Source organism: Copadichromis virginalis, linkage group LG17 (assembly GCF_057382275.1).
Source record: "Copadichromis virginalis isolate Kocher_CV1m ecotype Utaka linkage group LG17, C_Virginalis_male_GT1.1, whole genome shotgun sequence".
NCBI classification, from domain to species: domain Eukaryota; kingdom Metazoa; phylum Chordata; class Actinopteri; order Cichliformes; family Cichlidae; genus Copadichromis; species Copadichromis virginalis.
In genome coordinates this window covers 21,649,117-21,937,474 of record NC_140634.1, presented here as the reverse complement: position 1 = coordinate 21,937,474, position 288,358 = coordinate 21,649,117, and the positions used below count along the sequence as shown (strand labels likewise).

Sequence of the window (288,358 nt, the reverse complement as noted above, 5' to 3'; positions counted from 1 at the left end):
CGGTACACATGTGATCCGAACATTCGAAAAAGAAAAAAAAAGTATGTGTATGGTGCGCGTGGTGGGTCTGTCAAGCGGTAGTTATGGCCAGCGCTAGCGGTCCAAGCGGCGGAGCAGAAGAGTTTGCAGCATTTAAGCAGCCCTTTGCTGCCCAATCCGACCGGGCTAAAGTTATTACAAAAGCTACTGGGGTGTTTAGCTGAAGACGGGAGGCCGTATTCCGTTGTGCAAAACAAGGGGTTTAAACTGTGATGAACGTGCTTGAGCCACGCTATGATATCTCGTTGCGCGTCCACTTCAGTGTGACAAGATCGTTCCAAGCATGTATGAGCAGGAGAAGTTTAAAGTTATGGCTGAACTGTCCCAGGCATCTTCTGTTGCCCTAACTACAAATGGGTCGACCTCCAGGGCAACGGAAAGCCACGTTATATCACAGCGGAGTGGTAGATACAACGCCCTGTACTGCCCTATAGATTACATTAGATTAGATTAAAATTTATTTATCCCTCGGGTGGGTTCCTCCGGGAAATTCAGTTTCCAGTAGCACAGCACCGACGGAAGTTGCAGAATGTGAGCAGAAATATACCATATATACACATATATAAATACAGAGTATACAAAAGGGATAAATAGAATAAATAGGAATAAGAATACAAGGGAACGGCACATTTCAAGTATAATGATTCTATTACACCGTTGGATATTAACTAAAACTATTGCACAGTGAAAAGGCACTACAGCTTACTTGTTCCCCCTCCTTTGTCCCCGTTTCCCCTCCCTCTCCCCTCCAGCGAGGAGTTAAACAGTTTAATGGCGTGTGGGACAAAAGACTTTTTAAGTCTGCTGGTCCTTGACTTTGGGAGAAGCAACCTCTCACTGAACAGACTCCTCTGGTTGTTTATGGCCTTGTGCAGAGGATGCAGAGGATGCCCAGCATGGTCCATAATGTCCACATTGCACCTTAATTTCTTTTTATATAAGTGCGTGGAATGAGTCTTCAGTTGAATGTTTTTTAATAGGCAAAAAATACGTAAATGGCAAGTCTAATTTTTGTCTCTTTTTTTTTCTATTTTTGCTGATCCGAAAATTGATCCGATCCGTGACTTAAAACCGTGATCCGATCCGAACCGTGAGATTTTTGATCCGTTGCACTACTATCCGTTAGCATGTTCAATATTACTGTTTATAATAGTACAATTGGAAAAAACATTAAACAAAGATGGCCTTTTTTATTTTTGGAAGAGTTGCCATGAGAAAACTTCCACTCTCTAAAAAGATTAACGCTAGCAAAGTCTAGCATTGCAAAATTGCATCCAAACCAAGATTTCTGGAACAATGTCCTTTGGAGACCAACGTGGAGATGTCTGGCATAATGCACAGCACCATGTTTGGAGAAAACTAAAACATATCAGCACAAACGCCTCATACTACCTGTCAAGCATGGTGGTGGAGAGATGATTTGGGCTTGTTTTCTAACCACAATGCATGGGGACCTTGCAGTGACTTAGTCAAGTATTCTTGATTAAATGCAAGGCCATGTGTCTGACAACTAAAGCTTGGCCAAAACTGGTCATGCAATAGGACAATTAAGTCAAGGTGTGGCCTAAAAGTTCAGACCTCAGCCCAATTGAAATGCTGTGGTGGGACCTTAACATCACTGTGTAAACAGATGCCAATAAACCTCAATTAACTAAAGGAAAGCTGAAAAGAAAAGTGGAAAAAAATTTGCTTCACAATGATGTCTGAAATTGATGAAATCATACTAAAAAAACCTAACTACAAATTATTGCTGCTAGAAGCTGATTCCAGTTTGTTTACATTAGTGATTACCAGACTCCATTTCTAAGCTACTGCTAACACTGGACACTGGAAGTGGAAGAAAGGCACTGTTATGCAGCCCTTGGAAGGGAGCATGCTCACTGGGTGCTCTGGCATCCTCTCACAGTCCAGAGACATGCAGTTTGTGGGGTTGGGTTAGTTGAGTGGTTCCCAAACTTTTTTTGCTGGGCCCCACTTTGTTTTACAAGAAAACTGTTGCCCCCCCTCCCTCCCCCCGCACAAACACACCCTCCAACCACACGTTGAAATTTGTAACATTTGGTAAGCAATTAAGCAAATACAAGTAAACTGCAATAAATTATAGGTAGTAATAAAATACACTACTAAGTCTTTTATGTTACGTCCACACACGTATTTTTGAAAACGCAACTGTTTCTATGCGTTTGGCACCGCAAATGGAGATGTTTTAAAACTCCTTTTTTGTGTTTACGTGTGGACGAGGAATACAGAGTTTGTCAAAGGTATGTGCCTTTTTTCATGTCACGCTGTGCGCCACGTTATTGTTTACATGAGATGAATTGCAGAATGGCAGATAGAGACAAAATAAAGTTATATTTTTTACTGTAAAACCCACAAACATGTTTAACGAATCATTTTCACAACTTGAAATGCAAATAGAAATTGTACATTTCTAAAAAATTATGCACAAGTCTTGCAAACAACAAAGTTATGTGGTACTATTTACCTAAAATTGCAGCCAAGGCCTCAGGTGTTTTTTTTATATAACCATTTAGATCTATTTACAGAACAATCAGGTGTGCTGCATCAAATAAGAAGGCACGTAAATTATTTGTCCCACTCCAAAAAATAGTTTGTGTTCAGTATAAGACAGGGGAGAACACCACAGGCCTAAACCCTGCAGGTCTGACAGCAGGAGGTGTATCAGTCCAGTTTTCCATGTGGGAACAGCGTTTACACTGGAATCTGCCTTTGGTGGCTTTTTTGGTGCAAATGTGACATTCAGCAGTATAACTGACACACAAAACAATAACTACACAACACACTAACTATTGCCCCCAAACACACTAAACGTCACTAATGTCTCACATATAAAAACTCACTCTCTGTCTTTCTTTCGCTCGCCCAATTTCCGTCGCAGGTGTCACTCCTAAAACTTCCCCTTCTCCCTAAACAACCAAGTGCCATTATAGCCATATCATTTTTTTGATTGGCTGACATGGTTTAAACTTTTAAACCAATAGGGAAGGGGTGTTTTTTCTTTTTCTTTTTTCACTCGCAAGCGGAGAGTGTTTGCTAGCGCTGTCTGTGAAAACGCCGTTTTTACCATCATTCCCGCTGTAAACACCACTGTTTTGTTCAGAAAAAACATCACATGTATTTTTTATCATAACTCTGGTTTTACGTGGCCCATCGACACAATTCAACAACTGGTATATAGTTTGAACTCAGAGTCGCTGCATCTTGTAGCTGTGATGTCTTAAGTTGGTCATGTGATTTCGACGCGCCGGCGCATCCGTCAACCCCAGAGGGTTAAAAACATAAACAGCTGTGGGATACTGTTTGTCCGGGAACAAATTGTGGCAGGATCATCCTGATATTATTTGTATCCCACTGTAACTTTACTGTATAAAGAGCTAATATCTCCAAAATGTCAGGAGTAGTTTGTTATTGCAAGAAGTGTTTGTGAATTAAAAATCAAGAATGTGGGATACCGTTTGTCCGTGATTTGGAGAACCCAGCGACAGGGAAAACTAATTCTGCAGGGGAGACCTACCTTGGCACTTGTGCAGGTGAAGCCAAAGGGAAGATATGCTTCACCATATTTTCTAGTATTTGGCTTGGAAGGAAGTTGGTTTGGAAACATATTTGGTGATGCTTCTTCTCGTACTTTGCGTTTGTGTGGGAGCCCCGTTAAAAAACCTGTCCATTATGCAAGCAGTGTCCAAGCTTTGATACCCCTAGGGGGCGGGCCCCACACTTTGGGAACCTCTGGGTTAGTTGGTGATTCTAAAGTGGTGTGAACATGAGTGCAAATCGTTGTCTGTCTCTTTGTCAGCCCTGCATCAAACGGGCTACCTGTCTGGGATTTACCACACCTCTCGCCCTATGGTAGCTGGGATAGGCTTCAGCTCCCCCGTGACTTTGATAAGGATAAGCAGAAGAGGATGCATGGATGTGAAATGCATTTAATGACACTCAGTCTTACCACAACAGAATAGTATTTGAAATTTTGGAGTGGCATATTAATCAGTGTACTCCACCACCATCAACACACACACACACACACACGCAATACAAAAGGTTGTATCTTTTGGAAGGGTGGTATTCATTCACTGTACAGGTACAGAACTTGACATAATTGTCAGGAGTAGTCTGGGTGCTCTGGATGCTTCTGTCAAGAGCATCTTACAGTGCGTTTTTCTTTTGTCACTTTGCTGTATGAACACCATGGTTCATTTGACCCAGGATTTAAAGTGCTCAGTATTATGACTAATATATCTGAATTATGCTTTGGTTGGCTGACATTTATGTCAGCATCTTTAAATCTGAACATTTTGTCCCGAACTACAGGGCTTGAAACTGTGATGTTGTCACAATGCAAAAGCCTTGGAACCATTACAATCATCAAGAGGCACTTAAACTGTCCAAGAAAGCAAAGAACAAGCGTTTGGGGGGGGGTGACACAAATATTAAGTGTCAGGGAATCTCTGAGAAATACCTTTAAATGACGGCGAATTGATTAACCAAAACCATTAGGGAATAATGGAATATGTCAAGAATGCAATGTTCCTTTCAGCTGTAGAGAAGTTGTCTACAATATCTGATATTTCATAAAAGATATTCTCCAACATAATGTAGTCAAACTCAAAGAATGTATATAGCGCCTGCTGTGCTTGTAGTAACTGTGCTATTTGGAGGCCTCAGCAGAATTTTTGCCCTCCTGCTTTCCTCTCCAGTCTTTCTCGCCACTCTGCTATCCAGCGTTGCTCATCCCCGCCTGGAGAACCCTTAAACCCAGGTGAAGAGTACATTGTTTCCACCTGTCTCTCCTCCCACACACACTGACAACACGCCGACCTGGGCAGCAGTTTGTTTACTCTGATAGAGCTCTGTTATTCGGCTCATTATTCTCACCTCCTCTCTTTCCTCTCTCTATCGGACTCAACACAGACATGACAATGACGGTTGTGTAAGAGTTCATGTGCAAATTAATGCTTGTTTCCAAAGCAAAAAGGTCTTTCTCTCTCTCTGTGTGTGTGTGTGTGTGTGTGTGTGTGTGTGTGTGTGTGTGTGTGTGTGTGTGTGTGTAAGAGAGAAAGTGAGAGCGAGCGGGGTAGAGAGGATTCCATTTTTATGAAGCCATTGTTGTTTGTCAGATGATTGTGACACTAACAGCTGGTTCTTATAGTGGACTGATATGGGGATTTGAAGGTCAGTTTTGATTTTATTTAACCTGCAGATAGAACATATTTACTGACAACATACAATTTTGTGCAAACCACACAAAAATATTTGATTTTTTAAAGATGCTCAGTGAGAGCATATGTTTACGTCCAGCAAGGTTGTACAGCTCTCAAATGTTATGAAATTAAAATGTTTTCATCTGCATCTGGATCAGGAGCTGTACTAAACTGCACATATTCTCACCATTGTGAAACATCTAAATCACCACAGAAAGAATTTGTACAGGAATTTAAATTTAGCAACTACTAAATTGTTTATGAATTGGTCAGTAAAAACCACCTTGGACTGACAGTGAGTGTTTGCAACTCTTTTTCTGTAACACCTCTTTACAATAGAGAGGACTCGACACCACTGATTTCCATCTGTTTGTAGTCTGGTTACATTTATATATAACAGCAGGTCGCCAAATACCTGTGTCAATTTGCACCATCCTGCAGCAATTTCTGAAGAAATATCTGAATTTCAGACAAGATCATGAAAATAACTTTATTTAAATGGTATAGCACTTCCCAAAACACAAAGTTAAAGTCTGAATTGAATAGAGTCTGAGCAGGTGGAGGTATGCACTGGAGACAAAGAGCTAAAAATGCAAAGGGGTGAAAAAGAGTAAGCAGGCAGGTTGGAGTTGGTGGAGATGAGTGTTAACGTCATGTGAAACTTAAGGTTTGCATGATGGACGGAGTCCTGCTATGATGTATGGATTGGAGAAGGATCTGGAGGTGGCAGATTTAAAGATGCTAAGATTTTCTCTTGGAGTAAACTGGATGGATAAAATTAGAAGTATTGGAGGGACAGCTCAGGTTGAGCTGTTTGGAGACAAAGTTGGAGAAGTGAGGCTGAGATGGTTTGGACATGTTCAGAAAAGGGATCGTGGCTATATTGGACAAAAGAAGGTTAAAATTGAGCTCCCATGCATAAGAAAAAGAGGGTGATATGGAATCCGCTGATCCACACTCTGAAGGGAGCAGATTTTCTACAAATTTTTGTGGTGAATATATTAAACGCATAAAACAAATAGGAAACACTGATAATCACTAAATTGTTAACCATTTAAAATGAGTTCATATTAATAGGTGATGGATTATTCAATATTTTATGACAGGGGTGTTAAAGGTGCACATATCCACCGAAGGATCCGATCTACCCTTCAGTTTGTGTGTGAAAATTGCAGTGAAGGCGGATAAAATTTGGGCACCTTTCTCTCTGTTTTGTGCCAGGAAGTATTTTGTTGCAAGCCATGAAGAATGGATCATGCTATTAAAGTGGCTGAGTCTGAGCCTCAGGTCTGAATCATCACTTTTATAGTCTTTATACCGACAAAGAATTGACCCCACCAAATGACACGTTAACAGGGTGCTTAAGTCAAAAAGCTGTGCCCATTTTTATGAAATTACTGCTGGCTGTCTGAATGTGAGAGGGGAGCCGAAGATCGACAGACGGATTGGGGCTGCAGCTGCAGTAATGCGGACGCTGCACCGGTCCGTCGTGGTGAAGAGGGAGCTGAGTGTAAAAGCGAAGCTCTCAATTTACCGGTCGATCTACGTCCCTACCCTCACCTATGGCCACGAGCTGTGGGTAGTGACCGAAAGAACGAGATCGCGGATACAAGCGGCAGAAATGAGCTTCCTCCGAAGGGTGGCTGGCCTCTCCCTTAGAGATGGGGTGAGAAGTTCGGCCATCCGGGAGGGGCTCAGAGTAGAGCAGCTGCTGCTCCACATCGAAAGGAGCCAGTTGAGGTGGTTCGGGCATCTGACAAGGATGCCTCCTGGGCGCCTCCTGGGTGAGGTGTTCCAGGCATGTCCCACCGGGAGGAGGCCCCGGGGCAGACCCAGGACACGGTGGAGAGATTATATCTCTCGGCTGGCCTGGGAACACCTTGGTATTCCCCCGGATAAGCTGGAGGAGGTGGCTGGGGGAGAGGGAGGTCTGGGCCTCTTTGCTTAGGCTGCTGCCCCCGCGACCCGGCCTCGGATAAAGCGGATGAAGATGGATGTCTGAATGTGAGAAAACTGACATATTGTTAAAACACAACTTATTTCTTTTCCAAGACATCTCAATTGTTCATTATCTGTTGTGTGATTGAATGGTTCAATAAATGTGAGGCTTTTCAATATCAGCTTGTGGTGTACTTTAGCAACTTCACGTATCACAGAACTAACACAGGAGTTTAACAGTATAACTTGCTTTCTGTTTTGTGTGTGTGTGACTGTTGTTGAACAATAATCTCCTTGCTGGATGTGGTTTGAGTTTGATCCTTTTGGTCTTGTGTAAACCCGGCGCCTCACTAAGCATCTGTTTCCTCTGGCCTGCAGGGTTGATGGACAGTCCCACTGCAACACACACACACACAGGCAGGCATGTGCATTCACAAAAAGGAGACCTCCAGGTCCAACTGAGTGTGTTATGAGTCTGAAGGGGGTTTTGAAGTAGAGTTAAGATGTCAGAAATGGGCTGTTGTGAAATGCCGGTCAGTTTGTGCCATAGATTATCATGGCCACATGTTTATGAAGAGCCCCCTCCCTTTCCCACACCAACTCTACTTTAACACAGCTTTAAAACCACCAGAAGGGGATGTATAACACAAAACAGGCATGTTCTCTTCCACTACATGTGTTGAGTCTCGGGTTTCACCTCTGGGTTTTGAAAACATCTCCAGTTTTCTCTCAGGAGGCTAAAGGTGAGCTAGGTTGTAGCGTACAAAGGACCACAGAAAGCCACAAAGGCAGATCAGCAACAATGAAGTAACACAAGAAGTGTAGTGTAGCTAAATATATTGCAGGTGTAAAGTTAGAAGCATTCAATTCCCAGAACACAATTTAAATGAATATCATGACACCATCTAAAGAAAGAAATGAAGAAGGGCGGATGCAGAGCTAGCATCTGATTACCAAACTAGCTTGGCTGCCTGTGTTTTCCACTCTAGCTAGCTTTTTAATAGGTTGTTAAGATTGTAAAGGACATTGAAGTAAATCAGAATTACTACCTGTAATATGCATCAAATGATAGAGTTCTTTTAACTCTGCAAATCAGTTACACAGTAACAAAAAATGAACTAGCTAGCTACATTAGGGCTTGGGTTTAATTCATTTGCTGGTCCATTGTTTTGACTTAACTACATAAATGTTCAAAACATGCAGTTAGTGGGTATAGGTTAATTGATTAATCTAAATAGCCATAGGTGTGAATCTGAGTGAATGTGAGTGCGAATGGTTGTCTGTGTCTCTATGTGTTAGCCCTGCGACCGACTGGCGACCTGTCCAGGGTGTACCCTGCCTCTCGCCCTATGACAGCTGGAATAGGCTCCAACGCCCCCCGTGACCCTGGAAAGGATACGCGGAAGCAAATGGATGGATGTAAGAGTTTAAAATAAATTCTGATATCATTCATGCAATCACTGTTTTCATAACTCCAGATATTAACTGCCAGCTTTAAAATACTGAGTCATCAAGTTTAGTTTGCTTTTTTTTGGTCCACTCGTCTGTGGGGGTACAAATTGTGCATTTACCAAATGAGAAATGAATAGGAAATATGAATTTGAATTATTTATGCCAACCTGAATTTCTGCCAAGAATATAAGATAAATCTAAGAATATATTGTAGGGTTTTTGTTTTTTTGTTTTTGATAAACTCCTACTCAAAATGTCTACTTTTGATTCGTGTAAAAGTAATTGTTTTGAGTAGGAATCTCTCTCTCGCAGCCCAAGTTGATACTTGAAATCAGTGAACATGCTTTCTCTAGGTAGTGTGGAAAATCTCATGGTTTCATCTCTTTGTTTACATGAGAACTTACAAGCGCTAAACCTTTAACCCTTCCAAACCTTTAAGTCTATGCACTCCAAGATTTGTCTGGCATTGTGATAAAACTCTTTTCTTTTCTTTTTTTAATCAGTTGTTTCCGATGAAGACTAACAATTTAAAATTCAGCTATATTTGTGGAACTGTCAGGCTGTTGTCAAGTAGCTGTGTGCTATGATAGGGATACTTTACATGGTGCCAGCCTATTTTCAAGACACCCGAGGCATGGTTGTTGGACAACAAAAAGAGGAGCAGGGTAAACTTGTTTTTTTGTTTTTTTGCAATACTGTTAGCTGCCATGTACATTGGCCTCTAGTCATTGGTTAGAGAAAATCAAATCCTCTCGCCTGAGGAAATTGTGTAGAGTGAAAGTAATTGTCAAGGAAGAAAACATAGAAACAAAATGTTAGGTTAATAAAAAGACTTGAGAGTCTTGGCCTGTCGGAATTAAGTGAAAACGGTAATGAATTCTAAAATGACGCCACTGATGCCCACTAATGGTAAGGATGTAAGGACAGCAGAGCAAAGTTGTTGTTCAGTTTTTGATATTACCGTCTATTTTGTTTTCTGGTATTTAATAAGAATTATAGCCTCATGTGGCTTTTACCGCATAGTTGATAAATACGCCGTTGGCCGTCTATGTTGGAACCTTCAACCTGAACTGATTCTAATGTGACATTTTAATCAGATTCCACACAAGTACGCGTGAATGTGTTCATCATCATTACTATTATAATGTCTCGCTTTAGTGATGAGTTTCTGTGTCTCATAATTGCTGTTTTGCAGAGGCCGCTCCATTCTGCCAAGAACACAATTCAGGACAAAACACTGAATATTTTTTTAGCATGAAAATGGTAAAATGTACAAAAGATGAATATTGGCACAGCAAATGGGCTATTGGCAGGTTTAGTTCACAAAAACTGGAAAAATTGCTTTCAGCCCATGTTAACTGAATGTTAGCTACAGGATTGCTTGCTGGACTTATCTGGACTTTCTACACATCGCTTCCTGTTCAAGGTTCCTGGGGTCTTTAACAGACACCGGTATGGCCGTAAGTCACTTCTGTCAGACAAGAGGAAAATCAAAACCCGCTGTTGCAGCAAGACAGTTGGCTCTGTGAAAAGACTTCAGCTGCACAGACTCTGGCTTGCTGTCACACATATCAGTGACCTAGAACAAGTTCTTCCCTCCTTATTTTTTCTCATTCTCAGTTGAGTGTATGGATGCTTGCCTGTGCATGTGAATGTCTGGCTGTGTATCTGGCAGCATGTGCGTACATTCACATTTGTTGACCGTGTGTGTGCGTTTCACGTGGCTTGCAGATTTTTGTGTGTCTTCTCTCCACCAGTTCAGCACTAATGAGGCAGGTGACAGTGTGGGTCTGAGCAATGGAACAGAGTGTCAGCAGGCCTACAGTCTACCGCCTGGCTCTGCATGACAACACGGTGGGAAGGACACTGGTGAACGGAACAAAGGAAGGAGGGAAGAAGGGACAATGGATGGAAGAAGAAAGGGATCCATGTTGCCTGTAAAGGATGCCGAAAATAGAGTTTGACCAATATGGGCTTCTGAAGGCCAGTATCAATAGTTTTGGACTGAACATGCTCCTGCTGGCATCTGGCATATTTGCATTTGACTTGTTTCATGCCAAAGAATTTAAAAAAAAATCAGTGAAGGGTGCTGGTTGGTTGGTTCAGAGCTCTGTATGGGACAAGCTAGAAAATATTATGAATGAGAGAAAACTAAAAACTATCTACTTAAGTTTAGGGTTTTGCCACAAAACTCGGAAAACTAACTTCTTGGGGGTTTTTTTCTTTTTAGAAAACATATATATTGTCTGTATATGATCACAATACTTTAAAAAAATTAACCATAGCAGATGCAGACTTAATAAACCAGTGTTTTTGTTTCCTTGATCTTAAATAATTAGATAAATTAACAATACTTTGCATTCCTGTCAAATGTTCACTTGTTACCATCTTTTCTCTTAAGACTGTTATTTTTAACTAATTTATATTTATACAGTCCTCCCTTCAATGTAATCTTCTTGTGCATCTTTTGTCACCTTCCACCAGGGTTCCTATTCTTCAAGCACTCCATGTAGGCTAGTTCTGTCCCTTTTTTACTTCTGTCTCTGGGATTTTCTTTGGATCGCCTTCAATTTATCAGAACAGCAGCTTCCGTTTAGTTTTTTAAAATCACAAGGAGACAAATCTAGTGGGTGGTGATCAAAGTTTGTGTTGGTGCACTGAAAAGACAGAAATGTTCTCCGCAATATTTCTAGAGGGATTAATTCATGAAGAACAGACCTTTAGATTTGGACACTCTGAACCTTTATCCTTGACACAAGTCCAACTCCTCTTACTGTCATTGTTATACGAGCGCCGAAATCCTCCAATAGGATGACGGATTCAGCCGATGGTGCACCATCCAACACCCTACCTAGTGATTCCAAGGAGGCTGGGTACTCTGTCGTTTGGCAAATTAGTACAAACAACAATAAAGAGCAGTCCTCTGACCCAAATCACAGGGAAGTAACTCTCTCACATACTGGTTAAAATGCTAGCGTACAGGTAGCACAGTGTTCCAGAGCCTAATCTGCATTGAGGTGAGTCGGACTACATCTAGTCAGTATTTCCTCAACCTAACACACTCAGGCTCCTTCTCCACCAGAGAGGTGTAGTTCCCTGTCCCAGTAGCCATCTTCAATAATCAGGGTTCCAACTGCCAGGACCTGCACCCTCCGCACACATCTGAGCTTGGGACTGAAGGATTGAGACTGTAGATGTAAGCAGCAGAAATCTGCTTTCTTTAAAGGCTGGCCTCTTCCTTAGAGCTGGGTGAGGAATTTCGTCATTCAGGAGGGACTCGGAGTAGAGCTGCTGCCCCTCAAAACAAAAACGAGCCAGTTGAGGAGGCATAGGCATCTGATGAGGATGCCTCCTGGGCAAGGTGTTCCAAGCATGTCCTAACTTTCTAGCCCAAAACTGGAGAGAGTATGTAGCTCAGCTGGTCTGGAAATGCCTCGGTGTTTCCCTGGGTGAGCTGGAGGTGGCTGGGGAGAGGGAGGTTGGGCTGGGTCTGCTTGGTCTGCTGCCCCCACGACCCGGCCCTGGATAAGTGGAAAAAGATGGATGGATAAACAGAAGTCTCAGGAATTTGTAACAGAAGTTGTTTGCTGTCTATGTTGGTTTCAGGGTCCATGGTTAAAAACATACAGAGTACAAGCAGGTGATCATAACAGCACTTCAATGGCGTAATCTAAACATAACAGCGGTACTGAAATAAGTTGCATTCTGCACAACAGGACAAACTTGAAGGCAGCACAACCAAATTTAAACCAGTTATGGTTTTTGTTTTGTTTTTTCTTTTGTTGGTTTGTTTTTGTTTAGTATGGAGTCTTAGAAATATGAGGTGAGGTGTTCCTTAGAGAATGTAATGCTTTGCATTCCTTACAAGATGGAGGAGGGTCTGAAAGAGTGTTTACTTAATGTCGTCTACATTTTTGCGTAAAACCCTCTTTTGGCTAAAGACAATCTCTGCAAACCTCTGCATCTCAAGACATAAACTCAAAATTATGACAATTTACCCGACTGGAGCTGAAAAGAAGAAATGCAAGTATCAGAATAGAGGAATAAGTAGACATATTGGCTGGAGTTTGATCTGATGAAACGGTGCAGGGCGGGTATTGATGATGCACGAGTCTTATCTGCAAACAGACAGGCTTTAGTGCTGGAATGTATCCTCATTGACACTGTACACACACACACACACACAAATACACACTTTATCCACAAGTCTCACTGTTCACATTCTCTGTTGGGTACCATCATTATCCTCATATCTATAAATATCAGACTTACTCTTTTTTTTCCCAGCTTCCTTCCTCCTTTCTCTCTTTCCATCTCTGTTTGCACTTTTCTGGGTCACCTGCTCAGCTCAGCCCTGACTGAGATATTTCAGATGAGTTATATTCAGAGTTGGAGAGATGGGGAGAATGCACACACATAAACACTGTACATGCATTTGAGGCGTTGTTCCAGTGGATTCATTGCTAAATGGATTATCACACTCTGTAAAAGCTGACAAAAATATTGTCAAGATATGTACCTTTTTTTTTTAATGCTATATCACAAAAGGGTGTATACCAGTCTGACATCTGGTATACAGATGTCAGACTTTCCATTGAGGATCATAAATCGAGGCTTTTTGCCTCCTAACAAGTTTCAAAAGAGATTAAAAGAAAAAAGCCATCAATAAACAGTTACACACCAGTATATATATATGACACACTTATGTTAGCAAAGATATTAAGAAAAATTTCAACCTTACTGGAAGTCTTCTTTTTTTTTTCTTCAGTTGATTTAGTGTCCATCTTGGTTTTCTTCAGATGTTCTTGACATACATGTAATTTTCCCACTGGCCGAGGTGTTCCAAGCTTTAGCTTTGGAGTTAACCATTTTTCTCCAGTGAATCCTGGAGAAAATTGATTATGCATGAGTCTTATCTGCAAAACACGGAAGGATTCTTATTATAGCGTTGCTTTAACTCAAATTCGTCCATCATCATCGCCCATAGATGATATCAGTCAAAAGAATCCTTCACTTGACAGTTGTTATTCCAACTCTTTTTAACTCTATACATGTCTCCATTTACTATTCCAACAAAAAAAGACTGTCGTAACTAGAAGTCACCGATTTAATTGGCATTATGGTCTCTGGTTGCCTCTTCATGTGTGACTCTTGTGTCTAAGGCCCTTTAGCTCTGAGAAAAGACAGTAATTGTCTTCTTATCTGCCTTCATACAATTAGAGCAGTAATGTATTCAACATTGTTATGGTTTTGTAAATGCAAATCAAAAGACGTCCTTGGGAAATGTTTTGCTATAAAACTAAACAGACATGCTGGCCAGATGTGGAAGCCACTTGCACTTCATCCTCATTGAGTTGTTCTAAGTTGTGCATTTGTAATTTTGTGTTGTGAAGCAGTATTAGTTTCTGAAAGTGTTGTTGCTTGAACATTAAACATTGCATCTAGAGCCTAAATTCTTGTGAAACCTTTCTGCCAGAGCCACAATGTAGATCATCAGGTACAAGCTTTTTTGGCCTCTGGACCATTGAAGTATTATTGATTTGCAGTTCCTATAGAAAATTATATTTATTTTTATTAGGTTACTATTTGTAGGTTTTAAAATTAACACCAGATTTCTTTCTTTTATTCCCTTAGTTGGGACTCTGATCCACAACTGCTAAATATGAAGGAGTCTGGCTAGTGTCAAATAACTTTCTCCTTTGTTCTTTTGGCTAAAGCACTGCACTCAGTTTGATCCCTGACAATAGCTGGGAATAATCAGGATGTTTTCCTGACATCTGGCGCAAAGGACTCATTTCTCCAATTCATAAGAACTGGGACAAATAAGATGCTACCAACTGCCATAGCATGAGTTAGCAGTTATCTTGGTAAATTAAAGAAAACCTTTACATCCTGCTAAATATTTCATATTCCAAATTGCCTTCCTAATACCACATGTGCATATCTTTTACACATTTCAAGAAATCTTTTAATGCTATTTAGGATGAAGAATCCCCTTGTGAACTTTTAAATAGTGGTAAAGCAGCCAAATTGGATGATCAAGTGTAATCAATGGAATTGGAAATTAAGTGTGCATTAAAGATTAGATTACTCACCCAAAGAAGATTATGCCGCTTACTCTGTTCTGTAGTCTTCTTCTGAGCAAAAGCTACAGGAAATTCTAAACATAGTAGATGGCTATCATGAAACCATCCATCCATCCATCTTCTTCTGCTTATATAATTTAGGTTCGCTGGGAGCCTATTCCAGCTGCCATGGGTGAAGAGGTGGGGCCACCCTGGATGGTTTGCCAATCTGTTGCAGAGCTTTCATAAAACCAGATCACAATAAATAATCATTCTCAGTGAATACACTGCAAGGTGTAATCTAAAGTTTGGAAAGTTCAGCACATAAAAAATCTAAAAATAGCCACTCAGAAATTCTGTTCTTGACCACTTGTGTTGCGTGCTCTCTAGTGCAGGTAGTAGCTGGACCTCACCATGGATCTCAAATTGGCACAGAGCTCAAACAGCTGACTCCTGCATCAAACCAACCCAGCTTGCATGTGCATCTTCACCGGTAAATATAGTTGATATCCAGGCTATCACCCAGAGGCCAAACCACAGTTTTCTGCCAATTGGTGCATCGAGTTAGGAGTACGATCAGTAGCATGGTTATCATTTTATTTATTTTGTGCTAGACCCCCCACAGTCTTTGCTCACCCACCCACCGACAATACTACCAACACTTGGATCCCTCCAACTTTATTCTAGTGTTGTGCACTGTGCAAGAAGTTTGTCAAGTACAAGTCAATATTTACCTCACATAAATTTGGGTGTAGGTTTCTGATTTTCAGATTGATGGATGGATCTTACATTGTAGGATAGGACAGAAAAAAAGAACATCTAAAAGATATGTCTGCATAGGTTTTCAGTCATGCCATTCATGGAAATCTAATATTTACATCCATTCAGGTTCATTTACATGTACATGAGCAGAAATGCACCAACAAATGCATTTAGAGCAGAATTGGGCAGCTACCCACTGATAAACTTTCAAAGAGATCTTTAGGGCTCAGTTCAACTCGATTATACAGCCCTTCACAAGTAAAGAATCCCCTATGTTGGATGGTGATTAGTCTAACTAACCCCTCTGAGATGCATTCTGAATAGTCTCACTGCAACACTGCTGTCCAAACATCAGTAAAAGCATGCAAGTTATAACACAATGCAAGAAATTAAACCAGTTTGGAACACTGGAACGGGAAAAACTTCAAGCCAGGATAGATTAAAATGTTATCTTGCACTAAAAGCGATTATGACTTGGCAGAATATCTCTCTGCTGTGAGAGATAAAAAGCAGAGACAGATTCTAAGCAAGGACAGGCTTACCGACCACAAATTGGTAACCGAAAAAGGAAAACAGGAAAAACTATTGCCACCAACAATCAGAATATGTGGTCACTGCTTGGGAGGTGAGGGCGAGACACTTTTCTTCGTGACCCGTAAGACAAATATTAAATAATGAAACATCTACTTTAGTCGATTCAACTCTGTAATTACAGATTTCAAAGAATATAAGATGTCAAAATTAAAAAAATACTCTAAAGGAAATGAGATCATCTATACAAATACTTTAAATCCTGTCAATGACATATTTGGCATTTATGTTTATTGTACTGTATACCCTTTGTGTGTAAAACTTTCGTGCCAGTGAAGCCTTTTGAATTGAATGGAATAAAACGAAGAGGAAAGTCTTGATATTTGCAAAATAACTTTGGAAAGAAATGCTGCTTTATCTTCTCTTCATTGCAAATATAACTCTTGTCACCCATTATACCACAATAAAAGAAGCAATGATCTGTAAGAAGTTGGGTCTCTTCAAAGTTCTCTCTCAAGTTCAATTAAAAACAGCAATGGTTTTGTTGTTGTAGTACATAATGGAGTACTGTTTTGTTTTTGTTGTGTTGGAGGGTTGTTTTTTTTTAATCTAATTTTAAAGCTGCTGGAAAACCAGGACAATCCAGTGAAAAGCTTTCACCTGGGACTGTTCCTGTCCCTCCAGAGGTGTGAAGTGAGAGGCTAGAAGGCCCTCTGATCACAAGATAAAGGCAGAACAACAGAATTAGCACTTCAAACAACACAGCGTTGCTTTAAAAAAAAAAAAAAACCTCAAATAATAGGAATACACACTTCATATCCGGCGGGGTCAGAGTAAACACAGCCCGCAGAGTCAGTGCCATTTTAATGGGAGATTAGCCTGGATGGGGGAGAGAAGAAGGACAAACATCCACATCCACTTGTAACAGGTGTGTGTGTGTGTGTGTGTGTGTGTGTGTGTGTGTGTGTGTGTGTGTGTGTGTGTGTGTGTGTGTGTGTGTGTGTGCACATGTCTGCCCATTTGATTTCTTGTCTTTGGGATGCAGACGAGGAGCAGTGACAGGCACATCCATGTGTTTTAACTACATATTTTAACTCGTCTTCATATCTAATACTGACTGAAAGAGAAGACAAGGCTACAGAGTCACTGTCAACTCTGATATGTTGTATCTGTTTTGCAGTCATGCAGAAGCTTTTCTCAGTAACATTTTGATGACTTGGCAGAATAAAATAAAGCTCCTCTTCAGTTTTGAGACATGTACTGTAACAGTGCTAGCTCTTGTCAGGTTATCAAAGTGACAACATTCTGTCGAGTTCAGTTCACTTTTAATTTATATAGTGTGAAATCACAACAACAACTGGCTCAAGATGCTTTGTATTGTAAGATAAAGACCCTACAATAATACGAAGAAACCCCCAATAAAAGATGAGCCCATCTACCAGCAAACACTTGGCAATAGTGGGGAGGAAAAACTCCCTTCTAACAGGAAGAAACCGCCGTCAGAAACAGTCTGGGGAACGATCAGCCATCTGCTGTCACTGGTTGGGGTGAAGGGATGAAGGCAGAATAAAAGACACTCAGTGGAAGAGAGCCAGAGATTAATAATAATTCTTCATTGTATAAGCAGAAAGTGAAAACAGGTTGGTGAAGAAGAAACGCTGTGCATCATGGGAAGCCCCCCTGCAACCTAGGCCTGTTGGAGAGAAACTAATGGAGGGTTCAGGGTCACCTGATCCAGTCTTAACTAAAGGCTTAATCAAAAAGGAAAGCTTCAAGCTTAATCTTAAACGTGTCTGTCTCCAAAATCCAAACTAGCAGCTGTTTCCACAGAAGAGTGGTCTGAAAGCTGAAGGCTCTGCCCTGGGAACCACAAGTAAGCCTGCAGTCTGAGAGAAAAGTGCTCTATTGGGGTGATGGGGTACTATGAGGGTTTTTAAGATGGGGCTTGATTGTTCAAGACGTATGTGGGGAGAGGAATTTTAAATTTGATTTGAAGTCAGAATTGACTCTCGTGATGCTTTAGCATGTGTGCTGACGCTGACCCTTTGGATATAGGTCATGTTGATTGGCTGAAGTGAGTGTATGGTTTTTGAGGAAATCCAGGAAAAGCAGAAAACGTTTGGGTATCCTCTACCTACCCTTGGGGATGTCCTAACATCTCTAACTCTCTGACTCAGAACTTTTCACCTAGCACCGCCAAGGTTGCACAAGGTTGGCAGGTTTGGTTTCTAGTGAAATATCTTTACAAATACTGCAATAACATTTTGTACAGCTGTTAAACATTTGCAAAGGAAAGTTAAAAAAAAAAAAATCACACCTTCGTCATATGCAGACAATGAATCCCAATGACTTTGTGATTCCCATACTTTTTATGTAATGCCACTCGTAGGGGTGACATTTGTGGTTTTCAGTGAAAGGTCACAACTACTGGATCGATTGCCAATTTGGAACTGACATTTATGGTTCATTCAGGATGAACTGTATGCACGTTAGCATTTAGCTCTGGCAATGTACACTGCCTAAGTACAGTTAAAGAGCACCATTACTATGTATATGGATAATATGAATAAACTTGTTTCAGTTATTAATGAAAATAAGGCTTTAAATATTTATTATTATGTATTTATTCCTTTTCTGGTTATTATTAGCGATAAATCAATAGAGAATTAACAGAAATACAAGGCATATAAACTTTTTGTTTTTTTTGTTAGGCCTTCTAATACAAGAGTTCACTGGAAGTGTTTGAGACTGGGAGATCATATTGTTTTAGCTGAATTAGAGACTATATAATCCTTGTTTGATCAGCCAAGACAGTGGAATGAGTCACTGAACTGTGCTGAGCTGTATGTAGTGGTCACTCCTCGCAACAAATGTAGGAGAAAAAGTAAAAAGTTTGGTGGAAAAATATTGAGTGCACGGATTATTTCCACACAGATTTTACTGTGTTGCCACTCCTGAAATGAGTGCTTAGCAATGTATTGTGAAGAGTTATTCAAGCTCCGTCAAGTCATTGTCACATGTTTTTCCATTTTCCCTTAAGGCCAATCTGGGAACTCACCCAACTTTTGACATTCTCCCAGTGGCATGCTACACCTGTTATCCAGCTTTTTCACGGCATTTAATTACCCTGCATGATAATGACAGCTAGTCCTATATACAGTACAAAGATAAGAACTGGCCATAAAAAGCACAGTGGGTGAGATGTGACTTCCACCAGGGTGTTTTATGGTTTTCTTCCATCACGGTCAGGAAGGGCTGCATGGAATGAACCAGGTCTGGAACAAACTCAGAGAGTAGAGATTTATGGCCGGGCAATGAGCCAATGTTCAGTACGTGGGCTCAATCACAAATCTCCACGCACACAACTCAGATAAAGATCAGCCTGAGAAACAAAGTTGATCATCAGCCACACAAGGACAGAAACAGAAAAGGTGGGGGCGGGGGGAACAGAGAAATAAAGATATATGCTGATTTTTGATGGATTCTGTGGAGAGGCAGATATATTTCAAAGTGAATGTTTGGCAGTTCAGACGGAACACAGTTTCCCTTTCCAGCAGCAGATGAAAACGGACAGAAGAGGATGAAAGGATAAAGCAGCGAGCAGGAGGGAGGAAGAGAGAGCTGTGCAGGTATCTTAGCCTGGGGACACACAGGAAGACTTAAAAATCCTTACAAATTTTAAAAATGAATTGCAGCGCACATCTACTGCAAGCATCACAGCCACACACTCAGAACAGATCTTTAAAAACAGCACTATCATCCTTCCGCTTTGGGGGGAAAAAATCGCTAACATCAAGACCCTTATTCTCACAGAATTGTACCAGTTTGTGCACATTTTCAGATCCATTCATCCAAACGCTATCTGTTATGAACTGCAAACACAAAAATGCCCTGCAAAGCCAAATTGTTTCATATACGTAAATATTTTTCTGGTCGTTGCCCATCATATGATGAGGCATTTTGGTGACGTGCACACACAAACTCTACTGCGTTAGCCACTTTCACGCAGGCTCAGTGGGAATTTTCCTCAAAAATCTGAACCTGAATTCAAAAGCCAATGAACTGCTCAGAAGCTTTCACCTCTTTGGTTTCTAAAAATATATAACGGGATGGTTGCACTTGGCTGGGTTTAAGTCCATCCATGTTTCATTGGCAAAACAATTAACACAACACTTACCAACCTGGTGGCATTTGGAGCATTTGCTACTTTTTTCAACTCTAATTCCACTTTGGCACGACTCCGAGGACAACTCAAGAGTACCTTTTATTGCTTTCACTTGAAAGCAGGTCAAATATTTGGCTACATTACAGACCCTCATTTCAAAATGAGGAAACAAAATTAGAATAAAATATATTAGAATATATTTTCTGTGACATATTACAAATGCATATGTAACAGGATACAGTCAAGATGACCTGCTGAAGTTCAAACCCAGCATCAGATTGGGGAAGATGTCTAATGTTTATAGAGAATGGTCCAAAAAGGAGAAAATATCCAGTGAGCAGCAGTTCTCTGGGTGAAAATGCTTTGTTGATGCCAGAGGTCAAAGAAGAATGGCACATGGACTAGAGCAGCAGAAGAACCTACGGGATGCTGCACCTGTCAGCTAAGAACAAGAAACTAAGGCTACAGCACACACAGTGTCATCAAAACGGATCAATAGAAGACCGTCCTGGTCTGATGACCCTTGGTTCTTTCTACTGTTTGGAAGTTTGTCTGGATTTGCCTAAATAACATGGAATCATGGATCCATTCAGCCTTGTTTCAACAGTTGAAGCTGGTGGTGGGGGTATATTTTCTTGCCACACTTTAGGCCTCTTAGTATCAACTGAGCATTGTGAGTATGGTTGTTGACTATGTCCATCCTTTTTTTAACAAGCCGTGTCAAAAAAGTTAAAATCATCTAGTCAGTTGGATTCCTGAATGCGACACGTTCACTGTACCCAGGTGTCTCCACAGTTCAGTAGTTTGGTGGTGTAGCAGTAAAGTGACTTAAATGCGCAGCAACTGTGTGATGAATATGATCCAGAATCTCTGAGGATTGTTTCCTACACTTTGTGAATCTTTGCCATAAAGAATTAAGGCAGTTTTGAAGGCAAAAGAGGGCCCAACTCAGTACCAACAAAGTGTATCAAAAAACAAGCGCCTGCTGAGTGTGTGCTGAATAATCAACTAGATATCTGCTCTTTGGATGGATATCCAGTTTTTAGCTGTGGGAGTGGGATAAATATATTACTATAGGCATCTGAGCCTGGATGCATGACATCTTCATAGTGGTGAGTGTTTCACAATTAGAGAGTGAGGCACCTTTCTGTTTGTCCTTCAAACTGTGCCATCCAGCAAGCTGTAGTACAGACTGACACTCAGCTGTATGAGAGAAAAAAGTAAGAGTTGTTTTTACTCCCAGCTTACTCTACGGATGGTGGTTTGACTTCTTAATATACAGTGACTCAAATCATAGAAAAGCCATTATATTTAGCTTATATCTATGATGACCTTGAAGATTAACTGCACCACCAAATGTCAAGAACCCCAAAAAATGGTATCCTGTACTTTTTAACCAGCATGTGTTTGGCAATTATTTTCTTGCTTCCTGTTTTTTGGAAACAAGCATGTATTAAAGTTGAAGGGAGCAGATGGAGAAGAAGCTTCTAATAAGGTCAGTGTTATGAGAGGGACTTCTCAGGTCATGAAAACCTAAGTAAAGGAAGGTTATGATTTCAGAAAAATAAAATCAAATGGAATATATTGCCTCCCAGACACGGTGACTTCACAAACTATTTCCAAGGTTGGGCTCTTTTGTGAAAAATCAGCATGATTACAAGTGACACTGGATAATGCATTAGGGAGTAAGGCAACCAAAATACAGGTGTGAACAAAACAGATGCTTTCTGACTACCATCATTAAAATCTATTCCCTATCTGGAAAAGGGAAAAAAAAAAAAAGACCAACAGCTGCATCAGGGCAAGAAAGGAAAAGATGGGAGACTTAGAAATAAAGATATAGTATATTCAAATTTTAAATGATATCCATGAGGGAGTGAATATATTTCAATGTGACTGTTTGGCAATTCAGATGGAACACATTCATGATGTCCAAGAGAAGATAAAAATGACAGGACAGCAAGCCTGTTATCAGCAGTTTCCTTCCGAAGATAATAAAGAAAAGGCATAGCTCTGCTCAATACCATAACTCTATCCATGATATGTACGATATGAAGTTCTTAAATGTCTATCCAAGTTATGCAAAAAAAACAACATCAATGCTGTTTTTTCCTCTGTGTCCCAGTTTGTGCTGTGCAAAAGCAAGAAGACCTGGCAGTGCTGGTTTAAGGTGCAAGCCTCGGAGGCAAGTAAGATAATGCAGACTTTTGTGTGCACGGACTGTTGATACAATTAAGTGTGCAAGCACTTGAAGGATTTTTATGTTGGAGCATAATGCCACTTTGCTGGTGAATATAAACATAGATCTCTTGTAGCTTGTTTAACAAATGACTAATGCTGCTATTTGTGGATCATCTCTACTTTAGGGATGGAAACAGTTCTAAGAAGACATAAGATAAGATAAGATAAGATAAGATAAGATAAGATAAGATAAGATAAGATAAGATAAGATAAGATAGAACTTTATTAATCCCTCGGGTGGGTTCCTCTGGGAAATTCGACTTCCAAAAAGCACAGCAACGACCGAAGTTACAGTTACAGAATTGTTATATATATATATATATATATATACACACACACACACACATATATAAATACAGAGACAAATATAAATAAAATATACAAAAGGGGATAAATAGAATAAATAGGAATAAAAAATAAAAATACAAGTGAATTGCACATTTCAAGTATTGAGTCTATTGCACTGTTGACTATTTACAAAAAGTATTGCACAAGGTATTGTACAGTGAGGTGAAGAGGCACTACAGCTTAGTTGTTCCCCCCTCCTTTGTCCTCCTGTTTCCCCTCCCTCTCCCCTCCAGAGAGGAGTTAAACAGTTTGATGGCGTGTGGGACAAAGGAGTTTTTAAGTCTGTTAGTTCTTGTCTTGGGGAGAAGCAACCTGTCACTGAACAGACTCTTCTGATTGTTTATGGCCGTGTGCAGAGGATGCCCAGCATTGTTCATAATGTCCATCAGTTTCTTTAATGTCCTTTTCTCTGCAAAGCGTCCATTATTTCAGCAAATGCCCTAAAAAGGCACTTTTTGTTTAACTGATAAAACCCTGTAACAGTCTTGGTAATTATAGTAGAAACAAAAGAAGAGAAGGGAATTAGGAAGGACATTTTTACAGGGCTAAAAAATGTTCTGTTGCAAGGACTTTGGTGTAGGTGTGCCTACAAAACTTCAGAGGGACTCTATTCCTTTACCTTTTGACCCAAAGGCCTGTTCTCTGTATGTGGATTGAAAGTGTAGCTGATTAAACTCTTGATGATGTGCAGTAAGCCCTGATTTTACAGGTCAGCTGTTGTTTGGATTGGCTGTAACCAAAATGTATCCATGAGGTCGAACCTAGTCAGGAGCAGGTTTATTCATTGTAAACTGGATTAGATGATGAATAGTGTCGCCCAACCGTGACTGTGCCATCCTTGCGGGAGGTACCAGTTGCAATCAGTGCACTGTTAATAGGAAAAGCATTTTAAATTGGGAAAAAAAAAGCTGTAAGATGGTCACGAACCTTTAGGAGCACCAGCTCGTTGAATGACTGTACATTTAAAATACTTCTCTATGGCTTTGATCAATGGATATTTGTTAGCCCTTTGAAACACTGGAGACCGTTCCATGGTGTACCGGGAAGCCTATTGGATAGACTTCAGCCCCCAGCAACCGTGAATTGGATAAAGGAAAGAAAGTGGATGGACATGGGGGATGCTTTTAATTCAACTCAGTCAGTTTTATGAGAACTGCATCAATTAGGCATCAACATGTCCATGTCAGACCTGTGTGCTAAACACAGAATATTAGTATTATGTAACATTTTTCTCTTTCTGTTGTTACATTACATTTGTGATGCATCAAAAAGGGATACATAATGAGATAAATAGATTTCTAATGATGCTGTAGACAGTTTTATTTTATTTTTTTTAAATTATGGGATATATATGACCTCATATCTCGTCCACATTTCATCCCACACACTGCAGTTATCACCATGCCTGAATTCGCCACATTGCCACATTGTTTCAAGCTAAGTGACTCGTGTGTAGCCGGTGATTTGCAATGGTTCTAAAAGGCGCGTGATGATGTGTTGCTGCTAGGAGTGTCAGATCAGAAAACACAGTGTTTTCAGAGGACAAATTATATGTTTTGCCATTGTGTGTTTGGACGGCAGGATGGTCAGAGCGAAAGATGTGTTCGTGTGCGTGCAGGCTGAGGGCGTGTGGGTTATGGCATCTTGTTACAGAGGTCTGCCACAGTGAGTCAAGTAGCAGTCAGGCCAGCCATCAGTGTGGAGAGCCTCTTTACTGTTGCTCACTTCTCAAACAGCCACCTCCAATCACACTGATGCTGTCCTCCTTAGCTTACTGATTTTGCCTAATCAGGAGTGTGTTTGCGTAATCAGGTGTGTGTGTGTGTGTGTGTGTGTGTGTGTGTGTGTGTGTGTGTGTGTGTGTGTGTGTGTGTGTGAGATAAAGGGGGGGGGTGGGTTATTCTATAAACTCCTTTTATTGTACTTCTGCTGCTGCCACCCTCACTCTCTTTGAGTTTTTTTCGTTCACATTTTGATTCAGCTCTGGAAACTTCGGTAATGATCTCACTAGGCTGTCTCTCTTCTTCCTCACCATTCAGTGTCATAGTTTCCCTTTTAGAGTCGCATAATCTATTTAAAAAAACATTCCCAAAACACTGTTCTCACCTCTTGTGACCTTCTGCATTGATTCATTTCCAGACAAACTGAGGTGCAAAGCTAAGAAACGTGTGACACAGTGGTTTGGACAGGGGGCGTTTTGGAAAGTAGAATTTTGGGAATATGATAAATAAGTGTCACATTTCATATGTTTGTGCAGAAATGTTAGAAGACGAGAGACAGGCAGAATTGGGATGGCTTCAAACACAGCCCGGATTTACTTCCAAGCTGGCTGGGTTTCAGCGCTTTCAGCAAGCTTCCTCTGCAGATCCACACCATGTCACCTACAGTGAGAATCCTGGAGTCCATGATAAAGGCAAATGAAAAGAGGTAATATAAAAAATCATCATAATCATGTGCATAATCACAACGTTGGCACTATGTTCTCAGCTTGAGCTCATAACAGCAATATGAGATTGGAGTTTATTGCATTAATCATGTAAACGTTGCTCTTGTGATTAAAGCAGAACTGCTGTTTATTGCTTGTAATTGTATTCGGGTCGGGCTACGCTCCCAGGAATACCACACGCAGCATTAATATTTGATGAACTGACTCTGGATCAGGCATGGAGAGCTGGTTCCCCTTTTATGTTGATTTGGGCCTGCGGTATTGGAGCTGACCTCAGAGCAGCACTTGTATCACTCCGCTGGAAAAGCACATTTGAATATCCACGTCAAAATTGTTAGTGTGCAATATTCTTTTCATTTTCTCTCTATTTTTATCAGCAAATCCAATATGGGGCATGAAAGCATGTGCATGCATAAAGAATATCAACCATATGATTTCTTGAGCGAGTGTGGGGGGGGTGGAGAGAGAGGTCTTATAGCGCTGGGCAAGAACAACAAAGGAGAGGAGCGTGCACTTCTTTTTCTTAAAGCTTCTAAAAGCAGCTTTTTCATATGATGCTAAAAGCTTTAAAACAGTACTAGACATAGAAAAACAGTCTTTCTTTAAAGGATGAGACAGATATATTCTTCACCTTCTTCTTATGTCTTGACTTACCAAAGCAGAGAACATAGCTGAGCATGAAGCAACATGTTTTTCCTCCCTTTTCCCTCCTTATCTCCCTGTTTGTCTTTGCTGTACTTCTTTACCTTGTAGGAAATGCTGTTGAGAGGGTTCAGAAGCCTCTGATAGATCCCAAATTGGGATATAAACTTTAAAGGGCTTCAAAGGTTTTGGGAGGATCTCTTCAGTATGTCCATAATTTCTCCCCCTCTCTGCTTTCATGTGACAAGACAGAGTCCACGCTGAAGGGCTGAAAGGTCTTTGGAGAAAAGATTTAAATGCTCAGTAAGTACATGTCAAGGCCTGAAGAAAACTTCCTGCAGATGATCTAGCCGTGCAGGCTTCCAGGAAAATTTGACGAAGCTTTTGAAATAAATGGGACGGAAACACGCTGTAGCCGCGCTGATTCACTCGTGTGTCACCTTGTTGTCACAGGCCACTGTTAGCACACACAACATGTGTGACAAGTGTAAAAGAAAAAAGAAAATGCTGCTTATGCAATCTGTCACTGGAGGGACTATTGAAGGTTTGGTGATGCAATTATGCAGCACTCGCTGGACACGAAAGCTGAGTTGGTCTTTTTTTTTTCCATGGAGCTCTGACCCGGGGATTTCTGACAGCTCTGCTTTGGACACCCTCCCTCTCCTGCTCTTTCCTCGCTCTCGTCTTCCCTGATGTATACCAAACCCTGGAGCTCCAACAACCTTCATTTTCATCACTCTCTACAGACACACGACTGCTCTGATAGTGAGACTGCTAATATATATAGTAGGTATTACCATTTTTCCACATTATTATCAGTGTTAGGTACGTGTGGTGAATGTAATGCCGTTTGATCAGTTGTACAAAACTGAATTTTCCTATTCAACATTTCTGAAAGTGAATCTTTACATCAATAAAATGATTAAGTTGTAGAATATGTATATATTCTATATCTAAATATGGTGAAACTAAATATAATTACATATAAATAGGGACAAACACTTTGTGAGTGCTTTGTCAACCTTTTAGGTTTCCTCAGATGTAAAGAGATAAACATGCTCATAAAACGGAGCGTCATACAAACATACAAACGCATTGGTTTGTTTGTATGTTAATGTGCTGTATTTTAGCTGTATTAACGAGGGATGCTTGCATGTAAATGCCGGGTTAATGAATTCTTTAAAATGCAGAGTTTTTGTTTGAAATAAGGTGGAAATAATCTTCCTCAGATGGTTGATCTTAATTTTCTAATCTTTGATTTTCTAATCTGTGTCTACAAGATGCCATTTTAACCAGCTGAAAAATCTCATTTCACAAGATGAATAAAACTCTGTTGCCTGTGCAGCATTTAAAAAGGCATCGGTGCAGAATTTAATGTTTAATGCTTCAAAATCGTATCAGTTTTGAAGAAATCCTTATAGTAAATCCTGCACTTAGATTTTAAAATTCATTTTTTGATAACATCGTCACCCAGTGCTACTAAGAGTCCCACAAATGCAATCAACCAAAACTACTACTGCATGGAGCTTAGTTTTTGTTTTTTTATTCAAAGTCTTTTTCATTTAAACAATTAAAGAACAAAGATTTTAGATCAAAGTTTTGACTTTTCATATTCTCATATAGATCATACTTACATTTTGTTTGCATTCTCCAGTCTGCAAGGTTGTTCATTGACCTGGTACTTACTTTAGGAACCTGTCTTGCGAGTCTTGGTCCTGTCTTCCTCCCGTCAACCCAGACAGGCACGCCAGATGTCCCTAAGTCTGGTTCTGCCAGAGGTTTCTTCATGTTGAAAGAGATGTTTTCCTTCCCATTGTTGCCAAAGCCTTTCCTCAAAGGGGGGCATCAATTGTGTGTTTGTTGGGGTTTTCTCTTTTTTTTAGGGTCTTGACCTTACAATATAATGCCCCCTGAGGCAATTATTATTGTGATTTGGTGCTATATAATTGAATTGACCATGTCTGACAGAAATTATTTGACCCTGTTTTGCTAATAGGTACTTTTTATAAACAGGTAACTGAAATGTCAGATTGGGTTAAATGACCGACAGCTACAGTTTTTAATCTCATCATATTTGATAACTGCATATCCGGTCGTTAAGTCTGACGTCACTAGCCGTGGCTGGGTCTAAACTCTGCTGCAGGTCCATATATCAAACGATCATTATGGCATTACTGAGAGTTGAAAAACTGTCTAAAGTCTTTCATCTTTAATAAAATGATCAGCGTTCTGCTCTACCAGGTGTAACAATTGAGTTTAACATCCAGGCATCCATGAAAACGGAATTTATAACATTTAACGTAGTTAGAAGTTAGCAGGAAGTTAGCTCGCTAGCTTCTATCTAAATACAATATAGCATGTCCTGACTGCCGGGTTTTGGAAACAAATTAAAACATACAGCTCTGTTATCACTTCCAACATAAATGAAGACAGAAAACTAAACAGTAGTGACATTTGTAGGGTTACTGAAGTTTGGCTAGCTGGTATATAATGATGTGCTACGTGACCGCTAGCGACACAGCTATGTTAGCATAATATAAACAAGCTAACTTTTTTTCCACTCGATAAAAGTTAACGTGAGTGTTCTCGGTGGTCAGGAACAAATGTAATCGCATGGCAGGATGCTGTAAAAGGACCAAACTTCAGCCAGGAGAACAACTGAGATAATCCATCCACAATACGAAGTTAGTCATTCGTATACTGCTGCATGGGCTGGGCTGTAGTTACATCCTAAGGTTTTAAATACTGAGCTTAAATAAATGATTAGCGGTAATAGAAGCCGAGGGAGGTCAACAGTGATCACTGACTGTTTTAGGAGCTTCTTGAGATTAAGTAGAAGAAAATACAAAACATTAAACATGTTAACAACACAAAAATCCATATTAAAAATCCATATTAAACGCAGACTACTTTAGGCCCGGAAGTAGGATTCGTCACGTCATCACTTAACGACTGGATAGCATTTCTCCCCCTTCCAAGAATAAAGTGGATTTTTGAGTATAATATACTCAATTTTGTTTTTCCTGCTTTAAGAGTACAGGTTGTCACCTAATCACAACTGACTAAAATTCATTTGTTTCTATGTTATCAGAGTTTGGTCATATATGAATTGAGCTCCTAATAATTAATTAATGATTAATGTACATAAATGATTAAGGGTACATAATTAATGTACCCTTGCTGTAAAGGGTATTTCACTTTGTACATAAAGCAAAATGAATGTCTTTGGGGGGGTTGCATAGAACTATGGATGCCAAATGCTACAGGCAGTTTAGTGCATTCCCATCTTATGACATCAAATACTGCCCTCCTGTCAGATGCCACTGGCACCACAGAGATATGCAAACTGTGTATTTTGATGTCAGATCCTTGATGCACGTGCCAGTATTGGATATTTTGAGACAACAGTCCTCATTGAAGAGCAACAAAGTCCGCATTGAAACAGCAGAGCAGTGTTGGTGGAGGAGGTCACAAGTTTTCCAGACAGGAGACCACAGATTTATGTCCCGTTTAGCACTTTGTTTGTTTCACTGCGTTATCACTGGCTGATCGGTTTCATTTGCACTTGCTTCTTACTTCGGCTTTCACTTGCTGCTTAGGTTTAGGAAAAGACTTGGTGGTTTCGGGTTAAAGCACTCTACAACACTAACAAGCACACTGAAAAACAGTGCTGGCTTCAGCTATGATTAAAGGGAGCTTAGAGGAATATTTGATGCCCTGGACATCAGAGCAGGTTGGGCACACATTTTGCTGAGGCTATGTGTGTCCGTCTCTTTCAAAATGACTGACAGGGTCCCCATTTAACCCCAGTAGTGGGTGAAACTGGCATCCTTTTCTTAATAATATTAGTATTAGTAGGTTTTATTAGTCCTGTTTATTAATGCTTCAAATTTATTTAACATTGGGTGAATTTAGTTTGTAATGCTGTGGAGGGAGTAAAGGAAGCGTAGGGGGAGGAAGCACGCAGTTCTGGAAGCGGCTCAGAAGATTCCTCAACAACGAGAAACAGATGATCGTGTTCTTTCAGTTATAATGCTGGCATCAGCGTGTATGTGTGCTTTCAAAACTTTATTACTAACACATTTGGATGACCAGAGCTATAGCCGGCTGTACTTTGGCAGTGATGACACAATCCCCCCCCCAAACCCTAACCTGCAGTCAGGTTTGTTTTGTAGAGCCTTCCCTCCCTCCCTTCACTCCCCCTGCTCGGCCCTGCAGCGGGTTCCACAGAGGTGAGTGTGTGTGGGAAGGCATTGCTGTGGGACTGACAAGGAAGGAACGATTTTCACTGGCCAGTAAAACCAGCTCATGGTTGTCAAGAGTGGTGCCGAATGTTACGAAACAATATCTTGGCAGCCAGTTTTCTCTCCCACCCACTGCTTAGAAGCAAGAAGTCATAGTCTATAAACCGCAAATCCAGAGATGATGACATTTCTGGCTCTTATTAATGCCGTTAGCTTAGTTAGGAGTTTGTTTTTAGCCCTGGACTACAACCTCCTACTCCACTCCAAGCTTGCTGAAGGCTTATTTTTGTCAGGCTGGGATAATTTTTTTTCCGTCAAATCACTAAAACAGAATGACTAAACTGAAAGCCAAAAGCCACTGTATGTTGAATATTTACCTTATTTATCATTTTGAAAGTAATTTTGATTGCACTGTGTAATAATGAAATAATACAGCTGCAGGAACAAAAAATAAACATAATTTAATTTCCTTAACTCGGTTTGTCGCTTTGACTTTGTGTGAAATGTGACTTACAGCGCAGTCACAAAACAAAGAGGATTTATTAGTCTGTGTGCAGAAGAAATGTCTGATGGCAAAGTATACAGCATCACCTGTTGCTGTATGCAGTAATAACTAGAAAGAGATCATTCATTTATGTCAGAATGTTGCAATCTTTCACTCGTCTTGGGCCACATTTTGGCATTGCCGTGATTATTCAAACAAATCAGCAACAAAGAGTTATTCAATCAAATCTGAGCTGGGGTGAGTACTAAATCTCACCTTGACTGTTAGCCACCGGAGGGCGTAGTGATATGATACGGAATAAACTTTGGCTGATTTTGGACTGACTTGTTCATTTAACCCTGTCTCCACAGGAAGCATATGTTAGCAGCATGCTAGCAGAACAGCAAAGATGCATTTGGGCACAGTAGCGAACTGTAGCTCTCAGCGTCTAATACCAAAGTCCTTTGAGCAGCAAGATTTGTGCCTCAGCACCCATCTTGGTAACACCAGTGTGCAGTTATCTGTGTTGGTGACCAGCGAAATTGTCTTAACCTTCTACTTTGGGCGTGCTAAGTGCAACAATATGATCGGCTAAAATTTTTCGGGGAAGGAACACAAAAACTACCATAGATGATATGGAGTTCTCCCATATGGTGGACTTCTTAAACCTAAAAACACATAAATAAAGACCTATGTTCAGTAATGTACCAGCGTGTGACTAGTGGATGTTTTAGTGGATTTACTATTTGTATTTTATTGTTGTTGTGAAATGGTACTATATAAATACATTTTACATACTTACTGTCTAAACCCAATAAAACTAATTAAAAATTAAAGTAAAGACTCCATGGAAGAGAAACTTTATGGTCCCGTAGAAGACCTAAACTTAGCCCCGGTCAGCAAACAGATGCATTTGTACAACCTGCACAGTCATTAACAGCGGTAATGCTGGAAGGCTAAATATCATGCATGGTATTAGAAGGTGTAAGTAAATAGCTTGGACTATTGCATGGCTTTTATTGAACTTGAATTACTACCACTACTTAATCAAACACAGGTAGGACAGATGACTTAAATGTGCATTTTAAAAGCCCAATACTTAGTCTCACCATTCCAGGAAACGGAGCTTTATCTGGAGCCCAGTAGTCGTCTGCGGTCCTATTTGGTCTCAGTTTAGATTGCAACAGGCAATAGGCACAAGCAACCTTGTAAATGGTAATTGTTATATGGGCATGCAGGGTTATTGTTTTCTCAGTAATATCCAAGGTTTTGTGATGTTTGATTATTTTTTTTAAAAAGCCTCAAGGCTTTGGCCTGTGTCTGTCTTGGATATACAGTCAATGGGGGTAAGGTGACTCGTCCTTGGTCACGGCAGCTTCCAGTGAACGCATGAATGAGAGCAACAAATTCTAAAGTGCTTTTCATATTTCCATTTATATCGGCTGAAAAGCCTGGCTTTTCAAAGATGCTGAAGTCACTTAGTTCTTCTTAGATAAAGCTATACTTGAGTTAATACTGAATCGGTTGTATACTGACACAACAACATTTCCCCTTTTGGCTTTGAATAAATCTCAGCAAGGCCTGCCTTTACTTGAAAAAGGAAATCTCGCTACCTCCCTCTCCCTTTGTAATATTTCAGCTCATCCTAACTCTCTCTCCTTTTCTGTGACACGTACTATATACAGCATCAGACACCCATAAATATCACTCTGCCACTCCGCTACAGGATGATGTATGAGGCTTTGAGTTGCTGGTGTGCCATCTTGAACTAGAAAGAGCATAATACACTCACTCACACTGATATACACATTCATCTTTGACCCTCCACCCCTCCCACAAGGCGCACACATACTGAGGTAGACATGTTTCATCAAGCCAGCGAAATACGCGCTGCTCTGCCCTTGGCCAGCCCCGCGGCAACCTGGGAAATGGAGTGTGCTGGCTTGTAGTGACCTCTGCACCACAAACAAATAAGAAGTAAGCACGTGGACCAACACCCCCGACTGAGGAAGAGTGTGCATGTTGTCAGTGCACGAAGGTACTAAAAGATTTAAACATTCACGTGAACATTTTTGTTGCAGTTCATAACTAAATGTAGAAAAATATACTATGAGAGAGACGAGTATGAGTGCAACACACACACACACACACACACACACACACACACACACACACAGGCTAGTTATTGGCAAACAAGCCCTTGAGGCAGAGGTCTACAGATGGGGTTGGAGATTGTTTCCACTTTGAGTCAAATCTGCAGGGCTTTAATTGGCTGCTCCTCTTTCTGACCTCTGACCTTTTGGCACAAATGACCACAGCGCCTGAGACAAAGAGAGATTTCCCATCAGGTGTTGTTCAGCAAAAGGATTCCGTGTACTGATTCATGTTGTCGGATCAATGGGAAGGCCATGGGGGGAAGAATACTTTTGCAGCCGCTGATATTTTGGGATTTGTGTGGTATTTTGCTGCGATATTTACTGTCTTATTCCCTTCATAAGTGCTTTATGTGCAGTCTCCCCGGCAGGATAAGATGGGATTTGACCAGAAGTGATGAAACTGATATTAGCCTTTTATTAACATGAGAAATGGCTGAGACACTGGTGTCTGGCTTTTGCAGAGCAAACATAAAAATCTTAATATGCGATGTGTTGTACTGAATTTATATTTAATAACTGATTAAATTATGCGCATTTCGACTGCATGCTCACATAACATCCATAGTATGTGTAGATAGTTATAGTGTATTTGCGTGTATATGATCTACTCTTGGTGCACATATAGATACACACATACACAGTGCTTCAGCACCTGTCATTAAAAACAAGGAAATGGATAATGAATATTTTACAAATCCATCAAACCTGTTTTAAACTAAAACTCATTTATTAGAAAAATAATAACTAAATGTTTTTATACCCACATTTGAGTCGGCACACTTGACTTCTCTGAGAAGTCAGAAGTTAGTCAAGCATAACATTCAACCACTAAAACAAATTTTTCTGCTCAGGAATGAAAGTAAATAACTGTAATTTAGTGTCTTAATCAAACAATAATAAGGTGCTTCACTATTATTTTTTCATCCATCCATTCTTTTTTGTTTATCTTTATAAGGGCTGCAGCAGGGCAGGAGCCAATCCCAGCTCTCAAAGGGGGAGAGGCAGAGTGCACCATGGAACGGTCACCAATCTGACGCAGCCTGCTTCTTTTCCAAAACAGTAAATGTTACATTTATAGATAATAATCATTATTATATCTTTTTTATTTATTTTAAAAATATCTTTCCAATCTAGCACATGCTGGTAGATTAATCATTACAGAAATACTTAAGTTAACGCAGCTGCGGCATAAACCTAATAAATTTGTTAAGCTCTATATTTGCAATTTAATAAGAATGGATGTTGAAATTACATAGTTTAAATGTTGCCATGCACTTATTAAAGATACATTTTTTTTAAAAAGAAAAGACATTGTTTATTAAAAAAAATAACAGTGCTCGTTCTCGCTCAAAGTAATAAAAGAGAAAATAAGACTATGCAAACTTTTTTTTTCATTTTCACAACTTTAAGTGCTGGACACAGATTCTTTGTAAGCATGTGGATATTTTAGCATCCATTCTAGTGACTCTGAACATACATACTGTAATTTTACACAAAGAATTTCTGACATTGGAGTGCACGAACAAGTGTAGGGAAAAGAAGAAAACATATTTTTGACTGGAGGGGGGCTTTAAATAAGTCACCCAAGGAAACAACACAAGACATTAAGAAGAGAGAGAAAAATCTTTGCACTGAAGATTTACTGTAGAGCGAGAGGTGCTGGCAGCTGCGAGATGAACGTTTAGTCAGAGGAATAAATCAAATGTTTGTAGTACTGACCGCACATATACTATTATGAGTGCAGCCTTCTTGGCTTTTTCCCCTTTGCCATACCATCAAAACCGCAAGTCCTGTGTGCTCTTGAGTTCATGTAATCACGTCATATGTGACAAATAGTGGAAATATACAGTATAGATACAGACTAGAGCCAAATAAAAGAGAAAAAATGGATCCTTGGATGTTTTCTCCACCCAGCAGAGAATAAGCAACTTTTAGAATCAATGCCAAGGTGCATTAAAGCAGTGGCATCTATATATATGCATGTAGACCCCCTGCATCAATGGCTTTAGATTAATATCAGAAGGTCAGTATCCAAGTAGGCTTAGACCAGGATGCAAACAAAAGGCCTTGCTATCTACATCACCACTGCAGAGAGTAAGTGGGGTGATGTAACCTGACATTTTTTACAATGTGTGCAACGGCTGACATGAAACTGCACATGAAAAGCTTGAAATGCAGTAACAGACATGTTAGCGAGAGCAGCATGCTTTGGTTAATAAGTCAGCTTTTTTTCTTGGTTAATGATGCAGAAATCATTTTTCATTGATGCATCAATAGGATGATGAAGAAAAACGATGAATCGGGTCACATATTGAACCGATCCGTGGGAGGCGTTCTCTTGGACTGTGGACAGTTTTGAGTTAGTGATTGCAAAGACTAATGGGGCTGCTAATGTTCACGTTCAATATGTTAAGTTATTGATATTGCAGTATTACATTTGGTCTCTGCAGTTGGACTAGATCTAGCTTCTAGGTTGGTATTTACTTTACTTCTAGAATGGATTATAGTCCTAAAAGTCCCCTTTCAGCTTTCATTTGAAAATACCCAAGTATCAGAAGGGAAAGAGTCATCATATGAACCCCATACTATTGTCCTTTTATTGGCTTCCTGTAAATCCAGAGTTGAACATCCTTCTGCTTTTTTACAAAGCCATGAATGATCAGGCCTTGTCATATTTTAAAGATACCTCTCTCACAACACAACCTTAACAGGGAGGCAGAACCTTCAACGTTCAGTTTCCTCCCCTGAACCATCTCTCAGTTTGGGCTCAAAGACAGACACAGTTCCATGATGTAAAACCACAACATAGTTACGAATCAGGCCCTCCCAAACTGTCCCTTTTTAAAAGGCATTTATGTTTCCAGGGTTCCCTGTCTACCTGCACAGACTTCTGTCAGTGGAGGCAGTGTACAAAATATGTGGTACAACTGGTCGTGCTTATACTTCTGCTGGTCCAGCAGCCAGCTGTGGAGAAGGATGAAGTTTGGGGGCACACTACCTGAATGGAAATGTGTGTGTAAAGTGACACATTTAAGATACCGTAAATTACACTTTAGCCTTCTGGGGGACTTCCTTTGAGGCACACATCACGTGTTTTAACGTATCAGTACTGCATGTGATTAACATTTTGCTTTGTGTAGTTTTAAACAACCATTACAAAATATGTGCTCATAGAGGATCATCAGGCTTTCTCTGATATTTTAATCTCTCAGCCACAAAGAAAGTATCTTGTGGCATCTACTGAATTGAAAATATTTTCGGAACGTTGAAAGTCAATGATCTCCATGTTTTAATAATTTTGTATGGAAAAAGTTACACGGGATCTTGGGATCCCTGGTTTATTAACAATGTAGCACTAATTCTGGCATGCAAGTGAAAAAAATGAATAAAACAAAGTCCAGTGGCCACTTTTTATTCAACAATGATCACATTGCAAATGAAGAATAATACATAAAATTGCAATTGCAAAATACAGTATAATAAACAAAGTCTGTGGTGAATTAATACTTGTTTTTTTGTCCAGTGAGGATGAATAGCATGAATAAATTTTGGCCTGAAAACAGGGACATTTAAAAATACATAATGTTGGCTCAATATGTCTTGCTACTGGCAGCTCTATTCAAAAATAAATAAATAAAAAATGCTGATATTGGTATCTGCCATGAAAAAAAAACCCATGTCAAAGCCTGGTTTAGACCCTGTGTGACTGGTAGCATTATTTTATTCATGATATGAGTGAATCAGTGTGGTGCATAATGCTTTTTAAGCTATTCACACAGAGAAAAGAGATGGAGAGGAAATTGGGTGAACTGCGTGAAACAGAGACACTGGGATAGAGAGGGGTTAGAAAGAGTGGGAGTGAAAGACAATGCGATACAGAGGAGGAAATGAGAGAGAAAGAAGGAGAGAGAATAAATATACAGGATTTATGCAGGAAGCAATGAGGCCACCTCTCCCTGGTAGAGCGCCGAAAAGGAAGTGAGAGTGAGGACACTTCCTGGTAAACTGTGCCCACTGCTTTCATAACCGCTTGCAAATGTGATAAGCTGCAACACTTAAGTGATGAGGCAACACTCAGCACTGGTTTTGGTCTCATCTTGGAGCATTTTTGACCGCTAAAGCGAGAAGTTCCCTGATTGTTTTTTTCCTTTCTTTCTCTTTTCTTTTTTGTTGCTTCGATAGATCTCGTATGAAGTGACAGGCTAATAGGAAAAAATCATTTCCCACATATCCATTCCCTTCAGTTAACCCACAGGAGTCATGCTTTCAATAGCAGTAATTGTTATAAATGGATCATTGCTCAAAACAAAAAGAAATGAACACGCCACTGCCTCAAGTGCAGCTTCTGACCTTTGAAGTGGACACTTCAGTCTATATGACAAGCAATCATAAGCAGAAGTAGTATTACAAAGACGAAAGATAAAAGAGGCCAGTGATAAAGATACAGATGGATGACAAATTAAAGGAATGAACAGAACCCTTGACCCCTGCAGTGAAGGGACCCCGGTGGCTCTGTTATGTTGTTTGGTTCCACTTTTCCCCAGAGAGGAAAAGGTTACTGCACATCATTACAAAGCAGCTCTGAGTGTTCACCTTTATGGAGGGACTCGCAAGTTGGTCAGCTGGGAGATCATTCATTCCTGGCCTGTTCAGGACCATGTGTTGACTTTTTATTTTACTGGGTGCTGCTGGTGGATTGCTGACACCAGTTTGCCTCACACAGGAATAATCTTTCACGAGATATAGATAGAAACGATTAAATACATTTTTATGGGGAATTATTCATATTGAGAAGAAGACCGATGTGGACGGTAAATGCACGTGGTAAGTAGACTGGTTCTTATGTTGCACACTCAAAGCACCCATTCACACACACATAATAATACAAGCGCTTTATTCTACATGTAATTGTCTTCTATCTAACAATCACACACCAGGGAAAGCATCAGGAGTAGCTGAGGGTCCGGCATCTTACACCAGCATACTTTGGGGTTCAGCCTGGAGCAGCTAGGATCACACCTGTATACCACTTGAGCCACAGCCACTTCATGAAACCAAATATGGTTAAATCCTAGTTTTAATGGCCTCTCTTTTACTGTTTTAAAGAGCAGTTTGTCTACATTTTGCCTCTTTCCAGATCAGTTTGCGTTTTTGACTTTCTTGCTGCTGCGTACACAAGTACGTGCTACACGGGCAACATCAGAGGAACCGAGATTATTGAGATGTTACCATATGCAGAGAACTTAATCAGAGTTATATTTTGGCCTCAAAAGCTACTACTTTGGAAACACACTGTTGCACAGTTTCAGATTTACTCCTTAAATATTAAACACAAATGCCGACAAATGACACTTGGTGTGTTTATGAACTCTAAAGTGAGCGTGCGTATCAGCGAGAATGAAATCTGCGTGCTGTCATAGAAATACTTCGGTAAATCAGTACCTAGTACCACACTGTTGTGGCAAACAAAGTACCAACACACTTTCTGTCCATTTGAGGAGTTTTCTGTTATTGTTTTAGGTAATTAAAGAATCCCAAACTCAATGTCTAACAGACTGAGAAACTGTATAATATAATATAATAATAAAAACAAACTAATTGACTATGTGCACGTTAGCATATGCTACTTCCGGTACGGAAACTCCTGTGGGGAGCTTTGTTTCCGGTGTCCTATTCACGCCCTGTTTACGGTCCAAAACAAGTTAAGCAAATGAATGAATCAAGCGGCGATTTACATTTCTATAGATGTCTTGGGCATTTACCCAATATATCTGTAAATGATGTTCATCGACTTGTCGATATTTTCCCCCGCGCCTCAGGGCAAAAGAGAAAAGGGATTCAAATGTTATATTTCTCAGCTGTCCCTCGTTTATCGCGGGTGTTATGTTCTAAAAAATAACCAGCAATAGGTGAAATCAAGTAGCCAATTTTATTTTTTGACGGTGCAAAACGTTTCGTGGACATACAGTACTGCACTTCAGAGTCACACTGCTAGCGATCGATGCAGCGATTCTGTACTGTACAGGAGAGACGTCACGGAGGAGATCGTCTGCAGCGATCAGGACGCAGGACACAATGTGACGTAAAAAAAAAGCATGCAAACTTGCACTAAAAAAATCTGTGAAACAGCGAGGTAAAAGGTGAACCGCGTCATTAGCGAGGGACCGCTGTAATTTTGAAGGTAAGTCACAAATACTAATGTATAGAAACCGTTACCAGCGATCATTCATTTTTGTGTGGCTTTTTTCACGGTTTGTTAACATGCTGTGTAGGTGTGTACTTGACTAGCTGATATCGACATAACGGGGAAACATCTGGTTTGACTATTCTTCACCTGTAGTTTGAATGCTGAGCATTTGCCTGTTTAAATCATAAGACCAGTCACTATACAGAGATGTGCTTCTGAATGTGAAATGTGTCTTCTGCTGCAGTAATGCAGTTCTGCTTGTGTTGAGTGATGTAAACAACTGATCGATCTAAACTCTTTAAACGTCAAAATTGATCATTAGATTTTTTATGACACAACAGTGGCGAGTGTTCCCACCTTCTGCTCTTTGTAACTTAACGCGATCTTTCCGTTTTCGAGTTTTGGACATGATTTTGGAGGATATCTTCGCAGTAGCGATTGACTGCAAAGTAAAGCTACCGGAAATGTAGAACCCCACATCCGGTCTCAAACCAGGAAGTTAGCATTGTCTCGTGCACAATTATATCTTCAAAAGACCAAAAGCTTAAAATGTTGTTCTGTTCACAGTTTAAACTTTTTATTACAAGATTTATTTAAAAAAAATAAAATAAAATAAAAACAAGCCAAAGGCAGCAGGTACAGGGAGAATCGACAGCTTTATGGGAATTTGTTGATTTTTTTCGAAACTGTAGCAGTAACAATGTCCGTGGAGAGAGCGAGGTCACCGATGTTAACCACGGGGCCTGTTGTTTTCAATACTTTACCCACTCAGATCAATGTTAACTGCAGAATGATGAACTCATGTTTAACATCACCAGGAGTCTATATCCATTATACCTCCATTAGGCTGTGAGCTAAATATAATTTTAACGTGCTCGATACTTAAATTACATTGCTGAGACTGAGCAGATGCATCACCTCATTAATACGTTTCAAAAAAGTAGTATTGATAGCAAAGAAAAAGCCTAATAAGATCATCTGGTTTATGTAAGTGTGTGGTGTGGTATCACTAAAATATGGGTTCACTCTCCAGCTTCAGACATGTACAGCTGTCTCTGTCTCCTTCCTCTCGGACAAAACCTTCAAAGTGACCTTTACTGCTTTAATTTTTTATGATATTTTAAGGTGATGTGACCCTCTTCACAGAATGGCCTTCACATCCCCTGTTATTAGCCGTGATTGTTTTTCTACACAAGCCCTTCACTTTTTCAATTCCCTCATTCTCACTTCTTCACCCCAAACTCACCCGTTCACCCTTTGGCCCCTTCTCTCCCCTCCATAGCCGGCCTCCTGCCCCTCTCAGGTGGTGATTGCCTATCGATCAGCAGTTCACACAATCATTTGGTCAAGGCTCTAATTGCGTTTTCTCTCTGTGTGGGTTACACAGAGAGGGGATCGATCATGAGCTAATGAGAGATGTTGGGCGGGGAGGTGGGTGGGGGTGGGGCTACTGTATATGAGCTCTAACCCTCCTTCTCCTCCTCTTGTTAAATGCTCTTGTTGCCATCATTCCTACATCCCGGCTTCATTATTGCCTACACAGTATCGACCTTAAGTCTGAGCTATCAATATCTTAGGACGTGCACATGCACACATAAGGATTTATGTAGATGGTCTTTAGATAAAACCTGGAGGTGAGCAGCAATTTTATAGAAAAGGGAAGACAAATAAAAAACACCCTCAGTGATGTAAATGGCTAGATTACTGTATGCCTTTGACTGGCATTGAAACCATCGGGGGTAGACTGAGTAGAAGTATGCTAGCAGCCATAGTATGCAAGCTTGAGAGCAGTGGTAGACTTCATCACTTGCCAGCAAAGCATCTGTTTGAGACAATAAGAAGACACCTAGAACATGGTTGTAGCTTGCATTTCAGAGTTGTGATTTGTGGCTCGCAGCTATGTGGTTGTTGGTTATTGTCACTCCCAGCCAAAGGAAGCACCATCTGTGAAGGCAGAGGTTGCTGTCTTGTAAAATGAAGGCGTAGCATTTCTCAACATAAAATTGCCAAAGATTTTGGAATTTTCTACTACAAGATGCCAGAAATTCAAAGGAGTCGTGATGAATAAGTAGATGATACTAGAAATTATTCCATGGGTTTAATTCTGAGAACTATTGTCAGGGAACACAGTTTAATGCTATATCCAGAAATGCAATTTAAAATTGTACTACACAAAGGAAAAGCATGATAAGCTCTAGAAATGCTGCCTCTTTCTTGGGCTAATTCAACACCAGCTATACCCAGTTAGGGTTTTGCTTTGTTTTACATACACGGTAAATAGGCATATTGCTATTATACTTTTTCTATTTGAAGTAATTTGGAGGTTTTTATTTATTTATTTATTTGATGCTCCTAACAACTGAGAATTCTCTGTCAACCTGTTAAACAAACCCAAACCCTAGCTGTCTCCCAAAACACCCAATGAATGTTAAGAGGTTGATGTCAAGCTCTGCTGTCTGAATCATCATAAATACTCAAATAACTCAGGGTCCTTGAGGCTAAAAAAGGTAACGAATCGTCTAGCTTGCTAAGGTAACACAAAGCTAACATCTGCAAGGTTATGGGGATTAGTAAACAGAGCGAGATAACTTGCGTTTACATGAAGGCTGAACCATAAATTCAGGTTGTGGTGAAACATATGGTGCCAGTCAAGCAGCAGGCTTTTCAGGAAAGGCCTTGCTTATTTTGCCTGTATTCTGATTCATCCACTGCAAATATTTTTCATATTATGGCAAAAAAAAAAGACAAAAACAGGTCCTGAATTGCAACCCGACAACAAGAAGGCGAAAATAGCAATTGCTTTCCTCAGGGGCCAAATACTTAGAGATTCTGCTAAAACGTATAAGTGCTGAAATACTGTGGAAAATGTCTATCCCAGACTTTTTTATGTCTTGCTTGCATCTGATTCAAAATAACTAAGTAAAACCTCACTGCTTCCATAGGATTTAAGAGGGTAAGTAGAAGTCAGTTGATGCACTTGATTAATCCATCATGAGCAAGTGTGAGCACATCTATAACAGCAGAAGTTTTGCCAGTTTGCTGGACTTCGACATTCAGGTGAGTTAACACATTGCCACAATCAGCCAATTCACTCCAAGATCAGACCTTACAATGCTCAGAGAAATGGCAAAAACACTCAAAACCTCCATCTCACACACTGCAGGCCTCAGTCTGTGCATTAAAAGTTCCTTACAGCACAATTGGACAAAGGCTGAACAAGTGTGGCTTGTTTAAAAGGGCTTCCAGAAGAAAGCCTCTTCTTTCTAAATGAACAGCTTAAGTCTACAAACTTGCATCTGAACAAACCATAAAACATCAGAAGCAATGTTCTTTGGAAGACGAGACCAAAGTGCAGGTGTTTGGACATAATACTGCAAACTGAACACTAACTATCAAGCACAGTGGTGGATGGGTGATGATTTGGGCTTGTTTTGCAGTCACAGGATCGGGACACCTTTTGCTCATTGAGTTGACCATGAACTCCTATGTATACCAAAGTGCTCTAGAGTTCCAGCATAAATGTGACCCTATATGTGTGACAGCTAAAGCTTGGTCCAAATCAGTTTAGGACAATAATCCCAAGAACAGAAAAAGAAAAAAATTAAGGTGCGGCAATGGCTCGGTCAAAGTCCAGACCTCAACCCAATTGAAATACTGGGCCTTGGGAGAGCTGTGCAGAAACAAATGCATGCAAACCTCAGTGAACTGAAGTAATGTTGTACAGAAGAGTGGCCCAAAATTCCTCCACAATGATGTGACAGACTGATAAAGTCACACAGAAAACAATTACTTCAAGTTACTGGATCTTAAGATACTTAATACGAAAGTTACTGAATCATGGGGTCTACTCAGAGTTCACAGCACTGCAGAGTCCTGTGAAAACCTTCTTTTTCACTTCACTTTATATTTAAACTGTTTGTTTCCGGATGTTCTATTTTGTCTTTGCAAACAATTTAAGGTGTAGATTTTAACTAAAAATGCTACAAATGATTGCATTCTGTTTATGTTTATGTCATATATGGTGTCAAACTGGTCTGACACTTTGTGCTGTTTGTTGTGTGTTTGAAGAGGTAGCTATGAACAAAGTGTGAAAAATGGTGTGAAAACAGCTTGAGATTATTGAAGTCTTATATTTCAACAGGAAGGGATTACTTCAACGCCAATTTAAGCAAGAGAAATTACCAGCCAGTAATTCGAATTAACGTACACGTGGTACCTGAGTGCCGCACAACAGAAAAGCTTGATGTATCTGTTGTGCATGAATTATGTGCAGTGATAAAACTAAAGCAGTTGTCCTCCACTTGTGCTGTCTCAGCTGTTGCTTCCTCATCCGGTCATTTTCCTGTTCTGCCTTTCACTTTCTCTTTCTCTCTCTCTGGCCGCTGCTTTCAGTGAGCGAGTGGGCTGCATATTGATTTTCAGTGTTGAACCCTAGTGTGTGTGTGTGTGCGCACTTTTCTTTCCTCACTCTCTCTTTCACCCCCACAGACACAAACTGACGGAGAAGTTGATTAGGTGCAGCTCTAAATATATCCTCCACCTCTTCCACCTCCTCCTCTTCTTCCTCTTCCTCTCTTTCCTCTCTCTCCCTTTCTCTCGCTCGCTCCTTCACCCACTCGCTCTACCACACCGGTTCAATCACTTATTCTCTGCATTTTCTCTTGCCCGATTCGCTTGGACGTTTCTCTGCCAAGCGCTTTCCCTTCCTCTCTCCGTTTCCTTTCCACTCACTCTGAGCACATCATTTGTCAGTCCTCCCAAAAAAAAGAGAAAAGGTTGGGGTACAGAGAGATGGAGAGCCATGGGCAGCGTTGCCAGGTTTGGCTGAAAATCATATGATAATTTGACAAATTTAGGAGTGATCGGAGAAACTTTTAGAACAGTGTCCATTTTCCGAATTTCTGCACACATACTTTTGTTGCATACATTCCAATTTTCAACTATACTTTTTTTCCGCATGACTCACCACTTTACCTGAATAAATCCCACACACTTACGCATGTATTCAGGAGTGCACAGAAGAAAACACTTCAATTTTCAAGAGAAGGAAAAAGGCTTGTTCCTTTGAAATATATGGTTTGCCATAAATAAGGTCCTTTACTTAAAAATATGGAATGATAATGTAAAGGTTGGGTGGCGCAGGGGTGCAGTGGTTAGAAGTGTAGGCTTAAAACAGTAGGTAGTAGGACCTTTTTACTCTCCCTGAATCTGTGCAGAGTCCTCGCTTCATCTTCAGGTTCAAAGACATGTATTTTAGGTTATTGAGTGATTTATAAATTGGCTGTAGGTGTGTGGTTCCGGTCTCTGTGTTAGCCTTGTAGGGGACCAGAAAACTGTCCCTGCTCCTTGCCTACGTCAGCCATGATACACTGTGTTTAAGGAGCTTGGAAAGAAAAGCGTCTGGACTTCTTTAAGTTGCTTGAAGACGTTTTAGCTCTCATCGGAGAAAAAAAATATTGCCAAAAATATTTAGTCACCTATCAAAATCATTGACTTCAGATGTATAAAATCAAGCAGCTAGGCATGCAGACTGCTTCTACAATCATACTTTCACATTTGTGAAAGCATGGGTTGCTCTCAGGAGCTCACCATGGTACCATGATAGGATGCCACCTGTGCAAAAAGTGCAGTCGTGAAATTTCCTTGTTACTAAGTATTGCACAGTCAACTGTTAGTGGGATAACAAAGTGGATAACAAAGGATAACAAAGTGAAAGCAATTTGGAAGTACAAAAACTACATAAAATCACAGAGTGGGGTCAGTGGATGATGAGGCAAATGGTGCGCAGAGGTCGCCAACTTTCTGCAGAGTCAAATTCCGCACACCTCGAAACTTCACGTGGCCTTCAGATTAATTCAAGAACAGCAAGTAGAGAGCTTCATGGGCTATGTTTTGCTTTTACTTTCACTCGGGCTTGGTTAGGTTGATTGAGATTCATCGTGCATTAACTGAAACAGTGGCCACTCTGAGACAGCAGCAACAAGTGTAAACACAGCGCTGACTTGTTGTCATCTCAAAAGTTAGTAGAGCAAATTTGTTAACAAGCAGTTTTTTCTTTACACATGCAGCAGATAATGAGCAACGTTAGCATACACTTGGAGTCGTGTTTGTGCACATCTGACGTGTGAGTTCAGCATTCACTCTCAGTTTAGCTCTGTACTCTACTCCAACTGTCAGTTGCAGGGCTGGACTGGTAATCTGGCATATCGGGCATTTTCCTGGTGGACCGACACACAATTATTTATTTATTTATTTATTTATTTGTTAAGTGATCACGTTGTGCCACCTGGACCAAATGCCAGGGCTTTGTTCAATTGCATTGCTAAATAGTTACTAAGTTTGCCTGCATTACATTGGTGCTGAGCAGGTAGTGGGAGGTATCATTTGAGAGCTTTTTCAGTTACCAAAAAAACAAACGATCAAACCAACAGCTGCAAGCTTGAAACAAAGCTAGTGAGAAACGTGCGACAGAAGCGACCAGAAGTCGTGAGCTGTAAAATCAAAACAATTAGCAAGCTAATTGTTGAAGTCCTACCAACGACACCTTCAAAATGGACAGAGAAAATGTTGTTTTGGAAAAAAGGAAAACACCATAACTGATGAATAACCAATGCAGTCATGTACAGTTCAAATATTTGCAAAAGTTGTGTCTGCTTCGCACTCATGAATATGGATTGTAGCGCTTCCGGTTACAAATGCTACATCCACTTGAAGATGGAGTAGGCGGTGGTATAAGCCATAGATTTTTGGATCAACAACAACAAAAAAGTTTTATTTTACTTCCTGTTTGTTTAGTTTCACACAGCTTACTTGTTTATATTTAGTAGCAGAGCACGGTTCCTGTTAAAATATCAGAAAGCTCCATTTTTGTAGTCCTTTCGGACAGTTTTGAACAGTTAGTTGCGCAAACACAAAGTGTGCCTCTAACTGAGTTACATTCATTTCAACTCATGCTGACTGCAGTGGAAAAAAAGGTGGTTTGTGGCCATGCGCACAAACAAACGGATTACATTTATCACTACTTCCCAAACACGAGACTGTGCTGGAATAACACATATGGTGCACGGGAAGCTTAAAAAATAAATAAATAAAAGTCCCGGTGAGTGTGTGTGTAAAGTGCAGCATTTAAATGGAGATTAGTTGAGATGATGTTAGAGATAGAAAGGGTCCAGATGGAAGAAAAGGAGCCAGTCTGTTTGTTCTGCATCTATGCTCGCTATCCTGTATGTAAACACAGCACACGTAGGCCTACTGCAATTTAGAACACTGATTGCAGCGTGGGACAAACAAACAAACAGGCTCACTGGGCCGTTCTCCTGGGCGTGTGTGTGCCACTTTGCGTCCCCCGATTTAAATCTCATTTGCCTTCTCCTGGTTTCTCTGAACGCCGTGGCTGATGCGGAGCCGAGCAGCCAAGCGCTCCACTCATTGTTTGAAGGGGGGGTGGGGGGTTCTCATAAACGAAGCATTTTTCAGACAATGAGCACGTGGGCGTATGGCTTTAGGCATATTTGACAGGATCAAATGACTTACACAGAAAAGAAAATTCTGTCGTTTATGAAATAATCCCCCCATACTTATTTCATCCACATCCTCTCTGCTGCTTATTTTTTCTCTCTTCTCCTCGCATTTTTTTTTTTAAGTGGATTGAGGTAAAATGTGAATCTGTATTCAGTGGGTGGCTTTAAGATACACTCACTTTGTTTCGATTTGAAATGCACATCACATATGAATGATGACATAAACCCCAAGGCTTGTCCAAAAATCTGCCCGTTTTATTGTTGTTGTTCTTTTGTTGAATAAAGAAGCTCGGTGAAATACAATGTGTTTATCACGCTGATATTGTTTTGGCTCCGTCTGCGAACATGTGGTTTTGTAGTATTGGAAACATGTGTGTAAATACCTGACTGTGCGTGTGTGCCAGTAAGAGTCCGCAGGTTTGGTTTTTTCTCTATCGCTTTCTGAATAATGGGATCAGTGAGTTCAAACGGGCGGTGACAGTGCGGGTGTCTTTTCACACGCAGGCAGCTGACTGTAATCATTTGCATACCTTGTTCACAGAGCTGCGGTACATGAGTGTGAATTCTGGTTTGTGCTGTGCTGCTGCACCTTTCTCACACTTTCCTGACTCACCTGTTTTGCCGTGGTGAGGAGGCTGTTATGATATTTAAAAAAAGAACACGTCTACAGGATGTGTGTGCTTGCAGCCCAGTACATCCGAGAGCTTCACTGTTAGAGTGCCTACTACTGGTGATAGTAATTATGATGAGAGCAAAGGATAAGTTATGTGACCCGGGGTCCTTTTCATTATGCTGACATGTCTCATAGCTTCCCTCCGTTGCTAGCTCCTGCCAGTAAGGATGTGAGAGACAGATGTAAGCCTCAGCCTAATGATAAATGCTTACCTCCTTAAGCAGCGTCAGTTACTTATCATATGCTGCGCAGATGTATCACCTTTAAAACCGACTGCTACAAATGTCAGAAGAACATCTTCTGTTACAGGCCTACAAACTACATGAAGCTTTCGTTCGTTTTAATTTAAAAATTCAAATCGATTCTTCTTCTTATCCTTAGCATCCTCTTTTGCCACACCAATCCTCTGCATATCCTTCGTCACTACATCCATGAATCTTCTCCGTGGTCTCCCTCTTTTCCTCCCAACTGGCAGCTCCATCTTCAACATCCCTTGTCCAGCATATCCACGCTCCGTCTTCTGTGATTGTCCAAACCATCTCAGCCACGCCTTTGTCCCTAAAACCCTGAGCCTGAGCTGTCCCTATGATGTACTCATTTCTAATCCCATCCTGCTCACTCCCAGTAAAAACCATAACATCTTCAGCTCCAGCTCAGCCTCCAGCAGGTCTCACTACCATCTTGTAAACCTTCCCTTTCACTGTTGCTGCTATCCTTCTGTCACAAATCAAAAAATGTATTATATGACGCTAGCAGGCATACAGTAGCATAATGAAAAGGTTTCCATAGTCACAGAGTCTACATAGAGTGGAGGGTAGATGTTACTTTTATTATCAGAATGAAGGTTCTCTGTTTAACCCCAAACTGTGATCTTTTCCAGCCCAGGTACATTGGCCTACACCTGAGAGAATACAGGAAAACTCGGGCATACCGGTCTTTAGTTATAGCATAAGGACTAAAGAGGAATTAGTTTTATGCAACTTTGGTTCGAGCAGGACACTCACATTTTAATTGATTACTTCTTTGCCACTCTCCACATCGTTAATATTCATAGATTGGGGAGTAATGAGTGAAAAACCCCAAGTAAGCGAGAATAAGAATCAGCACCTACATGTGAGAGGCCATGGTCCTCTGCCGGAAAAGGGTGGCATGCCCACTCCGGGTCAGGGACGAGTCACTGCCCAAGTGGAGGAGTTTAAGTATCTCAGGGTGTTGTTCATAAGTGCGGGGAGAGAGGAGTGAGAGATCAAAAGGGGGATTGGTGCTGCGGCACCAGTGATGGTGATGCTGTACCAGTCAATTGTGGTAAAGAGAGAGCTGAACGTAAAAGCAAACCTCCCGATTTACCAGTCAGTCTATGACCTTATCCTCACGCACGGTCATGAGCTCTGGGTGGTGCCTTGGCCACAGAGAGAGGGTGGGGAGCTCAGCTATCTGGGAAGAGCTCAGAGTAGAGCCGCTACTCCTCCACATTGAAAGGAGTCAGTTGAGGTGGTGCGAGTGTCTGACAAGAATGGCTCCTGGGCACCTCCTGGGTGAGGTGTTCTGGGAATGTCCCACCGGGAGGAGGCCCCGGGTCAGGCCCAGGACATGCTGGAGAGATTATATCTCTCGGTTGGTTTGGGAACAGCTTGGAAAAGCTGGAGGAGGTGGCGTGGGAGAGGGAGGTCTGGACTTCTCTGGTTAAGCTCCGGCCACAATTAAGCAGAAAAACATGGATGGATAGATGGACCCTCTTTGCAACCAATTTCACCCAGCAACAGGAGCAACAGCTTCAAGTAACCACTTTTCAGCTGGTCAGGGAATACACATTTTTGCCTAGCAACTAAAGGTTGCCAGGGGGTTTCCAATCAGTCTCTGGGCCTAAGTCACCGAGGCCTAAGGCATGTTAATGCAACACAAGTTGTTGACCTGATATAGCTTGCAGGCTTTTCTCAGTTTTTTATCTGAATTTCTTGAAATTAACTAACTTTAATCAAAGTAATTTTGCCGCTTAAACCAGGAGTGCTGGAAGTGACTTTGCTGCGACCCCAATATCAATCTCCCACATTCTTTTTAAGTTGTCATTATTAACCAACAAGATCTCCATGTCCACAAAAAAGACCGGTATTAATGGGAAAATTGTGTTATTGGTGGAGGATTAGTATAATGTCTGCTATGTTTTTCAACAAAATAACAGGAGAGAATCTGGTATTCTAAAAATGTAACTTGTACATTATGGGGCTGATTAGTTTCATTAAACTTAAATCACAGCAGCTGGAAATGATAACCCTCTTTTGACCAAAGTCACCCAGGCAGAACTGAGTTTTTTGAAAGCGAAACATTTCTTTTAATGATCACCAATTTAATTTTTTGTAACAGCAATTGTATTTTATCAAAACAAAACTGAAAGGAAATAATGGCTCTCATGGCTCATAATGAAGTTCACAAATCAATCGATTGTATTAGAGTAGTAAACACACAGACATAAGGTGTTTTTTGTTTGTTTGTTTGGGGTTTTTTTTAAGCTTTACAAAGAAAGAAAATGTGGAAACTCAAAGTCAAACTTGCATTTTTCTTTTTGGCATTTCAGACTTTGACTTGATAGCAAAAGCTGACAGAGAGAGAGAGAAACAGGAAACTGACGGGCAAAGGAGGAGACTAACGTAAGCCAGAGATTTGCTGCTCAAGGCCTATGCACCCAGACCACTTGGCTATCATGTCATCACCAGAAACGTTTGAAATAAGCTTTAAAGAATTGTAAATTCAATTATTTAAATTCAACAGTCAATGTTATGCAGGCATTGACAACGACACCAACGGCCACTCTGGTAAATATGGTGCTTGCCGACGTGATTTCCATGCAGAAATGGAGAACTATGCTGTGTCTGCTGTGTGCGAGCATCAGTTTCTATATGAGTACGCGACAGAAATAGAGACAGAGGAAAAGGAGCGCGATGCTGTCAGCTCTCTCCATCCTCCTCCTCTCCTTCCTCTGTGAAGCAGATGTCCAATTGAGTCTATTTAAAGCCAGTGCAGTATGGCTGCTGATGCTGAGAGCACCGGGCTGTAGCATTGCATTACTGTTATGTCTTACCTACAATGTACTCGACTCCAACCTTCAATTCCTTGTTTGCTTGCATGTAAATTAGTATTTGTGCTCTGGAAATTACCTCCTAGTTCATTATTACGACGGGAAACCTTACGACCTCAATTTTAGGAACTTGGGGGGTGAAGGGGCTTCAACTTTAGATGATGGATCCCATCTGATTACAGAAGGTTTAAACAGTCTTGTTGGACAACTAAAAGGGTTTTTTAAAAAGCTGATTAAACTGAAAGAAATGTCTCATTCAAAGGTTTTTTTAAACAATCTAAAATTAAATGGTGGCAGTTTCCTGTCAAAGTGACTGTTGTGTGACAAATATCATGAACCTGAAGAAAACAAACAGCTTGTGCAGGAGCTACAGTAGTTTTTGCAGACTTTCAGTCTCACTCTGTTCTGTTGTCCCAGACCATTATCTGAAACACTTCTGTCTCTTCGTCTTCTTCTTTTTTTTGTCCCTTCAGATCTCATCTGTTTTTTTTCTCTCTTCCCCCCAATGAGCAAACAGATAGGAGCCCAGAAGAGGTGGGACTTGGCCATTGCCTTGTCAGTCTTTGCCATAGATGACGCATCTGCTGCCATGTCAAGTGGAGGGGAGGGGTAGCGAAAAAAAGAGAAAAAACAGTTATCAACAGGATGTGGTGGTGTCAGACAGGAAGTCAGTGCTCACAGGAGTGTGCAGAGATCATCGCAGCCATGCTTTGCAGGCTTGTGTCGAATACTTCATTGCAACATTTCACCCAACAATTCTCTATGGATAATGCATCAAACCACACGTTGTTTCTTTATCTCTCTAACATTAAAAATGATCAAGTAAAAATTGGCAAATATAGTTAATTTAATGGCCTTTCTATAATTTCAGGTTTGATAAGTGTCCCGTGCAGTTATAGCAGGAATATCCAGACGTGTTAAACTGTGATATGTTATTCTTGCATAAAGTGTTTTCTTTGCTTCTTTCTTTTCTTTTGATGATCTAACTGGTTCTCAGTGAAAACAGCAGGTTATTTCTCTCATATTTGCCTCATAAAAACTCAAGCAAGTAAAATTGAACACGTCGTTCCCATCGATATAAAATCCATCCTCAGAGGTTTAACACCAAAAAGTAGTTTTCAGTGAGAACACTTGACAGTGAAAATGAGGTGTATAAACTCCAGCTTGTCCTTGTGTACTGTTTGAAGATGAAAATGAATAAATGAGTTTCTCAGGTAGGATTTACCCTCCTCTGCTGTACATCTCCAGCATTTCCAGCAGAAGCCCGCCTGTCTGCGAGAGAGGAACCCGAGGAAGCTCGGGAGACGCGTCTGCAGAGCGCAGGCTTTGTACAGGAGGGGGCGGAGAGAGAGAGCGAGAGAGAGAGAGAGAGAAAGAGAGAGCGAGAACGAGAGAGAGAGCTGTGACAGCGCTCATCACCCACTGAACAACCAGGACGGGTTGCATCCGAGCAATCGCTGTCATTCGCTGACGGAGTTTACAGCCTTAGCGCCGCTTTTTCTTTCGATCTTTTTCAGCCGCACCCCCTCCCTCTCCCGGTGCTGCCCAGCCAGTCGACCATGGTTTCTATAATTTCAGACCTGGACCCTCTGAAAAGCTGGAACGTGTTAAGGTAAGCGCCCGGCCAGTTTCTCCACAGCCTCGACAGTCCGCTAGCAGAGAGGGGAAACGGAGACAGGAGTGCGGTGTGTGTCTTTCTTTGCTTTTCTTTCTTTCTTTTTTTCTGGAGAGAATGAGGGTGGGACGCAGCGCAGGCGGGAGGTCGCCGCCTTCTCACCATGGCAGTGGCGCTGCGGTGCGTAATTACGCACGCTTTGCGCCGTTTGGCTTTAATGTGCCGCGAATACGGAGCTCTTGCCACTTTCTGAGCTCCTCTTCCTCCTCTGCTGCGCTCTGTCATGAGGCTGATGCGTACGAGCTGCCGTGTGTCCACGTACATCTCATTAACCTCCGCTGCTGCCCCGCGCGGCGCTTCATCACCAGCCGTCATCCCCAAACTTTCCTCCATTTCATCCTAGAAGTAAGAATAACACCCATTTATCACCCCTCCCTTGCCCCCGCCCCCCCTTGCTGATGTGGTCCCTCCGAACGCTGAGGAGTCTCGCGCTTTGCCAGAAAAAATAGTATACCCCTCTAGGAATTTATCTTGAAACATTTACTCATGGCTGATTGCCTGCCTGCTCCAGCGCGCTTTAGACAACATTAAATTTTATCTCTACTGCTGCAAAACATGTTTTCAGCAACACAGCCCGTTTACTTCTTGGCACGGAAGGCGGTCCACGATACACACTTGAGCCTCACGTGAGGTCAAAGGTTAAACTTCTCTTGGCTTCCCTTGCCCTTAAACGCAACCCTCTCTCCCCTTTTCTGTCAAACACCTATTAGGCTCATAGGCAGGACACTAGGCTCTGTCTCGGACCTGCAAATCACACTGAATACATTCACTGTCATTAAGCATCTCAGCAGAAAAAGCCTATGAATTTAAATGCTGAAATTTAAAAGGCCTTGTCCCTGAATATTTCAGCCATTTGATAAATAAGTCATTATTCCCTCGACAGAGTCGGTGGTAGCAGCCGGGACTATCACAGATTCTATTTTAGAGACTAGGAGAGGAGACAGAACCTTCAGGACCCTCAAATTATTCTTTTAATGCTGCCTCTCCTCTCTTTTATCTTTTTTTTATCCCCTCACCCACACCACCTCTTCCATCCCACCACCATAATCCACAAATCCAAAATAGAAAATGAGCGGAGCAATGTAGAGCAGGCATATTTCGGTGAACTGCTGACGGACTGGGAGGGGGGGGCAAGTGATGTCATTTCCAAACAGGCGGTGATGACCATTCAGGCTGAGAAATAGGGCATGCAGTTGACCTGGCGCACAGACTCATACTTGCTCAGAAATAGCCACAGCAGACACTTTCTCTATGGACACGCTCTTCCTCTCCTTTCAGACTGTTTGCTTAACTGGGACACTTCTCGTGGCAGCATAAAAAAAAAGACGCTTTTAGCTTGTTTTAGCCACCGGCATATTGGCCTCATAGCGGCCATTTTGGCTCAACAGGTGGGAAGCCAAAGGTCAGCGAGAAGGTGAAAGTTTTGGGATTCAAATGGGCGAACTTGTGCACAGTAATCTCTGCACCAGTTTAGTTTAGCTGGCGTTGGATCAGTCGGTGTAAGAGAAACAAGGAAAAGGCAGGCAGAGGGAAATGGTGTGAGGAAGGACAGCAAGAAGAGACGGGAGTATTTACCTCCCCTCTGGCTCTTGTCTTCTCTCTTTATTAAACCTTTGTTCTTCCAGATTAGAGGCAAGAGCAGCTGTCCCTCTCTCCAAAGACGATGCATCTTAATAAAGACCAGCTTATCGCCGGGCCCGACGCTCACACTCTCTCGGGGTCACAGTCATACACACACGCACAGTTACATCCGCCAGTCCTTCACGCACGCACGCACACACACACACACACACACACACACACACACACACACACACACACACACAAACAAGCACTTCTCAATCGTCTACCATAATGAAGCACCTCGGCAGCGTTCTCGCCGCTGTTTTCTCCCTAATGAGACTCACCTCCGTCACGCTCAGACACGCACGCTTCATACCGTAACCACAGCAGTGTGAAGACGGCACGTGTGTGTTTTGCTTCAAACAAAGGGAAGTGATAAGGAGCGCTTACTTGGATATCATTTCCTAAAAATTTAGCACAAGGCTAAAACCCCAATTTCTGTCTGAGTGACGACTGAGCGATCCTCGGTTAATATTTAAGAAGCCAAATAACAAAAACCAAAACAATAAATGTCGTTTCAAAGATTTTGTTACAGCAAACTAGCCAAACACATGAGAAAGATCTCACTGCTGAAACACAATTAGGCAGCATCATATGCATATTAGCAGAATTGGCTGATTAATGCGGCTGCTGCCGAGTCTGATTTTAGTTTAAATGCAATATGAAGTTAATGCAAGTGACAAATGTGTGTTCACGCGTGCGATCATCAGCAGGGCGTGTCTGCTCCTCTGAATTCAGTCACACAGTTCTGTTCCTGCTCGAGAATCACGGATGGAGGTTGGAAAATCAGCCCGTGCCTCTCACAGTGCACGTCACATATCTGAAGTGTAGTTGAGTTATTCCATAATGAGAAACAGCATGCATATTAATTCCATCTGATTGCATCCAGCTACCACACACACACACACGCACACGCATGTCAAAGACGAGGTGTGCTCTGTATTCAATTAGGGAGGGGAAAGTGGGAGCTCAGGTTTTTATTCTATTACCACGCGGATGAAAAATTGCCGCATATTCAGAGACGGGAAGTTAAAGATAAATCAGCCAAACTAGGGGTTAAGTTGCAAAGCGAGCATGTGTATTCAGCACAAATATGAAAACGAGGCTTCATGTTAAAGCCTCAAACCGAAAATAAACCCAGAAAACTCCACCATCATTCCTTCACTGCTCCGTCTCATCGGGGACCTTTTTCATCCACTCATTTAAATCCGTATGCAGGTCCCGCAGTCCGAGTGCGCTCCGAGGGAGGCTGGAAGGCGAGAGTACGGGAGGTTGACAGAGAAAGGGGGCTTGACCTTTGACCCCGCAGTGTTGGTTTTAATTAATCCACTTAAAGAGTTTGTCCGCTTGCATTATGTGTCGCTTTATATCCCGCCAGACTGCGAGGAGAGGCGCAAATCCATCTGCCTAATTACCAAGACCACTGCTTGAATCTTTAAATCCCCTCTGATAGTGTGTGTGACTGCGGCATGAGAGAGTGTGTATTGCTGCTTTATCTGGACGTTGGACCTTTCCTACGTTCAGGATTACACTGGTTTTAACTGAAGGGTTAGAGCGAAAACCGTTTTTTCTGGGGAAAGGCGCCCTCTGATATTTCCAGCAGCAGATAGGACGTATCTTTATCTTTTAAATTCAAGCAAGTTTTCCAGCGTTTACCTCAGAATTTCATCCTTTTTTGTGGTGGAGAAAAGCTTGTCACGGGACACCGAAGTCATTATGCTCATTGAGGCAGGCATCACTTCAGCTAATTTGCTGATGTTGGAATCTGAATCAAAATACAAAATCGGGCTGAACTCCTTCCAGCCATCTCCCTCCCTATCTTTCCATCGCTGCGTTTGTTGGCTTATTTAATCGTCTTTGAAATTTTTCCATTGAGACGAGGGAAGCTTCTGCTCCGATTTGCTCCCCAAACCCCAGTGTTTACGGTTGCATTTGATGCATGTTGAATAATGACACGGATTCGCTCATGTGGAATCCTAACAAGCTGTCTTCAAGGCGTTCGCCTCGGCTTCTGACAAAGATCAGCTCAGAGGAAAGACCTCGAAAGGTTCCGGCGAGCACTGCAGCTCCTCAGGTGGCGCTGAGGCTTGTTCGATTTGAAGGAGGGATGGAAGTCAGATGCGGGACGAGTGATATTAATGAGAGAGGGCAAATTTAAAAAAAAGAAAAAAAAAGTTTAGTCACCATTTGTTTAAAATGCACCGTGTGTTTGCTCATTAAATACTGCTGTCTAGACTTTTTTCTAATTCGTGTGTGTGCGCGTGCCTAACGATGCACTCCAACCATCACACTGATACAAGGAAAAGTGACAAGTTTAAATGAAAGTGATGGCAGCAGACGGGAGGGTCGGTGGGATGCGGGGCAGACTCAGAATCCACTCTCTGTGTCTCACAGCTGTCTGTCAAGCCTTTGTAGCGGAGAAGAACAATACAGCACTCAGCGTCTGAGTGACGGAGGCGTACGGGGCGGGCTGAAGGAGAATGAAAGGGAGGGCTGAGTTTCTCCGAACCAGCCCCTGGAATCAGCAAGAGATAATTATATAGCTGAGCAAAAAGAGTGCGTCACAAAACACAAAAGAGACAGAGGGAAGATGACAGAGGGAGAGAAGAGGACTAGAAAAGCTACAGAGGAGCAGGAGAGACTAGGAATTAGGAAAGAGAGGAGGGAATAACAATGGAACGAGGAGGCAAGACTCCTCCAGGGCAGGTGTTTGTTATGGAGAAGACTGCATTTTATAAAGAGTTGGATATCAGTAATTCTTTTCCATCTCTGATATGAAGGGATATTTTAAACATACAGCTTTTCACAATATGGGATTTGCATTAGCGCAGATCTCACTGCTCCTTAAGTATAATATATTAAGATACTGTGCTACCCATCAGTGATAAATACTGTTTTTCTCTATTTAGAATTTATTTGACAGCGATGGTTTAATTGATTTGCAGAGAGTATTATATTACAAATTCTATAGATTTAGCTGTTAGTTATACTAGAAGTAATAATAGATCTCTTTAGGTTCGGCAGTAAAATCCTGAAATGTTAAGAGGATAAATGTGTGCGAATGTGAAGTTTCAGCGCATTTGTTGTTAAAGTACAGTTTCTGTGTATGAGTATCAGAGGAGACGGAGGGATAAAATGCACAAATTGTACAATGTGCTGCATATCAAAGTGTTCGGGAGTCGTTCCCGCGCCTCCTCCTGCCATCAAAGTCAAAAACCTGAGCACTTTTTTTTGGCCTTTTAGAAGTTTATATTTCAGTTGCAACCCTGCATCATTTGCAGCCTTTTGAACAGCGTGCTCACAGGCTACAGTGTGTGTGTGTGTGTGTGTGTGTGTGTGTGTGTGTGTGTGTGTGTGTGTGTGTGTGTGTGTGTGTGTGTGTGTTTGCATGGACTCTCTGTTCCCGTCCTGTCCTTTGCAGTTGTCGGCTTCAGCATTCGTTTTGTTTGATTTCTTCCAAAAGTAAGATTACCTACCGCAGGCTTACACACACACACACACACACACACAGAGGACATTGTCTGTCTCTTTAATGTTATTTTTGACTAAAACAAGTGTTGTTGCCTGTCACGGCATATGCAGTAGCTGCTTCTTTTTCTTTTTTCCCCCCTGCAACAAAGATCAGCTTAGTCAACAGCAGCCGCAGGGATTTAAAACGCAACTGTAACACACACCTCACATGACTGTGTGTGTTTGTACTTGTGTTACTCATGTTGTGGGGACACGCATTTTTAGCACAGTCGCACAACTGCTTAAATTTTAGGGTGAAGCCTTGGCAAAGAGGAGGCTTGGGTTTTGTCAGGAAGAAGTTAGGCCTGAGGATAAATTGATTTAAATCAATGTCATGTTCTCCTGAGTGTGTGTGTGTGTGTGTGTGTGTGTGTGTGTGTGTGTGTGTGTGTGTGTGTGTGTGTGTGTGTGTGTGTGTGTGTGTGTGTGTGTGTGTGTTCATAAAGTCACCATATAATCACTGAGTATGAGGTAACGTGCATGTGTAAATCAAAAATGTCGAACAAATTCAAAGCCGTTTATTTTCTTCCTTCCTGTTTTTTCCTTTTGCTGTTGTTTTTCTTTCTTTTGTTCTTCATTTCTGTCCGTTTCTTTTTCTTAGTTTTTTGTCTGTCCACCGTTTTTCTTTTTCGTTTTTACTTTTTTTTTTCTTTTTAAAAGATAAATTTCCATGTTTTTTTAAGTCCATATATGTTTATATCTTTAACTGCTCTTTGCCTCGGACATGCACGCGCGCACACACACACACACACACACACTTAACACCACTGGCCCTAAGTGACAAATCTGTTTAATAATGCACCACCTGGAGCATTGCTTTCTTTCTTCATGTCTTTCTTTCATTCTCTCCTTCTATTGCCAACTCTCTCTCTCTCTCTCTTGCACACGTACACTAATCATTCCCTCTGGCTGTATTTTACTGCTGTACTTTGTTATAGTCTTATTCTCAAAGGTACTGCTGCCATGTGCACCGTGGCTGGGCCCATAAAGAAGCTTTAAACCAGTATGAGTGTTTCCCCCACTGACATACAACTGTCTTTATTCCGTATGGCTTAAGAGACACAGGAAGTACAGAGCACACTCCCTCCTCCGCCTTTCCTTTTTACATCCTTCCTTTTTTTATTCTCTTTTTAAAAATTTCTCTTCCACCTCCACGGCAGATTTCACCCGCTCTCCCTTTTTTTCTCCCCCCTTCTCCCCCTCATAGTGATACTCTACAAGTACATAACCAGGGGGGAAAGAGGAAGGTGATCAGGGAGTGAAAGGAAAAAGACAGAAAGACTGGAGGATGGGGGGAGGTGAGGGGGGGGGAATAGATCTTGTCTGAATAAATAAACAGCCTTCCCTCGCAACCAAAAAGAAAAGCTAAGCTGGAAGAGGAGAGCGGGAGGGAGGGAGGAAAATAGGGGGAGGAGGGCTGAGAGGTGAGAGTCAGTGAAGGAAAGAAAAACATTGGCACTCTGCCTGGTGGAAATCAGGAAAAAAGGAGATAATCTCTTTGTGTGTGTGACTGATGGATGCTTGAAGCGAAGCAAAGCAAAAGAAAAAGAAAAAGTAAAAAAATAGAGACAACGCATAACCAGAGGCCAAAAACAAAACTGACCGAGCATAGTGCGAGTTTGGTTTTGCAGGGGTCACGCCAATAGGTCAGACTGAAACTGTGCAACACCAGAGGCTATCTGTAAAGGAAATCATTATTCGTCTTGTAGATGGATATGTTCTCAATTTACTTTGGCATTTATTTTGAAAAATTAACTTTAAAAGTTAATGATAAACCAATAAACGCAGCAGAATGATTACATATTGGTTTACATGGTGTGTGAAATGCAGTGTACTTTAGTGTTCCCAAAGGGAAATTTCTATTGCCCCACATTAAAAACCCCCACAAAAAACTGCCTTTTATGAATGAGGTTTAGTATGGAGAAAGGTTAAATTTAAAACATGCTGTATAGCAGCGCAAAAAAAAAAATTGACTGTCAGCAGCTTCATTCCAGAAAATATCCAAACAAGCTTTCAGAAGCCTGCATCGGTCACACTGCAGAGAGAAAATATAGAGGATGAGAGGGAGAGCTAATGAATTACGGGTGGCCTATGAATAGAAAAAGAGAGAAAAAGAGAGAGGTCCACGCTCTGTGCTTCTTTTCCTCCTCCTGGGTTATGGAAGTGTCACGCTGCGAGTGTTGCCATGCAGATGGTGACCCTGGAGTGCTGCAAAAGGGGAGGGGGGGGGCAAGAGGAGAATTAAAAACAGAGAAAACTCGAGAGGGGAAAAAAAACGAAATGGAAATGGAGACGGGGGATTGCTTTTGTTTTGTTTTTGTTTTTATTAAATAAAAACCGTCTGAACAGAACAGGAAGTCATTTGATTGACTGCAGAGGTTCGACAGGCATCTTTAATCACAGTCATGATCACTATCAACTGAAACTGTTTAGGTTTACGAAGGCACACCAGCTGCCAAATTTGCCCTTAGATAAGTAGTGCTTTGTTGAATAATCATCGAATCATGATGGAGGCAGAGAAAAACTTGTTTTCCTCTCCTGCTTCCAAACAGGAACCATAGTTGTCATTTAAACCTCCGACACGGGTAGGGTGACACAGGACTTGGTTCTAATAAAGGAGGTAAATCAGAGCAGAGACACGATACTGGGCGTTTACACATTTTATTCGATGTATGCCATTGAACACATCTCATGCACAGGCATACATGCTGTTGCAAAGGGAACAGCACTGCAGGGTGGAGTCCATATAGCAGGAATCTTATATGATGTAACCACCGGGGCTATTTGCTCCATACTCTGGGCAAAAGAAAGAAGCCCTCCATTTAACAGATTCTACTGAACATGTTGAAAACCTGGTTGAATTTTGCATCTTTAACTTCTTAACACCTACCAGGTCACTGGCAACCCATCTAGAGTTATGGGTAGGGACTGGTTCTGGTGAATGGTTCTTCCCTTTTTATAGAATATTTGCCCGTTTTGAAAATCCAAATGAAAACGGTAAATGTAAAAGCAACTTGCCTTTTTAGCATAAAACAAAACCCATCCCTAACCGTAGGCAGGTCAACTATGACCCCATTGATGTCAAGAGCTTAAAGCAGATGGATGTACTAAAATATATTTCTACCTCATGTTTTGTGTTTTAGTGATAACTTTTATTTAAATACTTCCACAAATATTTAAGGCCATTTCAAGGTTTCCAGTTCTATGTCTGCAGGGATCTTCGTTGAATTGCCCAATAAGCTTCACAAACATTCATGTACAACCAACAATTTAAGACTGGAATGTCTTTCACCTTTGCCCAGTAGTATTTAGATTCCAATTTTGGGGGCCATTGGAATTCTCGAGACATCCATCCCCTTCTTGCTATCTTAGACTTTAACTGGGATCCCTATTGAGTTACGTCCAAATTATGTTCAGGTCAGGTAAAACCCTTTTCCCAAATGGATAAGCAGAAATTGCTAATTGTTATTATTATAATTATTCTGTCATCAAGTCGTACCTTTTTTCTCCAAGTTCGACTTATCATTGACTCTGTTTTAGAGCGGGTCCCTTGGGAAGACCTCCAGATATTGGGTCCTTAAAGTCTGTGATCCCACGTCAGTGCCTCAGGCTATTTGTTGGGTTCCTAGCACAGTTTCCGAGTAGCTGGGTACGCTTTCCTGCTGCGGGAGGCAACTGCCATTGGGGAATACCACTTGAATACCAGGACCCAAGAAAAATGGTACCTTTTTGTGAAGGAATTAATGTTCTTCACTAGACTTGTCAGACATTTTAACGTTCTGGCTGATTGGTTTATGTTTATGTTAATATAAGAGTTCTTGTTATTGCTGAGATAATTGCAAAGCTCTCATGTCGAATGGTCAAAATGAAGAGAAAATGAAAACAGTGTTATACCTGACTCAGATTAAAATCAAAGTGTTTGCTAGTGTTGTCGTTAATCCCGTTATTTTGCACACAATTTTACAGCATTTTGCCATGCAGCCACAGCAGAATGCTTTTGTGTCATGTGGCACTAAAACACTTACGGTATGTTAGATATGAATTATCTAACTTTAGACAGAAATGCCATTTTTAATTTGGAATATTATTGCAACATATGTCTATTGTGAATTAGGGCAGTGGTTTTAGCCGCAGAATTTCATGGTGCAGTAAGACTGTTTGGGAGCCCTTTGCTCTGTGGACTTCAAGAATGGAAATTTTAGGCTTTCAAAACTCACTGTTGGAGTTTCAAGAAATTCACAATCATCAAAAGACATTTCTAACTGAAAAAAGGAAGTTGGGGGGGGGGGGGGGGCACACAGCATTCCTATTGCAACATTTTGCATTGTGACAGATTTCTGTTGGAACTGTGCTATTATTGGCTAGCTTATGGGGACATGACATTGTTATCTTTGGCAGTCAGTTGGCTCTGAGGTAACTCATTGATTATTTAATGGGCCTTAACAAGACATTTTTACAACAACTTTAACTTCAGTTCACTGGCTGTATGTAGGGTTTGACAAATATTAGAAACACCTCAAAGCTACAAAGTGCAGCTTTAAAAATAAACCTAACCACACGGCTGAAGCTGAACGTCTCTGTTCTTTTTATGTTGTCCACCCACTGCACTATTCAGTGAAGAATACTGACTCACTTCACTGCAACACGTTTTAAAGCACTGTGCTGCTGAGCACCAAGCTGCCTTAGTTTTGCTTGACCTGGATGAATTTGGCTCTTGAAGACCAAAAAATTGGACGGAGATGGAAATGTCATGGGGGTGTGAGGGTGGGGGAGCTGATGGTAAAGAGGAGGAGAGATAAAGGAAACGAGACACTGTTACTGCAGCTGCAGAAACTGCGTGTTTTTATTGGAGTGGACTGTTGCCTAATGTTATTCTCACAGTCAGATGACTGAAGAAAGAGCCCCAGAGCCATCCTGGTCATTATATTACACCTCATACTGTGTGCGTCTGTGTGTAGAACAGATATGAATATAAAATAGAAATGTTACCTTTTCCCTTTAGAATTTTTTTTCATTTTATGATATATTGTGTATACATATATTAAATAAAATGTGTTTTGTCATCTAAAAGTCAACCATACAGTATTTTTCTTGTTTTAAACACATATTTATCGCCAGCATATAATCTCTCTGAAAAAATGAGACCTTTCCACATTTACTTAGGCCTCTAACAGCCTGTGGATAGATTAATGTGTGAAGGCGTGGGATGAATCAAGAGTAGTGAACTTTTTTCTTAATTTCGAACACCTTGCCTCACTAACACTCTTGGCTCTGCTGTAGCTACAATGCTGTTAGCTTAAAAATAAGTAAGTCTATTTTTTCCGGCAATAGTAAACTAATAAAGCTGTTTTCTGAATAGAAAATCTTTATAAAAGGAACTTTCACCTCGAGTAGTTAGCTGCTATATCGGACGTCTATCAACTTGTCCATGTTAGCAGGTAGACCACCAGTAAATTGCTTGGCTATAATTATGAGCATTTAGCTAATGTTAGCTCGGCTGTTAACAAGGATAAATTGCTCCTAATGTAGTAAAATATAATATAGTACATGGACATCGTTAGGTCCCAAAAGTGAGGGCAAAACCTGTAGTTAAAAAGGGCCTAAGAAGTCTATGAGTAGAGGTCATGAAGGTTTCTAACTTGACCTCTGTAAACACTTTGCTAATATGTCTGCAGACGCAGTTTGGTAAATCTCGTTTATTCTGTGTTTATAAAAGGAAGCTTATATGTGGTATGCTCAATAGCTAATGATTTATCTTATCTTACAAAATTTGTACATTTAGCTAATGAGGAAACAGTAACATTTTGTTTTTTGAAACCAAGTGATCTGTGAGAGCACTAATCACAAGACTTCAAAATAGGACCTGTGGATGATGATTATGAGCCAAATACTACTTTTAAGTAGAGAAAGTCAGTTCACTGAATGATTGTAATTATAACCAATAGTTGATAAAGCCCAGATATCTAGTTTTAATCAATAAATGTGAGGATTGGGATTGTAAAGGTTCGATTTTTGCCCCAGAACACGTGTACTTCACTTAAATGTTGGTGTCTTTTTTTTGTCTTACAGTATAAAGTGCCTTGAGGCGACTGTTGTTGTGAATTGGCACTATATTTAAAAAAAATTGAATTGAATTGAATATTTATGTCCTCCCAGTGTGATTAATACAGCTACTCATGAAATAATCAAGAGGTGAAAATTCTGCCCTTTCAACCTTCACTATATTTATATATATATTTTTTTATCTTCACTTGCTACTTTTTTGTTTTCATCTTTTTCTTTTCAAACCATTGCCACTGTTTTAAACAAAGCATCTTTAGGTCTTTTGTGTGCTTCTGTTTAACATAATCCCGGTGTCTGTTGCCGTGGTTACACTTTCTTAATGTGCCATTGATGTGACTGTATGTATTAAAAGCACCGCTGACTCCTGGCAAAACTTTAAATGTGCCTCTCTACCTCTCCCTTCCTCCCTCTCTCTCCCTCCTCCCGTCTCCCTCTCTCAGCTCTGTGACAGTCATGTTTTCTTTGTGTGTCAAACAGAGAGCACTTGTCTGTGCCACTTTGTTACTGAGAGGATATAACTGATAGCGGGTTATTTTTGGATTGCAAGTGATACGAGCTGATATCTTTTGCCATTGAGGAAGCCTTTGAAAAGCAATGTTGGCATCGTGAATTAGAATTAGAATCAAATCAGGGCGTTATTTAAATGTTAATCAAATCAGCACTGAATATGTAATCAAAAGTAGATTTATTGTTGTAATTCTCCTGCTGCTATTAGTCTTGTCTGTGTCATATCTTGTGGCCATGCACACTGAATGCGAAGGCAATGAGCTCCACCACAGTAACATTATGACAGCATTTCATCTCCTCCCCTCGACACTGTGCTTTGGAAGATGACGGTAATTTGGATGAGATGTTTCAAAGCCCTGGGTTCTTCTCCCCCCTCGCTCGCTGACAGTCCCCAGTGCGCTGCAACATTAAAGCAAGACTGGAGCATGAACGTATGGCCGGCTATTAAATGGCAATCACACACAGAAGAGCTCTTTTATAGACGAACACATTTCTGCTTAATAGCTCTCGGAGCAGAGTCGTCCAAATATGACATTTCAAATGAAAGCCCTCTGAACGCCAGCTTCTATTAAAATCTTTGCTGAAATTTTTCAATTTGTCAGTTTTTATGTGATGTGGGCCAGAATGAAATCTGGATTGCAACCAAAAATTCCCAGTTTAGTTATGCGATCATGGTTTCAGAGGTGTCTGACTCACTCTAATAGTGTCATGCACAGTTAACTTGCTGCTGCTTCACGTTGAGGCCACTCGCGACACCAGCTTAGCCCAGAAGCAGTGATCAAATCTGGGGAACCTTCTGAGCCTCTGAATTCTGAGATTACTGGAACCTCTCGCCCCCTAATGGCTGCTTGAGGGTGAAGTTCATGTCATCAGCGGGCCCTGCACTCGCTCTTGGGAGTCCTGTTCCACCCTGCCCCATTAATTTCAAGTGCTACTCATATCCTTGGCCCCCTTACTTTCCATTTCTCAGCCCCCTCCCTCCTTCCATCATCACCTTGGTGCGCCCAGCCCAATCTCGCTGCTCTCCTGGCTCATTTTGAGCTGTAATTGGACAGGAGTCCCAGGGGATGTTCGTCAGCACGCCCCAGTGCCCTGTGTCCCATCTCCAGAGTAGAAACGCACCCGGCCATGGTCGATAAGCCGTGTTCCCCCCACCATCAGTCCAACGTTCCCTACTCTGCTAACTTTCAATAGGCAAAATGACTGGGCATCACTTCAAAACAGAGTCCAAAATAGACCCACAGTAGAGCAACAAAACCTAATCTGCCCATTTTTTCTCACCGAAGGAATAATCATACCGCACACACCGCAAAGGCATTTCTGTCGTGTTTAATCCTGTCTGTCTGTAACTGAAACCTTAAAGATTATCCCTTAAAAACAAGTTGGTAAATGTGTAGTGGAAATGTTTCACTGCAAGTGGTTAAAGATGACCTAGTATGCCTTTGAATCCCATACATCTCAGACTAATCCTGTACCAAGTCCCCTCTTGTCCCCTTTAAGCATGTTGTCCTTTCTTTGGCTGCCCCTGTCAAACAGAAGGTTTGTATAGTAGGCGGGCGGGGCTTAGAGGTTTAGATGTTTATGGACGGATCATTTTTCCTTTTAGTTTTCTTTAAGCAAAGACCACTCTTGAATTTTAGCTGAGAAAATTATGACAAAATGTTTTGGCAAATATTTTTAGTATCTGATAATGTGTAAGATGAGATCCTAAAACACCTTATAACGTTCGTTCCTTCATCAGGCGTGAAAATCATTCTGCGGCCTTTCGCACCATACTCGAGCGAACACAGTTGTATATCTTTTGGTGTTGTGTTTGGCTCTGCCCCTGTGCCAGCTTTCCCTCGAGCAGCATTTGTGCTGGTAATCTGTCATATGAGCCCGTCTCATCAGAGGCACAGGAACATTTGGAGCTGCAAACAGATAGCCTGGATAACACCCTAAAAGCTTCCTCCTTCCCTCTTATTGCCCACAGCTCAATCCCAACTATCTCAAATCTCTCTCCTTATCTCCTCTCCTTTATTGCCAAAGCTTGACGGGCACTTGACAGTTTAGAAAAATACCCCAAATTGGGCCTGACCTGAGTGCTGGTTGGCCACCAGTGTATACCTGCAGCTCCCCCCAGAGGCTGGCTCGCTCAGGTTGAAAAAAAATAATTCAGTGACTGTAATTTCTGAATTTCTTCTTGATGATAAAGTTATTTTCTTTGTCTGTGGCCATCTGTTCATGCTGCAGAGCTCTCAGACAGTCTCAAAACATCCAGTTTTATGTAATCATTCTCACTGCCTGACCTGTCCTCTCACCAGCTCTCCAACAATTACCGCTGAATGCCTGGTGTGTGTGTGTGTGTGTGTGTGTGTGTGTGTGTGTGTGTGTGTGTGTGTGTGTGTGTGTGTGTGTGTGTGTGTGTGTATTTGCCTGTTGCCAAGTAAAAAAGAGAAGAAAGCAAGCAGTGGGAGTGTGTGTTGGGGCTGTATTGGCATTCGCCAACCAGCTGATGAAAGCGGCGGCTCCGTTAATAATTGAAAGAGTACTTAACGACAGGAGCGCTGCCCTCGCAAGACAGCTTTTAATAACCAGGAAGGTTTCATATTTCTGGTTCTCCTCTTTTTCATCTCTGCTTCGTCCCCACCACTGCCGCTACCCCTCACCTCCTGCCTGCTCTTCTTCTTCTTCTTTAGAAGCTTTTTCAGCTCTATTGAGGAGCAAAGGATTGCTGCTGAAGAAGCATCTGTCGGCCTTTTAAAAACATAGCAGAAGAAAAGGTGTATGTGTTTACATGTGTGCATTTACTCAATTAAAGTGGGGAACATTGTGCTGGAATGGATAGTGTGCCGTGCCTATAGACAGGGAAGTCTATTTATTACGTCTCCCACATTATCCCTCTGTCCCTGCTGTCTAGTTGAGAGATATGTATTTGTTTATGGAAGCGCTCCGTCTCTACTCTTAATGTGCTCACCGCTCACCCTCATTAATTCGCTTGATGTTCTTTGATTTGCCGGGCATCACTAAGTCGCATTAAGAAATGTATTTCCCAGCTCTTACTTAACGACGCTTCCAGAACCAACGCAATTAAATGCACATTTAAATGCTTGAGGTTTCCCTCTAAATTCATGAGCAGAGACAGGCGCTTGATTAGCACCCCACAGAAAATTAAGCAGCAAGGGAAAGGTGATGCTGAGGTTTTTGGTAAATGGCACTTTCTTTAGTGTGCTTTCCTTTTGAAAGCATGGCACTCATCCTGTTATAGTAAGCTAATAAAGCATTTCCAATCATGTTTTAATCAGAAAACATAGCGCCAACAGGTGGTGCTAAATATGACTTCTAGTTACTCTTGCTTTGAAAAGAAATCACTTATGCCGTGGCATTTTTGCATATGCTTATTGAACATGGCACACATAAATAATACAAACAGATTTCCCCATGTACCCCAAGTAAAGTCTAGTCATACCACATGCAATAGTAACAATCACGTGTATTTATTTGGAGCTTTTCAGAACAAGCATCAAAGTGATTCCATATACAATTAAAAGATGAGCAACAATTCTGGCAGGTTGTCATACAATTAGCCACTTTTAAGACATGAAGCCAGGTTTAAGGCTCCTTGTTATTTTAAGGAATAACAAGGAGTCACCAGCATAAAGAGTGGATAGCCTACAATCCTTAAAAGTGACAATTAAACTTACAATTCTAATTTAGATTCAGTTTTAAAAACAGTAAATCCTTTCTCTTCTATTTGGTTTGTTGTTTTTGTTGAGCGAGGTAAGAAATTTTTTTTTAATAATAATATAAAATAATAGAAATTATCAGTACACATATTATATATAATATGTGTACTGATTTTAAAATGAACAGCAGCATTACGTTACATGTACGTGGATGATGTTGTTGTTTGTAAATACAATTTACTAAACAGTTTTTACAGCGTTGCTACTTTGGTCTAACTGGAATGTGTTGTCATGCATATGCATAATGATGCTCATAGTGCCTGTAATTGATTACTTTGTCTTATAAAATGAAAATGTAGCTCCCAAAGAACAAAAATATGAGTTAGTGAATTAGTGAACCTAGCAAGTGCTGCTGGCTAGTAAAAATAAAAACATGCTTGAAAAATATCTGAAAACTGAGGTTTTCTTCAACAAAAACACAGATAAGAGGAGACGAGGACGTCCCGAGATGAGTTCTGACCACTGATAATACTATTTTTCTCGATTTAATAGGGAAAGGTGATCCCTTCCACTTATCAGCAATGGTCATGGTGTCAGAGAAGAAATGTAAATGTGTATCATCAGCATAGAAATTGTAACTAGCACGGTGGGGTTTTTTAATACCAAGTGGTGGCATAAAGATAGAGACGTCTAGTACTCTGTGGCCATCCTTTAGTGATCCCTTCTAATGTCCACACAGATTGAGCTTTCCAAAAGATTAAATAGAGCCTATCTAAGCGAAATTTGAAATACCTGCCACTCTCTAATATTTTAAAATGAGTGTATTATCATCAAAAATGCTCAGAATCACAGACATATACAACATTAATAATAAATTACGTGTAGGACACAGTTGCTGTGATCTTAACTCCAACCCACATTTCTTAGACCACCAGCTTTCAAAAAGGAAATGAAGCTATTTTTACAGGAAGTAGCTCCATTAGAAACTGCTGTCACGGTATCCGGAGTAATTGGGGCACTGTTTATTTCCAATGTTTTATTTGTTTGTAACAATTTTGTAAAAATCAGAACCACTAAAATTGCTAATAGATTCTAGCAAAAGAAGTCTCTTTGTCTTTGTCAATTAGGATGACTTATTAACTGTTGTTAACTGTACTTAGTGACTCATCACTAGTCAGCTCTAGTTTTGTCTGCTGACACTGGCACACAACTAGGGAATAATGTTCTCTAACAGAGAACTATTAGAGAGTAATTATTTAGCAGCATGTGAAGGATCAGCTACATAGTCAATTTATATAATCAGCTTGTTGGATTGAAGAGAAATTAAGCAGCAAAAAAGACCTGAGTGACTCTGAAAAGGGCTAAATGGTTAAGGCCAGAGTTGCTCCACCAAATAACAAGGCAAACCATGAGTTGATGAGAGGGCGTTGGTGAAAATAATGGAACAAGTCTGATTAGGATTTTTAGAAAACCTGATCAGTGTAGTGCTCTTTACCACAGTACATTCTGTGGAGTTCACGCACTCACTTCAAACTCTGTTATCCCCCTTTTTGGCAGAAATCTGAGAAATACAGATGCATTGAAGAAAATTAAGAACTGGATGGCATTAGCTAGAAAACATGTTTGAAACTAAGCTTGACTTTTCTTTAACTCAGGAAGTTGCTCATCAGCGAATGGCCTTTTAAAGTGATGTGTTGCCATTATACTTGGTGACAGTTGTAAAAGACGTGTAATGATCACTCCCCTGTAAGTATACATGAATGAATAACTCAGTGTACGTATAGACATTGTTAACACACTTTATCAATTCATTCCTCAATTTGTGCTCGCTCATCTAATTTGCATGTACCCATACCTCTTGAGCTCTGCAGCTGAATGGGCCTAATTGAATAGTTGATCACATATTAATCTAATTAGTCTGGTTCAGTCGTGGTCATTGTGTGCTGAATTCATTTCTTCTGTCTTGTTATTGTGTTCTCTCAGGCCAGAGCCTGTCATTGGCCCCAGATGGTTTACTATAGCTAGCCGCCGCTGATTTAACTGAGAGCTTCTCCCTTTGTCTCCGGATCAGACCTCCATACTGCACTCTGATCACAGTGATGACAGAGAGGCAGACAGAGAGAGAGTGGAAACAAGGGATCAAGAGGGAGTGTAAAAAATGTTTGGGAGAAAGAAAAAAAAAGAAAGAGGCAAAGAAGGATACCACCATTACCGTTGAGGGTGATCATCGCCATAGCCCAGTTTTCCATGAAAAGGCAACAAGTGGAGCCTAATGGGAAATATGCAGATGTATGCAAATATGTTGGATGGGTCGCCCAGAGGCCCACTGGGAGATTAAAGCTCTTCGGGATGGAGAGGGCTGTGGAGAAGACTAGCACTATGAGCTCAGTGCAGCAGCATTAAACAGGGAAACATGACATGAACCAATTTTAGGCCTTGTTTTCAAGCTCATCGCCATTAATCTCACAAACAGACTCGTGCTGATGGCAGCACTCTACCGTGATCTGTCAGCCTGAATTGGCATCCGGTGATCTGATCCACGATGGACATCTTTAACTTGATAGTAGCTCTGCAAAGATAAAAACCTGGCTCTTTCATTGTTTTTACAGTTACAGTTTTGAATGTGGTTACTTTTCTCCATCGTGCCTTGGTCTTCCAGGTAGATTTGATGGATGAGATCCCAGGGCTGCTATTTCACACTCTTTCACAGGTTGATCGGCTCAAAATGACTGTAGCAGTAGGAGAATGAGACTTAGAGGAGAGGTACAGGCACTTAGGACTTTACCCTCAAGCTCTCCACCATTCACGCTCCACTTCCACATTTGATCCACGGCAGTCTCTCAACCTGAGTCCGCAGCAGCTGGGATGGAAGTGTTGCTGAGAGTTACAGATGTTGAACAGACTGAGCAACAGAATAAATGGATGAAGGCATTCAGGGTTACAGTAACCATGAATGCCTTCCCTGGAAATAGAGAAGTTAATTTGTCTTGACAATGCTATGAGGTAACAGCAAGATTTCTTCTTTAGGCTTGGATGAATTTGAAGCACTACTGAATCGTGAATACAAAACATGTTCTACAGCCTTACACAATACCTGGTTCGACAATGTAATACAGTTCAACCAACAAATTCATTCATGTACCAAAGTTAAACTCTGGTGTATTGTTAACCTGGGCATACGATGCACTTTTAGTTTGTTTAACCATAAAACACTCTATGGCAGTTTTGAGTAATTTTAAATATAGCTTAACTAATATATCCACTCACTGATATTGGCCTTTCGTGGATATATCAGTGTCAGCACAAATGGTGTCTGAATTTTGCTGATACGCATTAGCATTTAGCATTTTTGTTATCATTCACTTTGCCCAATAGGAGTCATAGTTATATCTATAGTATGTATAGAAGAGGAGGATCACAGGTGAGCATCATAAGCCTAACCCCAAAGCCAGCACTTCTACAAAAAAGGGGGTAAAAATTAGTGATGATTTGTACAAACATTGGCACTGCATGTGCTCATGCTAACTTATATCTCATAGCACATATCTGCCTTATATAAGACAAATTCCTAAGGGTACGGCTGCTCCGTTTCTGACCATCTGTGAGATTTCCACTATTTGGCAGCCTTCAGCTTTTTGATATAATGTTATGACTAAAGCATTGAATGTGCCAGGTCTATACGTGACCTCTCTGTTCTAAAGCAGGCCTGCAATAGCAGGTGTTAAGTCTCAAATGTTCACATCCGCCCAGGCATATTTAGCAGCATCATAAATCTACAGTTTACTGTTAAACATGCCATCGTTGCACTAGGAGTGCCTATAAATCAATGTTTACAACCCCAGCCTCCCCGAGCTTGTGAAAGGCATGCTCTGGTAAGAATTTTCCCTTCTTCTTTTTCCCTTTTTTTGAAATATTTAACTGTACAATGTTTTGGTCCTGAGAGCTTAATCAAGTATTATATTCAAGACAAGAAGAAAGATCATGAAGTGCTTGGGTTACCATGGGTCAATTGGAGCTCTCAGAGCTTCTTTCTCTTGAACCCTATTAGAGCGGAGCAGGGACGATGCCCTGTTTAATCCCTGCCTCGTGTTGGTTGTTAGCCTGGCAGTTTTAGCTTAATACATTCATACTAAGAAAGCTGCACAGGCCTTATGCATTGGGTTTCCCGCTGTTTAAATCTTTAGCAGACACAAAGAGACAGACAGCACAGCTGGACTTAAGCGCCCACGTAAATTCCCTTTATGCCTTGCCACAGATTACCTTCCCTCTCTGAAATTTCCAAAAGGCTCTCCGTTCAGTTTTGTGTCATTTGCCTGGACTTTATTGGAAATGCGCCTTCTTAAAAAAATGCCTTTGTTGAGAAATAACTTTGCCTTGACTGTCTTGCTTTGCCTTCCATTTTAGTGGCTTCATCCCGTCACACTCAGCTCTACTTTCTAGGCCTGTCTCTCTTTCTTGTCTCACACACCAGCTGTGTCAGAGTGAAGTGAAACAAGATGCGATCAGCCTAATGTGATTCTTGTGTATCAGCAGACTCTTGTCTGTTTTCAACTTACATAACAGCTTAATTCTTCTCAACAACACAGTGTCTCATTTTTCCTACTTTTTGGGGCATGTTGTCATAAAGCGGGAGTGTTTTGGGGCTTCTCCTCTGTATCCATGGAGAAAACGAAACAGCGATGATTAAGCCACGAGGCCAGGTTCAGGCATGGCGCCAGCTGCTGATTAAGGCTATTACTTCGTAACCAGCGACTGCTGTTTTCTAGGAAAACTCAGAGCATGACATATACCAATAAAGAAATCTTTACGAGAGCTAATGGTGTGGGGAATTGTCAAGCGGAAGAGCAGTGCTTTGCTTTGAATGTGTGTTTCTGTGTGTGGGGGTGTGATAAAAGCTGACATCCCCTGGGCTTCAGACCACTCTGTCCGCACGTGCTCTTGCAGTGCTGCCTTCTTTAATGGTATTCTTCTGCACATTTACTCTCTGTCACATCCATCTGTCCTTTTATCCATACATTTGTCCCTTCCTTCATCCGCTCTGCTCTGCTTTAAGTACCAGGAATTTCACTGCTAAAAGGTTAGATCTCTAATATTAACAATAAAAACAATAATGTAGTATCTTTCCATAAATGCATATTCCTTTAAATTCATCTGAAAGACAAAAGATATTTAGTTTTGTTTAACAAGATGGATTTATGCGATTGCAGTCCTAATCTTCTTAGGTACTACACAGCGCCTAGATTCAATTTCAATGATTTTGAAATGGTACAGCTTATTAGTTAGGCTTGCAAAAATGTTTGGCATATTCTTTCTTAAATAGTCGTCCTACGTTGTTCCTCGTGTTGCATTTTTTTCTATTTTTCTATCTCTTATATTCACATTAGACTAGTAAATCTGTGACCCCATGAGTGCATTGGGCTGCTAAATCGATAACAATCCCTATATATAATATTCTGTAACTCTGTAACTTCTGTCGGTGCTGTGCTTTTTTGGAAATCGAATTTCCCAGAGGAACCCACCCGAGGGATTAATAAAGTTCTATCTAATCTAATCTAATCTATTTCATTGGAAACAGATGTGGTCAGAGCTTGGTCAGCTTTTTATTGATCAAATAAAAAGCTGTAAAGCACAACCTTGTCATTTTACTGAACCAAAAGTAAATGACTGCTTTTCGCAGTAATTGCATGCAAGAAAAAATACATGTATAATGTTCCCTTTTCAGTGATGATAAATGTTGAATAAATGTGAGGATAAACCAATATGTTACTCCCTTATATATATATATATATATATATCACTGAGAAAAGGTTTAGTTGATTTAGAGGTACATTTCAATTTAAAAAGATAACACGTAGAAGATCAGATGTTCAGTGTTATTTTTGTTTGTTTTGGGTACTTTATACCAAAAATAGTCTTGCTTGAGCTACATGATAATAAGATTTAAAAAAAATGCTCAAGTAAGCTATAATTCAATTATATGTTATTTATATAACGCCAAATCACAACAAAAGCCACCCTAATGCTATATCCAATCACTAATCATAATTGGGTTTAATTCTGGAAATCCGTCCCATGTTTCTTTGTTGTGTTTCACTTCCCATAGTCGTCTCAGGGGTTAAGCCTGAAGTTTTTATAAGTTGCTCAGTACTCTTGAAAAATCCTGAACATTTGCTTGGGGCAGAAAGGGTTTTTATCAATAAAAAGTTATGCAATAAATGTCAAGGGAACTACATTTGTCAGATAAATGACATATACAGCCAAGAACCTTCGGTGAAATGACTGTCCACTGCAACCTCCCCAGAAATGTCAGTCGCCTTTGTGGTTCATCTAACTTTACAGTGATGGGTCAAGGGAGGACAAGAGATCTGGAAAAGATTTTCACTGTGCCTCTTGGTTATAATATCTGTTAAATTTATTTAGATGCACTGAATAATGAAACTTGACTTCTCTTCACATCATTGTCTCCGCCGTGCGTATATTTCATACAGTTCTTGGTTTGGGGTGCAGTTTGTTTCCTGTATCTTTTATTTGCTATTAGGAAGTAATAGAAAAATAAGGTCTCCCTTGAAAAAGAGATTTTTAATCTCAATGGGATCTTCCTGGTGAAATAAAGGTTAATAAATAAAGTAAGTATAAAGAAGACAACTTAAACCAAATCCACTTCGGCTTAATTCATTAATTTGAGAGACGTAGTTCTTTTTAAAAACTGAGGCTGTCACATAAGCTTAAAAAATATCTATATCTCAGAATGTGATAACTTGAATCACGTGACATTAAAATGCTAATTTAAAAAAACAACAACACATCCTCTTCTGTACGTTAACCTCATTATTAAATACCATTTAAATCCATTTTCCATTTATGGTACTAAGTTAACAGTGAATGCATAAATAATATTTTGTATTACACTTGCAATGGATTTGTGGGTAAATATAAGAAAGTAAGTTTTATTTATACAACACAATTAAAACCAAATTGCTCTACCGGCTCGTTTCTAAATGTAAAATATCAAGCTTATATTTGGCCAAGAGTTTGTGATGTCTTTGTTGATTAGGAAGGACTAAAGTGTAAGAAGCACACCCAGGAACTGAACAACATTTAATACTCTGAGAAATTCAACTAGTATAATTCCAATTTCTCGAAAGTTGTCATTCACTTGACATCTTGGCTCTAACAATGCTGCGTCAAAAGCAATACGATAACGTCTTCTTTTCATCTCGAGGCAACACTCCTGTATCAGGAAACCTACAGCATGTACATGTCATCTGTTTGGCACTTTCCCCCCTCTTAACTGTATGCGGCCTCCTACATGTCAAATTGAGCAAGCACACTAGAGACGCTCTCATAAGGTCTGGAGTGGGACTTGTCCACCAAGTGGGGCTAATTATGCAAATCCCTGCTTCATCCTCATTGGCTGGGGTCAGAGCTGTGATATTAATGATTAAGGAGCAATGAAGTGACAGCAGAAGGAGACAGAAAAAAGGGACTGTGTGGGAGTGTGACAGACTTTGAGAAAAAGGCTCTTCTTCTCACTTACACAACTCATGCACCAATACGATGAGTGTGGTGTGTTCATTTTTCTCTCTTCAGTCTAACCATGTTCCTGCCTTTCTGGGCTGTGTTCAGCGGGGGAAGAATCAAGCCCTTTATCTCTCAGCAGTCAACACTTCCCGTTTCCACAGCGACACACTGCTGCATAGCTGCAGCATCTGGGTTGTATCCGTAGCGACCCCGAAACCCTGACAAGGCCTAATCTGAAGTTACGGGCGGCAGCATGGCAGATTCTGTTCTGTGTGTATGATCTTTTACCTCTGTGCTCAAGAGGAACAAATACCTCCACAGAGATTTAAAAAAAAAAGAAAAAAGATGAGCACATTTCATCAAAGGAAAGGCATTTACTGGACTTCCAGATATGACTCAGACTTAAAGAGTACAGTCAACAATTACAAAGGACTTATTATTAGTTAATAAATTTAGATAAAACTACAATGTGTTTCACATAAACACTGTATCTGATTATAAAGCTAAAGATTTTAGCACATGGGTTTATATTGACTTGCTTTTTACTTTTCTTTCTTCTTTTCTTGTATATTCAGTGCAACTATGAGGTTAGAAAAGGATCACAGGTTTGCGTTATCTCTCTCCCTCACAACATTTAGGCTGCATGGCGAACCATGAAGCCTAAAGTTACCCAGTGTGCTAAAATATGATTCCAAGAGACCATAAACAAGTGTCCATATGTGACAAGTTGGAAGTGAGACCCATCCTACCATTGCCATTACTCTCATGTGTCCTGGCGCAGATGCAAAAGGAACCCTTTGTGCTCATCTTTTGGATACTTGCGGCCTGTATTTGACACCACAGGAATGAGAATTGGCAGAAATGTACTGCTAATCACTGGGATTCTGTGTGTAGGACATATTTTTTTACAGCTGGAGACATTTAAAACATCTACCAACTCTGTGTTAAATAAAGTCCCATGTTCCTTATCAGGAAAATCAGGGGGGGGGAAGAGGAATAACATGTCCAAACAAGACCTAAAAAGTCACACAGCATGGCTGACAGATAATTCACATGTGATCTAATGCTGCTTATATTACAGCGTATGTGCCCAACATGTTTAGATGTTCAGTGATTACATAAAGTCAAAAATTAGCACGCATGGCTACAAAAGCTTTAGAAAAATCCGCAGAGTACAAGCTAGCAAGCTAGAAACGGACATATTGCATTACTCTACTATTAAGAAGTAATTTAAGTGGCAGCTGAAGGCAATAATTTGCCATAGCCACAAAGATGACTTTGGTCCCTGTGGTTACAAAAGTGCCAATTTCCCTAAAATCTGGAATAAACCTATTTATTCTCGTCATTCTTCACCTCATAGAAGTTCTAGAAGCTGAACCACGACTGTGGTTGAACATGTGTTAACAGATGTTTGTGATTGTTTTAATAGTCCCGTCCCTCGGATCCTTGAGGGCATCTGCATCTCATTTCACAAGTGTGTAATGCGTTTTCTGTTAAGCTAAGTCATGCAGGGCTCGAAAACACGAGTATAGGATCTCTGAGTTAGCGTCATTAGCTAGCAGCTGCTGAAACCAGAGCTCCGCTATGAAACCAACCGAACCCAGAGAGACCAGAAACTCTGCCAAAAGTACAGCAAGCCAAACCCTCCTCCTTCTACTTACTCTCTGTCTGTCCTCTCTCCTACATCCCCCTTTTTTTCTTCCCCATTCCCCAAGCATGAGCAATTCACAGTTAATTCAATTTTCCCTCAGCTGGGCTCACATGGGACAGCATTGGAATTCCGGTTTGTCATGATAAAATGATTACACGGCATTGTGTTTCTCCGGGCGCCTCCCAGCGCATTTATTAGAATCTGTCAGTGTCGATGTAGATCGGCCAGCCAAAGTGCCCGTCTCCTCCGCTCCTCCTCGCCACTCCGCTTCCCCTTCCCTCCCCGAAACTGGTTATTCCTTATGAAATACGTCGCTCCTGGCAGACGCATAATCTGATTACATCCGCTAGATTAAAAATATATTGAATTTTTTTCCCCTCCTCTCCTCTCCACTTCTCACGTTTTTAACCCCTGTTTCTCAGCCTCTACTTCTTCCTCCGGCCTCTTTCTTACTTTCCCATCACCAGGCTCCCACAAAGGACTAATTTCTCTTTCCAGTTACTTTGTTATATTGGGTTTGACTGATGCCAGTTCACCAGCACTTTTATAATGAGATAAGGGACAGTCATATCAACCGCTCCCAGTGAGACAGATGATGATGATTGATATATTTTATCATTAATATTAAAACTGTGATTGAGGTCTCAGCTTTATTTCAAAAGTTATTTTGCCCTGTCTGGGAACAACTTTATAAGAAGAAAGTGTTTCACTTGTCATATGGTGGAAAAACAATGCTTTGTCAAAACGTAGGTAACTTATTTTTTATAGTCATGCAAGCAAACACAGTGATCGCATGATGCCACAACATATTGTTCTTCTTTTAATTGCCATCAAAGTGAATGGAGCCAGATGGATTTTGTGATAACATGTTATTATTTACAACATATGCTATCTGGTGTATATAATGTGCTTAAAAAGATCCTAAATATGCACTTATAAGTCGAAATTTCAATAAAATTATTAATACAAAGTTCCTTATTGTTTATTTGCCACCATTTCAGCCATGAATAACACATCTATAATACGGCAGTTGGGTATGCACCAATTTGATTGGTCACTCAAAAAACTGGCTTAGATAGGAGCAAGCTAATCAAGAGCTACGCTAATAATCTTTGGTTGATTTGGAGCACTTTGAAGATATTTCCTGCTACAGTAACAGTTTTTCTTTGCGTCTTTGCCATAGTCGACACGTTGGTCAAGTAAGCTACTGTAAAGCTCTGAAAATGATGCTTCCCCACTTGGTTTAACACTTGTTATGCTAACATAGCATGCTGTCATCAACTGTAGATTAATGTTATTTCACTTCAGCCATCTGTTGTCAGCCTCACTGCAGGAGGAGCAGTGTGAGCGATGGTAATAAGTGACAATAGCAAGCACCTGAAATTAGACTGGTGCAAATAACTTTGCATTATGCTAGTTATTTTTCCATGGTTGTTTGTTATTACAATGAAAATACCTATATTCTCCTATTTTACAATGTAGGAAAAGCAGTTTTAAATTCCAGCCTGATGCTTTCTTACATTACTAAAACTCGACATATAGCATATAGTTGGATTTCTTTGCAGCCACTCCTGGCACCCTCATCTCCTCGAATCACTTTTCTCTCCTTCCCTTTTTTTCCCTCCACCCTCCCCATCGCTCCTGTCTGGATAATATTACAGCTTATTATTTTTCATATTTCCATCCCTCCCTTTTCCCATACCGGCCTGTCAGTCAAGCTGTCATGTGTGATTTGGAGCTGCCACTCACGCTCTGGGTTTCGGGTACCGGGGTCCGATGGCTTGTTTACTGAGATGTGACTGGAGGTGTCACGCTGAATAAGCCCACCTCACCCCTCCTCACTCCTTCCTTTCTCCTCTTCCTAAAAGCCCTGCTTGGCGCTAAGAGGAGACCCCTGTGGGTGTGAGGCTTGGGTGGCTTGTGCCAGGTGGGATGTGCCATTGTCGATTTCGGGTAGTGGGTCCAACATCCGTGCGGCCCCAGGTTGCGTGTGTGTGTTGTGTGTGTGTGTCATTCTCTCAGCCAACCAATTACTGTCCTGAGGAGCCGGCAGCTGTCGCCACCATCGTCTTCTCTTTCACCGCCATCACTCTTCCTCTTCCTCCTCCTCCTTTATCCCTCCTCTCAGTTGACAGCAGGGAGTCAGAAGGGAGTCTCAGCCCCGGGTCCTGCTCCCATGGGGAGTCATTACACCACTGTGGGACTCTCTCACACACACAGAGCAACACACAACTTGTCTCCTCTGTCTCTTTCTATCTATCACTATGCCACTACATCCTTCAATTAAGCCCGTGGCTTTCGCTTTGGGCATCTGATGCACATTCATATGAACACACACATGCACTCTCATCTAATCCTAATGTTCCTTCTATATTTGTCATTACCCGCTCCCCAGATGGGGCTCGGTCCATTGGGTTTTGTATATAATAGAGCCTTGGTGATAGAAGCAGAGTGTATAGAACTCACACCTCATCCTCCTCTCATTTATTGTTTATGAAGGAATTCTTCAGAAAGCTTTTTTGCTCGTTTTTTCAGATACAGATGGCACAGTGGTGGTATAAATGTGTGTTGCCACCGCAGTGTCGTGCCTCCACAGTCCTCCGCTATCTATCCCTCACCACTCTTGCTTTATCTGGGACTGTAACACAAACCAGATTGGCCTTATCATGCGTCTCTTGCCACACACACTCCAACCTAGCATGAGTCTTGCTTGCTTGCTTGCTCTTACATGTAAACACACATATACGCACGCGCTGCTGGAGCTTACGCGTGCTATCAGTCACAATCTGTGAGTGGATATTCCAGCTATTTTACTTAACCATGCAGGGTAAGGATATTGGCAGGTGGAAGGGGGAGAGCAAAGAATTTGGAAGAAGTGTGGAATATTTCACTTCAACCATGAATTCTGTGTATAGATAAGGGCGCCTCACTCCGAGTGTGTAACTGTTTGTACATACATTCTCGCATGTGTGTGTCGGTCTTGTCGAGATTTACCTCCGACATACTCGTTAATCACAGAATTCATTAGTCACGAGTCTCTAATTGTTTACTTTCCCCTGCGGCAGTACTACACAAGGTTGCTGGCCCTCCCTATTACAATTTTGGAAGAACATAATGGCAAATTAATTTTCCAGGTAGCTCCGATTCGATTAGTCATTTCTGAGTACACTCTATTAGCTGGGAAATTGCGCATTTGGAAGTCAGAATGGAGAGTCTGAGTTTGATCGCGTCGCTTACCTGGAAAAAAGACAAAGTAGCAGAGACTGAGTCAGGAGTCGGAAAGGGACCCGGTGAGGAAGAGAGATGAAGTAATGAGCCTGAGGGATGAGTTGGAAGAGAAGTGGTCTGGTCTGCTTTGAGTGGCTTTAATGCAGACACAAGCACACAGTGGGAAGATAAATGGATCCATTAATAAAACCATAATCTACAAATAAAGCCAAATTGATTCACTAATTAGTGGGTACACTGCAAGTGATTCAGCTAAAACAAGACAAATAAAATGAGCAATAATAGATGTTAAATAAAAGCCCACCAAGAAGTCTTTTTATGTTAGGCTTTACAGCTTTTAAATGCTGTGTAAAAAGCCTTTTGTAACCTGTTTTGGCCATGACTTTATGACTGACTGTGTATGGTGTTAATTACAACACAAATATTTTGAGATGCGCTTGTTTGACCAGCACAAAGCTTTCTTTTGACAAAATCTAAATCACAGAATAGAGATGTCATTTATGTATTTTGTGACTCAGAACACTAAACACCTGCATTGAATTGAGCTGTGTTATGCCCGAGTCGTTCAGAACATAACAAAAAAAGAATATACGCACAAAGATCGTAGCCTGAAAAAAGGAAGAACAAAAGAAAACTAGATGCTGACCAGCATGTGACTTAAATTAGGTACGACCACAGGACAACACAGTCAAACCAAAGTAGGAAAAACAACAAAAACAAGCTGGGTCCCTAAAAGACATCGGCCTTCCGGGAGGAGAAAAAGCCATCTTGAAATGAAACCGCTTATATAGGCTCCCAAACATGTGAAGTCATACCCTTTATTAAATGGGAGGTGCTGTTAATTAGGACAGGTCCACCACAGTTTTCAGTTCCATAGATGTGGCCACTATAGGAACCCTCTTTTAAATGCAATCCACTGTAATTAGAGATAAATTGGGTCCAATCCAGAAACTATAAAGGACCTCTTGTGGTCGTGTGAAGAAGTACTCCGTTGGTAAATGTGATAAGGGTAATGTAGCAGAGTGGTAGGTTACAATCCAGCTAAGTCTTTAAAGAGAACTTACCCAATGGTTGAACAGCTCTTTTATTGACTGCCCGTGCTACCTTTTCAACCCGGTGACTCAACCAGTGACTGCTGATTCACTAGATTAACCAAAAGTGATGCCCTGTTGTTTCGGGGCCTTTTTAGCTTGCTGGAGATGAGGTCTTTATGTTCGAGCTTTGTGCTTTTTGAATGTCAGAAACTAGACTGTAAAATAGCTCCTGAATCAGTCTGAATAATTGAGTGTCTGCACGGGCATGCACATGTGCTTATGCTTTCAAACATGTATATCACAGCTGTATTGTTGTGTCATGGTCGGAGTTGCATGCGGATGAGCTAACGGAGGGTAATCTGCGCTTCCAGGCAAACGAACAGGCACAAGCACGTCCACTTCTTTCACAACACTGAAACACAGGCGCAATAGACCCGATCACAAGTGAACTTACTTAAACTATGCATTATAGATCAACACACTCTGCCTCTCTGTCTCACAGACGCACACACACACATATATGTGTACACACATTCCTCTTTTTCCTCATTTCACTGAATCTCCACACACGCTCACATGCTACATCACAAATGATGGGATTTAAACATCAACAGTATGAAATATTCATGTGTCAGTGCCAGCCGCTCGAGCAGAACTAACACCAAGGGGGATTTGCCTTCAGATCTGAGGATACCACTGCATTCATCCCTCTCTCTCTCATTCCCAAACTCTCTCTCTCGCTCTCCCCCAGCATTCTGAGCCATTGTCACGGTGTTGTGTACCAGTGTGTTCCTGAGCATTGTTCTACTTTTCTGTGATAACGCCTTTCCGCTCTCAAGTGTTTTTTGTATGTCTGTGACTTGGGGGGCAAAGAATGACACGTCCTCAACCTTTTTTAAATTTTTTATTCTTAGCTCAAAATGTGGGAAAGGTGGGTGAAATGGACTGACTAGAAATCAGAACCTGAGGGGATGACAGTGAGTTCGAGAGATGCTAGTCGGATTGGATTACCCTTGATAAATTCAAACATGGCATACTGCAGAGCCAAAAGTCTTAACCCTATGAGCTTTAGTTAAATGCATTCACCCATTTGTCACTGGAAACAGTGATATCAGTAATTTGTATCAGTCCAGAACTGCTGTTACTAATAATAATGATAGACATTATGAAGAAAACAAAGAGCTCTAGCAGCAGTGCTACTTTCCTTCAAATGGGATCACAACATTAAAATGGAGTTGTCACAAATGCAATAAACATAGGCAGAATCAACATATGTCATTTGATAAAAAGGAAAGCAAATTTCCTTTATTTCATCAGTACAGTGCAGCCCTGACTACATATAGAAGAAACAATCATATGTTATAGCTCCCAGTTGGTTCCCAGTTTTGGGAAAACAACCAGCAGCAATTTTGGGCTATTGTGGGAATGTTGGTAATGATGCCTTTGAATCAGTTGTGCTGCTATTTTTGGTAATTCGACGCAAGGGTCATTTGTAAATGGCATAACTAAACTCACTGAACAAAAATAAGCATTAAAGACAACAGGAAATGGGCCATTTACTCCCTCAGTGCGGTGTAATTTCTGTGGAAAAAATGGGATTTGCGACCCGATGCAACATAGTGAGGAATGATGCAAAAGTGTAAACCAATAAAGTGCGAGTTCTAGAAGGAACACTTCAATCATCGGAGGCTGTGAATAAGAAATTTGCGATGGTTTTATTGGTTAGAAATTAGGTTTACACCAAGTAGTCCAGGATAACATCACCATTAAATATTCACTGTTTTCCAACAGGATACAATGTTGTTTTTTTTCATCAGTGGAAAATTACATTGCTGTTGAGCATATTAAATGAAAGAAGCGTTAGACTCAATGCTGCACAGTAACTTATTCATAAGTGCATTATCAGAGCTTGTTTTATAGTTTAAATTACTTGCAACAACTAGGTTATGAACAGGGTAATTGAGGCTTACAATTACAAAAAATCTAAAGAGAAATGTCATTCTCAGACCACTGCAAAATGAGGATGTGCACGTGCAGACAGTAAAATCTCTAATGGGCTCAAAATTGTTAATAATCTGTGGTGTAGCAGAGAAAAACCATTGCTATTAAAATGTTGCTGAAAGTTTCTGCGGAAGCAAACTGTTTAGAAAAGTTTGAGGACTGGTGGAAAGAAAGTTGTAGAGTAAAAGACGTAGGCGGTATAAGGTGTAAAAGTTTGCAAGACTCTTAGATTACTCAGTGAAAGCAAGTGTGATGAAGTATACGGAGGTACAAAGACTGCCAATGGGGGGGACTTGGGAGTCAGATATGGGTCCAGTGGTCATCGTTCCTCCTGAGATTCATCCCTTTTCCATTTAAAAGATGTGATTACACCGCAACAATGCGCGCACACACTTTTACACACGCTTTGCTGGCAGTGGTGATCCAATTTAGGAGGTTAGAAGGGAGGGATAAGGAGATAGAGGGAGCAAAGAGGGGAGTGGAGGGGTGGAAGGCAGCCATGTAAGAGATGCAATGAAGGAGAGGGGGAGAAGCGCGTTCTCTCTCGCCCTCCCTCCCTCTCGTTTGTCATTCTGTCTGCACCGTATGCAGATGAGGAGCTAATATGATATCTCTGCTGAGCTGATGGATGTTTAAAATGATATGGCAACCCTGAGCAGCCTCGCCGCATGCTGCCTGCCGGGGATGGTGTCTCTGTGTGTGTGTGCGTGTGTCTTTGGGAATGTGGTGGTTTGTGTGTGTCAGTCAGTGAAAACCATATCCTAATCACTGTAGCAATGATACTTATGCACTCAAACACTTCCATTCATTTAGCTCAACATTAAAGTGGCTATAACCTATATTTTACGCATAGCCATATATCAAACGAGGATGTGAAGACAATGTGAAAGGATCGACTGGTAGTGATGAGGCTGAAGAGAAAAATCACCCAAACCAGCAGCTTCTTTTAGCATTGCATAACTTTGTAGTAGGTTTGTGTTTCTGTTGTTTAGCATTCCAGTTCATAGATTCACTGTTTTTGGTTTATTCACACCTCATGGCATCACAATCAGTGGCACAAAAATGCTGTAATGTCACTAAAAAAGAATGAGGCACCCATCAAAGGATAATAATATTATCATTTATTAACAGATCAACTTCCTGATTCAACTTTGATCAGACTTTATCTTACCTTTATCACAGTAAATGCCTGCAAAGGGCTAGCACGTGCATACATGACTGAGGGCCAAAATCGCCCCACAAGATCCTAAAAGGAAAACAAAATAACCTGAAAAAATCAATAAGAGGCGGCATTAGGCAAAGGAGTGACGAGATGAGTGACTACAATGGGTCTTTAGTGCTATTTAAATCAATACAGGTGCAATCAGTGGCCTCTGCAGTGATGCACACCAGACAGTTGGCCAGATGTTGGCTAGCTTAAATGCTAATATAGCAGATTTTCTTATATCTTGGTATTGATTTCAAACTCTCAAGGGCTCCATATTTTTCTTCACTTACCTAACTTTTATCTGTCACTTAGTGTGACCTCCTCTGGAAAACTAATTTTAATGGACTTTGTCCAATCTTTGCTAGAGATGAGATGTTTCGAAATGTAAGCAGTCCGTCAGTGAAATTTGGAATCCTGCAGCAATAAAAGATGGATGAATACCAAGTAAAACTACCTGTTAACTTAGAAGCGAGTGGCTGGAACAGCTACTAGTGGCAGCGAAGGCTACCACTGACTGACAGGGTTGGCTAAAGGGTTGCATACATATACAACCAGGTCCAGGAATTCTAGCTGTCAGCTCCAAAATGATGGGAGATGAGGTAATTTCACTGTATTTGGATGGAGCTTCTGTGATTGCTTCAAAATACAAGTAATTTCTCCTGTCTTCAGATTGTTATTTTCTTCCGATGATAAGTCCACACCAGCCAAAATATTCAATATTTGATGGCAGAGATCAGGAAAAAACGTCTGCACAAACAAAGAAGCCAGAACTGACGAAATAAAGGATATTTTGAGTTTGTTATTTCTATACTTTTATGTAGTATTTGTAGAAAATAGTAGAATTTTTTTAGCTACTGTACAACTACAAGCTCGGTAGCTTAGCTAGGAAAATGAGTAGACTAGCATGCTAGTTTGACTCTTTCTCAAGGTCCCGAATGACAGTGGCTCATGGGATTGTTATCATGAGCTCACCCAGCAAGAAGCAAAGATTATAAGTAGTGCATACATTTGTGCACTGTTGATGACTGTACATGGAAATCCTTTGGACAAGATATTGACATGCACAAAGATATTGACATGCGCAAAGCCTGGATTGTGCAGATAGGTACTCAGTCAACGCGTATAATACGCTCCAAGAAATCAATAATAGTTGCTGGTCAATGTGAGGCTGTTAAGAAAACATTAATATCGACAAATTGTAGTTTTAAATATGCAGCACGAAGTGCATCAGAATTTGTGTATTTGTTCATGTGCATATTTTCATCTTGTCATGGTGGTAATGAGAAGTGGGGGTGGCAGCGGAGAGTGAGAGAGGGGTAGCAGGACTGATTGGATTCTCCACAGACTTCATTAGTTAAAACAAAGCCAGTTGTCCATTTGGGCTCTTTCACAGCCTAATTGATATTGATTTACTGATTTGCTCAAGGGTGATTTAAAAGCATGTTTGGTGTTATCGTCAATGCTGCTTTTCCTCTCTCGCTCTCGCTGTCTGTCTCTCTGAATTCAGTAGCGCTCCATCTTTCCGGTAAGCTCAGAGTAAGGAAAAGTTGGCTCCTCTCTTTAAATCACCATTAACAGCCACCTCCGCCCACTTTGTCATTTCATCACCGTCACATTATTTTATGACATAATTGAGAAGAATTGAGGGAAATTATTCTCTTTTCTACCTAATTTCCCTCCATGATTCAGGCTTGCCAGTGCAGCAGATTAGTGAGGGTTATCTTTGTCGTTGTGGACTGCATGGACCGATAGATCATCAACATCCTCGTAACTGCATAATGATAGTTATCATAAATGGTTAGTGGTTGGCTAAGTGAAGCATTGAGATCAATGGCTGTGGTGTTAGTGTTAGAATGAACAAGGCCTTTTATCATATTGATGGATGGCAGGCCTGTCTTTAATGTGACATGTTATGATCATATCAATTTGTCCTCAGTTCTTATCGACATCGCTTTATTGCCTCTCCGTCTCTCACAGTCCATCGCCCCACATTGTAAATTCAGACCTGAAGTGGCAGCGTGCCACAGCGCTCCATAAACCGACCATTTCCCGTCCTCTGCTGTTTTTCTTTTCTTCTCTCTGTCTGGAATCTGCTCTTTCCGTCTTTTTAATCCACCCAATTTCAACTCTGTTTTGATACCTCTCTTTCTCTGTTTACTGTCTCTCTCACCTTCCTCCTTCGCAGGCATCGACAGACAGCCCGAACGAAAGAGTGAAGGAATCAGACTGGGATTAAAATGTAATATCAGACTATTAAAGAGATTAGTGTTTGACATTTCACCGTCTGAGCTACCCTCCAATCTGATGAACTGGCATTCGTGATATTGATTTATTCCCCGTCTTCTTTTATCGGTCCACATTCACATGGACAGCAATAGATGGTGTATGGTGGCCTTTTATGAGGCACCTTGTCACTGGGGCCTTAGCGCTAAGTAACAGCCAACCGACTGCCAGGAATGATTGTTTAGGAGAGTGAAGTTTTTTCATCGAATCTGTAGTTTTGAAAGACCATAAGTGACTGATTTCACTTTCTCAAGTGGACAAAAGCAAGGTCTTAGTATTGAAGCTGTTAATGAAAGCTTCAGGTAATACAGCATTGCCACAAAAGAGCCTTTAATTATTTCCAATTATGACAAACCATCGTTTCAGCTCAATTATGTTGGATATCCGTCAAGGCTAACAAGGTAGCAGGACGTGATTGAGGTTCCTTATTATGCTCTCTGTCAACACTTATATTTTCTTTAGTGAACACCAGAGACTTGCAATAAATGGAGAGCATTTGTAGCGCTTTCTTAAATAACCTTCCATTCAAAAATATTTGTGTCTATTTCGTTTCGCTTCCTCAAGCTCCTCAAATGTGTAGCTCTGCACCGATGCATCCACTCAGACCTCACATCAGTTGGTTGATGTTACACCTCGAGTGCCTCTGCAGGATTTTCAAGAACTAAGAACGCAATTTATTGAAAATCATTCAAAAGAAATGGTTAACTACCCATTTAACCACCGTTAGAGTAACCTGTTTTCTTGAGGTGACTGCAAGCTGTATAAAAATGATAATGAAATGAAAGAAATGTGTCACACTACTCATTATACTTTCAGGTTGCTCTGTAATGTTAATTGTACATGTAATTAAATTACAGTAACTCCTAACCGTGTAGTGTGTTACACCCTAAACAAGTATAATTGTGACAAAATGTGAAATACTTGTCATGTGCTTTGATGTGCAACATATTTCACATGGCAGGCTCACATCTGCCTACACATCTACAGATTAATTATATCAACATGAAAATTCTGTCAAGTATAAGTTAGTATTGGTTGTTAGGACACAACATCTAGAATTTTTTTTAATGTGACCTAATCATATTGTAACATCTCACGCAAACACAAAACATGGATTGAGTTAAAGTTAGCATTTTCTATCCATGGATGCAACTTCCTCCTCCTCCTTCTTCTTCTTCTTCTGCTTCTTCTTCTTCTGCTTCTTCTGTACAGACATGCTCCTGTTGGTGTGGTGAGTGAGAGAGGCAGAGAGAGAGACCTGGACTTTATTTCCCACTTTCAGCTTAGGGAGAAAATAATGTAGGTTGTGCCTGTGGGAGAGCACCAAATCACGGTTAATCTAGTAGGCATACAGCCATGAATGATTTTGCATAACCTAATTAGTGAATGTAAATGGATACCAGCTGAACAGGTCAAACAGTATTAAAGTGTATCATTTGCCTCTTTGGTTCTTTTTACATTTTTAAAAAATAATTTATAAATCTAATAAATCAGCTGATCGGTTTTCTGTGTGTAAAAACTTTAAATTAGCTATCTTACCTTAATTAGGCACAAAAACAAGCGATGGTTGTAGCTCATGTCTGAAAACATCTGGTTTTCCGGTTACTAGAATCGGTGAGCTTCCCAGTTTCTAATACAGTGGTGGAAATCCTGGTTAACTTTAGTGTCACTGGGTTCATTAACTAGAAGTGTGTCCAAAAATCCCATTTTGGCACTGAAGATGTAGTGAAAGCGGCACCTTCGGAAGTGCATCAGCGGTGAGTGCTGCATTAGCGTGATGAGCAAAGGTCACCCACGTTGTGAGCTCAGTAGGATTCATCACGACTGCAGCTACATGTGTAAAACAAAGTGAAATAGCACGGAGCCTAAAAATAGCTCTTTTAAGTTGCTTCTAAGTGCTCATGGCTTGTGTGGTGTGAAAGCTGTTAGGTTAGCAGTTACAGTTGTGCTGCTTAACGTGGATGAGCATGAGCCAGATCACTGAAAAACTTTGCTGAAATGCCCTCCGTGTGGAGTGGTGTGAGATGGTTGTATTTATAAAAACCCGAGAGCAACCTATAGAAGTGAAGACCTGTGAAATGTTTTAAATTAATGAAAAATATAAGCTTTGAGTAAGGAAAAGTAGATTTAATTAGCTGTTATACTGAATGTTCTTCATATAGGCCTCCTCCTCACATCTAATTCCCCCCCTCTATCCCATTTCCTGGAACCTTCGTCCTTCCACGTTCACTTTGCACCATCTTATCATCCGGCCACCTGGTAATGGCCTTGCGCTCGACTCCACACACACTAGCATTGTGTCCGTCGCCCCAATCAAAACCTTAATGCATCTCAATTTAACCACTGTTGTAACACACATGCACCCCCTCACTCTCTCTCTCTTTTTTTTCAGTCACTCACTCTCACTGAGACACACACACAAGCACACACACACACATGTATGCAGCCTTTATTCTGTTGTGAGGAGCGATGGGGTCGAGGAGTGTGGCATCAGTAATGCGTGACGCATGCCTCCATAACGCCGGCTTCATTTGCATGTGTGAGGAGGTCCGGGCTAATGGAGCTGATCTCTTGTGCTGTTATTAAATGGGGAAAGAGATGGAGAGAGGGGTGGGGGGAAGAGGTGGGGTGAGGTGGGGGGGATTATTATTAAAGAGGAGGAGGGAGAGACAAAAAGAGGGGAGGTCTTCTCTTGTCTCCCAGAAGCGTGATGGATGATTCAGAAGCATCTCCTTCACTGAGTTTAGTCTCCTTAGTTGCTGTACAGCTGTACACTAACATACAGCAAGTGTGTGTGTATGTGTGTGTGCCACAACCAGCCTGCCTGCATACCCTTTGACTATCACAAGGTAAATGAGGCCTAACACACTACTGCCACTTCTCCCTTTATTCACCCTTTACCACTCAGGTCGTTTCTCTCGCTGCATTTAAATGTCCTCAATATGTCACACGTGCATGCATGAGCGCATGCAGTCCTGTCAACACACACTCATAAATACAGGTGCACACACACACAGTAAATGAAGTCTCTTGGGGCACTTGTTTCAAACCCTTTGTAGTAACAGCACACACGTGCACTGTTTTACTGCAGTATGTTACAGTGTAATTGCAATTTTCCAGCAATTCCAGCGCTACACTGTAAAGTAACAGAACTAAACTATAAAATAATGTTTGCTAGAGCATTCATCTTTTATAGTTTACACACCGAATTAATGATCATTGTGTTTTAGGTTTCGCCTTTATATGCCAGAGCTCCATTATGATGTGCTAAATCAAAAATGTGCAGAATTTCCTGTCAGCAGTGGCAACAGCAGCCCCTGTGGCTACAAGTGGTAATTGCAGGATTCTGGTAAATTCTGTTGGGTAAGTTGAAGGTTGCAGAATGCAGCTAATCATTCAAACAGTAGAAACCGGAAATTGTTACTGGCAGCTTATAAAATGGCTAAATGAGTTTGCAAAACATTTCTCTCATATCCTGTATGAAAGGTGGATGTTTCTTCCGGGTCTGAAAAGTGAAACTAAGGTCCCCAACCCTAATGCAAATGACAAACGTTTATTGATAATGAAGCAAGAAGCTAGGCCATAGACTGAGATTTGGGAAAGGCCTCACTGAGAGAGTCCCTTAAAACCTTTGAGAGAGGCTGGAAGTGGGGCACAGAAAGGAGAACGAATGGGTGTGTGGTGCAAGTAGGCATTTATAGGCATATGACTGAAAGGGAAGTCTGTGGGGTGTAGTCCAGCTACTGAAATTCAAATCTCAATAAACACTTTCCATTGAGAGTTCTACGATCGAATCAAATACTAGCATGTCTGCTTTGTTATCACCAAGCCTGGCAGTATCTACATCCTCTGCTCTTCCTCAACAGGGGAACAAAGTTAATTTGTAAAAAAGTTCCTCATGTCTTTTATGTGTATGTTTAGGGGCCAGGTGCTTATTTACTGTCCTGTGTCTGAAATTGGCCAATAAAACTGAAAGAATAGCTGACATCATCATGCTGACCTTAAGCTTAGCGTACCGACTGCCCCCATGTACACCACTTTCTCATGACTCTGTACTGCCAGGTCTTGTCCCAACAGTCCCTGCTGCAGTACCTTATGTCCTCTTAATCTGCCAGCCTCTGCTCTCAGCTTCTTCAGGACCATGACCTTAGTGTTGAACTTTTTCTCAGGAGAAGCTCCTCCACCTTATATAGAGCCAGAACAGGTGTTGTAGGGAGGACTGGGAATGACAGAGAACCCTTCTGGTGATGTACTGAGGTATAACAGGGTATTATAATTTCTTTAACAAACAGCACATTACATATGTGAGACTGTTTGTGTTGAATCCATAAGCTATTCATCTCTTTAGATGTCTATTAAAGAAGATAAATACAGTTTATCTCACTACCCTTTAAAGCTTTACGTGGTAAAGATTTTTCTGTCAAATGTGAGAAACAAAAGCATTCTTTTTATGTTACAGTAACCACACATAACTAGTTTTATTGTCAGGGGTTCAGGGCATAACCTTGTTTTTCAGTACATAAATCTGTGTTATGGTGATGTATTGCCCCAAATCTGTCAGGATGATCAGACATTTCCTGGAATATCTTTCGACATTAACTTTGTATTTTCATTCAAATCTTTAAATTAGTTTACCCAGACCATAGTATAAAAAGTATGCTTTTGGAACTATCAAATGTCTCATCCTTTTATTTTGGCGATTCTAAAAGATTTATCATTTCCATTCATTGCTGGAATGGTGTCATCGGTCAGTTCCAGTTTTGACTATGGATTTTTTTTTTATGGTAAAATATTGTAATGAAATATTCACAGACCTTCTCAAACCACTCCTGCTGTTCAGCCAGCATCTACATTGTCCGTCCACATGCTCAAAATCTTCAAACAGATTAGTTTTGCCAAAATATGGTTGAATGCTACGCTTCTTCCAGCATTTCGGGGATTTTTAGGAGTGTGATAGCATGAATCAGAAGCGGTACGTTTAGCCAGAAATATGATTTTCTTGGAACATACTGGGGGTACAGATGGACAACAGAGGACTGGATTAAGAAGGAGGAGTAGTTTCTTTGGACGCAGTACTTCTTTCTTTTAAGCCTTTTAATTCAAGTGTCGTTAAAAGGAAGAAACCATTCAGCTTTACAGTTTTGAGGGGAATATTTCTTGATCAACTCAAAATGCATTGTTTTAAACAGTTCCACACACAATAAGACACTAGAATCAGGATCAGTGTTTTTATTAACCCTTTATTTGTGCTATTCTGGACACACCTGAATGCAGCGTCAGTCAGACTGTGATTAATGAAACAGCATTTCATTGGTGTTGCTCAGGTCTTGATGCCATCCAGTCCCCTTCCCCCTTTGGCACTTTGGCACGGCCATCTACCCGGCTCATCCTCCAGTGGGAGAGTTAAGATCCATCTGGAGACAGGCCAGCAGCCTGTATCTGACATCATCTTAAGACCTGGCACTGTTTTTCAGAGTGACAATGGCTGACTTAGAAACAGACGCAACACACACCTCAACACTTACACACACACACCGGCGATGGAGATAAGATTAAGATGATGAATAAAGTGCGAAGCCTTAGGAAAGTGTGAAAGTCAAGTGTGGGAATGCATTTATCAGTGTTTAAAGATGTGTGTTAGGGGTGTGTTGATTGGCTGGGGATTGTGGGTACAGCTTGTGAAGCGGGTATATGTGAAATGCACGATGGCAGGTGAGAAGGAGAGAAGCGTTAAAACGGAAAGTGTTAGGATGACACAGATGGGCTGCTGAGAGGAGGATGAAGCAGGGGAGAAAAACAAGAGACAGCTAGTGATCCTCCTGGGGCTTTTAGAACAAGCAAATATCAAATTGATTTACTGTAGTCTTACAACTGCTAATGAGACAGTCGGCGCAAAGGTAACTGACAACAAATCTGATAATAGATTAAAGGGTTTTTTTTAATCTATCAAGCTGAAATGCCAACTATTCTCTTGTTTTAGCTTTTTAAATGGCTGGATTTATTTTTATTGAGTCTCCATAAAATATAGATGTGACTGTGGGGCCTAAGAAGTGCACAAATGCCACATAGCTGCATTCTTTCCAGCAGCCAGTAGGGTGAGACTCCTTTGGTTGGCAGTAGAAGTCAGATTGTGTAGAAGTCTGAGAAAATTAACTTTCCTGGTGAGTTTAAGGCCTCTGTGTGTGCTTTAGAGTTTCATTTAACACAATATATCTTGGCTTGGAACATTAGGATTACATTTAGAAAATGGGAAATGAGATTTTTAATCTCAATGAGATTTTTTTTTTACCTGGATAAATAAAGGACTAATAAAAAAAAAAAGAACCGGGTGTGCTTTAGTTATGGGCTACTTTTACCTCTTTCCACTCTTTCCACTGGTACCAGGTTGTACCTGGTACTGGGTACTGCTTTTTTAGCACCTGCTCTGCCGGAGTTCAAAGCAAGCTGAGTCCGTGTCAACAGACTGCACTGCCAGCAACTGGCCCGTCAGTGGCATCACTCGATGAGTCATGAGAGTCACTTCTTAACAAAAATCGAAACTGCCATTTTTGAAAGGAGGATGACTCAATGACGAAAATGAGTCTGGCAGTCCCCGAGTCTGACGAAAAGGTGTAGACTGAGCAGCATGTATATCATCCGTTATTGTGTTGTGTTTCTTTCGCATACAAATGACGTTACGGGACTTTTGGCAATGTTGCTATAATGACCCCACCCACATTAAGGTGAAAACAACCCAAACTGAGTAGAGTCGAGTCAAGTAGGTACTAGTAGAAAAGAGGCATTTATGATTGGCAAGTCGCTACCAATCATAATCATAATCGCTACCAATCATTAGAAGCTCTGGTTACTACCAGAGTCAGACCCGAACTGCCAAAAAGTTCACATTGGAGCACAATGGGTGCCCTCACAATGGTCATTCTGTGATTTGTATGACTGTGGCTTAAGTATTTTGGGGGCTTTCAACTGAATGCATTTCAAGATGCTGCCTTGGACTTAGAATGAGTTTGCAAGTACTTCTGAATCAGGCAGTATTTTACTGTGTGGCTGTTTGAGAAATACTGAATGTTTGATGCTGTTCAATAGGTTTGTTAAATGGCTCATACTGTCTCTCTTCACACAGCACTAATGCAGAAGCAGTGTGTAGCGGTGTGTGCTATGTGTGCATCACATCTTCTGGTAATCACAGTGTCTCCCAGTATCCCATGGCACGTGCCAGGTCTTGCCACCTGCTCTGTCTTTGCGTCGCCTTGTCCGCTGATGCCCAGGAAGCCCCTCAAGTTTTCAGCTTTGTTTTATGTCTCTGCCAGGCCCTCAGCTGCGTGAGGTCTGCAGGAGTTTGTGCGTGGGTTCACATACATTGCCAAAAAGCTGTCTGTCATTAAGCATGAGTCTGGCTTTTTTCCACCTGGACACTGTTTTCCCATCTGTTTCCATCCCAGTGATCAATTCTGACCCAAATTTTGTCAGGTTGACTTATGTAGACCAGCAAAGGGCACAAGCATTTCCAAAAAAATCAAGCCTAAAGCTTCTTGTTGTGTTTGTTTTCTGCAGAGAGATTTTATAGAGCTATTCTATTAATAGCTCTGTAATGGGGCAGCTAATAAAATTCTGGTGTGAGTCAGTCGGTGTGCTGGAAAACAATGAAAGGTTAAAATACTATCCAGGCCTAAAGTGACCACTTATGCTGAAATAACACTCTTGTAGTAAGAATTTTGAAAAGTTTTCAAGTAGTAATCTGAAATTTCAACATTAACAAATGTGAATAATTCAGCCAAGGGATACTTAATGTTGTTTCCTGTCCCCGACTTCTGCCAGTAGATAGCTTGAAGTCACGCTGTTCCTGTTTGACAGACTGTCCTCAAAGTTTTTATCTCCACAGTCTCAGCAGAGACCACACTTAGTTAGCAGTCAACCCTGGAGCATCATTGCAAAAACAAGGCTAATGAGTGCTCGGCAAAATATACAGTACACTAGAAAAGAACTTTCAGAAACACCTTGAAACACTAAACACTGAAGTCAGAAATATAAAGCTTCTATATCCACCAGTTCTAACACCTGTGGATTGTTTGTGTTTTAATTCCATCCTGATGAAATTGGCAAGGACTTAATCATAATCAGTGTACGATATTTGTTTCAAGGAAATGTCTCAAAAGAGAGTGCATTTCCCTTTCAGAGGGAATATATATAAAACTAACAACAAGTGACAGTAACAAACAAAAAGCTGTAGTAATCATACACAGTCCAAACTTGAAAGTAAAGTAACTTCTTTAAAGACTACTTGGGGTCAGGCGCTCCTTAAAGAGCAGAAACTGGCACTCCAATCCCTTAAAATAAATGCATGCAAAGTTACATTACTGAAAAACTCAGCTGCTTTCTTAAAAGGTGGTTACTGGAAATGGTGGCTTAATAATTACTTACATAGGAGCTCAGAAGAAACATAATAGGGATACATGGAGGTGGAAGCCTGCAACAATGTCAATGTTTTTCACAGATTTGAAGCATAGTAGAGGATGCATCATGGTTAAGGCTGCTTCGGTGTCTCAAATCCTGGATGCCTTGCAGCCACTGAGCAATTGAGCCACATATTAGCTATTTGCCGATCTGTGGATCTCTGTGTTTGGCTTATCGCCATTTACGAGCATTGACGGTGTCTTGACGTTGCATAGTTTGTCCACCAGAGGGCACTCTGCAACTTTCCTGTTGGTGACACGTTGGGAAGCTACAGATTAATTAGCTGATCCAAGCAAAGTCTCAGACTGTAAATGGTATTAAGTAACTAAGTAGAAAAAAAGTCAGAAAAATCTATGTTTCGTGTATCTGAAAAAAAAATTACTGGCCAATATATTGGAATATTGGATTTTAAAATCACCAAATATCACTGTTGGTATAAAAATTCTATGTGAGTCAGCTCTATTGTACAGTGAAATCCTAGAAGACCCAAAAACATAAGTACACAAACATCACAGTGGTTAAGGAAGAAGAAAATTCAGGTTCTGGAATATAGGAATCTGAATCCTGATGTTAACACAACCTGTAGTGGGCTGTTCAGTCCAGACATCCTAGACGTAATGATGGACAAAAAGATTTTGCAGGAGGAATGATCCAAAAGTCGTCTTTCATCATTGTTCAAGTCTCAGAGGCAACTAAAGACAACATCAGATGGAGGAGGATGGAGGAGTTACTAGATTAGAGTTCACGTACTTTTTCCAGCTAGCTCTGTGATTAATTACTCAATGAATTTGATATAGATGTAAGAAGTACCACTATTATGTGTTATTAATTCCATCTAGATTGTGTTCTTATAAAACTGAGACTCAAATAAAGGCTAGACCGCCTCTTATTGATGCAGAAACCCTGATAAAGGTTTCAAATTTTTCTAGACACATACTGAGTGTCAATGAAGTTTAAGCACGAGTCTTATAATTAAAGCATGCAAGACCTGTCTGCTTTATCCTGTTTTGGCTTTTGCTTCCCAGCTGGATATGGAGTAAGTGAGAGGAACTCTTAGTTGCTTGACTGTGCTTTTAGTGTCATCATACTTTAATTGAACTTACTGTTATTACGTTTAATTAGAGTCTTTATAACTGGCTGACTTTTTCTGTAATGTCTAAGTTGCGAAGCATGTTTTAGCATCGAGCTGTAATATGCGAGTTAATAAATAATAAGAACCATGGAGTGTAAATGTTTGGAGGTTATATATGTATGTAGATTTCAAAATATGAGAGCCCTGGTCGAGTTTTGTGCGTAGTAGTTTAGTTGTGTCTTATTTGCATCTGTGTGTATGTGGTGTGTGTACTTGTAAGTGCAGGCTGTGTGTATCTGATGTTCCATTTACCCTTTTTCATAATTCATGGCACTGGGAAAATGGACTGAAGCGGAGGTGGCTATCGTGTGTGTGTGTGTGTGTGTGTGTGTGTGTGTGTGTGTGTGTGTGTGTGTGTGTGTAACAGATGAGCGTTTTGTGGTTCTGTGGAGATGAAACGGACAAGAGTGCGTCTTTGAAATGCAAAGAGTAGTGATAGCGGTGATTGGCCACTGTGTTGAGGAGGAGTTTTTTTCCCCAGCATTTCATCATAACACACTTGCTCTCACCTCCCACCTCTACACACACACACACACGAACACACACACACACACAAAGTTTATTAATGATCGCATTGTGTTAATTCATTATTATTTTATTTACCTCTGTGACATAAAACCCGGACTAATTCGGTGCGTCTGAGCTCTGGAGGGTTGCTTGTGTCTGCTTGTGCGTGTCTGTATTGCACTGAGTGTAATGCTGGCTCGCTCACACACACACACACACACACACACACACACACACACACACACACACACACACACACACACACACGCATACAGTGTCTAGTGGTGGGGCCTGGGGACCAATTTATTTACATGCAGTGGAAGAGGAACAGAGAATTGGAGGAAGGGATAAAACAAAAAGGGAAGGAGAGAAAAAGAGGAAGGAGCAGGGAATTATGGAGAAAACCCAGTGGAACGAGCAAGTTTCTCTGCTGTTCCCAAGGACAGACTAGACCAATTTACTATTTAGATGGCTCAGTGGGGGTGTGCTTCTTTGCGGATTTTGTTTGCCAGTATCTTAAGTGGTTTCCAGAAACGCTGCCTTCATTGGTGACGGACTGTTTTAGCTCCGGGGTTAAAAAGTAGCTTAAAGCTGCAGTCACATGTATTTGCTTTGAAAACAGGTAGAACTTAACAGGAAATCACCTACAAATGATGCAACCGCAGCCTGGGAACATTTACAGAAAATCCGAGTGAGATGATAACCTTTGCTGGATGCCACTTTGTGCTGCAAGAGATACAGTAACTGTTTGAGCACACAGAAACGTCTCTCACAGTAAATCTTAATGTTTGTTGGATAATTTTATTTTGAAGTTATAGGGAGGGGGTTACTCTATAGTGGGAAATTGTTTCATGACTGGAAACAGGTTGGAGCTGTAAAGCATACTGGAGATGTGCACTGATATGATGTTTATATGTAGCTCTATTAAGATTCTATCCTGCATCAATGTATACATTTTTCTTCTGTTTATCTGCTTCTAGTTTCTCGGCAGTTAAGTCAAAACTGCTTGTATTTCCCTCTCTCAAGCAATCACTGGAGGGAAATTCTTTGTAGCGTGTCCTGGGTCTGCTCAGGTGTTTCCCTAAACGTCGAGTCACCTGCTGTGGAGAAGATCATCAAACCTCCACAGTCGTAGTTTTCAGTTTCCCTGCCTTCTGTAGTCCCCCGCTCTTTACCTGACTGTTTTTGTCCGATTTGTTTCTTCTTTTGTTTGAGCGTGCTTTTGTGTGTTTCATTTCCCCGTTCTTGTTCCGTTTTTTTGCCTTCGTCAGTGTAAGTTAACTCACCTGTCGGGTTCACCTGTTACACTGTGAAACACCCTTTGTTGAACTCTAAGTCTTTATTAAACTTCCTTGTTTCTCCGCCCACCCGCCAGTCTCCGGGTCCTCTTGCGAACGTTTGCTAACGAACCATGCCCAGAAAGCCCAGAACAAAGTTAATTTTTTCCCACTTGTACCTGGAATCGTATTCTTTTGGCGACAGCACACAGTTTGTAGCCATAGGTGATGAAGGGAATTTAGCTCAGTCAGAAAATCAAAAGCCTCACCTTCAAGCTTTGCAACTCCTGCTCTACTCTTCGAATTTGAGGGCAATCAGTTCTTTTTCCCCCTCGGTTAAGAACCGTAGCCTCAGAATTTAAGTTGCTAATTCTCCTACCATCCGCTTTATGCTTGACTGCAGTGGGCCTCTGTGATAGTTGGAGGTCACCGCTTGATGAAGCCACCAGGACCTCATCGGCAAATATGAACTCCGGAAATCTGCCAGCTGTGCCTAGAAATTCTGGGCAGCCCTGGAGTCCAGCGAGCAGAAAAATACTGACTGAAGGGTGCCCTGAATTAAACGCTCAGTGCCTGCTGTTAAATATCTTGGTAGAAATTTCTTATCATGCTGGCAACTTAAAATGAGAAAAAAAAAGCTTTTAGTTTGAGGGAATAGACGCTTACGTTTGTCAGCATCTCTGTTTGGACACAAATTATATTCGATTTGTCTTTTTACAAATCATTAGGTAAATCATTTTTATTCTCTTTACAGCTGTTCAACAATCTTTTGTCTTTGTCTTGCAGGCAGGACGCCAGTGACCTCTCTGGACCGATACAAAGGTACTGTAATACATCTTTTCATCATCTCCTCTCCTTTTCCCCTCACTCCTTCGCCTTCCTTTGGCCTCATCTGCAATGAAGCATGCCATCTCCAGGCTTAAGGCCAAGCACTGGCTGCATCAACACTGGAGTGGTGTTGTGAAAAGGGGGGAAGGGGGGGACCGCAGAAGGACAGAAGGTAGATGAGATGAGGTCGTGGGTTGAGAGAGGAGAAGTAAAGGAAAAGAGAGAAAGGGGAAATTAAAAGGCAGAGATGTGACGTGCCTCAGATCTATGGCCAAAGAGGGTCATTAAACTAAACCCTTCGGCGACAGAACGACAGATCAAGAGAGGGGAGAGGGAGGGCAGAAGAAGGTTTAAATAAGGGCCAATCTTAAAATAGCATTACCTATTTCTCATCTGAGGCCTAGTTAACAGGAAAAGAATGAATATCTTGCCCCGAAAACCATCAGCGCCCTCCCATTTCTTACAAGATGGAGGGAGGTCGGAGGGTGGGGGCGGACGAGCCGGTGCAAGTTTTTATCCGTTTGAATCATTTTAAGCTCATAAAGATTTCTAATGCACCTGTAATGCTTTATGACCTGAGTTATAATCAGAGATAATGCTTACTGTTGCAGTAAATATTACATTTATGAACTACAGGTGTTAATGACTGGTTGTCCAACAAAGACCCTAATAATAGCACATCTCATAAACATTTATAGGATCCATAATGCGTCAGCAGGTGCTGCTGTAAGTGCGGTCACCGCTGCGTTGAAGGGTACTCCAGAATCACAATCCACTGCATTCATGAACCGAAAAGGCAAAAATACATTGTAGCAGGCAAACAATAAAGAAGGATAAATGTTGTGTAGAGATGAAAATGTGATCTCTCTCTTTTTCTTTAAAAAAAGGCAGTTATTTCTCTTTATAATAAAGCAGAAAACAACAAAGATAGAAGGTGATGAAATGTTCGCTGTGATGGATTGCCTATCCGTAGTGAGTTTTAAGTCTCTGTGAGCTGATTTTTTTTACTCCATAGTGAAATGAACTGAATCTAATGGCTCCCTGGAAAGTCAGAAATCCATTTAAAAACTCGCAGTATATTTGGAAAATACTCAGCAGTAATATAAAGAATATGCGATTTTAATGGACTGAATCGTGTCAGACCACTGATGTGGTCCTTTAAGTAACCCAGTGGCTCTATAATTTTAATATTACTCTTATTTTTTATATATATATATATATATATATATAAATGTTTTTTGTGAACCAGGCTAACCTCTAAATAAATGTTTTGTACTTTTGGAAGTGCGACAAGAAAATGGATAGCATGTTGTTACACGATGATGAGTTCTACATCTGCTGATTTTTCAATACTACAGTCTCTAAATAGTATCAGTCTAAAGCTGCTCCTGACAGGCAAACACGGCAGGTGAATCAGCTGAGATCAAAAAAACAAGATCCGGCTCGGAACGCGACACCGGCGGAAAAGAGTCAAAACACGGGAGGAAGAGCGAGCGACGGCGGCTGTGGCTGTGAATAATTAGGCAAAATAGTTTGCTTTTGTTTTTCTCTCTGATTGGAGAAAATAAGCGAGGCTGTGACTGTCGCATGTCGCATGCGCTCTCACACACACACACACACACGCACCAGTGTGTGTTGTCTTAGGCACTAATCCGCCACACAGCTGCGTCATTCCGGAACGTGTGTTTACTTCCTCTGTGCCTTTACCACCACCATCACTGCCGCCGACCCCCCACAATCCCCGCAAACACACACAAACACACACACACGCACAATCACACAAAAGAGAACTGGGCGTATAATTTGATCCTGTGTGCTCTCCTCCTCTAATGAAGCTCTCTGGCGGTTTGACTGACACCCGGCTCGTTATTTAAGTGCCTGTTTTGGGCGAGGAGGAAGAAGAAGAGGAGCTGGGGCAAGGATGGAAGACGGAGAGGAGGCGGAGGAGGAGTGAGAGGGGTTGGGGAGAAACAGATAGGAAAAGTGGCAACAAGGGAGCTGAAAGAGAGGATAGGATTGGAATTGGGAGGATAGGGATAGATAAAGGGACTACAGGAAATGAAAACAGGCTGGAAGGATGAAGCAGGGACAGAGAAAAAGAGGATCATGGGAGTCGTAGGGAGTAAATGAGAGAGAGGTGTGGAGAAGAGTTTAAAAAAAAGAAAGAGGAGAACTGCAATCAAAACAAGACAGTTCGGGAGGAGGAAGAGCTGATGCCGGAAACGGGGGTGATAAAGGGTATGGAGGGATTGTGTGCATGAGTGTGTATAATTGCAGGTCTTTGTCCTGATAATGTTCTTTGAAGGCACACAGCTGATAATTAGCAGGCATGGCTCCACGGATGCCTTTCAGCATCGGTCATTATGAGCCGCAAACCCACTATTGGCTCTGACATGACCTCCTGAGATGGCGAGGAACGCTGCGCACACACACACACAAACATACACACCCATGCACACACACATGCGTGCCAGCAGCAAGCTCACACACGTCAAAAAAACGCACCAATTGTGGTAAACAAGTGCTGATTAGTGTATGAATAGCACAAGCTCACGAGTGGAACAGATACAACAGCTCTCCGAAGGCCTCAAGTTCCTCTTTGGCATGAGGGCTGCAGGTGCGCGTGACACGCACAAATGCACTCACACTTCCTGTTTACAGAGCCAGACCCACACAGACAGCAGAGACTGTAATTACAGGGATTCACACAATGTGGCGTCCCGGTACGCTGCGTCCGTTATTGCCTCCCCGGTTGCCACATGACAACAGCGGTCTCCCCCCACCACTTGCTACGGAGACTGCCTGATGCGCCGCTCCTGGCCCCGCCTTCCCAAGTATTCCCATATCTGAATATTTATGAGACAGGAACTGGCAGTCAGAAGACACGGGCTGGAGTGTCCGCTCTCCTCTGCAGTGACAGTTGTCGGTGTTAAAGGCTCCTTCCTGAGCTTTAATTTGTCCCCCAGTGAGAAAACGTCCAGCAGGAGCTGCAGCGTGACAGATTCCTGAAAGCACTCCCGGTCATTTCATTTTTTAACCTCACTTTTTGTGCCAGAACTTTTGCATTTCATCAATAAGGGCAATGACTCATATTTTTAATAACACAACAAACACAGGCCTCTCTCTCTTGTCGAGTAGCAGCGTGGCGTGTTGGAAAGGACAGGATCCGAGTTTATCTCGCCTCTGTTATTTCTGTCATCTTTCAAAAACTTCTTTTCTTCTTGGCGTGTTCAGAATGTGCGACCAAATATCAGCGCTGGGTCCTTCTGCTACCCCTTTTTGTGGCTTTCAGCTTAGCTTAGGTGCCATCATGTGACGAAAGAGTGGATGCTAATCAGGTGGTTACAAGTGGCCAAAGGAGAAAAAAGAGTGAAACTGTTGCAGCAGTTTTTAAATTCTCATTGGGTTTTTAATTGTCGGAGCCTATGCCGGTGTCGCGCTCACTGTTCATCCATTTTTCATCCAAACACATGAATTATGAAGAATTGCTAATGACGGCGAGGGAAGGAGAGAGAGAGGAGAGGGGGGTCTGTGTGCAGAGAGCTGGACGGACTCTTAGATATCTTTTCTTCCTTCGCTTCCCCACAATCTGTCTCAAGAGAGTTTTTTTCTTTTTTGAGTGACACAGGGGTTCAATTTCTGGATAAAACACACACACACGCACACACAGACATCCTGGGTGGCAGGTGAACATACAGTGGTCCAGGAGGGACTGACTTCTGTATGTGTGATCTAGACCATTGACCTGGAACACACAGAGCACTGAGAGAATAAAACTCACACACACACACACACACACACACACACACACACACACACACACACACACACGTCATTACTTCGTTTTTTCTATTAAATATTTTAAGCATCATTGTAACTGTTTCTATATTTTAACATATAATTACAAGGTTTTGTTCTTCCATTTTGTTATTTTTGTTTAATCAAGCATCGAATAGTGTATAGTGTTGAACACAGGCATATAACACAATCATTTTTTACTGATTTGCTATTCCTAAATGATTTTCAGATGCCTTTTCTTATTTACTTTTTTAACACATGGTATTTTTGTTTTAATATTGTATTTTTGGTACATTTGTTTTGTTTCATGGGAACTACATTTTCATCTTTTTATTATCATTATTTTATAATTTACTAGTTTATCCCCTGAAAAAGTTGGATCATATTGAATAGTTGATTGGAAAATGTATTTTTCGGCGTTATTGCTGCTTCTTAATCAATCCAGAACATGACTAGGTATTAAAGCAGATTCGTCTGAACACACTCACACGCACACACACACATGCAGTCAGAGCGTTGTGCCCCGGGGTTTTCTGGGATGCTGGAGTAGAGTTCCTTCTTCCAGCTGACGCTCCCTCGCTGAGACGGGGAGAAGCTGAAGTCGTGGGCGTGTCTTCTTTGCATTGCAGTGATTTCCTAAAACAATAAGAATATACGGCTGTTATGATTGAAAATGCATTTCAATCGAGTCCTGATTGCAAGTGCGCTCTTTTATTAGCAACTTCTACCCAGTGCAAACAATGCTGTTGCCATAATTAATCATTATCACATTAATTTTGTTTTGAATGATTACTGTAGCACGTTATAAAGAAACTGTTTTTGTTGTTGGTGGTGGTGTTGATCTTTCTGAAATTAGTTCTTCAAGCGCAGTAATGATTCAGTTACAAGATTGCGATCTGGGGGAAAAATATCTTTAGATTTGCTTTCACTTTCCTTTTCCATTTTCATTCGCTTGTTTGCACGTTCCCACATTTGTCTTTTTCTCTGCTAAGGCACATATGCATGCCTTTCAGTGTGTGTGTGTGTGTGTGTGTGTGTGTGTGTGTGTGTGTGTGTGTGTGTGTGTGATGTTGGGGGAACTCAGTGTGACTTTTTTTTCCTCTTTTTTGAGAGGCTCCAGATGGCTGAGAGACAGGTGAGCCAATTAGCGAGTCTCACTACACAGCAACATCATCACACCGGCGGAGCACGACAGCGAAACACACAAGCACACACACACACACGCACAAACACACACACAAACACAAAAAACATACCAGTATTTCACATGACTCTGCCACACGGTTAGCTCTGCCACCGTAACGTCCCGATGTGCGTCTTAGTCCGTCAATACGCCGTCACGAGCTCGTCAGTGTCACCGCGCAGATGAAATTGATTCTGGAATATGTAACGATTCTGGGAAACGATGACAAATGATCCTCTAATGTTAGCTTATTATCACGGCCTCCCGCAACATACAGCGCTGCGCGACTTATACTGTGGCCCATTATGCATGTTTTATACGACCCAGAAAACAGGCATAATGGGCAGATTTGAATTGATTTGCTTGTGTATTCATTTATTTTCAAGGAGCCAAAAATATTTCAGGAAGCCTCGCTGATGTTCATTATAATTCTAATGAAGTCGAAATCTTCACAAAGGAGGAGAGAGCGGCAGGAAGACAGCAAGTCTAAACAAAACAACAACCTTTATCTGTCTTCCTCTCTTTATCCCTCTTTTTTTTTCCCCTCTCATGTCGTCTCTTTTGCTCTGTTTCAGCGCTGAGTAGCTGAATATTAGGCGTAGAAATTGCAGACTTTGCCGGTAATTAGCCGTCAGCCGCTGTGGAAAACACACCTGACCCTTTGCACTCCTTCCAGCTTCTAGATGCAAACAATACCCCTACACACATATATGCATCCATATGATGCAACGCATGCACTTGCATGGTGCTTATTATTTAAAAAGGCTGCTGTGTTTGTCTATTTCTCTTTTTGTTAAGGGATAATTGAACACCCATGACGGCTGCTTTCCCGCCTAATGGAAGGGGACAAATTAATCTCTCTGTGCTAATGTCTGCAAATGGAACAGGACCACTCCTGCCACCTCCATGCTCAGCTAACCTGCTTGGCGTTAGTGCATACGAGGATAATATAAACCTCCGTCGGCTCTGATGATGGATATAATGCAGCTAGTGTCATTTTGAAACTGTGGGATTCTCTAGGCCTTCTGGGAAAAAATGTTCAGTCACAAAAGAATTTGTATAATGTTTTTAACTGAAATGATCAATGTTCTGTGGTTTCAGGTCATTCCTACCTGATATATATGCCTCCAAGTGAGTATTTCTAAAGGACTGGTATTAAGTAGATACTTTAAATCACCCTGTGAGATCAGAAGTTGGTGCATTCTTATATGTTCTGAAGGTCATTAACTGTATTAGAGTCTTAAGAAGGATTTCTCGCAGTCGCTTTAGAGCAAGGCTCGATTTAGACAGAGGACTGCAGACTGTGCTGCTGTAGGTGCTAACAGCGCCACAGGAGGGGTAAAGTGGGAGACGGGGAACTGTTAACAACTGCAGTAAAAGGCAGTGGCATCAAGACTGCATTCTTTTGGATTCCTTGTCAGTCACCAGGCAAGATGTGTAAATAATGCAGGCACTGCGCAGCCACACACCCCGAATATGTAAGTGCTGTGTCTTTTCATCTTCAGTGTTTTGTGTGATCTTTGTGAAACACGGTGAAAACCTGTTTAAACCATAAACAATCCTGTTCATATGCTGAGGGTGGAGACTTAGCGCGTATGTGAAGACGTCCCGGTGTTATACTTTAAACATCGTCAAGAGTGTGAGGTTCTGTTTAAGGCTGATTTGTTTTATTCTCATGGTGCAGGTGTGAATCCAAGGCTCCGTTCATAGCAGCAATCTGTACTGTAAGTAAAAGACCTTAAAATATTGGATGGAGAACTTTAGTTTTAATCCTCAGTCGTAAAAGGCAGAGGGGGTATTGTCAACCAACGGGGCAGCGTGGACACAGTAACTCAAGAACGAGGCGACTCAGGATTTTCACACTTATACCATAGGTGCAGCTCCTAAAAAATGGCAGGCAAGTTCCAATATATTCCAGTAGGTTGTAAGAATTTGTTGTCAACACAATAACTCGAGAAGAAAATCACATAGGATTTTCAACTTTATATCACAAATTACAAATTAGGGTACAAATTTGGAGACTGGGGGTTAGTGCCACCAGTGTTCCCCGCTCCACTCATGTAAGAAAAAGAGTAATTTAAAAGTGTTGCTTGCTAAGAACTAACATAATTAACTGTAAATCAACTGAGGATAGATTTAGTTCACGCAGTGCAGTTCAGTCTTGTAATTGTAGCTCCGTTTCAGAACACTCAACCCAAGACACAGTAAGGTGAAGACACGATAATATTAGTGTCACGGTTCTGGGTCAGTTTGGCCCAGTATTTTGAGTTGTTATGGTTTGGTTTATTTTTGAATGATGGATCGTTCTTTATGTTTCTCTGGTGCTTTGTTGGGTTTTATGATGAATCTGTGTTTCAGTTATTTTGGTGTGTTTTTGCATTATGGATTGTTTTCTTATTCTCTTGTAGTGCTTGTGGTGGTGGTGGTGATGATAGATTATTATTAGTTTCTTGTTTCTGTTTATCCGTGTTTAAGGATTTGTTGTTTCGTGTATTGTTTGAGTTGCATGTGTTATATTCTGTCTGCCTCTCTGTCTGCGTCTTTGTTTAGTGGGTTCTTGTTTCCTGTTTTATTGTGAAGGTCTGTGTCTCATGTGAGTGTGTTCAGTTCTACTGCACCCCTGTCTCGTTAGTCCAATTTCTCCCAGCTGTGTCTCCCTCCTGTTTCTCATTCCCTGATTACCCCCCTGTGTATATAAGCCCTGTGTGTTCCTGTGCTCTCTGTCGTGTCGCACCATCAGATCATGCCTGTGTGTTTCCGGTTCTCAGTGTTCGTTGTGCTGTTCATGTTTTGTGCTTTGCCAGCAATAAAGCTGTGGTTTTCTGTTGAAATTTGGCTTCATGAGTCCTGCGTTTGGATCCTCACCTTCGCCTGCCGTACACAGAACCCTGACAATTAGTGAGAATGCCAAGTATCAGATGCTCTGATATGAAGATGCTCTGATACAGCTCTTGGTGGAGGTAGAAAAAAGAAAGTCCCTTCCAGAAGAAACAGAAACTGGAACAGGCAGCTACCACAACCAGTGAGGAGAAGAGAGGCTAAAAGAGTATACTGAGACTATGATTAACGAATAACTGGACAAAACACAAACTCTGGGAGCAGACACACGTAGGGACACCATAACTACAAGTTTGATCAAAGGCTTTTAATTTCAGCTTCTGCAGACTTTTTTATGCAGACCAATTACTGCATGATTGCTTCACACTCAAAGCAAGTTACAAAATTGTGTAATAACAGCTACTGTGTGTGACTGTGTGGCATCCACAGCTGTCGGTGTGCACATCTGTGAGGGAGAATAATCCCGGTATTGGGATTTCATTTGGGCTTGCCCTTTTTTCTGTAGAAAAGACCAGAGAGTGGCACAAAAGTGCCTTGCCTTAGTGTTGGAAAATTTCTTTGAAGCGTTAGCACGGTCGACTTTGTGGCACATGAATGCCTTCTCATTTTCAGCCCCCAAATCTGTAAAACACGAGGTGAACTCTTCTATCTTTGTTCCCCTTAACTTAATTAACCGTTTTTATTCTGCTTAGTTTTTCTCCCAGCCATTCGCGCTCTCCTGCAGTGCCTCTGTGTTCCGCCAAGGGGGCCCACCCCACAGTTTTAGAAGCACTGACTTAACGTAATTTGCAAACGGTTGTCAAAGAGTCCAAAAATAAGCTCCACGATGACGTGGCATCAATCGCGCTGCCGTCACTGTTCACATTTGAACATGTTTTGTAGAGGAATGTGGAGGTGGGAGGTCGGGTGACTGTCACCCTATTTTCCCATCTTAATAGCCTGTGATCCTGCAGCCATTTTGCCTTCTAAGCCTTTTCCTGTGAATGACCTCCAGGGGAGATTGTGTTGCTGCTGCTGGAGTACAGAGGAGTTGATTACGCTGGCAGTGCCGGGGCTTTGTTCTAAGCATATGCCCGTCCTTGGCTTTGCAGCGCACGAGAAAAGAGATAGATGAAGAAGAAGAAGAAGAAGACGACGAGGAGAAGTCTTATCTCTCTCGTGGGGTCTCGCATCCTTTCATTCCAGATTGTCTTGGGGACCTTCTTGCCCCACCCGGTTCATCCCGACCCTCCACTGCATCGCTTGTTTACTGTCCCATAATGACATTGTCAATGGCAACAATACATCCGCTTATCGCGAGGTGTCTGCCGACACAATGGATGAATGGCAGCGTAATGGAAAGGCGAATTTGTCCTGTTGTCATCTCCAAGTCTTTGGAGGCTCTCTCCTACTTGGCCGTGTGTGCCGGCGTAAGATAAGATTAATTCTTCATATCGCAGGGCTGATTGCAGAATCTTGTATCTAATGCAATTTTTATTTCCTCACCCCTCCTCCTTTCCTATTTCCCTTTTCTTTCGAACTGCAGAGTCAAGCATTTTTTTTTTCCTCCTCTTTTTCTTTGGGGAAAAAAATCTAAATAATTTATCTGTGTTTTGGTGCATTTTCCCCCCCTCCTGTACTGTTGAGTGGAGAGAAATGGGATGGAGACAGACAGGAGGAAAGGCACATGAGAGTGGGTTTTTTTTCCTTTTCTTTATATTTCCTTTTTTTTTTTGAATGGGAGGAACGTGAGCAGCATGCCGAGGAGGGTAAGAAAAGGGAGCGAAGGATGGCGGGAAGGAGGCAGAGGGGTTGAGCGAGCGAACCTCGCTCAGCTCTCGGCTGGAGAGGGGCCTAAGAGGAGCCTGCAGACTTTGGTAATCCCTCTTTTATTAATGTGAAGCCAAGCTCAGCAGAATGCAGGCTCACAGACATACCAGAGTTGCTCACAACTGACTGTCTTTGGGCCTCGCTGTCTGTCTCTCGCATGCAGATCTGCTTCGCTGTCATGACGGGCCAAGTCCGGCCCCTCCCATTTGCCGGGTTAGTAAACAGCTAAACGGTTAAAACTGTGTCGTGTCTTGCCCGGGTCCAGACCCGGCCCCGTGCACTTCTGCCCTGCGAGTGGAGCTCTCGAGTCTTTTGATCCTCGCTCAGGTTCCCGGGCTTGGGTTTTTGGCACCGAAATGCATCCTCGCCGCTGCACCGTGCCCTGCACGTTACCATGACAACCCCCCTTACATCACTCAGTGCCCCCCATGTAGCCAATGGGCATTGACCTTTTGCTGTCAGAGCGTGTTAGGGAGTGAGAGACACAAAGTGAGAGAGAGAGAGAGAGAAAGATGGGAGAGAGCGAGTGGAGGCAGGCGCGCGGCAGAAACAACAAACACAAATAGGTCATTAAATCGTAAACACAATTTAAAAGAGACAGAGGCTGCTCGGTTCAACTGGGCCTCAAGTTACTGCGATGTCAGCACCACAGCGTGCGTTCGCTTTGAATGACAAAAACAAGATGCTTGTCTTCATAAGGCATGATGTCATGATGTTATAAAAGGAACAAAAAAGGCAATGTTTTTAATTTAAGGCTAAATTTGAGATATCGTGAGACGGGGGGTTCCCGGTAACACTTAGCTTCTGATACACCGCCATATGTTCTATGCTCTCCAGCAGTAGCCCTTTAACACAGACTCATATGCGGAGAGCAGGCTTCCATCAGCAAGCACAGAGAGAGACTGATGCGGGCCTTCAGAGAGATCCTCGTTAGGGTAAATAAATGTAAGGAAGTGTGTAGAAAATTCCAATTAAAAGGCAACTAGATTGAATTAGAATTCAAATGAATGCTGTTTTTAACCTCTCAACCTCTACAAGGTCGCTGCTTGGGGATAGCGTAAAGAGTTTAGATCGTTAAGGTTTGTGTTATATGTTGGCAATTGAGCCCTCCTGAGTGCTTCTCTAGCAGCCTGCAGGATGCTGAGAGGTTAAAGGGCTGCTGAAGTTTGTTTTTTCTTTAATATGATGGATTTTTTTATACATTTAACCGGTTTTGATGTCTTATTCAGCAGATTCGCTTGCATTTGGCCACCAGCTTAGAATGTTCTCAGCCTATTTATCACTCCTATAGATATGGCTGGTAGGCACCCTCGTGTACCTGCTTGTAGTCCAAAAAAGTGCATCATCAGCCATTCTTATCACAGCGTTCTGTTGGAGTTCTGTGTGCATGTAAAATCTACAGTAGAGTTTTTTTATGCTCAGGCCACTTTCACGCATGCATTACCTGACAGAAATGCATCTGAGGATAAACACGTTGAATCAGACATTGAACACCTGCCAACACTCCCGTTTTTCCCATGTTTTAAGACCCTCCTGTTCTGCCGTTTGTCCCTGAAGTTGCAAAACTCTCACACTTTATCGTGAGAAGTTGTAATGCACTTTTGTTTTATAGATGATCTGGCAACGTTTTCTCCATTCACTGCAATTTCAACTACAACCTGGCAACTCACAGAATGATTCAAAGGATGTGTGAGCAGCTTATCGCTCCTGAAGCAAACCAGTTACATGCTCACTTTTCTGTTGTTGTTGCCTCAGAACAACTGTTCAGACGCAGTGAAGAACCAGACGTTATAATAAACCAAACTAAATGCAGGCGAGCTGAGTGACATTTCTGTTTTTTCGGATGTCGATGATGGTGAGTTTTTAACTTCTGTCAAAGAGATACTTTCCGATTAAGAGCTTTCCAAATCAATTACTCGTAACCGAAATGTTGTGAAAACACGACGCCTCTTTCCAAATTATTAAATTGGATGAGTTACAGTCATTCTCATCAAAACAAGTTATAATCTTCACTGCTGTCACTGCGCGCAACTGTTGGGACCGACTACAAAGTGCAAGACTGAAAAAACAAGAAACACTGCAAAAATATTCAACCGACACACTGAAATTTCACCCCTCACTGCTCTCGCTGGTGTGTCGGTTATGCTAGGAACTTAGTTTTGTGCTTTTTTATTTATTATTTTATTATTATTATTGTTTTCTGGTGAAGGCAGCATGGTGGTGCAGTGGTTAGCACTTTAGCCTCACAGCAAGAAGGTCCTGGGCTCAAGTCCACAATGTGCCCAGGGCCTTTCTGTGTGGAATTAGCATGTTGTCCCATGTCTGGGTACTCAGGTACCCTGAAATGGAGAAGCACAAGAGGATGGATGAATGAGTGGATGTTTTTCTTCAGTACATCTGATGCAGGTTCTCCACTGGTCTATGCTACAGAAAAAGGGAAACCTTAGACTATGTCCCAGCCTGCTTCTTCAGACATTATCCAGAGTTCATTTGTGAAAATACTTTTGGTAACCTATAAATGTGATCTTTACAACATGTAAATTACCTTATGACAGGTAGTCCTGTCCAAGCACAAGACTTTCAATACTGAAATACTTGGCCTATTACTTGTGATTAACTAGTAGGCACAACCACGCCGAGGTGATAATTAGGTATTAAAGTAGTGGAAGAAACCACCTACTGGTGTAATGGCTGTTGGACTGTTACCAACTGGTAACACTGGCCATTTGAAAGCGGTGTTTTGGGTTAGCACTTCTTGATTCAGCACGTTTGATTAGACCACTGGCAGGTCATGGAGACCACACAGCAGCAAGAGTAGAAGAAGGAAACTCAATTCTTGGATTGCAGAGTCAACAGTTTGACGTCAGCAGTCAGAAATCACAAAAGCTTGTGTCTACTAACCTAAACCATGTGAGTGAGGAATGAGGCAAAAGTGCGAAACGGACTGGCATCATGTCACCTGACACACTGGACATGCTATGAAAGACTCATAGTCAAAGTACATAAGATGCTGTGCATGTTAACAGTGAAAGAGAAGGGAAAGGATACATTTTGCTAATGCAACCCTAATACTGTAACTGATACGATATGAATTATTATCAGAAAAAAATAAATATTCTAATTCCTTCAATCAGAATGGGACTGTAGCGGTCTATATTTAAATGTAAGCTCATAGCAGAGTTGTTTTTCCCCGCTTTAATGTATAAATGCTTCCTCGCACAGCTTTAGTAACTGAATGCCTGCAGAAGTGTGAGCTATTAGCCATGTAAATAACAAATCATCAGTCATCATTGTCAACATTTATGCATTGTAATTTGAATGCATCGTTCCATTCACCGCTGTGTGCTCCTTTTAGGCTTTAGGTTGTTGTGCTCTTTATGCATTCAGCTTTCAGACTAATAAACATAAGCAACATGAGTGGATGCAGCATATGTTGGATTTTGAGCGGGGAAAAAAAATCCATGAGATCATTATATGTGAGAGTGCCAGGTATTTCACGCTCTTAGTCACCACTTTTTTGTTGACAAGCTCGCCATGTGTCAATATTTGTCACCGTCGCGCGCTTGCCATCGCTTTTGGCTGAGACAAAGTGCAATGAGAGGCCGATCCGATCTGAATGGTAAACAACAGAGGCGGAAATGGGTAATTAAGTTAGAAGTTAGCAAAAGTGTCTGCTGCATTTTAATGCCGATGGCCTGTGCACGCCGGGTAATTTAGGATTTCAATTGTTGTTGTTTTTCAGTGAAATGCAGGTGTTTTGTGAAGACAGACGATTTTGCCCTGTATGCCAAACATTCTAATGAAGCTCACGTACAATCCATAATTTTAACTATCCCCCACCTGCCAGCTAGCCACACACGCACACATCCACACATATGCACGCACACACACACACACAGTGCACAAACAAGCATGGGCATGGTACCCACACACACATACACACAATATGCACTAATGAAGCTGTTCTCCTTTCCTCTCTTTTTCGTTCCTGGCTCACTGAAACATGCATAAATCATAATAAACAGAGAGATGAATTTTTAATCAGAAGCTCCCTGCCTGTGTCTTCAGCCCCAGCCTCCTATGGGGAGGAGATGCCGTGATGTGCCAGGTATATGGAGCCTGATATGGCAGGGCCTCCTTCGGGAGGGCTGCTCACTGAGACATGCCTGTCTGGGCTGCCTTGTGCTGGGCATGATCTGCTGGACCGAGCCGTCTCTCTGGAGTTGAGGCTGGCCCTTCGAAAACGCAGCCTGTACTTGCAGGAGGCTTTGGACAGTTAGAGTGGGACGCCTGGGAAGAAATATTCAATAAAACTCTGAGCTTGGTTTTAATCAGAGAGCAGTCAGTCATTATTCTGACTGTCCATTAACATACATGAAATAGATCCTAAGAAAGTTAGAGTTCATAACTTTGCACTAAATTGTGCAGTAAAAGGTTGAAATATTTGAAAATAAATCTTTTTTTGAGATTTTCCTTTATTTTTAAAGAAAGATTTGCAGGTCCAACATTTTCAGCCATGTTTTTCCAGAAGGCATCCAGTTTCTTTCCCCATGAGAGCCTTTTCTCTCTGGAGACTAAACCGCTTCGCCCCAGACTTTTAGTTTTTAGTTTTGCTCCACTTTTCTGGAAAGCTTAGGCTGCTTGAGGTGAGAATGATGCTTCTTATTGGCAGACCCAGTTTTTCATAAAAGGTTAAATATTGTGGTGAAACTCTGACAGAATCAGGGGCCAAAAATTCTTCCACGACCTGGAATTAACACCAGGATTTATGGATATTTGCCAGGATGGTACGGCCAAGTCAGTAATGTTCTGAGCTGTAAACTAGTTCATGCAAATAGCAGTTCAATAAAAATACAATATCGAGGACGGATCATACATGTTCAACTCTTTTTTTAATAGTGGGAGTTGGAAGTGGTCAGGAGGCTGTGAGCTACACCAGAGGCTGTGGAAATTGCATATATTTGTGATATGCTAATCTTGTTGCATTGAGGTTATTTATATTCTGTCTTAATAAACTGTGAAAATTCAGTGCACAATTGACTTCATGCTGTACTTGGCCTCCTTCCATCGGCGCAACACAACTTTACTGTGATGTATACGATTTATTTACCTCATAAAAACTTCATAAAAGGGTGGTAAAGCTGAGTTAAGGTTGGTTTATTTTCCACTCTGTCTGCAGCTCTATATCTGGAGTCTGAGCCCGGGTTGAGCTGTGCCAGAAACACAGAGATGATGTGCAGTAAATGCGAATAGTGGGCATTGTCGGCGTGGCTCGGTGCCGGACTGGGCCGTGCCCAGTGGTCATGCAGGCAGTCCAGAGCTGGACTGGCGCTAGGTTGTTCCAGAGCTGTAGTATTAGACTCAAATAGGCCCACAACATAACAACATGAGCTGAGCTGTCACAGGGGATTACTTCAGCTAGGCAAGCCAGCGGGGTCTCCACTGCTCTGCTGCTCTACCAGGGAGAGAGAGAGCGAGAGTTAGAGAGTGGGGGGTATGGGGAGGGGGAGATAGGGAAGAAGAGGAGGGTGGAGAGTGGGATGGGGGTGGGGGGTGGGGGGGACGCTTGTTTCTCTATGAGAGAAGAGGGAACAACGGCAGAGAGGCTGAGAGGAACAAGGCAGAAGAGAGAGAAGCAAAGAGAGGCCGCTTGTTGCAAACATCTAGCAGGGGGGGGGGGGGGGGGGAGGGAAGAGAGGAACAGAGGACAAAAGAGGAGGAGGAAAGAAAAGAGTTGCCAGCTTGTATCCTGATAAAGTGCATTAGTTTGCTTGTGATGTTGGAGCACTCGTCCGAGCTGGGCTTTGTGGGGAGAGTGTGTGTTGATGCCACTTGCTGCCTCCCTCCTGCAGCTGCCGGTGCGGGATCTATGAGAGCTGACGAGCTGCTGCTGAGGTACACACTCGCACGCACACGCATCTGTGCTCACACGTACAACAACGAACATGCAAGTACTTCTTTCTGACCCAGATGCTGCCTCCGTGCGATCCAGCTAGGGTGTGCCTCTGCTGCATGGTTACTTTGGCATCAGCGAGGTTCATGAGTGTGTGTGTGTGTGTGTGTGTGTGTGTGTGTGTGTGTGTGTGTGTGTGTGTGTGTGTGTGTGGAGGGGGAACCTAAACAAAGTCCAGATGCTGGCTTATTCCTGTGTTTTCTGGAGATTTGACGTCTGCAACACCTCCTACCTGGAGCTTCAGCCTAACAGTGTTGTTAGCTGGCAGGATATTTCTCACTGCTTCCCTGCAACTGTTTGCCCAGTCAAGCGTAACATCCAATGCTTGTACTTCTGCTTTTTTTGTTGTTGTTCTCTATCTTCCGCTTCGTCCACCCCTCCTCCTGCTGTGTTAGCAGCATTGTGTGGACTACAAACAGTTAAAGCTGAAGAATTAGCAAATAAATGGTCGCTAACAGTAAAAAATTTTTTTTGCCTCTACTGCTTTTAAATTAAACATCTGGCTGGTCAGTGTCATTCACCTTTGACTTCATTCACAGTTCAGTTGTTTTTATTTATATACAATGTTTTTCATGCAGTCGCTGTGTTTGCCTTTCAGCTAATTTACATTTTCGTATTATTCCACCCACATGTACATGAATATGTATGATTTATAGTCTTACTCGCTTCCTTGGTGTCAAGAGTTGTAGCATTTAATGATGTCAGTGCTGATTCTTAAGCTTGTAATAGAATTCTGATGTCTTAAAGTAAGAAAAAAACACCACATTTTCTGTTGGACCTACACAATAACACACACACACAACCACTATTATCTGATGAAACTATAAAGATGTCCGTTATTTCACCTAAGACTTTTAATGCTCCCTGATTGTTTAAGATTTGAGATGAAGCCACCCACTGGCTTGTAGACTTGTGAAGCTTGAAATCAGCTTTTGTGGCCACCACTGTATCATTTTGTTTAATCCAGACGTGTTCGTATTTTGTCTTTCGTCCCTCACCCCCAACCGGTGGCAGGACATGGGCACCACTCCCTGGGCCTGGTTGTGTCAGAGTTTTCTTCCTGTTAAAAGTAAGTTTTTCCTTCCCGCTGTCACCAAGTGTTTGCTCATAGGTGGGGATATTCTGTATTGTTGCAGGGTCATAGCTTTGCAATATAAAACCCCTTAAGATCGACTGTTGTGATTAGGCGCTAAATAAATAAAACTGAATTGAACTGGAAGCCTGCAAAACCCCAACAGACTGTATGGCACTGACCAGTGCTAACTGACATACAAAAAATACACCAAAGTGTCCTTCACTAAAAACTGTGGCGCACATATTTTGGTGTGTATTAGAATGATCAAATATCCAGTGCTTGAATTCATAGGAGCTAAACTAAAGCTTAGCAGACAGCAAGCATCACCCACTGCTCAGTTGAGGTTGCAATGCCTGAAATAATCATTTAAACAGGTGAGTTAAATAAATCAAAAACATTTCCCATACAGTTGTTAATTGGTTATAAAAACCAAAATAAAAAGATTTTTATTCTTTTTATAAATTCGGGGCATTTTAACATGGCGGTCTAACTCCATAGTTGAGTTATTTAACAATTTATTGTAGACCATAAAAGTCTCATTTGAATCTTATAATTGTTTTTGTTGCCAGTTACTTTTTAATTATAAACTTGTTCATTTTGGAAGATTCTTCTTTTATATAATTATTTTAAGGTTTATAACATAATATATTATATTTAAAAGACTAAAAATATGTACTGTAAGTTTTCATCAGTATTCATCACCAGTGGTGGAAAATGATTTGCGAGACTTTTTTGTAGCATTGGCTGTTTAAAATGAAGAAAAACAGAGTACAGATGGAATGGGGGATCTCGGTAAGAAGACCAAACGCACCCACTCAACCACTCGCCATTTGACTGTGTCCAACTAACAAAGCTTGAATTTGTACTTGCTATTTATTTACTGAAATCTGTGCAATTTCTTTTGCATGTCTTATGGAGGGATGGTGGAGAAATGCCTGTTCTTGTTCTGTATGTTGAACTGTTGGGAAACGTTACGAGAAACTGAAACAGGAGAGTAATGAAGTGACAGTAGTGAGGATGGGAAGGAAAGAAGCATCCCTGCTTTCAAAATGTGAGCCAAGCAGTCGAGACGCCCAACTTTTCTCTCTCCAGCCTTTCCCCTCCATTCCCGCCTTTCAAAGTGAATCATTTTTATTTTTAAAGTTCCGATTACAGATAAATTTTCCCCTACCAGTCACACTTTGTCTGAACTCCCCTCCTGTTGCATACAAGATTGAAACAAGCTTCTGCTGCGCACCTGATCATGAAAAACAGTCATGCTGAGGTTGACTTGTTTTGCAACGAGTCAACATATTTCATTGATGTTTGCAGGTAGTAATTTATTGTACCATAATTTACTGACTGAATCGGTGAATGCTTCATTGGGTGACAAATGAAACTGCTTTTGAGGCATGCACTTCATTTGCAATTTCCCGATGAAAAATATGACTTTGAGCGCTTTCTGCATCAAGCAGTTTCTCCCAGTGAGAAACATGGGGGATATTTTCCAGTGGTTTAGCACATGTGTGGGTTTATAGGTGGTGCGGTGGGCTGAGATAGCGTGAACATCAAATGACAAAGTCCACTGCAGCAGATTAGTGATGACAGATACCAGTAATTAATTTGGGGCTTTCCTCCAGCAGAGTGGTTATGAAATAAAACAGTAGTTATGTAGTTAAAATTGTTAACGTTGATCCAGTACAGAAGACTCTGTGACATTTTAGTCTTAGGACAATACAGAGATAGGAACTAAAAATACAGAAAGCAAAGAGTGTCAAAATTTGTGAATGCCACCTAGCTGCTGACTCCCAGCCTCACTAAAAAACGATGGTTCATCTACATGAGAGTAAAAAAAGCAAAAAGAGAAAAAGAGAAGTAACATGGCAGCACTGCAGGTCTCGTAAAACATTGCCAAGGAATTCACCCACTTTCCTAAAAAAGTGTCTCAAAAAGATTTCACAGTAGATATCAAAGGTGAAGCCAGTTTTAGATTTATCAGCTGATTGGAACTCCTGCACTTACCTACTCGTGTCTCATCGGCTGCCCGACCTTCTCAGGGGTTTGATTGACTTTCATCATCTGATAAAGGTGTGTTGTTTGGACCTGATTAAGGTCTGACAGACCAAAACTTTGTGATTTAATAAATATTTCAACAGTGGGCAAGACTGTGTGGGAGTTCCAGTCATGTGTTCTTAAAAAAGTACATTTCCTGACGTGCTAGTCACTTATTCTGGTGTGCGATTATGTCCAATTATGTCTTTGTCGGTAAAAAGCTATAAAATTGATGATGATTCAGAGCTCACAAAGTTCTGACAGCTACTCTAATTCTTAATAGCCTGCAGCTCAATGCTTCCTGGTTCAAAATCCTTAGGAAATAACACTTGAACTTTTTATTCTTTCTTTGCAGTTTTCGTACCAATCCAGTGGGTCAGGTTGGACTCTTGGTGGCGTCATTCTGGCCCACGGGCCATATCTTTGACACTCCTGGTGCACCGAAAACTATGTCGCCCACAGTTGCAGAGCTTGACTCTTACAAGGGAACTAAAGTGAGGTCATTTAGACCTCTACCTCAAATTGCACCAGGACTACCCTCCAAAATTGGAGCCAAATAATTAATATTTCAATTCAGAGCCAGTGTGCTTTAACACACTATAACCTTACCAACTGTTTTATAAATTGAAGTAAAGAGAACTCATGTCAGTGGAAACTTGCAGAAATAATCAGCACATCTTCCCCTGAGAGTTTGCTTATGTGAGCTAATATTAGTCCTCTTTTGCTCCACCCCTCCTATTCCTCCTTCTTTCTTTCCTCTTGGAGCACTGGCAGTAAAACCAAGCAGCCCTTCTCATTCACCCCACACAGTGTGCCTATCTAATGGTGTGGAGGATATTACGCTTCTATTAGAGCTATGACCGTTGGTTTAGAGTCACTGCCTCTCACTCCCATTTTCCCAGATGGGTCAGGGCAATGGGCGTTAAAACGGCCTCTGTTCCCTCCTCCCCCTTCCTCCCCTCCAGCCTTCTTGAATCTGCTAAACCAGCCGTCGAAGCCTCTGTGAAGGGAGCGCACCTCGTCTCCGCGCTACAACGATTTAATCTGCCGAGCACCTTTTCAATCAAAGAGTGTCAGGCAGGGCCGCTCTCGACACGACTCTAATACAATGTATGGACACACACGTACAGGAAGTGAGGGCGAGCGAGGGCGACTACTCCTGCGCGCACGTGCATCACATGCCCAGGCGCAGATCAATACTCGCAATCATACAGGTGACAATAGGCGCAGGTTTATCGCCCCTGATTCACACCCTGCTATCATCACCTTCTCAAAATCGCACAATCAAGGGAGGGGAGGGTGAAGGCAGAGGGTGCATATGTGAAAGAGGAAGGAGGGAACAGAGCACGGGAGCTTGCAGGTACATGAAATGTGTGAATATGTGCGTGAAATGAATTGAAATGGGTGTGAAAGTGCATCTATTTGCAGGCGGATGCATATGCACATCCCTTTGTATGCCTGTGTGTGTGTGTTTGCATGCGCATGAGTGAATTTCCGCTGTGTGCGTGTGCGGCAGATGCGTTATATTCCTCCTTTCTTTTTTTGGAGTGTGTGCGTGTACATCTGTGTGACTGTGTATGAGGTGTGTATGTGTGACGGTTGTTATCAGAATGACACCATCCCACTCCCTCTCTCCTGCAGCCCCAGAGGATCAGTGGAGCTGCACCAGTTTCAAATGAAAATAAATGAGAGGCAGTGACCGCTACTGCCTGGGTCCCGCTTTAATGAGGAAAAGGAGCAGAGAGGGAGGGAGGAGAAGGAGAGGACAGAGGTGGAGGAGGGACGAGAGGATGGGGAGAAGGCAAGGGGAGAAATTGGAAAGTGAGGGTGAGATTGGCCCGAGTTGGCAACGACGGGACCGAGAGAGAGAGAGAGAGAGAGAGAGAGAGAGAGAGAGAAAGAGAGAGAGACGAATGGAAAAGAGAGGAGGGGGTGGTGATGAATGGAGGGCCTCTGTCTGTCACTGATGCGATGGCCAATTACAGTTGGAGCACGCTCCGATGCACTGCAGGTGGAGCGGACACTGTTTTGAGTGGCCAGAGAATATCCCTCCATCCTCCATTTGCATTGAGAGGAGAAATCACTGCACAGTGTACAACTTAGAGCAGCTTTGGGGGGTTTACTTTGTGATTCAATAGAACATTACACCTTTGTGGATCTGGGCTGAACTATACAGGGATTTTTTTTTTTTACCACGCATCTTCAAGGATTATACGCTCCCTTGAGGTATATTTTTCTTTTACTTCCCAAGCATATTAAACCCTTAAAAGAGTAATGAAGCACTGCTTTTTCAGCTTGGGGCTCGTACCAAAGTTGTGTAGTGACATGGTAGTGTGGCCGACACGTCTGGAAGTACAGCCGACACATTTTAATGCACAGAGTACCACTTTAGTGTCTTTTTTAACATGCAACGTGGTCCGTGGGGTTCAAAAGAAGGCCCACAACATCTGAAAGAGACAATGTAAGGCCGTACACATGGTGCTCTGCTTTTATTCTCACTGTTGTGGGAAGTTTGCACGGTAACACGTGGTTTATTATTATAAAAGGGAGTATTTTTCACCCAGACAATGACAGAAAAAGAGAAGCCAAAAAAGGAAAGCGAAATTAAAAGTGAAAAGTGAAGTGAAAGTGTAAAAATCATAGACGTCAGGTAGAGACATGTATACAACCCACCATCGTACAAAGATTTATTCTTCTGAATCTAGTAAAATCGCATTATGAAGCAGTCGAGCGACTGAGTTTCAACTCAGTTTTATTTATATAACACAGCAAGACTTGTTTCAGCTGCTTTATATCATAAGGAACCCACACTATCACACGATATGATAATAATCAGCACACATTCATACATATACATACATAAAGCTTCAATAAAACTATAGAAATATATAACACGATCCTATCATTTAGGATATTAACCTCATCCGGATCCTCTAACATTGTCCTTATGGAAAATCAGAATGAACAGGGTGTTCTCAAAATAGGTTAAAATTATTATAACTGTGGAAGATTCTAGATAAAAATTAATGGCATGTAATAGTAGCATGTAAACACAACAGTAGTCAAAAGAGTGGAGAGAGGAAGGAATGCTCGCTGCATCATGGGAAGTCCCCCAGCAGCCTGAGCCTATAGCAGAAACTACAGGGTCGTTCAGGGTCACCTGATCCTTAGTGATCCTAAAAAATATAGACATACGCTTCCTGTATTCCTACATGACACTAGCATTTCCTAGCAGTATCCTTCATACACTGGTTTTCGCAGGATTTTTAAATTAAGTCTAAAGGTTGTGTTACATTGTTCAAAGAGCTGCTCGAAACCACATAAAGCTTTAGGTTGGAGATGTAACTTAACCAAATTTCAGAGCTTTTTACTGCCATAGAAACTCAGGTGTAGCATAACTTGATACAGGCCTTTAAAATATCACAGAATTAACCCAAAAAGAGCCATGGGGCTTATTGAGAGTTTGCAGATATGAGGTCAGCAGCGATGCATTTCTACTTCAGCGCGGCTGAGCGTTGTCCATGCCTGTCTAGCAGAAACTATTAAAACTAGCAGACAGCAGCACAGTATACCCGGGAGGCCTCTTCAGGGGCAGAGGACATCAAGTGTGTGTGTGTGTGTGTGTGTGTGTGTGTGTGTGTGTGTGTGTGTGTGTGTGTGTGCAGAGAGAGAGATACAGACAGACCCACACATGTCATGTCGAGACCACCGGTGCAGACATTAGTGTGTTAGGGTCAGTGAGCAGGTCAGGAGGTATTTGCTCGACAGTGTTGGACTTGATCACGATGTCCTGTAATGCGGAATTTATGTGTGTAGTCTACGTGTACATGTGACTCTAGAGGTCAGAAGCACGTGATGTGATTTTTCCACTTTGAACAACTTAAAAATTGCACTCATCCTTCTCTGCCAAACTAGAACAGACAGTCACTAAACTCTTTACAGTAAATACTTTGGCTCACATGTCTGTCTTGGATCATTGCCCAATTATTCATTTTGCACTTTAGATCTTGCCGATACTTCTTCTAATTTAGACTTTTCCCTCAGTCTCAAAAGAAATCAAGATCTCACGACATGTACACATCCATTACTAAGGGCTGTCGCCACCCATTTTGGTTACCTAGGTGACATTACAGAAAAACATTTAACATAAGGTCCTGGCTGAGGGTAAAATAATTAGTTATGAATAATTAATGAAATTGTTGCTGTGGTGCCAGATGTGTAAATGTGCATAGCTCAGAGGAAAGACTCCAACAAATAGCCACAAGCAACAAACTTCAGCTCCTGTTAACATCTTGTCAAACCCAGATTTCACTGGTGTGGTTCTCCAGCAGCTTGAGTATGTAAACTGTGTCTCTTTGCTGTTTGGAGGTAGCGTCTGGATTTACAGCTAATATGCTATCAACATCAAAGTGCTGATCATTGTTCCCCTTTGCGGCTCACAATGTTATCAGTATAAGTCGTTTTAGTGTGGTTCTTATTATACTAATGTTTGCCAGGAACATCAGTAATCTTGTTACATGAATCTTATAAGAGTAATCTAATGAAGTGAGGGGTTGAGAAAAGCTTAAAAAGCCTGGTTGAGGAATTTACACTACTGTCTCATCCCAGGGCGCAGCGTTCCTCTCTTCTGTCAGACATCAGTAGAATAAGTACAAGCTGATTCTTTCGGTGTTTGTACCTTGGCAAACCTGCAGGTTGGAGGTCAAAAGGTTGACCTCGTCACGCGTTCCATTAAGAACTTTGTTCTTCTATTTTCTACAGCTTATCGGGGTCTGTTTGACGGGTGGAGCAGTCTAAGCAGAGATGTTCAGACCTCCCTCTCCTCGACCACCTCCTCCAACTTTTCTGGTGGGACACTGAGGCATTTCTAAGCCTGCTGATCATCTCTCAAGCATGTCCTGGTTTTGTCCCGGGACTTCCTCTCACTTGGATACCTAGGCGGTGTCCAAGAAGAAGCATAGTCAGATGTTCTGACTTTTTACCTTTAGGCACTAATATCTACTTGGGTAGATGTAGGAAATAATGCTTACCTAGTGTTTATAAACCCTTCCTAGTTCTATCAGAGCTTTCATCCTGTTTCCTTTCCACTGTCGCCAAGTGCCTGCTCATAGGGATCGTCTAATTCTTGAGGTGTTCCCTGTATTACCTGAGGTGACTGTTGTTGTGATTTGGCAATGTTAATAAAATTGAAGTAAACTACATTGAATTAATGCCAGCGGGTCTTTTGCAGATTGGCGTGTTTGAAGAATTGGCCTGTTTCACTATTGCTCCATCATAACACCAACGCCAAAGTCCACCGTGTATAAATCTGACATGTCAGCGGATTTGACAGTCTGACTGTATGAAAATGGTTGGGTAGTATTTTCTCATGTCAGCAGTTTGTTTGTGTATGAGCAGAGGTTTTTTTAGGGCGGTTCGCTGGATATGACTGGCACTCTGATCAGCGGTTACAGTACTAGATTAGTACTACTTTATTACCCAAGGACACAAGCTCTGTGGACAGTGCAACTCATATTCAATCCAAATGGAAAGAACAAGAAGACCAAAATGAAACATGCACAAAATTAGCTTCTTTTTAGTCCTCAACACATTTATGTCGATATTAAGAAGTGGTATTAAGCCTCAGCTGTATATTGTTTAATCCCTGAACTGCTGACATTTTCTTCTATTCTTTCTTATGCTAATATTTGCTGCACGTGAATCTTCACATACTGTGAAGGTAAAAAAAATGTTTGAATCACCATAATAACCTTCTTTTTTCTTTTTCACAAAGTGTCTTCATACTCAAGCCATCTTTCTTTCTTGGCGCCGCTCGCGTTTTCACATGATGGTATTTGTGAATAGGCCTCTTTATCCTGGAAATGACAATATATGTGACACACCTGACAAAACATGCATATAAAGAGAGTAAAAAGTGAAGGTTGTGCTAAAATGTTAATCTGAATTCTACTCTTGATTCAAGGTAAATAGATGTTTAATAAAAATTTAAAATTGAACAATAAAAAAGCACTGAGCTGAAAACCCCTAGCCCGGTGAGTTTGTGTGTTTTGAGTCAGATTGTGTTTCCAAAACAGGTCAGCGAGCATTCGGGCACTGCAGCCCACTGCAGGTAGAGATGGGATCCACGTTAACTGGAACACGATGTCCTAACCAGAGTCCAGCAAGGGCCAGAAACAAGCTGACAGAGAGGGTGAAGAGAGGGAGAGGTGCAGTGAGTGATGGAGGAGAGGGGAAGGAGACAGATGAAAGCATGAAAATGGAGGAGAGAAGGAGAAGGCGGCTGGAGAAAATATGGGAATGAGATCTGAAGATTGAACAGTGAGTGGCAGCGAGAGCGATGGAGAGAGTGTTAGAAAGAGATGTCTCTACTTTTATTTGGTTTTCAGTCCGCCGTTCTGAGCTTAACAGAATACGAAAGTAGCAGGAGGACTCGGCTGGACTGGGACGCCTGTAATAGCCTTTCATTTAGGAAGCAGTCTATCTGCAAACGCACACACGTGTACAGTGCGGAATAATCACTGATCAAAATGGGGTTTTTTTCCAGCGACGATGAATGGTAGCAGTCAGGGTCTGTCTGGTTTTTGCTCCTCACATGTCCACTTAGGCTCAAACGCAGATGCTTGCTTTTCTGAATTATTCATGAACCCCTCATTAAATATTCACGTGTGAAAAGCCGGTACCATCAGCTACCCACAATCCTCTCCTCTTGGGTGAGGTACAGGCAGGAAAGAGAAGACAAGCAGGATGATACTTATACTTATGTACCTATCAGAAAGCAGTTTTATTCTTTTGTTTAATTAGTTTTTTTAGGATCTGCTCTTTTTGGTCCTCCCTCTTTGTTTCTTTCTTCTGTCTTGCCCCGCCTTATCTCCTCCTGTTCTCCTTCGTTCTGGGTGATCAATTCGTATTGCTCGGGCAGCTGAGCCCCCCTGAGCCCGGGGTTAGAGAGATGAAGGCAGGGAAAAGATAGAAATAACTAGACAGAGGGAAGAGGCGAGAAAGACAAAAGTACAGGAGAGCAAGCAAAGGCAGAGCCAGACCTTGCCACAAGCAGGGCCTCTTGGCGAACACAGGACCCTCGGGTGAAGAAATGGAGTGATAGGAGAGGTGATGGCTGAGGGTGGAAAGAGACGAGAACAACAGCGGCGGCAGGGAGAAAATAAGGTAGAACACAATGTGTGAAATGTTCACTGGCTCTGAAGACTGGTCCTGAGTAAATACAGGCTCAAGGATGCTTCTGAAGTCTTTGTTCATGCTTTCACAGCGGCGTGTACACAGGCCTACAGCGATTTTAATCTTCACTTGTAAATAAACCGTAACTATGGAGAAATGACGGGCTCAGTGGTCACGCCCGTGCATCAGTCATCACCGAGCACCAAGAACATGACGAGGGTTTTGAGGTTCTGCACACCGGGGTTCTCTTACATGCTGTGCTGGTTTAATTATGAAAGTTTGCAGCGGTGTGTACTCAGGGGGGTTTGGAACATAGCCGGCACAAGAAACAAGTGTAAACTTTCATGAAATCTCAGTGAAACTTGGCCACGGATCAAAATTTGAAGGTTTGAGGTGTCATTCCCACTGTTCCCACCACCTGTCAAAGCCCAACGGCCTTCATTTTAGCTTTAATCAAAACTTTACTTTCATGCTTTCACAGTTGCAGTCTTACACTTTTACGAAGTCTTTGGAGACTACTTCTTATAAGCTGTTTATCCATATAGTGGGATGGAAATGTTTCCTAGACCTTGTGTTTATTATTAGTGTTTATATGATTTGAAAATGAATCTAAAGCACAATAAACAACATCATTAGTCCTGAAGACAATCCCTCATTGGGTGTCTTCACGATATTGCTGAAGAACCCTGTCCGACATGTTCGTTCAAAATCCTATATGTATGCGTCGGTAGATTGAGATGTGGTGGGGCAAAGGCTGTAACATGTGGTTAACTTAATTTTCACATTTATCAAACCATGCAGTGACCCAAAGAAAGAGATTGCTCCCTTGACGATAGAAATGCTTCGTCAAAGGATAAAGGCGATCACTCAGAGCAGCTTTGTATTGATTTGCAGTGACCCTTCTCTTTAAAGGACCCAAACTATCCTTTTTTTTATAGGTGTACCGAAAACTCCAGATCAGGTGCAGTTTTTTCTTTTGATTTTTTAACGTATTTTTTTTATGTTGGACTGTTAGTTTGATAAAATTAATAAAAGAAGAATTTGGATCCAAGTAGAGCCATAATTCTTACAGTTCAGCTGAGATGGTACCCTCCTTCTCCTCCTTTTAGAGTATGTCATTTTAGCTGCCTTAGTCCGCCCTATACATCTGCAAGCTGCTTTGAAACCCATCTCCACCCCAGCTCCTTGTTTAATCTCACGTCTGGTTAAATAATGTCTTTTTGTTCTTTTTTTTTTTTACCACTAAATATAAATGAATTGAAAATTCAAGTTGCTTTAGACTCCTAAGTGAAATAAAGCCACTGCGTCCCTATTGTAGCTTAATTTGATCCACATGGCCAAAATCTGTAGCAAACCTAACCCAGATACAGATCTATTGGCAGCTCCATGGGCAATATCAGCGTCGCTCTTTCACTGTGATTCTCTTTCACTGGCCTCATGAACATGGCCATTTATCACATGTATTTATTTTATTTTTATTTATTTATTTATTTATTGTCATTGTCAGAGAACAATGAAATTGCATTTGGGGCTTCCGTACAATGTAATAGGACTATCTCAAGGTCTAGGGGCAACACACGGTCCTTCATTATCAATCTATGCAAGGCTCCATTGTCATGTGGAAGCCATGAGGTCAGGATTTATCCTCTGTAGCCCCCACCATTAACATCAACCTACAGCCAGTTGTGCATGATCATGCTGATAGAGTCATCCCTGTGTTATTGAACAGAAAATGCATAATCTTCCTCTACGTGAAGCCCATTCTTTTCTATCAAAACAGGCTTTTAACACCAAAGTTACGTACTAGTGATTCTGGAAAGGCAGAATATTGTTTCAAATTCACAGCAAACCACTGTGCAGCTATATAAATATGGCTATATTTGCATGTTAAATGCAGAAGCACACAGCTACATCTCAAATTTGCATGTTAAAGCAATGCCTCATATCCCCTCCCCCTCCTCTCAGATCCCCCCCTTCTTTTTTCTTTTGCTTACCTATACTCTCCCACATCAGTGCTGAAAGAAAGGCAAGCAGTAATCACAATAAATAACATGTATACAGAATAAAGTATAGACCATGTCCAGAAATGAAATGTACAATATGTACAGAGATAAATATATATATGCAAAAATAAAAGGTGCTAGTCAGGCCAGATCAGGTATTTGCATTGATTAGGGCTATTGCTCTCGTTTAAAAGCTGCCCCTGAGTTTATTTGTCTGTGATACAAAGATTTGTTTATAGTTAGAAACAAATTAGGGGACATGCACTACATTTGAATGTTCAGTTCACTCATTTCAAACCTGATGCATTTTTGCTGCAGCGGCCACGCTGTGAGATGTGTGCGCAGAAGCTTTGGCCAAACACAGACATGCAGTTTCAGCTTTAAGCCGTTTAAAATGTAAGGGTAGTGGCTGCTGTCGTTTTCAGCATGGTTTTCAGTCAGTAATACTGTGTGATGTTGACTGTGACCAAGTCTTTGGGGTAATACAGTCAATCAACTTATGTTGTGTTGAGATGCCTAAATGACATTTTGGGAGACATTTGAATTGGTAGTTTAGTTGTAATGAGCCATGTTTTGGTGTTGTGTGCCCATGTTTCAAGATTTTCTCCTCTGATGTAACAAAGAAATGCAAATAAATTGTAATTTTTTTAGGGGGAACGATAAAGTAGGAGTATGAAATGCAATCAGAAAGTTTAGTGACTCCACCTATAAAAATCACAAACCTTACCTGATTTAAATTTGGCCAGTCACTTGGTTTGCAATAAAAGTGATGTGGTGAATCCAAAATATGGAGGTCTTTCTTCTTCTTGCGAGCCGCCATCTGAAAACGGTGTTCGTGAGCACCAGGTCAGGCCTGAAAATGACAGCCTGCTATGGGAACGCAGCCCATTGTCATGCAGCAGTTCGTTATATAATGTTCAGCACAACCCCTGGTCTGATGAGGGTCGAGTGTGGTGAAACATGCAGAGTCGTCCCCACTCCTGGGGCACTCCAAGCCCTAAGGCACTGATGTAGGATCAGCGTTTCCCATCCACACTGTGACCCGGGTTCTCGCAAGTAAACATGCAAGCTGACCCCCCGAGCACAGCCGCGGGCCAAGTCCCACCCACACCATACACTTACCCTGCTGTATGTGCGCATACTGAGCTTTTTTTTTCTCCTCCCATTGACCCAGATACTCATATTCTTCCCCCAGAGAGCCGCCTCTCTCAGTCTAAGAGAGCCTCATTATTTCACTGGAGTGCCTCCCCTCTTTTCTCCATCGGAGGAGGACGGAGGAAGTGGGGCAACCTGGCAGTCGTACCGCGCAGGGGTGCGTTCAGGCCCACACGGGTTCCACGGGGAGGCATGCTGGATCCACACAATTAATGCAGTGTAAAACCGAGTCAGCAAATTTGCAGAAAATTATGAGCAGGTTCATTATTACAAGGCTGTCCCAGAGCGTAACTGCACCTCCAAATATGGTCAACTCATTTGATTCTAAATCAACTAACCGGCCGTTCTTTTATGAAGTTACCACACTGAAGCATGACTGCGCAGCACTCATTAGTAGCTTACTGGAAAGTAAGGATCCACTAAACTGATATTTGGTTTGTTGATAGATTATTGTGGCCTCATGATGCGTGTTCCCTTAATTTAGTCAGACTGAAAACAGGCTCACACTGAAATAACCCAGTGATCTATGCTGGTGTGGGAGTGTTTGTGGTTATTATCTGAGAGATGGTGACATATGATCCATTTGAGTTTTCTTTCTTTTTTTTCTTTTTTCTTTTTTTAAACTCCCCCATATCAATAGCATAAGGTGGAATTTTACAGCTCTGTAAAATAAATGCACAGATGTCCATTTTCCTGAGGAAGACGGTGGAATTACAGCCTTACTGCTACAAAGGAAGCCAATGCATGCTTCCATATATTTTGATTGGCAAGAACGGCCAGTGATTTGGGATTGCGCTACACTAGCCCCCTTTTAGCGCTCCTGCTTTATCAGCAGAGTGGCCATACTGAAATAAAGGAAGCCCCTTTGTTTAGATGTGCAGAATTGCAAAGATGTAGAGAGCATCACACATACTCGCATAAAGCCATTAACAAAATAAATATCTATTCATGATTTCCAGTAACTGGTTTGAGCTTAGGCTAAGCCATCTTTAACCTCTTAACACCCATCAAAATAGAAATAATATTACATTGAATTCTCACCTAAGTGGCATTCCCAAATGAAAATCACAGGAGAGACAGGAGGACAAGTACATGTAAGATTTAAAAGGTGAAACCTTCGAGTTTCTGAAACTATGTTTGTTTAGATCTAAACTAAAGCAGGTCACTGGTGAGCTGGTAGATGCTGAGAGGTTAAGTACATTTCTTCTTGAGGAACAAACATTTATTATTAGTATTATTATTATTTTGTGTCACTAACAAAAGTAATAGAATCTTTAAAAGCATGATGCCACAGAAACACTGGCTAGAAACCACGATTAAGTCCAGTGGAAGATATTTAATGGGTAAATGTTCCGATCATTCTAATATTTGTGCGCGGTTAGCTTTATCTCAGAGGTTAAACTCTGCGTCTTGGCGCCGACTGCGTTTGGAGACTCTCCGAACATAAACGATTGAAGCCGCCTCCTGTTCGGAACATCGTGTGTAGATGTGAAAGGATCCTCGTCTGTGGTGAACGGCGCGCTCTGGTAGCCGAGGAGACCTAATAGTTAAAGATCAGCTGCAACGCTGTGCGCCACGCCTCCACGGCTCGACACCTGGCTCTCCAACAGTCCGTCAGTTGCGCTGTTGCGGAACGGTTTTTCAGACAGGACCGGCGGAAGAAAAGCGGGAGGTAGAGACAGAGAGAGAGAGCGAGAAAGAGAGAGAGGGAAAAAAGCGAATGGGGGGCAGGAAGAGGAGAATGTGACAACTGCTGGATGCGGACAGAGTGTGTGCGGCTGGCTACACTGCCTTTGGGGAGGCCTCGGCTCTTGCACCTGTCCCTCTCTGTCTCCGCGACCAGGCGCAGTTTGGACGAGAGCGACGCTCCTTTATTTATCAGGCAGGGCGCACAGCGGCGGAGGCGCACACACACTCTCTCACACTCTCTCTCACACACACACGGACGGTACTGTACGCACACACTCATACACAGGGCAGGAAGGCAACATGACTTCATCCTACAATCTGGATTTTCTGCCCGATATGATGGTGGAGAGCCGCCTGCTCGTTCCCGGGGACAGAATGTGAGTTATTCGGCTCTTCTTCTCGTCCGCCAGTGGTGTGTGGGTGCGTGTGTCTGTGTATGCTGTCCTGAAAAGCAGCTGTCCGATGTGGAAATGTTGCTCTGCTACTTGATGTGTGACCAGAATCGGGGTCAGAATGAAGGCTGGAGCCCGTGTGACTGTATCTGTGTGTTATTGTGTTAGTTATGGCTTGTTGTTATTAATATCCGTCGATAAATTGTGCGGGGATCGCAGGAGCGCCCGCGGCTGTTATCAGCTATAGACAGGATGGTGATGAATGAACGCCATTATGGGAAATTAATGCCACCGCCGTGAATAAACCCCGTCTTTACTAAGCTGTATTATCCGGCGTGTGTCGTCAAATTGTTGTATCCCGTCAGGTCGACTCTGGGAACATTTAGAGCATCGGCTTTTCCATCTCGCTCCGTGGAGCAGAGGAGGGGAAGTTGCTTTGATTTGCGGCAGCCGCCCATCCTCATTTCTTTCCCCGGCTCTCGCCGGGCTGGAAGCGGCGGGGTCGGGACCGTGCGGCGGGCTTCGGGAGCGCACGATGCCGAGACCCATAACGACCGACGGAGTGGATCTGTGGTTGTAATGAAATAAAATAAATAAAATTGCAGGGTGGGAAACACAAGTGTTCTCAGTCACACGAGACTCGATCAACTCCACCACAGGCGGGTTTTTGTTTTTGTTTTTGCGCTCTCACCCCGTGTTTTTCTCCTCACTTTGGACTCTTGGATGAGGGGGGAAACAATCCGAGCGACTGGAAGAGCAGCAGCACCGCGGCTTTTTCAGCACATTCGGGAATGCACGGATGACTTGTGTCCCGTGGTTCAATTGGATTTGTTGTAATTCAGTTAAACTCCGGAATTTGTCGAGCAGGGACAAAGGGAGGGTTTCATCCCGGCATGATGTGTTTTTTTCCACATGCGGCGCATGTCCCACTTATGTCCCCTCAGCTCACGGCGCCTATTTGTTGAAGGCTCGTGTTCTTTCTTCCCCCCCCCCCCCCCCCCTCTCTCCGTCCTCAGGAGAGAAAACGTGCATGCAGGCTGTGCTGTGGCTCTTCTTTTCATTTTCTCATGAAGGTCTTTTTTTCAGTGTGCAGTCAGTGTATGTTCGATTGCTGCTGCACTTAACTTCTGGTGACTCATGGTGTAAAAGCATAGAACAAAAGTAACGAAGTGTGTGTGTGTGTGTGTGTGTGTGTGTGTGTGTGTGTGTGTGTTGTTGGGGGAGTCATGAAAAAACCTCATAATGCTTCACTTTGAGGACACTAATCTACAAATGTCATAAAACAGCATTACAATAAATACAATAATGCACGTGGAGATTAAGTGTCTTCCATAAAATGCATAATTAATATTGTTGCTATACTAAAGAAACATGTAAATAATAAATGTCATGGATAAGAGACCCTTTATGCATTAGCTTGCAAATTCTGTGTAAGTCATGTTGGAAATTGCCTGTGAAGCAAAGGAAAATGTGTCTGTTCAGTGAAGATTAAATACAGTAATTGGAATGTATATTTATACTAATATATATGCATACATAATAGACTAGGGAGAAATATCGGTATTGGCTGATATCAGTCATGTTCATTGACAGCACACAGAAGGATAATATCATGTTATCATTTTTAAGGACCAATTTGATTCTCAAAAAAGGCCAAAGCGGTTACTGCCTGGTTGTCTAAACATCCAAAAATGACCAAATGTTTGCTGTTTTTAAATGAAAGTTACATAAAAGTGGAGCCAACATGGAAGTGGTTTAAAAATTCATTCTTTTTAATAGACAGACAGCAGGAGGCGACTCCTTTTTGTATGGAAGTCTTTGGGAAAACGGCCTTCTTCTCACTCTGTGAGCTTAGCAAACGCTTCCTGGTCAGTGTTTGGCGTCGCTCACTAGTTTTGGCTCGTGTTGAGTTGAACATTCAGTCCATTTTCTAAATCGCAGCCAGAAAATGGGTTATCCAGGATATGCTTATTAGCTAAAGGCTTGTCAGTCAAGATCCACCCTTTGCTCATCACTTCCAGGTTTAGTAAAACCACCTCTGGTTAATTAATAGCCACAAAACTAAATATGTCTCATACATTCCAATCAGCACCAGATATGTTAGATTTTAAATATATTTCTCAATCAGTGCAGTGAATCTCTGTTTTTTGCTATATAAACATAGCTATGAAAAAGATGACAGCCTAAACTAGCTGCACGTTATTACAACTACATAAAAAGTGTTGTAATATCATAAATGGGACTCGAAAGTCAGTGTACGTTTCCTGAAATAATGAATAATAATGAAATAATTCATTGTAAAGCACATGTAGATATTAGTTTAGCTCTGTTATTGTTGCTTTGTTGTACAATTTGATGTCATTCTGGCCCCCAAAATGTGATAAAAACCACAAAACTTTAAGGCAAAATGACTCTCGTTGAGCTGTTTGTGATGCATCAAATCCCCGATAAAGTGGTCACACATAAACGTTGCTGTTTTTAAGTGTCACTAAACCAAAAGAGACCGGTAACAGTTTCTCTGTATCACTGTAGGAAGCTGTACGCTGTACAATACTCCAAAACTGCATTAATCAAGAATTATTCATCCTCCACAATGATAAAAGGCCAGGGCACACACTTTACCCTGCAGAGTCTCCCTCCATTGAGTCTCTGTGTAGTGTATCACCCAGATGTTATAGTGAAGCGATGGCTTTCTCATTAATCAGTGTCATCGTTGCTGACAGCGTGGACCCCGTGTATAACTGGCGGGGGTGGACGAGGAAATCATCGCGCTTCCAGAAAGCCTTCTCCTTCTGATGTGCTTTGCATCGCCAGTTGTGTGTATATCTGCCCCGGAGTGAAGGATTTATGAATAATGTGCGTCGCAGGAATTAGACAGGCCTATCTGTGCCCTCTTACCCAGCTGGTAAGGAGGCGGACAGGTTGAACTAGATAGCACTTATGGAGATGACACTTTGTATTTACGTGAACACGCCTCTCGAGCTCACAAGAGGTGCTCTTAGTGATCTTTTCACTTTTTTTTGTTTGTATCATTGTTTTTTTTAACAGCTCTATTTTTCCAGGAGCAATGTAAAAAAATATTTGCATTCATGTCAGCTCCTTTGCTTCCTCCCACCTGATACACCTTTGAAATTCTTTCACTCTGCTGATTCCTTATGACTGGGATCAGGTCGGGAATTGGCTTTATTCCCTCTTCCTGTTCCCTTCCAGTAGCAGCTCCCTCGTTGATGCTGACACCCCCTGACAATATCAGACTTGACAAATATTAGCTGACATCATAGCTAATATGGAAAATAAATGGGACTAATGGTCTCCCTCTACTCACTCCTATCCAGCCTGAAAACGCAAATAAGGGGTAAAATGAGAGAATCAGGAAAAATTGTAGTAGACCTGTGCCCTTTTCTTTCCACTCTTACTTTGACTCTGAAGCCTAGACGGTCTCTGCCTGTCCCTGGGAACTATGTGACCTTCTTCACCTCCTTAAGCTGAGTGTTGAATCCCCATCTGGTAGAGAACTGTAACGTTCTTCGGGGTCCGTCACACATCCAGGCTGAGGAGGTTCGGCCTTCAGCAATCATTGTTACACATTAATGATCAACCATGAAGCAAAAATCTCAGTAAACACGGGATTACTAACTAGAGACTTGAAAACAGCAAATGCTTGCGGGGTGTATGCATAACCCGAATGTATAGCTTCCCACCGAATGTCTTTATGACCCTCCCTCCCACTCATCTCTTCACTTCCCCTTTCTGACCCCCCCGCAGATCATGCAGCTGTGAGGGTTCTGGGACAGACAAGTAGAAAACTTTATGTCAAGATTACACAGAGACCATGCATGCATTTGAGTTTATCCGGTCATAGTGTGCATAGGAAATACAAATAGGGCTTCAAAATACATTAAGGACAATGGCTATGAGCCCAACAATTGAAATACAATTCTTCAGACACTTTCCTTTAGATTTCATGTAATGACATGCAAAGAAAATATGTTCACAGGGGGATGTGATGAGTTTATGGGAGCGATGGGTGACTGGATTGTGCTGATAAATGATGCATACAGCAGCAGGACAGCATGTTGTGTTTTTTTAAAGAGTAGATAACACAGAACGCTTCAGTTTACATAATCGTTAAAATATTAGCAAGCCTGACAGACAAACTGTGACATCTCACTCCATTCTGAAGTCTGAAAGCCTTCCATTGACCTAAAGTCAATTACTTTCCATTCAATGTAAAGTACTGCTTGCCTTCTTTCTTAGTAATTTTCTTTCTTCCTGCACTGCAGACAGGGTGACTGGCTTCACTTAGCAGCCTCGTACCGAGAGAGCTACAACCACACTTCAGACTCGTCCCTCTTTGAAGGCTGAAAAATCTCCAGAGTGCTGTCACTGCTTTCCACCATGTTTTCACTGATTCAGAACAATCCATATTGTTTGCCTGCACGTCTTGAGCTTTGCAACTGGTACCAATGATGCAATCGTGCATGTTTTTCAAATGAGTTGAGCTCGTTTTCTCGGCAATAATTAAAATCTGAAATGTAACTATTAACCGATGAGGAATTTCACCCGGCTTTAAGGGCAGAGACGGGCAGCAGCAAAGTGTTCTCATGAGAAATGCATGTGAGGAGGAGGAGGACAGACCACGAGGTTTTTTGAAGGAAGAATAAGGAGGCGGCCTGTCGAGTGTGCTAGGAAAGCTGTTAGCGCCACTAATGCTTATTTTAATTCATTCTATTTAAATTTGACCATTGTTATGCAGACCTTGATCCAAATGTCACTTAAGAGGAAATTTCAAACCGGTGATCACAAGAAATCCAAAATCAGATATTCCCTTTAGTGCTTCAGCAGGGGGGGGGAAAGGTCACGCTGGAAGTACATTTGCATATTTTGCCAATCAGCATCACTGCATGACAAAAAAAATAGATAAATTATGTTATATTCAGCTGTACCGCTTCCAAAAGGAAGGGTTGTAAAAACGCTGATGCTTGCATGCTTTCCTCAGACTCACAGGAAACAGTTGCCACATTTCAAGGTTTGAAGATGTGCATAAAATGAACCCTCAACAAAAGTGCAAATTATATCCGTATTTATCACAAAACTGGTAATTATTTACCATTTCTGCCTCCAATAACAACCAGAAATTTTGCACAATCTTGGCAGGTCTGACCAGAGTCCTTTCAGGTTAGACCTTTGTCTCTGCTGTCATCGATGTCCATTGCTTCAATTAAATGTGTAGTCCAATGAAAACTCAGCTCTTTACAATTACAGGAAGTAGATTACACCTTCTGGCAAATCGCGGCACATGCAGATGATCAGACTGGTACATCCGACTAATCTCAGATGTGAAATGGCAGCGAAGAGAGATCAGTGGAAGGAGCATGTTGAAAATTGACGTGGGCAGAGTGGGAGAGGTGCACAGAAGAAAAAGTATGAAAGAGGGAGGAGGAGGAGTGATGGTTTGACAGCATACGACTCCCTGGACAGACATTTGGTTGGATTTAAATTGTGTCCTATCAGAAGTGGAGATTAAAAGAAAAAGAGGGGGTAAAAAAAAAAGAAGACAGGTAGCGATGATGGTGGCGATTGTGGCTTTTTCTCTCTCCCAGGCTAAAGAAAGAGGCTTAACATGACACACACAGGCATCCAGTGAGGAACGATTCATCAGCAGATGATTCTGTTATGACTGTTTTTGTTCATAATGGTGTTATTTTAGCGGGAAACATGTACAGTGTGTGTGATATATGATTTGATGGAGTCGTCTTCACGCATCAGCAGCTGCAGCGTTGTTTTATGTCGTTTTCTCTCAGTGTGTGTGTATGTGTGTTTTTGTAATGTCATAATGATGAATGTCTTTCCTCTGCTGGGGCTCAGGAGCAGTTGTCTGTGGCTGACACCGCTGTGTGTAGGTGGTGATGTATCACGACCGTGTGTCTAAGGTCTCACTGTGGATGTTTGTGTGGATGCGTGAGTGTGTGGTAGAGGTGAGGCTGTGAATGAGCAGGTGTGTCCGTTGTTACATTACGGGGTCAACAAATCGAAAAGTTTATGTGGGCTTAGATTGCCTTTTTTGTTTCTTGCGTGAGTGTGTTGGCTTCCACATCTGTAATGACCCTCTGTCCTGAGTGCAGAGCACATCACACCAGTGTTTATGACACTAAATTTCTCCACTAAAGTTAATTTAGATTCCATCACTTCTTCGGATCCACCAGATTGCTGGTGACAAACTTAGAGTTGAAGTTAAAAGAGTGTGTTAGCCACACATAAAAGAGGAGCATTTTTAGAAACCACAGGTTACTGGCTCTCAAATTTAGTACTGCAGTTCTCCAAATGCTTCACCCTAGGTGGAGGCTGAAAGGTTGAACCCACAACTGAAGTGTGCATCCTCAAAGCTAAACTCCAGGGAAATTCCAATTTTTCACCTTTAACACATCATAATGAACGTTTATTTAGGGCACAAGCACAAAGTAAAGTTCAACACTAGACAACGGAGTGCAATAGCACTGCATAATTTGAAGCCCATTATAATAAATGTTAACGTAACACTGCAGTAAGGTTACTTGGGTACTGAAGAATGCGTGAAGAAGGTGTTATTTATCAGTACTTAACTGCTAATTCCTGATTCAGGACTTGTACTACATAATGATTACTTAGATCCAGCTGGGCGAGTCTATAGGCTGTTAATGAATAATCTGTTAATGATAGTCCATAATTATCCATATACTGATCCAACACCCCACTTTCTTCCAGATGAACTTGGCAGCAACACCCAGCAGCACAATACAGTCATCATCATCACTCCAACCTTAGTTATTCTCTTTTGTCCCTTCAAGTAGTGAAATGTCACACAAAGTACTTAGTACTTCCTCCCTGCTGCAAGATTATGTCACTCTTATGGTCCCCTTAAGTAAAGTGAGCTACTTAGTACACCTTAACAAGTCGCCAGTCTATCGCTAACACTCACATTCCTACCTATGGCTAATTAAGAATCACCAGGTAATCTAACCCCACTGACTGCAAGTCTGTGGACTGTGGGAGGAAGTCAGAGAACCCACATAAACACAGGGACATCCACACAGAAAGGCTCCGGCCAGAAGGTGGATTCAAACCTCTTGCTGTGAGGCAACAGTGCTAACCACTTGCCCCAGTCCTGCCCCAGCAGCAGAAGTGATAGTCGTGATTGTCACTGTTAGGTATTGTGGAACGTCTCAGTAGCAACTCGGGCCCTTTTTTACTTGTTCTTTAGAAACTGAGAAAGTTGTTGTGCTTTTTGTCAGAATTTTGTAACTAACGTAAATTAATTTTTTGTTCCTGTTGTGAAGCAGAACACATTTTTGTAGCTGTAAAAGCTATCTGCCATTGAACTGCCTAAGCAAGTGTATTTGTCAGCATTCAGGAAATACAACTCCTGCTTCCAATGCAGTGTGTCAGTAACCTAAAGTCATGACTTAACTTGTTCACTGCTTATGAAATACTTTAAACTTTACTCACACAGTACTTGGTGTTAATTAAGCTGAAGATACAACAGAAAATTTGAGTTTCGAACACAAGTTTCAGTCAGCGTCACAGTTGGTAACTGTAACAAGCCTTTTGAGTTCCTAGCTGGATGATCACTCTGTGTATCTTAGAATATTGAACTATCCCTGCTCAGAAAGTTTGAAAAATTGAAAGTTACAGATGTTAGTGGATCCAAACATAGCAAGGACAAGGAGCAGGATTTGAGCTAATAATCACAGTCGCCATGAGTGACTTTTGATCTTCTACGTCCTAATGAGACCAGACCTCCGAGTGCAACACCTCATTTGAGACTCATACTACATACTGTGCATGTCGTGCTGAAAAAGAAGTAGTGAGGGCCCAGTAGCCGGGCAGATTGTGAAGATGTGGCTCTTGTGATGGATTTATTGTACTAAGTGTTCGCCTTGACTTGCATCTTGCGTAATCTGCATTCGTTACTGAATGTATGCATCAGCTAGCTGATGATCTCCTCGTGATTGTCTCATCCTTCTTTTCCCCACTGTCAGCCATGTTTGCTGCATTTCTCCCTTTTTTTCAGCCAGGAGATCACGCTCGTCTGCTGTTTTTGAGTGTTTGCTTTTCCTTTCCTTTCCGAACATTTTCCCTGATTAATCTAATTCAACACGTCCAGAACGGTTCGATACATTTGAGTGTTTCTGTTTCTCTGCAGTGGCTGCAGCTCATTGGCCTTCTTATTCAAGTCAAGTACACTTTTTTAAAAGCATGTACACAGACTTTACCTTATCAATTGAGCTGTGGAAAGCAGTGTTGTGTGTGTGTGTGTGTGTGTGTGTGTGTGTGTGTGTGTGTGTGTGTGTGTGTGTGTGTGTGTGTGTGTGTGTGTGTGTGTGTGTGTGTAAAACAGTCTTCTTGTGTGTATTTGTGTCTGAGTGGGTTTTTTTACTGAAAGGAGAGAATTTCATCACTTGGCCTTCAAACGAATGAAGCATGCACATGTTTTCAGTGCAGCACACACACATTTCCACCCACGTAAATACGCAGAATACACACCACGTGACACACGTACACACACAAACATAGTCCCCACGTTGTTCACATCATGTCCCTGGGCTGTAGTGATGGGCAGAAAAACAACTGAATCCTCAGAGACTAAGAAAACACAATGATGCTCTCCCTTAAACCTTTTGGTTTATGTATATCTGTCCTTCTTCTCTGTCTGTTTCTCTCCTTCCTTCCTCTGCTTCCTTTCTTCTGCTCGTCGTCAATAGTCAGCTATTGCGTTTGTTCTGTGCAGCGGCATTACTCTGCCTTGCCAGAGGGAGAGCTTACCTCATGCATGTCTCAGTAGATTTTTTCTACCCCTTCTTCCCCACATCCCTCGCTTTATCCCTCTTTGGCCTGTATCTTCCTCTCTTTCTCTCTGCACTCCCACTCTTTCCCTCTTTCTCCATTGAAGCGTGCTAAATGCTTTACCTCTGTCAACTCATGAGTCTGAGAGGAGCTCATTATTGTGGAGAAGGAGAGGAATTCGGGATTAGGAGCAACATTCGTGGACCGAGGCTCTTGTTCGGCTAAAAGAGCCATCAGAATTACAGACAGTGGCAGACTTACCTGCGTTAGTTGGCGCTATTATTCGCTAATCACTGGGATTCAGGGTTTTACTGAATTATAACATCCCTTTACCTGCACGAATAAAGTTTGATTTCAAACACAGTAATAGACCACAGTTTTCAGTAAATATCAGGTGCTAATACCATATCTCCTGAGCTGTTTTCACACCTGCTCTGCACCCGTGAACATTGCTAGACGTTACCTACAGGAGAAGCATGTGAGGACACAATGGGATCAGACATAAAAGGGGTGTTTAACCTGCCAGGACTCCAGTATCAGTCCACTCGATGTCTGACTGAGCTGATTTGCACCAGTGCAGGTCTACTTCAGAAAACACATTCACCCGCAGATCTGTATCATTTACAGTGTTGAGAATGAAGTCTGGGATGTTCGAAAGACAATTTTCAGCTACTGTCCTGTTGTGTTTCGTCCTAGATTTTCTGGGCTGCACGTGCGAAAACAACTTTGTAGTAGTGTAGTAGGAGTGTCTTTACAGTTATGAAGAGAACCTGTGAATGTGTGCATTTACAGGGAGAAAAGTCATGGCACAGAGACTCTGTTGAATCTTGGTTGCAGGTTTAGAAGCATTGTTCTTACACAGGCCAAGTACAAATACATGTTGGCTTGTCAAACAGTCTGAACCCTCCTAAGACCCCTTGCCCACGGCAGATTTGAGGTTCACTGTATTTTGCAACTTTTGTAACTTTCTGAAAATCCAATCCAAATATCACCTGTACTGTTTGTTACCGTTTGCCAGGTTTCCCAAGTTGAAAATGTTGACAGGGGTCGAATGTCTCTCTCCAACTCTGTTTTTTTTACATTCTTCCTGCAATTTCTTGGCTCTGTCCTCTTCTGTACAGCCATGTGCAACACCATTTGTGCCTTTGAGGGCATGGTATAAAAATGTCCTCCTTTCCCCTTATACCAAGATACCAAGCATTGGGACAGAAGTCACCATGCTTGATGCTCTAGGGTTGGCAACTTGATGAATATATGTGTTATTGGTTGCTGACCAAGTCAGTCCATGACTTCTTTGCATAAGTTTTCATTGTTGGAAGTTGCTCATTTGATGGTTTGTCTCTTTGAGTTTGCTAAATAATTGACTTTAGCACCACAAAATGATGCCAGCTTCGTTCTTGTTGTGATGATGACCTCAGCTTAATGAGAAGCTGTACACAGACACCGGTAAAGATTCTCTTCAGCTAATTATCCCACCTATCCCTTCTCTAACGTACACCCATGTTACTGTGATCATCATCTACCCTTTTTGTTAGTGTCAACACTGCGAGTTGTCCATCTGCTTGATGTTGGTTCTTAAGTTTTCTAGTTAAGTATATTTTAAAGCGAACACGCTCACAAATACATCTTTAAATATATCAGATATTACACGGTGTGATAATGGTCGATTGGAAAATTTTAAAAACATCACCCAACCGTGCGATTCATCGTGGTTTAATGCTACTCTCCACTCTTAGTAGTACATGGAGACCTGCATGTGTAATTAAGATGTAATCTGGGCATAAAGCGATACATTTGGGTGAGAATTCTCCCCAAAATACTGGCACTCAGTCGCTGATATTCAACCCCAACAAATCACCTCTGGCTTTGAAACTTGTCTCATATGCAGAATGCACACGCTGGCCTTTTGCATACATTTATTGGGCTGGTTAACTTGCATGAGTGTAACTGTGAGACCACGTGAGAGCCGGCCCGGTGACATTAGACAGCACTGAAACTTGAAAGGGTCTGATCACATGGCATTCAAAGGTCACAGAAAGGTCAGCACCACCTGCCATCAGTGTGCGGAACATCTCCTGCAATATAAATCATATGCAGGTCTTCAGACTCTTTTTTTTTTAAGGGGATAATCCTGCGTGTCCTTATTGTTCGATTTTGTTTCACTCTTTGGTGCTAATTGGTTGTTTTCTGTGACATCTATTGCTTGTCATACAAGCAGCATGACCATCGCTGTGAAGTCTTTCTCTTGGATTAATGGCTGAATAAATCCAACTATGTGACATTCATTACCGTGTTTGCTCATGCACATGGTACCAATCCAGCTTTGTTCTAAACAAATCATAATTTCTGTCGTATCACTTCTCTTGCACTCTTTCCCGGAAAAGGCAAACCGTTCTCGGAAAATTCAAAACGCCAAATGAAATGGCTTTCATGACTGGCTGGGTGACAGGTTGACTCATTGTTGTGAGTGGTATCAGTAAGTTAGTGGCAAATCTTTCCATGGAAGATGATACATTAAACTAATAATGCTGAAAGAGGAGCAGGTGTAACTTGAAAATGAGAACTTGCAGTATCCTGCACCTCGAACTCACCCCGTAATCTCTCGGTTAGTATACGGCAGAGAAAAATATTCAAGTGGCATAAAATTGTTCATTAATGTGCATTTCTATGTAGAAAGCTGCAAAAGCTGCAGTTCCACGAGTAACCACTTGAGGCTGAATCTGAAAGCAAGAGTGAGCAGAAATAAATGGTTTTTCAACAGGCGCACAAAGCAGTTTTAGTCTGTTTAAGTATAACATTGTGCAAAAGTCTTGAGCCACCTCTTTTTTTTTTTCTTTTTTTTTTATTACATTTTTCTAGGGGTATGAGAAATAGCTGCAGTGATTTATTGAAACACATGCAAACATGCAGGGAAATACAGTGTATAAGGTCAATATTTGATATGACCACCTTTATTCATCATAGTCTGATCTCTCTGAGGCGACTTTCTGTAATTTCTTTAAAAAGTCTTCAGGAATAATTCTGCAGGTTTCTTGAAGGATATTCAAAGCTCTTTCATTCAAATGTTCTGTTTTCTGTCAAGATGATCTCAACTGCTTCAATAATGTTGATGTCTGAGCTGTTTTTCCAGTTATGCTTTTACTGCATTGGCAATGCGTTCTGGATCACTTTCACGATGAAAAATGAAGCTGTTGCTGATCAGACTCTTTCCAGGTGGTATTGTATACTTGTTAAAAATCTAATCTTACTTTTCTGTGTTCGTAATTCTGCTGCAGACACTTAATATTGAATCTCTCTCCTGACCTGTCTGTACATACTGACGATGATTTGGAACAAAATTTTCAAATTTGGATTCATCACTCCATCAGACCTGTTGAGGTTTCCAGTTCAGCTCTTGTGTAATTTGGCATCCGTCAGCCTTTCCTCTTTGTTTCCCTGCCTTAAGAATTGCTTTTTGACAGCCATCTTTCCACTGAGACCGTTTCTGATGAGGGTTTGGCGAACAATAGATGGATCAGCTGATGTGCCAGATGTGTCTCTCAGGTCTTGTGTCAGATCTTTGCTGGATTTTTTTCCTATTTCTTAGAGGACATGACTTTCAGATGCTGTTCATCTGCTGCTCCCATCACTTGTTATGTGTAAGACAAAAACTGAGGAAACTTGTCTGGTTTCCTGATATTCTTTAAGGAAACACTGCACACCATGCTGAGAAATGCCAGCTTTTGGCTCATAGCTCTTTGGGAATGACTGTATTTATACAAAAATAAATTTTTATGCCTGTGTATATTATCTTTTGCATTTTTTCTAGATTTAAATGAAGATATTTGTTTTTGTGACAAGCTTGTGCTTCTTTGCTAAGTTCTTTTGCGACTTCGTTATGCTTGAATGCTTCAGCTCAAAAACATGCCCCTAAAATTTGTTGGGTACAAGGACTGCACTGAATTTTTTTAAAGCAACCAATGTCCAAAGAAGAACTTTGAGAGACCCTCAGAAATCCTAGAGAACAATTGCTCAAGACCACTTTAAAAATAACAAGAAAGTCTGGTCATGGAAGCAAAATATAAAGAAATGAGGGCTGTTTAACGAGTACGAGTGCCATTTTTCTATAACTCAGCAGTAACAACTTTATCAAGGCTTAAGGTCAAGGGCAAGCAGGCTTTGAGTGACAGGTGGGGGCTGTAACAAGCGGCTGTGTTGTAGGTTTCACCTTCAGGACCTTCTAAACGTGTCTGTTGTAGCCGTGCCTTCTGCAGCACTTTTAATGAAATTATCTTTATAACAAGAAAAGAACAAAATTTATCTCAGTCTATTTAAAATGAGCTGCTCACTTCCACACCGAGTTCATTCAGAGCAGTTTAAAGGTTAAATGTCTGGTTGCATTTCGGCAGCTTTTCAAAATAAAATGTAGCCACATGTACTTGTCTTTTTTGGTGATGAAATATTTAAGAACAAGACATAAAAATCAGTCCATTAGTCTCTGGAAGCCTTCTGGCCCGACTTTACAATAGAATCTAAGTAGGAATCAAACCTCCAGCCATGCATGAGGGATTAATCTGAGTTTCTTTGTCCAAACCTGAGGGTGCCGTCCACCCACCCACCCTCACTGACAGAGTGTGCACTCCTCTTCCTACCTATAAAACTGTCTGGTCTCTTCTTCTCAGTCTGATTCTCTTCATTTCCATCTCCCTGATCTGTTTTATATGGGCGCTGCAAAGCATACACCTGAACACACATACACCCACAAAGCTCACATATCCATACACAGTTGCAGAGCTGTCAGGTCTAACCTTGACTCATGCAGAGAGTGAATTGTAATGCAAAGAGGAGGGCGGTGGGCACAAACAGGATGTCAGAGAGCTGCTGCTCGTCTCTGCCCAACCTGCCTTTTTCTTCCCTGTGGAGTCCAGCTCTTCACAATCCCTCTTTTACAGGTATGTTTTTTCTCCCCCATCACCAGACCCACAATAGTTACCTCTCCAAACAGATCCCAGGCCTTTTAGAGAAAAGTACAGTTTTAGGAGATTTCTCGCAGACCAAACACATTTGCGTGCCCTTGATGGCTCTTGTGTTGCATGCTAATGCTAATAGGTTATTTAAATGACATCGTATGTGAAGCAGCAACAGCTGGTGAGCTAAAATCAAATTTAATTTAAAAAATGCATTCAAACTTTGTGCATTTTCAGGACATACATATTTATATGATTATACGCGATGAGAAGCTGTTAGAAAACTCCAGGTGTTACTTCACCTGCTTGTTATGACCGATACCAAATAGTTTATAGCTAAAAGCAGTGGATGCATTTGTTGCTCATGGTGAAAATTTTTACCAATTCATAAAGAATTAAGGTCTCCATCTTTAGAGAGTGTTGCAGGTGCTTCATGCATGTTTTATGTCATTGTAAAAGGAGTCTCTGTGCGCGGTGTTTATGATTTTTGACACATTTCTTTGCAAACGCTCATCCAGTCTCTGCGATAAACAGGTGCATTGTCTAAGAAAACTACAGAGTCCAGTATTTTTTGCAGGCGTGGATGCTTTTTTGTGAACAAACAAGACGTTTTGATGCATGCATCTTCCATTATGTGCATTTTAATCCACTAATCTCAAACTGTGTGCCATCTATGTCAGCTATCAGCTGTCCCACTGCTCATATTAACTCCACGGTGCTTAAATCAAAGCAGGCAACTAATAAAAGTTGATTTTATTACAGTGAATGCTATTTATAACTGTACCTTTGTATCTGAGTATTTAGCAGTTGCTAGCATAGTTAGCATTTTTTTCTGCTGCTCATGGTGAAATGTTACCTGTAATGCTGAGGTTTAACATGCAACCTGATTTGGCGTGCATCTTTGTTCTAGTGGGGACCAAACACTGTCGCTGCACTGTCAATAGGACCTAGTTGAGGTGGTTCGGATGCTTCCTGGGTGTCTCCCTTTGGAGAATTTTCAGGCATGCCCAACTGGCATGCCAGGAGATTTTATATTTGGTCTGTACTGGGAAAGCTTGAGGATCCTCCAGAAAGAACTGAAAAGTGACTGGATAGAAGGGCATCTATAGTCCCCTGCTTAGCTTGCCGCTGTTACCTGACTTTGGTTAAGCATGCGCAGGATACATCAAAAACACCACAAATGTCATTATGTTGGCACAGAACATAAAATTCCATTTTTGGGTCTTACTGTTTGGGATATTGGGGTTTGAGACATGAAAACATTTGCAAAGCTTTATAGAGCAGAGCAGACGGGCCTTCAGTGGGCGCCAAGCCTGCAGTAAACTCCACTGTAGTGATAGATGTGTGTGTTCCAGATAGCAAAGTGATCGATGGCGGTATTGTTGGGAGGGGCGTTCAGAGTTGCTGTTATTGTGTTTCGGAAAGCTAAGGGGAGACGGGGTGAGGGGGGGGGCGGCGGCTGAGGAGAGCTTGACGGGTTTATTGAGAAGCGTGATCTAGTGCACTGCCCCGGGACTCTTAGATGTAGTTAGTGAGGGCAGGAAAAGAAAGAGAGATGGAGTTTTAAAATAAAAAGAAGGAAGAGCTGGTAAATGGTTGGAAGAAGAGGAAGTGTATAGAGTGGGAGGAAGTGGTGATGGTGCAGAGGTGGGAATAAATGTGTAGGTTATCGGTTGATGTTTATCTTCTGTGTCCTGGGGGCTTGTGCAGTCATAACAGTGATCTAATCTGCACCTTTGGAGTGCGCGCATACACACACACACACACAGGCTCGCTCTCAGTGCCCATGCCACCAATCATCCATTTAAACCGTCATCTATCTGCCCTTCATCCAATCTATCCGTTCACCCCACATTTCTCCTTTTTAATTTATCCTCCCCTTTATACCACGGAATTTCTTCCATCCGTCAGTTTGTGCTTCCACGCCTACATCCCACTGCAGTCCAATTGGCCTCATCTCCCTCCTCGCTCCTCTTCCCACCCCCTGCCCATTTACCCTCTCCTGCCTTAGGCTTCAATGGACTTTTAAAGGCAGAAACCGACGCCAAGCATTTTAGCTGACTGCTCACACTTTGTGCTGATCTTCAGTATCTTTCAAATTGGCCAATTTCATGCTAAAAAAAGAGAGAAAAAACAGGTTTATAATATATAAAAGTTTCTGCAGACCCACCTAGGTAATAGATTTGAGGGGATAGAAGGGGGGGGTTGGGTTGAACATACAGTACCGTCAATGTTTTTAATGCCACCACTAGGGGGTTCTAGCTTTGGCAGATTTTTAATCAGATACTTGACTTAAAAGTGGCTTTAAAAACGAAAGAAGGGTCATTTATTATCATTTTAAGAGCTTAATGTCGCACTTTGCTGCGCCGATATTGAAGTGGTCATTTTGTGTTGGTACACTGATGTAATTTATAATTTTATTATGCTAGCTTTTTTGGTTTACTTCCTTTTTGAATTAAGCGCTGCAAATAATGAACATAAAAGAGGAATTGCTATATGAACTTAATGGACACATTGCCCCTACCGGTGCTGTTGGACTAATGATACAGTAGGTGGTTAGATCATCATCATTTTAAGATAAGATAAGATAAGATAAGATAACCTTTATTAGTCCCACACGTGGGAAATTTGTTTTGTCACAGCAGGAAGTGGACAGTGCAAAAGTTATGACGCAAAAATTAGAATACAATAAGAATAAATACAGTACACAGCTGTACAGAATAGAATAAAATAATATACTATATACAGTAGAATAAAATAGAATAAAAATATACAATAAGATAAAAATAGAATACGAATGCTATATACAACTGAGTAAAAATACAACGATGCCAGAAAAGATTATTGCACTTAGTGTTATTGCACATGTGTGGATGTGTGTGTTTGTTCAGTTAAAGTCTTTATTGTGGAGTCTGACAGCAGTGGGGAGGAAAGACCTGCGAAATCTCTCCGTCCCACACCGTGGGTGCCGCAGTCTCCCACTGAAGGAGCTGCTCTGTGCTGTCACAGTCTGCTGCATGGGGTGGGAGACGTTGTCCAACAGGGATGACAGCTTAGCCGCCATTCTCCTGTCACTCACCACCTCCACTGGGTCCAGAGGGCATCCTAGAACAGAGCTGGCCCTTCGGATCACCCTGTTCAGTCTCTTCCTGTCCCCAGCAGAGATGCTGCCGCCCCAGCAGACCACACCATAAAAGATAGCAGAAGCCACCACAGAGTCATAGAAGGTCTTCAGGAGTGGGCCCTCCACCCCAAACGACCTGAGTCTCCGCAGCAGGTACAACCTGCTCTGCCCTTTCCTGTAGAGGGCGTCTGAGTTATGAGTCCAGTCCAGTCTGTTGTTCAGATGAACACCAAGGTACCTGTAGCTGTCCACAGCCTCAATGTCCATACCCTGGATGTTCAGTGGTTGCAGTGGAGAATGCTTGTGCCTGCGGAAGTCTACCACCAGTTCCTTGGTTTTACTGGCGTTGATCTGGAGGTAGTTCAGCTGGCACCAGTCCACAAAGTCTTGAGTCAGTCCTCTGTACTCCTTGTCGTCCCCATCAGTGATGAGGCCGACTATTGCAGAGTCATCAGAGAACTTCTGCAGGAAGCACTGGGTGGAATTGTGGGAGAAGTCTGCAGTGTAGATGGTGAAGAGGAACGGAGCCAGAACCGTTCCCTGTGGGGCCCCCGTACTGCAGACGACCCTGTCCGACACACAGCCCTGAGTCCTCACATACTGTGGTCGGTCGGTGAGGTAGTCCAGGATCCAGGTAGTGAGGTGATGGTCCACTCCAGAGTTCACCAGCTTGTCCTTCAGAACCGAGGGAAGAATAGTGTTGAAGGCACTGGAGAAATCAAAGAACATGATTCTCACAGTGCTTCCAGTGGTCTCCAGGTGAGCGAGGGAACGATGTAGGAGGTGAATGACGGCATCATCCGCTCCAATGCCAGGCTGGTAGGCAAAGTGAAGTGGGTCCAGTGATGAGCTTGTTAGGCGCCGAAGCTGAGCCAGGACCAACCGCTCCAGGGTCTTCATCAGGTGGGATGTCAGAGCCACCGGCCTGTAGCTGTTGAGGTCCTTGGGGCGTGAAGTCTTTGGCACTGGTACAACACAGGAGGTTTTCCAGAGCTGTGGGACTCTTCCCAACCTCAGGCTCAGGTTGAAGAGGTGCTCCATCACCCCACACAGTTGGTCCGCGCAGGACCTGACGACCCTCGAGCTGATGCCATCTGGGCCCGCTGCCTTCTTGCCATTAATCCTCCTCAGTTCCCTCCTAACCTGGGTGGTTGAGAGAGACAGGCTGGAGCCTTGTGTTGAGTGTGTATTGGATGCTGTTGTTGGGGGTGGGGAGGAGTGAACAGGGTGAATAGAGGAGGTGTGAAGTGTCTGAGGTGGAACAGCAGCAGTGGGGGTGGGTGAGTCTGCAGCCGATGTTGTAGACTGTCTCATGGTTGAATCAAATCTGTTGAAGAAATGATTCAGTTCATTTGCCCACCTCACATCCCTCCCAGGCAGAGAGTTCTGCTGTTTGTGGCCTGAGATGGTTCTGAGGCCTCTCCAGACTTCACCAACGTTGTTTTGCTGAAGCTGGTTCTCCATCTTCTGCCTGTAGCTGTCCTTCCCATTCCTTATCAGTCCCCTCAACTCTCTCTGCACCCTTTTCAACTCCTCTTTGTCTTTGGATTTGAAGGCCCTCCTCTTCTGCTTGAGGACAGCTTTAATTTCTGGGGTAATCCAAGGTTTGTTGTTGGAGAAACACCGTACAGTCCTGGTAGGTACGGTGTTATCCACACAGAAATTAATATAATTAAACGCAATGCAAATCAGATTTTAGGACAAATTCATTTTCATATCATTTCATATCAGTGAGTTTGGTGAGTTTTATTTTTGTACACGGAAAAAGTGCGGGTCAGTCAAGAGCGATTGTTAATCTTTCCAACCTTGTGCAAGATTTAAATTCCAATTAAATCTTTAATTTGACTGCATGAATGACTAATTATCCACCATGTCTGCTAAAGTAATCAAAGGACCAAAGAGTCATTCCAAACACCTCACACAGCCTGTAGAATTTGAATGAAGAGTTTTGCACCTTTTTAAAGGACATAAGTAAGCGTTATCAGTTATATCAACCCAGTCTGCTTCAGTGCGACTTTTGAATAAATGCTTCTTATTTGACCACTGAAGCCAGCCTCCACACTGTTAGAAGCCACGTTATACTCGTGTTTGCTGGCTTTTAAAATCCTGGTATCATATAGACACAGTCCCAGTATGTACCCTATGTGCTTGGCGCATATCACATAACAGGTGATAGAGCAGGATAAGTGGGGCAGTAATGCATGTGTGTGTGTTATGAGACTGTCCCTGCTGCCTCGGGAAACTGTGTAGGAGTGTGGGATAGAAAGAGCATGCAAAACAAAGCTTTTTTTCTTTTTTTGTAGACATCAGCCACTGACCTTTTCATTCAGTGCACTTCCCATGTTTAGATGAAGGTTTGAGTGAACAGGCGGCCATAATAGATCCGTGGAGCATGCAGAAACCAAAACTGTCGTCTCTGTTGATCTCTTTTTAACTCGTGCATTCAGAACGAGCGCGCCTAAACTGCGCTGAAGAATTGAGTCCAGCCATTTGTGATTTCTCTTTGTGAAAGTATTTGTGCGTGTTTGCAGCTTTACGGCCGGCGTGAGCTTCTGTGCCTGTGCCCGCGTTGAACTGGAACAGGTGGGCATATCAGCCGTTATGCACAATGCCGCGTTTGACATAGGTCGGAGCCTCGTGTGACGATAACGGCTTTCTGAAACCAAACGTCTACTGCTCTTTCCCCTCAATAGCCAATCCCCCCTCTTTCAAATGAGCGAGAAAAACAGAGCGACTTGCCTTAAAAAATATGCTGCTCAGGTGAGGGCACTGTAATTTGCCACTGAGAAGTCGAAACATGAGGTGTCTTTTGAGCCATTGATTCCTGTTGGCCTAAGCCTTTTCGGCAGCGAGAGGGTACATGAGGACGAAAAGAAAAAAAGAGAGAGAAGCCATTCCTGCAGCTGAAACACAAACATCTGCTGCACTTTAGCTTCTCTCTGATAGATGCTGTAATACTTGTGTGTGCACTGATGTGTGCACAAAGTGTGCCTGTGAGCATAGCTGCTCATCCATGCATGCGTGTACATCCAACAGCGCCTTGCTATATTCAGTAATAACACAGCACAAGGCCTCTCAATCCCTATAGGACGTGAGGTGGGGGGAGATGATGCTGTGGCTATCGTGGCTTCATTCCACCGAGCTGCTGCAAATCAAACGAGCTAGATGGCCCTGGCAGGGGGAAGAACTGAAGGCACCACTGGGAAGACATTAACACGAGCGGGAAGGAACCTTAAAGCAGCATAGCTGCGATCTCGGCGGTTTGGCTCATTTCCCCCGGCACAGATCTATTTTACAGTGTCCCAGACCATTTCCCACTTGGGATGTTTAGCCTGTATGATCTCTGTGCATGTGTGATCAAGAACCCCCACCCCCCCACCCCTTCCCTCATAAGTAAGTTTAATTTGTATAATTGAAAACAGTCATCTGATGTGCGGTTCAAACGAAGAAAGGGCGGACAGTGGCGGCATTAACCCGGCGATGCATGAATTAACACCTTAGCTAAAGCGCCAAGGCAAAGTTTAAAGTAGCAACTCTTCATCTTCAGATGGATTATTTAGATGTTCACATATAGATGATTACAAGCTGAAAATGTTTGCACTTGGCTAAAGTCGGTGTTTCCAGTAGATGCCAGAGGAGGTTTTTTTATTTTATTTTAATCTTTTTGGTTTAGTTGAACTATTTCATGGCTCAGAAAATCCTAGGACTGCTGCGTTTATGAGAACCTTTAAAAAGAAACTCGCTGGATGAAATGAAAAATCCACGGTCATCTAGCTATGAACAGTTCTGCTTTATTTCTCCCCTGGCATTTTGTCATATTTTCAAAGTACAGTTTTCACTCGACCACATAATAAAATTTCTCAAATATCTCATTTTAGAACAAAACTCTTTATTTTTTTCCCCCAGTGCCAGGCACAATGATTTAAACTCAACTTATCCAGTTTCTTGCTCGCAGTTATCAAAGCTGCTGCCTGATAAGAGTGCCAAACCTATTTTTCAACTAAACCCAGAGACATCATTTTTGTTTTCACATATTATTGCCGCAGTTTGATGGAGTAATCTGTCAGTGGAATTGCTGATACAGAGGCAGGAACTCTGTTGTCCCTTAGCTGAGCGACTAAATGCTGCAAGGGTGGAAGGTGGGACTCCCTTCCTGGGCCAGCCAGGTTGAAAACATCTATACCTGCTGCTCTGTAAGCCTCTGGATTAAAGCTTGTATCAGATACAGCAGCTATGCAATCTGCAACACATGAAAAATTCACATTGATACATTAGAAATCAATGGTTGTTAACAGTAATGAACTCCAGTATAATCTTACGACCGATGTTCACCACAGACTGTATGTAAAAGATGGACACAAACCTGTCTAAACTGTCTGCATTCTTTCTAATAGCCAGCAGGGGGAGACTTCTCTGCTTGCAGAAATAAGCCTGATAGTGTAGAAAATTATTTAAATCTTGATTTACTACCTCAGTTAACACTTTCCAGTCTCAATCACTAGTTTCATGTTTATGTAATCGAACATGATGTTCCATTTGTAAATTATGCCTCATTTGGAATATACTATCAGTGGAAAAGACATTTCTCTTCACACAGAGAAAAATCCAAGTAAATAAAAATGTGTCACTGCAAATCATGTCAGTGTATGTGTCTGGGGGGGAGTAACAAAAGTAAATACAGGAAGGTGCTTTGTTCTGGGCTGTTGGAGAACACTGAGAGTTTACGTTCTTTCAGCTAGTTGTTAGCCCGTACAGACCTTTGCACATCAATAGTACCTCACTGTGTCCTAGAATACTAAGCCTAAGTGGCTACGGGACTTTTTTTTAGCTCAAACTTGTAACATACACTTGGTGGTTGGTTACCATAAATGAATCGATCTGGAGTTCATTAGGAACCATACCGAGACCACCTCCGTCAGAGGGTCTTGGTGCAGTTGATTCGGTCCGCACCCGAGTGCAATTACTGTGTTCACATCTGCACAAACGGACAGCACCAAGGTTAAAGGTCAACCAGTCTGATTTAAATGGACTAAACACCACAGGGCAAAAACACCTTAAGTCACATCTGCCCCATTCTCTTTTAGTAATATCTGATTTTATTTAACTGTGAATCGTTAATCGCTCACATTATTTGGTGGCATTTCGTGTTACAGTTTTTCTTGATTCATGTGTCAGCGAAAACGTTTCCCTGTAAAGGTCATGCTTGGAGCAAAGTTTTTTATCGATTATTTTCTGTAAAGAGGAAGCAGATGCACGAGACAGTAAATTCTTGCTAATGTATTCATATGGAAATGTCTCAACAATCCAATGCAATTACACACAATTACATGTGCAATATAAATGATAATGATCCAGTGACTCCAGTGTCTGCTAATACAATAGAAAAGCAGTCCAAGAAGGTTTGAAACTGTATTTATCAAGTAACCATTACAGACAGATTACACATGAATCACCATCTGGGGGATTTATAAACCATAAATCCAAGGCTATTTGAAAAATGGCCAAGCCTTTGTATGTATACTCTGTGTGTGCACATGTGTGTGTGTTAGTGCGCGGCCTCTGGGCACATTGTGATGCCGTTTTGGACGGCTGCCCTCATTCTGATGTCCCTATCGACTTCCTGGCCTACATGGCCGAGTACAGGCCTGTTTTCCACTGCAGGTCGATACAGACGCAGTGCTGAGGGGACAGCCCGAGGCTTTCGCACTAACTCACGCACGCACACACAGATGCTCGCACTTAAACACTTACGAGCATGGAAACACAATAGTATGTGTGAAGTGAAGTAGATGAGGTTTTATGTGTGAGGGAGGGTGCGCTGCTGTTTTGATGGGATGTTCATATTAGTGTGCTTTGATATTCTTAGTTATCAGTGGTTTGGTTTTACAGTTTGTTAACTGTTATTGCTAAAAGAAAACAGCAAATTCATAGGCGTATTCAGAATTTTACTTTTGAGCTTTTGGTATTAGCTCCTTTACAGATGTTATCAGCCTATTGACTAGCTATTATAAGTGGTTGCCAGTCCCACGACTCTCAGGTAGGTTCCCCCTACCTACTGGCCACCTTTGTTGGCCAAAGACCCTTGGGTAGCTGGTGCTACCTTGGCTGCATCTCTGCTTCAAGTAAAGGAAAATTTCATCTTAATGGGCCTCTCTGGTAAAATCTAGGCAAGCAAAGTATTTTTCAGTGATCAATATGGAGCAATCAAGATTGTGTATCAGTTCTTATCTAGTAACGGTTGTGTGAAGAAGTTCGTGTAAAATCTCTGGCGGGTGCTTCATAGCACAGCTTTATGAAGTTAAGGACACTCTTTAATACAAACTGTGGTTATTTTCCTAACAAGAAAGCAGAACAAAGTCTAACCAGCTGATTGTCTTAATCGTGCAGATGGTATTGTCGATGCTACAACTTTCAGCAGGGTGTAATGACCGCCTCTACATGAGGCGATAACCAGATCAAAGAGCTCTTGAGATAACTACCTGGAGGAGACCACCTAGTGGTCATATCAGTGGGACTGATAATGACCCTTCAGTGGGCTGATAACAACTCGCCTGTGGGGTTTGAGAAGTTGTAGCCTGCTGTGTTGCAGAAGATGGCAGGTGAAGATTCCTGGATTCACAGCTTTTATAATAATTTCACGTGATGACCACAAACCGAAGCATAAAAATCATTTGAAAACACACGAAACCTCAGAAACTTCATGACTCTCCCTGCAAGCAGATTTCACCTCTCCGCTGTAAGAGTTATATATTCAGTATTTCCAAAACAGTCATGCTTTTGCAAATAAATCAATGACGATGCTTCCAGTGGAGCTCTGGGGCTATAACACAAACAAGATCAGCCTCCACCTACAATAACTGATCCAGTGGTTGCCATGATTTAGTTTGCAAAAAAGGAGCAAACAACTTTGAACCCCAAGTGTGGACCCAACTTAAAAACAAACATGCCATACCTTCTTTTACAACCTGGCACCGGTTAACATCAGTATCACTGTAATTTAGAAATGGTCGAGCACCTTCTAGGTGGATTGCAGCCATTTTCAGTACAACGGGATTAATGGGAAGTGAACAAGTTCTCTCTAGATCAACTCTAGTTGCTCTCCTTTGGTCAAGGTAACCGTGCTGCACGTCATTACGGCTCGATGAGGGGTTATTTCTCAGACTCGGAGAGCTCCGCCTGAGAGACAGAAGCAAATACGCAGCTGGTTTTTGCAGACTGAGAGGTACTACTTATGCTGCATAAACTAGAATCCATGTGTAAAATTGGTGGAGTGGCATCTGAAAAAGCACACACGGTAACAGACGGAGATTATATAGTACTCAAAAGGTAGACTATTCCTAGAAGTATTCCTTTAACTGTAGCATTATCGACATTCACAGCCCATTTTCTCAAAGCTGCGCTGCCCAGCCCAGGAAGAATAAAATTCAGACTGATGGAGATTAAAGCACTGCTTTTTCTTCCCCTTTTCCCCTGCGTTCATTTCCTCTCCGTCCCCTCTTCTCCCTCCTTCCACACTCTCTTCACCCTAACAGCCAGAGTAGTTATTACTACTTAAAGTACTGCACTTGCTGACAGGGAGGTTCGTGTTTTGTGAGTGTGTGTGTGTGTGTGTGTGTGTGTGTGTGTGTGTGTGTGTGTGTGTGTTGTAAAATACTGGTCTGATGGCTCCCATGGGTATTTCAGAAGCTGCAGTTGCTTCTCTAAAGTTCAAGCAATTACATTTTTCTACCGGGTGCCATTTGCCAAACAGTGCCTGGTTGTGTAAGAGTGTTTGCTTATACAGGCTTCTGTATTTGCTTATAATCAGTGTATATATATTAACACAAAAAATATTGTTGGTATATTAAATTAATATGCAAGTTAACTTTAAATCGGGTCTGCCCACTGGTTTTAGATGAACTGTAAGTAAATACATCAGGGTATAATCGCTCTTAAAAGTTTGGGATCCCTTATGAATGCCCTCATTTTGAAATATGGAACATATATTCATATATTCTTATGAAAAACAATCACTTGCGATTTGAAAATGATTACAATTGTGTTCTGTTTATCACCTGGATCAAATCAGAAACACAGCGGGGCCAAACAGGCGCTGGAAAATCATGTTTGTGTGACTCTCCAGGTTAAGGGGGGCCGGCGTGGATCTCAAACAGAGTAAATTCGGCTTTAAAGTCAGATTTTAAATGCAGTAGTACAGCACTGGGTCAGTGTACTGTGGGCAGTCAGAGTGATGTGTTCGGCATGCTGCAGTAGATGTGTACATGACTGGAATGTGTCCGAGCAGCAGTTTGAGTCGGCCTGGTGTAGAATTACAGACACGGATCGCGCCAATATGAGCTCTTAAAGGCCAGCACAGATAATTTTGGATTGAACCTGCCGATAGTCGATATTTTTATTTTTATGTCCTTGCCAAAGTTATCTGAGAAAAAGAACAAGTAAACAGTGTCTGAGAGGGAAGGTTAGCCATGTAAGCACAGTATGAAGGTCGTACTTCTCTGAAACTGATTATGTTTATGACACAGCAGATTTTACCTGCTCCTGCATGATTTTATCGTATGAGGATGATTTCATTTTCAGACTTTTGGTTTCCTTTATTTTAAAGCCAATTCTGATTAGGGTGGCCAAACTAAATGTGAGGCAAACACAATATGCCTCACTAAATGTGAGGCATATTGTGTGCCTCACTAAATGCCCCACAAAAGTGGGGCATATTAGCAATGCTGAGAGGAAGTCTGAAATTTTAATATCTTAAATAAATAAACTTGAATAAAAATACATTGTGCATGCTACCAGATTGACATTTAGATTTTTAAGGAAAAATATAGTATATTTCCAACTCTCTTGCTATGCAAATACAATAAGGTTTAAAGGTAGTTTAGGTTCGCTCTAATGTCAAGTCAAGTTTATTTATAAAGCACATTTAAAAACAACTGAGGCTGACCAATGTGCTGTACAATAAAATACAAATATAAAATACAATAAAACACAAGTACATAAAACACCTCACTGATAAAACAATAAATTAAAGCAATAAGTTAAACTTTGCTAAAAGCCAATGAGAAGAGGTGAGTTTTAAGAGCAGTTTTAAAAGTTCCTAGGCTTGTGGAGAATCTGATGTTCTCTTTATATACTCCTATATTGTTTATAATTTTCAATGTTTCCTGATGAGTATGCAATCTGATTATAATCAAAAGCTTTTCCTTCATGGCACTGGGTGAAAACCAGTATATGAAGGTAAAGTTTAGAAAAGTGCTCGTCCTGCAGAACCAGTGAAAAAGTGGGACACTGTTTTAAGATGTGGGACAAGGAATAAAAATGCTGTGCAATCCCACATAAAGAGAGACATATGGTCACCCTGATTCTTAAAGGGCTGCAGAGTGATCAGATTTTGTATTGTGAAAAGTGCTTTCAGTGAGAAAACCCAGAGATCTGAGGTGACTATTGAATGCTTTAAGATCTGTAGAGTCGTTTTTGCCTTTCTAACTTTGCGGTTTGGGTTTATCAGTTTCCTTATTAGGCGGAAATTAGGGGAACACATTGATAAGCCACCACTTAGCAGATTTGTTGACCAGTTAGTGAAAATAGTGGTAGAAGAGACAGATATTTGATCAATAATGTGATAATGGAGATGGCGGAGACCAAAACAGAGATAAAAGAACATGGAACATTTGTGTTAGACTTGTAAATTGACAGCTGTTTGGTAACTCATATATATCCTATGCATACTGATTCTTCGCAGCTTAAATATATGTATATATATGTATGCACTGATATTTTTGTGACATAAGTGATGAACTTGTGTATCTGCTAGTAGATTTAGTATCTACAGGTGCTAGACTTAAAGTCTACCCTAAGTAAGATAAGCTAATCACAGCCAGGATCTCTGCACCGGACACACAGATGGAAGTGATATTTATTTTTTCTTCTTTCTGTTTTTTCTTTATATTTGTGATAGAAAATAATTGAATCTCACAAAAATTTCTTTTTTTTTTTGTTTCCGTCAGGCGTTGTTTGTGTTTCGGTGCCTTTGAGGGGAAGCAACGGAAGTGCAACTTTTGCTAGTTAGTGGTCAGGGTTCAGTTCGGTGTTTTCTGTGTTTGCAGGGATGGTTTGGGAGATAGAAAACTGGATGTGCAGAGGCTGTTGAGTTTGAGGACTGGTGTATTTGTGTGTGTGGTGTGTGTCAGTGAGCAGAATACGCTGCCAGATCTGCCATGGGCTGCCATGGGCCTGACAGGATGACAGCTGTCACCAAGGAAATAGAGAGAGGAGGAGGAGAGAGGAGAGACACTGCCTCGAGGGAACACATGCTTTCTCTCAGAGAAGGCATGGTAGCTGTGTGCGTGGATTCTAGCGCGTGTGTGTGTGTGTGTGTGGATCTCGATTTGTTTGTGAGCCTGAAAATGGCTACAATGCGAGTATAATTGGTTTGTGTTTCAGTAATGTACACACTTATCTTCACATCAGCAATTACAGTATGTGTATGGAAAAGGAACAATGGGATTGCGATGGTATGTGTTTACAAGGTGTGCGAGTGTGTATGAGTGTGTGCACATGTGTCCCCTGTGTTTATGTGTGTTTATGTGTGTTCTGTGTATTGAGTTTGGTGTGCTTCATTAGTTTATATTGTAAAATCGATGTTGCTCATTGTGGTGCGACCTGCCTCCTTTCTTGTACTCCGTGAAACGCTGGTTTGTGTGTGTGTGTGTGTGCGTGTGTGTGTGTGTGTGTGTGTGTGTGTGTGTGTGTGTGTGTGTGTGTGTGTGTGTGTGTGTGCACGCCCAGTAATAGTGACTCTGGGGACAAAGCCTGATATGGGGGGGAGGAGCCCCCTAAGTGACCTGAAAAGCAGACCCATCCATCAACTCCTTCTGTTCTCAATCCTCTTGCTCCTCTCTGTTGTCTTTTCTCCTCCTCTATAGGGCTATTACAGCAATCACTGCTCTTAAAGCTGCAAAGAGGTCGAGTGAGTGGCAGTGTGTGTGTGTTTGAGCGTGCGTGTGTGTGCTTCTGAGCAATTCTAGAATGCTTCTTTGCCCCATCGGAGCAGCATGAGGCTGTGTGTATTTAACCCAGGCTAGCCAACCCCGCTAAGCCTAATGGTCTTAGCAAGATGGAGAGGAGAGAGAACTGGAGCAAAACAGGAGAGGACAGGAGACTGAAGATGAGGATGATTGGGAGAAAAGGGAGGGTTGTGGATTGCAAACAGCTTGGTTACTCAGCTTTTGAGAGCGATGAGTTCTCGATCAAAAAAATGACGACTAATACAAAGACTATTGATGTCATCACTGATGAATAGGAATGCATGTATGAGCAAGCACCAGATCTAAAATAAGTGATCACTTTTTCCCAATGTAACTATTAAAAATGATTTTATGGATGAAGAGAAGAAGAAGAAGTAGAAAACCTCGCCTTAGCCTCTCTTGATCCTTTGCTGTGCTACTCTGTAACTTTCTTTAAAGCCATGTTACTAAACCCCCTAAAGCTCATCTGTTTCCAACAAAATAACATATTTAGATTTTTTTTCCCATGAAAATAATCTCTTCATGCCTGAAAATAGCTTAGCTGTACCTCTACACTACATTGCCTCATTTAGTAATGAATCTATGAATATTTAAATCAGTCCCCGACTCGTCCCGCTGCCACCTGCCTGTAGCCTGCCCCTGCTCTCCCTCTGCATCGATGAGTAACACTCCATCACAAGTTCTCTGGCGAAATGAAGGGGTAGACGATCCCTGATTGTTTCTTATGTCTTCCATGTGAAAACTTGGCTGACTAAATGCATTGCAGTTCCAAGGTGAATATGCGCATATGTCTTTCAGCATATAGAGAAATGACTACCAGTCCTTCAACATTCATGACAAAAGGTCACAACTGTAGACTATAAAAGAAAAATTCCACCTCTGGGCAGTACTGCATCTTCTGCCTCTCATGTTAACCACGTGAATACGGGTCACTGTTATAGACTGGTTAGTATACTAACATCTGCAGCTCCGAACACAGAAATTTTGGCACAACGTGGTTAAACTATTATTTAAACGCCATCTCTAGGTAAAGGTGTCAGCTGTTCCACTTTTTATCCAACCATTGCTTTAATGGGAATGTGGTCAGATATTCTCTCCTTATTGGATTTACATGACTGTGTTACATCTACCCTATAATCAGTTCAATTCAGTTTAATTTATATAGCACCGAAATCACAACAACAGTCGCCTAAAGGTGGTTTATACTGTAAGGTAAAAATCCTACAATAATAGAGAACTCCAACAATCAGACACCATGCTGTGAGCAAGCACTTGGCAACAATGGGAAGGAAGAACTCTCGTTTAACAGGAAAAAACCTCTGGCGGGACCAGGCTCAGGGCGGGGCAGCAATCTGCCGTGTACATATGTTACAGAGCCCTACGCAATAACCTGACGTGCACCTCACGAGAGATGTAACTACACTTTGCTTCAACACAGCCTAAAATTATTATGATTGGCTGGTTCGTTCACTGCATTTGTGGCTACTTTATCACCATAATTGTAATAAAAACATCAGGGTCAGGACTCACATATGTCAGCAAATTCCTGGCGGAAGATTGGTGAAAGTATTGGAATGCTAGGAAGTGTACAGAGAAGTGGAGAAACTCGAGGGATAAATATGTTTGGGTCCAAAAAATAAACTGACCATAGCAAAGAGAGGACATCCAGGAGAGGGGAAAAAAACACCACATATAAAACATCAGCACAGGAGCACAGCACACCACACACAAGCCTAAACGCTAGCATCGGGTAACTTACACTGTAACCCTACACCACCGAAGATTCACTGCAGAAGTCAAAAGCAGCCAAGACACTCTCTGGATCACATTGCAAGTTAACCGACTCACGGTCTGAAAAAAATGTTTAGATGTATTTAATTAACACCTAAGACGGGAACTCATCACTGAGTCTTTTTCTAGGTCTTGAAGCAAGGGTTTTGGTGCATCGTGGGTAATGTAGTTGGGAGCACATTAAATTTGGAACATTTTTTGGGGGGTAGTTTTTGCTCAGTTGATTTAGTCGACTGAAATACTCCCTCCATAGAGTAAACATGCAGAGTTTTTCTGCGCAGCACTCTGCATTTCATTTGAATGATTTTCCATCTTTGTGCAAGTTTATCTATATACAAAACACCAGAGAGAACAGGTGTAGAGGTGATTTTTATCTAGAGACGAATCCTGGAGCTTTGCTGTAGACGCTGAATAATGGAACGACTCCCAGGACACCGTGACAGCAGCCGGGTGATTTCACCGGGATATGAGGACATTTTCTCTCTCACAGCTGGAACTCCTACATTCAAATAAAACTCATTTGGATGGGATACCTGAAGCAAAAAAAATCGTTGTGCTCAGGTATTCAGTCTCTAATTTAATATCAGAGGAACAACCTCCAAAACGTGTCATATCGCATTTCACATTAATTCAAATCTCAACGCCCGGATTTGCAGCTTAGGCAGCCAATTGACTGTGGCTCTAGATATTGAATCTACTGTCCAATATCACTGGAATAGCACGGTGTAAATAATTTGTTATGTTGAGCTCTGGCGTATGCACAGTGGATTTTTTATTACTGCGTTATTTGACCTCTGACCATGTTTACGTGCAGGCTGTTTAGAAGTAACAGGAAACAAAAGAAAGAATAGCCGATTAGGAGCATCCAGGAGCTTTTTGGCTGCGCCGCAGCATTGTGTGTTTTCTTTCTGCCGGTGACAAATGCAAGTTTGTTTTATGAAATATAAATGCCTCCAACCTCCAGCCTTTCTCAAATAGGATGAAATGGAGAGAAATGAGGAAGCGTAAATCAAGGTTCGGCATCTCTGTGTGTCATCCTGCTCCTGTGCTGGGCTGAATAGAGGTCTAGTTTTCTTTTCATGCTCCTCAAATCATTGAAAAAAGGGCGGATATTGCGTCAAAGATCCACGTAATTCACTACATATTTACTCATTCTTTTCAACGAGAAAAAGCTTCAATCTACTTTGAATTGGGTGCAGTGACATTTTGATCATTTATTTATCTATTCATTTCATTAATTCATGTTTAGTTATGAAACGCCTGTAAAACTCTGAGAATTTCAAACACCAGTGTGAACCGCTGTGCCGGGGTCAAATAACACGAACCGCCCAGCCACCGCGGTGTCGAGCTCGGAAGGTACCAATCAGAATCAGGATCACGTTTCATTCTCCCAGCGTGTTGCATCCTGCAAAAGGGCGAGTGCGAGCCTCCACAGCGAGGGAGGGGTTAAAAAGAGATGATTAATCGAGGAGGGGGGCTCGCAGTGTGTGGGTTTCAGTGTGTGTGCATGTGTGAGAGAGAGCAGGGTGAATGAGGGTCTGGCATCCAAGCGGTAAGGTAATGAGTGGAGCCACAGTGTGTGCGGACCTCTAGCCTCTGCAGTGGAGAGGAGGGGGGCATGAGTGGAATACAGAGACGCTATTTCTCCCGCTGATGGCTCTGTTGGTTATGGATGAAACAGCCCCAGCCTCTTTTAGAACATCCCAGCAATTCACTGTGGGAAGCTGGATTTATTTCTCTCATCAGCACAAAGGATGCGGGCTTGATATAATGTGCATCCTCACAGATTACACGTGTCTTTTCTCTTTCATGACTTAAATTGTAAAAAAAAAAAAAAAAACAGTTAAAGTTAAAAATACTATATTTTAGCATTTCAGCAAATTTTGTACCATTCAAAAGCTTTACAACAGGAAACAAAGGATCGAGCATTCAGTTTGCACTCTGTGTACTACTTTATATGTAAAAATGTGCAATTTAGTTGCAGGTTGCTGATCTAACTGGCTATGGTTCACCATCAGCATCAGCTATAGCGTCACGTTGATGGTGATACTGCAGCTTTCATTTGGCTAAACTATTACCGGGCATATGGCCTCGCATTAACACAAGAAAACACAAATAAATTAACCTGCATGTGAGTTCAATTAAATCTAGTTTCAATTTACAAATAATATTTCATTAACAGAAAATGGGAGAGGAAAAAGCAAGGATATTGTTTGTGAACAGGCATCTAAATATAATGATAGACAAGATTTTTGGCACCAGGACCTTTACCATAGTCTGCTTGTGCTTATTGACCAATCACATTTATGCATGCAGGTAAACGGTACACGTGGCGAGCAAAGCAGTGTTTGCACTGCAACACAAGCTCATAACCATTACCTGTGTCTGACAGTTATGTAGCTTCTTTTTTTTTTTTTTTTTTTTTTTGCATTCATAAACAACAACACAATGGACAGAACAGGAAGTCTCGAACCGGATTTCTTTTATCTATGATCCAGATTTCCTGGCTACGTAAGCCCTGAAAAATTGGCTGCTGCTCTCACAGCTGAAGTCAGCGAGGTAGCCACTGGGTTTCCAGATTGAGTTCCAGTAAACCTGAAGCGTAACAGGTCTCTGAACCCAGGGCTGTTTACCTGACTGGCATGCATTAGCAAAGCATTAACCACCCAAAGCTTCGCATGGCTAATTAGCATAAGAAACATCAGGAGCACCGGGGGAGGCGGGGATGGAAAGTAGAAGAGTTCATCTGCAGGCTGTTTCCTCACTTCTGCTGCAGCAAACTTGACTTTTCTTTACACTCTGAAGTATCTGAAGTATCATAGCATAGACAACGTTAAATCTAAAGTCAGCTTGCTGCAGAAATGTGGGCAGGTCTTCTTTTTTCTTTTTAGCTCTTCATTCTTCCTGTAAAAGAAAAGCTCTTCACTTCCTTTTTTTTTTTAGATAGTGAGCGCCGCCGTTTTGTGTTTTATGTTCATCACATTGTGTCTCTCAGGCGACATAAAGGTTTTGATCTGCCAAATGGTGTTTGCAAAGCTGCGAGTCGGGTCAGTATTAGCCAAAGTACTGTATGTTCCTGTTAATGTTTATGACTTTTTGTTCTTCTCATCTGCTACTGGTTCTGAATTTCAGCAGTCTAACTATATAGGAATACAAATAAGAGCCTATAAAAACTTTTTAACAACTTTTTTTCCAAGCAGTATAGTGTAAGTAATCTCTTTCACTTGTTTGCAGATACACGTGACAGCCCCCCTCTAGAAGGGGGACAGCCAAACTTTTCTGTCCAAATGTTTGACCAACATCTTAGTCACCTAGTTTTTCCTGTGCGTGGCTCATATGCTGTATTTAATGATTACGAGTCGCCGTGGATTTATGGATTTAGCAAAGACATGTGATATCTGGGAACCAGCCAAACAAAGACAAAGAGTTTGACAGATGAGAAAACACCAGGCTTAGAGTCTGGGGAGTGTTGCAAATGAAATACATGAGTAAATGCACTCACGCACCGTCCCTCATCATGAATTAGGTCTTTTGGGGGGATTGTGACATGCAGACAGAACGGGGGTGAGGTCACTCCGGGTGATTCACAACTACAAAGGTCGCACAGGAAGTTCAGATTCACATATAAGCAGGAGTACCCAAGGGATCCGTGCGAGGAGACTATGTGGTGTTATTAACTCCTCCTGTCTGTTCTGATCTGTTCCCACTTGACATTAGCGGGAGAAAATGACATGCTTTTAGCAGTGGCTGCTCATATAAGAGGGTTACCTTTGTCAGTTAGAGGCAAGAGCTGGTGGGAGCTGACAGGAGCTCGAGTTCTCAAGAATAACTTGGTTTAGAAGATGGAAGGGATGGAGAGAGAGAGAGAGGGAGGATGGTTTTTGCTGTCTTCTTTTGAAAGAGAGTGGATACACTGAAGATGTTTGGCATTTTAAAAAAAACCAGAGTGACTTTCTTTTCCCTTCTGGATACAGGTGCACATTAACATCGCATCTCCATCTTCTTGGAACCTCTGCTGACAAGCTCATTGATTTATGTTACCTCTAAGCTGACGCTAATTGTAATCTTTAAGCATCATCACCTCCTAATCCCAGCCGAAGGTAGCCATTTAAATTTATCTACCCAGAAATCCTCTCGGGGTGAATCCCAAGTAGGCCTAAAGACAGCTAATGTTGCCGCTTTCTAAAGACAAGCTTTCGTACAGTTGGCTTTGATAAAGAGTCTGCTTTTAGATCACAAATCATCTTAAATTTGCATGTCTACTCCCTAAATTTTACTTTTTCAACTTCATCCTTTTTTTTCCCCCTGTAATTTTGTTTTGTGTGCTTTTGAACGCAGAAAAACACACAACTTCAATCAATCTCCTATCCCTAATTAGGCCTCCGCCTCACCTCGGCCAGCATAATGATGGTGTGTCCGCATAAAAAGCTTCCTTCTGTTGTTTTCCTCCACTTCAAAAGCTGCTCCCCTGCAGACTACCCCGCTATGATTTAGCAGTAGGTCTTTAGGTTTGTTTGTCCTCTGTTTTGTTTAGTCATTAAAGTTGTCACACTCTCTTTGGATCAAAGCGGCTTCAGGAGCGGTGCAAATTAACGTCCTAAATATTAGTGGTGACACCTCGTTAATGGGATGCAACATGTCACAGGGGGAAGCAGGAAGCCAGCACGAGGCACAGAGGGTTTTCATCCTGGACTGTAGCTGGTGCATTTCCACGGATTTGGAGTCCTGGCGGTAGATTTTATGTTATGTCAAGTTGTGGTTTTGGTCAGCGGAGGGGTACTTGGCAGCGGTGGTGGTAATTAGGAGAGCTGGCTGGGTGTTGCAAGACGTTTTGCAGGTTGTCAGGCAGTGGGCGTGGTGGTGAAATGTGATTGACGGTGAGTGGGTACAGCGGTGGGCATTGTGGCAACTGTGGTTGGCTGAGATTGGCAGGCAGCTCTGTGTAAGCTCTTTTCTGATTGGCAGACATTATAGCCTTTTGTGGTTCTCTGGGGTGCTTTCACACAACTACAGCCAGTTAGTGTGCGTCTGTGAGCTTGTGGACTGTGATCCCTTCGAGTTTCCCCCTGGTTTCCTCTCCAGATCTTTAACCAGAGACACAGATGACCTGACAGACCTCCACGCTGAGGGACGCATGGCGGTTTTTAACTTGCTCATACGTGTATTTGCACAGGGTCAGCGCCAAAACCACTCGCACACTCTTTGGTGTGAGCGTGCAAACACATGGCAGACATACACTGAAGGCTAATGAGAAACGTAAGAGCTCTAGAGGTCTCTGTTTTAATGAGAAGGCCACGGCTCTGTCTCACCTCTGCTGGTAAACAGCAACAATCACAACAACTCACTGAACTCATCCCACAGAGTGTGTGTGTGTGTGTGTCTGTTTGTGCATGTAACTTAACTAACTTTGCTATGAAGCCCTTCTATTCCACATTTGCCAAGCTCCGGGCGCTTGTTAGCGTACTGTCAAATTCCTTCATGAATACACAACCTCAGGCATATGCACACACACACACAGATGCTCACAGCCAAATCAAATCTCAGCTGGCCAGACTGATGTTGAAGGCTTTTAACGCAGCTGTCGTTGGCTAGTCTTTCTGCACACGCTAAGTCATGAATACCCAAATGCATAAGGCTTTGTGGAGTGTGTGAGTGTGTGTGTGTGTGCAAAATCAAGGTGGGAGGGAGCAGTGACACTGCAGTTAGCATTAGCCTCCTTTGCCATTCCCACCGCATGCCTGTCAGCCTGCGCTTAGCTTAGCGTCTTCATCTGCAGAGGATTAGCATGCAGCACTAGCCGGCACTATGAGCTGAGTCTCCCTCTCTGATTAGGCGTGATGCATTTGAAGCCTCCACGGGGAGAAAGGACGGCACGCACTCCGCCGCTTGGCATATCGGCTCATTGTATTAAGCGGTGTGTGTGCGGGGTGTTAAGCAGATGTTTAGTGAATGCAGCTTATTCCAGAGAGAGAGAGAGAGAGAGAGAGAGAGAGAGAGGGCTCATTTTAAACAGCAAGTCCGCAGCAGCAGCAGAAAGGAAGCGTTGACACAGCAGGGCGCCGTCCACTTTGAATTTTTGTATTGTTCTGTCCCGAGTTCAACTTTAACTCACAGAGACGTACCTGAATTATATTACACCACTTCAGTGGTTTTCAAATGAATACAAGTTGTTTTGTAGGAAAGCTTTCTGTAGTGATAAAAACTAGTACACCTCTTCACTGTTGCTCTGATGCCACACTGCATGCCCAACAGCGTGCAAACAACTGAACTTAGAAACAAAACAGTCACATGTGTGTTTCAGTGAAACAGCTAACGGCATTAACCATCTGCCTCCACCCTTTTGTAATGGTTTCCATTGTAACTTATTATTATTTGGGCCCAGCAGCAACATGCTGGACCTTCCAGTTCAACTCAAAGTTATTCAGTAAGTCAAAGCTCTTGGCAGGCTAACTGATTGAGAAAAAAACATGTTCTGAGTTTGAATTTACTTCTGACTAATAAATCCTCACTTTTATCTAGCATTTTTAACTGTTTATTCACACTTGTAACTAACAGTTTTGACTACCAGTTGTAGAATGACAGCAGCTAGAACTTGAGCTTTTTTTGCTCAGAGTTTCAGCTAGCTATACGAATCATGTCAAGAGAGCAGTTTAGCTAACGACTTCAACTGCTTACCTAAAGGGAATCATTTTTGACTGTTGCAATCATTTAAACGTTCCCATTTGCTGCCTCTTTGTACTTTTTATCCATAACTTTTAGTTTAGTTAACTCTTTTGTGCAGCAGATGTATTTATGATGTTTTTTAGATTACTTGAAACTAGTCTTTGAAACTGGTCCAGAAGTACTTCTTGGCATCTCCAAAACACTGGCTGGGAATCACAGATTTATACAGCAGTTTTCTAGTCCTAACAGCATCAGTTATGTTAGTTTTTATGGTCCACAATCCTTGCTTACAACGTCACCCCATCTTTCTTAAAAACCGCATAGTAGCATATCACCCCAATAGACCACTTTGTTTATTAATCTCTGGCAGAGATCCGCAGTGTCAAACCCAACCGGTCATGGCAGATGGCTGCCCTTCCCTGATCATGGTTCTACCTGAGGCTTCTTCCTGTTAAAAGGGAGTTTTTCCTTCCCATTGTTGCCTAGTGCTTGCTCATAGGTGGTCCTCTGATTGTTGAGGTTTTTTCTCATATTATTGCAGGGTCGGTGTCTTTCATAGGCCTGTGTAAAGTTTCTATGTGGAAGTATTTCTTGGCATCATTGGCATTCTGGAGCAACATTTTATCACATGGGGCATGTCGGCCTGATGTTTGTCTTAATTGGAAATCCTTGACATGCAAAATGTCACTCACTTCTTGGATTAATCCTGTAGTCATCTTGCTTTGGTTTCAGCACGGGCCGTCTTTCTTGAGAAATTTTTAAAAACCTGTGGGATAGAAGTGATCACCCTGTTTGTGAGTATTCTGTTGTGGAAATCGGCAGTTAGTGTGTCTCGAGCCTCCAGGGAGCATCGGAGGTATTGCACAAGTCTGTTCAGGCCTTTCCGAGAAGAGAGTGCAATGCACCAAGTCCCCTGGGTGCTCATTATGGAAAACTGTGGTTGAAAAACAGGCCAAAACACTACACACATACACATACAAGCCAGATGTAGACTCATGTCTTGCATGGTTCTGTCATTTAATTAATAACAGCGTGTGTCAGTGGGTCGAGTTGTGTGACTTTATCAATATTTTAACAATACGTAGTCCTAACTTGAGCTTTTGCACCCACGCAAGGGGAACAAAAACAGCAAAGCAAACAAAAAGCTTGTGCCTGTCTTTATTGCTGATACTATAGCTATAGCTGATAGTCTACAATAGGCAATGTCACCTCTATCTGTCTATAAGTTCTTGTGCGTTGCTGTTCCACTTGAAATATAAATGGTAAAAACACGTTTCACAGTTTGTGACGAATAAGATGATTTGATACGAATGATGTAAATCCTCAGAGGAAACAGACTGAAGTCTAAGAAGGGAAGGAAAAAAGCAAAAGACACAGAGGCACAGATGGAGGGTGGGATGAACAGGAGGGCGACAGAGAGAAAATGAAAGAAGGTGAGAAAAATAGAGAGGTGGGTGGTAGACGGCTCCTCCGGCACCCTTGGGTGGCGTTTGCTGTCTGTGTGTATGAGTGTATGTGCGTGCGTGCCGCAGATGAGTAATGGCCTCTGACGTGCATGTCTCTCTTGTCTCGTCCTCCATCCGTTTCATCATTACATGCCATCAATCTCGCCATCTCTCAATCTCCCTGTCAGCTCCCTCTGTTCCCCTTCTCTTTTTCTATCTGCCTCTTTCCCTCGTCCCTTCTCGTCCTCCTCCTCTTCCCTTCCTCCTTAGACGGGCTTATTCTACACCGACTGCGAAGTCCTTGGGGTGTTTAACTCCTTACCGCCACTTCTTCTCCTTCCTCTTCGCTCAGCACTGAAGCATTGCTCTGTTTCTCACCTGAGCCCCAGTTTAATTTCACTGTGAGAGTGGCGCTCACGCACTCATGCACACACACTCAATCATTCACTCACCTAACACCTTCACACACACACACACACACACACACACACGCTGACTCACCAACAAATACAGATATGCACGCACACATTCAGAAGAAGCTGTCAAGAGTAATGGTGTTTAGTGTAATTTACTGTACCGCCATTGTAGCCTCTGCTTTCTCAATAGGAATCATTATAGAGATTACATAATGGGGGTAATTTTTCTTCTGCTGTATACGGCACTGTGACGGCAGTACAAAGTGTTTTGGAGGCTGGAGAAACCCCGTTAGCTGTAGCTGGGAAGTAAATGGGTCCAGCGTAGCCTGGCTAAATCAGCGCCTGTTAGCCTCCCCCCTCACCCCCCCTTCAAATCCATGCCTATTACTCTTTAACAAACCTGAATGGATCCAGGGTATTGATCTGTTGACGAGGGAATGCTCTCTTTGTTCAAACGTACACGCTGAGAAAAGGAGAGAGCAGGAAGTGGAAAATTTGACACGGAGAGCTAATGCGCCACAGAAAATGTATATCAGGGGTGTCAAATATAACACCCGTGGGCCAGAATCGGGCCCGCAAAGACTCCAATCTATCCCATTACATGTCTTTGGAAAATGTGAAGGAGGACATAAATTTTGCACTTTTAACCTTGTTCTCACTGATAAAGATCTTCCCCATGGTCATTCATACTCTGCCAAAGTAATTAAGTTATAGATTTCTGTATTTTAAGCATTTACATCTCACAATTTAAGCCCAAAGAGTCATGCTGGCAGATTTAAAATGAGTTGTATGAAGACATAATGGTGCATTAGAGGCCCTGTAAAAGCTCGTTTTTATCGTTTTTAATCTGTGGCACCCGGCTGAAAATGTGTCTTTTAAGGATCAAACACCTTGTGTGGCTCTGAAAAGTTTTTTGCTCATTCATTCATTAAAAAAAAAAAAGTAGCTGTAGTCAGATTGGATTCACAGCAGTTGCAATGGATTCCAATTAAGATCAAGTGGGACTGCAAGGACTGATATCAAACAGCGTAAACAGCCTTTCAAAAACCACTAGATTCAACTGTTTTGATATGAATGGTTTGAATCATTTTTTGGGGAGGTGCCTGTGCAGCAAGCAGATCAGCATGAATGTCAGTGCTTATGAGAACCTTTCGTTTCAGCCCCGCTGGTTCTCCGTGCACTCTTGAAATCAAGATGCGGGCTGAAGCATTCAGACAGTAACTCCTGAAAGAAACAACCAATTAAAAGAAAGAACAGAGCATTTTATTAACATTACGCCTCACTGTGCTTGTCACCGTGAAAGAGAACCACGCAGGGGGACGGGTGATGCGAAGACAGTGTTGCTAGACAACTTGCTAGGTTACTGTAAATGCAATAAAAGCTTCCCAACAAGTGTTACATCCCGTGTGACATCAGCATCAAACATCTGAGCTGATATCTGCTATTTTTAAACTCACCTACAGTAAAGATCTACTCTGTGGTATGATTTTTTTTTAATCTCTTGAGTACTCAACATGTCTGGTTGCAAATGGTCTGAGATGCTGGTGCTCTAGTATGAATGTCACCTTTAAAGATTGTGTGCATTCATGTTAAGTAGCACCAAACACAACCGCCCTCCATGTTATTTATGTCAGCAGAACTACTGTCAGGACTCAGTGTGTGACTCAGGCTGCAATTCTACTTCCCAGATGAGCGTTTCAAGACTGACAAGCAAGTAAAAGTGTGCTGACTGTAAGTCAGTCACAAAAGATCGCAATCAAATTAAAAGTTACATGAGTTTTACTGCCCCAGGTCACAGATATAGCCGTAGCTGTAGCTCAGATGAGTCAAAAAGGTTTAAGAGACACGTGGTTCACGTTAGCATTTAAGACTGAAGTCAGCTTCTGGTTTGTGTTTCAGGGCGACTCGAGCCATCGCCGTGCTTCAGACATTTGCTGGACGACGGCTGTCGGTCGCTAGCCTGATCGGGGTTTTTAACAACGCAAACGCGAATCTTTAGTGATTTTAATCTGCGAACATCAGTTATTAAATTTGCGAGCCTTTTCACAGTCGATTAAAAGTCTCTCGGAGAGTCCCTGGCTGTGCGCAAGAATTCAATTTGCACATTTGAAAGGGTGCAACAAAAAAAAGTAATTCAAGGATTATAGCAAATTAATGTTACCACGGAGCACGGCAAAGTCATCATATCACTTCTTAAATGAGTAATAAATAATGTGTAATAGTGCCAGGTTCCCTTATGATGGAGTAATTGACTCTCCTCTGTGGTGCTCCGAGGTCATTACCTCCCCAGTGATGATTCATGTGTTCTCTAATTGCTCTGACATCATCCATGTTGGATACACACAGTATCTCTTATAACACACACACACACATGCTCGTTTCATCATTTGGCTCAGCAGCAGCCGAGGCTGCCAATATTGTATTTACATTAAATGTGGATAATTTGATAGACCCTGCATGAGAAGAAGTTTGCTCCAGCATCAATATGGCTGCACAGGTGTCTAACCTTGACTACTTACCCAGCATGGCTATTCATAGGCCATTAATTAGAGCAGGATCCTGCTAATTAACACACAGGCACATTTGCTTTCTCTGTGACACGCGCACACTCACACTCACTCTTCTCCTTTCCCCCTGCACTCCACTCTCTTCACGTTTGAGTTCCATTTAATGCGCCCTGTTTGATTTGCCCTACTAAAGTAATGAGTTTGGAAAGCAGACAAAAATTCTGAAGTGTGTTTTGGAGGAGCCTCAGGATAATTTGAAGTCCTGGGGCTGGGAGTAGAAGTAGGCTCGCTCGCTTACATCCATAGCTGTACACATTTGCGCGCACGCAAGCACGGAAATACACCCCCGCGCGCCGTCGCTTGTCTCGTGTATTATGTGTGTGTGTGTGTTTCCACAGCTGAATGAGAGGTTTTTTACGCATTTTAAATGTTCTTTAGAGGAGCCGAGCAAAACAAAATCTGAGAAATCTGAGAAAATAATACATTTTTCTTTTTTTTGTTCCCCGTAGTATTTCATTCAGAAAGAAAGTAGCAGTTGTGTTTTTGCTTGTAATGAGCAATTGTTGGTTATACAAAGTGGCTCTCGGTATCTCTTGCGAGGACTTGTTTGTTAGGTTTGTTAGCGAGTCCAATTCAATTGAAATCACATCGAGTGTCACTTCTTGTCAAAAATGGCTCAAATCAGGTCTGGACTTTTCTTGAGTACATTCTCTTGAATGGCCAGCAGGGGGCAATTTTACTGACTCCAGTCTGAGTGTATAGAAGTCTGTGGGAAACTGATTCTACGTCTCACTTCATTTATGGCTTTAGTAAATCATTTCCCAGTGAGTTTTCGATCCCAGTTGCTTCTTTCAAGTCTGTTCAATAGAGCGTGTAATTCAATTTGTTCATTATGATTACATGTAGAGTAGAATAAATGATGAAGCAGGGTATGCTTTGACTGACAAGCCAAGAAAATAATCAACCGAAGCCTACAAATAAGACTTTGGTGGCATCACGGTGGCTACGTCTGTCTTTCATATCCTGTGTATGGCAGAGTGACCAAGCCATTCTCAAGTAAACAAGTTTAGTTTTTCACTATTCAGTTATGAAAAACATAAACAAAGTCAAATTTTAAGTCTCAAACCTCAAATCAGTTTTAAGGCGAACTCTCGTCAGATAAAATTTACATCAAGTCACAAATTCTTTCAACCTCAAGTCCAGAAATGAATCCCCATCAGTAAAAAGCTATTCACATCAACTGGCCTCATAAAACTGATTATTAAAAAGGTTTTCCATGCTATCTTTATATACCCATCCATTTCATGCCAATTATCCACTCCAGGGTCACAAGTTTTGGTGGAGCCTAACCAAGCTGTCATAGGTAGATTCTGGACAGGTTGCCAGTCGATCGCAGGCCTCTCCAACTAGTTCCCTGATCTCCAAAACTAGTCCTCAGACATTTGCACTGAGTCTTCACACGTTGCAATTAGTCCATCTGTTTAAGTATCCGTCTTTTTAGAAGAGTGGAGGATGGGGAGAGCTGGTGCCTCTCTTAGCTGTCATAGGACAAGAGGCAGGGAACATCTATCATTCACACTGACATTCTTACTTGCATCCAGTTTAGTCACCACTTAACCTAACGTGCATGTGTTTGGACTGTGGGAGGAAGCTGGAGACAACCAGACAGTGGATTTGAGCCCAGGACCCTTCTAGCAGTGCTAACCTCTGTGCTGCTGTCTTTATTCTTTCTATTTGACCTGACCTATTTGTCCTGAGATTTTAGCACCAACATAAAAAAAAACAAGTTTCAAGCCTTCAGTCATGTGACATACAACTAGCAAAGTGTCTACCTGAATAAAGTTTTAATTTGACAAGTGTATGTCAGATATTTGGAAATGACAGCGGTTACATGTTTAACCTGTAAACGGTGTGCAGTATTTGGACAGGATTAACTGTGTTGCTAGATTATTTAAGCGGTAGAAGAAGCTTATTTGGAGCAGGTCAAAAGATAAAGACCCCCTCTGCATTAGGAGATAAAGAAGGGTTGAGTAGATTAGGCCTAATAAAACACAACAGCCCCCTCCTGCACAACTGAATCTTTGTTGTCTAAACAATAACAGCTGTGACTGTGGAGTACATAAATAGCTCTGCAGCATTTTCACATCTTTACCTCGTGCCAAAAAAATTTTGCCAGTTACATTACAAGCACTTAGAAGCTGGAACAGCGCAGACACACGTTTTTCCTCATGTGGTTCACATGGAAACGTGCAACCCGGCATCCACTCAGGCTGCAAGGTGCTGTCATCTCCACACTATCCGGACAGAGGACAGCCCTGCCGGGCCCTGCAAACCTGCACAGTTTCAAACATCAAGTGAAAAATTACGTTAGAACAAATGATAGATTTGGCGAGTCTGGATCCAAGCCAGGGGGAGGTTTAGTTTTGACATAGGATGCAGATTAGCCTTCCTCCTCGTCCTCCTCCCCCTCTTCTCATTCCTCGTCAGCATTCAGACCTCATCGCGAACCAGTGCAACTCGTTGGCGTCTGTTAGCCTGAAGGAAGAGAGAGAGAGACAGACAAACAAGGATGAAGTGAGAAAAAGTAGATGATGGGTTAGGACTGAACAGCAGGGTGAGTGAGGCAGAAGAGCCGGAGAGGGAGGGAGACAGGGAGAGATGGTTCATTAAACATTTAGAGGGATGGCAAGCAGACAGGCCTCTCGATTTCTCTCCTTTTACTGTTTGGGAGATAGGAGATTGAATGTAGGCCTGTGCACTGACATACACCTCTGTTAGCGCTTTGTCTGTTCATGTGTATGCGCATACATCTCCGTGTGAGTTTTCTGTCACACTGAAATTCCCACTTGTCCCTGCAGGTATAGATAATGGCTTGGAAATGTAACTGCACGACCCTAAATAAGGCAGTCCCAGTCATGCTGTAACACTGTGCTTAATCCCTATATCAAAATACACACACGTACACATGCTAAGACAAACACCCAGGGTAATGCAATTCCAAGGTTAGCCAAAGAAATTATGTGTTAGTCGGGCTTACCCGTGGCGTATCTGCCTCTCCATATGAACTGGAGTGTATTTACCCTTGTACACACCTCTGTGTATTGTCCCATTTAGCATGGTTCCCACTCATGCATCCTAATGGCCCCAGAGAGCCGGGGAGTCTCTGCTGTCTGTTATTAGTGAGCAGCACAGATCAATGGGCTCCGGAGCTGCAGCGCTAGCCTGTTAGCGCTTCCCCATTCAGACCCACTGAGCCGTGGCTAACACCACAGTGAAAGTGTTTGCTAGTATAAAGTCTCCGAAGTGGGGAGGCACACCTGTACCCACCCTGCTTCTACAGATGTAAAGCTGAGCTCTAAAGCCAGTGAGAGGAGAAAGGACCACTGTAGATAGGAAATGAGAAAGCATACAAAGGGGCCTTTGATGTGCCAGTTTGGGTCCAGTGGGTGGGTATTAAAGGGTAGATTCACCCAATTTACCAAAAAAAGAGAAAAGGGAAAACATATTTTCTCACTTACTTCTAGTTCTACTTAGCCGTGCAGGTGGTTTTTTCAGGTTCACAGATATTTGTCTCTTAGACTTAAGCTGCCACAACAACACAAGAGGTAAAAGGAATTTCATTTGTCGGCCTCAAAGCATTGACAACTCGCATTCAAAAAAATGTAACGGCATCTCTCCAGAAGCATTGCCCTTTGTAATACACAGACACCGCTGTGGACTGTTTTCTTAGGGAAATTTGCTCCTGCAGAAAGCGTTTGCAATGAGCTTAAATAAAGATAAAAGCAATCTCTTTGTCTAGATGCAGATAGAGCAAGCGAGCAAAATATTCAGTGTATTTTAGGTGAGCAACCCTTTGTTAGGGGCAGCATGGCGAAGCTGTGTTGAAGGCTGTCACCTCGCAGCAAAGTTTTCGATTTCAGGTCATAATAGTTTCATATCTATCACCGGTTGTTTTTTGAGGAAGTTCTTCGTCTGATTTGTTTTGGTTTATTTTGCTAAATTAGAGGTCTGGGTACTATTTAACTCAGTCAAAATCTATTTGTAAAGCCCAGCTGCTGAATAAGATCATGAGTTGAAGCCTCTTTCATTTTCTTAAGCTAGAGTGGAGAGTTGTGTGCGCATACAGATGGAGATTCCCATTCATATGATTGGTGCGTACGAACGCATCTTTTTATGACCAATGTAGAACAAAGCACCAGTGTGGAAGTCTCTATCCCGCTGTTCTCCTATACTGACGCAGGTCTCAAGACAGTCAGTGACTTAGTGGTGATCTCTGGTCGCAACAGGTTGGCAAGTGGCTGCTGAAGTTTGCTATTTCCATGTGAAATCAGCCACAAAGCAGGTGCGGCATCAGAAACTTTCTTGTGACTGCGTTTGTCACTAGCAGGTTGTCACAATCACTTGCATTTTTCAGGGAAGATGCCAACTTGTCTGCACAGTAAAGACAATTACCCTGAGACAGTATGTTAGGGTAAATAGACAAGATGGCGCCAGTATGTTCGGCTCGCCGTCACTCCTCCTCCTGTTTTTTGGTTTTTTGTTTGCTGTTCTTTGCCTTAACTGTGGAAATCAACTCGCTCCGGACTTATGACCGGCAAACTCTCTTTATTATTCGAGACTCAGCAGTGTCAGCACCTTTGTCCTCTGTCTTTGATGGACAAACAAGCGGTGTGCCTCCACTGTTCGATGGTATTCCACCTTACCTACGTCGCACCTGGTTCCTCCCTCCCAAGCTACACCGGAAAAAACGTTGGAGAAGACGAGGGAAGCGAAGTGGTCTCCTGGCTCGCACAAAGGCATTTCTATCACTCTCCTGCCTGGCTGATCCTCCCCTCGCTCAGATGGGTTTCTGCTACTCTGCTGCGGTGAGGGGCTCACTCCAGCCCAGAGGACCCTGGGTGAAAACCGTCTCTCAAACTCCGCCTGCTGTTGCTCCGGCTTTACCGGTAGGCCCGCTTCTTGGCCCGCGCCTCCCTCGGTCATCTGGCTCACTCCTCGCCATGCCGGCGGCGGCGTTCTCCTCTGGTAGGCGACTCTCTGCCATCTCCGGCCCACGCCTGGTGTTTGCTCCCTTCCTGCATGACTCTCCGGGTCCGTCGCTCGCTGTTTCCGTTCCGGGTCCTCGGTTATCGGCTCTCCTACAGCCACGGATCCGCAGATTTGGTGCTACAAACTCTAACCTACGCCCACTCACCCGCATATCAACCCCGATGACAGCTACTGATCTCACCTTATCTATGGCTTTGATCAACACTCGATCCCTCTCCAATAAGACGTTTCTGCTCAAGGATTTTTTCTCTTCTTACGACTTGGATTTTATGTTCCTGACGGAGACCTGGTTACGCGCTGGTGAGACTGTGGCTTTCTCTGAGCTTCTTCCTCCAGGCTGTTGTTTTTTAAACACTCCCAGGTCCTCTGGCAAAGGCGGAGGCCTCGCCTGTGTTTTTAAATCTGTTTATGACTGCCATCAGATTTCTTTTTCCTCTTTTTCCAGCTTTGAACTACAGCTTTTTAAACTAAACTCATCCACTCCGTTACTGATTGCAGTGGTATATCGTCCTCCCAAATTTAACAAGGACTTTATCAGTGAGTTTGGGGAATTCCTTTCAGGGCTTTCAGTAGATTTCGATCATTTTCTTATTGTTGGTGACCTGAATATTCATGTGTGCTGTCCATCTAAACCCCTGGTTAGAGACTTTGTTTCACTGTTGGATTCCTTCAACCTTACTCAGTGTGTGTCTGGCTCCACACATGAGAAGGGTCACACTTTGGACCTTGTCATGTCTCACGGCTTGGGTATCCACATCTCTGAAATTTGTGAGAGTGCGTGTATCTCCGATCATTTTCCTGTTCTATTTTCTGCCACTGCACATTGTTCTGATGCTGCAGTTAAACCTCCTTCACGCCGTCACCGGATCATCAATACCCATGTACCATCTCAGTTTTCTGCTGCTTTTAGCAACTCTGAGCTCTCCACGGTGGACTGGATTGATTCCTTGTGTGCAGAAGATTTAACTGCTCTTTTCAACTCAACATGTACTTCTATTTTGGACCTCATCGGTCCCCTAAAAACACTCCGTCCCAAAGCTCACGCTGAACCCTGGATTACAGACTCTGTTCGTGCTCTCAAGTTCCAGTCTGGTTTTAGAGCTCGGCATAGCACAGAAACCGCCCTTCTGAGAGTTTTTAATGATTTGCTTTTAACTGTTGACTCTGGTTGTGCTGCTGTCTTAGTAACCCTGGACCTGACAGCAGCCTTCGACACTGTTGATCACAACATACTGCTATCCCGCCTTCAACATTGTGTCGGTTTAAAGGGCACTGTCTTAAAGTTTTTCCAGTCCTATTTGAATAATAGGAGTTTTTCTGTTCACCTTGGTGAACTGTCATCTCCCAGAGCTCCTTTAACCTGTGGCGTACCTCAGGGGTCCATACTAGGCCCCCTGTTGTTTATTCTGTACTTGCTCCCTCTGGGCGATGTGCTCCGTAAACATAATGTGTCCTTCCACATCTTTGCCGATGATATTCAGATCTACCTCCCTCTGAGGTTGAACTGCAATGTTTCTTTGCAGCCGCTACTCTCCTGCTTGTCTGACATTAAGACTTGGATGACTCTTAACTTCTTACACCTTAATGAAAGCAAAACTGAAGTCATTGTGTTTGGGCTTCCTAAAGATCCCAACTTCTCTCTTGACTTTTTGGGACCCCTAACCTCCGATTGCACTTCTTCCATTAAGAGTCTTGGTGTTATTTTTGACAATGCTTTTAAACTTGATAAACAAATTAGCTCTGTAGTTAAGGGATCTTTTTATCATTTGCGGATTTTAGCCAAAGTCAAGTCTTACCTTTGCAGGAACGATCTAGAAAGAGTGGTCCATGCTTTTATTACTTCACGGCTGGACTACTGCAATTCCCTCTATGCTGGCCTAGATCGTTCCTGTCTACATCGCCTTCAACTGGTGCAGAACGCTGCCGCTCGCCTGTTGACCGGTTCAAAAAAAAGAGACCACATCACTCCGGTTCTCTGCTCTCTCCACTGGCTCCCAGTTGCCTTTAGGATTGATTTTAAAATCTTATTGCTGGCTTTTAAGGTTTTAAATGGCACTGCACCTTCTTACCTGTCAGAACTCCTTAGTACTTATCGCCCCAGGAGATCTTTGAGGTCAGCCGATCTGATGCTTTTAGATGTTCCCAGGTATAAATTAAAGACAAAGGGAGAGAGGGCGTTTGCTGTGGCTGCACCCAGACTGTGGAACAGTTTACCTCCTCACGTCAGACTCTCCAAAAGCCTAGAAACTTTTAAAACCGCTCTTAAAACTCACCTCTTTTCATTGGCTTTTAGAAAGGTTTAATTTATTTGTTTTATATATTTTTATTTTATTTTTATCAGCGAGGTGTTATTACGAAATTGTGTTCTATTGTATTTTTATCTGTATTTACTGTACAGCACTTTGGTCAGCCTTGGTTGTTTTTAAATGTGCTCTATAAATAAACTTGACTTGACTTGACTTGTAGATTTTCAGTGGATACAAATCTTTTTTGTGTTAGCCTTGGGAAAGGCTTGAATGGTCAAACTGAACCATTCAACTGAACTGTTCTGCAAACCACACTGCAACCACACCAAAGGTACAGCTGTGCCTCACGGGCTTGCCTAAAACTCAACTTGTCCCTGGAGCACAGATGAGTGTAATAGATAAAAAGTATACCAGTCCATGCTCCAGTTTAGATAACTGATGGGTGGATACCCTTCCTTGAACCGTCATAAGTTAACATCTTGCTCAGAAATGGCAAAGAACTTCAGATTTAACTTTGCAATGTTTTTGAAGTTTTCTGAATTCTACCTAATTATTTAGAATTTTTAGGACATTTACCAGATGGTTCAGCTTCACCACCTTATAAACCCACTCGACAGGTTGGTGGAGATCAAAACAGAGCTGAAAGGAGAGTGACTACTCTCTGTAAACGCAGGAAATAGTATGGTTAAAAACTGCATCATTTCGTTGGAACTGTTAATTTGCTTAGATTTGTTTTCTGCCCTCTAGTTGTCAGGCTGGATATTGAGTTGTCACTGAGTCATCCATCAGATATGATGGGTTTTGTTTGAGTTTTTTTATTGGTATTGTTGGCTTGATCAATACAGCGCTGGTTCTGTAAGAGAACAGTGCTAAATTAATTCAGTAGGGCACACATTTGTTTGATTTCTTCACAAATGTGTGTTGAAAGTGTTTTATTATCCCGATTAGTATCAGTATTATGTGGAAATGGTATTATTATTCTGTTAGTGTCTGCTGACAGCCTTACTGGTTTTTCATAGGCTTTTCAAAACTGATGCACAAAGAAAAAAGACTGTTTCCATGTGAACCACATGAGAAAAAAAAGAATGAAAAACAATTGGAAGAAAAACAGATTTAAAGATATCGAATATCAGAGCAGAATGTCAGCCAGATACTCACTCACTTTGGGGCCTTGCGAAGCAATGTCGCTCAGACCGTTTGTGTTGATTTGCACATGCACACTAACACACACACAAGTATAATTAGCCAATCCCTCTCCCTTTCCGTCAGCATATGTCAGCATATGGCTCCCTCCTCAGAGAGGCTGATGAACAGACTGATCAAGGTTTAATTTTGCCCTGGAGGTCCTGACCTGGAATGTAGGGCAGAAATAAGGGAAGGAAAGGAAAGGAAACCAAACCAAAGCAAAGGAAAGGAAAGGTTTTTTTTCCAAACAGCTGGCAGCCTGAACTCCTTCCTCCTGTTGACCGGCCTGATGCTGTTGCCTGGGTTGTTACTGTCAGACTCCTGCTCCTTGCATGGCACTGAACATAGAACCATATTGAGCCATCTGTTCCAGCGCTAATTGGTATGCATGACATTGTTTTTCCGACCCATAAAACCTAATGAAAATGAACACCCCACCCACCCTAATATCTGTTAATGCTATCACCCGCTTTCTCCCCCCGTCCCCCTCCAGCTCGAGCCCTCCTCCTTTACAACATTACAGGAATAATTACACTGTAGTGGGCATTAGCAGCAACTCTTGGTGAGGCACTTTCTGTCCAGGAGGCAGGTCCAAAGATTGGAGATCACCTGCTGTTCTCAGTGGAAACCTGTCAGCTGTCTGAGATCCAGCGCCCTCCCAACACCCCGTAAACTGGGTTCAGAGTGTGAATTGCCACAATTTTATTGAGTAAAGTGCTTGGAAACGCAGGGCTTTAATGTGCAAGTGATTTCCTCCTTAATACTGACGGTGCACTGAACGAATCACACAAGCAGAAAGAGACAGAAACGAGGGAGGAAAGGCTATAAAAAGCAAAAGAGGCAGTAAGTAGATGAATAATGTGAAAGTCCAAAGAGTTATATGCACAAACATTACTAATTATTGAGCAATACCAAATCAAACCTGATCTGCTTACGTTATGAAATATAAAGTTAGGTAAAGTTAGGTATTATTTGACTAATGCTTTGCAGGAGATCTTAGTGAAGTGCAATGAAAACTATGTGCTGTTTCCTGGAATTATTTCATGAGTTTTGAACTGGAGAGTTGGTGACCTGACTGTATAAATGATTAAAAATAAAACAGGCTTTAGATAAGATGGATGTAGCCACTGTGACATCAACCTCTGGTTTTTGAAGTCTTGTCTCTTCAGGCTCTCCTGGGCTGGGACACTGAACCCCCTGTAAGAGGCCTGGTTCCAGGGCGTGACCACAGTAACCCTATACCAGGCAGGGGAAACTGGTCCCTAGGTTTTTTTTTCTCTGTCATGGGGGATCACTTGAAATTATTGCTTAAAGTTCCAAGTATTATGGATGACAGGCTGAGGGGTTCAATCAGTCGGGAGGGACTTACAGTGGAGCCGCTACTCCTCCACATTGAAAGGAGTCAGTTGAGATGGACACCTCCTGGGTGAGGAACCATGTCTTCTTTGTTTGTTTGTTTCTTAAATTGAAGTGGAATAAAACCAGGATAAGGATAACCAGGATCCCTAATTTCCTTCGGGATTAATAAAGTATTCTGATTCTGATTAAGAGGAAAATCAAAGGAGTAAAGGGACTTGGCAAGCATATAGCTGTACAGCCTCAGTACAGTTTGTGTGGGTTAATGTGACGTCAAACAGAAGAATGTGTTGTACATGTGGACAAAACACCCCAGTTGTATTTTGTGTTTAGTGGGAGCCTGAGGTCAAACACACAATCGCACTCAGTCACAACCGCCTTGAAATGATCTACAAGGGAAATTACAGCGCAAGCAAGAGTTTACAGATGTGTCCTCGCAGAGAAAAGGAACTTCTCAGTGTTGGGTTTTTTTCTGGCCACACACACACCAACACAGAAAACATTGCCCTCCCATGCCAGCCAATAAATAGGTTTCCCCCGGCTGTCTCTCTCCACTGTGTTCAACTTCACTTTGCTTTTGCTCCGAGCATCCTCTCCACTACTGCAAGAACTACTGCTCCTTCCCCTCTGAGGTCGTACGGGGTATATGTGTGTCTAATAATGGCTGATTAAAGTCTTAAAAGCAGTTTCACCTGGAATATGCTGAGTAAAAAAAAAAACACACACCTTTTTGTTTTATTGACATCATATATGAAAATAGGATCCTCTCCACATGCTAATAGAGGTAACTGACAGGCTTTCATAACCTTTGTACTGCAAGCAGCGTAGAGGTTTGCTCACAATGGGACACAATTATGCCAAAGCCAGTACAGCAAATGCACTCGTGTTGTTAAATCAGTGGTGGTTTGTTGCTGGCAAGTGCCCTGTTTTCTCTCCCGCCTGTCTCTGTTCCTGTTTGTCTCTGTCTGATGCCCTTTTTGTGCTTTTTCTTCTTTTTTTGTATTTACCCTGTGGTTTTCTGCTCTGTTGTCCCCTTTAGAGGTGTCACGACCAATGTGCATGAGCACACCGGGGGGGATTTATTGTTCAAGCGGGGCACAGTGGTGGAGGTGTTGCATGTTGTACAAGCAGACAAGGATTTACTGTAAAACACACGCAAAAGCACTCAAGCACCTGTGAAGGCCCAGGTGACTTTTATTTTTCCGCCAGTTCCATCAGCTGAATTGAACCGGTACCAATCTGATATGATCCCCCACCACTATCACCATCAGCCCGTCCGCTATTTCTTCTGTTCGCTGGATCGGCATTGTTGGCCCGTTTTGCGGAGAAGCATTAGTCAAATGGGCCATCATCCCCGTCGGCGAATCAGATGATGACTTTTGGCAGAGTGCAGCCGCAGCGCGATGCCAGACAATCAGAGCCACTGCCATTTCATCACACGGTCGCACGCGGACGCACAGGCACGCACGCAGACTCACACCACAAACAAGCTGTTTCTCATTAAGCCCGCAAACATGAGAGATTGAGTGAGAGGGACGAGGGGTGATGACGGAAGGGAGACGAAGGGAGACGAAGGCTTTTTCCAGGGTGAGATAAGAGAGCTAAGAATGAGACGAGGGACACGGTGCAAATCCACCAAAGAGTCAAGGGTGAGGCACCTACCTACCTGACACCCAGAGCTTCCACCCCCCCAGATGCCCTCACCCCCTATGTCCATTGCTGTTCCCATGGCAACAAGATATAGGGAGGATGTGGGGTGAAGAAAAGAGGAAGTGTGCTAAAGATTAGGGTGGAATACTGCTGCTACTGCCTGGATTTGACCAATCTGGTGTTGAGGCTTTAAGACGCTCTAATTCCTTCCCCCCCTTCCTTTTTATCACGTGCACACACACACACGCACAGAAACTCCAGGTCAGACTGATGTGAGCTAGAAAGCATATTTTGAGGGAGAAAATTCCAGGAACTGCGTTGTTAAAGTAGAAAAAAAACAGAAGAAGAAGCGGTAAAAACTAAGTGCAGCTGTTTTTTGTTTTTTTCTCCAAAATATTGGCCCCAAAAATAGAAAAACATTAAGGCCACCACTCAGTGTTTGAGAATTTTCCCCGTGCGGGAATATTTTTATTTTTGTCTCTAGCAGATTGCCTCCCCATCTGTGTATTTGCGAGCTTGAAAACTTTGTGACCAGATGTGCATTAAAATTCATTTTGCTCATTCACGCTCCCACGAGGAAGAGCGTTATTGAATCCAGTGACCTTGTGACCTCTCCTACAGTGTAAGCAGGCAATATTTCTATTTATCTCTCAAAAGATACAAACTTATTGATTTTTCTTGTGTCTAGATGAAACTTGTACATCTTTACAAATGCTTGTGGTGGTTGGAAAACCTTTTGTATTGTCCATGATTAGGAGTTTACCATGGACAGAGGTTAAATCCATAGATGACTGTGGAGGCAGTATGTGCAAAAAGGACTATACCAAAGCTCATATCATTTTGTCAGATTTGGATGTAAAGGTCAACACCAGTTGCTAATCTACCTGCTTGCCAGCTGTTGTCAGTGAAAACCAAAAGCTAGAAAACATCTAGAGATCATGTGAAAAGGTGTGTTTAAAATCTTTCACTGAGCAAATTCAGCTTTGGAGCAGGTGCTTTAGGTTGTGAAGGAATGTATTTTAACCCAAACCCTCATCTTTACTTAACCCTAGGTCGTAGTTCAGCTCCACTCCTCCTCTGCATGTGACAGCGTTCATCACCTTGTTGTTTCTTCTCGCAAATTATAAAATAGCACTTTGAGTGTGTGTGTGTGTGTGTGTGTGTGTGTGTATGGGAGGCAGTGGCACGGTGACTAATACACAGTTTAAGTTTCGTTGTGCAACTTAATTAACTTACACACATGCAGACAGGCTGTGAACAGTAGAATAATGTTTGCACTTTCTTTGAAAGGACCTCATTCATCCATAACATGTTCTTTCTTTATGAACCGTGAAGCATTTTTAAAAGAAGTTAAGGGGGGTAGAAAACTCAAGCTTGAATAGAGACGAAATAGAGTTATTCATATACCAATTTTGGGTGTACCTGCTGAGGCTTTCTTTTGGGTACTCAGCTGTGATACATTTACAGGCATTCTTATATGAGGCTCAGAGTGTGTGTGTGTGTGTGTGTGTGTGTGTGTGTGTGTGTTTGACTGGAAAATGCCTGAATTCAGAAGAATCAGACCTGTTCAAAAATTATTCTGACCTATATTTTCTTCCCAGCGCTGTTCTGTTCACACCGTTAGCTGCAAGGCGCTCGTGTGATGGGGTGGGGTGGTTGCTTGCATTACGTTTACATGAAAGCCGGTGAAAAGAAAAAGAAGGAAGAAGACAAGTGGCTACAGATTGGGTGCACGCTTCATTATCATTCTTTCTTCTTTTTGATTCATTCACTGTGTTTTTAAATCTGTTCATCTCTCGACATTCATAAATAACTTTTAAAGGCCATTTTGGCCAGATGTTTCACCAGATGAGATGACATCTTTCATAATGCTTTCCATTTCAGCCCTTAGAAGTAAAAGTCAGAGCTGGCTAAAAACGACACAGTGGCTGTCTGAATGTTTTGTATTTTTATGCTAATGACTTGCTGAGGTAGGAGAAATGAAGTGTTAACTTTAAGGCTTTTTAGCTTAACACATCCTGTTATTTGATCGGTCCGATTCCAAATGTTTGTGCTGATGGGAACATTATCTTGCTATATGTTCTTAAAAAGCTTATCTGACATGTTGCATAAATACACAGATATATTGCATGTGTTCATATACAAAGCTATGAAAAAGCCTTGATCCAGTCCTCATTTCTTTGTCTTTCTGGGAAAATCAGATATAGGTGGTGTGATTTATGCATATGTAAAAAGACATAGAAATCCAGTATATAAGAAAAAAAGAGGGTGTTGGCTCTCTTTTGTTCAATATTACTGGTGTTCCCAACCCACTGGCAGTGTGTTGGTGGATCATTTTCATGCTGAAAAATTAAGCTGTTGTCAGATCAGAACCTTTTTAGATGGTACTGGATGGTGCATCCACATCTAAATGTACTTTTCTGGGTTATAATTCCAACCGTTTTGACAATATCCCCAACACCACTTGCTGAACTGCATCCACAAACCATGACAGACCCTTAACATTGGTTATTTGCTAAGTTGTTTGTTATGCATAGGCAGAACACTTGTTCATCCCTTGAGTTAGGTGTCTTATGCTTAACTGTTTCATAGGTTAGTGTTTAGTGACTTGACAAGTAAAAACACCTGGACTGAAATTGAGTGAAAAACCAGCCAATGTCCAAAGAAATACTATGAAAGACCCCAGAAAGCCTGGAGAAGTATTGCTTCGACTGTTCTCATCATAAACCAAAAAATGTCATTGTCAGCCAGGCTCAAAGCCAAAAACTGACAAAAGCGATGAGTTTTTTAGCAGCGTTTAAGCATTTCCATTGCGGGGAAACTGTTTTATTTTTTCAGCCAAGCTTTTACTTTGTCATTTGTTTTCAAGTATTCATATCAAGGTAGCTTTATGTGCCACAGATCACACCGCATGAACTGCCACCTGCAGCACCCAACAAGGGAGCTTTAATTCCAAGAAAACAGTGTGGGCTCCTCCAGCGTTTTATACATGCAGGAAAATATGAGACATGAGAAACGAGCAGAATGAGACACATTTCACTTGTGTCCATGTGTGTCATGCATCAGTACGTTTACTTCACATTGTGAGTGTCTAAGTGTGCGTTTGTGTGTGTGTGAGTGTTAGAGCGTAGGTGTATGTGTGTCTTCCCTCATTATCCGGCGACGGCGTGCGGTAGCTCGTTAGCGCAGAGCTAGCTGAGCGTCAGGGCACCGGTGCAGCTTCATTAGGTACTGTGACATTTATCTGATCGTTTCCCTGCATCGCATGTACTGCCACGTCTCCATGGCAACCGCAAAATGCGTGCACACACATAAAGGCAATCATACAGTTTCATACAGACCGAGCACTTTCTGCTGCTTTCCTCCTCCCCGCTGCATAGAAACACTGATAATAAAAAATATTTATTATGAAACATGTAGCAGTGGCTGTTATCCCAGAGCTGTACTCAAGGTGGGTGGAATATTGCTTATTGTAAAGTTCAAGTGAATCACAGTCAATATCACACTCCCTCTTTTGGCTCGTACAGGGCCCCTGGGAGCCAGTTTACCTCGCTGTAAGTCACTTAGAGAAAACCTAAAAGTGTTCCAATAATAACACTGAATGCCATTCATTTAGTTTGAGTCACTAATCCGCCGTGCACTGACAAAATCAGTTACGGACTGGGATTCTGGAGGGAAAAATATGTGTCTCTTGTGTTGTTTGGTGAAGTTACTAATCTGCAGAAAACACTGAGGCTCATGAAGTGAATTGTGAGTGTGTTTCACTGGATGTGCGCGTATCTGCATGCACGTTATACGTACGTGTGCGCACACTGATGCACAGATGTTAGAATTCCAAGGTGCGTATGAGCGCTGTTCACTTGGGGCGAGTGTTGATGAAAGGAGCACATTTAAATGGCTGCAGTGATTTTGTAAATCTCATATTTCTAAGGATCTCCAAGTATGTTTACAAGTGTGCCTTCCTCACCTCATTTTAATGCAGAAGGCTGTGTGATGTGCTCATTGATGCTCAGTGTGTCCAATGGGGGAAAATGCACTCAGCAGAGCCAACTTCTCTTTCATTTTCAGGGATATAAAGAACATGAATAGAGCATCACTGTTCAAATGGGTTAGATGGTATCAGAGTTCAGGAGCTAATGATTATCTGTGGAACCCTACAGAGAAAGATCTACAAGCTTTGGGCCCCCATATATTAAACACATGGCAGGAGGCTAAGCAGGATGTTCCACTTGTCCTGCTCCCCAGCCACACTTCCCAGTTTCTTCCAAGGAGTTCCAGAGGTGTTCCCGGGTAAATAAGATGTATAATCTCTCCAGCTCATTCTGGATCTACCCGCTTAGGCCTGCGCAGAAACCATCCAAAGAGAGTCACCCAGGAAGCATCCCAACCAGATGCCCAAACCACATCAACTGACTTCTTTCGACACGTAGCAGCTTCACTCCAATACTTCTCCGAATGTCTGAGCCCTTCGCCCTGTCTCCGGAACCACAGAGGAAACCTCAACGTGAGCCTCAGCTCTCTTTTCACCACAACAGTCTGGTGCAACACCTGCATTACTGCTGATGAATCGTTAATAAGTTCCCAAGATACTTGAACTCACTTGCTTGAGGCAGCTTCTTTCCACCAACCCACAAGAACCATGGCCTCAGACTTGGAGACTCTCATTCCAGCTGACTCAGCTGCAGTAAATTTAATATCTTCATATGATGTTCATATGATATTCATAATTTCCTCACTCGGTTGAGGCAACTTGACCACTCCAGTGCATGCTGAAGGTCACATTCTCTTGAGGCCAATAGAACTACATCATTGGCAAAAAAGTATGGATGACGCATCCGCTCTCTGCTTTACTGGGGTTTCCTGGTCTGTTTTTAATCTTCAGACTTCCAATTTTATTGGGAGCCATGCTGTCTAAAGCTGTGATCCAGTCAGCCAGCTAGCAGTTAAACAGGAGTCACTAAGAGATGGAACTAACTAGTTAGTAGTGATTGAACTTAAGAATACAGGGTTACATTTTCAACACACAGTGCAGAGCTGGAATTTTTTTAAATAGAGGTGCAATTGAGAAAGAAAATGTCTGGAAACATCTGATCAAACACAAGCTTTTTAACTTGACAGGTCACATCTACAAAGTCTGTGTATTATTTGCTAGCATGCATGTGAGACGGGAAATATCTGCTTAATGCAGCCCAAGAGAGCCGCTATCGTGTTTGTTGCTTCTTCCCAGCTCTACCCAGACAGTCCATGTCTTAAACAAACTATCTCCTGCTGTGTACTGATCGTGGAGTCATTTCTTCCGAAAGTAGTATTATTGAATTGTCATGTAGCCCTTGATGTACCCCTTTCAGCGTCTTTCACGATTTCTGTCTGTTTGTGTTAAGTCATGTCAGAATCTGTCAAGGTGTGCACATCTGAGGAGATCTGATTGCCCGTGGTAGTATGTCTGTGTGTGTTTTCTAACATATTTGTAGGTGTGTCTTTGTGTATGTGCAGTAAGCTGACCTTGGTCCCCGCACTCCCTCTGGGGCGAAGAGGGGAACTGATGTTTCTCACTCTGCTTGTCAGCAAGATTAGTTCCCCTGTGGGACTGTTGCACACCCTGCAAACACACTGCCAATGAGAAGAAGTGTGTGACAGCTCGGCCTTTCCACGAACCCACTGGAGTGTGTGTACTTGTATGTGTGTGTGCTCCGATTGAGGGGTTACGGGAGTCAGAATGGATGTGTGTTTTAGAGCAGAAACAGAAGGGGAAAACAGCAGGGGGATCAGCGCAGCCAGCCTGAACCAGAGCCTGTGTGTGTATGCATGTGTGATATGTGTACATGCATGTGTGTATGGTTTCTGAGAGAGCACACGCTGAGCTCTTTGCTGTGCTTACTCTAGACCTGGCTCATCTGCATCCATCTCCTCCACCCTCTCCCTCTCTTTTACTCCTACTTTTACCTCCGTCACTTTCCGACTGTCTGTTTGGAGCACATTCCTATCTTGCTGCCTACTGAACTCCAGCTGTGAACAAGGCCAACAGAGGGGAGAGCAGGTGGTTAATGTAGTCCAGGTAGCTTATCGCTGTCACCATTTACTCTTTATCTGTGGAGGCAAAGATTGTTTTCCTTTTTCCTTCTACCTGTAAAATCCACAGCAAAGCAATATATTTTTAGGGTTTTTATTGCCAGTCTATTGCTGTGTGGCAACACTGTGTTTGGAGAAAAAATAGGAGAACTCAGAAAGTTAATGATTTGACTGTCATAAAGAACCTTAATTCTACATTGTATGTTTCTCATGATATAATAATCTGTTTATTTTCTGCCTGAATCCCTCCTGACTTCCAGAGAGCTCCACAATTTCTAAAATCAGTGCTTTGGTTCAACATGACCCCTAGCTGTACTGGTTCACTGTGGTGAAGAGAGAGGTGAGCCTAAAAGTGAAGCTGTCAGTTTACACAAGCTGTCATGGCCACGAGCTGTGAGTAGTAACTGAGGGATGTGGATATGATGATGGGTGTCTTGGCTCTCCCTTACAGATGGTTTGGTCATTTGGGTGGGGGTGTCAGAGTAGAGCTGCTGCTCCGACACATCGAAAGGAGGCAGTTGAGATGGTTCATCCTGGGTGAAGGGTTCTGGCATGTCCTAGGGTGTCTCTACAAGGTCTTTCAGGTTCCCCCAGGGACTGGGGCCCAGACAAGAGGAAGAAGATGGATGGATGGATGGATGGATGGATGGATGGATGGATGGATGGATGGATGGATGGATTGTGTCTAGATTCACAGCCATATATCAATTTTCTGCTGCTTCTCTGGGTCCAGGTCAAGAGGGCAGCAGCCTAAGCAGAGACATCTAGACCTCCCAATGCCCGATCCCCTCCTGCAACTCTTCTAGGCGTACACTGAACACTCCCAAGCCAGCAGTGAGGTGTAATCTGTTCAGCATGGCTTGACTCTGGCCCAGGGGCCTCTTCCTGGTAGGAGATGCCCAAAACGACTCACTTTGGAAGCTTCAAGGAGGCAGGCTAATTAGATACTCTAACCACCTCAACTACCTCCTGTCGATTTAGAGAAGTTCCAGCTCGAATGATCAAGCTCCTAACCCTCACCTGGGAGAGCCCAGACACCCTTCATCAGAAGCTCAGTTCCTCTACTTGCATCAGCAATTTAATTCTTTCGGTCACTATTTACAGCTCATGGCCATAGCTTAGATCAATCTGTAAATTCACAGCTTCGCTTTTAGGCTCAGCTCTCTCCTGACCGCGCAGGACAGTACATCTGAGTCCGTTCAACTACACATGCATTCATTTTTACAGTTGAATTTCCAAATTTCTTAGTATTCAGTTATATAGTTGAATTTAGAGTACTCGATGGCAGCCCTACATGTCCACAGCTTTTGGTTCTGTCTCATCTTTCTCATCACGTTAATATCTGGGTCACTGCTTTCAAAAGAAAAGCTCTTGCAATTTTCCAGCTCTTAATGACTAAAAGACTAACTTAGCAAATACCTGGTAAATGTAGTGGAACATTAAGCAGCTAAAAAACATTTTGTCTCCAGACAATAACAGCACTAAAGACAGCCTGAGTGCTGAACTTGATTTTAACTTGTCAATAACATGTTAAAAGCTTGTTCCCCACACCCCCAGAAATTATTGGATGACCTTTCTTGAACATTATTAGGAATCTTGAGGCCTTCTAACTGTTTTCTTGGCTATACTTTGGACTATATTCTGCTTCTAAACAGCTTCTTTAAATGTGCTTAAACCAGCCCTCCCACAAAGTAGATGTTTTAAGTCCAAATAAGTCACTTTCTGCAACCTGACTGTTAACTGTGTGTTCTACAAGTTAACAGCTGGAACCTGAGGGCACTGAAAAGAGAGAAACCACACGGATGAGTGGTGAATGGCTTGATGATAAACATTTCCAGCTTTTCTGTTGCATTTCCGTTTTGATTCATGCCCAAGTAAAGTGAAAAACACACATTAAATAAATGTTATCTTTCAGTATCTGAGCTAAGCTGGGTTCAGACATGCTACAGTCCTGGCAAGCATGTCTTGATAGCTCGCTTCTCATGTCACTGTTACCACTGAAGCCAATTATTGAATTTGCCAAAAATATGCTGAGAGAGGAGGTTTGAGGAGCTGTGAATGTATAATGAAGATGATGCATGAATAAATAAATAACCATCATAAGGTTTTATGATCAATATAATGCAGCTGTAGTTTGGTCAAACAAGCCTGCTGTCTAATGTGAGTGCAAGGTGAGGGAATAGCAGCCCTCAGCACATGCTTCAAAGCCCTACCCAGACACTTTTTTTTAGCCGGGCTTAATACACACATACACATAGTGAGTGTAGATCAGCCCTCAGTCACAGCCCTGTGCTTCAGGGAGACCGGAGTGATGGAAGCAATAGTTAAGCCATTAAGGCAAACAATTGGCTCAAATTGAGAGGGAGGGAGAGAGAAAAGAAGAGCAAGAAGAGGAAAAGAGGGAGGGAGATGGAGAGTCTATGGCAGGAGTGGATCCACTCAACGACTTAATCCGAGCCCCAGGACACTCTCCTGCTAAGCTTCACACACTTTCACAAACATCTACACACACACACACACACACACTATAAAGCTCTGCCTGCCTCCAATAACACCTTGTCAGTCTTGGCCACAGGGGCGATGGAAGAGCCGCTCATTCCTTTATAGTTAGCAGAGGCACCTACTTCCAACCACCTAAGGGAGAGACGGAGCGTGCAATCTACACAAGACAGCTCTGTGAGCATTCGTACACCTTATGGCTGCTGGTGTGAAGCTATTCATTGTCTTAGCAGGCAGAGTGAATGGTGGAAGGAGCACAGGGTGGACAGTGTCCTGGACGAGGGAGGCGATCCTCTGACACCGGCTATTGTATCGTCTCCCCCCTTGGCCTTGCTTAGTCCCCACGAGCCTCACATAAACAGCTAACAATGAGGGATTGTCTCCAGCCTATTCCCCCTCTTTCTGCTCTTTAGCTTTCACACACACATCAGCTTTGTGTGTGTGTGTCAGAGGGCGAAGGCATGATGTGCTGCAGTCTGAACCCAGCGACCACCGCAGCTTGTCCGATGCAGTCGTCTTCGCCGTTTATGTGGCTAAATATCAGCCGGTGATAGGGCCAGTCAGCTACTTGCTACCACCGCCGCCCTTCCCTCCCTTCTTTCCTCCCCCCCCTGCCGTCAGCTACCACCCTTGGGGCTCGTGCAGTACCCAGGCCCGAGCGATTTATCGGACAGCTTAGCGAGGAGCGGTTATTGCCCAGAGGACTGTTAGCACGGGCTTGGCTCGTTGACTCCTTCTCCATTTCTGGCGTTTTATTTGACATGTCCTTTATGTCCTTTAAAGAATTGGGCGTTTCTGCCGAGCGCCTTGGCTCTTTCTGCAAAAGATGGATGGCCCGCGTTCAAAGGTCTGGATGTTTTCTTTCCTCTCCCTCAATCTCTCTCTTTCCCCCTCCCTCCTTCCTGCAACTCTTTCTCCTTTCGCTCTCGCTGAGCTTTATAGGGTGGTATTAGCGTTGTCAGCTAACCAAGCTCAGGATTTGGCTTTGTTTTGTTTTTGCCTCTTAAGATAATGCTTTTTCACTCTCCTGCTGAGAACAACAAAAGGAAGAGAAGAGCAATAAAACAGCACAGCCATTGACTTTGGTTTCATTAAACTGGTTTTCAGCCGTCTTCAATAGACCACAGGCCTTGATGGCGCTTGCGTGTATGTAAGAGGTTGTTTGCAGCCATGTGTGTGTGATTATCGTCGAAACACAGCCACACTTTGGCTCGTGCGTACTCAGGTGCCGCTCTCATCTCTGTCATGGCCTTACTGCTGAAAGGTGCTGAAAGTTATTCACCTTCATTGGTGCATAATTAAATAAATAAATAACAGAGAGAGGAGCCACGAGTGTGTTTTGTGACGATAAGTGTTGTTGCTCTGCAGTGAAAGGGCGGGAAAGCACTTCAACTCCTTTTCGTATGCATTCCAGATGTGGAGATATATAAGCAGACCGATCGGCGTGTAAGCATCTGTGTCCTGTTAGAGGCGGCCTGGAGGTTTACTGTACTGGCTCTGCAGCCTAATCCCTCACACAAAACCTCGCATTACCACGCCGCACGCTGTTTACCCCGCATCCAGCGAGGCGTGCGAACACGCACAAACATTCACACATGCATCACGGCGCACATATATTCGCACAGAGTGTCTCCTCTGTCGGCTACAGCTCGGTCTTGTGTCGGCAAGTGCAGTGAAAAAAAAGACGTACTTTGTATGCTGCTTTTGCTGTTGCGCTGTAAAATAAAATCTGAGTTCACCTCAGTCCTTCAGTGTGGATTTACTGACATCCCATATAGATCCATCGCTACATCTCCGCTATCAAAAATCCACACTTAGCATCACAGTGAAATGTCAGTTTGCTGATGTGTCAGGTCAGTGTATATAAAAATTGCCGGCTTCGGGGATATCAGGCTGTAAAACCTAAATTGAAAGCTGTCTCGCCCCGCTGTAAGGAGCTGCGAAGGCACCCAAGAGAATTTTATTAGTGTGGCTCTCACTGAGTTTCAGTGTCCTTGTGACGTTTCTAAAGGCTGTTTTAGAGCCTTTTTCATAGTGTTATGAATGAAAACCTGGGAGGGCATTTTTTGAAGTTAAATTAATTTTTTGCACAATATTGGTTCCAAGGTTCTAATTTAAGATATTTTATTATTTCCTCCTTTTTCATGTGTGTGTCTGCTGAAAGCTCAGTATCTTCTCTTATAGTGGCTTTGAAATGCTTCAGAATTCATGATATTCTACTTTTACAGATGTTTAAGCTTTCAAATCACTTTAACCCATTAGGATCTTGGCCATTTTATTCTATGTCTACTCTATTAGATACTGCAGTATGCAAAAACCAATATATATGTGTGCGGATGACTAGTTTAAAAAAAAAACCCCACAAGGTTACAATACACTGGACTGACTGAGAAAATCAGTTGTGAAGCTGAAAATCAAGGCAACAAAGACTGATTTTTATGCTGCTGCGTAAATTTTAGTTTCTGCTGAATTTTGGGGAGCAAATTTGAAACGTGTAATTGTGCTGTGTGCAGAAACGATACACTCAACCTTTAGGTTATTTATTTTAACACAAGGGAAATTTCCATGAGCAAGCCAGAGCACGGTTTGGATATTTGGTCTTTTGAAATTGAAACTGCGGGGTAACGCTGTTCTGCCAGTGAAAACTGCTTTTAAGTTTTCAAATTTAGCTTCAGGTCAAGTTTGTTTGTGTCTAAGTGTGTTTACGGGTGTGTAGTTTTAGTTCGAGATTCCTACGATAATCAAAAATATTAGGAAAATGCTTAAAAGCATTGTAGATCCAGTTTAAATCACATAACATGAACACAGAGACCCTGATTCTTAAGCTGTTAGTGATATTGGTTTGTCTGTGATGTTCTAATGTCCCGCCTTTTGTCTCTTCAACAGTAACGGCACGGCCGGAAAAATGAACGGGGCGCTGGAGCATTCGGACCAGCCAGACCCGGACGCCATCAAGATGTTTGTGGGCCAGATTCCACGCTCCTGGTCAGAGAAGGAGCTGAAGGAGCTATTCGAACCGTATGGAGCCGTCTACCAGATCAACATCCTCCGAGATCGCAGCCAGAACCCTCCACAGAGCAAAGGTACTAACCAACACGGTTACACAGTACTTAGAGGTGATGTGTTCATTCATTCATGTATGGTTGTCTGCTATAGTTTCTCTTCCTTCTTACCTATGTTTCTCTCCTTTCTTTCTCATGATGAAGAAAATAAATCATAAAAATATCAACAAACGTTTATGCAAATACAATGATACAGTAGCCTAAGTTATGATAATGAATCGAGGTACTTTGGTCCCTCTTCTTGGGGAGTCAAGTGCTCCTGTTTTGTCAAAGCTGCTGGTGTCTCAGAGATAAGCCCAAGGTGTCCTTTGGCCTTGGTGCCATGACTCAGGAGCCCTTGGCATCACATTAAAACCCACCAGAGTACAATTAAGCATCATTTTCAATGTTTTCAGTAGAGACAAATTAACAAAAAGATGTTATAATAGTGTTAGGATTATGATAGGGTTAGAATTACAATCATCAGTGATTATATCAGAGGGTTAATACACACCAGATCACAAGTAACCTGCTTAGGGTTAGGGTCATCATTAATGATGACTTAGACCTCAGAGGGTTAAAGCAGCACTGCTAGCTCTCGGCATTACAGACTATATGAAAGATGGGAAGACCCTCTATGTCTGAAATTGAAGCTGCCTCTGAAGTGCCATAAATCTGCATTTTATTTAATAGCCAGACTTGCTAATCAAGCTAACTAGCATTAGCTTATAAATTAGCATGCTTCTGTATCCAATTAAGGTCATTTGTGGCTCAAACAAGATGGGAACAGCCCTCATGCTTAACTTGAGAATTGAACATTACATTGTGTAAATTGTAGTCAGGCTGTAGTCAGCCTAAGAAGGTCAGAAACATTAAATTTATAACATATGTGAAAGGCTGTTTGTCTACTGATCACCTCAGATGACAATGTCAGGTGACATCTCCAGGTCTATTTACTCTGAAAGAGGCTGTAAAACTTTGGGAAAGAGTCCATTACAGATCAGTGAGTTAGAGAATCTCGCTTCTGATCGATGATAATGAAACTAAGTTGAGGACTGAACCTTTCTGTCAGTAAGTCTTGTTTTAGCTGCTATTAGCCTCTGTTAGCTGCTTTAGCCAGCGTTAGATCAACTTTTTTTGAAGTGGATCTAACATTTTTGGACTCTTAGCAGATAATCTCTTGCAAAATATGAGCGTTAAATCAAACAGTTTATCAGAGGGAAAGCGTGATTTTTAGGTTACGCAAGCTTAATATTAGCTATTGTTAGCTGTCCGAAGATGGGAAGGTCGCAAATCTAGTCTGCTGATAATAAGTAATTAAAACAATATCAGGGATAAATAAGCAAATGTCTCTTCTCCTCCACCTTAGGTGTTTTATTTATGTGGCAGATCTCCAGCCAATCATATGGGAGATGTCGTTTCAGGCCACTGTATTCAAATGCGGTGGAGAACATGGAACACAAACCACAAACCTGCTCCTTTGTATTTAATTAAAAATTTGGATTAATTAAAAATTAATTAGAAATTTATGAGAACATATCAGTTTCTTGGAAGATATAATTACACAATACAATTAGTATACAATACAATTAGTAATTACAATTAGTAATCTATGTATATTTATGAGTATAATACCCTTTTTTTCTAAGTAAATAATACAAAAAAAAATACTGAGTACACCTCTAAAGCAGGATTTCACAAACTTGGTTAGTCAGTAGAAATCTGTGGGCAGTCAACTATCTGCTCATTTTTTCTATGACCTCTCAAAACACTTCCCTGATGATGTTATGGCTTGAGTTGCTATTTTCAAGTCATGACTAATTTAAAAAGGATAAACCAGGCTATTCTCATGGACTGGTGGCTTGCCGATCACAAATCAATAGCCAATGAGATTGCATTTTAGCCAGATGCGACCCTTTGCTGGTCACATCTGGTGTTAAAACACCAAGAGTGGACACTACGACAATGCTCAGCTCAGGGCTTTACTTCAGGACTTCACATCAGATGGTCACATCCATCTTTTATAGATCTTTTATATGCCATCTATGCTTTGCATCAAGTACTGCTCCAACACCAAAGGACAGTTTGTCCGTATCTGAAGCCAACAGCTTCTGACAGAAACGTCACTTTTTAACGCTCTGCTATGAGAATGCGTAGGATACCCCTACAGAAAACACAAACACTTAACTGTATGTACACTTCTACCCACACAGAGGCACATAGACTATCAGTGGTTGAGGACCGTCCCACCTATTTAATGGCAGAACAAGTGATGCATGTGCAACATTACACAAGCAAACACGTATTTCGTGCACCATTTGAAGACAAAGACTCGCCTTGCCAGACTTACACAGTCAATTGTTCGAAACTGCATGATTTGCAGCTATTTTCTCCCATTCCCTTTTCTTTTTCCTTTGATGAATTCATCAAGTGTGAGAGCAAACAATAGAGACAGCAGCCACAAACGGGCAGACAATAGCGTTGCCATATTAACAGCCATCAACCAGAGTGGGGGTTGATGACACTCCTGATGAGACATGGAGAGTGGGAGGAAAGTAAAGAGAGAGGCAGTGAGGACGGCAGGAAGGGAGAGGTGGCGTTTCCACCCGACTGGAAAGCAAATTTTGAAGAGAAGTTTCAAAGTGTCACTTGAAACAAGATCGGAATCAAGAGGGATGAAGTGTGAATAAAGCCAGTAAACACTTTCCTGCAAGAAAAATGAAGTCAAGGAGTTTTCATTTCTGGGCCAGCTGATGCTTGCTATAGATGTCTTGAAATGCGGTGATATATTACAAAGTAAAGCTCTGTATTACATTTAAAAACTTCTCATTTGGCTTGTCGGATGCTTTGAGAAGGAAACATATTTGACCTAATACCAGGGAAAATAACAGTGTTATTTATACGGAAATCATAAGAATAAGATCTGACCTCTTGGTTTTGGTGTGTGGAGCTTATTATTTTCAATACTTCCCGTGCTTCATGTTGCCACAGTGACGTCACCCGTTTAAGTCTTACTGACCAAAATTAGTTTTGCATTTTTGGAGCGATTAATGTACAACGAGCAATATTGTTAGTTTAATAAGGCTTTCAAAAGTGTTGCAAACATGAACACATACAAGAGATCCAGTTCACTGACTATGAAATAGCTGATTTGATGCCGAGCAAACAGCTAGCAGCCATAGTCAAATCGTCCATGCGCAAAATAATGAAGATGTTAAGCCTTGATGTAATTTAAACTGTCAACTTATATAAATATTTAATACTTTTTTTAATGTCTGGCTCTAAAAATGTTTATTTTTCTTCTTTAAAGTCACATTTTATTATTGAAGATGATGAGGATTGACTCATTTTTACAGGCAGCTGCAAGTGCCTCTTTGTGGAACTACATGTTTGTGGTAGAAAGAAATGCAGATCAGTGCATGAACGTGTGCATTTTGTAAACATATTCAGTCGGTCGAAATGACATAAAACGTTGCACTTTATGCAAATGCACCTGGGTAGACTCGCATGAGACCCATGTCCCCAAATAGTCCTGAGAGTTCCTGCTTATACGCTGCAAGGGAAATTTAGAGTGCAAATCAGTGTTGAGTAGAGATGCTCACCTCGTGCTCACTCCTGTTTTTATATGGGTGATTTTCATATTGCAATTTTTAGAACAGATTTTTTTTTTTGAATAATAGTTAAGTAGGAATTAGTGATTTAAGCTCCGAAGGCTATTAACTACCAGGTAAATGCGGTAATTGTGCACTACTAATTTTCTGCATACTGAAAACTTTGTAGAGTTTTGCTGGGTAATGATCGCCTGGTTAATTATTATTGAAAATCTAGTCTATTCTAAATTTATCATAGGAAATTACAGTAACTGGCTGTCCAACCTGTAGTATTCTGTAAATTTTAATCAGAAATCTTAAACTTTATGACATATATTTATATATATATATATATGTATATATAATATAAATAATTAATTTCCTCTTTCTTGTGTCTTAATGACCTTGAGGCTGATTTCAAAATGTATTCTCATTAACTCACATTATTCATATAATTGTATTGAAACATTTGTTCCTCCGATGAGTGTAAAAAATGCGGGGCGATCAAAAGCTGTCCTCCTGTTGAGTGTATACTTTTAAAAGATGTGATGTCATCCACCTTTCTGCAGCTACACCCTCCACCTCACCTCTGTTTTTAGTTCTTCTCTCTCTGATTTTCCTCGTTTTTGGCTTCCTCTCATTCTGACTGAGTCATACAAGCTTATGAAAGCCTGGAGACAGCGTTCTGCCAAATCAACGCATTTCTGCACACCAACACACTTGTCATGTGCTTTGCATTTGTGTGTCCTTAGCCTTGAAATGACTCCTTTTCTCCTCGCTCTCCTTGTTCCCTCTGATATCTCTGAGGGGTGGACGGGGGCCACAGTTCCCCCTCATGTCCTTCAGCTCCTTCACATCTCCTTCTCCATCTTCACTACCCTTGAAATGAGTTGTTTTTGCGGCTGATGAGTCAAAAGTATCGCTCAACGGGAGAAAGCAAAGCCACCTAGCATGCCTTTCATTTTTTTCTACTCAACATGACAATCTCTGTCCATATGCCTCATTTTTATTTATTTATTTTTTAACAGTCTCCTTTTTTGTGGAGTGCATTAAGAGGAAATGTAGCGTTTGATTGGGCTCTTACTGGCCTTGTTATTCGCAGGCTCTGAGCGCTGTTGTTGTTTTCTCATAGTTAAGTAAGCCGCCTGGCCTCATCTGCACCCGCTCAGCCAGAAGGAGCTGCGATTGCACCCTCGCCAGTTTCCCTGTTGAAATTTCGCCAGTGTCAGGGAAACTGTGGCCCCTCGCTTCCCTCAATGTGTTTATTTTAAATTAGCAATGGTGTTGTTTGTAAAGGATCTTCGCCATTTGGGGCAAATGAGCCCACTCCGGTGCCCCAGCGGTGACCCAGAGGCACTTTTTCAATTCTTTGTAAAATACCAGTTTGGATTTAAATGAGTTTGTTAGACCCACCGAGACGTAGGAGAAGTTTCGCTGCTCACCACTTTAACTCCCAACTTTTCTGCTTCCTTCTTTTTTCGATTTTCTTTGCACCCTCATTAGATGACATCTCCACAACTGCTAGTTTGAAAAAGAACATCAACAACAACAAAAAGGGGAAAACAGGACGACATAATTGACAGCGAAAATTTGGAAAAGAGCATGATAACTTGTTAATTAAATGCTCAACTCATAAATTTATGGAGGATGCATGGGTCTGAAAGTGAATAAAAACAAGAGTGTGCCTCGTCAAATTAAGATTAGTCTGTTCAGATATGAATAAGAAAGAAAGAAACAGTGCTTAGCAAGTTAATTAGACCACAACCATTTAAGGTTTATGACACGCATTTATTATGTTTTTTATGTTTCTGTAATGCTTGATGATATTATTAATGCTAAAATATCTTTTTTCTGCTATCCGTAAATTCTCAAACTAACTGTTTTACAAAAAGCTGAAAAAATAGTAAAGGATAATATTATTTTTGATTAAGATGCCAAATTAAAATTATTTATTTGTGTTCCTGAACAGAAAATTACTTTCGGTATTTGAATATTGTGCTGATTTAAAGTCCAGTGTGCCGACTCCAATTTGGTTATAAAAACACGAGTTCGGTTTTCTGTTTCCTTAACAAATAACAATATCATTTTTTGGTTTTAAACAAGTTTTGAGCAGGTTTCTAAAATATGTTTTTTTTATGATGTTATTAAGCACTGTAGGCTTTATTGTGAAACCTTCAACAGGTTCTCTGGTTAGATGTTTAAGTTAAAACGTCTTTAATAGTCTTTAGGTGGTCAAAAAGTGACCATCGTCTCAGGGATGCAGTAAAATGATTTATTAGTTCCTGCTTTATTTTCTTTAACCGTCTATGTGCCTTCATTAAAGCTTTAGAGGAGTCAAATTCAAGTACCCATTGATTTCACTGGGGGGTTTTTTTCACTTTAGTCAGTTTTGCATATAAAAGGTTTGCAAAGTTGTGCAGTCCCACAAGAAATACTGCTGCTTAACTGCCTGATTTTCCTTGCTAATATCCCACACTTGTCTTTTGGCATCAAAAAATAACGGGAAAATAAAAGGATACAGGTACCAGAGTATGTACTACATAATTACTTTTAATGAAATACTCATCCCATAGTGCTTTGTAATTCCCAGATTCCACAGCAAATGATTTCCAACCTTATCAAATTGAATTATCTTCATTAGCAAAGTTTTGAAATATAATAAATTATTATAATTTAAAGTGTAGCTTGGTTATCGATTATGATACAGTGCTTCATTCCTGATCTCAATCACTGTTTCGGGTTATCTGAGGGTGCTCGGGTTTAAATGTTACCATGGCAACGCCAATCTCCACCAATCAGGGATGTTGGTTTTTAAATATAGGATTGTTGGTTAGACAGTATAAAAGATGGACACAGCAATTCAGACATCCACTGGTTTCTGAAGTCTAGTTTTTGAAGCCTCGAGATGAGCGTTTCCACCGCATGATTGCAAAGGAAACTGGTGTGAAGACGAGGGGCGGGTCTGGCTGTGAAACTGAGTAATGACCAGTCAATCACAAGTTGTTAGCCAATGAGTGCAGTTTCATACCACAGATTTACAAAATACACCCAAAATGAGTGACTGAGCCCATAAACTCAAGACAGGAAGTTGCATTCTCCATAGACTTCTACAGGAAGTCTCTTTGTAATCACAGCCATCGCCATCTGGTGGCCTTCAGATAAAATGTAGGTTTAAGGCACTTTAATATCGGCTTCATTTTTCCAACGCACCAACTACATACATAAGCCATAACCAGCGTCACCTGATACATGTCATACCAGCTGACATAGAGGGAAAAAATGTGATTTCTAGTTTACCTCCAAAATCGAATTATGACTGTTTAAATGAGCATGACAACTTAAATCTGAAGTTACTTCTCATTTTACCAGCTGGTTTATTATAAGAAATTACTCCAAGATGGCAGTCAGACTTGGGCAAACATTGGATCGGGACAGCTATGAATAAATTAATGATTAATTACAGGATGTTGAAGATAAAACCCAAGACTTAATGCGCGCTTGGAGCTCTGGCTAAAATGCAGTTTTCCACATCAAACCAGCGAGTGGATATCTGTGGATCAGTGTAATCCCCCCCCCCCCCCCCCCCCCCACACTTATTATTGTCATCATCTGGCATCACATGACGGTCCTAAGTGCTGTATGAGAGGCTGCTTCAGCCCGACGAAAATAAAATTCCTTGAGCAAACACCATTCAGTCGTTTTCAGAGCACTTTTTGGCATTAAAGTAAGAGATATCATTTCAGCTTTCAAAAACACATATTGGTAATAATTTAAACGATCTCTTTAATCCCGTTTAGGTTATTCAGAAGCCAAAATGTAATCAATCACAGAAAAATGATTTGAGAGGCAGCTTGGTTTGGTCCCAGAGCATTCAATTGTGTCACTTTTGTGCGTCATGCAGAATCCATTTTGTCGTTTGACCCAGGTGCTTGCATTTAGGCTGTGTGTGAGTGTGTGTGTGTGTGTGTGCTTATGCTGACTAGGATGGTCTGGGGAATATCGTGGCGCTACTGTTGGTTTAATGTGTTTGGAGTTAATAACCAGATGAGTGGATGAGCCGGGGAGGAAGGGAGAGAGTGAGAAATGGAGCAATTTGGCATTTTGTGCTGAAAGAGAGAGAGAGAGATGGAGGCAGAGATAAAGAGAGAATGAGACAAAGAGAGCCAGAGGGGTAAACAGAAAATGGTCCTTTTGCTAAAACACAACCTTAAGCGCCATGACGGGTTTGTTGCAGCGTGTGAGTGTCTGTTTTTTGGCTGGGGATGCGCTTTGTCATTTATCTTAATGATACAAGTGAGACACAAGCACACGCGCACACATGAACATCATGCATGCACAGAATAAGTTTAATGTCTTCATTAAGTGGCTGATCTGCGCAAAGGTCTCTGTGCACAACACAGCCTGGAAATACTTTGGAATGATCAAAATAAGGTATAAGGCACAAGGGATTTGAGTCGTGGCAAACTGAATGCAGACGAGTCTAAATTTTAACAGGCCTGAAATTATTATTGGATAAAGCGATGTTGTCTGTCAGACCTGCGAATGCCAGGGAAGGGGAAAAAATGAAGCATGAGTGATTATTTCTCTCTTAAAATTCTGATTCAGCTCTCAAAAAGCAAGAGCCACAGCTTTATTATATGACTAGTGGATTATTAAAAAGACTATAATCACTCAGCCTTCGCCAAAACCAATAACCAGTGACATATTCATTTTAATCGGTGTCTGTTTTCTAATCTGTGTTGCTGATAGTTGCTGCGAGCAAGTGATTCCACCTGTAGCTGAAAAGACAAATTAAAAAAATGGGGGGCGGGGGGGAGCGTCAACATCAATCCCCGAAAACGTGAGCGAGGGATGACGAGGCTGACACTAAAAAGGTGCCGAAACGTGAAAATCGACACCGAGCCGTGATAAATGTTTGATCTGGACGTCTGAAACCGCTTAAACGTCATTTGTTATGAACCCGTGTGTCATATTGAAAAATGAAGAAAGAAAACAGAAACGCCTCTGGAAATCATTTCCAGCCCAGAGATAAACACATGTAGCAGATTACAGCGTTTGATTTTCGATCACTGCTCAGATCAGCTTCCTCATTGCCTGGGCTGCTCTGATGCCGTGTCCAGGGACCCGCACACCCGTCCAATGGCAGACATCCGCTTTGCAAGCCGACTGTATCCTCTCGCTCGGCTATGGCAACGTGCAGAGCTGAACGCTCCGCCGTCCAAGACAATTATCTGCTCTAATGGATTCAGTTGAGACGGGGCCGACCTGAGACGGAGGACTGATTTATTTCATTCTTTCCTAAAGCAGAGCGGCCAATTAAATCGCCTTAACTAAACGTTAGCTTTTTTAGCCAGCTACCCAGGCCCAATTAGGGAGCAGCTGCAGGTGGATTTTAATGGGAGATTTTATGTGAGTGTGTGTGTGTGTGTGTGGATTCTCAGCTCATCTCTGTGTTTATACTTTTGCATGCCTCAGCGACAGAGAGAGTTACTTGGTTATAAGCAAACTTGCAGAGCTGGATTTTTTTCCCCTCCCTCTCCGAGCACTTTGAGGTCGGCCAGAAAGTGGCTTTGATTTCCTGAAAGTGCTCTTGTTGTTTTTACAGCCAGTAAGGGAGGGAGCCAGCGAGGGGGAGGATTGACATTGGTGCTTTTCCACCAAAGTAACTAGTGGATTGTATAGATTTGTGAAGTGCTGCGAGCTGGACCGATTCCTACGTTAACAGGATTAGAACATCAGCCAAATGCCCGTCAGAGATGCGGCATTGTTTGAAGCCATCCACTCATCCTCTCCCTGTTTTTCCATCTGACAATCTGTTCTTATTGCGCTGTCAAATTCAGAATGTGTTCTCTGTCATATTCCCCCCATCCCTGCTGTCACTCAGCGGCTCTTTGACACACATAAATTATACACGTTAAGGGGCATTTTTACAGCTGCACAGAGAGAGCAACGAGGGAACGGCGAGGAGGGGGGCAGGAGAGGAAGAAATGGAGCGAGGTGGAGTATGTATTCCATGCCACCCAGAGGCCTGTGTGAGCAGTAATTGCAGTAAAGTATAGTTAATGTGGGTCAGCAGTTGAGTAGAACCCCAGGGGTCAAAAGGAAAGTAGAGGGGAAGGGGAATAATGGGGGGGAGAAATTCGTGTGGGTCACTGTAAGAACCCTGCCTCGGGTGGAAGGGCTCTGGGTGAAGCTCTGCGATACATCCCACACCTGTCTCTTTTTCCCCTTTTAATAAAGCATACTTTCATTCTGCTGGACTGCAGGGCTTTGCCTCTGTTATTTTCACCCTACCCTACCGCCGGCCTTTTCCCCACTCTTTCTCCAGTCTGAGGTAATTCAAGCCCACACATTTGTATGCTGAATAGAGCAGCTGGTGCCAACCTGGAGGTTTGGACCAACAAGATACGTCTTTAACCTTAACCCATGGGATTAAGCAAGTAAATTGGAGGTAAAAACATAACCTGTTCATATTCTAAAGAACTGACCTGTAATTATTTTAAATAAAATTACAGGTCAGGCGATTGGACAAATATATCAGCTCTTTGCAATGGATGGTGTCCATCAAACTTTGGCTTTTTGGAGCTAAAAAAGATATATATTCTATTTTTATTTCCTAATTTAGTTTTCTGTCTCCTCGAGAATTCAACTCTGTTGACCTGCAAAGTTACACTGAATAATAATAATAAGAAGAAGAATAACTAGCATTGGGATTTGGATGAAATCATGCACATTTCACTAATTTCCATCTTTAAGGAAACTCTCCAGTTTGTAATACTCATTCAGTGTTATGCTGTTTGTGCCACAAAACAAGGTCACTTCTGTATTGTTAATAATTTGGACCCCACACAGCATTCTGATAGTTGTTTACAGTTTATTTGTGAAACACACAATGCACTTCAGATCAGCACGAATATTCCAGCGTAGTCAGCTTTCCAGGTGGCCTCACACACACACCTCCTCTTCTGGTCTCTGACCTCCACCTCCCATATGGAAAAGAAATAGTAAAAACTTATATGATTTACTCATGAAAGTGGCCACTTTCTCATTACTTTTATATATATTGTTTTAGTAAGTAACCAAAACATACAAGTTTCATTATATAATTTTTCAAGGGATCTTATATCTGTTTTCACTCTTGTGTGCTTTTCATACAAGTTTCACACAAGACAGATACAAACTTTATAAGATTTATATATATCTTTTCCATATGGGCTGTGCCTCCAACCTCCTTGGCACTGCCCCTTGAGCTCACCCCTCCCCTGCAACTGAGCCAGGGACCAAACCTCCGCCACAAGGCTGTCTTAAAAATATTTAAAATAATGAACATAGAGATTTGAGTAAATTTTAAAATAAATGGCTAATATAAAGTTGTACATATAAAACTCGTCCCATGCTTTTGTGAGCATGTCTGGAGTCACTGCTGTTGTTATGCTAACTACCTTCAATGACGTGAAACTCATGAATCTGCTCTTTCTTCCAGTCCATGTTTCCATCGTTACCCGTGCACAGCTTTAAATTAAAGTGCTGTGAAATCGTATTATTCTTTTTGATGGACTGGACTGAACCTGGACTGTGTTAAAGCTCAGAGTTGCACAAAGGGAGCGATACACAGGAAGATTCTCGTAGAGTTAGCATCTATCTGAATTTAACAAGCTGTCCCTGAGCTTACACTAGCAAAGCAAGCTAACTCGTCCCCACGACCACATGTGAAGACTGTACACTTTGAAATTCTTGTTTGAAGCCCATATGAATAGCCATGGGGGAAGACTTGTGAAAATACAGTTTAAAGACCAAACTTTATTTGGAGTCTGTGCCAGGCTAATTCTGGCCCCCGAGCCTTATATTTGACACCCCACTAATAGAAGTTATAAAGTGGCGTAACTGCACACCCTTTACACTGAAATTGGACTACAGTAAGTTTCTGTCCCTACAGATACAGTCTCCACAAATGTACCCCCAAGGGCTAATTATTGGATTTAAAGGTGATTACTTGTAAGTGCTTGTTCCGAGCAGTAAAAGGTAGATATTAGGACCATTTATTATAGATTCTGTGGTTGAGCGTGAGGAGACAGTCTGTTATACAAAAAGAAATGAGACTTTAAGGGTTTCCTCATATATTTAAGTTAAATTAAAAGGTATTTAATACCCGCTGACAAGTTTACTTTGTATCTGCCTTGTACAGGTGGAACAGTGGTCGCCTCACCTCACAAAGGTGCTAGGTTTAAACCTGCCCAGGGCGCTTGTCCTCCTTGTGTGTTTGGGTTTTCTTCAGGTGCTCCCACAGTCCAAAGACACACTCTAACTTCTAAATATGACAATGATTAAGGTAAAAAATTGTCACTGGACACGAATGACAGTGCCAGTAACTCAGCAGGTGCCACACCAATGACAAGCTAAAGGTCTAAACCTAAAGATGTAATAAGGTGCTTTATTTTCTGTAAGTGTGTTTAAATATAACAATTTCCATCAGCTCAAGATAAAAAATGATAGTCTAGAAACAGTCCAACATGGCCACTGGGAAACAGCGCTGAAACCCAGACTAATGAAAGTCATTTAAGTAGATTAGTTGGCACTCAGGCTAAGGTGACCCTCATGGCATGGAGGGGAGACTGGGATGTTCCCATTCAAATGAAGAGTTACAGAACAAGAAGAAAACATTATGAAATTAATTTGCAAAGAAAGTAAAATTACAGGTCAGGTTGTCACCTCTAAAGCGGGTTTAATTTTCAGACTCTAAGAACACGGCCTCGCGTGTGCCTGATTTTTAGAGAAAGCCGTTGGAAGACATAAGTGAGAGAAAAAAAACCTCCTCAACTTGCCGATTCAGCCCCCCCTTCAGCTCCTCTGCAGCTCTGCTGTCTCGAGCTGAGAAGTTGGGGTCGACCTGTTGTTGGAGGGGGTAGATGTGTTGACAGAGGCAGGGGGCCGTGGGTCTTCGCTCAGTCAAAGGCCCCCTTCAGCAGCCATGAAGCATTTATGAACAGGCATCTCCCTCCTCTGCTCTCTATTCAACTCACAACGGTTGTTTCTCTCCCCTCTTCTTCTTCTCTTTTTTTTTCTTCTCACTTGCAAACGCTCTGCCCTCCTTTCCCATGTCCCATCTGGCTGTCTTGCTCTTTCTGTTACGTGCACACGTACACTCCAGCGTCTAATAGATTCCTTCCTGCCGCTCCAGATTTGTGCGTGCACGTCTCTGGTGTGTGGTTTTAAGTGTCCCTTTTCAACAACACAAGCAAAGTGTGTCTCCTTGCTCAGAGCCCTCTCGGCCTTCAGGTAAATGTTTGTTCTGCAGAAAAAAAGAAACATGCACACAAATTGATGGAAAGAGCTTATTCGTGCTGGGCCCCTGCACCTGCTTGTGGTTGTAGTACAGGTATGCTTATGTGTAAATAAAAAGCAAACGTGCAGACCTACACCTAAAATATGCACACTCAGTGGCTTTCTGCAGGATTCTGTGTGTGTGTGTGTGTGTGTGTGTGTGTGTGTGTGTGTGTGTGTGTGTGTGTGTGTGTGTGTGTGTGGTCCACTCCTCTGCTCTTTGATCCTCATCTTGACAGCCCACCACCTGGGACGCTCTGCCACATGCCGCATGGCTCCAAGGCCCTGGCTACGCCGTGGGAATGACAACACACCGTGGCTAACACAGCGCTAACAGCACATTATATGCCGTCAGAATCACTAATGCTAACACCAAAAGCTAACCCTCCCATATACAGATATGTAGAAAATGCCACTGGAATCAGAATTCACATCTAGCCGCTAACCCTCCAACATTGTTATTGGAATTGCTAATCGCACACAGGGGGGCAAAGCTTGAACACAGGTGCAATTGGAATTATAATGTACAAAACTGAGGCAATACTAAAAAGCTCGCCCTTGAATACACATAATCTCTACTTTTTACCCAGCATGCAGGAAATATACAGTTGAAAATTATGTGCCTCTTGCAAAAACAATGAAGCTAGTGAGAACACTTGTACATCAGATAATTTACTGTGTTTTTCTGGGTCAGTCTATGAGACTGATTGGACTCACCTCGGTGGTGAGGAGAGGTAGGTCAAGATGAGTCGCTGGTGTCATCCATGGACAAGCAGGCATGGTGGGGAGAGGCTGGCAGGGGGGACAGGGCAGGGGTCAAACTGGCACCACACATTGGTGGAAAACAGTACACATAAGTAGTTTTGAGACCCTTACAGTATACCTCTAAAGTGCATCTGCACAGGCCTTTTCAATTACTTTGCAATTAAACCCTTTATTTTTACTTTTTTAGGAGTGTTTAGATTATTCATTGAAAGTTTTGACTCTTTTGGCCCATCTTTCTCCCCTAAACCTCAACCAGTGGCGGCAGATGACTGCCCCTCACTGAGCGTGGTCCTGCGGAGGTTTCTTCCTGTTAAAATGGAGTTTTTCCTTCCCACTGTCGTCAAGTGCTCGTTCATTGGGGTTTTCTCCCTATTATTGGAGGGTGTTTACCTTTGAATATAAAGCACCTTTAGCAAGTTGTGATTTGGTGCTATGTAAATAAAAATGAATTGAACGGATCACCGTCATGTTCCCAAGGTCTGCTTTTAGAGCAGGGGTCGGGGAACTCCAGGCCTCAAGGGCTGGTGTCCTGCAGGTTTTAAATGTGTCCTTGATCCAAAACAGCTGATTTAAATGGCTAAATTACCTCCTAAACATGTCTTGAAGTTCTCCAGAGGCCTGGTAATGAACTAGTCAGTTAATTCAGGTGTGCTGACCCAGGGTGATATCTAAAACCTGCAGGACACTGACCCTTGAGTCCTGGAACTCCCCCACCCCTGTTTTAGAGGGTATGGTGGTGCATGGCTCATATATTATGTGGGTGTTGGAGTTGTATGCAGTCGTTTCATTGCTCAGTAAAAACTTGTACATGTATTAAAAGCTTTTACATTTCAAGGATTTTTATTTTATTTGGTTTCCCACTGTTGGTGGAGTTTCATTATTTGATCGTCTCCTCTTATTAGGACTCTAATTTCAATAGTTCTTTGGACCATTCTTCACCATGGCTAATTTTAATTCATAGGCACACTCCACTGCTAATATTTGTTTAGTTTTACTCTTTTTTTTCTCTCTAATGGTGCTTTTTCATGCTGGCTTAACTACAACTACAACTTCAACCTAATTTAGGATTTTCAGTGCTTCTCCATCATCCGTATCCTCACTGGGTCTAATTTTTATCATGGAAATGCGGCACAAAGATGAAGCCGAACTGATGGAGATCAGCGATATGTGGAAGCCAGCACTTTTACCACAGAGTTTGGTGTGTATTTGCCATCTTTTTGGTGACCCACATGGAATACATTGAATACATTTTTACCCAGTGATATTCTGTCAGTCATGATTAATACCCCCGATTATCTCCCTGCCTTTAACCAGTAGAAGCTGGTGTGAAACTCTTGGTGGCAAATTGATACTGATAGCTGAAGCGGGGGGGCTTAGGGTTTAGTGAAGTGACACCCCGAGCCGTCTTTCACACTGGGGGTCATAGAGGGAAAACGCTAAGCTGAGAGTTATCCCTGCTAATACACAGGCACTGCACCATCTGAATCACAACACCAATCACGTTGCTGATGCTAGGCTAAGGGCCAACTATTCAACAGCCCTGGCACCCAGAGGACACCGCAGGAATTCAGATCCATTACACTCCCAGCCTCATCAAAGGGACTTTGGGATTTGGATGCTAAACCTGCTCCAGATGCTCACTGTTGGATTTCACTAAGATGCACTGCAGGGCAAGTGTCATCAGGGCTGATGTCTGCAGCACAGGCAACAAAACCTCAACCGATTCACCGTATTCACACTGAATTGATTTGTGCCATAAAGACAATGGGGGAGACACCAAAGCAGATGTAAACAATGGTCCGCTCTGCTCATCTCTGGACAAATAAATACACAACAAAATTACCAGATGAGCAGAGCTGGAGGCAGCAGGTCCAAGCATATGAGCATATGAACCTGGACTAAGATGCTGAAGCCATAGCAGTGCCTCACCTGTGGCTGCCTCATGCTAATGTGCAGTTTACTGATCCTCTTCACCAGGTAAGCAGCTGTAGGTGAGCAGAGGTTTAATGCAAGAAGAAGTCAATCCACAGTTTGGGATTTTATCCTGCGGTAGCTCCCTTTAATGTATCCATCCATCCATTCGCTTCCGCTTATCCTTTTCAGGATCGCGGGGGGTGCTGGAGCCTATCCCAGCTGTCATAGGGCGAGAGGCCGAGTACACCTTGGACTGGTCGCCAGGCTAACACACAGAGACAGACAACCATTCGCACTCACATTCACTCCTGCATTCACACCTATGGGCAATTTAGATTGATCACAAACTTTAATGTATATTAGTAATAATTTGGACAGCCATTCTACCGTCGTCTCCACTATCTTTCCCCGGGTTCAGTTTATGGACATGGGTATAGGTTTTATTTGAGAATCGGGAAGAAATGTCAAATATAAGTTCAATTTTGAGCACCAAACTCTTTGTTTCCTGCATTCTGGAGAAATTTTTTTATGCACCAGTTTCTTTTTACATTAATTTATGGTAAAAAAAAAAAAAAAAAAAAAAAGGATGAACAAGTAGTGAAATTTGTTGAAGTTAGGCTCTTGGGCATAATTCTCTTTGACAGGATATTTTTGTTTGGGTAACCTGTAACCTGGGTAAATGTGCATGTTTCACCTGCTCAGCATCTCAGCAAGATTTCTGCACGTTCATGTCTGTGATGATTGTAAGAAATCGCGCATCACAACTTTACTGAGATCTACGCGATTTTTTGTCCAACTTGGTGTGTTTGTTTGTGTCATGGATAACGAGGCTTACTACAAAAGATTCAGACATGAGATAAACGGAAGTGTTTTTGGGGAGACAATAACAGGACGGAACACCTGTGAAAGTCACAAGCTAACAGTAAACTCGCTGTGTTAGTTGGATGAGCAGCTCTCAACACATTCTCCACATTTTCAACAGTGGCGGCAGTGGCAGTGACACACGCATGCATTCAGCCACTGCATCCTTATGGCTGCCTTCTTTTCGAAGCAGTAACTTAATGATTGCCTGCATGTGGCATCTTTAAACTGTATCTACAAAAACATGGTTTATGCTCTCCCCAGAATGCTAGTTTTAGTTCAAACACTGGATTTATTCGAGCCCGCCGTGGGTTGCCTTGATAAATGTTCTCCCCGTTACATCTCGTTTGGAAATTTCCCCATAGCTGTTCGACAGTCGTGTCATGAGGACGTAAACGCAGACACAAAATCCTCACCGTGAGCGATTTGTCCAAACCTTGTGTTTGACATAAACAGCTGCTTGCTGTGTGTACGAGGAAAATAGAAGAGTCACACCTCGGTCTCTGCCCTACATTTTCCTCCCGCTGGCTTATTTTTGCCTGACTGTGCAGGTTTGTGTGCTGACTGAAAATGGCCCGTGACTGCGGTGTTTCAGCCCTACTCTCGTTTCCCTCCCTGCTTTCTTCACTGCAATTGTGTATACATTTACATTCGAGTCCAGTTGTGGTACTGTGTGAGAGTGTGAGCATGCAAGCACCTTGTAAAGTTTAATTTGCAGGTCTAAAGACATTGCAGTGTCAAAGTTAAACGTAGCTCAAATTTTGATTTAAAGTGATTTTTAGTAGCCTGATCAGTGAATTGCATTGACACTTCAAACTGAATCATGCCAAGGTTTCAGTCGCTGATTTCTTTATTTTACTCTTTGTCAGATTTACAGTTTTTTCCACTGATTTTAGATGGCTTCACTACTTTTTGATGAATCGTTTAAATATGATCATTTAAAAACTGCTGTAACATGTGTGTCACCTGAATGTTTCCATTTCCAGCCCACATTTGTCAGAAATGTCGAGATGCAAATAAAGGGAGCATAAATAAATGAGTCAGCGCTTTCTTTGGTGAATGAACGATAAAGCAGCTGTTCACAGATCACTCTGGGATTAATGAAGAGACAACCTTGCTTCTCCACGTTCCTGTCTTCGTTTCCTTGTTGTTCGCATGTGAGTGTGTGTCTGTGTGAGTGTGTGCTCATGCATCACTTTGTGTGCACGGTTCCTCCAGGCTCAAGTCATCAGCGTTGAAACAAACTAAAAAAAAAAAGTGTTCTCTTCCTCTCCGTTAGGATGTTTTCTCCTTAACATTCACTCAGCGTCTCCCAGTGTCGACAGGTGATGCCAGGCAGATGAAGAGAGAAAATGCTCTTTGTTGCTCCTTATGCTCATCTCTCTCTCTCTCTCTTTCTCCCCAGGCTGCTGTTTTGTCACGTTTTACACAAGGAAAGCTGCCCTTGAAGCTCAGAATGCACTGCATAACATAAAGACCTTAACAGGGGTGAGTGTGTGTCCTCATTCTCCTCTGCCTACTTTCTCCTCTAATCACACACTTACAGCGGTACCTCGAGGCAGCCCCGCCCGACCCCGCCCCACACCGACCTGTGTTGTGTGTGTGTGGGTGGGTATGAATACGCAAGTAACTGCCTCAGTGTGTTGCGCTGCTGCTACAGAGCATTTGTGAGTGACCGAGAGTGCGAGCAGGTGACTGTCAAGGTTAGTTCAAAAGTTTGGAGGGAGTCTATGTCCACTGGTTCTTTCCAAGCTTAAGTGTGAATGTCATAAAAGTCAAAAACCATTATTACCACCATAACAGCCACCGGGTCACCAGGGGACTGTCTGGAGTTAGAAAAGTTTCTAGAAAATAGAAAATGATCCATTTCAGACATTCGTTCAGTTTTTGTTGTTAAAAAGATTTTGGATGATCCAAAAAAGGAAACATTTCTAATGAAAGTAGGTGGACTTCAGCCTAAAACCCAAGCTCTACCTTTATCCTAGAAGGTTAGTCAGTGTAGCCTACCTAATAGAAGAACCACAGACCATCTTTTGATATGTACACAGATAGAGGCAAATAAGATCCCTGTGTTGCACCATCACTCAGCCGCAGACCGCAGAGCTGCATGTAAAAACCTCAGTATTTATCCTGTCGGCTCTGGGTGCAGACAGTAGTCCCGTGAGTTCACAGCAATCGAATGGACATAAGGTCTCCCGCCTCCTGCGCACTATCCTGAAATCACCTTTAAATAAACCAGATTGACTATTTCCAATATGGAGAACCTGTCAGAAGCAGACTGTAGCGCGCTGTGTGCCACATATGAAAGAGTGCAGCTGAGGACAGTGTCCCAACCTGAGTCTCCTGATGCTGTCTGGAATTAATTTGTGAAAAATGCTCGAGTCGTAGTACTACGTGCTTCATGTGTCACTCGCACACAGTCTCATGTTGATCTTTGGTGGCTTCTTCCACCTGTTACTGGTGCTGCTACCACCTACGATTAGACAGTGTGCTTTCACATTAAAAGTCCACAATAAGAGACCAGAGAGGTAGTGGAAGCACATATATATACTATCATTCCCTCAGCACTTCCCATGTACATATAGAAAATCTAGAAAATGTCTTTGTCCTGTATTTTACTGTATATAGTAGCCATTTGTACATCATACAAATTACTCTTTTATTTGACTTGAATCATCATTTTTAGCAGTTTTGGCTTTTTTTTTTCTTATTTTTTGGTTTTATTTTCAAACATAACTCAAATGGACTTTTTCTACCTGAGCCATGTGCTGCTGTAACAAGTGGATTTCCACAGTGTGGGATTAATAATAATAATCCATACCCATCTATGTAATTCTCGATCATGACATGCAAGTTAAAGACTCATCTTTTAGACAGTTTTTAAGAGTTGCCTTTTACTTTTGTTTGTAATTTCTCTTTACACACTTTGCACATTGTGAAAAAGCGAAACAAAATTCAGAGGTTTCCAGTTTCGAACTTGTTGTGTAACGCGTATGTAGACAACAAAGACCACATCTGACCATCTACGAGCGCACTCATTGCCAAATGCAGTGGTCTGATTGGTCACATGTGTTTATTTCGATCCGTTCAAAAAGTAATAATAATAATAAATTCATCCTGTGATATTACATGGTTGATGTCAACGGCTGCGTTAAGAATCGGTGACTTTTAGAAATATTTTTACTGCACAAAATATTGATATAAATTTTTCACATGCTAACTTACCACATTTAACACTGTGCACTTCTGCACACAAGATGCATCCCATGTAATGTGGGTTTGCTCTCTGTTTGTCACTGATTAGAATGGCTGTAACAGACTAATGAGCCTGCTAGTCAGTTGGTGAGAGTGGGGCACCAACTGCTGATAACATATCAATGCGCTGACAACATCGAAATTGAGTGCCAGCAGGTGAGGAGACGTTTCCACTGAAATACAGACATTACAACTAGTTATTGCCAGTGATTTATAATTTATCGGCTTTTAGTGTAATGATATCATCTGCTGTTGTTTCGCAAAAACGTGTTGTCCAAATTTATTCCAAGCAAATGTTCACCAAAAGCTGACAATCACCCACTCGTCCCCACTTTATATTTTCATTACTGGCTTCGGCAGTCTGCAGGAGTTTGTGTTGTGTTTCCCTTTGCTTCTAGCCTGCACGCTCATCCTTGTGCAAAGATGATTAGAGAACAATCATCAAAACACGCTGCCACTAGCAGTCGAAAACACTTGCATGTTTATCTGCTTGCTGGCATCTGTTCCTGCTTTTCTGGACACCCGTGCATATGCCTGACTATAAAGGAGTGTGCTGGTGCTCCATTTTCCAATATTGTTCCCTCTTGTGGCCCAGGAGAGCAATAGAGGAAGTGGGCTGAAGCTTGCTCGCACTCTCACACTTTTAGCCCTGGGTGGATATTTAGAGGCCCCCAGATCCCTTCTGCTCAGGTTATTGGCTGCTTCCCCACCCCTCTGTGCCAGCTAACTGGAATCTCATCAGTTGAGCGCCTGCACGCTCTTACTTCTGTCGGTTGGATCAGTGGATAGCCCCCCTGGGCAGGACAGGGTGGATACTACGAATCCCACAAGAGCCGTACGTGGGATTTATGCTCCCGCTCCCGATTCAGAGTCAATCTTGTTGTTTTGCACAGAGTCACCGTGTTAATTGCTCGTGGAATAAGTATGTTAAATTTCGGCTGTTTCTCTGCACCGTGAGAGCTTGTCACTTATCCCTGGTTGGAGGTGTGAAACAGCCCAGGGGAGGACACATACTGCAGCAGTTTCAGGATTATAGGAACATGAAATCGCCTTCTTCTACACCATAACACCATCCCTCCCTCTGTTCTGTCTGGTCATCCCTCTTCCTCACTTGCTTCTCTCTCCTGCAGCATTCGTTTGGGCCTTTTTGATGTCAGGTAGCAGTAAATTTGGGTCTGTATTTGGTCTCTGAAGCAGAGTAAACAACACATTATCAGAGCGTCTTTAAAACGTCAGTACAAAACATTACACCTAAACTTGTAGAAAATGCATTTATTAACATTTAAATATGTCTATCTGGAAATTATGATGCCTCTGGTAGGTAATATCTGTCATATGGAAGCCGAGCAAGAATATAGTAAAACATTTCTTTATATTTAATTCTCTAAGCTTGAATGAATCGCATTTAGTTTAAATTAGGGTTAGGGTTGATATTTCCAATCAGGAGTATATTTGCTCGTCTCTATCAGCCCTCTATCACTTGCAGATAACATTTCTTTAGAGATGTTGTTCATGGCAAGGTTTTCTAACAGCCCAGAGGGAGCAATCAGCAGGAGGAGATTTTTAGGTTGGGTTTTTTTTGTGATAGTTAATTTCTCTTTGATTTAATGAGCGGTAGTTTTCTGAAACAGCTGAGTTCTTTGGCTCAATGAAAAGTTGGAACAGAGCAGAGTCATGAAATAAATAATAAATAAAGGAATAAAAATTAGTTTTAAGATGTGTTTTCAAAAACTGTAATACCATGGACAGGGAGGTGTGAACAAGCTCAGTTGCCCCTGGTTTTCAGTCCGGTTGTTTGGACTACCAGGAGCAGCTGGTCTATGGACCTCAGCAAACTTGAGGGAACATGGGGGGAGGCCAGGATGCGTAATGTTCTTGCAATGGCGAGTACCAGTTAGAAGACAAATCCCGACTAACTGCAGGCAAAAAAGGGAAACTTTACTAAGGCCAACACAGTGTGCATTACAATAGTCCAGACACATTGTGATAAAAGCATGAATGAGACATTCAAACCTTTTAAAAGATAAAGCTGATTTGATGGTGGATAAAAGCCTCAAGTGGTAAAAACTAGTGTTAATAACAGAATTCAGCTGCTTATTTAGTATAAAAATCATGCTCCAGTTTAACACCAAGGTTTCTCACTGTGGGTTTAGCACAAAGGGCCATGGTCTAAAAGACGAGCGGCACAGAGTCTGAACCCAGTGACCCCAGTGTTACTTACTCTAGATTCACTTTAAAAATCAGATGTGGTGGTTAAAAAAGTAACCTATATTTTAAGCAGTAATACGTAACAAACAAGCCATATTTTATTGGTTACATATTAAGGAGGGAAATCCCACTCTGCATATAGGTTTGGGTTATCATAGACTACCTGCATGCATTCTTATTTACCACTTCATTCTTTTTGCATCCAGAGGATTCACCAACTGCTGGCCTTTAGAAAGAATAAAGGTTTAATGCACTTATGCCCTGGCTTAGCTTTTCAAACCTGCAGGCTGCATTCATCTTTTATAAACAGTCTGTCTATAGTCCATCTGTGTTCTCTAGCAGGCTCTGACCATTCCTCAGTACTTCTGCTGGCTGGCAACTAAGTGACTGAAAGTATGAAATAAAATTTGAAATTAAATATTTTTTTTACATCAACCTTGTAGAGGATTAAAGCAGTTTTTCTAACCCCAAATTGTGTCTTTTAAGCTCTTCATGGCCCCAGATTTGGGTTAGGTCAGCCTATTTGTAGCCTCACAGGCAAGCCCCAGGACAAAACAACTCCACTGAGCCACCCGCTACTGCTTGTAGGGGTTGTAGCTTTGTGCCAAGTGCTGTAACAGAGTTTTTAAAAATGAAGCTGAAAGTTGTTTCTTTGAAACAAGAATCTGCGGAGCCCAGCGGTGAGATTTAAAAGGTTGCTCATAAGTGCTGGAAGTAAAGGAAAGTTTATTGTCATGTTTGTTCATGAAAAGCTTCTGGGAGCAACAAATATTAAAAATGTTAACCCATGTAAAAATAAAAAAAAAAAGCAGGTGACACATATGCAATTAAACCCGCATCATATTCATCATGTCAGAGGCGGACAACAACAGCTTATGCGATTGTCCTGTATTGATGGACGGATATGGTTTTAGATTTAATATACAGGGAAGAGGACCGAGGACACACTTGCAAAACACTAAATCAATAGCAGCATAATGACGGAGCATTGAGTGGTTTATGCTGGATTTTTTTTTGACTGGCTTCAACTCAGCTCAAAATGGGGAAAAAAAGGGCCAAAAAATAAAATAAAATGAGAGTAAGGATCCAGTGGGAGGCAGAAATAAACAGATGATGAGGATGGCGGATTAATTGCTGAATGAGGCATGTCAAGACAAAAGGAGAGCAGACAGAGAGAGGGGGAAATTGAGCAGGAGGTTAGCAAAGGTGATGGGCAGATGGACAGGAAAAAGGTGGAGTAGAGCACTCCAGCACGCTCGAGGGCAAAGCAATAAACGGGGCGCAGTTAAAAACCAATACCTGCTTATTAACTTCCCCACTCTCCTGGCTTGTAAAAAGCCAGCAGAACAATGTTTGTATTGGCACTCATCCCCTCCCTCGCTCTATCTCTCCTTCCAAACCCAAGGCCCTAACAGGCAGAGATGCAATCAGAGTGGAAAGCTGGACGGGGGCCAGACTGGAGAAAAGGGCACCGGTATTGGCAGCCATGTTGGTTTAGGGCAAAAAAAACAGTTGAATGGCTGCCATTTTTTGCGAAAATGGATAAGTGAAGGGGGTCTGTGGTTTTATGTGATGAATCTCTCCCTGCTCGGTTCTCACAGAGGTGATGGCGGTGGCGAGAGCAAAGCGGAGAGGTGTAGGCTTCCTCGCCAGTTGGAAAAAAAACAAGAGAGAAAGAAAAATGACAGCGCTGCTTGTTGCTTCTCTCCCGGCCCCATCTCCATCACTCCTCTGATGTCTCTCCTGAAGATTTGTCAGCGATCCGTCAGCGCACTCGTACCAAATGTATGCATATGTGATTGTATGCATGCAGAATGTGTATATTCATGTCAGCTCCAGACATGCCTGTCATATTTCAGCGATGAAGTAATGTTTCTAGAGAAGATACAGGTCACAACACGAACTGAGTGTCAGAACAATTTTTCTTTTCAGTTTTCACCTCAGTTGTATCAAAAGCAAGGTTATCATTTACTTTTTCTTTTGGTTGATTGCTTCCGTTTTGTTTAGTTCCAAGAAGATAGTGGCCAGCAAACAAGATTATATTTATGAGTGTAGCTCAGCTTGCAAGGTAAAGTGTCATTGCTGTTGATGCTGAATGATAAGGATTTCACTTTTCAACCACTTCTTGTGCAGCCTATGCAGAGAAATTTGGGTTATTTTTACACTTCAGATTTTGAAATTGTGAAACTGCTAAAATATACGCTGCTAGTGTGTATGCATTAGAGGCTGTGGTTTGTGGATTCTTACATCTTTTGAGCCAGGCTAGCTTTTCACCCCGTTTCTAGCCTGTATGCTAAGCTAAACGAAGTGGAAGCGAGCTAATGTTTCTTATTTAGCTATAAACTCAGTGTAATAAATAAATATAGCCAAATATAGTCCCACTCTAGTGTTTAAAGCCTTGACTTTTCATTATGGATGTCTCCAATTTGGATTATTGGAGCCAGTGGTGACCATATGTGACAAATAATGGTGGTTAGTATGGTTGCATTGCAAATATACCAGCTAATTGATGCTCAAATTAGAATTTTGCTTACAAAAACTAGAGTGTAGGTGTCTTGAATGGTTCGTTAATACATTAGACCTCACTATAAGCCATATTGTGTGTCAGATTAAAAAGCCCTGAAAGGCAGAAACCTTATAAGTTTCAGTCATTATTCAGACACACAGAGGCTTGTTGAGCACCAATGGTGTCAAATTTAGATGCAGTGGCATCATTTACTGCCATCATTTTTTAACGTGAAGGGTTAAGGTTTTGAAAAGGGAGCATGCCGTCCCATGCCACACTCTTTTCTGAGATCCTAACCAAGTATTTTCTGTGAAAAGAAAAAGAGGGTGAAAGAGCAAAACATAAAGCTTACAAACAGGAAGCGGCAAGTGTTGTCACAACTGATGTGTTAAGGCACGAACGCCTAAAGATCCAAAGTTGTGCTCAGATCAGAAGCTGATGGCTCAGCTGATAATCACCTTCACAACAAGTTGGCAAATCATATAAAAGTCACTCTGTTTCACCTGCTATAGCGTGCCTACAGCTGTTGCTGCCTCTGCAAGCTGCTTTGCAACCCATCCCCAGCCCAGTTCTTCCTTTTAACTGCGTTTCTGAGTAAACATTAAATCTGCCGTAATTGTGCTTACTTTGCTCTTAATGAGGGGATCTTCCACATCTAGCTTATCGTGTATATACAGCTTAAAGATTCAGATCTGTCCTAGATGATGCAGTTCATATGGTTACTTTGAATTTGATCTTCAAAAACGAATAAATTCTGAAGATGTGACACTTGCTGTGTGGCGCAGGTAGAGGGCTTTTCTACACCCAGTTGTTTCATTACAACCTTCGGGCTGTTGTTTTGTGTGTGGACATCCATCCTCACACCCGTCATCTTTCAAACAATGGAATTTGTGACCGTTCATGAATCCAACCATTCATGCTTTCACAGTCAATAAAACTGCGTTCAGTTTGACTATTCAACCTCAGTAATAGCAGTGTCGCTAGGCAGCACGGCACATAAATCAGCAGGTGGATTAATCTATAAAAAAGTAAAGAGAAAAATAAAAAACAAAAAATAATGAGTTGTCTGCATGGCACACACACATAGAGCCTTTTCGGCGAGGACAGATAGGCACGACTGTTTCTCTAAAACAACAGCTTTCACTAGAGTTGTTTCTAATGATGCGCTAATGAAGCTCGGGGGGGGGGGGTGGAGACAAAGTGTGTGCGTCTGTCTGCGTGTGCGTGTTTTGCCTGGAGAGCCATGTGTTCATCTCTCCAACTCTAATAGCACTGGAGAGGGCTAAATATGCTTTTTCTTCTCTCTCGCGCACACACAGACACACACAGAAAACCCTACCATAACCCATCTATCGTTGAAAAACATGCCCTGTACCCCTGGAGCGATGTAAAGCCATAAGACCCAACCCCTGCTGCATGGACTGATCCACACCCCTGCATGACTCTTGAGGACACACACAAGCTCTACACTTTCATGTGCTCGCAAGCATATGCCCCAGCACAGCCTGAGTTTATTGCATTATTTTTTTTCTCCCCCTTTCACCTTTTTTTAATGCCCCCCTCCTGGTCCTCTTCACGCTAACACGACGGCGAGACGCGTACACGAACAACAACAACACACGGCGAGTTAAAGCCTGTCAGCCTGCCTGTCAGACAAGGTTGTTTTAGATTTTCCACTAAATTGAACTCTTTCATTAGTGGCTGACAGATGTCTAAATGCCCAGTGTCTCCCCCCTCCTATTTCCACCCTTGACGCCCGCCGAGTGGGCCCCAGGGCTGCTGCTCCCCATCTGAAGCTGGGGTTGGAGGAAAGAGGGTGGATGGAGAGATGGAAGGAGGGGAGGGATGGTAGCTAATCTAGGACGTGTCCTCTGGAGCGCCCTCCAGCTCAGAGAAGTTCAGTCTTTTTATCCTTGGTTTTCTTTTCTCACTCCCTCCACCTCTTGCCCTCTCTCCATCCATCCCTTGCTCACTTTCTGTCTTTCTTTTGTCCTGTTGAGTCTCTCACTCCATCTCTGTCCCTCTCCATCGCTCCTTTTTCTTTGTGAAAAAGGATGAAAAAGCCCTTTGATTCACAGTTTCTCTCAAGGATATTTCTTTCTGACAGTAAGACGGAAGGGAGGGGAGGGAGGCAAGGGAGAGGAAGGTTGATTAGGGTGTTGGCTAGGATGGTGTGGAGGGGGTTGGGGTGGGGTGGGGGTGGGGGGGGGCATCAGACGCGATCAGTCAAGCCCAGTCCTCCATGTGGGCGGATCAGAGCGTTTGTTGAGCACCAAGCTTGATAAGAAATGTGGGGCTCATTAAAAGCTACCATCGTACTGAGACCACACACACACATGCAGGTCCCCACTTCCCTTACCTTTCCGCTGGTGAGATAATTAGTGATGCTCCACTGCCAGAGCACAAGCACAAGGTTGTGTGTGTTCGCACATCAAAGGCCCCTCATCAAAGTAAGTGTGATCTGGAGCAAGGTTAAGGTTTAAAAGCAGCAATTTACAGTCCAGAGACAAAAGCCATTTAATCGGTCATTTATTATTATTTCAAGTTGGCGGACAAAGCTGCAGACAGAACCGCCGACTGTAAGTGATAGTGTGCACTATCAGTTTGAATGATGTGAATGAATATGATTCTTTCATGCACAAGGCCTGGCGGTCTTGAGACTCTCACTGTTCCCGTCTTTGAAGGGAATTCGTGAGCTCGCTTTGAAACAATCGAAGATTCTGGTTGCTTTCTCGCTGCAGGCCTAAGTGTTTACTGCGGCTCATTTTTTCCTCACGACAGTTGCATTTAAATGTAAAATAAAGTGCTGTGCAAAAGTCTCGAACCGCCCCGCATATCTTTTAAATCTTGCATCCAGAGGAATGGTGGCTTTTTATGTTTAAGTCACTTAATACTGACTCCTGAATCATTTAAGCATAAAAAAGGAGTCTACCTCGAGGGAAGAACCAGTATTGTGTCTTCTTTAGATGAATCTATGAAAAATGCTTAAACAGTTTCACAGGAATCGCTTGTTGGTTGCCCCAAAAAGTGATTCCTAAGCCTCTACTAGCCGAAGAAAGATTGTTGCCATGGTGTGTTTCCTTTCACATTTTGAGGAAACTTAAAATAAACAAAGAACAGATAATCAGTATGTAAAAGTCATGTCCTTAAGAAACTGTAAAAAAAATCCAACAAAGACCTGACACAGGACGGGCGAGAAGCATCTGGACACTCTAATCCATCCATCATTTATCCGTTTACTGTTCACTGAAGCCTCATCAGAAATGGGCTCAGTCAAGAAGCCATTCTTAAGGAGGGGAAACTTGGAGAAAAGGGCGAGGTATGCCAAATTACACAAGAACTGGACTGAAAATCAGTGGCAACAGGTCTGATGGAGCGATGAATGCAAATTTGAAATTTTTGCTTCAAATCATCATCATCAAGCTTCCCAGAGAGAGTTCAGACTTCTGCACAAATCTGTAAATACATTTAAAAATCTTTAGGATTTGGAAATTATTTTGAGTGTGACCATTCTTTTCCATTATTGTTCTTGTCTTTTAACAGTAAGTCCGGCTTTGTGGATGTCTTTCTATACATTTAAAACAGCAAAAACAGTATTTATGCTCTAGTAATATATTAATTTCATATTAATATGACGTAGAAGCATGCAAATGAAGGACTACCAAAACAGTGAATTCATTTTAAGTTCAGATCAGATTGCAGTGGCCGTCTCAGCGCACTATATTGTTGGATAAAGACCCTACAACAGCATAGACAGATAGAAACCCAATGAGCCAATGCGGGGATTAAAAAAAAACATCTCTTTTAACAGAAGGAGACCTCTGGCAGAACCAGGCTCAGGGAGGGCCGCCATCTGCTATGACCGGGGGGTGAAGGGAAAGAAAAGAGAAAAGAAGAGCATGAGACAACAAATACCAAACAGGACAAAGACAGCTTTTAGGAAATCCTAATAGTGTAGACTATGTTTTAAATAACAACTTTTGTATTTGGTCAATCTTACTCCCAGTTAGAAATGAATGATTGGCCCATATCTGCAGTGCTCTCTTGGCCACATTTGGCCTTTGGTGACAGGGCTGACTTGGAGTGAGCCTAGCATCCTCAGCTAAGCGACAAGTCCAAGTTCTATCAGCTGAATGTCTGATGCATTGTGACATTTTGTCCACATCTGACCCAATCAACATTTGCCAGCTCTGTAACTGAGCAACTGCTAAAAGTGGCCCAGTTAGAACCAAATGGTTCTGCTGTCAGGGCTGGGTATGACACTGTGTTTATCACAAGTCTTATAACTTATAGCTTATATGTGGAGCCCCAGAGTGAAGCCCCCACAACAGTCACATTGGAGCATGAAAAAAATACAAGTTTGTGCTGGAGGGAGTGCAGCGAGGTCGCTGCGGGTTGCTTCCATGTCTTCTGGTCATGCCCTAAGCTGAAGACCTTTTTAAACAAATGGTGGTGGATGTGCTCGGAGTAACACTTCTCCTTTAGTACCATGTACGTTGGGAAAATTCCTGAGGATATAAATAAAAGAGACTCATACTTACTGAAAATAATTATGGTTGCATGCAAAAAGGTAATTACTAAATGTTGGTTGCAGACAAGCCCCCCCACACGGAAACTGGTCATAGACATTATTAACATAATCCATCATATGGAATTGATTACCTTCTCACTGCAGCTGCAGAAGGAGAAAGGAGAGAGACTTTGGGAAAGATGGGATGGTTATACCTTAAAAGACTAGAAGCTGATACCTGTGCGATGCAGAGGACTAGCCGTGATTGTGTTTGAATGGAACATGCACCTGTGTAATATGTAATATGTGTAAGTAAAACAAGGCGATGTGTAGTTTGGAATATGTGAACATATGTGAATGTGTTAGTTTCCCTTGCCCTCTTTAGTTCTGTATGTAAAGTAAGATGAAAATCAATAAAGAGAAAGTATTAAAAAAAAGAAAGAAAAAAGTTTAACCAAACGTCATTGAAAGACAAACAAGTTTATTGCCTAATCTGCATGTTTTAGACATTCACTGGGTTTTTCTGATTCTGATTTTAACTTTGGTTTATAGTGGAAGGTTTCCCCATCTAATGAGGAGTTGTGGGATTTAGAAAATATCACTAAACTTGGAGTTTGTTTACAGCCTGTAGAAATCATCGGAGCATTTCAGTCACTTTGCGTGTGAAACTGGGATGTAGCCTCCAGGTCTGCAAAGGGAAACCATTGCCTTAAAATGGGCCTTAAAACTGCATTCTTTCCAATGGCCAGCAGGGGGCTCTGGTTATAAAAGAAGATCTCGGGAATGATTCTCGCAGTTTTACTCAGCTGCTAGATTTAAATATTATTTATTAGGTGTTTATGCTTTAGAGCCTGTCTGCTCTATAGTGTGTTAGCTACCATATGACCCTGCAGTGAGCCTTGGTTTCCGATCGGTGACGTCACCCAACTGGTTTTCGGACATCTAAGTGAGTGGTTGTCCACATTCATCTACAATAAACTGTTGGGTTTGTGTAGAAGTAAAAAAAAAAAAAAAGTTAATACTCAGTCTAGATTCTTGTGGCAAATTGTACCCCTTAACCATATATATATATATATATATATATATATATATATATATATATATATATATATATATATATATATATATATATATATATATATATATATATATATCCATAGGTCCCTCATCCTATTCATGTAGCCCCTTCCGCCGGGGTTAACCATGGTGGTGGTAGACAAACAGAAGAAGACGGCCGTAGTGATCGATGTAGCGGTTCCGAATGACAGCAATATCAGGAAGAAGGAACACGAGAAGCTGGAGAAATACCAAGGGCTCAGAGAAGAGCTCGAGAGGATGTGGAGGGTGAAGGTAACGGTGGTCCCCGTGGTAATCGGAGCACTAGGTGCGGTGACTCCCAAGCTAGGCGAGTGGCTCCAGCAGATCCCGGGAAAAACATCGGAGATCTCTGTCCAGAAGAGCGCAGTCCTGGGAACAGCTAAGATACTGCGCAGGACCCTCAAGCTCCCAGGCCTCTGGTAGAGGACCCGAGCTTGAAGGATAAACCGCCCGCAGGGGCGTGCTGGGTGTTTTAGTTATATATATATATATTAGGATTGAAATACGATGTCACCTAGCTGTTAGATCATCAGCTGATACCCATTAATGGTCCACAAACTTTTAAATGAAATCCTAAGAAAACTAACAGACACAGACGTATGGAGGGCTACCAACAGCCATTTATCAGCTGCTACCTGTGTGTTTGAAGTGTGTCTGAGTGGTGCAGGGGGGAGGAATGGCCACAGCCTGTCAGTCGATGTGCGTTGTTTGTTTAAGTGCAAGCCCATTACACGTATCGCTGCTCTATCACAATAGCTTTCCACTCAACACTCAAGAAGCACCCGAGCCCACCGCAAGAAAAGCAGATGAGTTAACTCACACTGACTGATACACCAGCAGATTGACTCCTCAGCCCTTTAAAAGATTTCTCGCAGTGCCACGGAAAAAGCTCCCATGAAACCAGACCGCTGTAACCGCCCAAGGACCTGGGAAGTAGTCGTCGGCTATGCTAAGCTGAAAACAGCAGACGTGCGGTGGTGTAGGATATTAAGTTTGCCATGTAGTAAGCCGTGTGCCATCAAACATTCATGTGTTATAGCCTGGAGGATATTATGCAACAAGCTGAAAGGTTAGACCTCGGACAAGTGGTTTATAGTAAAAAAAAAAGAGCTGAACGGAGACGGTTGACCAGTATGCAGCTATTAGAGCAGCACACACCGGTGTTTTAAATATGTGTGCGTGTCTCCTCATCTTTAAATCCTGCTTGGCTCCTCACAGATCATTTAAGTCCAGCAAAAACAACAGTGGCTTATTAACTGCAAACACACACCCGTCCATTCCCACAGCAGTGTCATTACAGAGGCTCATTATCGAAATCAATTCAATTAAGGCCTGTAATTGCTGTAGTGAAACCCAAATGCTATCGCAAACAGAGCTGAAGTAAGGCAAACCTCATCGATGCGCTGACCCTCAGAGCGTGCGTGCGTGCATGTGTGCTCTTATTTAACAAAAGAAATATTAATCGCTTGTTTCAAATTAACTTCCCTAACCCCTCTTTTCTCTCCAAGTTGGTGGCAGCGTTTAAGCATATGGATTCATTGGGGTGGGGGTGAGAGGAAGAGACGGAAAAAGGAAAGGAGAGAGAAAGGAGGTAGCGGTGGGGGGCATAAACACAGGATAACTATGTTAAACACTTAGCATGGAGACGCAACGCAGCATAGCTAATGCCAAGTCCCTCAATCATTCTGCTCACACACGCGCGCCGGGTTAATTGTTTACCGAGCTAAATGAAGTGGGGATAATGTAGGCTAACTGTGTGCTAAGCGCCACTAAGATGAGGGATATTGTAAAGGACAATTTGTTTTATAGTTGCTTGTTTGATGAAAGGAGAACGAGCATAAAAGTCACTCTTTGTCTGGGTGAAGGTGTTTGTCATAGTGATGACAGCTAGCAGAGTGTGCATATGTGTGTGAGTGTGTGCAACAGAGAAAGGTAAGTCACCTGAAGTTGACTTTTGTGGATCTTTCTGATGTACACTAACGACTACAAATCGCACAGCATCTCTGGCTTCATAAGGAGTAAAGTCAAACTACTGGAAACTGATTTTTTAAGTTGCTTCAGAAAAGTAACCCCTGTAAATATATATGTATCTACATATTATAAGTGCAGTTTAAAAACAGCAACACTATTTCAGCATCAACATGTGGCTCTGTTTGAACTTTTCATGACAGCCCGAACTTCTTAATTTCAGTAGAAGCATTGAGATTAAATTAATTCACCCGAATCAGAAAACCTTCATTTCCCATCATAAGAGAATGAAAATGTGTCCTTGATGTGGCTCACAAATTAAAGAGTGGAAGTAAAAATATGCTCTATGCAGAAAAAAAACTGGGTTGGCAAAAATGAAAGACAAATGTTTTAATTATGGCTTTGAGTCACACAGCAAAGTGCAATATGTGTATAATACACTGTTGGAAAAAATGTTTATTATGTTTCTTAAGCCAGCTGACCTTTGAGTCACTAATGCAAACTGCTTTGAAACCCACCTACACCCTGGGGCGCACTGACAGAGGCGAGGCTGCCGGACACTGGCGTCACCGGTAGGCAACGGGTGAAGTGTCTTGCCTGTCCTAGCCAAGGCTCGAACTGGCAACCTTCCGATTACAAGGCGAACTCCCAACTCTTGAGCCACGATCTCCCCTACAATGTAGGTTGTCATCACCAGTGTGTGAATGTGTGGATGACTGGATGTGTAAAGCGCTTTGGGGTCCTTAGGGACTAGTAAAGCACTATACAAATACAGGCCATTTACCATTTCATCACATGATGCCATCTGACAGAGAGTGAACGGCAAGTGGTGGTGTGCGATGCTGCAAATTTTTGTATTGATCTAATACGTATACGCGGCTGACACTTAAAACTGTATGTTTGGAGAGCAGTGTATCTTGACTTATTAGATGAATCGTCATTAATTTGCAAATTTGGAACAAATTTTTATGGCCACTAAATCACTGTGATTGTGAATAATTAGTTAACACAGTAAAGTAGATCTACCAGCTTTTCATTTATTTTGAAACTGGGCTTTTTGGAGACCTGGAATGTAAATGTGCCCGTCTCTGAAGCAACTAGCCTATATGAAACGGACGTGACGGTCAACACAAAAAGGTTCAGACATTTGTCATTGATTCTAATACACTAGTATCGATTCTATCAATAATTGGATAGATCCGCCCACCTCTAATGCTGAGCATAAAAGCACCATAAAGCGAATCCAGCGATGCCTGCTTTGTGTCTGTACTGTGCATGAACTCCCAGGACAGACCTGTCATCACAATTAAATAACTGCAGATGAAAAATCTCACATCTACAGTTGCATGTACGTCATCACATGAATTAATTTATCCAGTTAGTTTTGAAGACGCATCTTTTCTTTAGTGGAATCAAAGTATCAGTAAGTGTTTCTTGAAAATACACGTGCAGTGTTGTTTGTGTGACTGTCTGGAGGTCAAATGTGCGCTGCTACGCCTCTTACTTTGTGGATGTGTTTGCTTGAGAAATACTTTTAGGTGTCTGTGTTTGCGGGTGCGTGCGTGTATGTGGGTTGTGTGTTTGCCTGCATGCACGCATGAGTGGTCGTATGCTCTCGGTCACTGATATTGAATCCCAACTGTGAGGGCCATCTGTCTGACTTTGACCCAGCAGCTCACCGTCACACCTTCAGAGAAGAGGGAGGAGAAGGAGTGTGTGTGTGTGTGTGTGTGTGTGTGTGTGTGTGTGTGTGTGTGTGCATAACACAGGATGTGAAACAGTGTTTGTGTGCTGCCGTATAAATTTTGGCATACACACTGTGTTCATGTGAACTTGGCTGTTGCTTTGAAGGTGCTGACCGCTGGCAGAGGGCATACACATCCACAGCGGCACACTCGCCATGCACTCCTTACACAACACACACTCGTTCTATTCCCAGCGTGAGCCTCGAGTCTGTCCTCTGGCTCCAGGACAAGCCGACCTCTGACCTTTAAAAACACCAGGGCATTCCTGCAAGACGTCGGCGGGCAAGAGGAGGCGACAGGATAATGTTAACCCAAGAGCAGCAGTTAACATTTAGGAAGTGTAGGGTTTCCTGCACACGATACACAGGGAGGGGCTATTTTACAGCCAGCATGGGGGGTTGGGAAGGGGCCATAGGCTGTGTGAATGCAGACCAGGTTGCTGGGGCTCTGTACATGATGAGAATGTAAAGATAAAAAGACTGAAAGGAGGTGGCCTGTGGATGACATTTCATCAGCTAGTCCGACAGATAGACACTTCGCCTCAGACAGGAAGCAGGAGGTGATTAAAGAGACTGTCCTATAACTGGAAGGTCATAAAATCCATCCAGGCTGCCCGCTGCACTCTGATCCTTCTGCTGTAATGTAGACTCGATGGTTCACTCAGGTGGTTAAAAAAAACCTTCTGGTGATGGGATGAGTTAATCTTGCATCATCAAAACTTGCTTGTGGACCTCAATCTCAATATATTTTGCACAAGTGAAAAGGGAATTGAGCAGTTGTGCGAAATCTAAGGACAAACCCAAAGAGAAACCACCTACTAATCTGCTTTTACAGCATCTGTGCATTTTGTTGCTAATAAAACTGTAGCAGACTGTGTAGCCACTGTGACACCACTCATCTCCACCTTGTTGTTTAGAAGCCAGAAGTAACCATATTTGGAGGAGAAGATGAACTGCTAAATTATCAGCAAACTTGGCTAGGAAGGCTCTTTCATAGACTGTTTGGGTGCACAGATGTCTCCGACAGACACTGGCTTGTTAGTGCTAAGTAGCGGACCGATAAAATGCTACAACTCCATTCACCAAGCCACAAAGCAGACTTCTTGGACTGGCTGTATTTCATAGTAGATCATATTCAAATTTTCTGAAAGGTTCCAATATCACAAACTCCACTGAGAGGTCCGGTTCAGTGTAGACTAGTAGACAGAGCGCAGCCCACTCACCACTCACCTATCATTCAAAGCAGCCATGCTCTTATTAATACCTCGTTTTAAAGTTACAGTGTGTAAATCTACAACAAGATGTGTGTAGATTGCAGATTGCAGTCAAGTGAGTTCTGTTTATTTACCCCTCCCAGTTCAAGGGTATAATCCTAGCTACAGCGGCTGTAGGACAAACATGTTTTAATCCGCCAAGAATACTCAATTGAGACTGTAGCCAATAACCGCTGTGGCTAGCCAGTGCGTTTCCACCAGATCCAGATTTACCCTGGAGTTTTTCCCTATCTGTAGAAGGAATTCACTCCACTGTTTACCTCAGCTGTCAATGCTGGGTGGAAAGCATCTGCCTTTATTTATTCTGGAAAAGGCTGTGAAACTTTGTGAAAGGAGTCCAGTATGAGTCAGTGAGCCACAGTAAATCACTTCTGACCAATAACAGTGATACTGCAGTGAGTGATATGCTGAACTGTCAGTAGCATGGCTGTTTTGTTGCTGCTTGCTGCTGGTAGTAAAACAGTCTTTGAAGTGGCCCTAACACTGAACTCTCATATTAGCATTTTAACATGGCACTCTGTGGGGATTGCCTCAAGTGGCCATTACAGGAACTGTACTGGAGATGGTGGCTTATGACGGATATCTGATATTTACTGCGCTAAAGAAAACCTGAGAGGGAGTAATGGAAACAACATGTTCAATATAGATAAATGACCCTCATGTATAGATGCAAAGTACAATTTTTTGATTTCTGGCTAACTGAAAAATGAATACATATGGTTAGGTACATTATTTTGTAACCACTATGCCAACTGTTTGAGTGAAAAGACACATCCCTCCATAAAACCACCTCACAACCAGCAATGGCCTGTGTTTTTGTATCTCTCTTTATTATCGCAGCGCCTCAGACGCAGGAGGGCCTTAATTAGGCTTTTTTGTGCATATCAAGTTATTATTTTGATCAGGAAGTTTGAGGAGAATCAGGTGTAAAAAGTCGGCGTGTCGCAGCTGTTATTTGAGTTTGTCAGAACATTTGTTCCATTTTCAGAGCTGCTCGTTTCATTTTCAGATTGGAGGCGCATCTTGTGAAAATTAAACCCAGGACGAGCCCGCGTGTTCAGTTGATTTTTTTTTTTAGTGTAATCATATAGATTTAATGAAGTTTAACAATCTTAAAGCTACTTAAGGGAAAACAAAAAGGTAATGTGTATATTAGGAGGCTCCCAGTTCGAACAACAGGTGATCACAGGTTTAGTTTTTAACGCTAGCTGCTCATACATGATTGACGCTAAACTTAAAGGCATTAAAGGTCGCTGATTTTAGTTACAATATAATCAAACCCCTGAATACACTTACAGTCATCACAGACTGTGGTTCCCATGTAGCTGCTGTCCAAAAACAGCAAATCTGGAGAATTTAAAGTTTGTAGCATGCTAATAATAATAACATATTGCTTTAAAGCGGCTAAAAGGAGCTATTATTATCAGCAGTGGGGGTTTTAAACAGTAACAACACCGCGGCTCGGCAACTCATTATTACCGGCGTGAGCGGTGACTTTCCGTCTGCACATTAATATGTAAATTAAATGTTAATCGATTTTCAAAGGTGTGCATTTATCATGTATTTTACAGCGGTGCACAGTGTGACTCAGTCAATCAGAACCGAGCTATATGCAGTTTGCAACAAGGCAATTCAGGCGCTCGAAAAATGATTAAAAACAAATGGTGACACTTTATTTCAAGTGCTCTGCGGATGCACTACAAGCAGATAATAAGCCCCTTAAAGCACATGCAAACTTTCACTGCAAATAATCAAAACATCGGGAAATTGCGTTCAATTCAACTTTGTGTCATTAACTGTACAGCCGCCCTCTGAAGGATTTCTCATTTTTCCTATTTTGTAAATCTTGTTGTTGATTAATTATTACGCGCTGGCTTAGAGTGGCTTGTGAAAACCACTTCAATTAAAGATTTACCAAGAAAGCCGACTCAGTTCTTGGCTGGAAAGACGGGAGAATTAACACTCGCGTAGGCTAGCAGCAGGTAAACAGGAAGAAGATTAAGCTTCCTGGTGACTAGACGCATACATTTATGAAGCTAAATGCCAGCGCAGCATCAAGGCGGCTGCACACGCGGCTTCACGTTGTGGAGGGTTTTTTGGTTCTCTGGGCTTTTTTTTTTATGAGTCTGAGCGCACCCAGGACTTAGTAGTTGTGCCGGGCTCCCGCAGAGCACATAATTAATGGCAGGCTGTGGCTGTGGGGCCGCCAGGCGAGAAGAAACCTCGCAGTGGAATTGTGGGATAGCGGAGGAGAGTCTTGCTTTGTGGATCTCGGCGGGAACTCGCCAAGATCAAACATGTCGACAGCGCCACCCGCCCACCAGGCATTTTGTGTAGACAGACCTGAGGAGGAGATGCCTGAAAGCCAGACGTAGTTTTTGTACTTGTGTGTATGTGTGTGTGTGTGTGTGTGTGTGTGTGTGTGCAGCTTTTGGCAGTGTTTTTCAGGAGTGAACGACAGCAGCGCGGCGGATGCTGTCGTGGCTTTTGTTTTTGTTTTTTTGTTTTTGTTTTTTGCCTTTGGAGGACAGACTTTGAAATGGATTAACGAAAACTGACTTGATGTGACTTCCAGGTTTGCTTTGACATGACTTTGCTTCTTTTGATGTGGCTTCAACACCCCCCCCCCCCCCTCCTCCACACACACACACACACACACACACACACACACACACACACTCCTCATCCATGTCCCTGCATCTGTCCTTGTGTTAGTGATACTGTACTGAGACTCCAGCCTGAAGGGTTGCCGATTATTTCTGACTGTCCACAGTCTACAGCTCTTCTTCTGTCCATATGATATATGATATGATATTTATTATCTTTCCTCCCTCTGGTTGGATCCACTGTCTCACCATGTCTCACTTTTTCTTTCTTTCTTTCTTTCTTCTCTTTAGGTCGTAATTTGTCTTTCTTTCTTTTTCTTTTTTCTTTCCTTCTATTATATTATTTTCAGGTTGTTATCTATCTATCGATCTCTTTATTTCTTTAATTCTTCCTTCTGCTTAGGTTCTATTTTTTCCTTTCTTTGTAATTTCTTTGTAATTTTCTTCTCTTTAGGTTGTTATCTATCTTTCTAGTTATCTTTTTTCTTTGCTTTATTTCTTGTTTGCATCTTTTCAATTAGTCTTTCTTTCATCTTTTGGTCTTTCTTTTTTCCTTTTCTTCGTTATTTATTTCACACTTTCTTCTCTTTAGTTTGTATTCTTTCTTTCTTACTTTTCCTTATGTTGCTATTTTTTTTACATTTTTATCTTACTTTCTTTTTTCCTACCTTTGTTGTTTCCTTCCTTCCTTTTTTCTAATTTTCTCCTGCTTCTTTATTTCTTTCTCGCTTCATTCTTAGGTTTTTTTTTGCTTTATTTCTTGCCTTTTTTTTCTTTCTTTGTCTCCTCTTCTATTTGATGATTTTCTTCTCTCTTTCTTTCTGCCTTTTATTGCTACATTGTTTCTTCCTCATTCACCACTCACTGCTCCCATCAGGCAGGTTTGGGAACTAATCAACAGACTAGGTGTGTGTGTGTGTGTGTGTGTGTGTGTGTGTGTGTGTGTGTGTGTGTGTGTGTGTGTGTGTGTGTGTGTGTGTGTGTGCGCACGCGCGTTCATCTGGGACAGGTCTGGGAGACGAGGAGGGAGGGGAAAAAAGCAGAGTGAGGATGATAAGGAAGCGAGCAAGAAGGGAGAGAGTTGGGATAAAGGTGTGTGATAGAATTGGAAGATCAAAGCCTTCTGTCACAGCGTGACTGAGCCCAGGGGCGTTATGGGTAAGACGGGGCGCATACACACCCACACGGACACACACACACATTTATGCACGCTCGCGCAGACACAGACCTACTCACTCACGGCTGGTATTTGACTCTGAGTGTGATTGATACTGGGCTAGATTTGGAGAATCACTGTCATTCGTCTCTCCGCAGATCAAACAGCCACATAATCTCCCATAAAGGAAAGAGAGATGGAGGGAATAAAAAAAGGGACAGAGGAGGAGAGCATGAAGGAGGGCGAGGCGAGGGAGGGGGAGCCGTCTCATCTGTGAAGTGTTTTTTTTTTTTGTTTTGTTTTCCATAAAAGAAGACTCACCACCTAAAAAACCCATCCATCATTCAGCTCCATTAAACTGCTTCTTGGATACATCAGAGAGATATCCAGGATCTAAAAAGACGAGTCTAAATGCAGGCATTAAACCCCATTTACACCTGCTAAAGACGAGCAATCTGTTTCTTAATACTGTGCGTGTGGATAAAGAAAGAAGAAAGAAATCGCAAAATGTAAATACTTACACAATGCACTGCAGTCAGAATGCATCAAGATAAGCCGGGCTGGGTCTTCAGTTGGTCTGGATCATACTGAGATCAAATCAGGTCTAAATGACAGCTGCAGTTTGATCAAGGAAAGAAATCCCTCCAGCAATTTCAAATGTCTTTTTCCTGCTATTCCAGCTGTCTCATGCAAGCCAGTCGACAACCTAAAGGCAGCCAAAAGCCAAAGAAGGATGTGCAGGACAGTTTACTTTGAACTGGGGCCAACCTTGTGTGCAGTAAGATCCAACGTTAATCCAAGCAGAATCAGTGCAATAAGAATGACTGTTAACAGAAAGGCCTAATGCGAAAGTATGTAATCAGATCACAACTTAAACCACTTCCTAGCTGACAGGTCGGCGATCTGTCAGAGCTCAAGCATGTGATAAGCTTTTTAATGTATCTCTCAGTTGAGTGGTTAAAATATGTCTTTGTGGGAAAAACAGTTGAGAAATGATACCTCAAAAAAAGACTGTGCTAGAAAAACAGCAATGACTGGAAGTCCAGTTCAGTTCTATGACTACGTGGGTCCCGGGCAGGCTTCAGCTTTGGTTTTGTGGCAGGTGGCTCTTCCTTGACCCCTGCTGTGTCCAGCCTTTGGCTCTGACCCTGGAAATCAATTTTAGCCAGATGTTCAGCTGGTGTAAAGCTTATAAAGTTTGAGATGCCTTTGGTGTCTGTGGTGTGTGGCACACAACATGGTACTAGCCCAACCTATCACATATGGACAACTGTTCAGGAACCCTTGGCGTAACATTTATATGCACTGGGTAGTTTTGTCATTTTAACCCAAAGCTCTTTTTTAATACCAACCAAGCTGTTTTTGGTGCCTACCCTTTAACACAGCAAGTAAAATCAAAAGTAAAAATAAGGTTAAAAAAAGAATGTCCAGTCTGCCTGCAGTGGGCTCTTTTACCAGATGGAGGCAGTGTATAAGGTATTTGGTACAACCGGGCTATGGGTCACTCTTCCTTTGTGCTGTTGTTAGTCCATCTGTGAGCCGCAGTGGAAAGCGACGTTCTAACTTCCAACATACAAAGTAAAACTGAGTGTTTAAAAAAACATAAAGAGTCCACAGCAGTCGCTGTCACAACTTTTTATGCTGAACTTCTCGATCTATGAAGACACATCACCACTTCCAAAACCTTGGAGGACCCTCTCATCGCCCCTTGTCCGAAAAGAAGCTTGTACACAAACAGACACATTTGTGGGATGATAACGTTCGGTTAACGAGGACTTGGTCTCTCCTTAAAAACAGTGCAAAAGACAATTTGGGATCTTTAATGCCATTAGTTTCTGATAGACACCACTGGGATGAGAATCGATTGAACAGTCAGGCCCAAGCCTGGTCTAGAGTCATATGTTGTACAGGAAATCATCCATGTCTGATGAGTTGAAAATCCTCCGGTTTTAAAGAGGGGTGGTGCTGTAGAGCGAGCAGGAGACAGGAAACATGATACCCTTTGACCAATTCTGCTCTAATGTCAGACTTCATACTTCAGATCTAGCAGAGTAATATCTCTTACCATCTGAACCATGAAGCAGGTTAGGAAGCCTGAAACATAATGTCCTCTCCAGCTGATCATGCATCAACGTTATCATATACAACCCCGTGCAAGGATTGAGTTCATGTCTGTAAACCAAAGTGAGTCAGTGATTTGTGGAAATAAACTCTTTTTAGGTCTTTCTTCTGTGACAGTGACAGACAAATAACAATGCTGAAATATTCCAAATATTGAAAGGTTATGTTTATATGCTAATGTCTCTCAGTGTGCAGCGCACCAGCACCAGCATTTTTCATGCTGGCGGTCATCTGGCCGACTATTGTATGAAGCTTTTATCTCCACAATAATCAGTTGCAGTTGTTGAAGTGAGTGAGCGGACTTCTTGCAAGCAAACTGTTATCTTCCATGTGTTTATGTCCCTGGGTAGTTATTTCTAAGCGATTTAGAAATGTCAAGCAGAAAACCGCTTGCTCTTCTTCTTCCTCCTCTTCTTTTTGGGGCTTCTTCCTCTTTTATTTACTTCTCGGTTTTTGCTGATGTGCATCCTCCTTGTACTTTCCCATGCTCTGGCTCTTGCATGTGGTCTCATTTCTGTCCTTCCTCTTGCCCTCTTGACCCCTATATCTTCATCTCCTCCTCGTGTTTTCTGGCATTTGCTAGAGAAAACCGGTTTAGATGCTCTACCGCCGCCCTGCGGAGCTGAGCGGCGTACTGTGTCTCACACAGATTTCTATCTGCTGTGGGAAAACCAAAGCAATTGCCGCCATATTTCTTATCTGACAAAAGCATCTCTATAAAACATGTGTAATTAACAGAGTATGAAATCCTCTTGGGATTTCATTTGGATGTGAAGAGACAAAGTGAATTGCAGCATTCGTCATATTGTGTTTTAGGGCATGTGTACCGATATTTGATGAGGCGTTTTTTTGTCCTTGTTTTCTGTCTCTACAGATGCACCACCCTATTCAGATGAAACCTGCAGACAGTGAGAAATCTAATGGTGAGTGGCACTGCACACATGCACAGCGACAGACCCATCAATATCACATACACACATACACATGCATGCATGCATCAATAGCCTTTTTCGAATTTTGCTTGGTAATGGCTATCTCTGCTTGATTGGCAGACAGCGCGGGGGACTCGGGGAAAAGATTGAAACATAGAGCAGAGGAGAGAAAGGGGGTGGGATGGGGCAATACTGATATATATAAATATATTTTTCTATGTGTGATGAATTATTAAGGTGGTTCATAAGGAGGTCAGTGAAAGTTGAATCGTTTTGGCCTCGTTGTGAACCGGCCTCTCTCCCCTGTGGCTGCTCACTCATACAAACATGTTGTATGCACTCTCCTCTTGCCACACACGCTCTCCCTAATGCATCTATTACACACATGCGCGCGCGTGCATGCACACAAGCAGTGTCGCACACCCTCGTCCTCAGATCACCCCGTTCCCAAACTACATACCGCAGATCCAGCTCTGAATTGATTTCCTATACCTAGCCTCATCCTCCATTCCTTCTCATTCAAAGAGGAAGCTGTTGGACAGTGTGTAATACCAGTGGATGCATCTTTAAAGGGTAGGCCTGCTGTTATCTGTTAGCTCATTTATAAATACTTCATCGCTTCTTCTGACGCATTTTGTTGAGCGAAGATCCAGACCTTGAAAAATCAACTCACAAATATGTTATAAGTTAGTTCCTTATTTATTTCCAGACGGTCACTTTACTTCTTACCATTACTCAAACTGTTGGACTCATGTTTAATTCCATTGCTTCAACTGGACGTGAGCTTTCAGTCATGGACAACGATATAACTGCCGTAAAAACAGAAACCTGAAGCTGATAAACACCTATGTCCCACTAAATCCAGGAGGAAATAATTTGGTTTCTTTGCCATAAAACGAAGACGTTGATCAAGCAGAAGACATGTTGAAGGAAAACAGTCGAAAGTGTTTGCAAACACAATAGATAGCTAAAGTTATTAATATGAAGTTATGAATGACATTTAGCAACAAATGTGACTATTAGTTAGCAGTTAGCTGCTAGTGACAAGGCCTGATTAACAACTAAAGTTTGGATTAATAGTTAACAAACTGAACAGTAATAGATAAACTCAGGGAAATTGGTCACTAACTATCATAACATAATTACCTGTTCAATTAATTAGTAACAAAAAGTAAAAGCTCCATTGTTTTAATGTTAAGCTAAAGTTATGGGCAGCTAAAATGAATTAAAAAGTCCTGATCCTATTTAAAATGAGTTCAAATGAACTTATTAGGGCATGATTGTGTAAGGCAGCTGAAAAAAGATGGAGACCGCTGACTTAGGTGCTAAAAACAATCATTGTTTCTCATTTTCCCTTGCAGAGTTTAGCTTTTATGTACTCCAGAGGTCATGTTATTAAATGGCAGGACTCTGGGAAGTTATTTCTAAATAGTCAATCTGACTTTTTTAATTCTTCTTACAGCCCATAGCGGATGTTTTCAGTACCAAATCTGAGCTAAACTTGAATGTCAAGCAAAAAAATTTAATAACTCTTTTTTTTTTCTTGACATTTTTAAAGTAAATACACTGCTGTGACATTTTGTTCTTCACACTATGAGGTAATAACTCGGGCTTTCCTTACCTTCTCGGTAAATTTACACAAGAGCAGTTATTTTCACACATTTTGCTGCTCGGACTCCAGCTGCATCAGAAATTAGCGCAACCCAATTTTTGTGGTTCAAAAAAAGTAAAAACAAGAGTGCAGTTTTGAAAGAAAAAAAACATCTAAGCTTCCTCGGAGATTTGCAGTTTTGCTGGATGAATAACCAGAAGACCCCAATTTGGGGATTTTTTGGTGTGAAATGGTTCCCATTAGAATTATGTAGTGTGGCAGCGCATTGGGTATGTGAAAAATCTGGCAAATGAAATTAAAATTATTTAGACAGTTAAGTGAGAAAATGTAGGTTTTTGCAGTTTGGATGAAGTGACCCTTAATGCTGAGTAATTGAGCGGAATTTTGGTTTGGATGAGCTGCCCATTTAAAGCCAGCAATGCTACATTTAATAGCATTTCTTGGACACATGCAGAACTCACATGTACGTTAAATGCAGCTCATTTGCCACAGCAGCATCACAGAGCTTTCCTTCTAGCCTGCCATGTATGTCACTGTCCACTGCAGGGGAGGAGAGCAAAATGACAGCATCTGGGAAGGCAGGGGGAGAAATGCTTATAAAAGCCATCATCCGCTCCACTGAAATATGGCCAAATATCACTTTATAAGAAATAACTGTCAGGGTAAGGATGGTGGAACTTAATAAAGAAGCCGCTGCTCACAGTGGGAATGGTGAAATATAGAGCAGACCATACGTTACACGTCCATCCATTTAACGGTAATGACCTTTAATAAACCCAGTGTTAGATCCGCTGTAACAGTGACGTATGGCTGCGCAGAGCTTTATTAGTTTAGCCAGTGGAGATGGAAGAAGAGAAAGAGACTGAGAGAGATAACAGTATTGGTTAATCTTGTGCGTATGTGTGTGGGGTTTTTTATTTAACACTTCCCTAAACCTTTGTGATTCTTTCTTCGGCATCTTTTAACTATTTTTGGAGCTCAGCGTGAGGCCGCTTCTGCTCCGATTTATCCCCGAATGATAAAGCGACTCCTGATACATCCCAGAGCCGGCTTTATGAGTCTTATCACCCGCCCGCCTGCCTGTGCGCCTCGTCCGAAAACAGAAACAGTCAATTGTAACGATATCTCCTCTCTTTCTTTCCTATCGACACAGAGTAAATTAATTACATTGCTGTTAGACTTGTGGTAATCTTTCTCTGGAGTGATGCGCGCACACACACACACACACAAACTGTGTGTACAAAGGAGTTAAAGCTTTTTGAAGCAACACTTATCTTGGCAGCGTATCCCGATGGTTTGTTTTTTAAACACACAAACAATTCAAACAGCAAAATAAACAAGTGCGCTATTGATTTCCCAGAGTGCAACAGACCGCTTATCTCTTTCGCCTCGCGGTAAGAGCTGACAGTTTCCTCATTAAAAATGAATTGGATTAGCATTACATTGAATGCAGCGGGAACACATAAACACACACATGCGCGCATTGTTTCAGCGAATGAATGTGGGTTTCACTCTCAGCCTAATTCGAACTTAACGCCTCGCGCTGGAAAACACACGGGGGCAAGTTTCTCGCCTTCACCTGCAGCCGCCTGCGCCCGTTCCTCGAGATTGCACCGGAGGAAGGAGGGATTGTGTCAGCAGAGGAGATGGAGAGAAATTCACGAGGGAGGAGGAAGGAGGATAGAAGAGGAAGGAGAGGTGGAGGGAGGGAGGAAGGGGGTGAGAGAGGACAGGCTGAAGAGTCTCAGCAAGGAGCCGGTGTTGAAGTGATAATGAGACATTGATCAGAGCCTCACAGATGGCATGATGAAATACATGAACTCTGTCTGTCTTCATCGCTCTCCCACTGTCTTTTTTTCTTTCTTTGACCGTTTCTTTTGATTGCTACATTTTTTTGTCTCAATCCATTTTTCCACATTTCGCTCTTTTTCATTTTTATCTATTTTTTTATTTTTTTATTTTACTCTTTGTTCTTACCAATCTTTTTTTCCACACATCACTATTTCACAGCATACTCTCCTTGGTATATATATTTAAAAAATGGCTTTGAATGTGATTATCCGTAAACTACACAAAACAGAAACTACCCTCAAGCAAAGAAAATATTGGTCATCTGAAATTGGAACTGCTCTTAAATAAATCAGCAAAGTTTTATGTCCTAACAAAGTCAAGTTAGCCAATTTTTTTACACGATAAAGCGCTGATTGTTGGTTATGAGCTGCTGCGATGTTCACACTCCATCTATCCATGATTACTTTATTTTGTGGTGTCACTAACTTTGGGGCAGAAATGTTCAGTAAATCTTTAACTTACACCATATCTGAGTTTGGGAGGGTTTAAAGTTGTGAGAACGCTTTCTGAAACACCCAATTCTTTACAGTTAATCCTTCTTTCATCCGGCAAAAGCACGGGATTAAACCAGAAACATAATAGGAGAGAAAAGTGGCAGTCCTAATATGACATCTATGAAAGAAATCTGTAACAGCGCATTTGTCAGCAAACTTTTTAAGCATTTTATTTTAGGAGATTGAAATTAAAGTTATTAGTGCACCCTGGTTTGAAACCGTTCTGTGTGGATGTTCTCCTAGTGCTTGCATGAGTTCTCTCCCAGTTCTCCAGGTGCTCTGACGTTCTCCCACACTCCGACTACATGCATGTTAGGTTCAGTGGTTGGCCATAGGTGTGGCTGTGAGTGTTAACACACTCTTTCTCTGTGTTAGCCCTGCGATAGACCGACAACCTGCCCAGAGTGTACCCAACCTCTCACCCTGTGACAGCTGGGATAGGCTCTATCCCCTCTGTGACTCTGAATTGGATAAGCAGTTAATAAATTAAAGTTAATTTCAATAATACTTCGAAATAACTACCTAGGGAAGCATTACCAGTATGGCTGCTGAGTACCCAGACTTGCTTCTCTAAGGACTTTGATTAGCCATGAAGCATTCCTGTGCTTAGGAAATAAGTTCCAGTGATGGCACAGCTAATGGGTAGTGATGTGCGGATCAATCCTGAAATATCAATTCTTTCGATACCAATCATTTATGTTCTAGAATCGATTCTCACATTAAAATATCAATATTTTAGTAATTTAGGGTAAATTTGTAGTTTATCATTAACAGGAACACAGTGGAAAGAAACTATAACATTCGGATTGTCTACATTCAAAGGACCTACTTCCTCTTCCGCCTTTCATAGTCATGTGCGAAATACGGCTGTATAAATGTCTGCAGCCCCTTGGCGCGTGCACTCACAACAATGGCTGAGCGTAATTGTGTGGACGTATTTTACTTCCACAAACAGCTGAGACGTGGTTTGCGATACATGTGGCAAAAAAGTGAGGTGTCGTGGCCATACTTGCCAACCTTGAGACCTCAGAATTAGGGAGACATTCAAAAGGGCTGTTGGGGGGGGGGGGTGATAAATACATTTTACAGTGTTGATTTATCGGATAAAATACAGCAGGGGTGTCCAAATTCAGAGGCTGCTTCCACCTCAGAACCCGGCCTTCGCGGTCTAAAGAAAGCCGGGTAGTACGGCACGAGCTCCCTCGGTGGAGTGAAACAGCCGTCTGCTCCTTGCCATCTAAAATATAACAGGGCGCTGACGTAAAATCTCGACCGTCTCACACTTCTGTTTAATCAGCTTTCTGTTTGACGTTTATTCAGCTGTGTGAAAACCCCGGAGGAACCCACCCGAGGGATTAATAAAGTAACATTTAATTTAATCTAATCTAATAACTTTAATCTCAGCCAAGCCAATTTACTCACAAACAAATAAAACACTGAAAAAGCCAAACAATAACATTTTTAAGTTATCAAAGTGACTTATATATCATGTTTAACCCGAGTAGTGAAAGACCGCGGGGGTTTGAAGACGATGTGTCGGTCGTCTCAGATATTTGAAGTTTACACAGCTACATTCTCACCTGAAAACATGTTAAAAGTTTTTTTGCGACGCAGAAAGAGAAATAAGAGTAATATCAAAACTAAGCAGCTGCCGCCATTGTTGGAAACTGGAATAGGCACTATGAATTCTGCGATATGGTTTTTTCAATTTTGTTGTCCGGGTGGAAAATCGGGAGAAATTCGGGAGAATGGTGGCTCCGGGAGATTTTCGGGAGGGGCACTGAAATTCGGGATTCTCCCGGAAAAATTGGGAGGGTTGGCATGTATGGTTGTGGCAACATCACTAACCTGAGGTCAAACACCTCAGAGTAAATCATATCACAGAATATGACGAGCGTATATTGAGACGAACTGAAGAGGAGGAGAACGACAGGTGCTGCTAGGGCGAGACAGACGTCTCTCACGGAGTCCTTTAGTGCTGCAGGCAGGCAGGTGTTCAAATAGCACAACTTCAGGTTTTTTATTTCTGTATGATGAACTCTGCATTATTAAGTGATAAGAACAAGTAATCTGATGTCCTGTAATCATTATCATGCTATAATTTGAGATACAATAAATAAAATGTTTTTGTACAAAGTATCGGGATCAGTATCGTCGATACCACCCTGAATATTACTTGGATCGGATCGGAAAGGAAATCAGTGGTATCACACATCACTAGTAATGAGTCAGTCAAACCGGAGGTTATAGCCCAAGGGCTCGTTTTTAAGCCCCACCCACTATCCAGCATGTAATCCATGCAGTGTTTCCAACTTAGCGACTTTGTCGCTATATTTAGCAAGTTTTCAGACCCCCTTAGCAACTTTTTTTCTAAAAAGCGACTAGCGACAAATCTGGTGACTTTTTCTGGTATTATTGGAGACTTATTTATGACGACTTTTTGACGTGAAAACGCGTATCGCTCTTACTCTCAACAAGCAGCGGTGCTGCCTTGGGCACCTCACCCATGCCAAAGCGCTCACAGGCGGAGGATAGTCCTCCTCAGCTGCTATCAGGGCAGGAGACGTTCACACATGTGCGTCCAAACGGCAAATGAATCGCGCATGAGCGAAGCCGCTGCTCCCGCACTGACTGTAACGCAGTCAATTCTTCCTTTACTCTTATGCTGTTTTGTGGATCACAAGGTTTAAAACTACTTATAAACACACACTCACACACAAAGTGACTCCACCAGAGTGCCAATTTCGGGTCACTTTTGCTGGTCCAGGCCTGGATAAAGAAGCAGGGTTGGAATTGTGACATTTAAAAACAATAATTGCTAAAATAAATTTAATTTGTAGTTCTAAATACATTCAAACTGCATTTAGGACGTTTTTTACTTACTTTATGACTCTTCCACGATGTTATTTCTCTCTCCAACAGCGTAGGTTACAATTACATTAGCATGGCCAATTATGCAAATTAGGCGATGACGTCATTTGGCGACTTCTAGCGACTTTTAGGACAGCCAATAGCGATTTTCCTTACTGAGGAGTTGGCAACACTGAATCCATATGGCGTATAGGGACTTTGAACCCCACTCTCCCCGGTGATAGTACTCTGATGAATCCACTTTTTTTGTCTAATGACCAAAACTAAAAGAAATTTGCCTACACCAGCTTTAAAGTACTTATTTGCTTTCACAACAAACACTGAAAACACTTAAATGCCTGGATAATAAATATAAAGCTAGTAGCAGCTCATTAGCTCAGCATCAAGAAAAACCCCTCAAACTATTCTGGATGCAACAGGCTTTATGACTAAGTGAGTTTGGTCTTATATAACATTTGGGTTAAGGCCATAATTTACAATAAAACCCAAAGTTCAACAGATTAAGCTTTCAAACTGTTTTTTTTTTTCCTTTATGCCATGTTTCTATCTGATTTAGAAGCCCATTACAGTTATGTCAGAGTGGTTTTCTTAGAGGGCACCTGAGGTCTTTTCTGATTAAAAGAGTGAAATAGGTATTAAGGAAATGTTTAAAGTCATTTGAGAGGAACACAGCATTAACTCTGGCATGCACAGAGTGTTAATGTCATAAAATCTCTTCATTCATCTTGTTTCTCGGTTCTCCTTACAGCCGTGGAAGACAGGAAGTTGTTCATCGGCATGGTGTCGAAGAAGTGCAACGAGAACGACATCCGGGTCATGTTCTCTGCGTTTGGACAGATCGAGGAATGCCGGATCCTCCGAGGACCCGACGGGCTCAGCAGAGGTACCTGTCCCTCTGACTCACTTCGATCCAGACTTGATGTTCCTCATGTGAACATTAACACCTGCGTGGCCTCCAGCAGCTACAGTTCATTGCATTAACTTGTGTAATGACTCAAAAGTGTTTACCTCGAAATTTTGTGATAAGAGTTGACTGGTTGAAGTGAGGTTCTGAAAAACTGACTTGAAAAAGTTCCCAACCGCTTTAATGTTTTGCAGTTTATTGTTATTTGCCTGCTTAAAAGCATTTGTGCTGCACAGGAAGCTGCTCATTTACACCTTCTCAGCCATTTTTCACTTCACTGTCTACCTCTGGAAGTGTTTTCCGAGCTGTCAGTGTTGCAAGAAAAGACTGTTTACTTAAAACTGCGGTAATTATTATATAAAAACTTTTTGGGGTCATAAATATTTCCTTTGCAAATCAGCAGTATAGAAAAATGATGAGCCTTTCATTGCGCATAATGTGCCCGTGCCTATTAAATTAGATTTCCCCATTTACCTGAAATAATATTTTAATGTTGTGATCAAGCTGCACACCTGACAGAACCAACAATAAATGTTTGTGTGTGTAGGCTTGATTTTCTAATTGAAAGTCAGCCTTGAGCCATTCATTGTCTTCGGCAAGTGGAAGTGCGCTCTGTCCTTTTTTATTTCCCGGAGTCTGAGTGGTTCAGAAGATGGTTATCGAATGGTTCGCCAAAATAAAATCAATTATTAGCCATCAAAGGTCTGCAGTGGAAGAGCTCTGTGCAGGTCATAAAGACGTCAAAGGCCATTTTAGAGCTCATATTATCAGGTTTTATTGGTTTGATAGATACTGCAGAAATTCTAGTGATAATAATAAGCAATAGAATGAGAGCAGAAATAATTAAAGCTGAAGCTGGATCAGGGCTCTCAAAAGGCTCCGCTAGTTTATCCACTTAATGGATGTATAGGGGCATCAAGTTGTGGTTTAAAGGTTATTTTATTTTCTGCATATTACAAGATAAAATTATTCTAGATTAGCTGGTGTTGTATGGCCTCAGTCACACAGGCCTTTAGACTCTTTAGCAACCCTCGGCAACCACATGTGTATTTACCAACCAGTTGTAAGTGGTTGTTAAAGTTTGCTGCAAGATTGCTGCGGTCTCTTGTAGTTTGCATGAGCGATGCCAATTTATCCTCCAAGCAAGTTAAATAGTAGTAGTTATTGTTTAGTTATTGTTTACAATCAAGTCGGCATTAGCCATGCAAACAACCTGTTTCACTAGTTTTCCCTACACAACCACTGGTTATCAGATGGTTGCTAATAAGTCTTTAGGCCTCTGATGATAGCTGTTGGACACAAGGTGGAGGATGAGAGAGGTGCAAACCATCGACTGTATATAAAGTATACAGACTAATTCTGAACTTCCTGTTCTTAAAGCGTCAGCATCAGCTACCATACTTTTGGTTTTTGGATCCAAAAGTGACCATACTTGGATGAAAGTGAGGAGCGTTACACCATCTGCCAGTGCAAACAAGCTTGGTTAGCTTTACCTGCATAGGCGCAAACACCTGCTAATAACTGCTAAGTATCAACTAAGAATTTTACTCATTAGAACAGAAGCACAAATTCCCAAATAAAAACTGATAGATATAGTCAGATAATCCCATTTCAAAGAGGTCCTAAAAGCACATGAAGCCCACTTTAATTATTCTTATTAATAGAGGTTAAGCCTCGAGACAGTTAGCAGAGACAGCTAGCAGACAACAGCAGCTAGAGCCCTAATTTTAAGCTTTAACAAACAGGTGAGTTATAGAAAATCATAGCCACGGTACAGTTGTTTGTTGAAGAGAAAAAATAGCTGAAGTCACCAAAAAGAGTTTCCGCTGAAAGGTTGCCGTAAAGTTGGGATTTTACCATTGAAGTCTGTTGGGATTGAGAGTACAAACGGACTAAAAAAGGAACCACATTTATGTATAGATATCTGTTTATAGAAATTAAATGAGTGCAACAAGCCCAGTATACCTTATATGCCTAATACAGCACAGCCTTTGTATCAGATTCTGTTTTCAACCAACTGCTTCTTCCTAAATGTTTTCCTTCGAGGTCTTAAAAGAGTCATTTTAAGAAGTCAATGCAAATGAACTGGAGCAACATCTCGAGGCTGCTGTGGCCACCACTGTGAATACATGCTTCTCCTCTTTCGCTCTATATACCCCCCACCCCCATTCTTTCTTCTCCCCTTCTTGCTCTGTCAGCTTCATCCCCAAACATCCCCTCTCCCACTCCTCCTTCTCGCCTCCTAACCTCTGTTCATATCCTCCACCTTCCCTGCTGTTCCGGTTTACCCTGTCCATGAGCCAGTCCTAAGCTCTGTACTTCCATTGCAGAGCAGTGGGAATTTTCAAATCCGCTGTCCAAATCGGGACGTGAGTTGCTGCTTTGTTGGCTTTGTAGTGTTGAAATAAAAGGATTGGTTATGTTTTGCATAGCAAAACAAAATGTTAATTTTAAAGCACTTTCATAATTTTACTGCAACTGTATTTACTTTTTTTTGACTTGATAAGTCTATGAGACGAAGACCCCACTTTATTACATCAGTATACGAGTTTATGTTAGGTTATGTGATCGACAGGTTTCTCAGTCAAATCCACCTTGTGCTCGTTGCTAGTTTCAAAAAGCACTGCTCTGCTCAAGGCGTATGCAGCACACCATAGCTACATTGATCTTTTATCTTCAGTGAATGATCTTACAGTTATTTGATACCAGTCTCAGTTACTGTTGACATAAATCACTTGTTGAACCAAATTTGAGTCCAGTACCAAACTGATATTGAGGAAAGCCTGCCCTCAAATTTAGAATTTCAAGCAAATTGTGGTTATTACTGGCAGTTCACATGAAACCCTTGTAATACCAGCCATTTCCCTTTCATTTTTTTTCAGTTGGTGAGGTGCTGATTTGGCCATTCGGGGACTTGGCGGGAGTCATAGAGCAGTAATGAAAAAGTAACACGGCCATAAAAGAAAAGAAAAACGTTTTTATGACTCTGAATGTGGCAACATCTCCAATTCAGTTGATTTGGAGAAAGGTATGAGCTGCCTCCACAGCAAAATAGCAAATTCCTGGCGAGTTTCCTTCGTAATTGGCACACTCTTGGTGCTCTTCTCAAAGTGCTCCAGGGCTGCTTTTAAAGAAAAGAAATGGACCTATAAACCAGGTGTCAAATCATTCAGATCAGTCAGCTGCTGGGTGTGACAGGTGTGTTCTGTAGGTCCGTGTTTCAAGACATATGAGCAGATATGATAATCATCTATCAATCTATTTTTAGCTATGTTACCTATCTAAATAATCATCATCAACCATTTCTTCCCACAAGCACACACCTGCCTCCCCTCACGGCTCATTTCAAACATCCTCCCAGTATACCCTACCTCCCCCTTCCCTGCCCCTTTGTGGTTTCTATGTGCTGAGGAGATGGAGGGGCTTTTTGCGAATCTCTGTCCTTCTATTCTTCCTCCTTCTGTCACGGGAGCTGTCGCTGTCATCGTCACGCAGGTTCAGTGTGGTTATGTTGGTGATATATACTTTTCTGTGGCTGTTGAATGTTATGGATGTTTTATTGTTGACTCGAGTCTGATCTTCCTCCTTTTCTTCTGAAGGTTGTCTCCATCTTGAGTCTTTGCCTGAAACCACACTACTCAAACTCCCATGTTCCTCTGCTTCTGCGAACAACACGGCCCTCCCCGTCTCTATATTCACCCTGGCTGTCCTAGAATCCGTTCTTGCATCAATTTGTCCTCTTTTTCTCAGACATCCCACACCGGCCTCCTTCCCTCCCTTCCCTGTTTCCTTCTTCCATCCCTCTTCAGCTCCTCTCTTTTGTCCTCATGAATATTTTAGATGCAATGGCCAAATCCTTGCTTCTGTGGAACTAATATAAACCACTTAGTCGAAAAGGAAATACTGTTAGTCCAGCTTGGTCTTGGCTAGTAAACAAACACCCCTAACCAGGTTGGAAATAAATAGGCCTTTACGGATTTCTGTGTGCCTGCAACTCCCAGGGGCCCTCAGTCCCACATAGCATCGCTGCTGAGGTCCTATTAAATCTCGATATCAATCAGAAGAGCGCTCCACCATCCCGCTATTAATAAAATATGGATCACACCACCAGTGGATGGCTGGGCCTGGGGAGCTACCCTACTTTCATTAAAGGACTGTTTGGTTCTCCACTGACGACAGAATGCGGCCCGTGAGGTATTTTTAGCGCTCGAGCCACGTCCCATCTCTGTGCTTCGAAAAATAAGACATGCACCAACCAGCCAGAAAGTATGGCTTCGACTCTAAGCGTTTCTTTTTTCATTAACAGCTTCGACATTAATGAATCAGTGTGCAGGCGCAGTGGAATTCCTTATTTAGAAGCTTTGGCTTCAAGCTGCAGAAACGGGCTAAAGATAGAAATGTTTCTTTGCGGATGAAAAGCATCCTGTCTGACAGTTGGAGACAAACTGATGAGTCTCCTTTCGGTGACAGCCGATGATGTTGTAGCTGACCGGTTTTATAAATAGAGTCAGGACCTATCAGGACCAGTCTGGAGGGCTAACCCAAATGGATGCCCCCTGCAGAACTGATCTAGTTCTGGGGCATTACTTCTCTGCAGAGGATGGAGGCAGCCTCCTGGAAAATAAGCAGTTAAATGGCAGATTGTGGCCCACCTAAAATAGACAGTCCCCTGAATAAATTGAAAAATGACCCCTTTTTGTATGTCCTATCTTCAGTGCTACCACTTAGCACAGCAGCCCTGGCACTGCAAAGGACGCATCAAATGTTTACTAGGTCAGAGCTTCAGTCTCTTTTTTATCACCTTCTTGCCTCTTTAATGTTAAGCAACCAAGGTAGTTTCACATAAAAGGTGATTGAACTCTATCTTCCAGTTGGCAGTGACAGAAAAGAAAAAGGAAAGGTCAATAGGTTTCATATAAGATCAGAGACAGGTCTGCATAACCAATAGGAACAATCATTTTGAAAATTGAACACAGAAGATGTTGATTTGAGTGCTCGGATGATAAAAACTGTTCAAGTGTATTTCTTTCAATTCTAAAGTTGTTCTCACTAAAGACCAAGGCTCATTCTTCTTGACAGCCATCACTTAAACTTCTCATTCTATTCAGAAAATGGTGTAGACTATAAAAACTGAATCTTCAATACTGTGGCCTCAGTTGATATGTTCAGTTAACACAGTCTGAACCTCTAACAGGAGACCCGGTAAACTTTTTGAGTGCTATAATTTCTGCTTTTATCATGTGTTAATATAATAGGTTTGGCAACCACGCCTTCAAAAAATATCCACATTACTTTTTTCAGAACTGATTTTCAAAATTACAACCTACAAAAAAGATTCAAAAAAAGAGTTAGGGCGCTAGGTAACATGGGAAATTTAAAAAATGCCAATTTATGCAAATTATTAAAAACACAGCACATTCTGAGTTTGATGACAGAAAAAGATTTTCAAAAAGGCTGGGACCAAGGGTGTGCTGACCTCTTTCAGACACACCAGTTATGTTACTTTTTAAATGATTTCCTGTAATTGCCCAGGATATATAATTTCACCTACTCAGCAGTTTAGTTTGCCAGATAATGACATTGCTTTCATTCAGTTCAGTTTTATCTATATAGCGATAAGTCACAACAAGAGTTTGTCTGAAGTTGCTTTATGTTGTAACGTAAAGACCCTACAATAATCCGGAGAAAACCCCAACTATCACACGACCCCTTGTGAGCAAGCATATGGTGACAGTGGGACGGAAAAACTCCTTTTTAACAGGAAGAAATATCCAGCAGGGTGAGGAGAGGGAGATGAGACGAGAGAGAGAGATTAATAATAACTAATGATTAACTGCAGAGAGTGAAAGGGTGAGGAAAGAAGAAACACATCATGGGAAGACCCCACACGCCTAGACCAGTTGCAGCGTAACTGAGGGAGAGTTCAGGGTCACCTGATCCAGTTAAATATGGGTCAAATCAAAGCAGAGTTCCCCACTTTGCCTAATCTCCTGTTAAAATAAAATGAGGCCAAGAGACACACATCTGGAACTTGTTTAAATATGCTTTCATATTTTCATGATACAGTTTTAACTTTCTACAACAGAGATGTGTTTTTAATGACACCCGAGAGGCTGAAGATCAGGAATTCTGAATCTTTAAATATAGATTATATCTTTTAAAATGTATTATATACCACAGATTATTTAAAAAAAAAATATTACAACTGTTTTAGAACTGTTTGCCCACGTAGTCTTTGCCTCCCTATCTGTACCAGCCTGGTTCTTTTATAAATAACCATATTACTAATCAGCCGGATTTTGATTCTGTTGACACACGGTCAAAATGTTTTGCTGGCATCAAAATGAGCATATTAAAAATATTTATCTTCAAATTGGTTATATTCGACTTAATACGGGGTTTGACTCGCTTGCTCGGCGTGCCCCGTGTCTCAAATGTGTGCAGAGGTAGAACGGGGTGTCTAATAATTGTAAAGTTGGCGATTTGATTCAAAGCTGTAACCAAGCAGTTTGAGCACTACGTACAAAATAAAAGAGACAAACAGTGACTATGAGAAACAGATGCAACTCTAATCTCTTGTTTTAAAATCAGTTTGTGAAACAGCCCAACAATCAAAGAAACCAACCTGCCCTCTACCGAGCAAAGAAGCGTCCGGTTTTAAACAGCGAGGCTCATCAGAAACGTGTTACCCTCCAGAAAGGGCGGTCAGAGCCCCGAGATAAACTTGCAACTGTACAAGTGCAGGTCTACATTTTCTCAGGGAAACGCCTGTGTTTAAAATCCAGGCAGCCGTGGATGTAGTCAGGAGAAAAAACTGACCATTCGTCTCTCTCATCCTCATTCTATCACAGCTACAGGCGGCTTGTGATAGAGGTGGAAGAGAACAATGATCATCTATTCCTCAACATATCTGTCCTTCCCCTCTCTCTCTGTCTTGTTGTCTGTTGCATTATCCTCACAATTTCCTCCCCCCCCCCCCCCCCCCCTTTCTCCACCCTTTCATCCCATCCACACAGCCAGGGAGAGTCTATCTGATGACCCATGCTATTAGTTTTTTCCTCTGTAGCCAAGCCACGAGTCAGCCAGCTGAACCTGAACGTGTGTGTGTGTGTGTCCAAGCATGTGTGTAATCAGTTCAGGCCTGGCTGCGCTAACATGGCTTGGTGAGTTTGTTAGCATATTATTAGCCTGGGGTGTTGTTGAAGCACTTCTCACATTATCTCCTCTAATCACTCCCTAACCAGTCAGACAAACACAACTTTGCACCCCCTCCTCCCACCCCTTACCCACAAACAACTGATAACAAACTCCCCTAAAATTGCCTCTGGCTGTGTCCAATCTTGATTGGCTAAAATCAGTGTCAGTCACGGAGGAGGCCGACCACACCTCCACTTCCTATTGGCCTTCCTCTCCCTGTGGATTGAATTAATATCATTTCCTATCCTCCCGTCTTCCCGAGCCCCCTGCTGATGCCCCCTCACCTCGCCCTCCTCTATCACATCTCTTTCCTGTCTGACAAAGACAGAAAGAGAGGGCACCCAGTCAGACACACAAAACAACATGAACGGCCCAAATGGATTCAAATCGTTTTCATGCATATTCAGCCTGCTTTACACCGCTCAATTGCTGAGAGATGAGAGCAGTTGAATACAGGTATGACGAATTCGGCCAGTGTGTGCGTGTGTGTGTGTGGGAGCGAGAGGAAGGAGAAGGAGGAGGGGCAAGGACGAGGGAAGGCATCAACAGCCAATCCGACGCTCCGATGGTTATTGTCCCAGGTGTCCTGTGGTGGATGGGGCGGGGGTCGGGGAGGGGTTGTGGTTGTCATTACACTGTGCTCGTTTTTCGCCTGTTGTTTCTACAGCGACTGAGAACACTGTTGTCTGCCTGTGAGCTGTTCTCTGTATCAATCTCTGTTTTGGGTTTTTATAACGACGACGTGTCCAACCCTTTTGTCTTGTTTTTGTTCTTTCTTGTCTTCCCTCCTCCTCCTGCCCTTCTGCCCTCCCTCCCACTCCCCTTCCATCCCTCCCTCCCTCCCTCTGCCCCCCCTCCCTCGTTACAGGATGTGCGTTTGTCACGTTTTCCACCAGAGCTATGGCACAGAATGCAATCAAAGCCATGCACCAGTCTCAGACTATGGAGGTATGGTACTCTTGCCCTTTCTTCAACTCTCTGTCTCTTTAGTGCCTTTAATACATGCACTTCACTCTGTTATTGTGCTGGCAATTATATGTCTGTCTCATCTTTGAGTCACTTCTTCAGTAAAAGCCGCGACTTGCTACTTAATAGGTTAGGCCGAGTAACATTTCCTGGAGCACTTCTGACACAGGTCCAGTGAATTGAATGCCTCAATGTAAGGACTAAAGGAGCGCTGCTTTAATACGTAACCATTATGTAGGTCTTTTTCTGCTCGCTTAAGAGAAATGTGGTATCAATTTTTCCTCAGCACGAGGAGAATAAAATCTTTAAACCACAACAGTTAGCAAATGCTTAGCTTTTTGTGAAACGCGATTATAAGTTGGTAAGTGCTACTCAAGCATAGACTGTATATAAAAGGTGGCTGTAACCACTCTGACATCATCCACTAGTTAACAAAGAAAGATGTGAGCATGCAAAACCCTTCATCCACCTTTTATTTACAGTCTTTGAGTCCTTACAAAGATTTAATTAACATGCAGGAAGCTTTAATAAGACTGTAAAAGTGTTAACGGCCTTATTAGATTACTTTTAATAAAGTCGTTGGCAGTTTCTATGTGTAGAGATCATTTCAGACGACTGCGAACTCTTTATTATAATTATTGTTGCAATTGTGTGCTAATCAAACAAAAAACAAAGCTTGTTAAGGGTTTAAAATAAACATTGTGAATAAGAATAGTAACAATAATACTTTTTTAAACCCTGTTTGTTAAGTTACAAGTTAGTGTATGAGTAATGTAAATACTCAAAGGTGTTAATTATGTTCTGAAGTAGTCTTTATCTTATTAACAGTCCATAAACATTATTTACATGTGTATACTTTTTTATTTCACATTAGTTTTATTATTATTTTTAACCATTATTATCCTTAAAATCCTTCATTGTTCACTCACACACGAGGCCAATTCCATCCCCTCAACCTACAGAGTATAACTGTTCACTTCTCATTTGATGATTTTTTTTACTTGATGATTTTTTAAAGCATTAACTGTTTGGTACAAGTCTGCCTATGCTTTCAATCTTTATGATTATCCAACTAAATCCTTTTATTCGGTGTGTAAATTTAAATGAATTCAGCTTGTATCTTTAGGAAATGTGAGTTGTAACAAAGTCTCGGCTTTCCTGCGCCGCATGCGGGCGGTAAAAATAATGATTAATTTGACGAGAGTTTATTAAATGAGGTGATTTTCATTTATAAGATGTCTCTTTTCCATAAAAGAGTTATGGTGCTGCTGACTTCTGTAGCATCTGTGGAGCTGCCATTCAGAAAGAAAGGAGAGATTTATTATATAACTTGAGCCACTCAGGGGTTTTGGGTCTTTTGTTTATTTGTATAAAGCTTCAGGCTCAGATTATGCTTGGGTTTAGTTAATTTGCAAATCAGTGTGTATTGCAATAGCCGTCTTTTTTTGTGTGATTTTGAAAGAATACAATGAAATCTAGCCTTGAATCTCCAGTTCAGATGTCCAATTAGGAAGTACAAGCTGCACTGGGTGTTAAAGACAATACTGTGGCTTAAGGTTAGGACCTGTGCAGACCTCTAACGCCACATGCCAGGTGTGCAGAGGACCAGTGTGACACATTCACCTAAAAGCTAGAAGTCCATCCAGAGCTTTAGCAGAAGCTGGCACAGTCACGTCCTCGGCCTTGGGATAAAAATCACCATCGCCTGTTTAGTCTCCATTTTTCCAATCGCAGATTTTCCAACTAGGGCAAACTTTGGCAAAGTCTCCAAACTGTGACAAATAAGCAGCACCCTTGACACAACAACTGCAAATTGGAAGGTGCTGTTACAGACCTCATCAGTTGCACAGTGACCCCAGCGGTGCCATAATGGGGACCTAGTCGCAGCTCTTTTGTGTCCCCCCCCACCCCCTGCCTCACCCGGGTTTTTGGGGCGCCCTTGTCAGCATTGTCAGGCCTTGTGACAGGGCAGGATGACAGGAGTGTGATTGGGAAGAGAATTACATGGTATAAGACGAGCACAGAGTGTGTGTACCCCTGCGAGTCAGAGAGAAAGAGACAAAAAAAAGCGGTAATAACAGGCTGTGTTAAGGGGAAAAAAGAACGAGTGGCATTCACCCCCGTAGCCCCCTCATTAGAGCTGATCATGATAATCATGGCTGCTATTGATGTGCTGTGACCCTGACGTGGGGAAAACGCATGCTCCTCCCTCTGTCTGTCTATCTGTGAGTATGTGTGTGGTTTTTCTGTTTATGTTGCCACACTGTGAATATCAGTGTCTGTGTTGATTTATGTGGCCGAACAGCAGCGGTGTCTGTCTTTCTGAGTCGAAGGAGCGACGCTCCTCTCCGTCGGCGTTAGCATTAGGCTAGAATTAACCTCGCTCCGAGCAAGTTGTCTGCCACAGTGGGGCCGGTAAACACTACCAGTGCCCCTTTGCTTTTATCATGCACACAGGAAAAGGGGGGAAAGGGAAGCTTTAAACCATAACACAACAATATTACAGTGGACAATGGCAAAATACCTTCATTTCCATTTGAAAACAAGCTGTCTAGCCCCAGGCGGACCTAAATTGCCGCATCCGTTTGTTAATGTTCCTCAGTTTTGCAATTTAAAAGTAATTACTTCGAGTCCGAATGAGGGAATGAGGTCTGGTAAATAGAGTTTGGTTATTGTCTTGGCTCTATTGCACCCCACTGTCTTAGATAGAGAAAGATTGTGTGCACGTGATGTGTGTGTTCGTGTGTCTGTGTGAGTGTATTCCCTGTCACGTACGCGCCACATGTCACGAGGAAGAAGTAAGGCAGACCGGGGGCCCATTCGTTGATGGCCCTGTCACTGTCATATCCATTCTCATTACGGTGTGACATTCAGGTACACGCCGGCACACATTTGTACACACACACACACACACACACACCCTTGCTCTCTGAATGTTAGGCCGTAATGAAAGTGGATATGAGCGGGACGGGTAATTCGCCGTCGAACCTCTAAAGACACACACGGAGAAAAGTGGGTCGCCTTCGTTGTGCTTTATTTGTGCTTTACATTATTCACTCCTTTTATAAAGACTCATTTAGCACTCAGGTTCCCCTCGTGCAGTTTTCCATCAACACTGATTTTTCTATTTCCTACCTTTTTTCTTTTTTCCTTTTCCCGCACGAAACTAGAGGGACACTTGTGTATTATCCTGCGCTTGCTGCATACGTGCACACACACCCCCTCCGACCCCCCGTCGGAAATGCAGAAGCGTTCAAGCGCATTTAGACGAGAGCTTAAGTAGAGCATGAGCGAAAACACAGCAGTGTCTGTTTAAACAGTGAACAAACACATCTGTCGACTGTAGTGAAGAGCAGAGACAGATACAGACTGACAGTGGGAAGAAAATAGGAGATTAGATTAATCAGGGGCTGATGTTGACACCGTATAAGGCTGGATGATCCCATGTTTTATTTTAACAGAAGGAGTCTGAGTTAGCCTAACTTATGAGTCTCGAGTATTTGTCACAAAATGCCAGATTCGTCTTTGTTTTCCAAATAGTCTCAATTTACTCTGAATTTAGTCACAGTTTACTATGTATATGCGTGTTCTAGAGTGTATATGCTCTGCCGGTGTTATAAGTACCATCTAAGTCTAATTTAAGCTGAATTGTTGATTCAGCTGTAGGATCAGTCTGGAGGCTTCAGTTTGTCGTGCTGTTCAGTCAAGCGTTGTTTTACACCGACAGGTGATGTGTGTGTCCACACTTGCTGACAGGAAACGCAATCCAGTCGCCCAGTTCTGATGTTATCAGCTCAATGAACAGCCAGTAGGTGCAATTCTTCGTCTAATAGCAACTCAGAAGATGGTTTTCAAACATTGTAGGCACTCCAGCTTGTGCAGGAGACCTCTAGTGGTAGTTTGAAGAAGTGCATGTAAGATTTCCAAAGGTAAATAAATGTCTTGGTGATCAAGGAAAAGGATACTCAAGAGCCCTTTTTGCATTATACACACATTCATAGAGCACATTATTAAATGCAGTTTATCTTCCACACAGTAAATATGCATCGGGGGCAAATTGGGGTTCAGGGATCAAACTACCCAACTTCTCATCAGCAAACAACCGATTCTACCTCCTAACAAATAGCCATCCATATTTTTGGTGCCTGAAAACAAACCTAAAGACAACCACTAGGAAAGAAAAAGCAAGCCGGTTGATGTGTCAAGCTCACACTATGTTTTGTTGCGCTTAATCTGAAGGGTGGATCGAATGAGGTACAGCTACAAAAAGGAGGAGGAGCCTGGCAGCATGTGTGAGACTGGGGCAGCATGTGTGAGACTGGTAACGACTTGTAATGGCTTTTCAGTGAGCTGATAACATTCAAAACTAGAGGGAGAATTTTGCACCACTTTAAGGTTGAAAATGATTAAAAGGTTGGATTGATGTCTTCATCAATCCAACCTTCAAGATGTCTGTTTTCGACAGCTTTTATAAGCTTCTGGGAATCTCAAAATGGACACAAAGCAAACCTTTTCTGCATAATATGGATTCTTAATATATATATTATTACAAAGGCAGGGAATTAATTCATTATAGATTTAATTCACTGTAATGGAAATGTTTTACACTATTAAAATAAGAAAAAACAACGACAATTATTTCAACTGATGAAAAACTGAGACAGTCTATAAATAATAAAGTGCGAAGCTAAAGTGGAAGGAGAAGTTTAATCACATGCAACAATGAACAGTTAAACATGGCACGATTTAAAGAGGGAGTGCTTTTCCAAGTATTGCCTTTGACAGATTTTGACGGTTCCTTCTGAGCGAGTAGGCTGGGTTTTGGGGACAATGAGTTGAAACAACATGCACAAAGAGCTCAGACGTGACGCGCAGACTCCTATAGATATCGGGGGCTCCTGACTTCCTATTAGCAGGGTAAGTTAACATGGTTTGACATTTGAAGGCTATGCGAGAGGTAAATAAATGAGATGGAGAAGGCTCAGAGCGCATAAACTCTCTTGAAAGCTATGAGAGATTGATTTCCAAGGTAAACGGACCGGAGCTTATAAGTTCAGTTCGCGCGAGTGCATCTGAGCATTTTGGGAAAGATGGGAAGCGATGTGTAATGCTCTCTTCACGGTTGTCTCAGAGCGTTGGCTTCAGGGAGCGTAGTTGGCTTTATTAGCTCAGTGAACTCCTGGTTAAGTCGATCCAAGTCACAGACAAAAGTTTCACTTTTTCCCCCCTTTTTCTTAAGGTGGTATTTTCGGCTGATCGATACGCTGTAATTACATCATTTTAAAGTCGGATACCGTAATTACAGCAGGTGATCATTGCAGTGTAATTTTGAGACCACGGGCTGTCATGCCATCGGCCTACACAGACCCATCTGTCAGTCAGGAACTGTGGCGTGACACCTGGGCATCAAGCATATGCAGCGCAGGTGAAATTTCTGAGGCATATTTTAGAGGTTTTATCAAGCGCACTCAACCTGCTGCATGATGGCAGCACTGACATCTATATTTCAGTGAAAATGCTGTTACGATATCTGTCTGAGACGGGCATTTCTGTGTAGGAGATTTGTCAAAAGATTGCAAGAAACAGACAAAAATAGCATTTCAGAATAGAGTGTTTTCCCCCGTAGAAGCATCTTCTGGTAAAAAATTCTCCCATGAGACTCGGAGCGCTTTATTTTTTATTTTTCAAGATGTGAAAGTTGTGCAACATGGGAGACTTGACTGACTGGAGCTGAAAATCTGTCTCCTGAAAATAGCTGAAAATGGGAATCGATGCTTCACCTCCAGCACCGAGCCACATTGCTGTTGTTGAATATGAACCCAGAGACCATTTGAGGCAAAACAGGAACGTTTCTTTTTATGACCACACATTAGTATTCATATGTTGGGTAACATTAGTTGCCTGTTATCAATAAAGTCAGTGTATTGTGAGGAGCCGACTGTCCGCAGGAGACTCATGAAATATCCCGTAAGCGAGATGAAGCCATTATGTCGCCCCCTGCTGTTTGTATTCAAAAGTGGGCAATTTAAAGCAAATCAGATGGTTTACAAATTTAGATTTACTCAACATGTGGTGTAATTACACCCAGCAGAAAGGGTTTTACAGACTCCCATCGTATCAGCAGATACCGATAAACACTGGCCTCGTCAAACACTCTGAAATGGACTTAAATCACAGAGGCGTGATGGGTTGTTGGAAACGGGATAATTCCTGAGAGAAGTGACCCTCATTGGTTGTTATAGGTGGCTATAGGTAGTAGTTGGTAATTTTAAAAGAAATGGCAGAAGACTCTGGGCTTTTATATTTTTAGTTTCTTTTTCTTTAACCTGTTAAAATTTTAATTCCAGATAATACATCCCGAAAATCTTTTTGGTTCTGTTGTCTGGAGCTGCAGTCTTGGGCTCCTTACTACCAGCAACGCATCATTTAAACACCACAGCCTGCCTGAGTATTGTTGTTGATCACATCCATCCTTTTATTCTGCTTCCAGCAGGCCAATGCACCAGGTGTCAAAGCTCAAATCATCTTACAATGTTGTTTGTGGGCATGACGATGAGTTCACTGTACTCAGATGGCCTCCACAGTCACCAGCGCTCAATCCAATAGAGCACCTTTGGACACGTGGTGGAACGGGAGAGTCCCATCACGGATGTGCAGCCGACACAACAACTGTGTGATGCTGTCGTGTCTATATGGACAAAAAAAAAACTAACAGTAATGTTGGATCGCAGGCTGCGATGTTTCCTTTGAATGTCCTTATAAGGGCAGTCTCGGCCAAACCGTCAGACTCCACTGTTTGTCACAGGGTTGTGTAAAAGGTGTCCTTGTCTAAAGTAGGGCTTTAATCTAAAGGCTCTGGTGAAAGAAGGAAAGACTGACGTCATGGGTCAAGTGCAGGTTAACCTGTCACCATCTTTTGTTGCCTATTAATCTTTTGTGGCACTGTGAAGCTCACGAGATGCAGATTTCAGTGGAATATGATGGCAACTACCAGAATAGAAAGGAAATGCAGCTGCAGTAAAAACTATGAAATTACTTGCAAATGGGGACGAGTTATTTTTCATTGTTGCAGAGGGATGAATATGATAGAACATGAAAGACACGTGTAGCTAAAAATGAGATGTATGCATCTCTACTGAAATTGCAGTTAATGATTTTAACAGCTATGGGAGAAAAAGAGACGAGTGTAAGGAGATTATCACACCAGACTATGACAAAGATTTAATAGTCCTTTTATACTTGCCATATTTAGTTAGCGAGGGTTTGGAAAGTTATTTTTTTCTTCACAGGTTAATTACCAAAACTGTAAAATACACAATGTGTGAGTATTTTTATTTTTAGTTACATACACAAGTTACAAGTCCAAATTCTTTGGGAATCCAAGCACGTCAACTACTTGTTTAAATTTATGGAAGCATCTGAAAATATGCCCATCGTGCCACAGCATCAACTATGCTATATGAAAAATTAAGTGTATCCAGTGCTTTTAATAGTAATTTTTGGATGTTGAATATAAAAAAATGACACTTCACACAAACCTCTGCGCAAACAGTTCGACACTGGAATTGTGGATTTATCCCAAAAGCTATGACGTATTTTCAAAACCTGTAGTTTCGCCCACTTTTCTCCAGACTCTCACCTTTATGTTCTGTTTTTATTTTAAGATGAAGTTGAATCATATACCTCTAGCTGCCCAGAAACAGTGAAAGTTAGTCATAATTGCCCAAATTGCCATGGCTTCTGTTTAAAAATATATTTATAATAGACTTATAATCACACCATGCAAAGTTTAAACTTTAGATATGTAGTCCATGTAGTCCAATTCAAAAGATGGCTGCTGCAGAACAATTTCCAGAGAGTCATCAGTGGAGATTGATAATCTGCATTTTTAGTGCTGAGCTTTTAACTTCGTTATCTGGCAGAGAAATGTATCACAGAGAGAGACCAAACTGGAAAGGATGTTAGAGATGGATGGATGGATGAAAGTAGAGGAGCAGAGGATTAATATGGTGGAAATTAGGGTAGCTATGAAGAGTATGAAGAGTGGAAAGCTAGGTGGTCCTGATGAGATACCTGTGTAAACATGGAGATGTCCAAGAGAGAAAAGTCAGCTGAAGCAAGACAAAATTTGTGTGTGAATGAGAGGGAGACGGGTTGTCAATCTTCCAAAGTAATGGACAGTGCGAGAGGTCCAGGCTGGATGAAGAAGGTAGAAATGAGTGACAGGGGCGTGAAAAGGAAGATTTACAAGATGGTCGACTTGCTATGAGGTGTGTTTTGAAGATGGTGGAGCTCACAAAAAGACAGGAGGCCGAGCTGGAGATGCTAATATTTACATTGGGAGTAACCAAGATGGACAGGATTGGAAATGTGGACATCATCAGAGGGATATCTCAGGTTGAGAGGAGGGATAGTGGATGTACTGGTTGTTGAAGATGGAGCTGCCAGGCAGGAGGAAAAGACGAAGACCGCAGAGAAGGTGGATGTTGTGAATGAGGACATAGAAAGGGTTGGTGTGACAGAAGGGATTGTAGGAGCAGGGTGAGATGGAGGCAGATGGTCCACCATGGTGACCTCTAAAATGAGCAGAAAAAGAATATCCGGCATATCAGATATTAAATGTTCCTGCCTTTCCAGTGAAGTAACAGACTGTGTTATAGAAGAAAAGGTAATAGTCAATTGAATTCACGGGGCATGAGCAGGGAGCACGAGGTCCCATGTTCTGCCTGTTGCACTCTCTATCCATGCAGCTCCATCGCTGAAGCCAGAGTACTTCCAGAAGTGAGACCCCATCTGAGCATGTGGTTCACAAGGACCAGCTGGACAAAGTCCCAACGTAATCCTCCTGACACTGCCTGGAGTTCATCTGTCAAAACAGCTTCTGATATACATGGCTTTCTAGATGCTTGTTCATCTCAATCAAGGTTGATTAGCTCTTTAGTCAGAGAGTGTTTTTATATGAAAGTTCGAGCTGCTGCTAATCTGTGATGAATTTTTAAAAAATCCCCTTAAGGTAAAAGCAGGATAGTTTGTTTCTTTGAGCAAAACTAATAGATGGCATGAGCTGCCACTTTCTCTCCATGTATCCTCAGCATTTAGGGGCGAAGGTAACCAACGAGGCAATCACCTGAAAAACAGCTTCAAAGTGCAACAGCCGGCAGCATCAGGCGTAGATGCCTGTGGCCCTCAGCCTTCCTCCCAGAGCAGGACTCTCATTCCGGGCTGCATTTCCCCTCACTCACAAGGTGTCAACTGGAGTGATGAGATATTTAGCAGAGCGGGATAGGGAGCTCGGTTCTCAGGGGGAATCGACTCCAACGGCGAGGCCCCGACTAACCCTCGCCCTCCCAATACAATTCTCCCGTCGTCTCCTCTACTTTATCTGTCGGCGGTCAGAATGAAGAGGCAAAATGACCAGTGAAGAGACAGAGTAAATATGGCCGAGCCGCCGACAGACAGGAGATGAGCTCATTCAGCTGATAAGTCAGGCCCCGGCCTACAGAAGAAGGGCAGTAACACACGGAAACAGACACATACACATACAAGGAAGCAGATACACTGGATGTTCTATCTGACAAAGAAGGTCTGCTTTTAAATTACACAGAAACTCTAGTTTTTAATGTTGCTCAGGATGTGATGTGTATTCTGTCATTGGTCAGATTGTCGCATTTCACAGTAAGAGAAAACACAGAGCTTTAAAAAAAAAGCATGCATCTGTATTCTTCGATGTGTTTGTTATAAGAATGAAGCTGCTGAACCAATTAAAGTCATATCAAAATGATTCAATGCTGTGTCTCAATTTATACCGAGATTAAAGGCATAATATTTGGTGCAAAAGCCAACAGCCATCAGTTGTGATGATGTGATGTTGGTAAGAGATTAATTCGGCTTTGAAATTCATTTAATTTCCCATTAAAGTTTTAGGCTAGACTCTTTATTTTTGACAGTCATACTGTCAAAGTGTAGGCATACGCTTCTAAAGGTGTTAATGATTATTAATTGATTATTTTGGAGGATATTTAGGAAAAAAAAACAATGAATTTTTAGGCCTTGTGTGTAATTACAGTGGTGGATTCTCATATTAAACATGGCCATAGCTTTAAATAGTGACATCAGTGTATGTACAAATACTCCCTGTGAGACAAAAGCTCAGGCTTCTCACAGTTTTTTTTTTCTACTCTTGGATCTCTATGATGTCACAGAGAGGATATCCCTTATTTGGACATCTCAGGCATGCAGCTCTGGCTGTGCGCACAGAAGCACTTTCCACTTCCTGTTTAGACCATCTGTTTGTAAGAGGGCAGCCAATCAGAAGAAAGTTGACTCAAAGGGATAAATGGCCCAAATGTATGAGTATCAACACAAAAATGGTGAGGCCTAAAAATCAAGTTTGGGCTGCTTGTTTGGGGTTGGCATGCCCTCAGCTTTTAGCATCTCACTCCTAGCATCGTGTTAGCATCAGAGACTGACAGATTTTCTTTTCAGGAATGCAAAATTGTGTCCAGAAAGGGTACAGATTATATGTTACTGTCGCATTCTTGTCCCTAAACTCAGTAAATTTAAAGTAAAGTGCATATTTTCACTCCCTAAATGTTGGGGATCGTTCTTCCTGTGCCTCGCACTAAATGATCTCAGACACCTGTTCAGCAAACACGCATGAAAAGGCCGGTTTGTCCGACAAACTCATTACTTTGGAACACCCGGTACTGCCAAATCTAAATAAATGCAAATGGAAATCACGGTGTTATTTTTACCAAAGTGGTCCTGACTGAAGTGTGAATGCTAAAAGCTAGTTTCACAGTACACGCTCTGATCCACAGTGAAGGAAGGAAGTGCAAACGCTCGCTCGCTTTCACTCTTGCACAAAATACCTGCACCGGCACACACAACCGTCATTCAGCACATCTCCGCTCCAAAACGTGTGCAGCGCTATCTGCAAAGTAGGCAAATCCCTTCTCTCCCCCGCCGAGTGCGGAATCGAGCCTCAAACTAAATGTTTCAATCAAAAGGTTTTTATCCTCCTGTGGCAGATTGCCTTTGTTTTTGAACGGATTTGCCCCTAGTTAGGCTTTGATTGCGTTGCGTGAGTAATGGTGTGGTGTGATAGATTATGACTTGCCGTCTCAGCTTCGTTTCAGCCGGCACCGCAGCTTTCATCAGGAGCGTTGTGGGTTTTTGTCTCCTTCGTGTCATAGTTGTTAGCAAGCGTGTTGGACGTCTGATTTGTTACCCAGCTTCAGTGTGCGTACACAATCATCTCTCTTACACACACACATACACACACTGCCGCTGCTCTGAGGCGTAAGAATTCGAACAATTAGATGCCGTTCTAGTGACCGTTAAAATCTCTAAATCTTTCTCTTGCCCTCTCAACCTCTCTTCGTAGTCGCCCAAATCACTCTCTCTCTCTCTAGGTCTTTCCCCCCCTCTTTCACACATATTAACACACTCACACACAGACACACACAGATCAAGTCTCTCTTCATATGAGATGATGAAATAGTTGGAGAACTCGGGAAATCTGTTTCTGGTGATACCGTTTTGGACTCAGAGATAACTGAGCCCTTTTGGGGGAAAGAAGAAAGCCCACCGGCTTTAGACTCAAGTTTCCTGTGTGACTGTGTGTGCGTGTCCTGTGTCCCTGAGTGAGTGTGTGTGTGTGTGCGCAAGAGAGGACTTTTTAATTGAGAATATTTTCTTTCTTTGCTGAAGTTAAGTTTGTTAATACAAAGATGTTTGTGGATGATTTCAGGTGTGAATCATCACTGTAGACATGTGGCTTATTGCCCATATTGTGTTCACTCAGTACAACAATTATTACAGGTGTGTTTGCAAGCAACAAAGTACCTGAACAATCCTTTGACTCCTTTTCTCTTTCTTCTCCCATTTCCTCTTGTGGCCTTTCTATACTTCCCTTTCATCTTCTATCACTTCTTTATTTTTTATCTCACTTCCTCACTCTCTTCTTCCCTTCTCCCTTTCTTCATCCTTCTCGTTTTCCCTTTCTTCCTCTCTTTCCCTCCCCTTCTTTACGCTCCTCCTCATCCTCCCATCTCCGCAGGGCTGCTCATCTCCCATCGTGGTGAAGTTTGCCGACACACAGAAGGACAAGGAGCAGCGGCGTCTGCAGCAGCAGCTGGCGCAGCAGATGCAGCAGCTCAACAGTGCGACCACCTGGGGGAGCCTGACGGGCCTGGGCGGCCTCACCCCGCAGTATCTGGCTGTAAGGAGCGCCGCCGAGCCGCCCACCTCCATCACCTCCTCCACAACCCCTTACTGCAGCCCCGTGGCCAACACAGCAGCAGTCAGTGCCCCCAAACAAGAACAATCTAACTCAAAAAAATCTATCCAACATAGGCCTGCCGTCTTCTCCTTCTTCATTTCTTCCTTTTGTTCTGTAATTCCTTTTTTAGAGCTGCCATTGTTCCTCTCCTTTATCTTACTCTTGGGAAAGTTGCGCAGTGAGGAAATGGGGTCTCTGAATTAAGGTTGCCAGAAGATGATCTTTCATGTTCGATATCTGAAAAATGTTCACGCCAGATAAAAATGCAGGGATTCACGTCCTGTTTCTGAATTTCTCATGAAGTGCTCATTGCGATGGTGTTCACAGATCTGCATTCAGTATTAAATTGGAGGTGGAAAGCCAGAAAGTAGAAAAATCAATAGTTTAAAACAATTTAGTTGTTGAATTTTTGACAAATAATAGAAACATAATTAATGAAATCATAATTATATTTCATCAGGAATATTATTTAATTCATGTATAACTAAGTCAAGGGATTCTAAAACAACTGTTTTATGATCAGTTTATTGTTTGTGTAGGTTACGGCTGAAAAGTTACATTTTATCCTAAAGATTTCATTTTTGAGCCCGTTCTGGTCCTCAGGTCATCAAATATTACATTTAATTTAAAGGTGATACTCGTGTGACGCACTCGTCAAACCGCAATATTTTCACAATCCTAAGTGAACAGCTAGACCAGGGGTCAGCAACCTCTCACACCCAAAGAGCCATTTGGACGCGATTTCCACGCAAAAGAAAACACTGGGAGCCGCAAATACTTTTTGACATCTAAAATGAAGATAACACTGTAATATTGTTTTTTTACCTTTATGCTTTGTGTGAACAACTAAGGCGTGCTGTGCGCTTTAACACCGGCTGCATGCGTACAGCAACCGTGTGTAAAAAGTGGTCAATAAAGAGATGCTGAAAAGCGTGTTCATGGAAACATCGTCGGGTCTGCCGTGATATGTTTACAATGGGACTTCTGCTCCTGAACCTCTGCGCACAGCGTCTGCAAATCGGGGCTGTACGAAGTCACTTTCATCTTTACGCAGGACTGTAAGCTGTCATCTGTGAGGCGTGAGCGGTGTTTGCTTTTAACATAGTCCACGGTGGAGCTGCTGACATAATGTGGATCCGAAGATCCAGAATTGTCTTACCTGGGGTTGAAAGTCTCGATAAATGCACGGCGTTTTGGCGGGTATATCGGCTTCCACAAGTGTGACGCTTATTTTGAGCGATCAAAAAAATAATAGAATAGAATTTTATATTTATATTTCAATATCACAATAATCTTCCAATTTAGAACTACAAGTTAAAAAAGAACTAACATAAATAAAAAATAAAATCAGCTAATTACTTAAAAAAAAAAAGTATTTTCCCAAACCGCACTAAAAGGACTAAAGAGCTGCAGGTTGCCGACCCCTGAGCTAGACGAAGCAAAAGTAAACAACTGCTAGCATCAGGGCTTCAAAATAGCCATCTAAATAATGTCCTTAGCTTACTTACCTTAGCCATTAATGTAGTAATCTACAAATTAATAATTAACCAGCTAGTAAAATAATAATAATAATAATTAGCATTTCACTATTTCTTAATGGTAAATAATTTTTACATCCTTTATTGATGTATTTTATTTTTTTAGTTAACTAAAAAAATTACAAATTAAATGCAATAGCAATGTAGCCTCAAAACTATATTAAGCAATTTTAGGCAAATGTGCGCTAATATTTATGATTATGCTATGCACTGTATAACATAACATTCTAGCGGTTGACTGATCACACACTGTCTGATCTGAAGAATCAAGAATCAAACTTACTATTCCAGTGAAGTGGCATACATCAACTATAAGCACAAAAATAGCCTAGCTAACGTATGCCCTGGAAATGCTGCGTAAATGTATAACGTGACTACCTAACCAACAAATCTTTAAAAGCTTCACATGTGCCAGATTATTACTTGAAAACTGAAAAATATTTTCCACCTGTCCTTTAGCTGTTCTTTTACAACTATGTAACCGTATCAGTAATTCCATCCGCCGTTTGCTCTTCCTGTCATACGTAAAGCAACTAGCGAACGCTCCGGACATGCTTGGTTATCTTTGTAGCTGATAGCATCTCTTCCTCTTGTGCCGTCATACCCTGTTTGTACTTTACAGTGTGTTTTTGCTTTAGGTAGCAAAGAAGAACTATTGTTTCCACCTTTAGTGGGAACAGTTTTCTTTGATATTTTACAAAGTATTGTGCTTTGAGGTCTGTCCTGTTGTAGCTCCTTTTTAAATGCTAAATCATCATCAGAGGCTGACACCCTTCTCTCGCTCTTTTATGTAAATGCATGACATCTCTGTGCCGCTGATATCGAAACATATTACAGTATTATGTGGAAAAGTATGTTACTAGGGTGTGAAGACTAACGAACACATGATTTAATTGTTTTGCCGACAGATGTGTTGAAGCTATATCCAGCGTGTAGATCATGTCTGTAGATAATCTGGCAAGTTGGGTAACGCGTATGTATTAAAATGATTCAAAATAAAGTTGAGGGTGACGCAAATTATGGGATTTTCCAGAAGATAAACCAAAAAGTGAATGAATGGAGTGTTGGAGATAATCCTGAACAGATTTTTGCAACTTTTTGTGGATCTTGTTCTCCAAAATTTGTTAGCATAAACTATAAATTAGAGGTTTTCTGCTAATGATAATAATTATCCGTTTTCTATTTTCAAAAATAGTAGTCATTACTTTTAACTCCAAAAAGTATGAATCAAAAATGGTTAGTAGATAATTTCATGGATACAGAGGCGCTTGCCTGATGTCCTCTTTGAAAATTTATAATGTCTAAATTTTGTGGATTTAAACGGGTGTAAAAATAAAACTGGAGGTTGGCGTGGAGCGTACTGGAATCGTCTGATGTCCAATTTAAAAACTGCTGCAGCAGAAGCTCAGCTGCTCAGCGTCTAAAATTGTTTAGACGCTTTTGATTTTTTGATTGGGAAGTTTCTCGTTTTATACTAGGGTTCAGAGACCCCTTTCTCCTCTTCTCCTTCCTCAATAGCTTTGGGGAGCTAACCCTTGACTCGTTGCTCTTTAGTTTCTAATTTAACAACCTAAACCGCCGTTAAAATACACTTCTTAAATGTCGGGGATTTGATTCCCATTTTGTTTGATCCTAGCTGCAATTTGCACCTCTCCTTTGAGCGAGGGTAAAACAGAGCTCAGACAAACATCTCTCCCTTACTGTATATCGATTTATTTGGAGCTAAAGGTGGGGCGTTGAGATAAAAAATTGTTTTGCGAATTGAGTTCCCAGATTTTTCTGCGCTTTCAATCCCCTTTTCTCAGTCCTTTCAAAAGATTAAGCTCTATTCTGGGAAGGAAAAGAAAATATCACACAATAGAAACAAGATGTTAATTTGCTGTTAATTCAAGTCTTTGAAGGATGAGTTTTTGACAGCATCAGTATTCCACTTTTGTTTTGGAATCTAATTAGTCGGCTAGATTAGAGCTTTCATGCTCAACTTGTCTGAGAGAATCACGGTGGAACACAAACAGTGTTTCCTTAGAGGAGAGATCAAACTATATTAGCAGCTCATTTACTCATCGAGCACTGATGCAAAAACCACACTGCTAAACCGCTCATTACAAGTTTAGTTCTCACTGTTGCATAGTATAGACATGTATTCAGCTGTCGGTATCCACTGGCTCACTTTCTTCTCCTCTTTTCCCTTCTCCCCCTCGCCTCTCTTTCTTTCTCCAGTTGCTTCAGCAAGCAGCCTCCTCTGGTAACCTAGGAGCCTTCAGCGGGATCCAGCAGATGGCCGGTGAGTCAAAAATCAGTCGATAGACTCACAGATCTACCACGGCAGTGGACTCTTTGTTGCGCCTCTCTGTTTTTTTTTTCCCACAGACTTCTAAAACAGGACCAAAGAGCATAACAGATGAACTCGCGTGGTGGAGTTAAGAGAGATCTTTGCCCTGAAGATTTATTAACTGTTGCTAAGATTTGTCTTGATCTTTTAATGAGGCCAGACAAGAGTTGTGCCCTGGGCGTGTAACAGTAGCACTGAGGCTTTGTCGGGGATGGATGAATCACAGAACGGAGGAAAGAGAAAGAAAAAGGAGCACGGAAAATGGTTAAAAGTGGGCACCTTTGGTGGATTTGTTGCACTGCAGGCTGGCGCCATCTACTGCTCTCTTCCTGTGGAGGACCTCTGATCTATCATCTTCACTTCCATACTTTCTTTCATGAGTATCTGCAGGTTCAAAGCAAAGTTAAGCCTTTTGTTCACTCTAAAGGAATTGAGCTTAGGGAAGACACTACAAGGGAGCAGGCTGAAATTTTTTACCTAGTAGATGTCGCTGCAAAACTTGGCTTCGTTTTGGAAAAATATTTTATGTATTACACATTTTCTGGTTTAAATATGAAAATGATTCATTATCTAAATATGTGCCAGCTTACATACTTTTCCAGAACAGAAATTTAAAGACTAGATAAAGCCAGGTTAAAAATGTACTCTTTAATTTAGTTACTGTCCAAAGGCTTTTTTTTCCTCCCAGCAGCAAGAAAAAAATACATTTTGGGAATAAAATCTTGTATAAATGAGGCTCCGAATCACATTTGAGTAAGAATTTCCATAAAAATATGCAACATATAATCAGAAAGTTTCATTGATGTAAGTGCTAGTGGATTTAATGTAAATTTGCATGATATATATTACAAATTATTGGCGACCTAGAGGATTTTTACAAGCCTGTATCACCATGAAACTTTCACAGCTGGTTACTTACATGTAGACAATTATTTCTGCGTCTGAACTTTACTGAAAAATTATTTTTAAATGTATAAATTAAATATTACATGCCTACATATGTGCTGAATTGCATACTTTTCTTGAATAGAAATTCAAATATTGAATAGTTCACCAAAAGTCAAATATTTTAACAGAAGTGATTCTGTCAAAAAAGATTTTTTATCACTTCATAAAACAAAAAACACTCAGTCAGAGAAGGTCAATCTTTTTAATCATTCTTAGCAATAAAACCTCAGTAATACTTGGCTGTGAATGTTGGATCCTAGTATTTATGGGGAGAAATGTAAACCTATATTATTAACTTACATTAACACAAATATTTTCCATGTTGCAACCGGTCTGACATTTGTATGTTTATGTTTTTATGCAAATCAGGCATTTACCCATATAAATATGTGCCTGTTTGCATTTTTTTTCTCAAAACAGAAATTTGAACAGTGCATGAAGTGGAAATACCTTGAACGGCAAATGTCTTTTACTCCCAGCAGACAGAAAAAAGTACATTTTTGGCATGTTTTTGAGTAAAGTGCTCTATAAATGAGGCCCTGAATGACCTATAAGCAGCATAGCATAATTAAACTTCCTCAATAGTTTCCTTACATTAACACAAATATTTTCCATGTTGCAAGCATTCTGAAATTTTATGTTTAAATCTGCAAATTAGGCCCTACCTAAATATGCGCGAATTTCTCCAGACCAGAAAACCGAACTTCAGATAAAACCTGGAAATCTGCTAGAAATAATCAAACATTTTGATTTTATTGGATGCTCTAAACATCAGAGATGTTAGGTAGATGTTAGGCTTAAAGTATGTAAATCTATAATTTTTAATATTTTAGTGTTATTATTTTTAGTATTTACAGGGAGAAATTTTCATTATCGGGAAACTTCCCCAGGTGCTGACTTACATTTGGACAGTTACATGCACATGAGGCATTATCTCATTGAATATGCACTAATCTGCATAATCCTTCAATAGACAAAGCGCAGTCAAATAACAGCCAGTGAAGGTTTTCCAACACGTGAAGACAGGAAATGAAGCGGTATGGGACAGTAATTCTCCTAAGTGAAGCTGCAGCAATAAAAAATGCATATTGTATTAACCCAGTTCTGTATTAATCTAAGCTTTGAGCTCGCCAAGAAGCTCTGCTATTAAATGTTGAACAAGATAAAATCTCTGTATTTAAGAAATATAATTTTTAGGGCTTTAAAATTTGGGTTATTTAAGACTTTCAGGCACTCGTGGATACTCATCATCTCAACTTTCTTCTCTCTTTCCATTAAACTCGTCTCCTCTTTCTTGCTTTTTTATTTTAAGCCTCCTTTTTGCAGATTCTCCCCCACCTCCCACCCTCCTCACTCACAGTTTCTTCATCTCCCCTTTACGCCTCCCTCCAGCCTTCGCACTCCGACTGTTCTGCCCTCCTTTGGTTCGCTTTCTTCGCGAGGTGTCAGCTTTTAATTGTATGTTGTTTAGCGCGCATAAAGAAACTGCCAAAGGATCCGAGCGTGATAAGACTTTTTTAAAGTGGCGAGCCCCGTCTTGTCTCCTCTCGTGTTCTGTCACGTTCCCCTGAGTTGCAGTGTCTCGCAGTTTCCCCGCAGCTGTTTAAATTTTTCTGCCGTTGGGCTCAAACATACATTTTCCTTTCGAATATACACTCACGCTGACAAACAGGCTTTAGGATTTGGAGCGGCGAGTGAGTAACGGTGTCTGAATCTGGAGATCTGTTGGTCCTCCATCTGCGATGCGTAGCGCGAGAAGGGAGAGGGAGCGAGTATTAGTGATTGGCAGGAGATGTGAGACAGCTGAATGACATCTGGTCCCAGTCTTTAACACGAGGAGCTGCAGAGCTGAGAGGCTTCAATTACACCAATGAGCATTCAATTAGATGCAGCCAACGGCAGCCTGGTGCAGGCCGGCGCTGCCATACAAGCTGCAGGGAGCGCACACGCACACACGTGCATCCCTGCACACATATGTACTCACACACTCGCGAACCATCTGGCCGGCCCTGAAACCCCGGCCCCAATGTGGAAAATAGAATGAATTTGTCTCATACGATCTCTCTTTCTTTGTCTCCGCTTTATTCCTCTCTAGCCCAGTTATTTTTTTATCTCTTGGCCTGCTCCTTTTCTCTCATAACTGGCTTGAAAATAAATGCTGGTTCAATGAGGGTGACTGTCTTCGACAAATGCAAGTAAGAATGGGTGTAGAAAAGAAGAAAAAAGGCAGAAAAGAGGTTGCAATGAGTGCAAAAGATAGAGACAAAAGGGAGCTGCTGGAATTGTCTTTGTCATCGACTGAGGGAGAGAAAAGAAAGGCTGGAAAAATGGACCAGGAAAAGGGTTGGTGGGAAATGAGGTACTGAAAAGCTAAAAATGTAGACGAGGGAGGAAAAGGCCAGTACGAAAATTGGGAAGTAGGGAAAAGGAAGATAAGAAATGGGCAAGTAGGGAAAGATAGATGAAGGGGTCAGGATATAGGAAAGAAGGGAGAGCAATGAAGCAGAGAAGGGAAAGGAAAATGTAAAGCAAGAATAGGGAGGAAATTAAAAAGCAAGGAAAGTAGGAAATGAAAGCGAGGAAAAGAAGAGGGAATAAAAGGAAAAAATGTGGAAACGAAAGAATAAGAAAATGAAAGTTAAAGAAGCAGAAACATACATAAGAACCAAAGTAGAGAAGAAGAAAGTAAATCAAGGGCAGAAAAAGGAAAATGACAATGATGGAAAGATGAGGAAAGAAAAAAGTGGAAAGGAAAGGAGGAAACAAACGAAGGTGGGGGGAAAAAGCGCAGCGAAGGTAAAAGTGAAGTGATTCTCTACATTGACCATTTATTAGCATTGTAAACACACTCGAGCGTGTTTGTGGATCTCTGCCTCACACATAGAGAAGGAGGAGGTCTGCAAAATAAAAACATACTTTCGATTATAATAAAGAGGTATGAATGAGAGCTCTTGTAAACAGCCTTCCCTCTGTGTTACCTGCTCCGTGGAGTCAGAAATGAGATCTAGCAGCAGCGCTGAAACCACATATCTCCTCGCTCATGTGGCGCATTGTCTGCCTTATCTGGAAAAACAACACTGTTTGAATTAGGCTGGAGCGTGCGTTTCATGGGATGCGATAGAAAGAGCGGCGGCGGTTTTTATCCCCACCTTTGCGCAGAAGTAGAAATCCATTTCGGGTTGTGATGTACGACGGAAAATTGGAGAAAATCGCTTTGCAAACGAGATTGGTTTTGGCTTCGGTGTAAGTAAGCGCAGATGAGTGGGGGAAAAACTCAGATGCGTGCAGAGGCACACTCGCGCGCTTGGTGTCTTTAGCTTTGTTTACACACACACAACACACACACTTCCTGCTGCAGCACCTCGATATCTGTCGTCATTGGCTGCGTTCAATTTGACTGTCTGGGTGAAGGATATCTTTGTAGAACCTCTAAGCATTCACCACGGTGTCAAACAAGATGGATTTTCTTCATGGTGTCTTGTTCGTGTGTGTCTTATTTGTATCCGTGTGCAAGAGTGTGTGTGTGTGCGTGTAATCTCATGGTACGGTATATACACGCAAACTGTATATACGACGCATACACCTCACATTGACAGTGTCCACCCTTTTAACACGAGGCAGAGGAAGCATCTCTGTGGTAAGACCTTTACTTTCTGCTCTGATGACTGTTTGCTTTCGGAGGTTTTGTACTCACACACACTCACACTAACACACACACACGCGCGTATTTGTGGAGTGAGGTGAAAGGTTGAGTTGTGCTCACAGACAGTGTTTTATAGCCTCTGCTTCGCCATCATTTAGGCGTTGGCACATAGGCATTAATTATGCTTAAGTACAGGCCGTATGCTTAATGCCAGAAAGAAGATTAACAATGAGGAGAGTTCAGCCTTCAGGGGTCCCTGAAATAGAGGGTGACTGCTGAAAGGGAGAGGGCTTTAATATTTAGTTTAAAGGGGAAGGCTTCAATCATTTGGCATCACATAGGGGCCAGCCGTAGACTGCATAATGTCCAGGTACTCTAAACGGTCATTGTTTGTAATAGCCAGCAGGGAGTGACTCATCTAGTAAAGTCTAATGGAAACTTACTTCTCATTCGATTTATGATCTCAGTAAATACTTTCCGCTGGAATTTATGGCCTCAATCAGTAGTTTTAACGCCACAGTCACATTAGGGAAAATAGGGGTTGCATGACCAAAATTATTGGGACAGTATGTCATGAACTTGAAGTTTTATTGCCTCTGAAATGGTGCCTTCAAAGAAGCAGACCAAGCCTTGGCAGCACTCGCAGCCAGGTGCCATCCTCCAAGCGACTTTGGTGCATCAGGACGGCGATAAAGCAGAAACAAGACGGACTCTGTCTGCTTTGAATTAGGTCGAGTTGACAATTAAAATTGCAATCTTGCCACTTGCATTCAGAGAAAGTCACATTAACTACTGAACCTTGGAGAAACAGAAATGGTTCCAGATATAGTGACGTAGTTGCTCAAGGACGGTGATTCAACTGCGCGATGACGTAGGCGCTCAGTAACCTTACCTTAAGAGTCCACTACTGCAAAAAATATATATATATTGCAGGCAAGTTGCACAGACTGACTCAGATTGATTGCAACATGTTGACGATCGGCTATATTAGATGACAGTTATTTCCACACCTTTAAAGCGAATGCAGTCAGTTCAATCAGACCATGATCATTTGGAGACCAGTTACCTCCCACCAGAGGGTGAGCATGTTGCACATCTGGGCGACCAGTTGATTCCAACAACTGCTTGAACTCAGTCACCAAATTCCCAGATTTTCCGTAGCCGCAGTGAGTTTGCGGTCCTCATTTTTCCCTCTACTGTGACTGAGCCGTAAGTCAAATTTAATAAAACATGATGATAATTTTCTCAATTCTGGTCCCACTCTTAGTTACAGTGAATATAAAATAAAGCAGGGGCTTCTTTTCATTGACAGTATAAGCATAAGAGTATAAGCAACGTGTCTCCTCTTGTTTTCTACTTCTTAACCCTCCTGAGACCCTCACACATCCTCACACGGGGTCATTATATTTATGCTTTTCTATAAATTCGAAGTGTTTTGTACCTTGTGACAATGATGAATTTATAATGTACCATAAACCCACTGTCCCCATGCAAGGTTGTACTTTTTAAACATTATTTGAAAGACGATGGTCCACCTAATCCCAAATAGCTCGGAAAAATTAAAAATAGGTCCCAACAAGAGCTCCAGCCTCAGGAGGATGATGGGACTTCATCCAGATTTTTATATTTGAAGTCTCTGAGCCCAGCTGATATGAATACACCCATATGTTTAGTCTTTCTTTGGCCCTTAACTCAATTCAGTGTCATGTTTACTAATTTACTTAAAAACTGAACTTTTAGCTTTTAAGGATTCATTGACTCTCACATTAAGTGCCTATTTTGATCGTTTAAATGGCATTTTGGCAATTTGCTGGTGCAAAAATAGTTTTGTGTTCTGTTTTTTGCATAAACGTAAGAGTTTTATGGGCTTTTTCCACATCTGCACCTTGATACCTGCAAACTATCAAACAAACTGGTACAGGTTGACATCAGTCAACAAGGCCGATATAGGCCAGTTCCAATGTGTGGTGCCCTTTAGTTTCATCCTCTGAACTACAATATCATAAAAGCTCCCATCATTACCCTGTGATATAGATGTGATGGTCTTTGTTGAGCTGGCAGACATTTATTTATAGAAGCATGAGTTAGCTGAGCAGACTCGGAGCTCTTGTTGAATCTAAAGTGGTATAATTGGCTAAAAAGCCCATATAAGCACTGTAGGAAGGTTAGTTTCCTCCTGCATTGTCTGAGCCCTCTCCGCTGAGCTTTAATGCTTCTTGAATATAAAAAAATATATAACATTAACTAAATCGCTGAGATGATTTCTTCCTCCGGAGCAGCTCCGCCTCAGAGAAACGCGCCAAACCTAAAACACTGCAACAGCTGCTTTTTACTGATTCAGACACTTTGGGGACTTATTAGCAAAATCAGCTTCTGTAGTGTTTGCCTGCACACGCTACAGATTCTTCACAAAGACCTCAAATAAAGAGCATTTCAAGGTTTACATGTGCAGGATATCCACACACTCCACTGCTGTACACCTCCGGACGCCCAGCAGCTAACGTGTGTTCAGTGCTGTCCTCTGGTACGCTGTCCCGGTCCAGCCAGGCGACCCAGCCACGCCTCAGCCCCAGGTTTGACACCACCCTCTCTGGCTCCTCTCTCCAGGTATGAGTGCTCTGCAGTTGCAGAACCTGGCCACTTTAGCGGCGGCAGCGGCGGCGGCCCAAAACTCAGCCAGCCCCTCCACCGCAAACCCCCTGTCCTCCAACGCCGCCTCCCTGGGAGCGTTGGCCAGCCCAGGTAACGCCACAGCCACTCAGGTTGGGGGGTCCAGCGCCGGGGGAGGGTGGAGGGCCCGACGCCTGCCTGCGTCCTTCGCTCTCCATCGTTACCATTGCCACTGTTGTCGTCCCACGATCCCCGCCGCATCATCACCGACACCATTACTGCCGAAACATCCTCATTGTTTGGATCCCCGTCAGTGTTGTTGACCTTCTTTCTGGCACATTCCCATGGTGTGTGTGTATGTGTGTGTGTCCACCTTCATATCAAGACAGACACCATGCTGTGTTACTCACCCGCTGCCTGCCTGCCTCACCTCCCTCACCATGTCGCCCCACAGCCATGCCATCCTGTGATACACATGCGCTGTCCATGGTGCGCGCGCATGTATGTGCGTTTTCGTGCTTAAGTGTTCCCGTCAGGTTTAGACCTATGTGTGTTTCTTCCGTCCTATTTTTGGTCGATTTCTTTGTTCATGCCTCACCTCACCAGCTCTGGAGACATTATAGAAACTTTTTAGAGCAGCAGACTGGTTTTCTTTCCCAGCGGACGGCGTTTGTTTGTGTTGTTTCTGTGTTCATAGCTGTGGGTTTTAAAAACCTCCTGAACCCGGCTAAGGTTAAATATCATCACCTTCAGACTCCCCCCTCCTACCTCTTCTTCATTCTCACTCGCGCTGCCCCTCCTCCTCTCCTCTCCTCTCCTTGTGTTCCTTCTCGTTGCCCTCGTCTTTTCCTGCTGCCCCGCTTTTGACAAGCTCCCTGTTTCTGCTCCGTCATCCTCCCCTCTCATGTCGGCTCGGCCTCGCTCCAGCAGCCGTGGTTTTGCTGTCTCTTTTGGTGCGCACTCCCAACAGAGCATGAATATGAAAAACTACCCCCCTCCTCCCATACGCACCCCCCGTCTCCTCCCTCGTTAACACTTGCGCCTCTTCATCCCACTTCCTGCCTTCACCGAGCTGATCTGCGCTTGGCGTGAACGCCCGTTCTCGTCTCGTTCTCGCCATACTTTTCACCTTCTCTCTTTTATTCCCACCTGTGTCTCCCTCCTTCTTCTTCTTCTTCTTCTTCTTCTCTCTCTCTCTGAATGTCAGTCCAACCTTGAATAGTACGCACTCAGGCTGAGCCGCTCTTTGTGAATGAGTGGCGGCATATACTGCATGAAACTGAAAACGTCACGCCAGTTTTGATAAATATAGACAGTTCTGCATGGAGACAGGCCGTGTGCTGACATTACGCTTCCTTTTACCGCAACATTTCTTAACGTGTTCAGCCGCAGTCCTGCTTTGTTGGCATCGCTTTCATGAAAACAAGGGTAAATTAATACTTTTTTAAGAAATTGTTTTTGTTCTAAGCAGAATGAGATCGAAGGCTTTGTGCACCACATTTCCCTACCCACCCCATCCTACCTGTCCACCAGTTTGTCCACACATTTGCCATCACTGCGTGTTCAGGTGTATGTGTGCGTGAGTTTGCGTCCAGCTGTGGTCTATTCATCCATCGCCCGTTGGCTGTTTTTGTGTGTTTCAGTTGATTTAAAATAAAACCAGGGAAAAGTCATTTAATTATAGTCCACATTTCTGAGGTTTGACTGTTATATGCATTCTGTGCATATCTGTGCTTCTTTGGATTGTCCTTATGTTTATGTAATGCTCTTACAGCATTACCTCGATTGCAGCAATCCTGCAGTATACTTGCTTTGGTGCACAACATACCATGCAGAATTCTGTTATCATCTCCATACACTTCTATAGATTAATATATTTAAGGTCAAGGTGCCACTGCTTGTTTGGTAAAGGTTAAATAAAGGTGCCACTTGTAGCATGTTTAAGCATCAGTATAGCATCAGATCAAACACTCATAAAGGAACGGTGCAACTATGAGGAGAATTGGTTTTATTAAGATCTTTTCTGCCTTGAACCGTGGTGCTTCTTGTCAGAGAGATGCTCCCTTTTCTCCATTCACACTGGCTGAACTCGAGAGATAAACAAATTGTGAAGTGATTTCTCCATCAGCCTCTCGGCATTCATCGTCGCCACGAGCTCACAAAGCTTTTTTCTCTTTGCCCGTTGAAGAAAGGAGTCTCGGTCTCAAATTGAGAAAAAAAAATATGCACAGAAACATCTGCAAACCTGCATTTGCATGAATAAGTTAGTCATATTAATTCCTCTAAAAGACAGAAGAAGAAAAAAACGAAGGACAATCAAGCCACAGCTCCTTCCTCGTCACTGATTTGCATTACATGAAGGTGCCTCCTTGTCAGTTCCTACTGCTAGCAAAAAGCTGCAGTGTAGAGAACGCACTGTGAAGGAGCTGAAGCCAAGTTTTAATATGCTGTCAAAGCAGGAAATTGAGCCCTTCAGGAGACACTACAGCACGAGGAGCCCGACATGTCTAACAAGCATTCTGTCCTGGCAAGTCCAATTTCCAAATGTTAGTTTTAGGTTATTGTAGTTTTTTAGTTAGACTAAAGAATTTCAGCAGCTTCTTCAGCCCCAGGTTGCACATTGTGGGGCAAAACGTTTTTCTCTCAAGTGGGGATCAAATTAAAGCTTTGTTTTAGAAGTTTGGTTCATCGCTCACTCACACACACACATTACCTGCTGATAATGCAACTTCTGCATGCGTATCCATTTCACGTTTTTTGGGAGAGACAAAGCCTGAACTGGACAGCATTTTTAGTCTCTTGATGCCAAACCAGTGCCTGTTTTTTTGTTGTTGTTTTTTACCTTTTACTCTATGTAGTTCATGTCTAGAAGTAGTAAATGTTTAGGCTCAGTAATGACCGATTATTGTGATTCAGCTTGCCACCAAGTTTCAAGAAACTGAAGCGTGCAGCCATTAAAGAGATGAACTTACAGGAAGTAATCTGAGCCAGCTCCCTTTGGTCTGTGTAGCACATCTCTTTCCAAATTCTTTGTCATCACTGTCTGTGATAAATGCACCAAAAGCTGATGCTAATTTGCTACAATGGAGCACTTACTGTTTGCTTTAAATGAAGATCAAGCTATGCAAAAGCCTGAACCTCTACACAAGGAACCTTGTTGCTTTGTTTTCTATATGTTTATGTAACATGTCCACTTCTTTTGTCTCCTATTCTCCCTCTTCACCTCTGTCCTTATCCCTCCTCCTCCTCCTTCTCCTCCTCCTCTTCCCCCAGCAGCGGGCACCACAGCCAGCTCCAACGCTGGCGCCATGAACTCTCTGACCTCTCTGGGCACCCTGCAGGGCCTGGCAGGAGCAACTGTGGGCCTGAACAACATTAATGCACTAGCAGGTAGCGTTAACAGTGAGTATTCACCCTGCCATCAGCCACTCCACCTCCACCTCTGATCATACACAACCAACGGCGACATCACAACCGCAAAGCCTGTGAGTCAGTGCAGAGAGACGTAGCCGCAGCTGTCGGGGGGGTTGACTCAAATGGGGTTTCTGATGACTTTGAATGATTCACTTGTACGTTAAACAAACTCTGCATTTAAATCTGCTGGAACCAAGAATGTGCAGATTTGGTAGTAGGAGTAAAATGCATGCCAAAGAAAATCAATATTTAATCTCATTGAACGAAGAACGAGTATATCAAAAATCCATACGTTTGTCCAACTCTAATGCGAACGGCTATTCCTAAGTATACAAATATCAGAAATGTTGAAACTGACTATCACCATGCATCACTTGGCTTTCTTCTGAAACAGAAAAAAGACAGCGTGACGCTTCGGTATTCCCGCTTTTGCTAAAATTCCCAGAGTTTGGTTCCTCCCGTCGTCTCTCTGTGTCTCAGTTTGACTTAAAAAATAAATGGTTGTTCCTCTTTTAAAGACGGCTACTGCATAAAATCACCTGCCAACACATATTTCATCCATTCCTCCACTCATCTCTTCATCCGCTTCCTGGTTGTGTCCCGGGTTGTGCTTGCTGTAAGAGTGCCGGTGTGCCATCCTGGCGTAGTTGGCGTGCTGCTCGTTGCCTAACAAAGGCTGTCGCTGTGTCATCGTTTCACATCGTGTTGGATTTGTTGTGTCACTGTTGTGTTTTCTGTTGTTTCCGCAAAGCGGTTTGGACAAGTTGCACGGGGGGGCTAAAGGCCAAAATTGTAATTCTTCCTTTGGTTAGCTGCCAATTTCACATTTACTGTTATGTAAATGTTGTAATTGTACCCTCACAATGCAGTTCTATCAATTTTCCTGGCTGGTAAATACAAATCTTTTCAATTTCATGCCAAAAATATAAAAGGTAGATGTGTTGTGTTAGAATTTAACACAAAACAAACTCAAATTTGATCATTTAAATGTCAAAAGGAGAAACCGCAATTTTTTTCAGGCTGCTGTCACGCTAGGAAATACAATATTTGATCATTTTGTTGCACAAGAGGGCCCAAAAAGGCTGTTTTTGTCCCAATAATAAAAGCTATCTTTCTTCGAAGTAAAAAAAAAATAGTCTAATTTGCTGTCAAAGCATTAACACAGCTGGGTGGTTCATTAATCCATTTTAAGTTTAAGCGAGTCACACACATGTTTCTTTCCACATGTGGATCGTATCGACCGCACGGCCGCCCTGTGTGGCGTTCTGGCATCTGCCGAGCCGTGTGGTGCGCGTCCTGCCTTTGACCTCCGGGGAGACGGGGCTGGGATCTTAATCAGAGCTGTTATGACAGCAGAGATCCTGTACAACCAGCCTCTTCCACCACATTATTCTCCCCTGACCTTTACCGCTCTTCGGTTCGACTAGCTGTGTCCGCTGTGTAAATTATATATGCGTCTACTCGAGCGCACGCAGGTACAAAAACACAGAACATGTCTAAACACACACACACACACACGTGCTCGTCCTTCTGAGCCGAATGGGTCGCTTTCATTTTGCATCCCATTTTGTCCTCACTAACCCTTCTCTCCTCTTAGCGCATCCTTCCTCCCACTCACCCACCCACCACCAACAACCGCCCTCATTTAAACACATCTAGGCCTTAATTGAATTGCAAAGGTCACTGGTGCAATTATTCCTGAATAAATGAGTGACCTATAATCCAGAGCGCCGCGGTGATAATTTATTTCACTGTGTCTGACGGCGAGGCGACAGGACGCCGAGCCAGTGTCAGACCCCCTCTGACAAGTTGCCCTCCGTTGTGATATTAAGCCGTTACATGCAGCTAATGAGTGTTACTGCTGTGTTCCTTCACTTTTTAAAATCGCCACGCTCCCCTCCCCTCCCCGCCTACCCTTTACGCGCCGCGTGCCTGTCTTCACCCCTAAAGAGAGCCGTCACGGGCAGGAAAAGCACACATGATCACACCCCAGTATTTGTTTAACAACGCCACTTTGAATGAAGCGAAAGATAATTTTTCATCTTCTTTTTATTTTATTTATTTATTTTTGTCGTTCCGTCGACGCTGCTGTGGTCTCCGAGTGTGTTTCTGTGTGTGTGCATGCAGCGCTGCATGCTTTTTACTCCGAGATACCCGTGCAGCTCTGGCTGTCATCAGCTTCCTTCATACTTTAACGTGTTTAAATGAATCCTCTGTGTGTGTCCTGTGCTTGTATGTGTTCGTCCTTTGTGTTTTCTTGTCACACGGTTGGTCCTCTGTTTGTTTGTGCGTGTGTGTGTGTGTGCGTGTCGATGTGAGTGCAATTTACAGTATGGTCCAGCGTAGCTGTCGGTGTTTGTGTGTTGTGTGTCTCGTGTCCTGTATGTTCTTGTGGGTGTGTGTGTGTGTGTATGTGTGGTTAAAAAACACAACCTTCAGTGGGAGCGCTAATGAGTAAGTGCACTCTTCTTTCTTTATTGTTGGGTTTTATGTAAAGTTGCTCAAATGCTCTCAGGTATGGCGGCTCTAAACGGAGGCCTGGGCGGCGCAGGGCTCACCAACGGGACGGCAGGCACCATGGACGCGCTGACGCAGGCTTACTCAGGGATCCAGCAGTACGCCGCCGCAGCGCTGCCCACCCTCTACAGCCAGTCCCTGCTGCAGCAGCAAGGGGCTGCCGGCAGCCAGAAAGAGGGTCAGTAGCCTAAGGCTGTATGTCTGCACATCAGTGCTGCTCAGTGGGAGTTAGATTTGAGAGTGTTTACAGCAGCAACTTTTTTCCCCTAAACGTGCGTCTCCTCCAGGATTTGCTCTTCAAAAAAGCAAACGGGCATTTAAACTCAGCGCTGAAATCACGAGTAGACTCTATAAAGTTATAGTGTTGTGGTGTAATGTCCTGATAAAATGTTAGTTTTTATCAAGTAATAAAAATCTGTGCTAAAAACATAAAAAATTGGCCTTTTAACTCTTTACCCCTTGAAAGTCTACTAGTTGTAGCCCTTGAAGCTCTTTTCTGAACTGAAAGGTTTCTGTCATAGTTCACGCCTGCTGATAGAACAAAGTGGCAGGGTTTGCATCAGATGTTAGTGGAGAAATCTGGAAACTATTCTCATCGTCGTCAAACCACGACTTTCTTGATACACTATGTTGCCAAACGTATTCGCTTGTCTGCCTTCACATCTCATTCTCAGCTCCAGCTTTTCTGGGAAGGCTTTCCGCAATGTTTGGGAGTGTTTGTGAGAATTTCTGACCATTCTTCAACAAGCACATTTGTGAGCTGTGTCGGGTTGAGGTCAGGACTTTGTGCAAGGCAGTCAAGTTCTTCCACACCTCCTTGCTCATCCATGTATTCGTAGACCTCGCTTTTGTGCACTGGTGCGCAGTCATGTTGGTCAACCCAAACTGTTCATACAAAGATGGGACATGAAATTGTCCCAAAATGTCTTGGTATGCTGAAGCATTAAGAGTTCATTTCACTGGAACTGAGAGGCTCAACTCCTTAAAAGCAATCCCACGCCATAATCGCCCCCAGACAAGTACCGTTCCCCTGGTAACCGCCAAACTTAGAGTCATCCATCATATTGTTAGACAGAGAGGTGTGATCTCAGGCTTGGATGCAGCTGCTCGGCCTTGGAAACCCATTCAATGAAGCTCTGTAAGCACCGTTCTTGAGCTGATCTGAAGACCACATGAAGTTTAGAGGTCTGTAGCGACTGACTCTGCGGAAAGTTGGCGACCTCTGTGCACCATCTGCCTCGTCATCTGCTGACCCCACTCTGTTATTTTACATGGTCTAGCACTTCATGGCTGAGTTGCTATCATTACCAATCACTTCCACTTTGTTTGACTTGTTGCATAGGTGTCATCTTATCATGGTACCATGCTGAGCTCCTGAGAGCGACCAATTCTTTCACAGGTGTTTGTAGAAGCCGTTTGGACGCCTAGTTGCTTGATTTTATGCACCTGTGGCCAGGGAGGGGAGTGGAACACCTGAATTCAGTCATTTGGATGAGTGACTGAATACCTTTGGCAACTTAGTGTATATTCTGAGGTTTGAAACTCATAATTGCAAAATAGTCAAATGTTGTCCTAACGTGGGCAAAGAGTTTAAAAAAAATTACTTTTAAAACTAAACAACATTTCAGTTCATAAAAAAGTTCATCCTCATCTCTTAAAACCAAATTCCTTGTTTTACAACTGGACCAAACCTATTTTTATGTCCTTTATTTCACTTATAATAACTCATTTCACATTGTTTTTGTAGCAAAAAAAAAGGAGTGTTTAATCAGACCTCTCTTGGATTCTGATCAATACTTTTATTACAACGTCTGAGAGAGAAAATGTGAAAACTGGTCAGCCTGCACATCAGCGCTTCTGCAAAGTGCCGCCGACGTACAGAACCTGGCAGCTGAAGTTAAATTTACCCAAAAGCTTTAGACGACAGCGCTGAATACAAACCAGATGATGAAATGTCTAGTAAAACAAATAGAGCCACATACTGTTTGTTTGTGCACTTCTCATCTCGGCTTGCAGCGAAGCTAAATTTGTAAAGAAGCTGTCTTTCTTTGACAGTCCATCCAGGAGTTCAAAACCCCTCAGGGAGAACAAAGATGTGCCAAACACTGGGCTCCCTCGCTGCTTCATTTAGCTGTGGAGAGCATATTAAATGATTCTGAGAGATCTGACCTATTAGAATTATTAGAATGTGCGATAGAGGCTGGGTAGGAGGGCACCCTATGACCCCTCTTAAGAGAGACTACATGCGGCTGAGAGAATGAATAAATCAAAAGCAAAAGAATAGGGAACTACTTTTGTTTGAAGCAAACCAAAATATAATTATTTAGCTGAAAACCAAAAGCTTTCATCTTTGTTGTATTTTCAATACAATTGCAGAATGCTGTTTAAATTCAATAACAAACCCAAGGTCATGGGACATTGTGGGAAGCGGCGTGCTTGTGCCGAGTTCCTATGACGACAGCCACAGTGCAGCGCTCCCTCTGCTGCAGGTTTGCTTAAATGGAAAAACTATACTGACCTCATATCTGCTCTGCATATCCCCCACCCCTCCTCCACCTCAGGTCCTGAAGGTGCCAACCTGTTCATCTACCACCTGCCCCAGGAGTTTGGAGACCAGGACATACTGCAGATGTTCATGCCTTTCGGAAATGTGGTCTCTGCCAAAGTCTTCATCGACAAACAGACAAACCTTAGCAAGTGCTTCGGTACGGCAGCAAAAACCAAAACGCACACAAATGCCTGGAATTATTTCTTTTTCTTGACTGTGTCATAAATCAGGGGCTGGGTTGTTGTTGAAGGGAACAAATCTGAAGGACGGCAAGTTCTGACTGTGCATAAAAGATGGACGTTGTATCAAAGTGCCTTATCTGCATTTCTTCTGATATCAGAAGGGACAGATTTCTTACTTAATACAACATGATGCTCATTTTCTAAATGATGGTCGCGTTTAGGGTTAAAAAAGGCCAGAAAAAAACACAATAAGCCACAGAGCAAGGCTACCTTGGAATTGGATCACATTTTAGTTTGTAAGCATAAAGAAAGCAATGAATAGATTGCCCACTTCAAGGCTTTAAAACAAGGTACAATGAGCTGGTCTGTAGCTACGTTGGTGGCTACAACCATCTTTTATGTACAGTCTGTCAGTGTACAACATGACTGTTGCACTCACATCTAATGTTTTGTTAGACTTTGAATAGCTGTAACTTCAATATTTAAGCAATAATTACAGAGCAATGATTTCTATAAGATCTTATCTGGCTGAGCAACGTACCTGAAAGAGCAAACAATTAGGAAACCTCGCGCTTATCAAAAATAGACAATTTATAAAGTTTTACCCAACTCTACCATCCTTCCCACATGACACAAATGTGGCAGGAGACACTTCTGCTAAAAATAGTGATGATTTCCGGCTCTCATAATCGGCTCATAAAGCCGAAAATGATCAAGTTTTCCACTGGGAGGTTGTCCTCCGATGGCCAGTTTCCAGAACATGTCTGAGCTATTACCAAGAACATTATTTTTTATTGGATCAGCCTTTATTTTTGTGGTGCTTTGCTTCAAGTACCAAAGAAAAGAGAAACATTCATGGCAAGGTTCTTCAGAAAGTTCCTGGAAGTTATTCATTTGGTACTTATTATTATAAGTCCTGACGTAACGCAGATGAATCGCCAACATACACTGCTGACAATTCAAGAGAAGAGCCATCCCACTAATACCTGAATTTACCTGGATTTGAATGAGTCTTAGTAATACTTTAATAGCTCTGTAAACTAAGTGCAAATTTGAGTTGCCGTCTCAAACCATTGTGTCTATCTTCTATAAGTAATTCATATTTACACAGTTATTTCCAGGGAACTTTAGAAGGAACTGTTAGGGAATTGCATGAAAAGCTTGACAAAGAAGAATTCAGTGCCTCCTTTCCATCTGGATTTACGTTTTCCTTACTGGTATGTTTTTGTGTGTGTGTTTTTTTTTAAATACTAGAGTAAATCCAGGGCAAATACCGTGTAGATTTGCATTTGTATGGAAATCAAAACCTAAATATTACACATATCCAATCCACAAGCAGCAACTAAGGAAAACAGAACTAAATCAAGCATGGATCCAGGAAAAAACTACCGTCTGATACTTGTCAGAAAATGGTTTGCGGGGATGGATGTGAGACAAGCGAGACGAGGAGTTTACTGTCAGCTTCAGAGGTTGCAGATATTACAGGGGGAAGGGAAGCGTTAGCGTAAACAAAAATGACTTTTTGCGGAGAAGATAGAAAAATAAATCTTAGTATATACCACAGTCCGCACCAAAACCTTTAATTTTACTTTTTTAATCAAAAGTGGCCTTTGCCAAAGTAAATCTGTGCTTTAATGCTACCTACAATCTGTTTGTTTGTTTGTTGCTGTAGTCTCTTATTATTTTGTTGATGCAACGAACGAACATCCCTTAGGCCATCATTACAGTTTAATCTTGTCTTATTGTGTACCAGGAGTGTTTTTAAACATATCAAAGACCCAGAAACAAGGTAAGGATGCCTTGTGAAGTATTTTTGTCATGCAAGAACTCGAGAACAAGGCGACACTGTAGCTTTAAATTGATACCATAGATGCATCTAGTAAAAATCTCACACAAGTTAAAATCAGTGACATCGATCTCAAGGTCAGAGCAAGTTTTCTGAAAATCGAATGTGATAACTTGAGAACAAGGCGATGTAGGATTTATGCAGGTAAGATCACAGCAACAGTTGCCTCAAGGCAACTGACACTGTAAGGAAAAGACCCTACAACATTAGGTAGAAACCCCAACAATCAGATGACTACTTTTAAACAAAGAGTTGGTGACAATGGGAAGGAAAAACTCCCTTTTAACAGGAAGAAACCGAGCACACAACCAGGTTCAGGGAGGGGCAGCCTTCTGCCATGGCCGGTTGGGGATGAAGTAGGCCAATGTTAGGCTGCCTGAAAGTCTGACTCAATAATGTTTTAAAAGCCTTCTTGTTGTTATTTTAATACAGTTTCTTCACAACTGACCTTCTTCTAACTTTTCCTCTAACCGTCCACTTTTCTCTTGCGCCCCCTCACAGGCTTCGTCAGCTACGACAATCCAGTGTCGGCACAGGCAGCCATCCAGGCCATGAACGGCTTCCAGATTGGCATGAAGCGGCTGAAGGTGCAGCTGAAGCGCTCCAAGAACGACAGCAAACCGTACTGATCTTAGCACTAGGGTCTATCTGCTCCCCATGTTAGCACTGCTAGGGTAAGTCCCCCCACAGAAAAAAACAACAAAAATGATGAAAATGAAAAAAAAAACAGCAAACCGAGCCACGACCTCTCTACACAGGGACTCGGGGGTGAGGGTTCAAGGGAGGGGATGTGGGAGGGAGGGGGAGACGACCTACAACCACCCTGAGGGAGACACACGCCTTGTTTTCTTTCTTTTTTTTTTCCTTCTTTTTTTTTCTTGCTTTTTTGGAGACTCTTATGTTCAAGTATTATTATTTATTACAGTTTTTTTTGACACACATGAACGCTTCCATTACCACCATTACTTTGTGCAATTTTTTCTTTCTTTTTTTTAATAATAATGGAAGAAAGTAGCTTTTTTTTCCGATTTTTTGCTTCGCAGGTATTTAAAACTTTTCTCGGTGATTATTTATACTTTTTTCAGGACAGACGTAAAGACAAAGGAGCCATGAAGATTTTTTTATTTCCTCTCTCTCATTATGAACCTGAGGCCTGGTGAATGGTTCATTATTACTTTTTTTTTTTTTTTTTTTACTACTTTTTAAAAAAAAAATTTTGACGCGCACGCCGATATGCACATTCGACCTTTGACCTCCGCGGTGTTGGTTGCAGGCCGCCGCTGCTTCTCCAAAAACCCCTCTACGCCTGCTGGCAACCCGGGAGCAAAGGCTGCAAAACTTTTAGTGGCCTCTTTTACAGTATAGTCAGTGGTAACATCAACCTGCCGTACAGTTACAGTCTACCGCCGCAGGAAGGAAAACAAACACGCATACTCCAGCTTTTATTTATGTGAAAATTTAAAAAAAAGAAGAATTTTTTTATTTCTCAAAGGTAAAAATGAATAATTAGTAAACACATTTCTGGGTCAGATCACATTGGTCTTTGTTGTGAAAGAGATATTACAGCATGTAGAGCATTTTCAAAATAACATCCAGAATTTGATGAAGGCTATGACAATGCTATTACTACTACTAATAATAAAAGAGTTTATGGGTTAAGGGGGTAAACTGAAAATACTTGATGTTTGTTTGAAAGATTAAAAAAAAATAATTCAAAGTACAGAAAGCCACAGGCCTGTAAATTTTATTTGTAAAAAAAGCAGTTCTATTTTTATACAGCATTTTTACTGCCTCAGATTTAAAAGAAAAAGGATTTTATTTATTGCCTATCGTTAAGTTATTGGACTCCTATAAAGTATACAGCATCATTATAAAGTAGACCCTTGTGGAGAAGTCTCGTGGAATTGGGTTCTCTGGTGTTTTTTTGGTGTTTTTTTTTAGTGCAGAAAACCACAGTCACCAAAACATTTCGCCGCCATTCGACGCCCCTCCCACCAGCACCACCACCACCACACTCCTCTCTGTGCTGTTCACCCACCCACCCATCTATCCATCCATCTCTCTCTCTTATTACCACTCTCTCCCTCTCTCCATCCATAGTGGGACTACTTCTTTCACTTGTCGAATTTCAACCTTTTTCCTTGCGTTTTTTTTTAAATTTCATAATTTTTTTGTTTGTTTTGAGTGGTTTTTTTGTTTGTTTTGAGTGTTTTTTTGTTTGTTCGTAGCCCCTCCTTTACCTGCCGACTTTTACAAAGATCTGAAAGCAGAAAGGAACGAGTTAAAAGAACCTCCCCACCCGTTCCCCGTCTTAAAAAAAAAAAATTCTCCCAAATGAACATCCATCCGGGATCTGATGGATAGCGCTTTGGGTGCTCCTTTGTTTATTTCTTGTTGTTTTTTGTGTGTGCGCGTACGTACGAATGAGTGAACGTGTGTTGTTGCTTGTTAGTATATAGACTTGAAACATCAATATCATTTTATATTACTAAAAAAACCCAAGAAAAAACAGATTTAAAGCTAAAATATTTGCAGATGAAATCAGTGAGTGGTGTTGCTGTTCTGCTGTTTTGCATTGTTGTTCGTTTGTTGTTGTTTGCTGTTTGTTGTTGTTGTTTCTCCTTTATTTAATTATTTTTCATTTTATTTTATTTTTTTACATAAAAAAAGAAATGCTGTAGTGGTGTGGTGCTCTGGCTCTCTGTGTGTAACTCTCTCCTCTCCCGTTTTTTCTTTCCCCCTTTTAGAACAACCCATCTCCATGCCTGTTAGCTCATCGTTTGCCTAGCATGTCTCCGTGGTGTCGAAAAAAACACAAAACTTTAAACAAAAACAAACAAACAAAAAATACCCACCAAAAAAAAAGTGCCATCGTCCTCCTCCTCCTCCCCCGTCATTGTTTTTTCTGATGTCTTTTCCGAGCTCACCTGATCATAACCTGGTTCTCCTCCTCCTCCGCCACCGCCGTCTACTGACCTTTTTTGAACTTTTAGCTCTTTTGGACTTTTTTTTTTGTTTGCTTTTTGGTCTTTTTATGTTTTTTTGTTGTTTTGTTTTTGGTTGTTGTTTTTTTTTTTTGTTTTTTTGCATGTGACCTCATTTGGATCTGTTTTCCGGGAGGGTTTCAGGGAGGGAGGGAGGGAGGCGATAAGGGAGGTGTGGGTAAATGAATCAATGTGAACAACAACAAGCTGCATTCGTATGAAAAACAACAAAAAAAAAAGACTGAGATTTTTATGGATAAAAAATGTTCCTTTTTTTCTTTTTGAGAAAAAACAACAACCTGTGGCAAAGTGATTTCCATACAGTGTCTTTTTCTTTTGTTTCTTCTTCTTTTCTTCTTTATTGTTGTTATTATTATGTCAGTTCCTTTTCCTTCCTTCTTCATTTAAAGTAAACTTGAAAGTTCACAACAGGAATTGGCGCGTCTTCTTGCTTCTGGTGCCGATGGAGAGGAGAAAAAAAAAAACACACAAAAAACACACACAA

General features: G+C 42.0%; 1 protein-coding gene across 23 annotated transcripts; it reads left to right on the top strand.

Moving 5' to 3' along the window:
• The first annotated feature begins 51,511 nt into the window (after positions 1 to 51,511).
• Positions 51,512 to 287,665, top strand: celf2 (cugbp, Elav-like family member 2). Of its 23 annotated transcripts, none has more exons than XM_085437516.1 (15): positions 51,512 to 51,800; positions 98,310 to 98,345; positions 193,130 to 193,326; positions 211,141 to 211,223; positions 235,056 to 235,104; positions 242,690 to 242,824; positions 250,911 to 250,990; positions 263,070 to 263,312; positions 267,050 to 267,113; positions 274,360 to 274,494; positions 277,639 to 277,752; positions 280,292 to 280,471; positions 282,855 to 282,998; positions 285,371 to 285,543; positions 287,617 to 287,665. In XM_085437516.1, the coding sequence occupies exons 1-14, from the start codon at positions 51,748 to 51,750 to the stop codon at positions 285,496 to 285,498; spliced, it is 1,641 nt and encodes a 546-aa protein (XP_085293642.1). In that variant the 5' UTR covers positions 51,512 to 51,747; the 3' UTR covers positions 285,499 to 285,543; positions 287,617 to 287,665. The 23 variants fall into 23 exon arrangements, with proteins under 23 accessions (XP_085293642.1, XP_085293637.1, XP_085293641.1 ...); XM_085437511.1 differs by having other exon boundaries at positions 277,639 to 277,764; positions 280,274 to 280,471; XM_085437515.1 differs by having other exon boundaries at positions 277,636 to 277,752.
• Positions 287,666 to 288,358: the final 693 nt, after the last annotated feature.

Bases quoted from the DNA above. Each gene is read 5' to 3' on its own strand.
- celf2 (XM_085437510.1), top strand. From the start codon at position 51,748: ATGGTTTCTATAATTTCAGACCTGGACCCTCTGAAAAGCTGGAACGTG. The intron at 193,327-211,140 runs GTACTAACCAAC...CTTTCTCCCCAG, and splicing joins GAACCCTCCACAGAGCAAAG to GCTGCTGTTTTGTCACGTTT. The intron at 263,313-267,049 runs GTCAGTGCCCCC...TTCTTTCTCCAG, and splicing joins CCGTGGCCAACACAGCAGCA to TTGCTTCAGCAAGCAGCCTC.